General features: G+C 36.0%; 16 protein-coding genes across 28 annotated transcripts in view; 7 read left to right on the top strand and 9 right to left on the bottom strand.

Annotated features, from left to right (window-relative positions):
- Positions 1-1,370: 1,370 nt before the first annotated feature.
- On the bottom strand, positions 1,371-33,581 carry csnk1da (casein kinase 1, delta a). Of its 2 annotated transcripts, XM_051101717.1 has the most exons (10): positions 33,044-33,581; positions 19,737-19,847; positions 13,724-13,872; positions 13,187-13,415; positions 12,841-13,011; positions 11,685-11,833; positions 11,347-11,518; positions 10,559-10,671; positions 7,889-7,957; positions 1,371-1,849 (listed from the first exon to the last, which is right to left on the bottom strand). In XM_051101717.1, exons 1-9 carry the CDS (start codon positions 33,117-33,119, stop codon positions 7,925-7,927), a joined length of 1,203 nt encoding a protein of 400 aa, XP_050957674.1. In that variant the 5' UTR covers positions 33,120-33,581; the 3' UTR covers positions 1,371-1,849; positions 7,889-7,924. The 2 variants fall into 2 exon arrangements, with proteins under 2 accessions (XP_050957674.1, XP_050957669.1); XM_051101712.1 differs by lacking the exon at positions 7,889-7,957 and having other exon boundaries at positions 33,044-33,580.
- A 3,783-nt stretch (positions 33,582-37,364) lies between these two features.
- On the top strand, positions 37,365-45,218 carry dus1l (dihydrouridine synthase 1-like (S. cerevisiae)). The gene is made up of 14 exons (XM_051105848.1): positions 37,365-37,473; positions 37,799-38,040; positions 38,171-38,279; positions 39,390-39,440; positions 39,757-39,869; positions 40,053-40,135; positions 40,218-40,321; positions 40,402-40,549; positions 40,928-41,024; positions 41,155-41,240; positions 41,442-41,608; positions 43,135-43,172; positions 43,285-43,360; positions 44,054-45,218. The coding sequence occupies exons 2-14, from the start codon at positions 37,804-37,806 to the stop codon at positions 44,173-44,175; spliced, it is 1,431 nt and encodes a 476-aa protein (XP_050961805.1). The 5' UTR covers positions 37,365-37,473; positions 37,799-37,803; the 3' UTR covers positions 44,176-45,218.
- Positions 45,219-45,483: 265 nt separating this feature from the next.
- On the bottom strand, positions 45,484-55,985 carry gps1 (G protein pathway suppressor 1). 2 transcript variants are annotated; one of them, XM_051105846.1, is made up of 14 exons: positions 55,851-55,985; positions 53,809-53,901; positions 52,024-52,205; positions 51,762-51,926; positions 51,535-51,670; positions 50,937-51,014; positions 50,781-50,841; positions 50,431-50,516; positions 50,213-50,307; positions 50,006-50,111; positions 49,803-49,883; positions 48,820-48,957; positions 48,453-48,604; positions 45,484-45,908 (listed from the first exon to the last, which is right to left on the bottom strand). In XM_051105846.1, exons 1-14 carry the CDS (start codon positions 55,881-55,883, stop codon positions 45,848-45,850), a joined length of 1,467 nt encoding a protein of 488 aa, XP_050961803.1. In that variant the 5' UTR covers positions 55,884-55,985; the 3' UTR covers positions 45,484-45,847. The 2 variants fall into 2 exon arrangements, with proteins under 2 accessions (XP_050961803.1, XP_050961804.1); XM_051105847.1 differs by having other exon boundaries at positions 48,470-48,604.
- A 1,549-nt stretch (positions 55,986-57,534) lies between these two features.
- rac3a (Rac family small GTPase 3a) lies at positions 57,535-65,229 on the bottom strand. The gene is made up of 6 exons (XM_051106437.1): positions 65,046-65,229; positions 62,416-62,487; positions 62,181-62,298; positions 60,888-60,950; positions 59,706-59,865; positions 57,535-58,720 (listed from the first exon to the last, which is right to left on the bottom strand). Exons 1-6 carry the CDS (start codon positions 65,078-65,080, stop codon positions 58,590-58,592), a joined length of 579 nt encoding a protein of 192 aa, XP_050962394.1. The 5' UTR covers positions 65,081-65,229; the 3' UTR covers positions 57,535-58,589.
- Positions 65,230-66,775: 1,546 nt separating this feature from the next.
- On the bottom strand, positions 66,776-75,733 carry prkar1aa (protein kinase, cAMP-dependent, regulatory, type I, alpha (tissue specific extinguisher 1) a). Of its 3 annotated transcripts, XM_051105648.1 has the most exons (11): positions 75,613-75,724; positions 73,484-73,666; positions 73,220-73,387; positions 73,020-73,111; positions 72,861-72,922; positions 72,732-72,778; positions 72,483-72,641; positions 72,298-72,358; positions 70,708-70,829; positions 70,415-70,496; positions 66,776-69,770 (listed from the first exon to the last, which is right to left on the bottom strand). In XM_051105648.1, exons 2-11 carry the CDS (start codon positions 73,655-73,657, stop codon positions 69,598-69,600), a joined length of 1,140 nt encoding a protein of 379 aa, XP_050961605.1. In that variant the 5' UTR covers positions 73,658-73,666; positions 75,613-75,724; the 3' UTR covers positions 66,776-69,597. The 3 variants fall into 3 exon arrangements, with proteins under 3 accessions (XP_050961605.1, XP_050961604.1, XP_050961603.1); XM_051105647.1 differs by having other exon boundaries at positions 73,020-73,387; positions 73,484-73,663; positions 75,613-75,733; XM_051105646.1 differs by having other exon boundaries at positions 73,020-73,387.
- Positions 75,734-77,059: 1,326 nt separating this feature from the next.
- On the top strand, positions 77,060-82,747 carry zgc:86896 (uncharacterized protein LOC415190 homolog). The gene is made up of 10 exons (XM_051099251.1): positions 77,060-77,193; positions 77,634-77,714; positions 78,007-78,111; positions 79,860-80,082; positions 80,209-80,316; positions 80,399-80,605; positions 80,785-80,860; positions 81,637-81,830; positions 81,943-82,033; positions 82,340-82,747. The coding sequence occupies exons 2-10, from the start codon at positions 77,651-77,653 to the stop codon at positions 82,343-82,345; spliced, it is 1,074 nt and encodes a 357-aa protein (XP_050955208.1). The 5' UTR covers positions 77,060-77,193; positions 77,634-77,650; the 3' UTR covers positions 82,346-82,747.
- A 1,017-nt stretch (positions 82,748-83,764) lies between these two features.
- On the top strand, positions 83,765-97,535 carry wipi1 (WD repeat domain, phosphoinositide interacting 1). Of its 3 annotated transcripts, none has more exons than XM_051106294.1 (13): positions 83,765-84,113; positions 85,532-85,614; positions 88,883-89,049; positions 89,226-89,322; positions 89,416-89,513; positions 89,663-89,755; positions 91,684-91,754; positions 91,911-92,018; positions 92,167-92,331; positions 92,426-92,533; positions 94,841-94,971; positions 95,049-95,149; positions 96,942-97,535. In XM_051106294.1, the coding sequence occupies exons 1-13, from the start codon at positions 84,040-84,042 to the stop codon at positions 96,990-96,992; spliced, it is 1,347 nt and encodes a 448-aa protein (XP_050962251.1). In that variant the 5' UTR covers positions 83,765-84,039; the 3' UTR covers positions 96,993-97,535. The 3 variants fall into 3 exon arrangements, with proteins under 3 accessions (XP_050962251.1, XP_050962250.1, XP_050962252.1); XM_051106293.1 differs by having other exon boundaries at positions 88,880-89,049; XM_051106295.1 differs by lacking the exon at positions 96,942-97,535 and having other exon boundaries at positions 88,880-89,049; positions 95,049-96,195.
- A 7,023-nt stretch (positions 97,536-104,558) lies between these two features.
- Positions 104,559-118,601, top strand: slc16a6b (solute carrier family 16 member 6b). Its single transcript, XM_051105897.1, has 6 exons — positions 104,559-104,889; positions 106,567-106,821; positions 108,789-108,932; positions 110,915-111,043; positions 112,858-113,727; positions 114,581-118,601. Exons 2-6 carry the CDS (start codon positions 106,584-106,586, stop codon positions 114,835-114,837), a joined length of 1,638 nt encoding a protein of 545 aa, XP_050961854.1. The 5' UTR covers positions 104,559-104,889; positions 106,567-106,583; the 3' UTR covers positions 114,838-118,601.
- Positions 118,602-121,026: 2,425 nt separating this feature from the next.
- gna13b (guanine nucleotide binding protein (G protein), alpha 13b) lies at positions 121,027-148,063 on the bottom strand. The gene is made up of 4 exons (XM_051101786.1): positions 147,717-148,063; positions 138,008-138,234; positions 132,385-132,435; positions 121,027-123,437 (listed from the first exon to the last, which is right to left on the bottom strand). The coding sequence occupies exons 1-4, from the start codon at positions 147,997-147,999 to the stop codon at positions 122,865-122,867; spliced, it is 1,134 nt and encodes a 377-aa protein (XP_050957743.1). The 5' UTR covers positions 148,000-148,063; the 3' UTR covers positions 121,027-122,864.
- Positions 148,064-150,620: 2,557 nt separating this feature from the next.
- rgs9a (regulator of G protein signaling 9a) lies at positions 150,621-160,653 on the top strand. The gene is made up of 17 exons (XM_051101780.1): positions 150,621-150,836; positions 151,907-152,003; positions 152,485-152,535; positions 152,645-152,751; positions 152,834-152,885; positions 153,001-153,059; positions 153,757-153,833; positions 154,481-154,562; positions 154,650-154,712; positions 157,063-157,092; positions 157,187-157,248; positions 157,480-157,593; positions 157,683-157,798; positions 158,368-158,455; positions 159,233-159,371; positions 159,519-159,601; positions 159,991-160,653. Exons 1-17 carry the CDS (start codon positions 150,771-150,773, stop codon positions 160,145-160,147), a joined length of 1,443 nt encoding a protein of 480 aa, XP_050957737.1. The 5' UTR covers positions 150,621-150,770; the 3' UTR covers positions 160,148-160,653.
- A 1,340-nt stretch (positions 160,654-161,993) lies between these two features.
- cog1 (component of oligomeric golgi complex 1) lies at positions 161,994-173,876 on the bottom strand. Of its 2 annotated transcripts, XM_051101769.1 has the most exons (15): positions 173,491-173,876; positions 172,899-173,143; positions 172,301-172,482; positions 172,020-172,190; positions 171,261-171,417; positions 170,976-171,186; positions 169,723-170,508; positions 169,182-169,328; positions 167,487-167,648; positions 167,263-167,387; positions 166,944-167,052; positions 166,657-166,766; positions 163,956-164,037; positions 163,750-163,794; positions 162,584-162,622 (listed from the first exon to the last, which is right to left on the bottom strand). In XM_051101769.1, exons 1-14 carry the CDS (start codon positions 173,797-173,799, stop codon positions 163,780-163,782), a joined length of 2,811 nt encoding a protein of 936 aa, XP_050957726.1. In that variant the 5' UTR covers positions 173,800-173,876; the 3' UTR covers positions 162,584-162,622; positions 163,750-163,779. The 2 variants fall into 2 exon arrangements, with proteins under 2 accessions (XP_050957720.1, XP_050957726.1); XM_051101763.1 differs by lacking the exon at positions 163,750-163,794 and having other exon boundaries at positions 161,994-162,622.
- Positions 173,877-175,750: 1,874 nt separating this feature from the next.
- On the top strand, positions 175,751-177,701 carry smim22 (small integral membrane protein 22). The gene is made up of 4 exons (XM_051106876.1): positions 175,751-175,909; positions 176,492-176,637; positions 176,714-176,781; positions 176,888-177,701. Exons 2-4 carry the CDS (start codon positions 176,511-176,513, stop codon positions 176,933-176,935), a joined length of 243 nt encoding a protein of 80 aa, XP_050962833.1. The 5' UTR covers positions 175,751-175,909; positions 176,492-176,510; the 3' UTR covers positions 176,936-177,701.
- Positions 177,702-178,750: 1,049 nt separating this feature from the next.
- On the bottom strand, positions 178,751-184,038 carry rogdi (rogdi atypical leucine zipper). Its single transcript, XM_051106909.1, has 11 exons — positions 183,836-184,038; positions 182,998-183,069; positions 182,828-182,910; positions 182,647-182,701; positions 182,338-182,418; positions 182,122-182,217; positions 181,445-181,543; positions 181,252-181,365; positions 181,121-181,170; positions 180,877-181,003; positions 178,751-179,749 (listed from the first exon to the last, which is right to left on the bottom strand). The coding sequence occupies exons 1-11, from the start codon at positions 183,911-183,913 to the stop codon at positions 179,708-179,710; spliced, it is 897 nt and encodes a 298-aa protein (XP_050962866.1). The 5' UTR covers positions 183,914-184,038; the 3' UTR covers positions 178,751-179,707.
- Positions 184,039-184,239: 201 nt separating this feature from the next.
- On the bottom strand, positions 184,240-197,435 carry glyr1 (glyoxylate reductase 1 homolog (Arabidopsis)). 4 transcript variants are annotated; one of them, XM_051106126.1, is made up of 16 exons: positions 197,308-197,435; positions 196,798-196,834; positions 196,423-196,502; positions 196,172-196,310; positions 193,709-193,819; positions 193,303-193,386; positions 192,969-193,022; positions 191,200-191,250; positions 191,017-191,090; positions 189,399-189,498; positions 189,188-189,298; positions 188,998-189,099; positions 188,758-188,920; positions 188,489-188,671; positions 186,989-187,113; positions 184,240-185,902 (listed from the first exon to the last, which is right to left on the bottom strand). In XM_051106126.1, exons 1-16 carry the CDS (start codon positions 197,343-197,345, stop codon positions 185,828-185,830), a joined length of 1,527 nt encoding a protein of 508 aa, XP_050962083.1. In that variant the 5' UTR covers positions 197,346-197,435; the 3' UTR covers positions 184,240-185,827. The 4 variants fall into 4 exon arrangements, with proteins under 4 accessions (XP_050962083.1, XP_050962084.1, XP_050962085.1 ...); XM_051106127.1 differs by having other exon boundaries at positions 188,489-188,668; XM_051106128.1 differs by lacking the exon at positions 192,969-193,022.
- A 2,434-nt stretch (positions 197,436-199,869) lies between these two features.
- On the bottom strand, positions 199,870-214,960 carry ppl (periplakin). The gene is given in 23 exon segments (XM_051105999.1): positions 199,870-202,945; positions 203,034-203,126; positions 203,221-203,337; positions 203,429-203,512; positions 203,604-203,754; positions 204,115-204,308; positions 204,406-204,544; positions 204,635-204,813; positions 205,727-205,801; positions 205,803-205,885; positions 206,533-206,630; positions 206,710-206,861; positions 207,180-207,326; positions 207,415-207,537; positions 207,627-207,722; positions 209,413-209,520; positions 209,733-209,894; positions 209,994-210,035; positions 210,116-210,235; positions 210,328-210,448; positions 210,595-210,749; positions 212,212-212,311; positions 214,697-214,960. Coding segments are annotated over 23 exon segments (5,262 nt in total). The 5' UTR covers positions 214,750-214,960; the 3' UTR covers positions 199,870-200,275.
- A 12,400-nt stretch (positions 214,961-227,360) lies between these two features.
- The window catches only part of si:dkeyp-72e1.9 (syntaxin-binding protein 4), a 57,655-nt gene continuing 39,024 nt past the window's right edge, over positions 227,361-245,991 (top strand). For 2 of the 3 annotated variants that reach the window (XM_051106006.1, XM_051106004.1), the window contains exons 1-2: positions 243,239-243,524; positions 245,616-245,689. In XM_051106006.1, coding sequence (XP_050961963.1) covers positions 243,457-243,524; positions 245,616-245,689 — 142 coding nt within the window. In that variant the 5' untranslated portion in view covers positions 243,239-243,456. Of the gene's footprint in view, positions 227,615-243,238; positions 243,525-245,615; positions 245,690-245,991 lie in introns of those variants that run through there. The other variant, XM_051106005.1, reaches the window with a different exon arrangement.

The following is a 245,991-nucleotide window of genomic DNA, read 5'->3' as shown; positions in this document are numbered from 1 at the left end:
ACAACACCAGTACCGGAGCGGCTCTTTCTGTGAGACCACCAGTGGAGAGAGAAAGAATTACTAACTTATTAAATCTAGAACGGAACAAAGTCCCTCGCACCTCTCTAAGCACTAGCCTTTTCCCCATACTCACGATACACACACACACACACACACACACACACACACACACACAGACAGTGGCTATGAAAAAAATGGTACTTTGCCATCACTAGAAACATCCTATATACATGACAACAGAATTTAAGAGTTTCACCACTAGCCCCCCCGCCCCACCCCATGACTACAGAAAAAGCCTACGCTCTACTATGCTGAATGATATGGACAGGCAGCTCGCCTTCCACGTCCTCTGTGACTTATAGCACCAGTAAGTCAAGGAACCACACTTCTGAAACAAGGGAAAAAGTAGTACTAAAAGCATCGGTAATACTCAGTAAATAAAGTTGAAGAAAAACAAAAACTTGCATCTCAATTTGTTAAAAGTGTCAGTCAAAAGAAAAGAAAAAACAAAAACCAGGCATGGCTTAAATGATGGCTGGTGTACTCTCAACGAGACAAGCTGGGCTCAATCCATTTCCAAATCCAAACACAAATGTTAAAAGAAAATGTGCCTGGCTTGTCTCAACATATGCCCCAAGTTCATCATATTTATACCCTCAGGTCAGAAAAACGAAGCCCTTTTCTCTTATTAGACTTCTTAAACTGCTATAAACAGTCTTGACCCAACCACGTGTGCCTGCGTTACTGTAAAAGCACTAAGCTTAGTTCAGGGGGGTAAAAAGAAACAGCAACATTAATAACATCAACATCTCTACAAAACAGGCATTTCACAGCTTTCGAGAAACAAACGAAAAGCATAAGGGAATGCAATAAAATCAATGAGCAAAAAAAACAGTTGATATTGAGGACCACGTTGATTGGTGCAACAAAACTAAAACTAAAATCGAAAAGAGTGTAAAGGTGGTACTGTGGGCACGACTACGCAAACCTTTGCTTATGTTTCTCTGCCTGGCCTTGCACATAAACTAGAAAACGACATAAAAAGGACACTGCCTTCATCCTGCGACATGAACGAACAGGCTTTCAAACTTTCGATTTGATTCTGCACATTTCATTAAGCTTAACGCTGTTAAACTAACAAAAAAGAGAAAAAGATTCACCTGCAAAAGACTGTAGCCAGTGTGAAATCAATTTAATCTCCGTTGTACATAAACAAAAAGACAAAAGTAAAAGATTACGTAGTAAGCAAAATGTCAATGGCTATCAGTACAGCTGCATTCCAAGCTGTGTAAAAGTAATTTTTTTGCAACAGGAGAGGGTGAGCCGCGCTATCAGAGCCGTTGGACGTGGCTTTAGCCAAGACGCTCTGCTTTGCGAAGAGGCCCCTGGACGGCAGGAGGACGGCCCTCTCCTCCTGGTGTGTGTGTCAGAGGGCCAAAGGCAGCGATGGCCGAGAACCCCCCCCCCCCCCCACCCGTCCCGTCCCTCCCATCTCGCCAGCGATTGTCTGGCAAAAATTGATGTTAACAAGCACAACTGATGTGCCCCGGTGTCTTCTGGAGTAGTGTAGGTAAGAAAATGTGTGTGTGCGAAAAGAAAACAAAACCAAAATCTGTCCGTCTCTCGAGTTTCGCGTGACTCTCAAGTGTGTTTAATTGCATTGAGAGGAAGGAGGAAATGAAGTCTCTTGTTTCGATTTGATTTGCTGAGGTTGATTTCACATGGTTAGAGGCTGCTGGAGAAGTCCTTGTGCAGATCAGGGCCGTGGTTGGTCTGCTCTTGAGGCGTGTGGAGGGTCTCATCGAGGTACGGCAGACTGCAGGCCACTTGGGGTGACGCGAGAAAGAGCCTGGGGTGGGGAAGGAGAAAGAGACACGTCAGTTTTTGAATAGAGAGTTGCCGTTGCTGAGAGTATCAATTCACACTGCACTGACAGACCAAGTATGTCACTAAGAAGACATTTCAAGATCATACAAATGAGAATCAACATGTTCAATCGGAAAAAACAAGTGCTGACCAATGCCAAAAGACACTAACGGGTAACATGATCAGACAAAACCCGTCTGTAGGTGCGATGTGAATTGGCCTTAACGGTGGTATTTTTGTTTGGAGTGATAACTGTTAGGCGTGACACTTCAAAATGATGGGAGCGGATTGATGATGTCTTTATGGACGTCACCAAATTGCTTCACTAACTTTAGCATAATGCCTGTAACCACAGCAACAAATACTGATAATAAACAAACACGTTACGGAATTTGAATCACATACACTATTGTTCAAAAGATTGGGGTCAGTAAGCCTTTTTATAATTTTTTTTTTTTTTTTTTTTGGTAAATGTAAATTCATGTCCCAGCCATATTTTCTTGGCTAAACACTGCTTACACTATCAGAAAAAGAAAAAAAATATATTTTATATTTTTACATTAACAGTGTAATAAATATTCTATTTATTAAAGCCAAGTATGAATCTCATCAAGTTAAGAGTTTAAGCATTTTACATTTATTCCAAAACAATAATAAGGCAGTAACAATTTAAACAATACATTTTATTTGTGAACTTATGTGCAGCTATTCCTTTTAATAGTTAAAACTTTTAACTATTTTTAAGTATCTCAGATTATCATTTAACAAAGCTCATAAAATTTTGCTCATATTTCAAAACTGACTACTTACCAAAAACTCACAGATAATGTTTTCGGTCCATTTTAAGTCTTATTTTGATGTAACAAAACAGATTTATCCAAGTGTGAATTTTTTACTTACTGTACTTTTAAAAATTAGTCATCTCATTAACTCTATGGTTTTATTTTTGTGTACAAATTTCTCATCCAAAATTTATTATATTACATTATATTATACTATATTATATTATATTATATTATATTATATATATATATTTTTTTAAACTGATCCTAAACTTTTGAGCAGTACTGTACTTCATGTCAATGTGACACTGGCTGTCAGCTATGGTTTTACTCATATAAAACCATGTCATTACACTCTTAATTTACTAGTGATCCATTAATATTTACGATTATCCATATTTAAGATTGGTTACAGTATACGAATGTCTCTTACTTTTAAAATGAACTGTGATTAATGAATCATATTTAACACTCCAAACAGGACTGACAAGCATATTATTCTGCTATGTGAACATAGCCATTGTTCCCTTATTCCCATGAGTCATCTCAGTTTGACACTGTCATGGGAATGTTTAGGATACCAATGACAAAGAAATATGTCTCTAAGACAACCCATTTGCATCTGGTATAAAGATCGGACAGTCTCAGATGATCCAATTACAAGTAGACGGCACAAAAATCAGGTGTAAATGATTATTCAAACCACATTACTAGGTGGTCGATAACATGTGACCACAATGCAAATGTGAACACCAATCCATCGTAATGTATCGCAAGCTCAAAGGACCGCCTACTCACCTGTCAGTCAAAAACAACATTAAAAATGAAAAAGTTTGACATGTTGTCGGTTATGTACGACTTCTAAGTGAACCAAAAGTGCACTTACATAAACATGCACAAGTGTTTTGCCTCAACCAAGACAGATCTTAATACCAGGTGTAAACAGTCAATTCAGTTATTAGAAACACCACTTCAGATTCATGATGCCATGCCATAAGCGTCATCATGAATTTTAGCTTTGTGCCCTTAGGATAAAAGGTCATTATCAGCTAGGGTCAACTTATTCAAAACTTATTATACAGTTCTTACTAGTAATGCACCAAAAATATATTTTTCTACTGAAACACTGATATATGAAAACGTTTATTTAGGCCCTTAAAACGGCATTTTAAAATTAAAACAATCCTTGTTTACAATGGCGTTTTCACTGCATTTCAGAAACTCTGTCTACACAACACAAGAGAAAACACATGTCACATGACCATACTGGCTCAAGTATGTTTAAAATTTAAGAGAAGTAACCGTAATAAAATTGACTTATTCCTTGGGATGCAAAAATACTGTAATTTCTTTTTTTACGTCGCAATTTAATGGTTACTTTTCCTTATATGAGCTTCCAAAATATTAGCATTTCATGATATGATGTTATTGTTTACACGATCATCAAGGATATGCAGCGCAAATGTGGGCAGCCACGCTATCATTTTTCAAAAGTCTCCATTTTGGTCGATTTACATTGAAACACAACACGAGTTTTCAAACTAAGACAGGGTCTGCAGCATTTTCAAAACTGTCCGTTTTCGAGGGTCAAAAACGCCAGAGAAGTGTAAACAATAGGTGGAACCGTAGCAAAAGTTATGTTTTAAAACGAATATGCGCTCATGTAAATGTTGCCTTAATAATCAATCAAGTTTAATTATTAACAAACTGAGTTACATATAAACATTTAAATCGCATTTAAATTTAGCAGTTTATCATCAACTTTTTATTGATATATCTGTTTCTATTCTAACTGGGTGTCGAAATACAAACATTTAACAGCAGCTGTAATAACTTCATGACAAATTTATTTAAAAACACATTAAGTAATGATAAGAACTTAATATAAAATTCTTATGTAATACAGTGCACATTATGGTCCTCTCTAGAGTTATTTTTTGGTTTTTAGCTAACTAATGATCTTTGAATATTAAAAGGCTTTTATGAGTTAAATGACATTTTATACATAAATACTGTTATAAGCTGTTTTAATCATGTCTTTTCCCAGTTTAAACACTGATTAAACAAAACTAAACAGCATTTAGCCAATGATTTCGACCTTCCAAATGACTAAAATAGAAAACTCACTTTTGGCCAAATATTTTTGATGCATCACTAGTTCTTACGGGGCGGTAACCGTTTGTGCCTGTATGCTTTGAGTCCCTAAATATTTTAGGTGGTCCTGGGGCCGTCCTCTGAGCTCCCCCATGGCCTGCCACAGCAGAGGGCATATAGCAGGAGAGGGGGAAACAAGGTTTATAACACCAAAAAACACAGGGGGTTGGGGGGGGGGAGGGGGAACAAAATACTGTATTTTTTTTTAAATTTAAGTCCACTCAGGAACACAAATGGCAGGTTATTTTAAGATCGGAGGAGGGGCGACAGCTAATTGTGCCTTGCACCTTCAGATACACAATAACATCTGAGGTGATTAATTACTAGGTGGGGATACATTTTTCATGATCCTCCGTCAAAGGCAAGGCAGTGCAGGGGCCCCATGAGGACTCTAGGGCCAATCACGTGACGGCTGCTCTGGAAAGGGCGGGGGTGAATCCTTCACTGACGTTACAGACGGGAACAAAAGAGCTGCAGTGGTGAGCCGTTCAGTTCAATTCATTCAGGGCACAAACAACAATAAAGGAACTGGCAGAGATCTTCTGTAAACGGAGGCCAGAAGCAGCAGTTTTACACTTAAATAACTGAAAGCAAAATGCTTGTAAGTATAAAGCTGCATTGATTAGGTGGGCGCAGGAGCACAGTCTGGGTGGTCACACGGCATGCCAGAGAGAGCCAAAACCAAGCACTGGGGGGTTAAAAGAGTGAGACAGAAAGAGGCATCCACACCCAGGCAACTAGAGGTTATGGATACATCACAAAGTAGAGTGCAGAAACACACACTCGCAAGCAGAGGGCGCTGCACAGCACACAATCAAGAGCGCTCTGCTGCACGGCATTTGTGCTTCCTTTCTGCTTCAACGACTGGTTTTGAATTAGCTCTCCAACACTACATTAAACTTTTGTCAGTTATGAGGTTCTACAAATACATGTATGAGTACACGGTGATCGTGTGGAGGCTGCTATGGGACATCTGTGACAGATGGTCTGGTGGGCATACGTGCATACGGGAGCATACTACGTTTTTTTGTTTTCAGTGCGCCGTATGTTTACAGCTCTTGATCTGATCAAATCTGAGCACTGGGACATGGAGACATAGGTTGCCCAGAAATTCACATGACTAAAAGGAATGATAATAGTGGAAAATGCATCCTCGAACCCATCAAGGGTTGAAATTATGCTTTAAACTTTTAATAGCAGGGAAATATTGCTGCTACAGTGCATTTTTTAGTAAAAATAAGCACAACCCCTAAGTCTAGATTCAGTTAAAAACGGCTCAGGGGATAACAGTACTGTCCATCTGTGAGTAACGCATCACATCATCTGGTGTTATGAATTACTTTCTCTGTAAAGATTAAAAATACCATCTGAGTCATTACAGTGAGACATGAGGTTATAAACTGCTAACCGGGACGAAGCTGGAATAAAGTATGCAAGTATCCCAGACTATGAATGCTGGTGGTTTTGGTGTACATTACTAATATCCTTGGTTCCAGAAATATTTACCCCATTCATTTTCTTCACAGATATTTTAAATTCCTCAATTAGGAGTCACAGAACAAAACAATCAGCCAGTTTTGAGAATCTTAACTAGGGGTGTAACAGTATACATATTCGTACTAAAAATTTCCAATACAGGTTTTCTGGTTCACGTGTACCAAACAAATGCAATGCTGTTTGAACCGCTACACGTGTGGAACGTCTGTGTGTGCGGAACATAATTTGAGTTATAACGTTAAATCTCTTACCAAAATATGTAGTAGGAAACCAACGAAAGACTTAACTGCATTTTTTTTTTTTTTTAAATCCACATTGGACTATAAGGGACGCCATTATTTCGATGTGAAACGGTTGCACTCGGTGCGCTACTGGTGTTATCTGTTGCCATTTCTACTGCAACAAAACTCAGAAAATAATATACTGATATGATATCCACAGATGCTGAAAGAGCTTACACGTGGCGATGGATATAAATGTAATTGGTTTAAACCAAATGCTGTACCAAGGGTTGCACGATTATGAGTAATAATTGTCGATTATTCCATTGAAATTATAACTGCAACTAATAATTACGATTATGACAATTTACAGTGAATGATTTTTTGAACAGCTTTGAAGCAAAGCTAATTTTTTTTTCATAGTTTGAAGTAACTGCATGACATTTTTATATATAGTTTCTTCTTTAAATATAAAAAAAATAAATAAAAATAAACACACACACACACACACCCACCCACCCTTAAGCAAGCAGAACAATGTAGGGATTTTATTTAGCGTTTCTCGTCTCGGCCGTTTGTAAGCTCTTTCAGTAGCTGTGGTTTACTAAAAGCCTCATAGGTATCAGGGCTAAAGTGGAAAGAACAAAGATGCGGGTCTTTCGAAAGTTTTACTCATCCACAGGCATCTTTCAATTAATTTCTCCTCTTCTTAGCAACCGGTAGTGCCAGTAGCTCACGAGTGCAACCATTTCACGTCACTGAAATAATGGCACCCCCCATGTGGAATTTTTGGAATAACGTAAATCTTTCGTGGATTTTTACATTATACAATTTACATTATATTAAGCCATAAAAGTATTAATACCAAGGGTTCCCTTTAAGCTGAAAGCAAAATAATTAGAAGCCATTCTGAGTGAACAAGTCAATGAAGATGATGCCTCACTTGCGCTGAAGAAACTAGCTTGTAACATCAGACACAGACTGCTTGGGTTCTGATCTTCAACAATGTTTGTATGACCTTCTTTTGGTAATATATTCAAAAGAGAACCTCAGAGCTGTTGGCAGTTTTAGGTTTCACTATGGAGAAAATGAATGGGGTTTTCACATCTGGAGCCTGACTGTGGCACTTTATTTGAATAACACCATATTGCTTTTCAATTAAACACTTCAAGAGCCTTTGCTAAACATCTAACTACTTCATCTGAATTACAGCTGGCAATGAAGTAGTGAAGTCTCTCTTCCTTCTGTGTGGTGAGTGATGTGCTGCGTGACAGCCGTACAGCAGTGATGTGGGACAGGGAGCCTATTACTCAATGGAGGGAAGTGGAGGTAGTCCAGGTAAATAAAAGACACCCAACTGTCACTCACCCAACGCTGTCTCTCATACCAGAACATGGCGAGCATCTACTTGCCGTGGTGATCATAGGGAATGCTATTCTGAAGTGGGTGGGTGGGTGGGTGGAGGGGGAAACATATTCATTTGTGATGAAAAAAAGTAAACAACAATGTGGTAAACACCTCAGAAAATGTGGATCTGAACAGGAGCGTTAACAACAAATATTCAAATCACCACAGACTCTCTAGACAGAATTATGACTCTGGGCAGCATTTCAAGAATGTGTGACAAGTTCAGCTCTACACAAATATGATCCAAAATATGTGGCAGTGGTTACACAATGCAGGGCTCAACAATAAGGATGGCCCAATGGCCCAGGGCCAGTGCTTGCATTTCAACTATCATTAAATTTTTAAGTTACGTAATGTTTTGCAAATGTCACATTTTGGTGTTCTGTCATGTTTCAACAATGTTGTTTGCAAATTCAACTGATGTAAATATGTCACCAATGCAATGTTACTTAACTGGCTGACAGTGATACAGAAAAAGTGATTTATACTAGTCTTGAAAAAGCCATTTAAATAGGCCTAAAGGGATAGTTTACCCAAAAAGAAAACTCTGTCATTAATTACTCGCCCTCATGTCGTTCCAAACCCATTAGACCTTCGTTTATCTTCAGAATACAAATTAAAATATTTCTGATGAAATCCAAGAGTTTTCTGACCCTGCATAGACAGCAATACAACTGACACATTCAAGGCCCAGAAAGATAGTAAGGACTAGGGCTGTCACTAACAATTATTTTGGCAATCGAGTAACCGGATAATTATAATACATTTTTTTATGGAAAAATAGACCTAGATGAACAATAGCCTTGAAAATGACGTATAATGTACATTACGCATTATAACAAATGACTGCAGAGGGCGCCAATGGCCTGACGATTGTTTTTACACCTTACTGCGCAATCTAATCCTTGTTTAATATCGACTCAACATTTAATTCAAATGTTCACTTAAATCTTTAATATCTGGCCATTTCTTTGTGATAGAAAACTACAGCCATTGTAATTTCTTGAATATGTGAACATCAAAATGTATAAACTCAGGGTTTAACTGAGGGTGAGGGTTTAAACTTATTTTAAAATCGTGATGAACAGTTAGCATATTAAAAAAAAAAGATATTCTTCTGGGTTTGCGTAGGTTTGTAAATGATTTACCTTACAAATCTGATGAAACAGCACCAGATGAACATTATAATAAACCCAAACTCACAACAACATGCAGTAAAATTAAATGGTCACAGTTTGTGTAGCAGCATTTACTGTGAATGGAGCTGCTCTGACAAGCACTTACGTAACCTACATGCATGTAAATAATTAAAGCGCATATATTAAACCAGCATCACATATATTTATTTACTTGAATCGTAGCATTTGTGATTTCTTAACAGCATTATGCTTTATTATTTTTTAAAGGGGTTTAATATGTGGAATACGCCACTTCTGTTATTTTGGTGATTACTCGACACGGGCAAAATGCAATCAAGGATTTTCTTTTTTTTTTTTTTTTTTTTTAAAATCAAATACTCCAATAGAATCGAGGAATCGTTGCAGCCCTAGTAAGGACATCATTAAATTGTGACACCAGTGGTTCAACTGTAATATTATGAAGCTACAAGAACACTTCTTGCGCACAAAAAAACAAAAATAATGACTTTATTCAATAATCCCTTCTGTATCAGTCTTAAATGCACGTTCACAAGAGTACCACAATGCAAGGAGAAAAGAAATTGTTGAATAACACCATTTTTGTTTTCTTTGTAAACAAAAATTATCCTTGTGTCATAAAATTAATGATGTCTTTTAGTACCTTTCTGGGCCTTAAACATGTCAATGTTCATTTTTGGGTGAAAAAACACATTCCATCATTTTCCAGCAAAAATGCTTTAAGTTTGTTTTATGCTTCTTGTCAGTAAAAATGTGTTACATATATAGCTGAAAAATCCCATAAATAAGTGTTAAGCATTTATTAAAAGAAAATAAAAAACACATTATAATAACAATAATAATAATAATAATAATAATAAAATCTTATTGTTGAGCCCAACAACATCAATAATATAAAGTAGTAAAGTATAAAGGAAATGAATAAACCTTTTTTTATCCTATATGTCTTGCCTACCAGGCAAAATGACCTGGGCTGTGTTTTCCAAAAGCACTAACTTAGCTTATGGTGCTTTTGAGAAACGCAGCCCAGGTTATTTAGCTTTTTTCTTCAACACCTACTCACATACTGTCCATTTCACTGCTGAACACAAATTTAAAGATAAGCTATAGAGCATGTGTAGCTCAAAAACACATCTCAGAGCAGAGTGCTTTTATAATGGCATGCTAACAGCCCTGAAAACCATGACACCGGCTCCATATCATGCCAGGCCACAGCAGACACAAGCTCCATCCAAGCACTCTTTCATGGCTATCACTCTCTATCATCTTTTCTTTTGTGTCTCTGCTGGAAAGCAATTGTGGAGGTGTTTGTTTATAAAGGTCCCTTAACTATCTCTTCTGTAGTCAGACTTGACTGGAAATAAAGAAAGGGTCATTTAAGAGCAGTGGAGCTGGGGCCAGAGACTGACAATGCTACCGAACACACAGGGATCTCAAAAGTTTGGTATTACTTATTTAATCTCAGTGTTGGTACCTGTGATGTGGACATGCGTGAGGTGTCCTGTCGGCCAGTTAGATCAGAGGAGGAAATGTTGACAGGGGCTCCGCGGTGCAATCTCATACTGACCTTCCTCTCTCGCTCCATTCCTGGCACAAAGAGAAAGGAAGGAAGACACGTGTCATCTAAAGCGTGGAAAATGGAAAAAACGGACACTGACACCACATTGGGTCATGTCCACCTAAACAAAAATCCGTCTGTTTTCCAACGTCTGAGCCACAAAGTAATTACACCAAACTGGAAAAACAGCATTGAACTTTCGGCTCCACAGAGAATAAACATTATTTAAATGAAAGAAACTGAAGTTTACTGGGACTAAAGGTTTGAAGGTGACATATGGTGGGTTTATGAGTCTTTGCGCTCTGCTAATTGAGGCCGTACACATTAAGGCTGCTAACAAGACCAGTGCAGGGTCATTGTTTAAATGTCTTTCCTGTAGAAATGTCTCTGTGTGAACCTCCGCCCTTCGATTAAGCAAACGCTAGTAAATTTAAGTCATGTCTAGCAAACATCCTGCTGAGAGTAGTAGCTTGCAACCCTTTAACCACTTCCTGTCAGCTAAGACGACAACAAATGGCAGGAAAAAAAAAAAATAGCTGATGAATACAAATCTGTCTTTATCTGAAGCAGTGAAGAGAATGAAAATCTGTGTATCTTGCAAATCAAAATAATCCTTATGTACAAAAAAATGATTTCCCATAGACATGCTGTCTGATTTGACTTGATTCAAAACAAGCACTGACAGGCAGCAGTGGACGTCTTACCTGTGTGTGAGGTTGGCGTGAGGGGTGTGGGAGGTGCTACGTCTTGCGTTCCTCTGGGTCTACCTGAGCTGGAAGGCATCATGCCACGGGCAGCAGGATTCCGCCCATGTCGCAATCTTTCCTCTCGATCCCTCCGCTCTCTCTCTGGATCTTCTGCCGCTCTGTTCGCACCCTAAAAAGCACAGATGAACAAATGTCTTACGAGTTAGGAACGACATGAGGGTGAGTAATTAATGACAGAATTTTCATTTATTGATGTCTTCACTAGATCGCCATAAAAACCAACAACAATTTAAGAAAAACAGCATCCATGCAAAAACAAACCATATGAAACTCACAAATTTGAGCATATTCCAGTCAAACACATAGTCGTATGAGAAGCCTTGTCTGTGGAAAAGGTTCCTGAAGAGCTGTCTCAGATAAGAATAGTCGGGCTTGTCGTCAAAGCGAAGGGAGCGGCAAAAGTTGAGGTATGTGGCAAACTCAGCTGGAAAAACAAAAGGCAAAAGCAATTAAAATTAAGTTTTGTTGCTTTCAGTCAATTTGGTCATATGAAGTCATCTACTCAACTGTTTGTAAGTTTAGGGATGGTAAGATTTTTTTTATGGTTTTAAAATAAGTCATATGCTTACTAAGACTGCATTCATTTGTTCTAAAACAAAGCAGAACAAAAAAAACAAACAAACAAACTGTATTACTGAACTATTACCACCATTGTAATAATAATTCAATATTTTCTAAACCTTAGTACATTTTCTGACCATATTTAAATTGTTCATACAGCATTATTTTCAGCTTTATATTTGGTATGTAGTACAGTCATTTGTATATCTTTTTATTTCCCCAGGGTTTTTTCATTGATTTTCTCCAACTGACAACATACAGAACCCCTAAAATATAAATAAATAAATAAAATATTTGACTATTGTTCTAAGACAAGAACGGGTATTGTTTTGATTTTAGGAAAACTTTGATGAAAGGTTTTGATCCACTTCAAGTGTTGACTACTGTATATGTACACACACACACACACACAGACTTTTGCATGCACACAAGAAACTTTGTGCCCTTGAATTACTACTCACATGTGAATTTTTTGCATGTTTACGCATTACAATTTCTAGTTTCATTTAACCTGTTTCCTTTCTGTGTCACTGCCATTTTACCATGTCTAAAACGAGAGCATGCATGCACATAAATTATTAGAGAGCTACTTCCTCAAAATTTGTTTTTCTTATGGTAGTACCAAATATCAACGCCTAACATCAAATTTAACACATTAAATGGTCTAGTGGGCAAGTGCGGCAACATATAATGATGTTGGGTCCGGAATCCCGTCTCCAGGACCTTTCCCGAGGGTCACATATTTGATTGAACCGTTCAACTAAATGCTGTCTTCTACCACCTATCTCCAACTAGGTAGCTTACGGTCCATGGCTATGATGTAACACAGCTTAAGCCTATTGGTTACTATAAATACAGACAGAAACTTACATGGGTATCCTTTGCACAGAACTTCAATTGGAGTGGACATTTTCTTCTCACTGATTCGCTCATACTTCTGTCTCTTTGTGGCAGCCTTCAGACCCTGCCATGGCAGAGAGCCCAGGTTGAAGTACATGAGCACATAGCCAAGAGACTCCAAGTCATCTCGTCTGGATTGCTCTGTGAAAGAAAACACCGACGATAAACACCATATGTCATTATGATAGCCAGACTATAACAGGTGAAGTGGCTTCATCATAAATGTTAGAGGTGATGACAGGTCAGGTCTGAAAGCACAGGAGGTTTCAGTATGATATTATTATTATAAATTTATTCAAAAGACATGTCAGGGTACCTATTCCCAAGTGGGTGTTGATGGAAGCGTAGCGAGCAGTGCCAGTCAAGTTTTTATTCTCGCGATAAGGGATGTGCTGGTGGGTGCGAGCATCTCTGTACTTCTTGGCCAGCCCAAAGTCAATGATGTAAACAAGGTTGCCCTTCTTCCCCAGACCCATAAGGAAGTTGTCAGGCTTGACGTCTCTGTGAATGAAGTTCTTGGAGTGTATGTATTCAATACGGCTGATCTGAGGACAGAACAGAGGACAGGTTCAGCAGGTCGAATGACTGAATGAGACTCCATGCAAACCTAACACACCAATTCAAATAAAGCAAATACAGGCATGACAACCGCTGAACAAGCAGTCCTTTCAAACACAAAGTGAAAAAGGACACTGGTTGTCTAAGTGAAACAGCTGAAAGGATGACAGGAAAGCTTGACGTGTCACCAGAACACCACTTCCTGGAGTCATTATCTCATTTTAGGTGTCCTATAACAAGAGACGGGTAGGGTGGAGATGACAAAGGTTGCAGTGATCATGTCTACAAGCCTTACCATCTGGTCAGCCAGCAGAAGAACAGTCTTTAGGCTGAACTTGCGAGAACAGAAGTTGAAGAGATCCTCCAAACTGGGTCCAAGCAGCTCCATCACCATCACATTGTAATCTCCCTCCGCTCCACACCATTTGATTGTTGGGATACCAACTGTAAAAGAAACAAGTACTATTAGTAGAGAATACAGGGAGTGAAGTTTATGAAGGAAGTGTTTGCAAACCAAAAGAGAAAGTTCGACTAATTTGTGTTTGTATCCTTCAAGGCCTGACAGACAGAAACTGAAGGTGACCTACAACATAATAGGTAGGGGGTTGGGAGCCCGCTTGTTTCGGCAGGGCAGTGATGTGATAAAACCCAAGTGGAGCTTCAGCTTAAGTAAACCAGAGGTCCTGCTTGGTCACCCTCAGAAAGGGCTCTAACTCATCAGCCATAAAGCATAAACCATCTCTAGGATGACCTTGAAGTGATGCACGAAAAGATATAGGCTGTCAGGGAAAGACAGCTGATACCCAATTAGATCACTTCAAGGGCATTTTCCTGCCCCCTCTTACTATTCAACCACACGTGAACCAGAAAAGACAGCTGTCACAACACTATAATATAATTTGAATTTGTACTGATACAGTGGATGCTGAACACACATAATCCTCTAGTTAAACAAAAAAGTCTTTCATGTGTTTCAATTATAGCTACCAGCTACAACTAAATGCTCATTTACATTGGCAATCAGCAAATGAAAACTAAGGCTATGTCTACATAAATACAGACAAAAAGCGGTTTCGTTTTTAAAAGCTCTCTGTCCACGGAGTTTTCCAAAAGTTTCTCATCTAAGCGGTGGAAAATGCATGTAAAAACCTCATAAAAGCTCACTGAGACGGCATGTTAAGGAACAGACATGTTACGTTTACGTGCAATTCTTTGGGCAGGATAATTTGATTTACGGAAATACTTCATTTACTGACGCATCTAGGTTGTGCTCACCATTATACGTTTGATCTAAAATGCAACTGCACTCAGGTTTTGCCACAGGACAGCAATTGTGAGTACATTTTCTGTAATCTTTGCAGGACTGTAATATATAAGAGTCTACAAAGCAACATATCTTTTGCATGAACATGGATATCTATTGGTATAATATGCATCACATGACTAAAGCGCCATCGTTTTCAAAAGCCTGTTTTCACACTCTACACGACAAGGTGAAAACAGCGTTTTTAAATTTATCCATTTGGGACAGTCTCAGTGTGGACGGAAGGCCAAAATGGAGAGAAAAAGGTGAGTATTTAAACAAAAAATGTATTAGTGTGGAACAGGGTCAGAAATAAACTTTTCCATAAACTGCAACATTTTTTTACATTTGTGAGGGCAATTTGTTTAATCACCATATAATGTTGTCATTTTGGCAAACATGAGCGAACCTAAATGTAATTCCGCAAATTGACTTTTCATTCATTTCACATTTAATTTTAATCGTGACAGCCGTAATACGTTGTTTCATTATGCAGGCGCATTTTTTGCCCCTTTGTCTTGAATTTATGATACATTTTTGTCACAAGCCCTCAATTTCCGAACCCGGTGTGTATAAGGCCTAAACTAAATTTCACTGAATACTGCATTGCGTTTCAATTTAAAATTTTCAGAAAAGACACCAAATTCAATTGGTCAATGCATGAGGTTGGAGTGAACCCTTACCAATTTGGGTGATCTATGTAAGTAACTGGAAAAATACGTTACAAATGCCAAATAAGATGTTAAAAACTTTTAATGTAACTTTACAAAAAAATACAGGAAAAAAAGCTACAGTAAAACCTGTTAAAGTTACCATATGCAATATGCAAATGTGAATTTACATGGTTTAACAATACAGAATTTTACTGTACAGTACTTCATGGTATTGCAGGTAAATGCTATGAATTACAGTATAATTTATGGTGAAAAAAGGACATTTTCAAGTTTTTTTTTTTTTTTTTTTTCTTTCTCCTCATTTTTGAGTAATGTACATTAAGGTATTTACATTTTCTGTTAATGTTTATTGCATTTTTTTTTGTGTGTGTGTGTGTGTGTGGTGTGTTACCCTCATTGGTGTTTTCTCTACATGTGTTTGAATATGAGCGCTTGCCATGTTTGATGAACTGATTAATCATGTGGCTTTCCATTTCACCACCTGTATCACGGTGGTTATCAGTACATTCCGTGGTACAAAGTAGATTTTGGTCATTAAAATGTTAAAATGATTTATTTATGAAGTATTTGTTTACAAGAAGAATACACAGACATCAATATACCCTCCTGTAACACCTGAAACAAGGTCACTACTACTTACAGTAAATTCCTGGCAACCACAGCTGCCTTTTTCCTCACTGTAAATTTAATGGCATATATTTTATACTATAATGACTGTTTTCAAGCAGGTTTCTTGAACACCGCTTTTCCATAAAAACAGATTTTTTTCAGGATTATCAAGTAGAGGAAGAGACAGGGCTCTGGTAGGTCAGAGATCTCTCAGCAGCTGCTGTCCTGCCTACAGCCGCGATCAGCCTGAGCCAGGCCACTGCCTTTAACAACACAGAGCTTTTGCTGTTCAGCACTTTCCAGAAAACATCCTCCAGGTCAGCTATTCCTGCGCAAACTCAGGAGGGTTAAATATATCTCCTGGCCGTCCAGCACGCCTTTCCATTCTCACACCAGGACAGCTCTGACAAGGTCTATATTAATAAAAATTAAAATAGAAAAATGCCAGGCCTTATGCTTCTCCATGTATGGACTCGAAAAAGAGTGCAACTGTGGTGCCAAAACATGCAGAAATAATAACGTACAGAAAATCTAACATAAAAGGTTTCCTTTCTACCTACAAAATGCATGTACATGCACGCACACATACATACATGCAGGTACCCACACCTTTCTCGATGTAAAGTTGTCAGTGTGTATTCATGTTCATGCCGTGCTAAATAAGGCCGCGAGTGGTGCAAGAGACCCAGTTAGGAGATGGAATGCACAGGGCCGGCCCCTCCCCCCCAAACCCACTCCCCTCCGCACGCACCATCTGGCCCGGGGTCCATGTGATCATAGAGAACACAAGCGCTGAGAGGGAGGCTCACTCAGAATGTCAGTCTGTCGTGGCATGGATGCCATCGCACCGTTTGGCCGCCGTAGAGCAAACGTCATGCATGCTCAGTCATGCTGGGAGAGAGCGGATAGACTCGAGCGCATTTGTAAGCGATCGCCGTAGATGACACACTTTTGCTGCTGGCACCATAAAATACCCCTGACAGGACTGTCATACATCTATCTCGAATAAAAGCAATCGGGGCCAATCCCAGCTGGGGCCAGTACCGGGGAGGTGGGGGGGGGGGTTGCATCCTTCAGGCACCTCATGTATATTCATAAACCATGACCATACATTACAACAGAACCAACATTTCAACATAAAACCCGATTTTGTGACTGATTACAGGATGGTATGATGCAAAACAACATTTTTTTGCTTCCTTTACATCCACGCAAGCCCAACGATAAGACAATTCATGGCGCTGACAGAACACTCTGAGTAGTTTGAGATCTGATAATGCCACTCTCGTTGGAGAAGGATGTGTTGACTCACTGACTGATGATGCGAGGGGAACTGGTCACGATTGGTTTGCCGCCCACTGTTGCTACAGTATTCTGTAACACCATCTAAGAAATGGAGATCTTGTGAACTACGCTTTACCTTCAGAGAAGCCTCTTACTCAAACAAATTACTCAGGAGCTTGACAAAAGAACTACACTAAGCCAACATAAAATGGTCATCATTCATAGAGGCTTTTAGAGGTCAATATTACTAACCAGGGATCCACAGCAAGGACATTCAGTAGTTCCTGTTTGTAAATTTCCACTAGCCCCAGCACAAAATGATACATTTTTATAACATTTAATTTTTTTTTTTTTTAAATGTAAAAAATTAATATTTTTTTAGCAAAAGATTTAGATTTCAAATAAATCCAGTTGTTTTGAACTTTGCTTTTCTCAAAAAATCCTTAAAAACAGCATCACCTTTTCTACAAAAATATTAAGCAGTACAACTGTTTTCAAGGTTAATAAGAAAAATTAAGCACTAAATCAGCCCTGTGTATTATAATATTTGGGCCCTGTGATTTCCACAACGTGGAAAACGTGGACGGAATCACGGAACCCAGTCCAAAAAGATGGGAAAAAAAAAACAAAAAAACAACAACAACACACACACATGGAATTTACAGTATAATGTGGAATGCGCCAAATTTTAAATAAATAAATAAAATCAATAATAGGTCAGTTCACTTAAATGCAAATACAATATGGACAAGTGTCTTAATATTAATAAATTTTAAATACAGATCCTTCGTGTTGTGTGTGTCTCTGTGTGAATGAATGGCGCAGACGCGTGTGTGATACTGTGTTTTCAGCCACTGCTGCCAGAACACGAGTACATGAATGCGTACGTATCTCTATAACCGCTCTGAAAGTCGCTTTGTGAGCATTTTAACGTTTCTTTTAAGAAAAACTATCGTCATACTATATACAAACAGAACCTTAAATGTCTTCACACCAACTCGTCAAAAAAGTTTGGTTTAACTTAAAGAAACCATGACAAAAGTATATTATTTATTACTACTACTAATAAAATTATTTAAACATTATTTTGTAATTAATATTTACCAGAAAAAAAAAAAATTGTTAAAATAACTTATTTCACAGAAAAATGTAAATACACAACAGTATTTCTGGAAAACAAAAAAATGAAATAAATTACAGATGATTTGTTGAAACCATTAAAATGGAATCCAGAAAATTAATGGAACACACAGAATTTGGTAAAAATACAACTGAGTTTGAGAAAAATAATAAACATTTCAAAGGGCCTTAATGTAATTTTTGTTTAAATATTAGTAAAATGCTGTTAAATTGTGTAAGTTTTATGATTTTAATTAATCAGGCAAGATGTTTGATAAATACATTTTAATTTAACCATTAAAATGGAGTCTAGAAAAAACAAAACAATCCAGAAAAAGTAAAATGGAAAAAAAAAATAAATAAATAAATAAAAGTAACTTGCACTTTAAAATATATTTAAAAATAAAAAAGTTATTTTAAATTTTAATAGTATTTCACAAATGTTACAGTTTTAACTATTTGATCGAAAAAAAATGTAGCCTTCTTTCAAAAATATTTCAACATTTCATAAAACGAGTAAAGGTGCACCAAAGAATTTTTGAAAAACGCTCTTGACCACAGTGTCAACCATGTAATGATAAAAAGAAGAGAGCGCTCAGTTTGAGTCCAAAGGACGAATATTAGCAGACTGACTATAGATAGAGAAAAATGAAAGATTAAAAAAAAAAAATATCAGAGGAACAAAACATTAAAAAGAAGGCTCACGATCAGGCAAGAGGTAAATATCGGAGCAGCTTTTCAGCGGTGGAGAGAACTCAAAGAGTGGGAAGGGCTCGAATCGGACGCCGAGGTTGCGTTGTTTTTTCTTTATAGGAAAGGCTGAGTAAGGCTGATTTTGCAATGTTTCACACAACTTATCTGTGTTGGCTTTTGTTTGAATACGGTTGTGTCATCTTCGCTTGTTTCCATGATTTTCGTTATGCCAGGGTGGTGTGTATATGTGTGGGGCGTATATGTGTGGGGCAGAGTTATAAAAAATAGGGGTGAGCTCCTGTTGGGGTATGGACGAGTTTGTTTTGGTGTTTTCAAATATCACCATTGTTTGGCAAAAATCACTTTTAAAACCTTAAAAATGGTACTCTATCAACTGAATTAAAAAAATATATATATAGAAAAAAATAGTAAAGTAAATATAAATTTAACACCTGTTCATAATAAATATTTTAGTTTGAAGTGTTTTATTTTCCACTGAAGAAGTTTACAGGCTCTTATGTATGTGGCAGCAGTGTGAGGTGTGTACGTGTGACACATAGTTCTGCGTTAATGGAGAAGCCGGAGGAGACCACGAGGAGCTGTTGAGTGAGTGTGGAAACACGTACCGCCTCCTTGCATCATCTTGTAGATCTTGCTCTCGATGTGCAGCTGTGGGTGCTTCGTTTTCACACATTCTAGCTTGATGGCTACTTCTTCTCCCACCGAGATGTCTGTGCCTGGAAAAATCAGACAAGAGGGGAGATGGAAGTCAGTTACACTATACATAACCAAAGAGAAAAGCGAAAGAGCGATAGTAGATACAGGAACGACCAAATCACTTGATATTTCCAAAGTAGGGAGCTTTAACAAAAAAATATCTGCTCATGTACCTGTGACGTATAATACACGCAAACACGAGCATGAGAACAATAAATCCACTCAACCAGAGAGGCTTTGCAGTGTCTAAATGCGCTTTAGCTTCCAGTGCATTATGAGTCATTGGGACACAATTAAATATAACCAAAAAAGAAAAATGTAATGAATATGCAGGCCCTCTATGATTAAAAAAAAATTCTTCATATCTAAGGTTGACTCACGCACACAGCTTTCCAGCATGAGGGAGTGGGAACAATTATCTACGCGTACTGCTATACCACCTCCTTTCCGGCCCACCATCTGCCTCAACTCAACATCCTGAGCAGAGGATGCTGAAAATCATCCACAGTCATCTGCTGTAACAGACACCCAATGAAACGGATAAGGAGAACAAGACTGTGGCATTCCCAAGGACTAGGCTATGTGTATGTGTTATGCCTGAGGGATGTGACATGAAAGACAGGATGAATGAGTTGGTTAAAAAGAAAAGAAAAGAATAAAAGAAAAAAAAATAAAATAAAACAACAACATTGTGAATTTTCCTTATGCAGGGATCAGAAACTGACATGCTACCTGAATCAGTACTGCTCCTCTGGCCTGTGTGTTTCAAAATGAAAAGCAACACTGTTCATTTACGCACATTTGAATGTAATGCCACAATTTTAAATCAAGTAATAGTGGTTTTGAATAAAAATATTAGCAACTGTTACAATTTGACAATATGCCAGTGATAACAGTTAAAAGGATAATTCACCCAAAAATGAAAATTACCTCATGATTTACTCACCCTCAAGCCATCCAAGGTCTATGACTTTCTTCTTTCAGATGAATACGAATCAAAGTTATATATATAAAAAAAATGTCCTGGCTCTTCTAAGCTTTATAATAGCAGTGAGTGGGGTTTAAGAGTCCAATTAAAGTGCACAAATGCATCATAAAAAGTGCTCCAGTCTTAATAAAGGCCTTCTGAAGTGAACAGATGCATTTTTGGAAGAAAAATAACCATGTTTAATTTTATAAACCGTAATCGTTACCTTCTGCTAACTGTAGTACACACATTTACAAGAATGTAGCGTTCCAGTGGATGACTTAAGCTCCGGTGAGGAATATGCTAGTCTCGCGAGAACCAAGTTTTGTTTACAGCAAAGGAAAGCCAGTCTACTCTTGACTTGTACTGAAATTCTCTGATATTATTCTTTACAAATCCTCATTTTCTAGTTATAATTCGTAACCAGTGTCTAGTTTTGTTCTGTCCTCTGCGCTTCTGCATTTGTCACCACATTCGCCTACATCCTGCGTCATCCACTGGAACACCACTCTCTTGTGAACAAGCATACGACAGTTAGCACAAATGCGTCAATTCGCTTCAGAAGACCTTTATGAAGCTGGAGCAATGTGGAGTACTTTTTATGATGGATGGATGCACTTTATTGGACAAAATCTCAACAGCCATTGACCGCCATTATAAAGCTTGGAAGAGCCAGGACATTTTTAACATAACTCAGATTGTAGGCATCTGAAAGAAGAAAGTCATACCCACATAGAATGGCTTGAGGGCGTGCAAATCATAGGGTAATTGTCATTAAGTGAACTATCCCTTTAAGAGAGAAAAAATAAAATAAATTATCCAGCCACGTGACAGAGCAACTGATTAACCTCATGTGTGTGCTGTGTGCTCTATGTAGGATCGTAATGTAGAACATATCACTAGTCCAGTAGTTCTTAATCCTGGTCCTGGGGGACCCCTCCAGTCTGCACATTTTGTATGTCTCCCTTATCCGGCACACTCAGTTCAGCTCATGGAGCTCTCTTCTAAGAGCTGATGATCTGAATCAAGTGTGTTAAATAAAGACATGCAAAATGTGTCCCCAGTACCAGGATTAAGAACCCCTGGACTGGTCTTAAGCAGCTAACCATGCAGGATCCGTTTTTGCATTGAAAAACAAGACTGTGGAATGGGAAAAAGGAAAAAAAGTTATGAGCTTGAGTTTAATTTTTTAAACCTGAGGACTGCGTCTTTAGAATGTCATTTAACATACAAGACATAAGTGCAATGGTTCAGTGCAATGTAAACCTGTAAAGAACTTCTATCAGATGTTTAATATTTCATGTTTGCATGATTGCGACAGGCTGAAAGATGCTGTTATTTCTTTTACTGTTTTTAAGTGCAGGCCAAAATTTAAAAATGTAGAGACAGACAATGGAGTAAAACAAGGGGAAACACTGTCAGTGCAGGATTTGCTGAAACGTTTGAGTATCAGTATAACGAACATGCAGAGTTTTTCACCTGGTAAGCTAAACTTCAAGGCTGCAACAATTCCTTGATTCTATCTGAGTATTTGATTTAAAAAAAAAAAAAAAACACAACAACAACAACAACACTATATATATATATATATATATATATATATATATATATATATATATATATATATATATATATATATATATATATATATATATATATATATATATATATACCAGAAGTGGTGCATTCCACATATTAAACCCATTTAAAAATCATAAAGCATAACGTAAGAATTCACAAACGCTACTATTCAATTAAATAAACATACGCAATGCAGGTTTAATATATGCACTTTATTTACACGCGTGTAGATTACATACATGTATCTCAGAGTGGCTCTGTTCACAGTAAATGCTGCTACGCAAGCAGTTATTTATATGTGTGGAGCGTCTCAAACTCCATCTCTGCATGTTATGAGTTTGGGTTTAATATAACATTCATCTAGGAACACAAAGTGCACCATTTCATCAGATTCGTAAGGTAAATCATTTATAAATTTACACAAACACAGGAGAATACATCATTATCTTTCAAAATATGCTAACTGTTCATCGCAATTTCAAAAAAAGTTTACACATTTTGATGTCCACATATTCAAGAAATTACAGTGACTGTAGCTTTTCTATGATTAAGAAATGGCAAAATATTTAGATTATGTGAACATTTGAATTAAATGTTGTTGAGTCAATATTAAACGGATTAGATAGTGCAGCAAAGTCTAAAAACAATCGTCAGGCTGCTGGTGGCCACTGCAATCATTTGTTATAATGTGTAATGTACCTTTTAATAAATATTTGAATATTTGATTATTTTTGCAGTTTATTAAATCGCAGAAACGGCATAATCCACGTTGTAAACAAAAGGCCAGATTACCTATTGCAGAGACAATACAATAGCCATAAAGATACCACATGCCATGGTTGGCATCATCTTATTAAAAGGGCGTTGGTGAGAGCTACATCAACTTGTTAGATGACAAATCTTGCTGTTAAATGCTCCTCCACAATAGACAAAGTGAATATAATGTGTAATGCTCACCTACGAAGACTTTCAGTAACATGAACCATAAAGCTGACAAAGTAACACATAATAGCCACAAAAATCATATAATCTAGAAAATACATATATTACACAAAGTAACATTTACCAGAATGGTAAGAACATCTGCAATATCACAGCAGCTAACCATTAATACATGGTGCTTAGAAAATAATTTACAGCAAGCATATCACAGGACACAAGAAGAAAAAAAAAGCACAGGCAGAAACTACAACTAACAACTTTTAAAAAGTGTGAAAACACACAGTGCAAATACTGCACACATCAGATCCTGTCAGTGCCTGTGCCAGGATGTTTCTCAAGAACTCGTTTATTAAATATGTTTAAATGTTTGATGTGCAAGCTGTTTATTTTTACATGTTAAACAAGTGCTATACCAGGACCATGCCCAGCGGAGCCAGATCCGGCACTGTCCTGTTGAAACTCATCCATACGCATATCATGTATATATTTCCAGCCACTGCTCTTCCTGAATTACCATGATCTATTTCCACTTTGAAAAGGCACTCTGAGAGGCACAAGTAGTACCAGCTTCACAGGACCATCTCTACAAAGCCATCACCTGTCATGGCTCGTGTTATGGCTCAACCATTTAGATGGGCCCACACGATAGGACTCTGGTGACCCTTTTCAATCACAGCTGTAGTGGTTTTCCCACAGTCCCTGAAACCTTAAACCCACCCTGTGGGTACAGCCGTGTAAAAGAGTGGTATAAAAATCAATAACTGTCAATACTATAGTGCTCTTCAACGCTGCTCCTGAAAATAAAATGAACTGGCCAAAGCTGCTAATGCATGGGCTGCCCAACACAATCAGCTTAATGAAGCTACACATTACAGATGATCAAATATGCATGGTGGGTCAATAAAAGGCATAAAGGAACAACAGCTCACACAGCTGGAGAGCTACAAAGAGACACACTATCAAAAACAATGTTTGAAAAGCTCTGCACGCCCGCTACTTAGGACATCCTTGATACAAATCTGTGGTGGAACAGAATGTGCTTTTTTGCAAACGTACAGTACGTGAGAAAATCCTTCTGAATAAACCAGAGCTTTCTCATGTTTCATGTTCTCATGAAATCTACTGCAAGCACTGTAACTTCACTTCTGCCTTATGTGACTACCGAAAGGTTTTGGTAACCCAACAGCTTGACGGGACCAAAACTAACACTTTCACGTTCTCCTTTTTAACTAGTGGATAACTGGTTGACTGAATTACCTTGACGTAAATTTAACGTTGACAAAATAGGTGTCAGCTTAAAATCTTTGAATATGGGCTTCACAATGCATATAGGCAACTTGATCATCTCTTATGAAATCAGAAGCGTTTTGTTACGAAATTATGAAACATGACCATAATCATGACAGGAATCAGTGAAAATTAATCTGGTAGAAACAAACAATAGCGAGTATCTGTATGCAAAATCACAACACATGTATGTATACAGCACAAAAATGGAAAAAGACAAATGATCCTGATGGAAAAAAACAACAATGTAACGTGTAGGTCTTGAAACCTTTCACACATAGTCTTTACTGGTAAATTACTGGTAAGAGATGTCTCTGGGCCAAAAGCAGCTGCATGAATGCGAAAGTTTGACACAAAATGAAATCATCAACAAAGACTGACCATATACCGCCCATGTTTACAAATACAACACAGGCACAGCTGTTTAGGGGTTCTTTCCAGTTAATGATGTGACAGAATTTACCGGTATTTTGAAAGTGAAGTCTGAATGGCTCTTTACCGGTAAAAAGATGTGCCATCATTGCCTGTGCGAAAAGTGCATTTTTGTATTTACTGGTAAAGTCGATGCAGTAATTTTACTGCAATTTACAGGTACTGCTGTGTGAAAGGGGCTATAGGGAAACATGCTATGCTGAATTGGCTAACAACACTGTCTTTCTGTGTCACACTGATGTGTAAGACTGAAGTAGTGACCAATCTTTCATAATGTGATGTACATCCGAGTGTAACGCATTATCAGGAAGAAAAAATGTAAAGCAGTGACTTGATTCTACGCATCGGTTGTAGGGCTGCACTCGACTAAAGATTTTTCTGGTCGACTATTAGTCGCACGTTTATTAATAAACCATATAAATCTTAATCAGCTTTTAATTGCTTACATAGCCTAATAAGCGCTCAAGCACACAAAACAAAGCTTGCCACAGCACACCGGCAGATATAATTATTACGAATGTGTCAGGGAAAAACAGCAAGAAAACTGTGTTAACATTTAATTTATTGATAAACTAGTGTTTTCTTTGTTTTTGGCTTAAGAGATGAAGCCGACTCATCATTTCTGCAGTAATGTATGCGCCTACATGTTTCACACAGATATATAATCTGAGAATATTTGTTTTTTTATCTGAATTGGTTCATTTAAAAGTAGACATTTCACTCACTATAGATAGCCTCTATTTTTCATGTCTGTAAGGTAAGTATACACAGAGTTTTGAAGTTTCACACCCAAGTTCACAGTGACCGAGACAACAGAATGAGCATCCTGTTTGCTTCCATTATTTTATGAAAGCACAATGTCTCATTGTTATTCTGAGTGAACACAAATAAACGAAGATTTGAAAGAGTTATTACTTTTATCTATTTGACCAAAAATGAAAGAGTATTTTAAAATCAATTGACTGCACCGGTCCCTCCATCTGTTATGCAGTAGATTGCACGGCTATGTAAAGTTGCTACTACTTACACATTTCAGATAAAAAGCAGTATTTGCAGTCGATGAATTATAGGTGAGCTTTTGGACGTGCTACCCGATGTACCATATTACCACATAGACCAGAAGTCACTGATTTGTCCATCAGAGACTGCGTGACTTCGCCACTTCCTATGCAATTTTTTTTTTTCTGTGACTAAGCGACAAATAAAGTTTTGGACAACCATGCCTCTTCTCGTCGGCTAATGGTTATTTGACTATTAGGGGGAAAACCTTATTGGTTTGACTGGATTTTGGATGTTACGCTCAAAAAAAGAATGCAAGTTTGAAATCAGTTTTGTAGGGGTAGAGCTAAAAGATTGGAGAAGTTCAGCATACGCCACCAGAGAGAAGTCTGTTGCTTCACTAGAACATCGAGCCTTATTTTATTTAAAAATAAATAAAAAAAAACATACACATTTAGAAAATATTAGGGCTGCAACGATTAATCGAACGTTGTGGTGAGGCACGTTTAGTCAATGAAGCCGGTACTTTGATTAGTAGTAAAGCTCCATCACGTGCGTTCAGTACACAGAGCAAGTAATACACAGAGCCGTAAAGCACTGACAAGCTACGCCAAAAATCACGCTCAAAATCGACTTCGATTTTGCGCGCGATTTGGCGTAGCTTGTCAGTGCTTTACGGCTCTGTGTATTACTTGCCGCTCCAGCTGAACGCACGTGATGGAGCTTTACTACTAATCAAAGTACCGGCTTCATTGACTAAACGCGCCTCACGACATCGTTCGATTAATCGTTGCAGCCCTAGAAAATATAAGGTGAATTTTCATGTCATGTCAATTTTAAATACACAGACATTTTTTTTTTTATCAGCCCTAGTGTATTTTATACAGCCCCACACCACAAATAACCAAAGGCATCACAAGTTTCCAAAAGAGATACACTGCCACAATTCAACATGTAATCTCAAAAGTTCGCTAACTCATCTTAAAATCTGTCCAAATCCCTGTGTGGCCTGAGATTGGTATATTTTAAAAGGTTCCTGCCAGGATTTACTGCTGTTAGTCAGTGTGCACGGCTACTCACATCAGCCCCATTTCCATCTAAATTGAACCGAGTCCATTGTTGGGGATGGTGAGATTTTCCCGTCACACACGAGTGAGACCAGGCTGCAGAGCTCCGATTGTCCTGCCTTTTTTAGCCTCGGATTACAAGTGCATTTAGAGGAAAAGAGAAGCGGCTACACACCAGATACATTAGAGGCATATTACTATAATAAACATGAGGAAAGACTAGACACCTGATCAGGCTTATAACAGATTAGGCCCATCCAAACAAGGATCCATTCAACCATTTTCCTTTATAAACACAATAACCAAGTCCATAATTACTCAAACACGTTCTTGTTTTATTTGACATAGCCAAGACTATGGTGAAAGGTACGCGTTTCTTTTTTAAACATCTCCCCTTGATCTTTATGCATTTCATGCCTCCATGAACGTGTTGCACCACCACTACTGGTAAATATCAAAGCTGCAAAGATATGTACAGTGGAATTTGATTTGCCTGGGCACATTTAGCGGAGAGAATGTTCTGCTTCCCCTATACTGACAGCAGAGGGAACATGTTCAGACACATCCGCTCAATACATCAGTAAACACTACAGAAGCCCATCCTTAACCCAGCTGTCTACATGCACATGGTTCGACAGCGAATGACACAAATGACTTTAACGCCTTTGGTGACTTTCCAGTCACTGCATATCAATCATGGTTTTGAGCTCTTGAGCCTTCTCTTTTCATCTGGTTCCTTCATAACAGCTCATTTTTTCCCCTTTAAGATAAAAGTGCATTAATTTCCTGGGGAAGCCTTCCATGATGTAATCTTGGAGATCAATAAAAGTCAGCCGTCCCCCCCACTGCAGGCAGCTGGCATATTTCTCAACCCCCATACCGCACACCAGGCCCAGGGCCCTCCAGAGGGATTGTGGGTTCGGCCTGAGCCTGTCTGGAGAACAAATTGGTTGCACTCATCTCATTCATGTGCATATGCTCAGATTCATTTTGCGTGACCGCAAGCTTGTTGGTTTGTGCAGTGCAGAGACAGATGGATACTTCTGTTGCAGTATTGAGATTCAATTCATTAGTGAGAGATCTGCTAAATAAGCATCTCTGGTAAATGAGAGAACAGCATGTTAAAGCTGTGTGGGTCTAATACCTGTTCAGATACACAAAAAGAAGGTCAAAGAAGAGATTTAAAATCAACACTGGGTGTTAAACACCAATCAGAACTATCAAACAGCATGTGGAAAAGACTGTTCTACAAAGTTGAAAACAGAGTAACTAATTTTATTCTTAAGCTACGCCCGATAATCAACAAATGGCCGATAATAAAATTCGATATTATTATGTCTAAATACACTAAAAAAAACACTACTAAAATTAAGGGCTGTCGCAATTCCTCGATTCAATTTGAATACTCAGTTTTAGAAAATCCTCGACTATATTTTGCCCGTGTCAAGTAACCGGCAAATGCATTATTAGACCATTTTCCAAGGCTGCTTGATATATTGAACCCATTTAAAATCAAAGTATAATGTTATTTTGAATGAGCAACCACTCAGATTCAATAAAAACAAATGTAGGCTGTAGCATGTCGAAAGAAATGGCTAAATATTAAAGATGAAGTGGACATTTGAATTAACCATTTAGTCAATATTAAACAAGGATTAGATCGCATAGTAAAATGTAAAAACAATCGTCAGGCCATTGGCGCCCTCTGCAGTCATTTGATATAATGTGTAATGTACTTTAGCTCTATTGTTTTACCACACACTTACTTTTTGTGCTTAATTTTAACTAATTATTATTGCCTCCTTGCTACTATACATGTATTTCAAGTCATTTTTAAGGCTGTTGTTTGCTTGGGTCTCTCTCAAAAAAATTACAATTACCCAATTACTTGATTAAATCGTCAGAATAATTGACCGATTACTCAATTACCAAAATAATAATTTGTGACAGCCCTACTAAAATTATAATCAATCATTTTAAATAAATAAGATGTTAGATGACAGTAAAGCTAATCTAAAGCTACATTACAAGCTACAAGTGTTTTTAAAGTGTTTTATGCTCTCAATTCAATTTATTTGATCAAAAATACAATAAATTAATTTATTTTGTTAATATTATTATAATTTAGAATAACTGTTTTCTAAATATATAAATTGTTATTTATTCCAGTTATGCAAAGCTGAATTTTCAGCAGTCATGAATCTTTGGTCTTCAGCGTCACATGATCCTTCAGAAATCATTCTAATATGATGGTTTGCTTCTCGAGTAACATTTCTTATCATCAATTTTGAAAACAGTGGTACCGTTTAATATTTGGTGGAAACAGTGATATTTCTTAAGACTCTTTGATAAATAGAAAGTTTGAAAAAGATATTACTTTTTTTTTTTTTTTTTATAACATTATAAAGATCAGTCATATATGTGACCCTGAAAACACAATCATTTTGACCCATACTATGTATTTTTGGCTATTGCTACAAACATACTCCTGCTACTTAAGACTGGTTTTGTGGTCCTTAATTAACTGAGATTAATACATCATCTGAAAGCTGAATAAATAAGCTTTCTATTGAGAATAGGCCAATATTTGGTTGAGAAACAACTATTTGAAAATCTGGAACCTGAGGGTGCAAAAAAAAAAATCTAAATTTTGAGAAAATCGCTTTTAAACTTGCCCAAATGAAGTTCTTAGCAATGCATATTACTAAACAGAAATTAAGTTGTAATATATTTATGGTAGTAAATTTACAAAATATCTTTATGGAACATGATCTTTATGATTTTTGACAAAAAAAAAAAAACAATAATTGACCCATACTATGTATTTTTGGCTACTGCTACAAATATACCTGTGCTACCTAAGACTAGTTTTGTGGTTCAGGGTCACAAATTTCATTAGATAAATACATATTTACTGATCCTAAAGTTTTAAATGGTAGTGTATGTGCTCAATTACCAGATGCATACATATAAATATCCTATATTGACCATTTTTGATTTAAAAAAAAAAAAAAAAAAAAAAAAAAAAAAAATCAGATACAGTTCCAACAACCCATGTAGAAGTTGTTGTTTACTGAAGGCAATGGAAACACATTGTACCACTGTACCACTGGGGGAAAAAAAAAAAAAAAAACACTCTTGGCTGCATGATTTAACAAGCCACAAGACAGCCCCATGTTTTCATGAGAGCTCTGAGAGTATTTCCCCTTCTCTGGTTCACGTAGGCAGGCCGGTGGTGTACCTTTTAAGAGGCTTGGTAGACAGAGCCCATGTTGTTGATCAGGTCAGTCTGGCCTCCTTCAGCCCCAGCTGGAGTTAGTCAGGCTCTGCCTCCCCAGGTGTGGGGATATTGGGAGTCTTTACATAAGCCCCTTAGTTGAGTACATGAACACTGCTGTTTCCAGTACACCAGCTGAATCACCAAAGTTGCATAACAATATTTAGGCACTTGGTAATTCACACACTTGGATTGTACTGTTGACCATTAATGCCAAAACGACATGTACAAGATGTGTAACCCAACTCAGCTCTGATCGTGCCATCCTGCAGCAAATGAAAACAAACAGCCCAGTTTTTATCTAAACAGCCACACAAAAAAAAAAAAATCAGCTGATCTACTACTTCCTACTTTGTCTACAAACTCCAATGAACTTCTGCAAAATAATTAAAATAAAAGTACTGTTGGGTAGTTTCGCAGAACAGACTGGGCGGCTTATCTATTCAGATTTAGGATCTTGCTTTGGAACCAGCGGTTGTTTTTTAAGCCGTTTCTGGAGAGAAGTACAGAGAGGAGGCGTGGAGTATTTCTCCACCGAAGTACTGCAGAGAACGTATCATAATAAACACAATTCTGGCCAGCGATGAGATCACTGCACACAACTCCAACTGTGAAGCGAAAACGAAGGAGTTGAGCAAGAGCACAAAGCTCATCAAGCCACAAGGAACCATATGCATCCCATATTGCAATCACAACTTCACATCACAACTCAAAGCATAAAGGCCCGTGCAGAATGCTTCAAAAGGACCTGGTACTAAGCCCAGAACCATATAAGTATAAAATAACTGGCAGCCTTTAATAACTTCATTGTGGTGACATAATAACTTAAAAGAAAGGTACATTAAAGGCAGCTGCCTACAACAATACTAGTTGCCTCAGGCCCCCAAAACTAATGACGAAAGCTAATATTACATCACCAGATCTTTTCACAAGACACTGTGGAAGTTAAGTTGAAACTTGCACGCACCTTTTATCAAGGTTCTTATAATTAAAGACCTCTAGCAACATGTAGTAACAACTCAGTTGCAAAGATCTGATCACACAATGTACAGACAACATGCAATACTAACGCTATATGCGTTTACTTGCGACAAACTATTTCACTTCCTCTTCTGTCAGTCATTTCATTGTTAGACCTGACAAATCAGTAAGATATAACAAAAATACAGTGTAGCAGAGTGTTTAAATGGGACCTGACACCTTAATCTTGAAAATATTAGATGTTTAAGACACAAAATACAGGCTAAACTCGCCACTGACAGGATATGCCCAGACATAGCCACTACAATTATTACAAATGTGAGACTCCTACAACACACATACTACTAGTCAAAAGTTTTTGAATAGTAAGATTTTACTTTTTTTTTTTTTAAGGAAGTCTCTTCTGCTTTACAAGCCTCGTGGTAGCAAGTAAAATCGTGAAATATTTTTACTATTTAAAATATCTGTATTCTGTTTAAATATATTTTAAAATGTTATTTATTCCTGTGATCAAAGCTAAATTTTCAGCATCATTACTTTAGTCTTCAGTGTCACGTGATCCTTCAGAAATGCTGATTTGCTGTCCAAGAAACAATGTATTATTATTATTAGCGATATTTAAAATAGCTAAGTACATTTTTTCAAGATTCTTTGATAAATAGAAAGATCAAAAGTTAAAAAAAAAAAAAAAATCAATACTTTTATACAGCAAGGATGCTTTAAATTGATCAAAAGTGATGATAAAAACATTTATAATGTTACAAAAGATTTATATTTAAGATAAATGCTGTTCTTTTGAACTTTCTATATTCAAAGAAACCTGAAAAAAAAAAATCTACTTAGCTGTTTTCAACATAATAAATGGTTTTTGAACAGCAAATCAGAATATTAGAATGATTTCTGAAGGATCATGTGACTGGAGTAATGATGGTAAAAATTCAGCTTTGAAATCACAGGAATAAATTACATTTTAAAATATATTCATATAGAAAACTGTTCTATTTTAAATAGAAAATATTTCTAAATTTTACTTTTTTTGGATCAAATAAATGCAGGCTTGGTGAGCAGAAGATAAAAAAAACATTAAAAATCTTACCGTTCAAAAACTTTAAACAAATTGTGAACATAACAACACATTAAAATGTAGCTGACAGCTCAGCAAAAAAAAAAAAAAAAAAAAAAACATGTACAAAGCACTAAAGCTGAATTACGCCTAAACTGATCTTGGACTTAAAGTCTCCTCAGTGTTTGTTTTATAGTACAAGTACAAATGGTTAAGTACAGCGGTTTTGTAGATTCTTGACAAATTAATTTCTAATAACATGTAGTCCATAAAGCATAACTGATTAGGCTGGACTGTCTGTGTATTTTCACTCAAGAAAAGCTTCGTATCACGTAATATTCATAATAATATTAATTTACATACAAACACAGGCTTTTGCCTGTTGTAACTAACTAATCTCGTTAACTGACGTGTTAAACTAGCTGGCTATCTATCAAAATAGCCTTGGTTAGTGGGGGTTTTCAGGTTTTCAAGCTATACTGACTTCCAACAGCAGCTGACTGAGGGACACTGGGAATCCATTTGACGTTTCAAAACAAAATATACAGTGCACATTTATTAAACTGACACATGATAACGACTCTCTCAATAAATGAAAAAAGAAACAAACAATTACTTACCCAAATAAATGTCACCAAAGGATCCAGAGCCAATCTTCCTTCCCAGTCTGTATCGGTTTCCTACTCTCAATTCCATGATAGATGGCTAAATAACAAAGCTAGCGACAAAGCTAGCTTTAACGGGAGTAATTTAAATGATATACCTTCGGAGTGTTTAATAAAAGCAGCGAAAATCCCTTCTTTGTTATCCGTCTATTCTTCTGTCTCTCCCAGCCAGAATCCCCTTATACAGCCTGCTAGCTTGCTAATTCCCTTCACAGAAGCTACCCAGTTTTCACCATTCGTTTTCTAACATTCCGAATCGGTAAATTTCAAAATATTAGGCTTGTTAAAAAGAGTAAAGCGTGAACTTTATGCTCTAGTAATTTTCACCCCGAAAATAGTCTGTTTAAAAAAGGATGAAAGCGGATTTTCACAACGACTCCCTTCTAGTTCCGCTGGCCCTGAAACTACCATTGACTTCTGTGTATCTGCTACAACAGGAGCTCCATCAGCTCAATAATCCAGCGGGTTGCAGTGACGTCACTTCCCCTAGCAACAACGAGCCACTGGAAAATCTCGGGTTGAGACAACAAACCGTCGGGTTTTTATTGTTAAATCGGAATTGAAATTTCGAAACATTCATAACCGACGTTTTATTAGTATATGACGAAATGTTATTATTACTGTAAGTTAAGTAAGTGTTTTATTAGCGATATCCTCAGTATTAAAAGTGGACAATGTAAATAAATGTATACGTCATTGCTTTTGAGTTCGATGCATAAACTAGTTTCTGTATTGTAGCCTATTTAGTTTAATACTGTAAATGACTAAGTTTACATCTGTGGGTGTTTACAGGGTGCGTTCATCATGATGTTTCAGGAAGATAACTTGTAAAACCAGTTTGTTAAGTCGAAACTTAGGTTTAAACACATAACTGACATCTTATCTGTCTTTGTGTCATCAAATAAAAATAGACTTACAACAATAGGTGCACAGTAACTCCTAGTAACAATTGTTTAATTAATATTGACTGGGTTTAAAGTGGTTTACATCCTTAAAAAGTCAGTTTGTGTTACATGGGAGCTCTGAATATGAGCACCTGCGTTATAAAATATTTTAAAAAGCCATTTCGGTAACAGTTTACAATAAGGATCATTCATTAACTACATTAGTTAACCAGCATTTACTAATCCAGTATTAAAATCACAACGGTAACATTAGTTAATGCACTGTGAACAAACATGAACAATCAACAAATGTATTTTTATTAGCTAACATTAATGAAGATTAATAAATAGTGTAGTAAATGTATTGTTCATTGTTCAGTCATGTTAGTTAATACAATAACTAACTACTTAACAAATGACACCTTATGGTAAAGCGTTACCGACATCTTCTAATCATCACAAATATCATTTGAATTCCACTTGACTTGAAATGCACAAGTAAAGCGTTGATATGGAAAAATATTCCGAACGTTATGGAGAAAAACAAATAGCTGTGCAAGGCCATACACTAAAAAATGTACATTTCAAATCAAAGAAAGCACAGTCTTAATGTTTTAGAGTAAAATTAGCACCTGAAAAAGTATGTAAACAATAACAGATTATAAACTTATATTAAAATGAAGCCTATAAGGAAGTGGAAAGAGTCAGTAGTTACAGGAACTTATGCATATAATTACTTATTGATTTCTCATGATTGTTTCCTGCACAGGAACAAATAAAAATGTAATTACATTTATTTAGCCTTAATAAAGCGTCAAATGAAAGCTTTATTTAATTCATATTTTATGAAGTTGTATTTAGAGATGCAGCTGTACAATGTAACATAATGCAGTTAGCTGTCCTGATGTGTTAGGTGAGAGAACAATACTTTTTTATAATCACAAAACAACTATTAACATATAAGTACATTTCTTGGCAAACAGCTTTTTGAAGTATTTTGATCCCCTTGTCTAAAACACCATCAATTTTTTCTCTGATAACGCCCACAGAAGCTGATGTTGTATTCAGTGGAGCATGATTGGCCAGAGCAGAGCCAATGCTTGAAGCTGTATAGATGAGAGTCACATGACTTGAATTACTCAGCTTTCCGTTGCATGTGCTCAGTCACGTTGTGAGCAATGCGCCAGGAAAGTCTGTGAACGCCCACTCTTAACAGCCATACCAGATTTCTACATAAGCTCTAGCTCCAGCACTCTGTATTAGTGCAGTGATAAACAACACTTCGTAAGATCCAAACAGAGGAAACCAAATGCATTCACAACAAAGAGCTGACAAAATTGGAATGTTCTTCTGTAGATTCTAGTTTAACTGGTACTTTCTGTAACAAGTGTTTTCAACAGTGCTCTGTTCACACAAATGTCCTAAAATATGAGGAAACAATCGCATGCCTGTTGACTCTATTATTAATATTGAGAAGTGACAAAATAACATATCACAGGCATTCTGTATTAATGGACAATTATGAAAACAACACATCTCAAAGTATTTCTTAATACATAATGTATTCAACTCAATATGATGTATTCAACAATACATATTTAAAGACTGTATATTAGAAAAAACAAAAATCAATTGAGCATTGATGAGTAAAAAGAAATGTTGTTCATGGTTAATTCTGAATATTCATAATAACTTCTGTCTTATTGTGCTATGACTTCATGAACATGTACATCTGAGATCTCCAATTTTAGTTCATGTTTTTCACAAATAAACCTCCATTGTGACTGAAACAGTATATATATATAGACCAAACTTCATGTTTTTGCAGCAATTTCATTCCTCACTACTTCTGCAAAACTGTTTGTTGACATACTGCAGATATTTAGGACTGTAAGTAGTGTTACTATGTATTACTTAAAGTGTTTTTGTAGCCATATGTTGTTGCAGGAGAAAACTACATCCAAAGGGCTTTTTATCCTAAGGGCCTAATTGTACACTACCATAGTAAACAGCATGTTTAAGGGGCCAAATTACAGAAAATGTACTATTTTTTGTATAATGAATAGTAAAAATAGCAAATAAATGTATATGTAGGTGTGTGCGTGGTTCAGTTATAGGCCTAGCCTATATTATGGGGACAAAATGTCCTCACAAAGATGGCAATATCCAAAATCCTCGTCCTTGTGGAGATTTTTTTGGTCCCTAATACATAATACAGAAGTAAGTTTTTTGGAAAATGCAGAACGTTTTTGTGAGAGGTTTGAGTTTAGGGTAAGATGACAGAAAATACAGTTTGCACTGTATAAAAACCATTACGTCTATGGAGAGTCCATATAAAACATAAGTAAAAAGAAATCTTTTTACATTTCATGTATTTAATAATAACGTCTGTCTTATTCTGCTATACTTAATGAATCTGTCCATCTGAGACCTGCTATTTTAGTTCATGTTTTTCACAAATAAACCTCCATTGTGACTAATGCAGACAAAAAATCCAACTTCATGTCTTTTGTAACAATTTAATTACTCCTTATATATGCAAAACTGTATACATGAGGTTTAGGACAGTAAGTAGTGTTCATATTACTTAGTGTTTTTGTAGCCATATATTGTTGTGGGAGAAAACTACATCCAAGGGGCATGTTTAAGGGCCCAAGGTACTATTTGTTGTATAATGAATAGTATTAAGTGTGTGGTTCAGTTACACCCTACCTTATTGGGACAAAATGTCCCCACAAAGATGGTAGTATCAAAAATCCTTGTCCTTGTGGGGATATTTTTGTTCCCTATAAGGAAACACGCTTATAATTAATACCTAAGTTTTTTGAAAATCTAAAACTGCAGTTTGTACAGTATAAAAACTATGTTTATGGAGAGTCCCGGAAGCCATACCTGTGTGTGTGTCTGTGTAATTGCTTTTTGTTTACTTTGTTTGGTACTTTTATTGAAACGTTGTCTTATTTATCTTCTTAAGTCATCCAAACATCATGTATCTGTTTAATAACTAGAATTCATGGTAAAGACAATAACATCTAACTAAACCGGATAAAAAAAAATAGCTAAGAGAAAGTAATTAGGTCAACACTGACATCTAGTGGTCAATTATAGTACGGAAATAAATGTATTATTTTCACCTAATCTGTAAATAGTTGAATAAAAAAGCGAAACAAAACTGATTTTTACGATTCTGTATTCTAGACTGACTTTCTGAATTAATTTCCTGACGTAAATATGGATGTTACGTACGTTATATACGAACACGATCGTATACAAAGAATATGTCTATACATTATAAACATAACATGACTGATTTTTACATTTTAACAAAAGCATAATATTCAAACCCACTCAGTAGTTATTCCAAGCGGTGTAATGTGTTGTCAAGACCCCCGGAAAAAATCAATAGGATTATTGTTTCCTCACGGATGTATTTGACGGCGACACACACAACAGTTCATGTGCGGCATAGAGCTGCTGTCTGTGGCTAGATCATTACCTACTGTAAGTATTATGCTCTCATCTCACTGCAAACCGTTTTAAAAGAATGACAGCTAATATATAAGCTCTGTCAATGTGTTCGCCTTTCACCTTTTATTCCTTCAAATGTGTAACACAAATCATTCCGTGGTCTCAGGCTAGTTTCTTTTGCTGAAACACATGACCGAAATGTTTAGTAATGAACGCCTTGACAGATTCAGGATTACTAACACTAACGCGTTATGTTAATGTTACGTTTAGGGCGTGCAGTTCAGCTAGGTTTAGACAAGCAAGCAAGTAGTATTCACATCTGTGCATTTTTATAATTTCACGATTTCATCCTGTGTAGGCAGCATGCCGAAGCCCCGTGGGTTCGAGTTCTGGAGGAGCACTCTGAAGGGTGCGCGCTACGTGGTAGCGCCCATGGTGGACCAGAGCGAGCTCGCGTGGAGGCTGCTGAGCCGCAGACATGGCGCAGAGCTCTGCTACACGCCCATGCTGCACGCCCAGGTGTTCGTGAGGGACGCCAACTACCGTCGAGAGAACCTGTACAACGAGGTCAACCAGGAGGACCGACCCCTCATCACACAGGTGGGTCTCTGTGCTGTTTGGCACCACAAGCACGCACCATTCCTCCTGAGGTGACAGGGAGGACTGTGTTCATATGGGATGTGAGGTATTCACTGGAGTGTTTCTTTTTTGTGTTGGTATCTCCATACAGTTCTGTGCCAATGATCCTGAGGTGTTTATTCAGGCTGCTCTACTCGCCCAGGATTACTGTGATGCCATCGATCTGAATTTGGGTTGCCCACAGATGATTGCAAAAAGAGGTACCAAAAGCTGACACTTCATTTCTGTTGTATGTGACTGATGAACCACCGCTCGAAAGATTATTTTCTGGAAAGGATGCATTTACTTGATTTAAAATACAGGAAAAAGCAGTAATATTGTCAAGTATTTATTCTATTTAAAATTACTGTAATAAGTTATCAAAAGATGTTTTTCAAAATTTTTAAATGTTTTACCATCATTAATCCAGTCTTCAGCATTCAGAAATCATTCTAATGTGCTGATTTCTGCTCAAGAAACATTTCGTGTTATTATTATTTTATAATATTTAAAACCGTTGAGTAATTTTTACAGGTTTCTTTGATGAATAGGAAGATGCAAAGATCAGCATTTATCTGAAATAAAAAGCTTTTGTAACATTATGCACTGCACCATTCAAAAGCTTGGAGTCAGTATTTTTTAAATCTTTTTTTTTATTTTTAGTTGGAAGGAAAAAAAATTATAGAAATTTAAATTTTACTTAATACTTAACTTTTAATAATTGTATTTAGCAAGGATGCTTTAAATTGATTATAAGTGATGATCAAGACATAATGTTACAAAAGATTTCTATTTCAGATAAATGCTGTTCTTATGAACTATTTATTCATCAGTGAAACCTGAAAAAAATTCTACTCAGCAGTTTTCAACATACTAATAATAATAAATGTTTTGAGCAGCAAATCAGAATATTATAATGATTTCTGAAGAATCATGTGACTGGAGTAATGATGCTAAAAATTCAGCTTTGAAATCACAGGAATAAATTACATTTTAAAACATTCAAATAGAAAGCAGTTATTTTAAATAGTAAAAATATTTCAAAATGTTACTGTTTTTGCTGTACTGTGAATCAAATAAATGCAGGCTTCTTTTAAAACATTAAAACTTTGACTGGTAGTGTATTAAAATAGAAAAACAGCTGTTTTAAATTGCAACAGTGTTTTACAGTATTGCTGTTTTTATTGTATTTTTGATTTAATAAACTTTTCTCATGAGTGTTTTAACATATGAAGTTTGGCAATATAAATATTTGCTTCTTTTGTTCACTGAAATCTCGAATTTTAGCAAAATACATCCCTGTTATGGCTCATTTTTCAATTCTTTCCTAGGCCATTATGGTGTGTTTCTTCAAGATGAGTGGGACCTTCTTGAGAAAATGAGTAAGTTGTCTTATTTTTTTTTTTTTTTTTTATTTTTTTATATTCATTCATACATTTTTCCAAATTTAACAGAACACTTTATACAATAAGGTTAAAATTTTTCCTCCTTGCTGACAAAATAATTAAACAATAATAAGAATAGCCAATTTAAAAACAAAATATATATAAAAAAAAAAAGGATAAACTTTACAATACACGAATGAGCAATATTATTGTAGGAATAAAAAATGAATAAATACCTAAATAATAAATCTTTAGCTCAGTGCAGATTGAACCATGTAGAGAATGCGTCTTATTCAGGTGCTGTCATTTACAGTTAAACTGGCTGACGAAAAACTCTCCGTGCCCATTACTTGCAAAATCCGGGTCTTCCCTGAGATTGAGAAAACAGTGAAGTATGCCAAAATGCTGGAAAAGGCTGGATGCCAGGTAATGTGTTCCCATTGCTTATTAAATAGCAGATACCTTTGTCTAAAGTACTTGTGGCACAACCATTTGAGCGAGTGAGGTCCCTCCAACCTGGAGGTGATCTGTACATACTTGTTACACCAGCTGTGACCACTACATTACCTCAAACCTCAATCTAATGTGACTCATATATTTTTGAACCAGCTGCTCACAGTTCATGGGAGAACTAAAGATCAAAAGGGGGCTTTGACTGGCATTGCAAGTTGGAAGCACATCAAAGCTGTACGGTAAGAGATACAACACTTGCTGCTGGCACTGACTGTTCTTAGTGTTTTGTCCTGATGGTGTACCTTTATTTTGTTTGTGTAGGGAGGCTGTAAACATTCCTGTTTTCGCCAATGGAAACATCCAGCACCTGAGTGATGTTCAGCGCTGCATGGAGGAGACTGGAGTACATGGTGTCATGAGTGCAGGTAACACTCTCCTCATGCAAAGAGAAGATTCATAAACATACTAGGGCAGAAAGACTCACACTTTGATATTACATTCACAGAAGGGAATCTCCATAATCCTGCCCTGTTTGAAGGCTGTAGTCCGCCTGTGTGGGAGATGTCTGAGGAGTACCTGGAGGTTGTGGAGAAACACCCACCCTGCAGTCTGTCTTTTGTCCGTGCTCACATTTTCAAACTGTGGCACCACACGTATGTTCGTTCACATTTGACACTTGACACCAATGTTTTGCAAAGAAAAAATGTAGCGCAATTTCCACAAAAAAACATGTGGCACAACTGTTTTTGTCATTTGATGCGAGGAATGTTTCTTGAGAATCAAATCAGCATATTAGAATGTTTTCTGAAGGATCATGTGACACTGAAGACTAAAGTAATGATGCTGAAAATTCAGCTTTGCATCACAGGAATAAATTAGAAGCAATTATTTTTAAATTATCATGTTATTACACAATATTACTGTTTTTATTGTGTTATTGATTAAGGCATGCACACATCAAAAAACTGTTAAATTGTATAATATGTATGTCTCTCTTTTTCTTTTTTTTTTTTTTTTTTTTTTTATTATAGCTTACAGATACATCAAGACCTGAGGGAGGAGCTGGCCAAAGCGAAAAACATAGCTGGGATTGCAGAGGTCAACAGACAGCTAAAACAGCGTTGCCAGGTAAAGGAACTTTGTTGATTATAAAATCAGTTTTAGTCCAACTTTATCCTAAAACAGTAAAATGTATTAGGATTATGATAGATTTTAGTTAAATTTAATTTTCTGAATCAGTTGCTTTTTACTGTTATAGGAGGAGATGGCTAAAGATGAATCTGAATGGACTCAGACTGGACTTCCCTTTCCTCACTGGATCTGTCAACCCTACGTCAGACCACCGTGAGGATATGTTTTCAGATTGGGCCTTGTGTGACTGTGAACATGATGATGCCATCGCAATTATAGTATTTCTGTGGTTTCAGCTAAACTGTATAATATCACTCATAATCCTTGAAACTTACTGAATAGGCCATGGTTCAAAGAAATAGAAACTAGTTTGAATCTAACAGTGTTTATGTTGGAATATGGTATATTTTGCAGGCCCAAGGATCCAAACACTGAAAATGGCCAGAAAGCAACAGAAACAAAAGTTGTGAGTGTGAAGAGGGCACTGGAGGACAGCGACGGATCCAATGACTCGCTCTCCAAGAACAAGCTGAAGAAGAAAGCCCGTAACCCCCATAAAAACTTTTCTCCAGAGCTGAAACGTAAGGCAAATTTTTTTCCCCAGTATTTCCCGTGGGAAGTGGGGCTTTTAAGTGACATTGCTAAAACCCTATTGTAATTGTTAGAACGGCCAAGGATCAGCAATCTCCATGTAAAACTGATCATGCAGACCAAACCGTAAGTCGTAGAGACTTAGAAAGGGATGGTAGTACTCACACCGCCGTCACCAAGACTCACCCCAATTGGCCTGATTGGGGTGCTACAGCGATCAAAAGTACGAAATCGCTCTCAACTCCTTAAACCGTCCATCACAGGCTCAAGTGTCTTATGTCGTTGGAATCCTTGGCTCATGCCAAACAAAACGCATGCCAGATTCAATCGTGAGCCTGGTGAAATGTTAGAGTATTTTGTTTTTTCAAAACATATTTTTGCGCACTAGTCCTAGGTTTTTCGTCAGATCCGGAACCAAGCCAGTGCAAAAAGATTCTCTGGAGAGTGAATATCAATACTTATAGAAAAATAATTTAACTTTCGACTCAGAGTCACAAAGGGATGCCAAAACATTCATAAGGGGAGGGGCCATTTTTAGTAAAATGCCCATAGCTCCTGAATGGGATGAGATATCTCCGCCAAACTTAGCTATGTAAGACCTCAATCTAAGGTTACAGGAAAAATTTACGGAGCTTCAGCAGTTTTCAAGGGCGTAGATGACTGTATGCTGCACGGTTTTTCACACATACTCACAATATTTGTATCGTATGATCGAACTCTTGATTCCAGACAACTTTGCCTCTAGAAAACTGCTGTCAATCAAGCCATTTGTTAAATGATTGAGAAGATGTAAAAAACCTACTCTTGCGAACTTGTCCTAGGTTTTTTGCTCAGTCTGGAAAAAAAACACAGCAGTACAATTCTCTAGGTCAGTAATTATCAAAATAAAGGAAAACTCAAAAATTCATTAACCTGATGAGCTCATGCCACAGGTGATTCTAAACAAGTATGCAAGTATGCTTTAAGCATGCAAATTTTAAGGAGATCGGACCACAGCTGGCATTACAACAGTCATAAACGTTAAACAAAACCATCATATTTCAATGGTAAATTACCTGGATTTGCCAGAAATGTTTTTTAAATCATTGATTTAAGTGGTTACAGGCTTGGTAAATGATGTTTTTTTCATTTGTGCTTGAACGAAGGTAGCAATATATTTTTTTTATTTATATTTTCTGTCTTGAGTGTCACATGATCTCTTAAAAATGATTCTAATATGCTGATCATTTCTTATTATCCATGTTGAGAACAGTTCCCTCCCCAATATTTTTGTGGAAACCATGAAATATTTTTTTTCCAGATACTTTGAATAGAAAAACATGTAAACAGAAGTCTTTTTGTAACATTATAAATGTCTGTACTGTCTCTGTTTATCAATTTAACGTGTCCTTTCTGAGTAAAAAATATTAATATTTTTCAAAAACAATATAGACCCCAAACATTTGAACGGTGTGTTATTGAGATATCGGCTAACATTTTTTGATTAACATTGCTTTTACTTATTTGTGTTATGCAGCAAAATACATCAAGTGTGAGCAATGTGGAAACCCTAAAGTAAGACTTTAGATTATTTTTTTCTTTCATCTGACTATTTTAGGGGTATAATGTATTAATTTTTAGAGTGTGTACCATGTACACAATTCATTTTACTCTACTCCATCAACAGGGGAATAAGTGTGTGTTCAACTTGTGCCGTGGCTGCTGCAAGAGGAAGGCTTTCAAGGAAGTGGCTGATTGTCCTGGTTAGTGTATCAACCAGTTGTTTCACTGTGTGTGAACCACAAAGTAACTTGATCAGTAATACTCGCAGTACCTTCACAAGTTGCGTAGTGAACGAGGTAGTTTGGAGATGTTTAGTGACTTAAAAGGATAGTTTACCCAAAACTGAAAATTCTGTCATTAATTACTCACCCTCATGTTTTTCCAAACCTGTAAGACATTCGTTCATCTTCAGAGCACAAATTAAGATACTTTTGATGAAATCTGAGAGCTTTCTGACCCTGCATAGACAGCAACACAACTGACATGTTCAAGGCCCAAAAAGGTAGTAAGAACATCGTTAAAATAGTCCATGTGACATCAGTGGTTTAAACGTAATGTTATGAAGCTAAAAGAATACTTTTTGTGTGCAAAGAAAACAAAAACAACCTTATTCAACAATATCTTCTCTTTCGTGTCAGTCTTTGATGTGCGTTAACGTAGTGTTTAAACCACTGATGTAACTGTCAACAATAAAAACGTTCATTTTTGCGTGAGCTATCCCTTTAAAGAGCCTAATAGAAAGTTACATTAACTTCTAAGAAGGTTTATAATGAAAACACTGTTGTTTTGATGTTATGATTTAGTCTCCTTACCAGCATGTATCTGAATGTATCTAGTAATGTCCTACCAGTTCTACAAGACTAACTGTTTGCTTTCTCATTGTTGGGTTACAGGCCATGGATTGAGATTCAAAACCAAGGCTTTGAAACAGTCTAACTCAGATACGGGTGGTGGACTGACGAATGGGAAGCCCAACAGTCAGACAGTTTCCACTGCAGTCCATGATCCACTGTAAAGCAGACTTGTGTACTGCAAATGGGACACACAGTGACATCTGAGGACACATTACCACTTTACATTGCTGCACTGAATTGGAAGTACAAGACTACAGTTGTGGCCATTACTATTGATATGTGATTTGGATCCATATGACATCAACTGAACTAAACATGCAAAGAAACAGACATAGAAAAAATGTGTAACCTCAATGCTACTGTTACTTAGGCTAGTTCATCTGTAGAGTCATTCTTTACTGTAATGAAGTACCACTTTCTGGACTGCTGTCGGGTGAATAGTTCCATAGTCTTAATATTTTAAGGTCGCTTATTAGAATAGCGTATTTTTATGATCTCTGGGAACGTGGTATATGAAGCAGCCGCTCTGAATGCACAATCCTATACTGCTCCGTGCTCGCTCGAGACGGAGAAGCTGGACTTTTATCTGTGGAAATACACTGATGGACATCTTCACTCACACATTCTTCAAACTGCATTTTTACTATTTATTGTCTTCCGAACTGAAAGATATGGCAGATTTGTATGTTGCAACCACAATCAAACATCTTTGACTTTTAATGCATTTTTACATATTTTTTGAACATGTATATAAATTCACTTTTAATCTGAGATTTCTGTTTCCTTTCCTGTGCAGTCATGATCCTGTATGATCATTGTGACCAGTTCACACACACATACTGACATTTATTTTTACACTACAAAAATTCCTGGCCCAGTAAATAGTTTTTTAAAGACACGGTCTGATTCAGATGCCTTACCCTTATCATTGTACTGCCTTTTATTGTCATTTCAAAAAAGTATGCAGCTCTAGTACAACATTGGTTCAACATAATGACATTTTCTTTTTATTACAGGTCAACATGTATTTTCTTTTTTACACTGTACTTTAAAGCAGGACTCAACTCAGTGCCTTATTCTAAAGATGTGGGACAGTTACTCAGAAACACCCTTGAATGAGACTGTCTTTAACTGTAAATGTGTGTACAGAGCTGTGGTTATTCTGTGGATGTTTTTTTCTCATCAGTTCCTTGGGTAAAACATTTTGGAAATTTTGCTTAAATAAATTTTGAAGTGTTAAAAGTTGCCTTTCTCCTTTCCTAATAATATGACCAAAAACTGAATAGTTTTTAAACATTTCTAAGTATAGTTTATTCAAGGCCATAAAAGCAAAGTCTACCCTCGTCACTGACCAGCTCATGATGATTCACTGGAGAACAGCAGAACACAATACAGAGAAATACAAAATGTTTGAATGAGTCTGATGGCATGTGAATGGGATGGAGAAAGAACCTTTCGGGGTTGAAGCATCTTTTTGAATGTATGTTTATTTTAAAAGCATGTTTTGTGATGAGGTTTCTCAATGTGTAATCAAGGTTTGTCACAAGATACAGAGGAAAGTGCATCCTTTACAAAGAACAACAGGCCAGTACAGCTTAAGTGCCGCGTTTCTCTTTTTATCTTTTTTTCCTTTTCATTTGAGCAACAGGGTGTGCTTGTCTTTAATGCAGACAACAGATATCTTCTTCCCAACTTAAATAAAGTCTTTAGATTGTGATTTTTCTCTCTTCAGCAGGGAAATAATTGATTTCTAAACGGGGGGCCTAAGATGCGGCAGTGGCCCCGTGTACTTTCCTAGGAGAGGCATCTGGTCGAGTCTTCACATGTTGGTGCTCATTCGTGTTTGGCTGTTGGCAGGTGTGAGCTCCCCTTGACTGCCTTCTCTTGGAGGGGACTGCGAAAAGAACGAGAGGGATCAGTGAGAAGCATCACGTAGAGAGGGAAAAACAGACTGGTGAGAGGGAAATGCATGCTGGTGTTCGTGAGGGATGGTGGAGATGAAAACTGAGGTGTAACATATACTTTTTCGAATTCTTATAGCTCTTTTTTAGGGAACACAACCTCAGAAGATCTCAGAGAGCTTACAGTTTTTCCATAAATTATAAAGGAACTTGCATCTAGTTGATTGCCAAAATGCAATAAGCTAGTGGACTGATTTATAGGAATATTCCAGGTTCAATACAAGTTAAGCTCAATCGACAGCATTTGTGGCCAGTGTGTACAGATTACATGTTACTGTATTAAAATGTAATAAGCAGTGTAACTACTTCAATTACTTTATTAAAGTAATCTGATTACATTTGATTACTTTTCTAAATTTCTAACACATTTTTTTTAAATGTTAATCGTTTTGCAACATTTAAAGCAGACAGGGTTACAGTAGTTCTTAACACTGATTACTGTCAGACTTTCGAAATCCTTCATCATTTGAATTAAGATTATAATAATTACATTTTAAAGCGCAGGCACCACAAAAACGGACTTTAGCACCTCTTTTTACTTTGACTGTTCTGATGTTAAATACTGATTTAAAAATATAGTTTAATAGCTATGATACTGTTTGTGAAATCACATCTTTGCATAGATCATAAATCATTTATCGAATAAGCATGTGTTATTCTGTTTCCTAAACTCCTGAAACATCTGCGTCTCATATTTTAGAGCAGTCCATGCAATTTGAAAAAGGAAATCAATTAAATCTGTATGTGTGTGAAAATATTCAGATGTAACCCCCTTTGTAATCATTAACATTTTTCATAAGTAACTAAATTAATTAATTACACATTTTTTCCCCAGTAACTTTAATGGATTACAGTTACATTTACTTTGTAATTAAATTACGTAACTCTATTACATGTAACTACTTACTCCCCCATACTGTTTGTGGCATAATGTTGATTATATATTTAAAAAAAAAAAAAAACGTATGTTTTTTAAAAAAGTTATGCTTTCTAAGCAACAAATTGTATATTGTACATACACTACCATTTAAAAGTTTGGGATTCTAATGTTTTTTTTTTTTTTTAAGAAGTTTTTTATGTTCATCAACGCTGCATTTATTTGATCAAAACAGAGTAAAAAACAGTAATATTGTCAAATATTATTACACTTAAAAATATCTGTTTTTGATTTTAATATATTTAATATTTTATTTCTATGATGGCAAAGCTACATTTACAGCAGCCATTATTTTAGTCTTCAGTGTCACATGATGCTTCAGAAATCATTCTAATATGCTGATTTGCAGCTCAAGAAACGTTTATTATTATTATTATTATTATCATCAATGTTGAGCACAGTTGTGCCGCTTAATTTTGTGAAAACACTGTTTTTTGTTTTTTTTTCCAGAACTCTTTGGTGAATAGAAAGTTAAAAGAAAAGCATCTACTTACACCAAACTTTAACATTTTTGGATTGGCCCCATTAATTTCTTTTGAAATTGCCTCACTGTGACCCAGATTGCCTTCTTTTTCTTTTTTTAAAGAGAGACACAAGTGCTGTTGATTGAGATAAACCTAAAATGATCTCAGAATATTCATATAATGGGACACTTCACCCAAAAATTACATTTCTGTCATAATTTAGTCACCCTCAGGTCATTCCAAACCTTCATTCTTCTTCCGAACACAAATTAAGATATTTTTGATGAAATCCGAGAGCTTTCTGATCCTGCATAGATGGCAATGTAATTCAAATGTTCCTAGACCCAAAAACGTAATAAAGATATTGTTAAAAAAGTCGATGTGACAGTGGTTCAATCGTAATTTCATGAAGCTATGAGAAAACTTTTTGTGCACAAAGAAAACTGAAATAATTGTTCTCTTCTGTGTCACCATCCCCTGTCATGTTAAAAATTGCCACCAAAGAGAAGAAACTGTTCAATAAAGTAGTTATTTTTGTTTTCTTTGTGCACAAAAAGTATTCTTGTAGCTTCATAACATTACAGTTGAACCACTGATGTCACATGGACTATTTTAACAAATAACCTTTCTGGGCCTTGAACGTGTCAGTTGCGTTGCTTTCTATGCAAGTTCAGAAAGCTCCTAAAATAAAATAAATATCATAATTTGTGTTCTGAAGATGAACGAAGGTCTTACGGGTTTGGAACGACATAAGGGTGAGTAATGAATGACAGAATTTTCATTTTTGGGTGGAATAACCATTTAACATTCACTTTTGTAGTATAAAACTCACATGCAGATCACTTGTAAGTGCAGTAATACGGCCGAGTCATATCAGTATTAAGAAAACTGCTTCATCTTACAGCATCACAATGACGCAGATCCTCAGATGTGTTACTGCCTTAATAAATTCAGCGCTTTCATACTGACTTATGAATTTGGAGGAGAGTAAGAGCTCTGAGACACTCATGCTGAAGGGAAGGTGATGGTTTAGGTGATGGTGAGGTGAAGAACAGAGCAGAGCGAGGACACGTTACCCTGGGGACCCTGTTACCTTGACGTGTATCTGATTACGAAGCACAGCCGCCCGCAGGATCATGGCTTTCGCTCGTCTCTGGAACTCTTTGCCCATCTGTAGAGACTTCTCAAAAGTTGTGCTTCTCTGATCCACGTCCCTGGCATACAGGATCTACAAACACAGTTTCAGTTCATATGTTACACTCAAGTTTTAATGCATGATCTTAACCAAAGGCTGTTTCTAGAACAGTCCCTTGCTTTAGCCAAAAAAAGATGTAAAGTATTGATACAAAATCAGCTAATGCATTTAAGCTTAGCAACAAAAATAGGAAACAATGTTCCTGAAAGAGAAATGTCAGGGTGACAAATGAGAGTGTGCAGCCCTGCCTTGCTGTGGGAGTCGATACGAGCATTGATCAGGCCCTCCAGGATCAGCTGGGTCAGTTCATCCTCCAGAGCTGCCACTGTGGTATTAAAGGCCACGGCCATTTTGTTCATGTCTGCTGACACATAGGGGCTAAAGTACTGCCCGAGGGGAATAAAAGACAAAGTTTATAAATTGGTCATGTAAGTACAATTATGTTACTACTTTAGGAGCCAATATTATCTTATAGTCAACTTTAACTCACATTCAGCATTCATATCAATACAACTATATCAAATAGGGCTTAAAGGGACAGTTCACCCAAAAATAAAAATTCTGTCATTAATTACTATTCCACCTCATACCATTCCAAACAAGTAAGACCTTCGCTCACCTTCGGAACACAAATTAAGATCTTTTTGATTAAATCTGAGAGCTTTCAGACTCCTCCAGAGAGCAATGTAATTAAAATGTTTCCAGACCCAGAAATTTTTGCTTTCTTTGCGTACAAAAAGTATTCTTGTAGCTTCATGAAATTACGGTTGAACCACTGATGTCACAGAATATAATATTAACAATGTTCTCACTATGTTTCTGAGTCTGGGAACATTTCAGTTACACTGCTGTCTATGGAAGGTCAGGAAGCTCTCGGATTTCATCAAAAATATTTTAATATTTTATCAGTCCATTATATGGAGAAAAATGCTGAAATGTTTTCCTCAAAAAACAAAATTTCTTTACGACTGTAGAAAGAAAGACATGAACATCTTGGATGACAATGGGGTGAGTACATTGTATGTGAATCTTTGTTTTGGAAGTGGACTTCTCCTTTAAACACCACTGTCATGAATTCTACTGATATAAAGAAACAATTCACCCAAAAATTAAAATTCTGTCATCATTTACTCATCCAATTGTTATTTTTGGATAATCTGATTTTAAAGCAATAGTTTAAGTAGAATAAAAATAAAATTCATAGACCAAAACCACATATTCCTTTACATACCTGTATGAGGGCTCTGTTCCTGATTTGTGTGTACAGTGTTCTTACATGAGGGGCCAGATACATGTCTAGGAGGAGATTATCCTATAATTCAGAAATAAAACACTTCAATATCACAATAACTCAAAAATGATAAAAGCAATAATCAGTGTCTGAAACTTTGCTATATCAAAACCTAGGAACTGAACACACATCAATAAACTCACCTTCATTTCATCCAGCATTTTCAGACAAGATGCATACTTTGACTCGTAAAACTTGAAGATAATATCACGGACTTGTGGTTCCAACTCTAAAAATAATTTAAAGGAGCTAAAAAACAAAAGGAGAGTAAAATTAAATCAGTGAGGTTTTATTCCAATCTATCACTTGTGTTGATTAAGACACCTAGATTGAAGGTGCAGAAAGTTCACCTGCTTGAGATGACATTTCGCTGCAGTTCCTGTCTGTCGAATGTAGCCAGGGCACACAGCCCCCCGTACACTGCTACATTACTGGGGGAAAGTAGCTAAAGAGCAAACAGAGCATCTCATTACATGCTGTATGAAAAACACTGCATCTTATTCACCTTTAACAATATTATTAGAAATATCTGGTGTGGCATTAGAACAAGGCTGAAAATGACACCAACCTCAGGGAAGTCGCAGTGGTCAAAGGAGGCTTGCAGGAAGCACTTGGCAGCCGGTTTATACTTTCTTGAGGCAAGTTCTGCCAATCCTATTGTCACAAGAGAGAGATGAGGATATCAAATCACAAGAAAGGTCAAAACCATTTTTATATGACTTGTACAAATCACAGCAATTGACTAAAAATGTGAACACAATAATACTACAGTACTGCAAGTACTCAATACATTACAATCTCAATACATTATTAACAATTTTGAATATGTATACACAATGTAAAATTATACTAAAATGATTCAGCATGCATCTACATTTCAACAGAAAAATACACATGCAATACAAATAATGTACTTGCCTGCAGCACATTTCAGTTTGGTTAGAACAGCTTGGTTTTGACTATCTCTCTCTCCTCGTTGCTGTGTATTGCAGAGATACACAAAAATTATAATTGTAGATTCATTCTCTTGAAATTTCTCTCGACTCTGTAAAGCAGAATGAAGTTTCTACCTACCTCTGCTATCTCTGGAGTGGATTCAGCCTTGCTGACGTAGCTAAGTACATGGGACCAGTTTTGGAGGTAAACGCTAACCTATAAAATATTCAGGTTGTTTGGATGAGAAAACTGAATTTTTAAGCTATCCGCAACAAAAAGATTCATAAGTGTAATGCAGAAAATTCAGTCATATGCAAGCTAAATTTTGCTTTAAGCAAAAATAAAAAAATCTGTATGTACTTTCATGAATATTGTATCATCATTAAAGGGATAGTTGACCCAAAAATAAGTATTTTTGTCATTAATTACCCTCATGTCGTTCCAAACCTTTAAGTCCTACGCTCATCTTCAGAACACAAATTAAGATATTTTTGATGAAATCTGAGAGCTGTCTGACCCTGCATAGACAGCAATGCAATTACTACGTTCAAGACTCAGAAAGGTAATAAGGACATTGCTGTCTATGCAGGGTCAGAAAGCTCTCGGATTTCATCAGAAATATCTTAATTTAAGTTTTGAAGATGAACGAAGGTCTAACGGGTTTGGAATGATATGAGGGTGAGCAATTAATGACAGAATTTTCATTTTTGGGTGAACTAACCCTTTAAATACATACCTTGATTACATTAAGACACATGTTGATGACATGCTTGGCGCTAGTGCAGTAGTCTCTGGCTCGGGAGTAGCATTTCAGGGCATTGCTAAGGTCACCACAGTCAAGGTAATGATCTCCAAGGTCATCATGACCCCTCCTAAACACATGCAGATGTAAAAAATAATCTATGTAAAAAAGCCAGTGCAACAGAGTCAATAAAAAAGGGGAAACATTCAGTCTGGCCTTACCTTATGCTTTCTTTGATGGAGTTTCCCTTATAGTTCTTAAGGTCGGTGTCCAGCTTCTCCAGTTTGAGCAGGGCTTTTTTTCTGGTGGATTCTGCCCAGGCTGTGTCGAGAGGAGGGGGTTCAACTGCCCCCTCCGGTACCGCATCTGGGACACCTTGCACATCCCTGCATTGACACAAATATTTTAAGTACAAACTTAGTCATGTAATGTTTCCATAAGGAAACCATGTAAGGTTGCAGAAAAGAAAAGAACTTGAATTGCCTTGTGGCTTCAGTGAGTTTGCGATGGATTTCTTCATAGACATCAACATTAAAGGTTCTTTGGACAAAGGACAGGGCCATCTTCAGTGCTTCCACTCGTAGCTGGGGGCAGTGGTCTGCAATAAACTGCAGCCTCTCGATCCTCATCAGCCCACTGTAGCTGGAGGCATACTGCTCTAGATCCTGTGCAAAGAAATAAAATTGCGTCCATCCAAGTTAGGGCTGGATAATAATTCAATATCAATATATATATTTTTTAGTAACGGTAATATAATTTTTAAACATTTCTGATATTTCGATATACATTACCAGTGTTTTTCATACATTAATTTATTTGTGGTGATTGACTTCGTTGAATAATCATGAGCACTGCACATTTCAAAATCAAAACGCAGCGCGGGTGTTTTATATGAATGTATTTTTGAAGGAAACTGACTGTCTTCAGAAAAGTTTCGATGGCATTCTCATTTTATCTGATCAAGTAGCATTTATGAGCGCAGTGCTGCTTTGTACAGCCATTACCGGGAAAAGCGCCGTTTCTACCGCTCAAAAAGCGCATCCTGCTGGCAGAGAATGAATCTGCATTTTCAATAAGCCCATCCCCAGAAGGCCTGTTATAGTTTAAAATTAGTGATATTCACTAATAAGACAGTCTTATGTTTGTTTGATAGTGATTTCATATTTCTTGTTTGTAGGCTAAATACAAATAAAAGGTAAACATGTATTTTTTTGTACTGTTTTTATTACTAAAATATTATATAGTTTTATAGAAGGAGGTTTCATAGACTTGGAAAATTCATATTTCAGAGGTTTGTAAGTACAGACATCTGTTGTGGGCGTTCTCAGTTTTTTAGAGGCTTTTTTAAATACTGCTCATATCGATATCGGAATTATATTGTATCGTCCGAAATTAAAAAAATACATCAGGATATAAATTTTGCCAATATTGTCCACCCCTAAACCAACTCCCAAAAAAGGTTGTGACACGTTATATTAGCACCATGTTGATTTTCAAACATTATGACAGATGCTCATTTCCCCCATTTTTGTACTTAAACTGATTAAGTGAGCTTAGACAAGGGTAATGATAAATCAGTGTTGTTACTGTTTAAACCAAAACCACTAAACTAAACATGATTGAAATAAAGCTGAAATAATGCATACATTTCAGATGAAAAATTTTAAAAATTAGATCTGTTGCCTTGGAAGCAATAATAAAAGTAAAAAATGAAAAGAAAAGTATTAAAATGACTAAAACCTTAGTTAAAATAAATTAAAGCTAAATGGAAATGTTAAAAATAGATGCTAATAAAATTACAAAAGGATGTAAAATCACTAAAGCTAACAGTAAAATTACATAAAGTATTCAACTAATCATTTTATAATATGAATAAATACTATAAAAATATTGAAGCAATACGAAAATAACACTGAGGTAAATACTGATGACACTAATAATTTAATGTCAAATGTAATCTTTAGCAAATCTCAAAACGGATATCTTTTGTGCTTTAAATAATGATCCTGTGATGTCTAAATGCCCATGTAGTATTTTATTTATTTTTAACATAAATTTATTATAATATACAATTTTAATATCAGCCATTTACTGGTTACTGTCTGAAATCTCTTCCAAAAAGAACAACTTTTTCTGTGATTCAGAAAATTATCAAAACACCAAGAGACTTGGTCTGCATGATTTTTTTGTTAAAAACATTTAAAATGTAAAAATAAAGAGTCAATGATGTACAAAAGCGAGTTCACAATTGTATACATTGATACATACCAATGTCGGGTTTTCCACAACATAGTTGGTGTCAGGCGCATTCTGCTGGTCTTCCTGAGGGTCAGCATCTATCTGCATGGGCTCTACAGACCCCTGTCAATACAGGAAACACCAAGTTTAACACTCTGCGCTGGAGGAATGCAGTCAAATGTAGGCGACGTAAACAAAACCATTCACTTTGAGGAACTGCTATCCTTACCACCAAACAAATCTTGTGTGGAAATAAAAACATAATACCACAACACTGAGTATCAGCTCCAAGGCTTTCAGATGGCTTCACATCCTATCTGCCTTCATTGTGCGGTTACCTGCTGGGAGTATGACGAGGAGCTTGAGCTGTACGGATTGAATCCGGTAGTAAATTCCATGAATAGATCAGAAACGCCTCTTTGAATGTTGACGCTCAGCTCAACCCACGAGGACGAGGCTGATCTGACTGGCAAATTCAAGCCTTCCCTGATCCTGCCCTGAACCTGCCCTTCAGCATCCTGCTGACCTGACTGAAAATTCTCCTGCAAGAAGGCGGATGCTTATAAAAATCACACTGGGGCGACAGCAGCTTCGAGACAAGTCAAAGTTGTTGAAATGAAAATATAAATGTGACCCTGGACCACAAAACCAGCCTTAAGGGTCCATTTGACTAAATAAATAAGCATTTCATTGATGTATGGTTTGTTAGGATAGGACAATATTTGGCTGAGATACAACTACTTGAAAATCTGGAATCTGAGGGTGCAAAAAAATCTAAATATTGAGAAAATTGCCTTTAAAGCTGTCCAGATGACGTTCTTAGCAATGCATATTACTAACGAAAAATTAAGTTTTGATATATTTACGGTAGGAAATTTACAAAATATCTTCATGGAACATGATCTTTACTTAATACCCTAATGATTTTTGGCATAAAAGAAAAATGTATAATTTTGACCCATACAATGTATGTGCTACTTATGACTGGTTTTGTGGTCCAGAGTCACAAATAAAAACCAAACAAAAGGAAGAATGTTTCTACATTATAAGATGAAAAAAGTAGCAGCGACAAGTAAAAACTGGCTTTTTACATGCAACATTTTGATGCAGGTTTGTAACCATAAAAGACACTGAGAGGGGAAACTTCCCTATTTCATCTCATTAGTCAAATATTTTGATTTTTCAAAGACAGATTCTGTAAAATAGCATTATTCCACTCATCTCAAAAAAGCGGTTACATCACTGACCACATTTGCTCTCCTACACCCAACATTTTTATGACTTCAAAACACTGCATTATATGACCTGGTCTGTCACTCTTGATTAACTACATTATAACGCATAACTGGCAGTCTAATATAACAGAACATGTCGAGGGTTTCTAAAATTAAAATACTGCTCAATAAAATATGAGCAGCTGCATAGTGATTAATCATTTTGTTGAAGTGAGCTAGATCAGGCTCAAATTGAAATCTTCAGAGCTCTATAGTCATCTCTACAAGCAAATGATGGAGGCTGTGTCTCAAAACCTAGTCAGCTGCCTACCTAGCCAGTACTCTAGAGCATCAAATTAATTTCTAGAACACATAAACCCTGACTAAAATGCTTTCTAGCCAGGCGACGTACTGTGTTTTGAGACAGCCTGGATTTCCAGCACACTGGCTAAGTGATACAAAACAGACAGCTTGCTAACGAGATAGCTTGCTAAATACACTTAGCCGGCTAAAGAAAGTTTCTACCCAAGTGTTTCACAAACAAGCCCAAGAAAACCTACTGGACCGCGTTCGGTGTAAACCAAAACAGCTCTATTGAATGTATTCATTGTCGAAACTACACTGGTGTCGCTTCTCGGGCGGACAGAGGCGAGCTGCCGCTAAACTTGAGAAGTGCCTGTCGCGTCCTGAGGGCCGCTCTGACTTACGAGCTCATGCTAGACGAGCTAACAGCTCCCAACGGCTGTGAGAGGTGAGGAATTAACGCTGTAAACATAGGTACTTCAGCTCGGTGTGCTTCTTCTACCTGCTCTCGTGTTGTGGAAGATGACGAAAAGGCATTTAAAGGCGCTAATTTACCTGAAAGTTAAAGACCTGCACGGGTAGTGGCATCTCCTCCTCCTCTGCAGAAACAGAGCACACAAACACATCCGGGGCATGAGAGTGTGCGTAGTCGACGTCTTGCAGCGCGGAGACGTCACTACCTTGACACTTTGCGAGTCACTGCGCTCGCATGTGGGTGATATTTTTTGCAGGCTGGAGACTGTAAGGTGAGTTTTGGTTTGAAATGGTAATACGAAAGAAAAACACATTTACAGGTCACATTTTAACATGAGTGGCTGATTTTACATTGAGACACGGTCAGCTGCTCGGTCCTTTGTTAGTAAATTCTGACGACCCTCCTTATTGCTTGGGTTTCTGTCTTTTAATGCTTTAAAATATTTGTTAAATAGTTCTATTTATCTTTGGTCCTCATTTTTGTATTTTTGTGATGTGTTTTTGTAAAGTCATAATTTTCCCATACATTATCAGTCAAAAGTTTTTGAACAGAAAGATTTTCAGTGCTTTTTAAAGAAGTCTCTTCTGCTCACCAAGCCTGCATTTATTTGATCATCATTACTCCAGTCATATGATCCTTCTGAAATCATTCTAATATTTTGATTTGCTGCTCATAAAAACATTTATTATTATTATTGTTGTTGTTGTTATGTTGAAAACACCTGAGTAGAATATTTTCAGGTTTCTTTGATGAAAGAACAGCATTTATCTGAAATAGAAATCTTTTTTCTCATTATGAATGTCTTTATCTTCACTTTGGATCAGTTTAAAAAAAATTGTACTGACTCCAAGCTTTTGAGTGGTATAGTGTATAATTTTTTACATATAATTAAAGCTTTTTATTTTAGATAATCTTTGAATTTTACAGAATCCTGAAAAATGTACTGAATTGTTTTAAATATTGATAATAGTAGTAGTAATAATAATAGTAATAATAAATGTTTCTTGAACAGCACATCAGCATATTAGACTGATTTCTGAAGGATCATGTGATACTGAAGATTGGAGTAATGATGCTGAAAATGTAGCTTTGATCACAGGAATAAATTACATTTTAAAATATATTCAAATAGAAAGCAGTTATTTTAAATAGTAAAAATATTTCACAATATTACTGTTTTTGCTGTATTTTGGATCAAACAAATGCAGACTTGGTGAACAAGAGACTTCTTTGAAAACATTAAAAATCTTACGTTCCAAAAACTTCTGACTGGTAGTGTAATACTGTTATGATGACCTCTTTGCTATTTAAAATGGTTAAAATATTATGTACTATTTTTGATAATAATTCGATTTATAATTTCTTTTTTAGTGAATTGTATTAAAACCAATATGGGTCAGTATGACTCGCAAATATAAATAATAGTTATTAATTATGGTATAGTATATGGAACCAAAATAAACAACAATTTCAATTCATAGATATTAACAACTGAGATTTTAATAATATTTCCCTGGTTTCCATGTCAGAAATGTGGTTGGTTAAGTCTAGTTATGTAAGGGATATTGTACAGTCAGCTGATTATCATCAAGGGTCATATACCATGCTGAAGGGTATATCCAGTTAATAACCAGTTGTCTGTATATATCCTGCTGTTACTTATTAAATGAATAAAAGACCACATAACAGCCACAACCATACCTTCACAATGATGTCATACTAAGGGTTATTTAGTTTTGCCAAGAACAGAAACTGGGACTGAGATTATGTATGTGCCAGTTCTTTAATTTTCAGTCATTAGTTCAACAAACTCAAAAATGCTTGATGCAAATGCATACTTACAAACCATAAATGCTCACTTGGCACACATACACACATCTTCATCTCTTAAATATTGAAATATTAGTCGTTAAAAGGTAAAAGAACATTTGAACACTCACAAGTGTTAAAACAATTTGTTAGCCCTGCACAAAAATCAGTAATGGCACATTTCATCATGTTTCAACATATCAAAATGTATAGGAAAATGTTTAGCAAAAACAAACTAACAAAAAAAAAGATGTACAATCTGCACAAAATGATTTTCATTATAAGCTGCAGTATGTCCATTAAACATTACAGCCAATTGTGATTACAGCTTATTTTATATAGTATTATTTTTGTTTATAGTATCTAATAGAATTGTATAAGCAAACAAATATTTTGCTGTGTAATATTTCTGTCATTGCTGGACAAATCATCACATACAGTAGTCACATTAAAACACAGGTACAGTATGAAATGTTTAACAGGCAAAAAAAAAAAAGTAAAATACTTAAAAATGATTTACGGTCACCCCTCAAGTGGGAGAGTTGACTATGGCCACACATTTAATTCGCAAAAGCTATTCAAAATATGTATTTACACAATCTTCTGCCACATTCACAGATCCCAAAAAGGGAAGATTATGTGCAGATAAATATGAATAGCCACGATTTCCACACAATAAGCTCTGAAAAATGTAACATTTGTTGCAACAGGGCAAAGAACTTTACCGTTAGCTATGCTGTTTCTTTAGTAGCTAATTATTTATCTTGACGTCATTCTCTTTCAATAAGTTTTCACGTTAAACCAACAATTTAAGGCAAAGTTTAATAAAAACAAAGCAAATTTGGCATATTTATGTCGATATATCTGTTACACCAGACATACCATGGAAATGGATGTCTCTGCTGTTTGTCACCTCACAAGTTGGATTTATCTGTTGAAAACAGCGTAGCTGAAGAGCAAGAGCCTGCTGTTTACACGGCATTTCGATGAAGAAATGAGTTGCGTGTTCCTCAAAATACAGTACACTTCTTGCCCCGTTTCTTTACAGGTGGTGGACACAAAACAGCACGGATGGCCTCATCAAACACGGTTTTTAAACCCCGCTGAGTAAGAGCAGAGCACTCCAGATACTTCACAGCACCTATAAAACCAAAGATTTCAATGAGCCAGTGATACATGATACAATGCCCCATGAGAATGCCAAAACACACTTATAGCATGTTAAAAAAGTCCTTTGTAAAAAATATTTTTTTCAAAGGCACAATATGTAAGATTTTTTGATAACACTTTATTTTACTGTTTCTTAACTAACTTTCTTAACTTCTTGCTTATTAGCATGCATATTACTAGAATATAAGCCATTTATTAGTACTAATTAAGCACATATTAATGCCTTATTCTGCATGACCTTATTCTACATCCCTAATCCTACCCAATACCTAAACTTAACAACTACTACTATTAATGATTAATAAGCAGCCAATCAGGAATTTATTGAGGGAAAAGTCGTAGTTAATAGTGTATAAGTGTTCCCTATTCTAAAGTGTTACCGATTTTTTTAAAATATCCAAAAACCACTAGAACAGTGTTATATATATTTTGCTGACTCATGTACTTACATTATCCCAAATGTTTCCAAGAATGTTTAAATTCAGAGAAATAAGCAATTTTAACTAGTGTAACAGACTGTGTCATTGCCTAGCCTGCCAATGACGTCATACTCCCTTGATTTTTCGGGTTTATTTTGTAGAAAACATGGCAACCCCAAAGACACTTTAATATTATGCATTTTATTAGACAGGTAATGAACACACAGAGTAGCATTATAAAACAACGTTCAACACACTCAAATGTATCTAGTATAAAAAAATAGCGCTGTTTTATCTCACATAAGCATTACTGGAAGAAGCGGAAGGCAAAGAAGCGGCAAAAACTTACATATTGTGCCTTTAAGTAAATAAAGACTAATACAGAATAAAGAAAAGTAATTTTACATGAAAATATATTTTAGTTTTTGTTTTTTTTTAGAAAAAATAGTTTAATTCATTGTGTTACTTGCCATTTCTCAGTAACTGCTTGTGAAATTTACTAGCAGTTTTGGTTCAACATAGGAAAAAAGTTCTTACCAATCTCTCTAGCCATAGCAAGCCCTTGCGGATAAGTGATGGGAGCTAGCTTCTTATCCCGCAGACGTTCAATCGTGTCTTTGTCATCTCGCAGATCAAGTTTAGTGCCCACAAGTATGATGGGGGTATTTGGACAGTGATGGCGAACCTCAGGATACCACTAGAAAGAGAAATATGGTTAACACAAGGCATCCTCACACCTTGGATCTTGTTAAAGAGGTCATGAACTGAGAAACCAAACTTTACTTGATATTTTGACATATTAGAGGTCATTGTACTATAAAAACATCCTGTAAGTTTCAGAACTCAAAACTTTCTCATTAAAAACAGCTTATATTAAAGCTAGTCTGCCAAAATGACATGTGTCATTCTATGATGTAATAGTGTGGATAAGCACCGCCTCCAGAGATCAACGCCTGCTTCCACATCACTGCCTGTTTAGCCCTGCCCACTGATTTACACATCTATTGTAAATAACGAGAGGCGAACGCAGGTCTATGCAAAAAACAAATGATAATGATGGCTCTGAATACAAGAATATGCTGTGCAGTGCCAAGTTGTGGAAAAACAGTCTTTGCATTGCCCTCCTTCTGATCCCAACATTAGAAAATAATTCATGAGCTTTATTTTTAATGAAGATCCAGACCACGTCAGTAAGAACTCGGTCCTTTGCTCGCTTCATTTTATTGTGGATTCGTTTACAAATAAGGCACAATTCGACACAGGATTTTCAGAAAAACTGAAACTAAAAGACAACGCTGTGCCGATTATAATGGATCCGTAATGTCGCACCATACAAGTTTAACTGTTTTTATTACATGCTTACTATAGCTTTGTCTGTTATTACAGACTGTTTGATATGTACTGAGTATTTATGCGTCCATCTATGAAGGATGTAGGCTGTCAAACATACACAACTGTTAGCCAGTCATAGTAGTGGGCATTTACTTTTGAGTCTACAATCTGCCACGCCTACTCAAACAGAGCGTTCTGATGAGGGGGTCAAAACATGATTGAAAATAGCCTATTACTTCTATATGAATTTTTTGATGTAAAAATCTTGATGACATTAGAAGTGGACCTCAGAGAACAGTACAAAATAAAAAAACAAAGGCAGTTCATGACCCCTTTATGGGATCCAAATGTCTAAGAAATATTTCTTACTTATCGGTGGATACTAACCTTTGCTCTTACATTCTCAAAGGAAGCAGGGCTCACCAGTGAGAAGCAAATTAAAAACACATCCTGTAGAAAGCAAAAGGAGACTCTTTGTAAAAATCAATGTCATCAATTATTCATTTCTGATTACACTGCAGTATATAATGCTGAGGATATCAGAAATCTGAAGCATGATTTTTTAAACCTTTTTATAAACTTTTTGAATCATTTATCATTTGAAGAAAACACAGTACCATTCAAATTGGAGTCTGTAAGATTTATTAATGTATTGAAAGACTCTATTTATGCTCACCAACACTGCATGTATTTGCTTAAAAATACAGTAAATATTTTATATTGAGATATATTATTGCAATTTAAAATAACTATTTCTATTTTAATATATTTTAAAATATCATTTATTTCTGTGATGGCAAAGCTGAATTTGTTTTGTGGAAACAGTGATACATTTTTTCAGGATTCTTTGATGATTAATAACCGAAGAACAGCATTTATTTGAAATAGAAATGTTTTGTAACATTATAAATGTCATAAAAGTCACTTTTGATCAGTATAATGTGTTCTTGTTAAATAATAAAAAAAAAAAAAAAAAAAAAATTACTGACCCCAAACCTTTGAACGGTACATTTTAATAATGAAAGACAGAGGAAAGGACAGAATATTATTAATGAAGTATTTAAAATAAAATAAAATATAATAAAAATAATTATTATTAATGAAGTCTTAGTTATGAGTAAAAGAAAATAACTAAATAAAAAACACAAAAGAAGAAAAAAAAAAAAACAGACAGGTTGTCTGACCAATCATATAGCCTGAATCTGCCCTTTGGTCCGACAAACAAATCAGACAGGAGAGTAGATTAACTTTGATCGACTTGAACTTGAAAAATTGTGTGTATTGACACACATATTCATGGTTGAAATAAAATATGTTCTGATGTTCATTCATGTTTATTTTGTGCTTTAAGTAAATAAGAATCGGTTCATAGATCTAATAAGGCAATATAGTGATCTGCCAGAACACATTAAAGAGCCACAAAATGATATTTAATGTTTGAATTTCTTTAAAAAATAACATTTTAAAGCTGAGACCTTGTTTTATACCAGAAGTAACCTGCTCTGTCTTGTCTGTTGTCATGTTCCTCTTTGTTCCGCAATGTATTTTTCACTTTGTTAGAACATGATGTGAAGTGTGAGAGTGCTATTGTTTGTCGGACATAGCAACAGTAACTAAGGAGGGTGGGTTTTATCAAAGGGTCAGTTAGATTACAGAGCAATAACTGAGATCTTCACATACCGTTTGGGGATAGGAGAGTGGTCTAAGGCGATCATAGTCCTCCTGTCCTGCTGTATCCCAGAGGCCTAAGTTGACAGGTTTGCCATCCACCATAACATTGGCAGAGTAGTTGTCAAATCTGAGGATCACACACAGAATTTTAAGAACATTTCAGAAACACATTCACACATATGAACTGACACACATGGGCAGCTTAGCTCAGACACACAGGAATAATTCCCATTTCTGTACTCACACTGTGGGAATATACTCTCCTGGGAAGGCATTAGTGGTGTAGCTGATGAGCAGGCATGTCTTACCCACGGCGCTGAAATACAAAAGATGCTAAGTGGTAAGTGTGACTGCAGTCCTGAAAGCCAAGGACTGCATACATACACAGGACATCAAGGAAACAATTGTGGAAAGCAGGCAGAGAGGACTGTGGTTAGTCATCCAGGCTTTACATTCACTCCTGGGCTCGATGGCACGCTGGCAGCCACTAATTCACAGTTCTGTTCTCAAATAAACTGCCCTGCCGGATGAAAAGTGAATACAGGGTGACAGCTTCTTGTCAAGAAAAACACACACTGCATGCACTGACATAGAAAGTGGCGAAAAGAAACAGGAAATGCAGTGGCGGTGTGAAAAGTGATAAAAATTAGGAAAAGAAGATTAAGGGTGAGGAAGTCTGATAATAAAAGGGGTGAAAACAGAAAAAGTGAAGTAAACATGCCAAAATAGCAAATATGTATGAGGGCTTAGAAGCCTCAATTTGTTTGCTGTCATCAAATCAGTAGGCTGTGAAACACAGTTGCATATGGAAAATGACAGGAAGTGTACACCATGAGATGGGGCTAAACCTTAAATGGTTACTAGATTAACTGTGTCAACGAAATAATTAATATTAATGCTCCAAGGTCTAAACACACATTTCACTAATACCATGACATACACTAGCAGTCAAAAGTCTCTTCTGCTCACCAAGCCTGCATTTATTTGATCCAAAGTACAGCAAGTAATATATTTTAAAATGTAATTTATTCCTGTGATTTCAAAGCCGAATTTTCAGCATCATTACTCCAGTCACATGATCCTTCAGAAATCATTCTAATATTCTGATTTCCTGCTCAAAAAAACATTTATTATTATTATTATGTTGAAAACAGCTAAGTGGAATTTTTTCAGGTTTCTTTGATGAATAGAAAGTTCAGAAGAACAGCTTTTATCTAGAATAGAAATCTGTTGTAACATTATAAATGTCTTTATCATCACCTTTGATACATTTAAAGCATCCTTGCGAAATAAAAGTAATGAAAAATATACTGACTCCAAGCTTTAGAATAGTATAATGTATAATGTTAAAAAAAGCTTTTTATTTCAGATAAATGCTGATCTTTGGATATTTCTTTTCAATAAAGAATCATGAAATAAAATGTACTCAACTGTTTTAAATATTGATATTAATAATAAACAGCAATTCAGCATATTAGAATGATTTCTGAAGGATCATGTGACACTGAAGACTGGAGTAATAATGCTGAAAATTAAGCTTTCATCACAGGAATAAATTACATTTTAAAATATATTCAAATATAAAGCAGTTATTTTAAATAATAAAAATATTTTACAATATTATTGCTTGCTTTTGCTGCATTTTGGATCAAATAAATGCAGGCTTGGTGAGCAGATAAAAATTCTTTAAAAAACATTAAAATCTTAGTGTTCAAAAACTTTTGACTGGTAGTGTAAGTCCAAATCACACCAAATACTAGAGATAATAAATGGTTTGACCAATATTTTTTTCTGTTTTCTGTTTATTTTTTCTTTTATTTACAGTAACAATATCACCCCACAATGGCATTACAGGCAATTAATTTTATATTTTTCAAATTATAGACCATTTTATATGTTTAATTATTAGTTATTTTATAAAACAGTCATTAATGTTTATGAATTTTTACAGCTGTAAACCATGTAAGTATTCTAAGCTAAAATACAAGGCTATTAGTATTATCATTGCTAAAATATCATAATACATGACATTCTGCTGTTGTAGTCTAAAAATTGTCCAATGATTATTAAAAAATAAAATCAAATAGAATAAAAAAACGGTTGTTGCATAGTGGTTATATGACACTTATATGATAAAAGTAACTGGAATAGGTAATGAAATGATCATAAAAACAAATGCCACTTGATATCTACCATATACATACCAATTACAGTGCAACTATTTGTATTTCCACGTGTAACATCGTTGGGGAAAATACCGTTTTATGAATTTAGGAAGGAATTAATTAATTTTAGGATGCTTTCTGATGATGATGATGATAATGATAATTATAATTATAAAAGAATGGATTATAAAAAGGTTAACGTTATTCTGATTCTGATCATTTCCATCGGAGCTCTAGTGATGTAGGTGTGAAAACATGACATCATTACATAGCGATTCCACCGTACACGCGCATCTCATTTCTACACTGCACGAAATCCTTTTAATATTTGCACGGTTTACATGTTATCACCACAATACTTTAAAGCGAAATAGATTTCATTTAAAAATTGAGCAAATGCACACAATTGTAAAAGCCTGAGCATATATTTCAGAAAACAGCCAGCACCAAACAGAGCCTATGCTTATTACAATCTAATTTTACCCCAATATGATAACAACTACCGAGTCTCAGAGAATGACGAGGTAATATACAAATATGTTTAATAATTAGAAACCCCCTCAATTCTGTCTCAGCAGATCTCACTCATCCGCCAAGCCAAACCACAATCCCCACTCCCCAGCTCCTTCTCGCAACAATTGCTTTTCCCCCAAAAGAAAACCTCCGTACATAAATAAGCAATCTTAGCATTTATTCTTCAACATCTTACCCGTCGCCGACAACGACACACTTAATGGCTTGCATTTGCAGTGCACGGGTAGTATCCGACGAGCGAGGAATCTGAAGAAATAGCCTGAAATGTGGTGGTAAGGTGCCTGTGGGCTGGTACAATTGCTGTTCAGCTGCAGCAGCAGCAGCGGTCGGTGGCAGTCGGGGGGTATTTCACGATATTTCCGAAAATAGACGAACGCAAGGTTCGTACGCTTTCGGAAATCTCGTGCGTCTGCTTGTTTCTGTCTCATTCCGTATCATAGCAGGATGCGCCTGTGGAAAATATTAATCTTATCTATAAAGAAGTAATGTCTGCACTTTGAATTTAAAAACAGGCTGATATATTGAAAGAAACTAGAAGTAGTGGACGGAATTGAAATTTACATGATAGGGTTAAAAGAACAACTGTCATTCCGGTGCCAGCTGGAATGACAGTTGTTGTATTGGGTGTGGAGGGGTGGGGCAAAATGATACAGAAATCTCTGGAAAAATGCCATTAATTCACATGACTACAAATATTTTGGGAAGAGTGGCTCCCTGAAGCTAGATAAAATAAAATTCAAAAATTTACATACAGTACACTTGATTGATAATACTGTGTTGTTACCTGAAAGATCCACAGCTGCTTTTTTTTTTTTTTGTGAGTTGTTCATGAGTCCCTTGTTTGTCCTGAACAGTTAAACGGTCCGCTGTTCTTCAGAAAATCCTTAAAATCCCACAAATTCTTTAGTTTTTCAGCATTTTTGTGCATTTGAACCCTTTCCAACAATGACTGTATGATTTTGAGATCCATCTTTTCACACTGAGGACAACTGAGGGACTCATAAGCAACTATTACAAAAGGTTCAAATGCTCACTGATGCTCCAGAAGGAAACACAATGCATGAAAGAGACAGGGGGTGAAAACTTTTAGAATTTGAAGATCAGGGTAAATTTAACTTATTTTGTCTTCTGGGAAACATGTAAGTATCTTCTGTTGTTTCTGAAGGGCAGTACTAAATGAAAAAAAAAGATATTTAGGCAAAATAAGAATAATGTACACATCTTCATTCTGTTTAAAAGTTACACCCCTGGCTCTTAATGCATTGCTTTCTTCTGAAGCATTAGTGCATGTTTAAGCCTTCTGTAATAGTTGCATATTAGTCCCTAATTTGTCCTCAGTGTAAAAAAATGGATCTCAAATCATAATCATTGTTGGAAAAGGTTCAAATACACAAAAATGCTGAAAAACCAAAGAATTTGTGCGACCTGAAGAAATTTTCTGAAGAACAGCAGGACAAACAAGGGACTCATAAACTATCACTAAACAAAAAAACAAAACAAAACAAAACCCCACAGCTGTGGATCATTGAAGTAAGAAAACATTGTTAAGAATTAAGCATATGTAAATTTTTAAGTGGGGTCATTTTTATAAATTCAACTATTATTTTCTTTTGTGGACTATATGTAAACATCTTTTATGTGAAATATCTTATTCAGGTCAGTACTAAATAAAAAATAAGATGCATTTTGTATGATCCCTCTTATTTTGGTCAAATAATTAACATTTTGCAGATTCTGCAAGGTGTATGTAAACTTTTGACTTCAACTGTGCATATACAGTAAAGTAAAGTAGTATTTACTGAGGATGTAGCTTATGGACAGAAAACTGTAGTCCTAGAAGGAAAGACTTTTGATGTATGAAATGATGTAAGAAAACAGTCGAGGAAAACACAAGACGCTTACATATTCAAGAATTAATCATTTTATTGCTTGACCTGCCATTGGGACAATCTATACCAAAAGGTTTACAACTTGAGCACATCCAATGAAATCAAACCGTACACAGTTATAGAAAAAGAATAATAGAAAAATGGTCCTCTGACATTTTACAACTCTCTGTGCTGAGGGCTCAACAAACTGAAGAATGGGTGAACAGGAGTCTCTAAGCCCTGATGGCAAAGCCTACGAGCAAATATATCAATTCCTCTGTACATACTAGAACACAATTTTACTGAAAACTTCAGAAGAAAACACCATTGGCAGTCACAACCAGGGAATGAAAAGCAAGCTACGGGGGAAAGAAAAAAAAAAAGTTGAGTGTGGTAATACAAACACATTTTCAGTGTATCAGTGAATGTTCTTGAAGAAACAGGGCCTGAATTTGTTAATAACTCATAAACGTGAGCAGAAAATTGAACATGAGTGAAACAAATCACTCAATTCCTTCATAAAAGGGACAGAATTACAATTAAGGTTAAATGATGCATTTTACAGAAAATAGGGAGAAGATTTAGGTTTCAATGTATCAATTCTGCACTGCTAAATAAAGTTAAATAAACAAAGCAATGCATGTACGAGCAATAACAAGCCTATCAAAGGGCATCACAGTCATGTAAATAACTTCAACAAGTTTATTTATTCAACCCCATCATAAGGCATAAACCACTCAGTGAAAGGACAGTGGAACGGTTAATCAAAAGCCTGAAACGTAACATCTCATTAAGGGTGCAAATTGTGTTTTTAAAGCTACAGCACCAAGATTTGACAGGAGGGGCAAAAAATCTGTAAATGAGCATCTTTTCCCAGACAACTGCAACTGCAGTAAGGCTCTTAAATCAAGAGTCAGAGAGTAAAAAGAAAACACTGAAGATAAAAACACAAAATATAGGTCAGTTCACTTGCACCTCTCTTTAATTAACAGCAATTTTGGGACAGTTCAGTTAAATAAACTCTTAAACTTTAAGTCTAAATAAATTACACTGCTAAAGGAATCCATACATACCGATGAAAAGAGTGTAGTTTACAGATAATACAGGTAACAAGCTGACAGAATATTTAGGAATATAACTGAGATGGGAACTACAAGGAAATGTTGGCTATGCATTATGAATGTAAAGAAATCAGGCACTTTTCAAAACCCAAATTTGCTTTCAATAACATGAGTCTGTAGTATAAAGGAGCTGGATATCTGTATAATTACATAACACAAGATGTGTGGAAAACAAAAACACAAATTTAAAATTCACAACTGTTCTCAAATAATACAAGAATATCTCTGTGTGACAATTAAAATCTACCGTCAGCAACTGTTAACACTATTGTACCACCTGGTAAAATCGTACAACACAACTCAGAGAACCCGAAAGAACAATATCTGATGGGAGATTAAGATGGTGGCATTTGATGGATCCTAACCCTAACGGCATACAGACACCATGAGCTCAACACAAGCGGTAAATACTGTCCCTGTTTTAAGACTTTGATTTAACCAAGGAGAATAATCTAAATCTCAATCAAAAAAAAGGACACTGATTATTCAAAAACTATTTTTTTTAGCCCTGCCCTGTTTATTTACCAAATTATTTAAGTTTAAACTGTAATAAGAGAAAGAACGAGGGAAAAAAAAAGACATTTGGGATTTCAAAGCAGTTCACATACACTCTCATCAAGAAAGAAAACCTAATGGGATCTCCGACGGCCAAAGAGGTCACCAAGTAGTCACTTCCTGTCGAGGAGGATCCTCACATGCTCTTCTATTAACCATTACATTTCTGTAACTCTTTAACAATTAAACAAAACAAACAGCACTCATATCCGCCATAAACGTAAAGCTGAATAAAAGATAACATCACCTTCTTGTGGGGGGAACAAACAAATAAAAGCATTTGCAGCAGGTGGCATTTCAGAAGAGAGAAAATGTGAAAAAAAAAAAAAAAAAAACTTTAAAAGAAGATTTGACTAATCCTGGTGTGCTCTACATAAGAGTCCAGTGCAAGCCTGTGTGTAGCATGAAAGTCGAAGGGAGAACAAAACATCTAACAGAAAACGAGAAAATCCAATGAAATGGGATCAAATGCCACGATGAAAAACAGCAGGCGCATATAAAGTGTTTTATATATATATATATATACGTATATATAGATATCAAACTGTGCAAAAAAATATGGTTATGGTCATTTACTTCTAATATATAATCATTTACATACACTATATATGTGCAGCTATAACAATAAAAGAGCAAAGCTGATCACCATGATACACACGGTGACATTTTAATTTCAGTACCCCCAAGAAAACAACATAACACACATGGATTTATGCCTTTGGCTTCCCTATACTCAAATGCTTGAAATGAACGAGGGAAAACAGAATGTGAAAGTCGATGGCTCAATTAAGAAACATCATATATACTGAATAGATACACTACGTGACTGTCAGTCCGGCCACTGATTTCCTTCCATTCTAAACACTGAAACATGAAGCAATTTGGAGGAAAGAGACAATCCCGACAGACCTTGTTAGTTCAACATCTGTTCACATGACAGGCATCTGTGGCACAATGATTGGCTCGTTTCTCAGGCAAAACTAGCAATCGGCCTTATGGTAAATCTACGATGGATACGAACGTGACAGGGTACGGCACAAATCGAAAAAACAGATAGAGAGATAGAGAACACTGAAGTGAATGGGCACCTGGGTGTTGGAAAATGCATAAAGAAAAGTAAGAAAATAAAGCGGATTTGCATTGGTGGACCCTGCAATAGAGGAGGAAAAGAGCCTGGTGCGCCTCAGACCGACAGAGACACGAAGCTGTTGTACTGCTGTATGTTTCGCTTCAGGATATCTGAGCAAGGGCCGAGCACGCGTTCGAACCGGGGGCGGTCAAGTTTTACGCATTTCAGCGGGCCACGGGCAACCACGGTCGCGGCACGGGGCCGGTTCATGAGCAGAGCGATCTCACCTGTTGAAACACATATGGAGGGAAATCAGAAAAGAGACACAGAGAAACAAGCAATCACATTGAAGGGATAATTAAGCCACAAATAAAAATCGATCATTAATTACTCACCCTCATGTTGTTCCAAAGACCTTCGTTCATCTTCAGAACACAAATGAATATATTTTTGATGAAATCCGAGAGCCCGAAGGCCCAAAAAGGTAGTAAGGACATTGATAAAATAGTCCATGTGACATCAGTGGTTCAACCTTGATTTTACGAAGCTACAAGAATACCTTTTGTGTGTAAATAAAACAAAAATAACTTTATTCAACAGTTTATTCTTCCTATGCACGTTCACTAGAGTACCACAAGTACTACTACCTATCTGGGCCTTGAACGTGGTAGCTGCATTGCCGTCTATGAAGGGTCAGAAAGCTCTCAGATTTCATCAAAAATATCTTGTGTTCTGAAGATAAACGAAGGTCTTATGGGTTTGGAACGACATGTGGGTGAGTAATTAATGACAGAACTTCCTTTTCAACGTGCACTAATGGACACTGTACATGGAATCAATATGTTATCACATACGCAAAGGGATTTCTGGAATACGTTTATATATATGCGGCAAGAGCAATTTTCCATAAAGTACAGAAAAACACATTTACCAAAGTAGTCAGATGGTGCGAGTCTTCCAACCTCCACAAATTCCTCATTCTCCGACCGCCGCTGCAGGACTGCTGCCGAACCCTGAGGACACGAGTTTAAATCAATAAGTCTGTTCTTCCATGACGTCTCTCTGAGGTTTTAGGGCTACACTTTTTACAATAATTTCATCATTATTTACATTTTTCCTGAAGATCGGTAAAGTATACAAAACCACATGACTAATTAACACAAAAACTTGTTGGTGACGCAGAACAGTGTAAGAAAAACGAATGGATTTAACAAAGAAAGCTACCTCAAGGATAATGAAAAATTCATCTCCTGGTTGACCCTGCACAACAATCTTCTGGCCATCTTCGAACTGGACTGTCTCGAGGGCATCAGCAACTGTCAACCTTTCCCATTTATCCAGAGACTCTGTTCACAGGATGTTAGCATGTTAAGATTACATGCCACAAAAGACATGCAAATATATTTTGGCCATTCTACAGAATTGGTGCAAACTGCTGTCCCACAACCAAAAAACACATTTAAAAAGTATTTAATTATACAAATCTTAGATGTTTACTAAGATCCTTCTATTATCTATTAAAACCCACAATAATGATTAAAATATCAGCAAGCTTAATATATATAAAATCATCATTTATTGAGTACTTTCAATTGTGGATGTCCTGAACCCGAACTTCTAAATTTCAACTTGTGAAAATGATTTTGAAATAATTTTTGTGAATTTTTTTTTTATTCTTTTAAAAAGTGAAGTTCAAAAAACATTTAATATTTTCTTTCTACATTATGAAACTTTACGTAAAGAAAAGGTGTCCTGCATTTTCATATCATTACTGAAACAGTGTATTTCTGATCAAGAAATGTGTCCCTCTCTTTCATAGCTACACGGTGTGAGTAGATAGGCCCCATCATTTTGAGGTAAATATTCAAAAATGTTCAAAAGACTGAAAAATTTGTGTGTAACTAAAGAAACATCACTACCAAACACCTTTTTTTCTGCAATTAAGCACACTTTTTGGGAGTTGTTCCATAACATTTAGATTTTATATGTGTACCACTGTTCAGAACTGTGCTAGCTAACTATGTGCTGATTAGCATCTTTGAGCTAGATTTAAAAGTACCTAAAATTGTCACAACCGAAACAGTTACGAACTAAAACATTTGATGAAGTATCAGTAGTGACATCTTTGTTTTTTTGGGTGTTATTCCATAAAATAAATGGTAGTGACAAAAGGGAACACATAATCCTTATATTTGGGGAAAATAAACAACATTTTAGTACAGTTATGCACATTTTTTTGTATTTTAGTATGTTTTAGTTTGCTAATTAAAATTATTTAATGTGATGTGGTTGCTACCAAAACATTATTGTCAGTACCAAAAATGTGCAGTCACTACCGAAACGTGATGTTTCATCAAAAAATAAAGTATACGCAATTATCAATTAGGATGTTATGATATTTTTTGGTTCAATGTATATTCAAATTAATGAATCTTTATCTTTGAAATCAATATGATCATCTTTTTGCCTTTTTACAAAGAAAAATTGGATTCAAAATACAACACATCTCAAACTACACTTTAAATATTATTAAAAATGTACTTTTGTTTTCATGAATTTTAATAAAATAGCAAAATATATATTTTTATAATGTAGACGTAAACAAATTCTTAATAGGTCAATATAACCCTCCTAATTAAATTATATATTACTGTGTTTCGGTGGTGACAAATTTGGGGAGAGGACAAATATTCTTTCTGAACTTTCTGAAAATACAAATTGAGAACTAACTGCACAATTACTAGAAATGTGTACCTTGGATATTACACAGTTTACACACGATTTTTGGAAAACCAAAATATTCATCAAACTCACCCAAAATGGAGACCTTACTAAGGAATTCCTCATACATTTTTCTCTTTCTCAGAGTACTTCCCTAAGCATGGATAGAAATCAGGATTAAGTAGGAGAAAAAACAAAACAGTTGCAGTATAAAACAGTAAAAAATTAATAAATAATAATAATAATAAAAGATATATTGCTTGTATAATAACACCAACCATGAGTATTCTCCTGTAGCTGTCTCTGTCAATTCCCCACAGCTTGACGTTGGTCTTTGCTCTGACAGTGGCTGCTCTGGGAGTGCCGTAGATTAAAGCTAGCTCACCAAAACTGCCACCCTCTCCAATACTGGTCACCCACTCATTGTTGACATACACCTGTCAAAAAAACAACAGCATTATTATTCACATTTATGCATTATTATACCACATCCTGATTCATTGCTCATTTGAAAGCATTGCACTTACATCCATTTCACCTTGGTCAATAACGTAAAAATTGTCACCCTCATCCCCTGAAATGAGAAACATGATACATTAGTTGATATATTTTTTCCCGTTTTTACACATTCAGCTTTTCCTAAAAAGAAGACTTACCTTGTTGAATGACAGTCTCTCCTGCTATATAGGTGACCGAGAACATGGCATCAAAAATGTCACTGTGAAGAGTAAAATAAGTTGTTTTCAATAAATGAAATACTATATTAGTTATACAGAATATTTTAATCTACGTATCAAAACCACAAAATGCGTCACCTTCTTTCATTGTCATCAAGATGAGCAAAAAGCACATTCTTTTCAATCGCTTTAGCGAGAGCAGCCATAGTTTTATAATCTTTAGGAATGACCTGTGAAAAAACAGCAAAAGCAACTGCGTTGAAAATAGAATTCAACACAAAAATAATATTATTTGTGCTATGGAAATACACATTTCTGGGGGGAAATAAAGTAGTTACCTTTCTGACATAAGACGCTGCATCTTCCTCAGTGTAGACCTCTGCGCTGATGGCACCGCGGCGCCGTCGGCCCTTAACCACAGGGTTCATGGGAGGAGAAACCTCATCTTCACGGGAGTCTGAGCGAGAGCTTGACTTCTGCTGGCTGACGAATTGTTTAGCTTCCTCCTGATACACAAACACCAATCACGGCTCTGAAACATACTTTTCAAGAATATCTGTAAAGAAAACCAAGCGTGCAGTTTCCCTTGAAAAATGACTGACCTTCTCAAGCCTTTCGAAGTACTCTCTGAGGAAAGCCATGGGCCTTTCTGGCCTGTTAGTGCACAGCTGCACAATGCAGTCCTTCAGCAGCTGCTGGATGTTGTGCTTCTGCACGTAGCGCTCACACTCCCGCAAGCTCCTCTCTTCTTCACTGCTCGTACTGCTGGACGCCATCGTGACCTGCTGACCCGACACATGCAGCTCACATCAGCTCATGAAACCCAAAGAAAATTCTGGATCAAATCCAAGCCTTCATCACAAATGAGCCAAAAACATCATTAGACCAACTCTTTGCATTGATATGTGAAGATCTGACAATCATCACGCCTCTTAAGAAAACAGTGTAATGCCATCTAACTCTGTGATGTATTTCCAAATTAAATGAAATACTACGGCGGGGCCATCTCAAACCATCAGCAGACTGACGGTTGAAAGCGAGTGGATGTTCTGTTTAGGCGTCAAACTGACGTCATTAGAGAAGGAACATCATTCCAGAGGAGAAGCAAATTGTCATGTGTTGACTATGAAGACAAACCATTTTATTCATGAATTAAACTGCACTTAGATTAAGTGTTCAACCCAAGGCTAGTGCGCTGAGTAAACAGGGTCAATTTTGATTACATGCGGACTTTACATTAAAAAAATAAACTGAGGTACCACAAAATATTTTGTACTGTTTTGAATCTTTCAAAAAACAAACTGTTATTGAAATCATGGTCACGCTTTACAATAAGGTGTCATTTGTTAACATTAGTTAATGTACTAACTAACATGAATGAACAACAAACAATACATTTATTACATATCTATTTATCTTTGTTAACGTTGGTTAATAAAAATACAGTTGTTCATTGTTAGTTCATGTTAGTTCACAGTGAACTAACTAATGTTAACACATCTTGAGATTTTTATAATTCTGAAATTAACATTGACTAAGATTGATAAAAGCTGTAGAAGTATTGTTCATTCTTAGTTCATGTTAACTAATGTTGTTAACTAATATACCTTATGGTAAAGTATTGCCAAAATCATTAAATTAGGCATTTAATATTTTTGTTCCAGGTATGAGTTAGCAAGCATAAAAAAAAACATTTCTAAAAATCGTTTCTTTCATGCACGTGTATGGCCATGTGTAAACCTTCTTGTGGTTAAAGTCATTTCCTACATTTACGTCAATCCGACAGCAGCAAATTAAAATGAATGTGAATGTGAAATTAAATTGCAAGTATGTTTTTCAGCGTTACAAGGTTTCCACACATTTTGACCAATTAACTTTTCCAGTACATTTGCCATCACAGCATCCTGACTAAAAATATTTTTTAAAAGACTGGACTCATAAAGAGGATTTGTGAATTTGATGAAATTCGAACTAACAGAATATATAGAAATGTTTACATTATACAACTTATCAATGTTTTCTTAAGATTTTATGCATTTTCATTTTTTTTAAATGACATTTTATTTCAAGGCCTACCAAGACAGTGGGAACCTTCTGCTTTCCAATAAAAATAAATAAATAAAAAAAACCTTCGTGATCATATCTTGATGAAATCAAAATACCATTCATAAAAACGGACGTTGCTTTGCAAACCTATAACTTACAATATAAAATAAACGTAAATAACGGTTAACCTGGCTCCTATATTGCGAACGTTACATATCTAGTACATCAGTCTTGGGCTTAGCGAATTAGCATAGAAAATGACCCCAAATAATACATTATTTTCTAAGCAGTGTTACATTTTGACATGCACACTGTGGCCCTTAGTCCCTATCGGGGCCCCTGAGCTCATAAAACTCGCAGTTCGCATGCCCACAGGCATTTCTCGACTCAGCGCTCTTCGGTCATGTGAACATAACATTATATTAGTGCAAAAAACAAATTACATTGTAAATACACGCCATTTATCACATGTATAAACGCTAAGCAGCGTAATCCTGCAGCCTCTTCCAGCACTGTGTTTTCTGTGAGCAGTTTTGTCAAGCAGCAAAATACGCCATCTTGCAAGCTACATTATCACAACAACGGAAGCCGACGGCATTACACTAACCTCTCTAAGAGCCCGTCAGCTCACACATCGACATCAGCAAATGCTACAGCGAAGACTTCTGCTATTAAATATTCATACCTGAGTCGCTTCGATGAGTTTGTCGACGTGTTTTACTCCGTTTACACTGGCTTTCTCACAGTCCTTGGATGGATGGATGCCTCACCGGAAAAGGTTATGACCAATCACAAACAACGATTGACGTCAATGCGCCTCGATCTGGGAAGCTCGTTACTCCTGACAACCTTAAAGGGCAAGGGCTTGTTTTTGTATCAAAGAGGAGATCGAGGTTATCAGACGAGCTAATTTATTACATTCTGCTTCACATGATGTGCAACATCATATTTTACAGCCCCACCGCCGTGACACTGAAATACAAAAGAAGAGATTTTTTCTCCTTTGTGGTTAAAACTGAGAGCCTGTGTGATTTGGATCTAATGACAGCTGAAAAGGTTAATGGGTCTGTACATAAACCGAAGTGTTGTCCTTATTCAACCAGGGTCATAACTGCCACTGAAATGGCATTCCTTAATATTTAAGCAGTACAACAACATATCAATGATAATGGAATCCATAATGAAATACGACAGTAAACAGTTAAACATGTTGGCTTACATTTATTTATTTATTTACCAGATACTTTTACCCATATGTGACCCTGGACCACAAAACTAGTCATAAGGGCCAAACAAATACATCTTCTGAATAGATAAGCTTTTCATTAACGTACGGTTTGTAAGAATATGACAATATTTGGCTGAGATCTGGAAACTGAGGGTGCAAAAAAAAAAAAAATCTATAAACTGAGAAAATCGCCTTTAAAGTTGTTCTTAACAATGCTTATTACTGTCAAAAATTAAGTTCTGACATATTTATTAATTTTTAAACAATATATTGTTATTAAATGATATTTATTGTTAAAAAATATATTCATGGAACATGATCTTTACGTAATATTGATTTTTGTCATAAAGAAAAATCAATAATTTTGATCAATACAATGTATTTTTGGCTATTGCTACAAATATACCTGTGTTACTTATGGCTGGTTTTGTGGTTCAAGGTCTCACATATAGACTTAAAGGGAAATAATACAAACAGAAAGAATTATTTCAAAATAATTACAAGAACTAAAGCATAATTTAAAGGGACAGTTCACCCAAAAATGAAAATACCGTTATCATTTACCTTCCCTATCATGACGTTCCAAAAGTGTGTGACTTTCTTTCTTCTGTGAAACACAAAAGAACATATTTTAAAGAAGTTTTGTGGACTGTATAGAATAAAAAACATTCTTAAGATATCCTCTTGTTTGTTCCACAGAAATACGAAGATAATACAGTTTTGGAACAACATGAGGGTGAGTAAATGATGACAGAATTAAAATTTTTGAGGGAACTATCCATTTAAGTGCAAAAATGATTTAGATATTTTTAAAAATATAACCAATTATCATAAGGCTGTACAGGCCAGGTGCCTGTATTAGAATATAAAGACACACCCTCCCTTATCTCCTCCCTGCTGCCTCCGCAGCCTTTCTTATAACTGCTCAACCTCATTCGTGTCGACTGCCCAGAGTCCACGAACATAGCCTTCCAAAAGCTCTCCAGCACAAGGATATAGGATATATCACTATCTAGCAAAAAAGAGGAAGAGATAAAGGTGAGGGCATAGTTAATTTTCCATAGTCAGGTAGGGATGTTATTTGTTGTACTAATCTGCAATCACTGCTCAGTCATACCAATCTAGTGTAACTTAACCATATTCTAATAAGAACTGGATGGAGAAGAATGACTCTTTTGTAGTACAGGACACTGTAAACATGTTTGAAAAATTCATTGAATTCACTTGCAATTATGGAAATGTTGTGTTTTGGTAATGATTTCATATCTTGGAAAATGTGACTGTAGTAATAATGTACCATGTGAATGAAAATGTTGAAAATAACTAGCCTCGCCAAGGAGAAATTATAACATTTAAAAAAATGACAATCAAAAAGAGTTGGGTGGAGAACTCCAAGCTAGCAACACTTCGTCTTCCTTTTTTAGTCACATTCATTTTCATGATTGCATAGTCTTCCTAACATCTGAGGTGCATTCCAGGGTCTCCCTGTCGAAACATGTCCCTCTATAGCTTTGGATTGGAGCCCCTGTCCTGTCACGCCTGGAACAAAGACCGGACACGTAAGAGCAAACTAGTTGAGCTACATTTCAATATGAATTACATCCCTTCAGGCTCCTAATGTTGCTGTCTGCAGTTCAGTTTTCATCCATTATAATCTACTCAGAGGAATATCAGATTGTCTTTGGGAGAAAAGCTGCACTTCTTCATATGAATCATCAATTTGCTGAACTTACTGTGTAATATTGCAGCTTTTTATGGATTTTTGTTTGCAAGAATTTCCAACAGTACATTTTTTCAGGCTTATGTGCATACATACAGTACAGTTTTTCAGGCTTATATTTTTTTTTCTAGAAATCGCAGTTAGCCCCAACAGCAATGATGTGCACATTTACCAAAAGAAAGGAAAGGAATGGACGAAGATTCATGAACTGACAGAACACAGTGGGCGAATCACAGGTGAGACAAACGAGAATAGTTGCCACATTAGTCATTAACCCACTGATACTGTGAGACTGACCCATAAAACAAACATTATCTCAGTGCACCATTGAAAGGCATTAACTAAACCACTGCAAACAGTCTACATTTGAGTTCTATACCAACAGGAATTTAGTCGCAATGAAGGAAGTAGTGACAAATATTTTCTTCTGTATTATGATATTCATCATGACAAATTTGAATAAGATATAGGTTTGCCATTTACTAAAATTACACATAGGGGTATTCACTTCCGGTTCATATCTTTTCTTTTACTCAATATGCTTTTAAAGGACAGAGCAAAGATGAGCATAACCAGTGTTGGGAAGGTTACTTTGGAAATGTAACAGGTTACAGATTACAAGCTGCCCTATTTAAAATGTAATAAGTAGTGTAAATATTTCAGTTACTTTATTAAAGTAATCTAACTGTTTACATTTGATTACTTTTTGATTACTTTTCTAAATTTCTAATGAATGTTTTCAACTGTTAATCATTGTGAAACATTTACAGCAGGCAGCGTTAACCTTACAGTAGTTCTCAACGCTTATATCAAACTTTCAAATAGTTTTATTACTTGAAGTAAGATGATAAAAGTTTTTAAAACACAGCCACCACAAAATCAGACTTCAGCACCACTTTTTACTTCGTCTTTTTAGATCGTTCTGAGGTTACTGATGGAATACAGATTTAAAATCATGAAAATATATTTCATATCTATGATAATGTTTTTTTAAATCAAATCTTTGCATAGACAGGAAATGCTGGCATCTAACAGTGCCTTGGAAAAAAATGCTAATTTAAAAAATAAAGCATATACTTTAACCCAAACAAGAAAAAAAACAAAAAACAAATAGGTTGTCAAATAAACATATGTCATATTATGTGTCCTAAACTCCTGAAACATTGGTATCTCACATTTTAGAGCAATCAGTGCAATTTGGGTAAGAAATCAGTCAAATCTGTATGTAATTATACATATGTACATGTGTATGTAAGTAATTAAATTACACATTTTTTCTCACTAACTGTAACAGATTACAGTTACATTTATTTTGCAATTAAATTAGGTAATTCCGTTACATATAACTAGCTACTCCCCAACACTGACCATAACCAAAATCCTTCATATATGGTGGCAAATATTTAAAAAAAAAAAATTTTTATAACTTCTTCTTCTCACTAACATTCAAATCAGATATCAAATCCCTAGCAATAAAACAACTAGCTTGGTTAGCTGACTACCTCAAAAGTCCATAAATAGTTGCATCAGTTTTTACTGCTGTTAGCACTTTCTTCAACAAATGGATACAATGAGACATTTCGACATATACCCCATTCTATAGCACTGCATTAAAATATTTCCAATACCTATCCACCTTTTTCCTCAATGTGGAAGTAAATCTGTGGGTAAGACCTCCAGTTCATTATCCACTATAGGGAAAAATGAGAAGAATAACAATGTGCAGTAAACGGTAAACTTTTTGCAGTACAAACCAGGGTGCTCATAATTAAGATAATACATTTAAATAATATGGTAAGACACACCAGTTTGCAATATCAAGCAGCAAAATAAGCTGTTTTGTACCGCTAAAAATAGCTGGACATGGATGAGACCGGAAACCACACCCATAAAATTTACAGGCGGACACGCCCACTTTTACAGAATTAAAAAAGTGGATAGATTATAATAAATGAACATCTCTAAGAATTGGTTTCATTTTTAGGGATTGATTGGGCCCCAGAGTCCAACCGTATAGTGACGTGTGCCGCAGATAGGAATGCCTATGTATGGACGCTTAAGGATGGGGTTTGGAAGCCGACGCTGGTGCTGGTCCGCATTAATCGAGCTGCCACATGTGTCAAGTGGTCTCCTCTGGAGAACAAGTTTGCTCTTGGAAGTGGGGCTAAACTTATTTCAGTGTGCTACTTTGAAAAAGAAAATGACTGGTGAGTCTTGCTTTTATAAGGATTTTTGATTTCTCTACTGACTGGGTGAGACCTTAATTCACTAAACATATATATTATACATAACCACATCTCTCGTGTAATCTCTCTTAATGACTGACTCTATAGGTGGCTGAGTAAGCATATCAAGAAACCCATTAACTCCACTGTTCTGAGTCTAGACTGGCATCCCAATAACGTACTGCTGGCAGCCGGCTCCGCTGACCTCCACTGCAGGTTTGAATATTCAGACTACTACTGCTCCATGCTGCTTTTCAAACCATTTGTTGGTAACACAGGTCTTTTTTTACCGGGATAGAATTTTTTCTGCATATATCAAGGACATTGAGGACAAGCCTGGACCAACACCCTGGGGATCCAAAATGCCCTTTGGAGAGGTGCTTCTGGAGTATAAAGAGTGTGGTGGCTGGGTGCACAGTGTCGGTTTCTCTCCATCTGGTGATGCTCTGGCCTGGGTTAGCCATAACAGTGCCATCAGTGTAGCAGATGCTGCAAAGGGAAAAGAGTAATACCAACATTCTCCATTTCCAAGCGAACTAAAATAATGTGCTACACTAAATATCCTTGATTTGCATGCATCCATAAAAACCAGTGCAGTTTGCTGCCTGAATTTAATAATATGCACAGTATGACCTTTACCAGTCACTTTTAGACTGCCTACATATGAAATTTTGTGCATTGCAGGGTTACTCAGCTGACAACAGGACATCTTCCATTGCTGAGCGTGCTGTATGTCAGTGAGACTGAGATTGTAGCTGCGGTAAGGACTTTTCCATTGCTTATAGCTCCTTACTGAGATGGTCTTCATGGTTTACCAGAAGTCAAAAGTTTACACACACCTTGCAGAATGTTAATTATTTTACCAAAATAAGAGGTATCATACAAAATGCATGTTATTTTTTATTTAGTATTTCAGAAAAATCCTTCAGATCCAACAAATTTTTAGTTTTTTTCTGTGTGTGTGTATTTGAACCCTTTCCAACAATGGCTTTATGATTTTGAGATCCATCTTTTCACACTGAGGACAACTGAGGGACTCATATGCAGCTATTACCGAAGGTTCAAACACTCACTGATGCTTCAGAAGGAAAAATGATGCATTAAGAGCTTGGGGGTGAAAACTTTTGAACAGAATGAAGATGTGTACATTTTTTTTATTTTGCCTAAATATCATATCTTTTTCATTTAGTACTGCCCTTCGGAAGCTACAGAAGATACTCACATGTTTCCCAAAAGACAAAATAAGTTAAATTTACCCTGATCTTCAAATTCAAAAAGTTTTCACCCCCCGGCTCTTAATGCATTGTGTTTCCTTCTGAAGCAACTCAATTGTCATGGACTCAGATGCACATATATGTAGGTTTGAGGTTTTTAAGGAAACTTTTGAAAAATTTAGTACATTTTCAGAATCGTTGGGACATTTTCTGGAATTTTTCCATGTTTTTGCAACCTTAAATACATGCATTACATTGCCTTCCTACCTCTATTGAATGTTAATAATGCCTTTTTGTGCATATTCTGTGGTGGGGATTTTAGGGGCACGACTGTTGCCCATATCAGTTCTCATACAAGGGTCCTGGAAGCTTGGAGTTTGTGAAAAAAGTGGACATTCCCAAGCAGAGCTCCAAGGGCAACATGTCTGCCATGCAGCATTTCCGCAATCTGGACAAAAAAGCGACTACTGAGGAGGAAGAAACTGGGTTGGGCAGTCTGCACCAGAACAGCATCACGTAATATAAGGCTTGACATCTGCAAGCGCAGTCTATTTTAGCACTTTTTACATTATGCTCATTTTTGAGAGAAATTACATGGCTGTTTGCTAAGCCTTTGTTTCTGCTATAGTCAGCTATGCATTCTGGAAGGGCCGAAAGCCAAGGTGGAGAAATTCAGCAGTGTGGGCTTAGATGGTGCCATGGTTGTCTGGGATTTCAAGGTACTGTAGTATCATGAAACAATGTTTTGATATTGGTTACACTTTATTTTAAGGTGTTCTTGTTATAGTGCAATTATACATTTAATTACTCAGTAATATTAATTAACTACATGTACTTACTAGGGTTAGGATTAGGGTTTGGCTTAGGGCTACTTGCATGTAATTATACAAAATTAATTGTTATTATAATAGTAAAAACGTGTAACAAGGACACCTTAAAATAAAGCGTTACTGTCTAAGCAGTCAACACCTAATGACTTATTATGAACGTATATTAAATGTTTTCTTCTTTAATTTCATCTTTAGCACTGAAACACCATGGGATCTGGAAAGAGCAGAAAACAATAATCGGGGACCATGTTTTCAAATGTGTTTGTTTTCTCTGACACCTTTTTTAGCCTTCACTACAAAAGTTACACTTTAAAGTATTTAAAGCCTGTTGATTTTATAATACTGGTGGGATGGCGGACATTAAACATGTGGTATGCAATAGTTTTTGTCATGCAGTATTAATTAATCATAACAGGGAACATTTTATAGCAGTTTATTCAAGCAAAAAGAAATTATTTAGCACCAAAAAGAATTAACCTTATGCAATGACTATCATAAATGCAAATTTTCTATTCAAAATGTGCTGCTAATGTAATAAAAATCTGTGTATTTTTATGTTATATGTGTTTTTTTTTAGATTTAATAAAACAAAGCCACACATAAATAAACAAATCATTATAAAAACTTTGTGTGATTTGTTTTTTTTTTTTTTTTTTTTTTTTGCTGCAGTACTGCAGAAGATTGTTAGATGGAAATGACTATTATACAAATAACAGATAAACTGATGAGAAAGCAGAAGCATTGAACCGATGGGGTGAGAAGTAAGTTTGGCAGCGGAAATATGAATAAAATGTCAAAAAATTACTTCCCTTACAAAAATTAACCATTTTACTACAGATGAAACCAAAAAACATGGTTACTATTTAAACCATGGTAACCACAAATTAACTAAGGTCTTGCTACACTAAACATAGTTTAACCATGGTATCTGTAGTAACACTATGGTTTTACAAATGGTAATCAATGAGCCAAAAAAAAAAAAACAGCTACTACACTTTTACTATAATTAAACCATGGTTAATTTTCGTAAGGGTTGATTGTATTACAAATACGCGATTTTTTATTTTATTTTAAATAAATAGCATTTCAATTATAAAAAGTAAACCGGAAGATATAATGATGTTTATGACATGTATTTATGAGCTAAATATGTGCTGCAGTAAACTGATCTGGAACGCATTTTAATAAACAATTTTAATGACACTTAAAGAACGTTCACAAACAGCAACACTGGAATGAATTTCCGTACTGTTTTGAATCTTATCATATTACGCCAGGAATCACATGATGACGTTTACGAATCACAAGAATCGGTTCAGAACGAGTCGGTGAACTGTTCAAAAGAAACGACTCGCGGAAATGAGTCTGCCTTCCTAAGACTGATAAGCACTGCGTCCAGGATGAGTTGGATGTGAAGGACTCTTTCATACATGCATTCGTGGAAATTTTGATGTGTTTGAATTCTCTGAATAATATAATATTGCACCGCCAAACCACGCCCCCTTTCGACTTAATGCCGCACTTCCAGCCAATCAGCGTCTACCTTAGCTCACTCGCCCAATCAGCGCTCAGCCGGACGACAACACGGCGCATTGTCTTCAACCACTAGTATGTGTTGTTGATGTGACGCAACAACTATCAGCTGGTTTTGTTTTGCTTCATTCTCTGTGCTCCGCTTGAAGTCGTAAATGTACAAGAAAACTTGCGATTTAATTCATTAATGTGAGGCGGAAGAACCGCGGAAGCTTTGGAGTGCATTTGTCTTCCACTTAATTAGGACCATCCGGTTTTTCTTCAGTGGGTCTCCGCTTTGCCACTATCTTTCCAAGAGGTCCAACCGATCCCAGGCCTCCGATCCAGGGCGGAGGGAGGGAAGGAGGTCGTTGGGAATCGGGATGGAGACCGGAGAGGGAGCCGACGGTCCTGGCGGGCCGGGGCTGTGCTGCGCCTCCTTCAACCAAGACTCCACGTAAGCGCTGCACATCTGCAGATCAGTCTTGCATCATCTGCCGAGTCGGATATTTCTAAGATGCTATTAACCGCGATAAACCTTACTAGAGGGAATGTCACCTCTGCTTAAAGGATTGTCCGCAGTTTATTGTCTATTTTGATTATTACATATCCATAAAAAGCTAATCACTATGTTATAACGGTGTTTTGCATAATAGGACAGGTGCTGTTTTAGTGACTGTACATTGTTTTTTTAGGCAGAAGTGCTTTAAGTGCGATTAACGAACACACAAAACACAAAATTTACTCTTATTATTTATAGAGTGAATACCAATCTTATTCCAAATTTACACTGCAAAGGTGGCACAGAAGCACTTCTGAAGTGCCATTTAGATGTCTTTACACAGACTGTTGATCAGACCTGTCATAAATGCATTTATATAGCAATAACATCTGTATATTTTGATATTAGGTGGGTCCAAACACATTAATTTATGCGCCGTTGTAAAGTAAAGGCTTTGTAAAGACACCTTTATTCATAATTTCACAGAGGGGACACTGAATGTTTGAGTTGCCTTTTTTCATTTTCCTAACCAGTACAGCTGAATGCATGATTGTGTGATCTTATTGATCAGTCCACAGTCTCCTGACAAGGTGACCCAGTTATGTCCTCTTTTCTAGCGGCTGATCACACTGGTTTCTTGTCTTAAAAAGTCAAGCACAGCAAATAAAACACACAACGTGATACTGCAAGTCAGGTGATCTGGTATATTGCTCTTTTGAGATTGACGTCAGCTGTGTCTCTTGGGGGAAGACACATTTGTATTAGAAAATTTAGAATCTTGTTCATTTGCATAGAGGGTTTTAGTCACAGTGGTAATTACCCACACAAGTCAGACACAGTCATTGAAGTCGTGCTCTAAACGCAAGGTTTTGTTTTGGCTTTCAGCAGTGTGGTCAGTGATGGTGAAGACATACTTATGTTCTCCAATAAAAGTAGAAAAGGGCATGCTAAGCACAGGGTCTGACATGAACAGCTTCGTCTAGTGGAATCAGGAGCCTGCAAAACAGATGTGAAGTTTCTTTTTTTAAAAATAGACCCATGCAACAGACCTGAACTATTCTGTTTATATAAAAGCCAAATAATTACAATCAACCTTTGTTGATGGTAGCACAAAATGTTTCTAACTTGCTTCAAGACCTGTGTTGTATTAGGGTTATAAAAGAACCTTGCTTGCTACTTAAATATTAGGCAGTAATCTCTGTGTTAGCCATTACCTCTGTATGTATGTATAAATTTATATATATTAAATTATATCATACCTTTTATATATTATAAGCTGCATATGCACAAGTAAATCAGATACAGAACTGTAAAGTGGATGCACTCATTTAAGAGTTGATGCAACATCAGTTCTTATTGTTTTGGTTCTCCAGGTCTTTGGCTGTGGGCACCAAAACTGGATACAGGCTATTCTCTGTGACCTCGGTGGACAAACTGGACTGCATTCATGAAAGCAGTGAGTCATTCTCTCTTTCTTTTTTTAGTTTAAATGTGATATAATGGTTAAGTATGGTTTCCTGCCAAACTGCATGCAATAGGAGGAACCAACACGTGCAATATAATGTAGTCACCATCATAGGGTGTAGCCACTTTCTAGCAAGTCACTTACCAAATAGATTGAAAATGGCATCTCATTTCCTTGGTATTTTACTGAGAAAGAAATGGAAAAAAAAACTTACTTTGGAGTCATTGTTTATAAAGCAATGTCTTTCAAAACAAATATGTGATCTGTGGTTGTGCTGTCATTCACTGTGTTGTGATAAACTTGCCCTAGAGGTCGTGAAGTTGTCCTGTCTGTTTTAATAGAGTCAAAATAGCCTGCTGATTCATTTTACATGGTGGCACCACCCTTATGCGTTTGAGATCATATCTGCAGTCCACAACAAAGTCATTCAACGATTTCTGGCTGGTATAAGCTAAAGACAGAGAAGCAGCCTGTTTTGCTAATGTATGCAAAAATAGAAGCATGCTTGAAAAAGTCATAAGGTCAAAATATGGTAATGGTAATTAAAGAGACATTTTGAAGTTGGAATGAAAAAAGGAAAATAATTACCTAGACCTGATATCATTAACAACCTGTATTCCTTTAATTCTTCTATGGAACAAAATGTCCATGATGTTTACACTCATTATTAAAGGTACACAGTGACTTCAATTTTAAATTTTCTGTTAATGATAGAATTTTTAGATGTTATTACTTCGTTAAATGTTGCTTATTCTTAAAAAGAATTAAAGGATTAGTTCACTTCAGAATTAAAATTTCCTGATATTTTAGTCATTCCTATGTCATCCAAGATGTTTATGTTTTTCTTGGTTTTTGAGGAAAACATTCCAGGATTTTTCTCCATATAGTGGACTTCAAAGGGAGCCAGCGGGTTAAAGGTCCGAAATGCAGTTTCAATGCAGCTTTAAAGGGCTATACATGATCCTAGCTGAGGAATAAGGGTCTTATCCAGTGAAACGAACGGTCATACATTTATATACTTTTTAAACAAATACTCGTCTTGCACTAACTCTGTGTTCTTAACTTCATGCATTATGTAATCACGTCGGAAAGGTCACGCATGACGTAGGTGGAAGTACCGATCCAGTGTTTACAAAGCGAACAAATGCGAAGAAGCAAAGAAAGTCAAACGCCCTTTACAAAAAAAGGTAAAACAATGATGACGGAGGTTCATGTATATACATTTTAATTTTTTTTAGAAAATGACTGATCGTTTCGCTAGATAAGACCCTTATTCCTTGGCTGGGATCGTGTAGAGCCCTTTGAAGCTGCATTGAAACTGCAATTTGGACCTTCAGCCTGTTGATCTCCCAAGTCCAAATCCTGGAATGTTTTCCTCAAAAACCTAATTTATTTTTGACTGAAGGAAGAAAGACATAAACATCTTGGATGACATGGGAGTAAATAAATTATGAGGAAATTTTAATTCTTTTAAGCTTTTCTTCTCCATTTCTGTCACCTGATGGAGTTTGGTTCCTTTCCACTGTCACTTTTGGCTTGCTTAGTTGGGCTTCAAAATCACTTCAGTTACATTATGGATTTGACTGCACTGGCACTAACAGATGAGAACAAAACTTGAACTGCTGAACTCAAATTTGTTTCATAATGGATGGATTTTGCAACAGTCACACTGTTATTAAACCAAATTTGGTTTAATAACAGTGTGACCTCTTGGAAAGATAGTGGCAAAGCGGAGACCCACTGAAGAAAAACCGGATGGTCCTAATTAAGTGGAAGACAAATGCACTCCAAAGCTTCCGCGGTTCTTCCACCTCACATTAATGAATTAAATCGCAAGGTTCTTGTACATTTACGACTTCAAGCGGAGCACAGACAATGAGGCAAAACAAAACCAGCTGATCAATTTTGGTATTGGGAACAATTCTCCCTATTAACTAGTTACTTATTAGCATGTCTATTATTAACATATTGGCTGTTTATTAGTACTTATAAAATACATATTCTGCATGACCATATTCTACATCCCTAGTCCTACACAATACCTGAATTTACCAACTACCTTACTATTAGTAAGCAGCAAATTAGGAGTTTATTGAGGCAGAAGTCATAGTTAATGGTTTGTTAAAGGTGAAGTCCACTTCCAAAACAAAGATTCACATATAATGTACTCACCCCCTTGTCATCCAAGATGTTCATGTCTTTCTTTTTTCAGTCGTAAAGAAATTGTTTTTTGAGGAAAACATTTCATGATGTTTCTCCATATAATGGACTGATATGGTGCCCCGATTTTGGACTTACAAAATGGAGTTTAAATGCGGCTTCAAACGATCGCAAATGTGGTTGTAAACGATCCCAGCCAAGAAAGAATGGTCTTATCTAGCGTAATGATCGGTTATTTTCATTAAAAAAAATACAATTTATATACTTTTTAATGTCAAACGCTCGTCTTGTCTTACTCTGCCTGGAATGTTTTTTTTTCCAGTTCATGACAGTTAGAGTATGTCGAAAAACTCCCATCTCATGTTCTCCCTCAACTTCAAAATCGCCCTATATCGCCGTTTTACCTTTTTTGTTAAGGGTGTTTGATCTTCTTTGTATGTTCACTTTGCAAAGACTGTGTCTGTACTTCTGCAGCGATGTAGGATGATTTTGAAATAATTTTTGAAGTTGAGGGAGAAAATACGAAATTACGAGTTTTTCGACATATCCTAACTGTCTTGAGCCAGAATACGCAGAGTTCAGGCAGAGCAAGACAAGACGAGCATTTGAGATTAAAAAGTATTTGAATTGTATTTTTAAAATGAAAATAACCGATCATTATGCTAAATAAGACTCTTTTTTCTTGGCTGGAATCGTTTACAACCACATTTGGGGTCGTTTGAAGCCACATTTAAACTGCATTTTGGAAGTTAAAAATCGGGGCACCATATCAGTCCATTATATGGAGAAAAATGCTGAAATATTTTCCTCAAAAAACATAATTTCTCTACGACTGAAGAAAGAAAGACTTGAACATCTTGGATGACAAGGGGGTGAGTACATTATATGTGAATCTTTGTTTTGGAAGTGGACTTCTCCTTTAATAGCGAGAACTTTAAAATAAAGTGTGCCCAGACAATCCATATTGTGTAAAGCACTATATAAAGGTGACTTGACTTGAATAACCACAAAGTGCTTATACATCAACTACATGTGTTTGTATATGTTGTTTACTTTATGTTGCTGCTAATGTGTCCTTTTCTCTACTCCTCTTCAGCAGAAACTCCAGACGTTTATATCGTGGAAAGGCTTTTCTCCAGCAGCCTGGTTGTGGTGGTGAGTCAGTCCATGCCACGTCGCATGAATGTCTACCACTTCAAAAAGGGCACGGAGATTTGCAACTACAGCTACTCGAACAACATTCTTGCAGTGCGACTAAATAGACAGGTAAATACAGCACAGCTGTGCTGCAGCAAAACACCTGCCAATTACCAGTTATAAAGCTGCTGGACATGATGGATGTTTGTCTCTGCTCTATAATAGTTTAGCTTGAATATGTGGAAATGAGCATGTTTGGTTAGTTATTGAATGTCATTTGTTTTTGTGTGTGTTTTTTGCTGCAGAGGCTGGTTGTCTGTCTGGAGGAATCCATCTATATCCACAATATAAAAGACATGAAACTCTTGAAGACGCTTCTCAACACACCATCCAACCCATCAGGTAAATGGACTGAAAAATCTATAGTTATAATTTATATTTTATAAATCTATTTAAATTTTGTATTTATGTCTTTCCACCCATGTGTTTTTGTAGGTCTCTGTGCTCTCTCCATCAACCATTCCAACTCTTTCCTAGCATATCCAGGAAGTGACACCATCGGAGAAATTATTGTCTATGATGCCAACAATCTGGTAAAAATACTGGCCAAAAACCAGTTTTACTGCTCAGTTCCTTTTGGTTGAGTTAATTGCTATACATAAGGCAAATGCCTGATCTTTGTTCCTGATGCACCATATAAATCTTTTTCTTTGCTGTATGTTTATCTACTTCATCTACTCAGAGTACTGTGACCATGATTCCCGCTCATGACAGTCCACTGGCCGCCATCACCTTCAGTGCTTCCGGCACCAAACTGGCCAGTGCTTCTGAAAGGGTAAAGAGCCACTGTTTATATAGAAACACAGCTGAACCTCACAAAACTGGTCAAGAACATGTCTGGGTCATGTTTCACCATTAAAAAAATCCAAAGGAAAGAAACAAGAAATTATATTTTGGCTGTGGCTTTAAGGTTTTTTGAATTTAGATTATTTTCATATCAGTTAAGCACATCCCAAACTGCCATTCCCATAATGCAAAAAAAAAAAAAAAAAAAAAAAAAATCTAATTTTCATACTGTTATGCAAAAAGAAACATTACGTAAATTGCTAATTTTTTAGGGTAGTATTTGTTTTAGGGCTTTCATGCTGATTTAAATACAAAGAAAATCATGTTGTTATAATATTTTGTTATTATTTTAAAAGTTGTATATTTTACTATTTAATTACTTTTATTCTGCTTTAATTGCATTATTTTAATGTACTGTGGTAAAATGCTTGAACAGTTAGTTGTCAACCTTTTTGATTCCAAGGCCCCTCATTGTCCACAAAAAATTTCCAAAAGCCCCAATGTGAACTTTCCAGTTGTTCTTGATTGGATATGATTGGTTGACCCTTATTGGATAAGAATTAAAGCTGAGGCTTTTAAAAAATATTTTTTACTTAAAAAATCCCAAGAAATATTTTAAAGCTTGGCATAATTAAAACAAACAAGCAAACAAACAAATAAATAATATTCATAAAATGTAGGGCTGGGTTTTGACACAAAATTCATGATTTGATTTGATTCTGATATTGATTCACAAGCTTGCAATTTGATTCGATTTCCAAATTGATTTGATTCAATATAGATTATTTTGGATATATATCAGGTACAGTACATGCCGAATTTTCTAAAGGAAAAACACTCTACCTAATGCTGTAAAATATACATAAGAGTCAGTTGGTACTACATTGCTACAATATTAAACAATAAAGTTAACTCATTTGTATGCAAATGCTTAATATACACGCAGTAAGGTTTTTATAAAAATAAAGTTACAATTACATAATTATATTTCTACTCCAATTAATTTTTTTAAATGTAAACATTTAAATGATGGCTGCCATAAAAACTTGACAGATTTATTCAAACATTATTAAACACTGAAGACCAGTAAAAATGATAATGAATATGTTATATAGTGCATCTATTTAGTAAAATGATTCTACCTAGAGTTAATGGTCACCGAATATGTTTTTTCTGAGGTAAATCAGATGTTACGTGACATATTATTTACAAGCTGTTATATTGACATCTTTGCATGGTTGAAACTGATGGATCGATTACATCCAGAATACACAGAATACAGATTTCGGTATGTTGTACGCTTGCTTTTAACATACCTTCGGATGCTTATTCATGTTTATTTCATGCTAAAACTAATCAGTTCACATGCACTTTAGGGCGGCCATAATAAAATAGACAGAATTTGAAATCTGAGACTTTGTTTCATATCAAAAGTAAGAAAGCACAAAGCTTATTACGATTTACTGGATGGGAGATGGGCTACAGTGTTCAGTTCATTAACTGAAAACAGGCTAGACTTATTGATTTTTGGGATTTAAGAATCAATATTGTTTCGTAAAAATGAGAAACGATTAAAATTGAGAAATCAATATGCTTTACCCAGCCCTAATAAAATGCATAACATACCCATGGAGTTGTAAGATTTTATTCTTTTGCAGGTCTAGAAATCACACTTTTATATATATATATATATGTTTTTTAGACAATGGGAACCCTGTTTTTTTTTTTTTTTAATTTGTTGTTTAAGGGGAGAATTAAAAGACAAAACAAAACGAACATATCCAGACATATTTATGGCAAAAGTGCTGAATTAATGTTCCTAAAATAGGCTTCAGTTTTCTTTAGACAAAACATTTTGTCTTTTGATTTTTGGGTGAAATGCAACACAGCTGTGTTTTTTCTTTTCTTCTGTTTTAGGGCACAGTGATTCGAGTCTTCTCCATTCCAGAGGGACTGCGCTTGTTTGAGTTCCGACGGGGGATGAAAAGGTACAGTTATGATGATTCAAAGCTCACAGTAAACCGTGAAAGCACTTTGATGTTACAGAAGGAGAAAATAAGAGCTGGAGCCGTTTATGTGAACTGTGGTATGTCTGAGTCTATTTTGTGTACATTTTTAACCTTTGTGTGTCTGTGTCACCAAAGGTATGTCAACATCAGCTCCCTTTCCTTCAGCCCGGATGCTCAGTTCCTCTGTGCCTCAAGCAATACAGAGACGGTGCACATTTTCAAGCTTGAACAGCACAGCCCAAGGTACTGAAAATGCTCTTTGCTACCAGCACAGTTCACTTCATTTAATAAACAACTCTGCATGAGCCAGAACTTCTGCTTTTACTGACAAATCTAAACTCTGTCAGTGTTTGTTTTTGTGTCCGTCCGTGTTTTTGTGTCTCTCTCGCAGTGGGGAGGAGGAAGCTCCCTCTTGGTCAGCATATGTAGGTAAGATGTTCACAGCAGCCAGCAGCTACCTCCCAGCACAGGTGTCAGGCATGATGAGTCAAGACCGAGCCTTCGCCACCGTCCGGCTCCAGATGGCAGGTCAGAAGAATGTCTGTGCCCTGGCAACGTGAGTACTCCGTTCATTACACAGCAATCTAGAATGATTTATGTTGTATTTACTGAGGAAAAAACTCATTTGAGAGTTTCACCTGACCAATCAGAATCCAGAAGCTTCCACGTTTGCTTGTGGCCTCCTCTGATGGGCAGCTATTCATCTATAACATTGATCCTCAAGATGGGGGGGAATGCACTCTGGTGCAGCAGCACAGGTGAGTCATCACTCTTTTTTTAACTGGAAAAACTGTGTAATTTCAAAGTAAAACTGGATGAGCCCAAACGTGGTTAGAGTGCATCACTGTTTCATAGCTGTTGTGGCCAAATGGTTAGAGAGTTTGGCTTGTAACTGGAAGTTTGTGAGTTCAAATCTCAGTACTGGCAGGGATTGTAGGTGGGGGGAAGCAAGGCACCATATGGTTTTACCATACTTTGCCGTCAAGTCACTCTCTAATTTGTTTTTCTGCATTTTACATTGTTATGCCAGTGGGTGGCGACGAGTGACTGCCTTTCAGACTGTCTTAAGTAGTTCACTGAAAGGCAGAAACACAGCAAGTCTTATTAAAATTTGCATGCATAAAAGATCTACTAAGATACTTCAGATGGTTCAGTGCTTATAAAATGTTTCTCATACAAAAAAACAAAAATAATTTTTGTAAAGCTTAAATGGTAACACTTTTTGCAATAAGGTGTCATTTGTTAGCATTAGTTAATGTATTAACCAACATGAATGAACAATACATTTTAATAAAACTCTTTGTTAATGTTAGTTAATAAAATACAGTCATTCATTGTTAGTTCATGTTTACTTTAACTAATGTTAACAAACAAACACAACTTGTGATTTTAATAATGCATTAGTAAATGCTGAAATTAAACATGAACTAATATTAATAAATGCTGTAAAAGTATTGTTTATTCTTAGTTCATGTTAACTAATGTTAACTAATGAACCTTATTGTAAAGTGTTACTGCTTAAATAAAGTATAAATATTAGATGAAAAACTTAAACAACTAAAACAAAACTTATAAATGTTGCCTTGTCAACTGAAAGTTGAAAAATGTAAGTAAATTAAGTTATAGTATTAAAATTAGTCAAACTAAATCTATATGAAAAATAAATTAAAGCTAAACAGACATATAAAGACTAATAAAAATTACAAAAGCACTTATCGAAATTGGTTACATTTAAAAAAAAAATAAAATGAAACTTAAAAATTTGTTGTCTGATGTTGTTGAACATTAAGTTGAAGTATAAGTTTGAATGTTTTTTCAAAACATGAATAAATAATATAATGGTATATAGATAATAGGAAAATAACACTGTAAACAACAAAAAAATCTATCAACACTACCAGTCAAGATTTTTAATGTTTTTGAAAGAAGTCTCTTCTGCTCATCAAGCCTGCATTTTTTGATCCAAAGTACAGCAAAAACAGTACAACTTTGAAATATTTTTACTATTTAAAATAACTGTTTTCTATTTAAATACATTTTAAAATGTAATTTATTCCTGTGATTTAAAAGCTGAATTTTTAGCATCATTGGTCCAGTCACATTTATCTGAAATAGAAATCTTTTGTAACATTATAAATGTCATTATCATCACTTTTGATCAATTTAAAGCATCCTTGCTAAATAAAAATATTAATTTCTATAATACTATTATACTGAGTACTTGAATGGTATAGTGTCTAATGTTACAAAAGCTTGTTATTTCAGATAAATGCTGATCTTTGGATCTATTTCTATACATATCAAAGATTCCTGAAAAAAATTACAACTGTTTTAATATTTATAAAAATAATAATAATAATAATAATAATAAATGTTTCTTGAACAGCAAATCAGCACATTAGAATGATTTCTGAAGGATCATGTGACACTGAAGACTGGAGTAATGATGGAGTAATTTAGCTTTGAAATAATAAATTACATTTTAGAACATATTCAAATAGAAAGCAGTTATTTTAAATAGGAAAAATATTTCACAATATTACTACTTTTGCTGTAATTTTTGATTCTGATTAAATACAGGCTTGATGAGCAGACAAGACCTCTTCAAAACATTTAAAATCTTATGGTTCAAAAACTTTTGACTGGTAGTGTATCAATTTATCTATCTACACATACAGGCTTAAATAATACTTCAGTTAAGTCTATGAAGTAATAGTAAAGTAATATTTTAATTGTTTATGGTCATCAGTTTTGCACATGTGTAATTCTTCTGCCCCTTTTCTTTTATTGCTGTAAATAAGACTCAGATGTCAAAGTGAGTCAACAACATGCCCACTCTCGTTCAGTCACTGACTCAGCAAACCCTCATAATGAATGGGATGACCCAGTTCATTCAGCTCATTCATAAACAAAGGCTCTCCATGTGGTAGTTTTATAAAGCACAGCAGTTTGAGCTATAACTGTGTGCATCTTACATTTTTGAACACAACATGACAGTCTATTTCAGTAGTATAGGCTCAGACCTTATTTTAGTGAAACTCACTAATGTCGCCTTTAACCGCCAGGTTGTTTGGATCAGATAAGGAGTGGGAGGAGACTGAGAAATCAGAACTTACGGAGCCACCGCAAGCATGCCAGTCCTATGCTGCCACTGTGGCCATCCCCACCTCTGGACCCGTTACAGCCACTCTCACAGGTACCACAACACACTCAAACAAACACACACAGTTACACGTGAACTCTTTTTCATGATCACCCAATTGTGTGTCTCAGGCTACTCAGAGGACGGGGGAGCTAAGAAGGGCGAGGTGATTCCCGAGCATGAGTTTGCAGCAGGCCCCGTGTGTCTGGACGATGAGACGGAATTTCCTCCCGTGAGCATTCGCTAACCCTCCCCACGTCTAAGCGGCAGTGTTCAATTCCATTGTATGGGCTTGTCTTGTCCCTCTGTCCACAAGCACTCAAACATAGTGTGATTTATTATCTTTAACCAAACCAACACCAGGCCTGTTCAGGTCTGATGACAGAAAGCAGTTCTTAACAGGACCAAATGTTGCTGTTGAATCACATCAGAAGATGAATATGTTGTCTGTTACGCAACATAAATGACAAATATCACCCTAAACATTACTCCTTTGATATATACAGTAATGATGTATATATTTCAGTGGTATTATTCTGTGTTTAGACTGAAATAATGCTTGCTTCATGCAAGTTTAAGATGAATTCAGACAAAGTAGGACACTTAAAGCTTAATCATTATTACTAAAAATTAGCACAAAGTTCTTATAACTAATATGTGATGACACAATACTATTCAAAAGTTGTTTTTTTTTTTAAGAAATTAATATTTTTATTCAGCAAGGATGCATTAACTTGATCAAAAGTAGCAGTAAAGACATTTATAATGTTACAAATTATTTTTTATTTCAAATAAATGCTGTTCTTTTGCAGCATATTAGAATGATTTCTAAAGGATTGTGTGACACTAAAGACTGAAGTAATTTTAATTATTTTAATTAATTTAAATTTTTTAATTAATTTAAAAAGATGTTCAAATATAAAACAGTTATTTAAAATTGCAATAATATTTCAAAATATTACCATTTTACTATGTTTAAAAAAATAAATGAAAAATGCAGCCTTGGTGAGAATAAGAGATTTCTTTCAAAAGCATTAAAAATCCAATTGGATTATATAACGAAAAATCATTAAAAAGTGTTCCACATTATCTGCATTCATCTTAGATGCTGAAATACATTTCCTGACACTAAACCTGCTGTTGCTGTTGTAGTTCAATAATATTTCTGGTCTTATATACATGGACGTGAGCACAAGTTATATGACTAATTTGTTTGTTTGTGCACAGACAGGACAATGATGAGAATTCATTAAATCCACCCGAGTTATTTGTCTTTTACATTCTGTTGGTCATTTTAATGTTGGTTTATTCATCACCATTGCTACATACAATAACTATAAGAGCTCTTTTTCTGTTTTAGTCTAAATAGCATGATCTCAGACATTTTTTGTCTATGCATACACACAACATACGGGAATATTTCAGTTTAAACATGCTACATCTTATACTCTGAACAAATCTCAATGGATTAATTACATTTTAACAATGAAAGAAACATTTTACAATGCAAACGATTTCAAGATGATGAGGAGAAACTAGAAATAATGCTTTATATTGATGCAGTGCTCACTTAACTCCACATGGTGGAGCACTTAGTGTTGTCCAGCAGGCCTTGTTACCATTTCATAACTTGTTTTGATAGAGCTAAAATGAGTTCAGATAGTTTAATAACTGTTGCCTAAAAAGGATAGGTCAGGCAAAAATAAAAATTTGCTGAAAATGTGTGTACACCTGTCCATCCAAACAAATTTGGAGATATTTAGCATTATATGATTTCACCAGTTTTTCATTTTTGAGTGAACTGTTCCTTTGAATGGAGGAGCTCAGGATGGGATGTCAGTTTGGACTAACATACTCAAATGCCATTGCTATTGCTTTTATATACATTTCGAGTGTCATTGTGGTGTATTCAAATGTCATTGTGACTCGGACATGTTCTCAGCTAGCTGCTGTTGAGATCTGTATCTGTCTATAACACACCCATGGCTGAGGGAACAATAAAGTTCTGTTCTGGTTTCCGGTAGATAAATTGGTGCCGTGACGGATCTGGGCGAGGCAAGGGGAGACGACCGTGAGAGGGTAGAGAACAGGTGGAGGCTGCAACTGTCACAGGAGGATCCTCAGTGCATGAGCAAGGACAAACAAATAAAAAAAAAACTAAACTTCAGGGTGCTAAATTATTAACGGAACGGTTGAAATGCTAATATCTAAAATAGAGTTGATCAGGGATTTGGGTCGTTGATACTCAAACCCCTGAAGGGTGTGTTATAAATGAGGTGCATGACTGAAATATAACCACATATTTGTTCTAGCTACGTAACACATTGTATTAATTCAGTCGTAATACTGTAGCAATTTATTCTTTTAATTTATAACACCATCATATTGAATCATAAGAGAAGAGGAATTACTTTTTTATATATGTGTTTTGCTGTATTGATACTTAATATGTTTACATGTTACCATCCTGAATACTAATACAACGGGATGTTTTGTATGTATGTGCCTATGATATTACTTGTAAGAGTGCAAAGTATTTTGCTGGATTGCTCAAGACCAAAAGATACAAAAAAAAGAAATGAATATGTAGGAAATCTATTAGGAATGAAATTATGCAAAGCACCTACTGTCTCCTGTCGTCTTTTCTTCATTGTCAGATTTTTTGAAAGACACTTTTTTAATACTTGTATTCAGCAAGGATGCTTTAATTTGGTCAACCATGACACTGAAGACATTTATAATGTTAAAAAATATTTTTGTTTTTCAAGTAAATGCTGTTTTTGGACTTGTTCATCAAAGTGTAGCAGCACGACATTGATCATAATAAGAAATGTTTCTTAAGAAGCGAATCAGCATAAATAAAATGATTTCTGAAGGATCATGTGACACCAAAGACTGGAGAAATGATACTGAAAATTTAGTTTTGCCATCACAGGAATAAATTACATAGAAAACAGTTGTTTAAATATTATAATATTTGTGTAATATTATGAAATATAACACTATTTTAAAATATAACTGTATGTCTTGGTGAGCAAGAGAGAATACTGTACTGTATAAAAGGTTTTTATAATTATATCTTATCATATATATGACCCTGGACCGTAATGGTCAGTTTTTTTTTTAAATAAGCCTTCCATTGATGCATGGTTTGTTAGCATAGGACAATATTTGCTATACAAATATTAGAAAATAGGGTGCAAAAATGTAAATATTGAGAAAATCGCCTTTGAAGTTGTCCAAATGGAGTTCTTAGCAATGCATATTACTATTCAAAATTTAAGTTTTGATATATTTATGGTAGTACATTTTCAAAATATCTTTATGGAACATGATCTTTACTTAATTTCCTAGTGATTTTTGGCATAAAAGAAAAATCGATCATTTTGACCCATACAATGTATTTTGGCTACTGCTACAAATATACCCATGCTACTTAAGACTGTTTTTGTGGTAACATATTATAATTCAATACACATGCTATTCATGACTTTAAACAGCTTATTTTGCTTTGAGTTGTCAGACAAATCATTGTTATCACAGTCAACATGATTACATCAATATATGAAATTGAAGAAAGACTGAGCCATGAACATTTTTGTGATAAAGGTCATTGATTTGTGCCCTAGGTCACATTAGATAATCTAATAGTTGATTTTAATGAATTTGTTTTGTCTTCATTACCCAAATATTTACATGCTCAGGCCCACTGCCACAGAAAGTTCCCTTGTAAGATCCTTCATACACCTTAAGTCTATGCAATGTGAGTATGCCATGTATGTAGAATCCTCTATTTTACGATATCAAAAAACAATTCATGGTCAATAGCGTAGGCTACTATAAAATTACACTGGAAATATGGCTGTACAAATATGAGATATTAAGGCCAGATTATTCCCCTGATGATAGAATGTGAACAAGATAACCTTAGTCTTAGATAAACGATTGTTTTTTTTTTCAAGTGATCATGAGCACTTCAGTAGTGTGAAGATTCAGCTGTGCTACACTGATCATTATTTGTTTTGAAAGGCAAAAGAACATGTTGAGCTTTGGGCATAATCCAGCCAAAACAAATTTGTTGATCCCACAGGGCTTTGTGTTCAACTTCTGAGGTCACTTACACGGGAGATTTCATGTATTATTCTCTGCCCTTGCTGTTTATGCTAATTTACATAAACATAATAGTTTATGCGCTGTGGTACCTGAACAGATGTCAAAGCCTGACATTGTTAAATAAAGTTGTTATTTTTGTTTTCTATGTGCACAAAAAGTATTCTCGTAGACTCAGAAAATTAAATGATGTCACATGGACTATTTTAACAATATCCTTACTACCTTTTTGAGCCTTAAACATGTCAGTTGCATTGCATTTGTATTTTCCTAGAGGGCACTGCTGTGAACATGCTTTAGAGCGATGCTCTTTATCAGTATTCTATTAGTATTTGCTTATAGTGTATGACTAGACTAGAGTCATAAAAAGGCCACATTCAGATTTAAAGGGATAGTTTACCCAAAAATGAAAATTTGATGTTTGTCTGCTTACCCCCAGGGCATCCAGATGTAGGAGACTTTGTTTCTTCGGTAGAACACAAACGAAGATTTTTAACTCAACCCGTTGCAGTCTGTCAGTCATATAATGGCAGTCAATGGTAATGGCTCCCAAATCTTTGAGAGTAAAAAAAACATACACAAACACAACCAAATTAAACCCTGCGACTCATGGCGATACACCAATGTCCTAAGACACGAAAGATCGGTTTGTGCGAGAAACTGAACAGTATTTATATCATTTTTTTACCTCTGATTCACCGCTATGTCCTACTGTCCTGAGCGCATGCACAGCATCTGGCGCAGTATACCCAAGCGCCAGAAGCGAGTGCCTTACCACACGATACAAATACTGACAAAAATATGCACTAATGTTATTTTCTGAAGAGAATTAATTAAAGGGATAGTTCACCCAAAAATGAAAATTCTGTCATCATTTACTCACCCTGCAGTTGTTCCAAACCTGTATGAGTTTCTTTTTTCTATTGAACGCTTCTATTGAATGTTGGTAATTGATGGTAGCCACTGACTTCTATAGTATTTTTTAATTTTATTTATTTAAAATATTTTAAAGGGTTAGTTCACCCAAAAATAAAAATTCTGTCTGTTAATTACTGTTAATGTTTGTTCCAAACCTGAAGGTCCAAAAACAGCAAGGGTCCTTCAACGTTCAAGATCCAGAGAGAGGGTGATGCATAGGAGAAGAATTGTTGAATAAAGTTGTTTTTTTGTTTGTTTTTTCTCATTCTCATAACTTCATAAAATTACGGTTGAACCACTGATGTCATATGGACTATTTTAACAATGTCCTTACTACCTTTCTGGGTCTTGAATGTGTGAGTTACATCGTCGTCTATGCAGGGTCAGAAAGCTCTCAGATTTCATCAAAAATATCTTAATTTGTGTTCGGAAGATGAACAAAGGCATTACGGGTTTGGAACACAATGAGGATGAGTAATTAATGACAGAATTTTCATTTTGGGTGAACTAACCCTTTAACAGTATATGTTATTTTGTCACACATATATCTGCTTATTTCTTAGCATAAGAAAACATTTCTATTCTGTCTATTCTCTATTAGTTTAAACCAGCTCATGGTGCTTCATGATGCCATAGAAGAACCTTTTTTTGTCTAAATGGTTCAATAAAGAGCCTTTAACATCTGAAGAGCCTTTCTGTTTCACAAAATATTTTTGCAATGCCTATAACCACTTCACTGAACAGATCTGTGTATCATTGCATTGCAGATCTGTTTCATAAATAAACATTGCTATTGGCCAATGAGCAACAGGGCTGTAACTATCACTATCACTAACTATTTGTTAATATATACAAAATATTTGATAAAAAAAATGTAGGCAGGTAACACCACTACCTGAGAAGGTGCTTTTAAAATCTGGAACCTTTTGATGCCTCCATGAGAAAAATGCAGATTCTCAGAATGGTATTTAGATGATAAACTTTTACCTATTTACCTAAAAGTACTATAATGAACACACACTTAGTTTGTAAGCACACCTGTAATCAAGTATTTGCATAAGAACATTTGAATATAAAAAATGGGCCTGATGTGCGTGATATATTTGAGCTGTCCAAGGTACTGAACAATATTTCGCTACACACCAACTGATGTCTGGTGCTTATATAAGGGGTTGGCGTAGACACAAATTCCTGTGATACATCATCTGGAAGTAACTTACAAGTTTCTTCACAAGGACATTTTAAGTAACCCATTATCACTCTATGATCGTGTATTTAGATGTGCTTTAACTCAGTGCTCTACTTTCACCCTTGCCTTCATATTGTAATGAAGTTAAAATGCTACGATAGTCAGCATTTCGTTCTGAGGAGCACACACAGCAGTGTTGCACTGTAACCTTGTTTGTTTGGGTCTGAGGGTACACAGTGCTATAATTTAACCAGACATTGTAAGTCAGCATATAATGATCATTTGAACTCTTGTTATGGTGAAACCTAGTGTGTAACAGCATATTATGATGGTAATAATTAATCCTGCCAAGGGTTCTTTGAAAAACAATCTCAGACAAATACATGGAAATAGAAAGAAATGCAACAGAAGCACAAATATTTGAAGCTTCAAGGGCTTAATTTACTTATATTCTACTTCAGTGTTTCTCAACAAGGAGTTAAGAAAACATGACTTGACATAATGCCAAAGGGTCCGTATAAAATATCTAAGTAGCCTATGCCGTTAAATATTTGGATATTTTGACAAATGAAATGTTTCCATAAAGAGCAAGCCAGTATGTCTGATGATGTGGCTGAGTGTTGGACGAATCAATTTAAATAGTAAATCATACTTGATTGCATTTGGTTGTCACAAAAACATTAATGATATTAATGGGCTGATATTGCTCTGCTGGTCCTTGTGGATCTTTCCAAATGTGGTGAGGGATTTGAGAGTTTGAGATTCACTGTTATACACTATATTAATATATGGCAGCTGCAGTTAGGAAACCAGATATACACAATGCTGCTTTGTTTTTCTGTGCTGATCACAACACAAGCGCTTTCCATGTAGTGTTTATGAAAGACAATGATGCAAGCCATTCTTAGGTAATAGTTAGCTGGTTACTTATCTCTCATCATAAATGACAGGTCCTCTGTTAGGCCACCTAGAAAGATAAATGCATAATCTGCACAGAGAAATGTGACCCTGGACCAAACCAAAACCAGTCTTAGGCCGCACGGGTATATGTTTAGCGTATGGGTCAAAATTATCGATTTTTTTTTATGGCAAAAATGATTAGGATATTAAGTAGAGATCATGTTCCATGAAGATATTTTGTGAATTTCCTACCATAAAAATATAAAAACTTAATTTTTGATTAGTAATATGCATTGCTAAGAACTTCATTTGGACAACTTTAAAGGTGATTTCCCAATATTTTTATTTTTATTTTTTTTTTTTGCACCCTCAGATTCCGGATTTTCAAATAGTTGTATCTTGGCCAAATACTGTCCTACAAACCATGATGTAATCTCAATTGCAAAAAAGTTGACCCTTATGACTGGTTTTGTGGATAGACCTTTGGGATACAAAAAAATGTTTAACTTTTTTTTTCTTCTTCTTTTTTACACAACTTAACTGGAAATAAGCAGAATGACAAAATGAGAAAAAAATATTTCAGATTCTGCAATATTTCTACATCAATCAAATCTACTAAGTAGGCCTAAATTTGCAAGATTTTTCAAGTGAATTATTTGTACAGATGGTTAGATCTCAAATCATGCTAGAGAACATAATTGTCAGGATTTGTACGAATTTGTGAGGATGAGGCAAAAATGGGACTTGGAAATTGTGTAATTGTTCAAATAACTGTTTACTTAAACAGTTGTGCTGATAATATAAAGTTTAATGCACAAATATGTATATTAAATTAGATGCAAAACGTAAAATAAAACCACATTGTGTGTGTGTATATGTGATCCTGGACCACACTGCATGGGTTAAAATTATCGACTTTTCTGTTATGCAAGTAAACAAAAATGTGATATTAAGTAAAGATCATGTTCCATTAGGATATTTTGTACATTTCCTACCGTAAGTATATCAAAACTAATTTTTGATTAGTAATATGCATTGCTAGGAATGTCATTTGGACAACTTTAAAGGCGATTTTCTCAGTATTTAGATTTTTTGGCACACTCAGATTCCAGATTTTCAAATAGTTGTGTCCAAATATTGTCCTATCCTAACAAACCATACATCAATGGAAAGCTTATATATTCAGTATAAATGGTTTCACTGGTTATAATGGGACTTGTATTGGTTTTAAAGGAAACTATAATGGACCCTAATGGTCTCTATATGGTTATTGGTGAGCTTCTATTGGTGGCTTATGGAATATGTCCCAAAACACACTACAGAAAACATTTTTAGTCGTTTTAATGGTTAAAAATTGATGGTTTGTAGTGATTGTAATGGTATTTGTAGTGGAAACCATTAGAATTTTATGTGATGGCTGTATTGTTTTTTTTTTCCAGCAGGAAACTAAGGCAGTATAAACACACAGGTTTGTTTTTGTGAATTGTGGGGACAAACCGTATTTTCTATCGACCTATACCTAAACCTATCCCTCACAGGAAACTGTGCACTTTTTTACCTTCTCAAAAAAAAAAAAAAAAAAAAAAAAAAAAAAAAATTGATTTATAAATCTTTTGAAAAATGAGGACATGTGGCAATGTCATCCCTATGTCATACCCTGGTCATTATACAAATTTGTCCTGATATGTCACAAAAACACGCACAAACACACACACACACACACGACAAAGTTTCTTTTCTTTTCAGTATCTTTTATTGTTTTGCAACAGTTCGCAACTTGTTTTAAATGCGGAAATAGTTTTGTAGGTTACAGATATGTATTCATGGATTACGAGAACAAGGTTTGGATTATAACCGCTTCAAGTTTCCTGACACTTTACGCGCGTCAACAGCGTGTCTGTGAGAACAGACAGGATGCGCAAGTGACGTCACCGCCGGCAATATAAAAAATAACAAAAACGTAACGAGTTTAAACTAATGTCTTTGAAAGGTGTTACTACATGTTGACTTTTCACTCGAAGTTTACAAGGTGCCATTAAAGGCAGGCTGATAATTTAATCTTTATGAGCTGGCTCGTGTTGGAGACAGAACTGGAATAAACCTGTTTTACCCGGTAGGCTCCCATCATGCTTCACGTGCACGAGAATTGCCTCCCCACAGCTCTCGCCGGCGCGCGTGCTTGTGCCTTTGGAGTCAGTACAGACACGCTCTTATTCTGATCCTCACAAAACATCTTGATTTTTCACATTGTTGTTCATAAAGTGACTGTTATTAATAGCTAAGCTGTTTATAAAATACGTGTATTTTCACAGAACACGGAAGACTGGTGATATCACGGCTAAATGACAAAAGATCTGAGTGCTGTGATATGTTTAATCTTCAGAGATATAATCTCCAGGTTTTGTTAGGGTAGGTTTTCTTTGCAAACAGACAGGTGATATTTGAGCGCATCCAGCCAGTTCACCACCGGGAAGTGCAGTGCGCGTTCTCGATTCTCAGTAGCACAGCAGACAGCTTCCGCGCCCGCGCCTGAATACCGGCTTCAGCCGGTATAAAATCTGCCAAGCTTTAGTCAGAGGAAACAGAGACAGTGAGCTGGCAGATAATACTTGATCTACTTATTTAACCGGCATTTATAAATTGTTATAAAAGTAGTCAAACATAAACTAGAAAGAGATACACTTGAACAGGCTCATTTTCTCTTAGTTGTCAGGACTTTCCTCAGAAGTGACTGCGGATGCTCAGGTTAGGAACGATGTTCTCCAGTTAACACTTCAACAAAGAAGCCAGCTAGCTCTGTTGGTTTTTGTTTTCTTTCAATATCCCGAGTTTCCCACAGTTTCGTCAACGTTTCGGTAAGTTCAAACGATTTATACTCAAACGGTATTGCCTTTGTGGCGCCCGTGACTGCCACGTTTGTCTAACGTTAGTGAAGATTTAGACATTAAGATGATTTCATTTTTCATTTTTTGAATGTTTTATTTTTTTAATACGGTAAAACATTTTCTCACGGGGTATTTGAGTTTTACTAGTTTTCTGCTTCTGCATACAGTAATATGAGGCGCTTGAGTAATTGAGCACGTTGTCATGCAGCGCGGTTCAGATGTTGGACGTCACAGTCCTGCTGCACTGCGTCTAAGGACCGATGCCCTAATAAACTAACTTATTGATCGTGTTATATATCGCTTATGATATGATATGATAATCAGCTAGGTCATTTTTTGAGTTATAACAGTGCCTGTACTTGTATCTTGATAGATAAAACAGTCCACGTCTGAGAAGGTTATTAGTGTGTATCATTATGTATATAACATGGAGAAAAAAAAATTAAAAAATAAATATATATATATATATATATATATATATATATATATATATATATGGAAACACACACACTACTACCAGTCAAAAGTAAGATTTTTAATACTTATTACAGAAGTTCCTCATTCCTATTACAAGAAGTTCCTATTACAGAAGGCTCATCAAGCCTGCATTTATTTGATCCAAAGTACAGAAAAAAACAATTTTTGTTTACAATTTTGAAAATTTTGTACTGTTTAAAATAAAAGTTTCTATTTAAACATATATTAAAATGTAATTTATTCCTGTGATTTCATTATTATTATTATTATTATTATTATTATTATTATGTTGAAAACAGCTGAGTAGAATTTTTCCAGGTTTCTTTTATAATTAGAAAGTTCAGAAATTTTTTGAATTTTTTGGTAACATTATAAATGCCTTATAATCACTTTTGATCAATTTAAAGCAACCTTGCTAAATAAAAGTGTTAATTTCTATAATTTCTTCAATAAATAAATTCATTAATTAATTTGACTGATTCCAAGCTTTTGAATGGTATAGTGTATAATGTTACAAATATTTTTTATATTTCAGATAAATAGTGATGTTTGGATATTTCTATTAATTAAGGAATCCTAAAAAAATACTCAACTGTTTTAAATGTTGATAATAATAATAATAAAAAATGTTTCTTGAACAGCAAATCAGCATATTAGAATGATTTCTGAAGGATCATGTGACACTAAAGACTGGAGTAATGATGCTGAAAATTGAGCTTTGATCACAGGAATAAATTACATTTTAAAATACATTCAAATAGAAAGCAGTTAATTTAAATAGTAAAAATATTTCACAATATTATTGCTTTTGCTGTATTTTGGACCAAATAAATGCAGGCTTGATGAGCGGAAGAGACTTCTTTAAAAAAACATTAAAAATCTTACTGTTCAAAAACTTTTGACTGGTAGTATAAGAAAGTGTTGCTTGGCTCTGGTACTCCCATATTTATCCTAAATATCCTAACAGTGGTTACATAGCAAATGTTTTATGCAAAATGATTTGTAACACCTTGAAAGGTAAAATAATCCAGCAGACAGAGCCGATTAAAGACATGAGCGGCTTGCAAACACAGCCTGTTGCTGAGCTGACAAGGGAACACCATCAAAGCCAGTGTGGAAATTACATCATACCTAAAACTCTCTGTACTGTAACTTTGCTTACATTTACAGAAACGTCAGTGTACATCATGACAGGACTAATATCTGCCCTGAAGGGCTGCACAAGCCCCAATGTGTACAATGAGGTGCCAGATGGAGGCTGGGGCTGGCTGGTGGCTGCCGCCTTCTTCTTCGTGGAGGTTTTCACCTATGGCATCATCAAGATTTTTGGCATCTTCCTGCAGGACCTCATGACAGACTTTAATGAAACCAACAGCAGAGTGTCTTGGGTCATCTCCATCTGTGTGTTTGTCATGGCCTTCACAGGTACAGTCTAGACGTTTAAAGATATACGATAGTACTAGGTGTACCTCACAGTGTTTACACAATACAAATGGTGTTTACACAAGACAAAAAAAACAGCTCTGTGTTTGATACTGCAGAAAGATTTAAGAATGTTGACTGGTGAATGCTTTTGCAGGTTTCTCCAGTTTTGCAAACCTAAAATAATTTTTAATTACTACCTTTAACTCTCATAGAGACATCTGTACAAGCTATTGTATGCTATTTTTAAGTTTGTTCCATCATTATCAGTGCATGTTTTATTCTACTGTGACCACAACTTCAAAGCTGCACCAAACACAAGACTCAATTTAATTTCAAGGAAGTTGAGGGAAAAATAGGTCATTATAAAAAGACCGGGCATATCCCAAAAGGCGGGGCAAGTACAAAGTATAAAATTAAGAAACAAGCTGTGTCATCAGATCTGTCATTTCCCTATAATTCTCTCAAGCCTTAAGAGGATAGTTGACCTTAAAGTGAAATTTTTGCCATCATTTGTTGTTCCAAATGAGGATATTTTGAGAAATGTCTTTTTTGTCCATTCAGTTGAAGTCAATGGGCACCAAAACTTAAAAACATTCTTGAAAATATCTTCTTTGTAATGTTTCACAGAAGAAAGAAAGATTATACAGTTGAGGTCAAAAGTTTACATACACCTTGCGGAATCTGCAAAATGTTGATTATTTTAGCAAAATAAGTGGGATCATACAAAATGCATGTCATTTTTTATTTAGTACTGACCTCAGTAAGATATTTCAAATAAAAGATATTTACATGTAGTCCACAAGAGAAAATAATAGGTAAATTTATAAAAATTACCATGTTCAAAAGTTTACATACACTTGATTCTTAATACTGTGTTGTTACCTGAATGAACCACAGTTTGTTCAAAAGTTTACACCCCCATGTTTCCTTCTGGAGCATCAGTGAGTGTTTGAACCTTTTGTAATAGTTGCATATGAGTCCCTCAGTTGTCCTCGGTGTAAAAGGATGGGTCTCAAAATCATGGTCATTGTTAAAAAGGGTTCAAATACACAAAAATGCTGAAAAATCAAAGAATTTGTGGGACCTGAAGGATTTTTCTGAAGAACAGCAGACAGTTCAACTGTTCAGGGCAAACAAGGGACTCATAAACAACTACCACTAAACAAAAAACACAGCTGCGGATCATTCGGGTAACAACACAGTATTAAGAATCAAGCGTATGTAAACGTTTGAATGTAAGTAAACTTTTATTTTCTCTTGTAGACTATATGTAAACATCTTTTATGTGAAAAATCTTATTCAGGTCAGTACTAAATAAAAATAAGATGCATTTTGTATGATCCCTCTTGTTTTGGTAAAATAATTAACAGTTTGCAGATTCTGCAAGGTGTATGTAAACTTTTGACTTCAACTGTAAACTAAATATCATTTTTATTTTTGGGTCGACTATCCCTTTAAATTATGCACAAAAATATAGTTCCTTCAGTGTGAACCTGTCAATCTGACTCTGTCTTCCAAGATCATCTTTTCATATTGACAATTTGCTGAGAGCGAGCAATGCTCTATTTAGTGGATGTGCTAAATTGTGCTGTGTAAGGACTACCGGACTGACTGGTGATTTACTAACTTTGCCCAGTGACAAAGCAGCCCCACCGTTGCGTGACTCAATGGATGGATTCACATTTTTCCAGATGAGAGGGCTTCAAAGGATTATTCTTGTTCAAACAGAGGCAGTCACTCAGATGGCTCAGGCCAAGCAGAACTTGCTAGTGATACTGTCTTCAATGCCTTTGCTGCAAAAACGAAACCACCATCGATGGGTAGTTTAGGACAGTTTTGACAAGGAAGTGCTTAGATTTATTGTGTTTGTAATTGAATTTGAGCTGTAAGACTGCAAATATATCACAGCTGTTCCGTGTTTGTGTGTTATCATAAGTGTTCATGATTGGCACTTATCTGTCCCACAGCTCCTCTTTCCACGTTGATGAGTAACCGCTTTGGCTATCAGCCTGTCGTCATGCTCGGTGGACTCCTGATCAGCCTGGGTACAATCACAACAGCGCTTACCAACTCCATCATTGAGATGTACATTACCATGGGAATTGTTGCAGGTAAATCCAGCTTGAGTGTGAGTTTATATATGTGATACATGTTTTGTCCCGTACTCTCCCATAGCAAAATATGTATAAAATGTCAGTACGTTCATTAAAGGGATAGTTCACCCAAAAATGAAAATTCTATCAATTACTCACCCTCATGTCGTTACAAACCTGTAAGACCTTCTTTCATCTTTGGAACACATTAAGATATTTTTGTTGAAATCCAAGGGCTTTCTGACCCTGTATAGACAGCAAGGGTCCTACCAAGTTCAAAGCCCAAAAAAATAGTCCCATCAATGGTTTACCCATAATTTTATGAAGCTACAAGAATACTTCTTGTGTGCAAAGATAATAAAAATAATGAATTTATTCAACAATTATCCCCCTCCATTTCATCCAGCCATTTTGGAGAGTACCACGACACATGCACTTGCTTTCAGAGTTGTTATTTTTGTTTTTTTGTGCAACAATAAGTATTCTCATTGCTTCACAAATTTACAGTTGAAGCACTGATGTCACATGGAATATTTTGTTGATGTTTTTCTTATTACCTTTCTGTACCTTGCTGTCCAAGAAAGCTCTCGGGTTTCATCAAAAATATCTTAATTTGTGTTCTGAAGATGAATGAAGGTCTTACGGGTTTGGAACGACACAAGGGTGAAGAATTAATGACGGAATTTTCATTTTTGGGTGAACTAACCCTTTAATATTGCAGTGCTCTTTTGCAGTGTGTGAATGAAAACATTTTTCCTCAGGGTGGCGTGGCATTATATTGTGAAAACTGATTAATGTTGAATTTTTATTTTAAAGAAGAGTGAGATTTTCCATACATAGCATTTGCAAAGTTAAACTTTCTTTTTGTTTAAAACGGTTAGCTTGTAGAATCTGGTTAAAGTTCTTTTGAACTTTCTTTAATCAAAAAATCCTGAAAAATGCACACAAAATTATTAAGCAGCACAACTGTTTTCAAAATATTTCTTGAGCAAATCAACATATTAGAATAATTTCTGAAGGATCATGTGATTCTAAGACCATCACAGGAATGAATTGCATTTTAAAATATATTCATATAGAAAACACCTACTTTAAATTGTAATAATATTTCACAATATTGCTCTTTTACATCATTTTTGATCAAGTAAATGCAGCCTTGCTGAGCCTTTTTTTTTTAAATAATTTATAAAACTTATCAAGTTTCTGTCATATAAATAATAGTCATGGTTTCTGTCATTTCCCCCGTGTTTATTTTCTGTTTCATTAGTGTATGATTAATTATTTTTTTTAAAGACAGTGAGGGAATTCAAGCAGTGCTGTGACTGGTATATGACTTGTCAGCACCAATAAACCTGATTCTTGACAGATTAAATAACACACACCCTTACATAACAGGATGAGTGTTTTTGGGTGGAGTGTTTTCATGTGTTTACATACAGTTGTGGGATTCAGATGTGTTATCCAAATTTGAACTTGGCTTATTTCTAATTTCCTTTATTTATAAAAGCATATATGCAGTACTTCATTAAAGTATACCTCATAATGCACATTTTAAATACCCTAATATATAAATATCTTGGAAGATTAAATTTTATTAAATATTTTATTTAAGCCATCCAGTCCACATTTGGAGAATCCCTTTTTCATGTATTGCTATAAAAGCTCTCAATTGCTCAAATTCGAATTGACACTCTGTTACCACATAATCATTTTGTTTTTTCAGATTTCTCAAAAGATGCACTGCTAGCTTTCCCCAAATATCAAAACTCTCCCTCCCCTCCATCATTAGTTGATCCTAACCTCGCCAATCTTTGTTTCTCCTTGTCTCTTTTTTGTCTCTTTTAAATACAGTTTTCTTTCAGCCCTTTGTCAAGTTTGTCCTACGGAAGAAAGCAGCCTGGTTCTTGGCGTGCTTTGAGCCCGGCCCCTCAGGCTGACCTGAGCCCCTTGTGTTGAAGGGACCAGTGGCTGTCATCTCCCTCTTTGCTATTTATTTACAGGCCTGGGCTACTGCCTCACCTTCCTGCCTACAGTCACCATCCTGTTGCAGTACTTCAGCAAGCGCCGTTCCCTTGTCACATCCATAGCCTCCACAGGAGAATGCTTCTCTCTGGTAGCACTTGCGCCAGGTATGATCGCCAGAACTGTGCAACATGCTCATCTGGATAGTTGACGCAAAATGAAAATTGCATCATTTTCTCACCCTCATGTCATGTTACATCTGTTTTCATCCCAAACTATATTGGACCCCATTGACTTTCATTGTATGAACAAAAACATGAGACATTTTGTAATAGGTGTATAATAGGTCATGTCCAATAATTTGACATTCCAATAGCAGATGACACTATTATCAATATTACTGGAAATAAGTAAAAGACTACAGCTCAATGAATTGCCATTTTAGCATCCGAATAGGCCATTTAACCACATAATCTTCATCCACACACTTATGCTTGCAATTCACAATAGGCCTATGAACTTGAAACGACAATTATCTCAACGTAAAACATGAGAACAGTATAATTAAAGCGCTAATAAAATCTCCCCGCAGATATACATGACGTGCGCGTAAGCAGGCGGTGGTTATGCGCTCTCAATAAAACATAATCATCATAACCGCGATCGCCAGCATCGTTTACAACTTAATCTCTTAAGTTTACAACTTAATCTTAATATTAAGCATAATTAAACAAGAACAACTCACTGTTACAGGATGCACACACACTTATTACACCTGGATTTGGGTTGGGTCGCATCTCTACTCTCAAACTTTGCTGCACACTCTTAAATGGCGACAACACTTAAAGGGGCAACAAGTCTTAAAGGGGCTACGCCCGCAAGCCGTTTGTACAAGAATAAAAATTCCCTGATAATTTACTCACCCCCTTGTCATCCAAGATGTTCATGTCTTTCTTTCTTCAGTTGTAAAGAAATTAAGTTTTCGAGGAAAACGCTCCAGCATTTTTCTCCATATAGTGGACTTCAGTGGGGATCAACAGGTTTAACGCCCAAATTGCAGTTTCAGTGCAGCTTCAAAGGACTCTACACAATCCCAGCCGAGGAATAAGGGTCTTATCTAGCAAAACCATTGGTCATTTTCTAAAAAGAGAAAACAAATTGATATACTTCTTAACCACAATGCTTTACTTGCACTAGCTCGACTTTATGCATTATGTTGTCACACTGAAAAAGTCACGTGTGACAGTAAAACAACGATGTTGGACGATTTTTAAGTTGGAGGAGAAAATGAGACTGAGCTTTTGCCCTACCCTACCTTTTTGAACCAAAATACCCAGATGAAGAACTAGCCACGTGTTAGGAAGAACTAACTTTCCAACATGATTACGTAATGCGTGAAGTCACAATGTGCATCACAGAGCTAGTGCAAGACGAGCGTTTGTTGTTTAAAAGTGTATAAATGATCATTTTTTACTAGATAAGACCCTTATTCCTCGGCTGGGATCGTGTAGAGCCCTTTGAAGTTGCATTGAAACTGCAGTTCGCACCTTCAACCTGTTGATCCCCATTGAAGTCCACATATGGAGAAAAATCCCAGAATGTTTTCCTCAAAAACCTTAATTCCTTTTCGACTGAAGAAAGAAAGACATGAACATCCTGAATAACATGGGTGTGAGTACATTACCAGGTAATTTTAATTCCGGAGTGAACTAATCCTTCAAAGACTGTCATACAGGAACAACATGAGGCTGAACAAATGATAATAAATGATTAATTTTTAGGTGAACTGACCCTTTAAACACACAGGCAGACTTGTTTTGAATTTTACATATGTACATAACATGATAAAAGTCTCTTTGGAAGTCAAATATATTTGCATAGTCATAAAAGACAGTTATTTCTCACAGGAAACCTAATGTTTTCCAGACATGCTGAAAAACTAGTTTTTCTGTAATTCATTTCATTTGAATTCACCTTGCAGCTATGAATGCGCTGAAGGAGCAGATCGGCTGGCGTAACTGCTTGATTGTGATTGGAGTTATGCAGGCATCTATTATTGTCTGCGGGGCTCTGCTAAAGCCAATAGTCATTAAACCCAAACCCGCTGCCACGGAGGGTTCCACATCCCCACTTAAAGAGCCTGAATCCAAATACGACCTGGAGAATGAAATCACACGTACCTCTATTGGCTCTGTGGATTCAGGGGTCCAGTCTGTTACCTCCTCCCAGATCAACCTATCCGAGGGCCAGGACTCTACAGAGCAGGACTCTGCAGAGAAAAAAGCACTTAAGAAACAGGAGGTAGAAGAGCAAGCAGTGGTGCCTGAGACCACACTTAAACAGAAACGAGAAGACTCGAGCGTCTCTAGGGCCAAGTTGTTGGACTTCTCCGTGCTTAGAGATGCCAGCTTCAACTGCTATGCACTGTTTGGCCTGTTCGCCACTCTGGGCTTCTTCGCGCCGCAGCTCTACGTCATTGAGCTGAGCGTGAGCCGAGGAGTGTCACGTGACAGCGCCACCTATATGCTCTCGGCCATGGCCGTGGCTGAGATTCTAGGTCGTCTGTCCATGGGTTGGGTCCTCAATCGCAGGCCCATCCGCAAAATCTACATTCTGCTGATTTGCACGGTGCTGCTGTGTCCGGTGCTGGTCATCTTCACCTTTGTCAATGAGTTCTGGGGGCTCATGTCCTGCTCTTGTTTCTATGGCTTCCTGCTGGGCACCGTGGCCTCCAGTCACATCCCAATGCTGGCTGAAGATGACGTGATCGGCATTCAGAGAATGTCGTCGGCTGTTGGCGTCTATGTGTGCATCCAGAGCTTCGCAGGACTGGCCGGTCCACCTCTAGGAGGTAAAAACAGCCTCTGTGAACTAACCTCCGTAGTTGCAAAACACAACCTTAGCGAATGCATAGTGATCTGGCAACCGGCTAGAAAAGGGTTCTTTAAAATACAAATACATTCAAATATGATGTGAGGGACCCCTTTACTAAAATACGAAGCCAGTTATATATTTTCATGCATAAAAAGAACATTTAAATTGTGTAAGAGAAAAAAAAATTAAATAAAATTTTGGTTAATATTAAGTCAAAATACAAATTTATATTAAATTAATAATATTGTATTGTATTAAAATATATTGTACTAGTGTAAAAAGCTAATTATTAAAATATGATTTTAAAAAAAGATTACATTTTATTATGATGACAACATATGACATTAACAACATTTTCTAGAAATATTATCAAATTATTTGGTAAATGTACCTGGCAACCAGCCATGTATAAAAAATGTATATTGTGTGAGAGAAATGAAAACAAATAAATAAATATTATTAAATGAAATTTCATTAATATATAATTATTTTATTGAATTAAAATACAAATAATTAAATTAATTTTTAATGAATAATACTACATTTTTCACACTGTCATTGCATTAATGCAAAAAGCTAATTATTGAAATACAGTAAGATTCCTTACTTAAATACAAAGGCAGCAATAATAATATTTTCTTGCATAAAAACAATTTATATTATTTTTGTTTCAAATGTTTTAGCGCCCTCCTACAAATCTGGACTCCAATTTGAAATACACTTGCAAACCATTCATACTTACTCCAGAAAATGAAAAGAATCTAGTTATAAAGCTATAAATTTGCCTCTCACGCACATTTCTGAAAGTCATCTTGTATCTTTTGTTTCAGGTTTTCTGGTAGACAGGACTGACAATTACGGATCAGCCTTTTACTCCTGCGCAGCTGGGATGGGAGTCGGGGCTCTGTTTCTTGGACTGGTGCGTCCTGCCAAATCCGGCCTTTGCCTTCGGAGAAGGAGAAAGGAGCAGCAAACAACAGACAGAGACTCCAGCTCACAGGGTAATGATGATGGCCCTGCTGACTTTGTAGAAATGGACATGGAGATTGACAACAGCCCTGCAAAGAGCAAACCTTGGCCAGTATGAATACCGTCTCACCTCAAGAGTAAACGCACTTATCCTCCACTTGAACGATCATCCCAAAGGCTGCCCTACACAAACCCTTTGCAAACGGGGTAAAACAATCACAGATCTAACTTTACATTAATTAAAGAAGAGTCCAATCACTCTTCATTGCACTTTTCACGACCACCCAATCATACTCCCTAAAACACGTTTACATTCCTCGTGTCATTATTTATTGAAAGGAAATGAGTTTTAAAATTTCCTTTCCTGTCATATTGTGTGCTGCATTCTAGTCTCCACAAGATAGACACGCTTTTAGAGAGGACGCGAATTAAACCTATCAAGCATTCAATTCTGTACCTCTCGTTTACCAAAGTTTTAGTGTGAAATACAACTTCGCTCTTTATTTCATTATTATATAGTCTGCAGCCCATCACACCACTTTTAGTTCTTGCTTTAACGTCTAAAAAATGAAACCTCAGGCTGTTTTGCTGCTTACAGTGAGGCCGTTATGCATATGTACAGTGTATTAGGTTGCGTAAGCCTCATTCAGAGTTGAAGGTGTGAGAAGTACAGAGCTGTTGAGTGTTTCAGGGTCATATGTCATTCACTTACCTATAGATAACAGGTCCGTGTTCACTGGTTTAATATTTAACTAGTATTGCTATTGCAAATGGAAACAATGATGGCAACATCTCAGCTTAGATGTTAATGTAGCTCATGACTTGGAGCACTTGGTCTTCCATCAAGAGTGACCCAACGTCAGTCAGAAGTTGTTGAATGAGGGACGAGTTATGCTGACCAAACGTCAATTCCTGCTTAAAGATGTAGGCTGCCTAGAAACCATTCAAGAGTTTCGCATGAAAAATTATGGCTAAAGAATGTCAAGTTATCGCTGTAATCTGGAGTGCGCCGTTTGTGCCTTGTCGAAGAATTCTGCGGATTTACGCAGAGCTCGTGACTTAAAGCTGGAAGCTGATGGGGCCGTTCACAGAACACGTTCTTTCATTTAAAAACATGAGATGCAATGTTTTAAAGTGCATTATTAAAGTCAATAGCCCCTTTCTCACATACAAGCTTTACTGGTAAATTACTGGGATGAGAAGTTGTAACATTACCACCAGGAGGCACAGCCATTTAGAGGTCATTTCCAGTTAATGATATGCAAAATTTACCGGTATTTTGAAACTGATGTGTGAATGGTGCTTTACCGGTAAAAAGACGGAACGCCGCTGCTTGTGTGAACATTTTTGTATTTAATGGTAAAGTTGTTCTGGTAATTTTATGTCAATTTACTGGTATTACTGTGTGAAAAGGGCTAATGACGTCCGTCTATGGCACTTTTATGTAAAAACGCATATATAGAACGCAAAAAACGCCATATTTGGCGTAGACGAATGGAAAAACATGCACATTTTGAAAGAGGTAAAAGGTAAAAAGTTGAAGTTGATTCTGTTAAATTGTCGCGGCGTACAGTCTGCAGATGTGTAAACAGCTGAACTTCCTTAAAAGCAACTGTATGTAAGTTTTATATTAGTTTCAAGATAATACTGATGGTACACCTACTTCTAATATATACATTTACGCTAATGCGTTTCCGTTTTAAAATGCATAACTTTTATGATTTAATTACGCTGTTTAGTTATCGTTTATACTACTCCAACGTTTTCAACCCATGAAAATGGTGACTTTTAAGAAACGCTGCAGACCCTGTTTCAGGGGCTGTTTACACAAAGTTTGTAGCCAAAACGGGAAACTTTCTATGCATTTGCCTGTTCGTTTACACGAGAACTGCATTTTGGGAACTGAAAATGCACAATTTTTAAACAGGTTTCAAAGTGCAAGTCTTTGAAAATGCCACCGTTATTGTTTTTGTGTAAACACCCAATATGGGAATCTTTGAAAACTGTGACATCATGCGCGTGCGTAGTACGTATTAGGTATGTAGACATATTTAAAGGTGAGTGTGAACAAACAGTGCGCCAACTACTGGCCTGGTATATGTAATGGCAGTTTTCACAGACATGTGTAAATGCGAATCGTTTTGAAAATGTTCTTGTGTATATGTTAGACTTTTTTAAAACGCAAGGCAAAAACTTTACCAGTTTTGACTGCACCGTTGTCGTGTAAACGTAGCCTTAGTTTTTAAAAACTCTGCGGTTACGTTTTAGGCTACATTTACACTAGTGCGTTTTTGTTTTAAAATGCAAAACGTCTGCTATGGTTACGCCTGTCATTTACACTACTCCGGTGTTTTCGGCGATCGAAAACAGAGACTTTCAAAAACCCTGCCGACTCCATTTTTGTTTGAAAACTCCGGGGTTGCGTTTCATTGTAAACAGAACAAAACTGATGCTGCGTCCGAAATCGCATACTGCTTAAGTAGGCACTACATTTAAATATGAACGTACTACCCGACCGTTAAAAAGTACGTTCTATATAGTATGAATGTGGGTAGTATGAATGGAATTCGGACGTACTACATCCGCCATATTGATGTTGTCACGTGTCATGCGTCGTCACAACAGCGCGAAAATTTAAAGAGACTCCACTGCACGAACACCGGCACCGGCAGTGTTCGGCGTTTTAACGTTGATTGGACAGACAGCTCAGAGAAGGCGTCGGTCAGCTGCTCGCAGATCACGCCTTCGTACACAGCTTCTAGATTATTTATCAAATAACGTTTCGATTTACAATATCATCCGTTTATTTAGATTGTGTTAAACAAGTGTAATTTAATCACAATAAACAACGTTTTTTACACTTGAAATGAGCCACGTCTCTCACGTTCCGCCATTTTTCGAATATGACGCCTCCTCTCCCGGAGCCTCATGGGATATGAAAGTGTCCATGATATGCGTACTACAGAATTCGGGCGGAAGCAGTAGGTCATCCGGGTACTTCTCGCCTACTGAATTTCGAATACTATGAATTCGGACATACTACTCGCCTCGCATACTGTTTTTCGCGTACTATATAGTAGGGAAGTATGCGATTTCGGACGCAGCTTGAGACTTTTGAAAACAATTGTTTCTGAAACAGAGTGAAAACACCAGTGTAAACGAGGATTTTTTTTTTTCATTTTAAAATGAAAACGCACTAGTGTAAACAGTCGAGTAGTGTTCTGTTTTTTTCCCATGCCTGCCCCATGATTGCTGTTCGGCATGTGTACAACTATCCACCGACATTACTACAGTGATATATTTACAATAGTGAATTCCACTCACTTAACTGTAGGGGGCTCCAAAGTTGCAATAATCTACAAAACTACATACAGTTGCTTTAATTTTTGATTAAATGCACTGCAGTGGTCATAGAGGTCCGTATAAAATAGCGCAGTGGAACGTGTTCTGTGAGAACGGCCCTAAAATCATACACTGAATGAGCATTTTGACTGTAGTATTTTTTGTGTGTAATTCACTACATGAAGACTTGATAATTTGATGGAGAGAAATGACAGTATGTGGGCTCTTAAAATGAAAAAAGAATGAAATGTATTCTAGCACCATGTACTGCATACGAGAGGAGTCTGTAGGTAAATCCCATTGAAGCACTTACCTAATAACTTGAAATCTCATGTACCTCTTATGTTCTGTAAACTCTTTTAATTTGTCATACGTGTATTTAAACACAGGTTTACTTAGGTTTTGTACTTTTGATGAACACGTTTTGTGCGTCTTTTTTCTGATTTTTTTTTTTTTTTTTTTAATGTAATGCAGACTTCTGAATATTGCAATGACAGTATATGTTCAAAGTAGAATAAAAGCAATGATTTTTATAACTGAGTCCTGTTTAGTCATTATTTAATACTACACAGGTTCATCATCACTGGGGAACAGCACATGAGCACATGCTATTGTAGTGTTTTATATGAAGCAGTCACATGACTGTTTATAAAAAGCTAAGTCATGTTGCTCTGCTACAGCAGTCGCCCTCTGCAAAAGATAAGCACAGCACACGCAGTAACAGGAACCTCACCCTGTGGAAACAGCGGTCTGGGCTCTTGGGAGTGTCAAGTTCTCTGGAATGCCTTGCCCCATTGACTTACATTGAAAATCCCTTAGTGTGCAGTGCACCTGATTTTTGTTTCTGTGTTATTTTTTGCTGAATCATCATGACATAATTGTAATGATATAAATTTTCATACCTTAAAGGGATAGGTCACCCAAATATGAAAAATCTGTCATTAATTACTCACCCTCATGTCCTTCCAAACTTGTAAGACCTTTGTTCATCTTCAGAACACAAATTAAGATATTTTTTTGATGAAATCTGAGAGCTTTCTGACCCTGCATAGATATCAATGTCCAGACCCAAAAACGTAGTAAGGGCATCACGTAGTCCATGTGACATCAACGGTTCAACCGTAATGAATTCAACCATTATGAAGCTACGAGAACACTTTTTTGTTTGTGCAAAGAAAACAAAAATAACAACTTTATTCAACAATTTCTTCTCTTCCGCGTCAGCGTCCTCTGTTGAAGCACTGACGTCACATGGACTATTTTAATGATATCTCTACTACCTTTCTGGTCTGGGAACATTTCAGTTACATTGCTTTTTATGTAGGCTCAGAAAGCTCTCGGATTTCATCAAAAATATCTTACTTTGTGTTCCGAAGATGAACAAAGGTCTTAAGGATTTGATACGACATGAGGGTGAGTAATTAAAGCTGCAGTCCGTAACTTATGACGCGCTTTCGTGTACGCGTCTTGCGGAAGAACATTGTAACCGGAGCTACTTCTCTCTCCTACCAGAGCCAATCTGAAATAGTCCAAATATAAAAACTTATTACAAGTGTACCGTAGTGATTCAGGATAAGACAAAAACACACTTTGAAAAACTGATTCATGATGTATTATATAAATCACACATAAATTATACACTTTGAAGACAAAAAAGTTACGGACCGCAGGTTTAATATCAGAATTTTCATTTTTGAGTGAACTGTCTTTTTAAAGGGCATTTTCGATTTAATATTAATCAAGCTTAATTTATATTAAACCTGAAACATTCTTTTAAGAATAGTATGAACAATGACGTAAATTATAATTTACGTCATTATAAAGTTTTGTTTTTCTATTATATTTTAATGTTTTGTCATGTGTCCTTTATCTACTTATTTCATTTTTATTGCTCAATTCCCAATTGAAAACTTACCCATGAGCTACATGGCAAACACCACAACCTGCTATTTTTAATACCCTTAAAGTTAAATGAATAAAAAAAGAATAATGTATCGTTTTAAGATCTTTTAATGTTCTCATGTAAATGAAAACGTTAGAACTCACTGAAACCCTGGATAAATTCGGTATAACACTACAGCCTAGTGTTCACAAAGTATTACTGCACCTTCACAGACTCATTTAAAAGAAACATTTCTGACCCTGGACCACAAAACCAGTCATAAAGGTCAAGCTTTCCGTGGTTGTATGGTTTATGATAGAACAGTATTTGGCTGAGATACAACCATTTGAAAATCTGGAATCTTGAGGGTGCCAAAAAAAAATCTAAATATTGAGAAAATCTCCTTTAAATTTGTACAAATTAAGTTCTGAGCAATGCATATTACTAATCAAAAATCATGTTTTGATTTATTTATGGTACAAAAATCTACAAAAGATCTTCATGGAACATGATCTTTATATCCTAATGATTTTTGGCATAAAAGAAAAATTGATAATTTTGACCCATACAATGTATGTTTAGCTATTGCTACTTAAGACTAGTTTCATGGTCCTGGTCACATTTGTAGAAATTAAAACAAGCTGCATAATTCCTTACAGTTATTCTAAACCAAATAAAAATACATCAAAATGTCAGTTTTTGCAAAATGATTTTATTGGGTCAATGATGAAGAATGAGGAAGCATAGGTTAGACTGTACAATGAAAGCAGGTCTATATTCTGTACTGAGCACGAGAGTCATGAAATCTTTAGTATGAATTACTGATATGAGGACTTAAAAGCATCCACATTAATCAAAATTCAAACAACCTAAGTACAACAAAAAGGGACCAGAAATGTCTGAGGCATCAAACCGTGGAGGCACTAGGAACTCTTCTTTGTGGCAGACATAATTGCATAATTATTAACAATCAAACTTGATTATCAGGGAAAACAAAGGCCAGCAACTCAGCCACCTCTGATCAGAATCACGTTTCAGAAAAGGCTACAGTGAGAAAGACTTGTTTGTTTATACACCATCCTCAAAAAAAAAAAAACAACAACACAGAACTGCGACAAAATCACGTTTCTCTCCACACTCCTTTTGCAGTGTACAGAGAGGAGGAATACAGCTAAAGTAGTGTATCTATCTGCAGCATTGCCCTTCCTTTTAACACGTCAACCGTTAGGACACGACAAACCGACGCGACGGCGATGCTTAGGTTTGAACTCGTAAGCATCCTTAGCCATTCCTTTGGGTTTGGGCAAGTACACAACACTTGCTTTATTAAGCTCAAAGGCAGATAATACAACATTTTAAGACTCGGCATGCCAGGCAGCGAATACTAGAGGTTGATACTTCAGCATCTTGTGCTTGGAACGGTTCTGAGTTTGTAAAGTGGATGAAATACTAAATATCGGATACTAAGATGACAAACAAAAGCTCAGCGACGCCCGGATTCCCAGCATTGTGGGGCAGCGAGTGGCACTGGAAAACACAGGACACTGTCAGTGGAGAGTGAAGACGTAATACTTGCTTTTCACAAGCCTCCCGGGACTTCGGCCAGAGGCGCAAGGCAGAATTCGACACGGGACAAAGAGTCCTCTACCGCCATCTGAATGCATAGACGACATACAGGCACCATTCAGCTGAGGATGCGCCAGCCGAACCGCGGGCAGCGAGTCAGTATCTCTGTGGCAAATAAAACAGCTATACATTTCAGTGTAGGTTATATATCCGTAAGAAAAAAAAAACAAAGAGAGTGAGGAAGGTGAGGTACAGACTATTTACATAAAATACTTACTACAACAGTAGTATAGAGGGCGGACATGGCACTATACAAAGTAGCTATACACAACCGTCGAGGGAATGAAGTTCACATATTAAGATTATCCCTTTCGAGGAAATTTGTTCGAATTATTGGTACCTTAAACACGTGGCACTTGTGAATACAGACGCTTTTGTTATCAGCGGGGTCTGGCTGAAAAGCCAGTTTAGTTTGGTTGCGGACCGAAAAAAACAAAAGCAAATAAATTAACAAGAAACCGTTTTCATTCCCTGATGGATAAAGAAGTTCTAGCTAGGGCAGAGCGGAGGATGTCGTCTGCAGGCCAGCAAGGAAATGCGATTTCCAGCCACTGATGGACAGCTACAATTAGTGGATGTTCCTGAAGGCGAAGAGTTACGCTTAAGTGGTCTACATTCAGCCCTGAGATTATGCTGTATGCATACTGTATCTACCAGCTCGCCTAGCGTGGCTAACCACAGTGTAAGTTCAGTTTCTCAAGTGGTACAAATCGAGAGCGTTATCCATCAGCAGAGGAAAGTCAGAGTGTAAACTTTCGAAACATAACTTAAGAACTTTATCTATTTAAAAAAAAAAAACAAAAAAAAAAAAAAACAAGACAACTGAAATCTAAAAATGATACAATTGATTAGACATCTACACGTTAAAAACACCAATCGAAATGAGGGGAGAAAATTAAGGCCAGGCAGGTTTCGACAGAAAGGCTCAGAACAGTTCCTGTTAAAAGGTTAAAACAGCGTTTGCATCTCATCTTGCTATTTGGTCAGTAATAAAAGGCTCAAAGATAACAGATCAAGAACAGTGCTAGGATTTCATCCTGCTTTCCTCCTCTTCCGAGGGAGGAGCGCGTTGCGTTTGGCACCTTCGGCGAGAGGGTGATGCTCAGTGACACGTACAGCTTCTCTTGGCAGGACAAGTGCGAGTGGTCGGGGCCACCTGCCGTCCCGTGCTCCTGACAGGCCGCCTTCTTCGCGAAAAAGCACGTCAGAGCTATTCAGAAAGGTTACTGTGTGGAGTACAAACGTCGGAGTCAGGTTATCTTGGCGAGATCTGAAAGGGAACGGCTGGAGCGGCGTCACTGCAGCATGAGTTGTTTGAGGTTGTCGTGCAAGATGGTGTCCTTGACGTCGCGAAAGACCAGGCGAATGTTCTCCGTGTTAATGGCGGTGGTGAAGTGGTAGTAGAGGGGCTTCTGCTGCTGGTCTCGGCGCTTGTTCCGGAAGCAATCCACCAGGAACTTCTGCACGTCCTCCAGGCTGTGGGGCTCCCCTGTGTATTCGGGGAAGTAGTCCTTGATGGCCACCGTTTTGACCTTCTCCTCGAGCAAGTCAGTCTTGTTCAGGAAGAGGATGATGGACACGTTGCTGAAGACGCGGTTGTTGACGATGGTCTCGAAGATGTTGAGCGACTCCATCAGGCGGTTGGTCAGCCGGTCCTCCATCAGCACCTGGTCAAACTCGCTGGACGAGACGAGGAAGAGGATCGAGGTGACGCTGTCGAAGCATTCGAACCACCGACGGCGCTCCGACCGCTGGCCGCCCACGTCCACCATCTTAAAGGGCACATTTTTGATCTCAAAGTCGTACTCGTGAATGCCCTTGGTGGGCTTACGTGCCAGCAGGATGTCTTGCTGTGTTGGCAGATAGTCCTGGAGAAAGAGAGACAGAGGGACAGTCAACCACTATTAAGAGAAAACTGACGAAACGTCTACTTCAGGGTCAATATTTCTGATAAAAGGACTGTGGTGTAAATAGGGTTGCCAGCTTTTCACAGCAAAACCAAATCGCATTTTGGAGGGATAAAATTACCCTTGGAAAAAAAAAAAAAAAAAAAATCACGTTCCAGGGGGTAAAATATACATTTTTTTGCCGGGTTTCCCTGGTAAAATTTGCATTCCAGGTAGTGATGCACAATATTGGATATTTGTCAATAACAGATATCCTGGTATTTTTTTAAACTCATTTTGGCTGATACCGATACAAATGTATTTCTCCTATGCGGAAATTATAAACAAATCATTTTTAATTTTGGTTAGTTTTTAACAAGAACTTATTTGTTAGAATAAAATAAAGAAGTTCTTTTATATTGACAGTACACTGAAGCTTTGAAAATAACTATAAATAAGTTGTGTCTATATATGTCTATATTAATATATATATATATATATATATATATATATATATATATATATATATATATATATATATATATATATATATATATATATATATATATATATATATATATATATACATATATATATATATATATATATATCTGACCTTTAAATCAAAACACACTCATGATTTTATGACATCAACTGCTGCTTTATTTAATCAGAAGCAGGCCAACAGCGCCCCCTACGGAATGAGAACTCCTTACCGAATGGGCATTAGGACCCAGGGGAGTCTGCCGCTGCGGCGCGTGCCATTACGGTTTATTCTATCACACATTAAATGCGTCATTCTGTATGTACACTCTCAGATTAAATGCAGTGATCCAAATCTAATCATCATTCAGACTAAAATTTGATTCAGGAATAAGCCATACTGCTGATGTGATGCTTCAACCCGCAGACATGGAAAAACAACAGGCGGCAACAGTGTTTAAAGTAGCCTAATTCTGCGGAAAAGCCGCAGACTTGGCAACACTGGGTGTAAAGCTATTACTGAAGATTGTAAGCTTCAAGCACAGGCTAACGAACACTAACTTATGCTGGAACGAGATTCGCATGTGGTGGTTGATATAATGTTCAATAAAATCATGTGGTAGTAGTTTGCATAATCTGATAAACAGCACTTCGAAGTTGGAATGCACCATGCATGTTTTAAAATCTGGACAGATGGATTTTAGAACACTTGACATCATAAACTTATCCTACACTTGGAATTTGGGACTCTTCTGTGATTTTGTGAGAAATTAGTAAACTCTGCCTGAAATCTGCAGACTGGCTCTGACTTTTGGCACCCAGCGTTGATTCGTCCAGGCTGCAAATTGGAGTAAAAATCTGAGCAAAAGTCATGTAGTATTTTCCAGTCCTAAGATACACTACTGGGGAAAACATTTCAGTAGTCAACATTCTTCTTTTGTTACTGACAATTTTAGTTATATATACACATATTATTATTATTATTATTTAGTTATTCTTAAAGGATTAGTTGCCTTCCAGAATAAAAATTTCTTTCTAATTCACTTACCCCTGTGTGATCCAAGATGTTCTTGTCTTTCTTTCTTCAGTCGAAAAGAAATGTTTTTTGAGGATTTTTCTCCATATAGTGGACTTCAATGGGGATCAGTGGGTTGAAGGTCCATATTGCAGTTTCAGTGCAGCTTCAAAGGGCTCTACACGATCCCAGCCAAAGAATCAGTCTCTTATCTAGTGAAGCGATAGGCCATTTTCTTCAAACAATAAAAATGTATATACTTTTTAACTACAAATGCTTGTCTTACACCAGCCTGACCTCATGCAGTACGCAATCAAATCTGAAGACCCTTATTTCTCAGGTGGGATTGTGTAGAGCCATTTGAAGCTGCAATGAAACTGCAATTTGGACATTTAACCTGTTGATCCCCATTGAAGTCCACTATATGGAGAACAATCCTGGAATGTTTTCCTCAAAAACCTTCATTTGTTTGCAACTGAAGAAATCTTGGATCATATGGGGGTAAGTAAATTACCAGGTCATTTTCATTCTGGAAGGAAAGGAACTAATCCTTTAAATGTCTTTCAACATTTTAAAAATATTAAAGAGACAGAAATTACAGAGAAAGAGAAATGTTCTAAGAGAAAGGTGTGGGAAAAGCTCAGAAAAAGTAATAAAGAAAAATACTGCCCTTTATTTTCCACATTTCCAAACCAAGACATTAAGATTAAGATTTTTTTTTAAACATAAAGGTTATTACAAAACGAATGAAAAATAATACTTATAAAATAATAATACTTATAAAACAATCATGTTTATTTATTTCTAAAAGTGTTAAGCTACTATTATTTTTTTTGTTGACATTTGGAATCCATTGTTTAATTTCATGGTTTTCCCTCGAGTCATTCAGCAAGTCTTGTTTAAAAAAATTGTGGCAACACTTTACAATAAGGTGCCATTAGTTAATGTTAATGTATTAACTAACATTAATAAACAATGAACAATACATTTATTACAGTATTTACTAATCTTTGTTAATGTTAGTTAACAAATACAGTCGTTCGTTGTTTGTTCATGTTCACAGTGCATTAACTGATGTTAACAAGCACAACTTTTGATTTTAATAATGCATTAGTAAATATTTAAATTAACATTAAGATTGCTGTAGAAGTATTTTTCATTTTTAATTCATGTTAACTAAAGTAGTTAACTAATGAACCTTATTGTAAAGTGTGAACAAAACTTAATACTTTGATAATAAATCCGTAGAACCTGAAACAACAACAAAAACTACATATAATTTGTACAGTATTTGGCAATACTAACTTAATTCATTACCTGGGTGTTGTCATTATGGTTTAAGTGTGGAAAGAAGTGATGTGGGCTATTACAAAATTAGCATAACAACTGTGATGTCAGTTTTTTTTGTTTTTTTTTATAATGAATAATTCAGCAAGTCTTGGAAAATTTGTTAATAGTCTGATAATAAATCAGTAGAACCTAAAACTCAAACTGTGGGGACAATGGGGAGAAAAAAAACAACAACAACAACAACAACACAACTGTGACGGCCAGATCATGGCTCATTCTCCACATTGCTGGCATACCAGAGATGGAGATTTGGGGGGTGGGGGTAAAGCATTAGTGAAAAGGTGAATCTGGATCTAAGCACTGGCCAGTACAGGGTGTAAGGGCAAATGCACTCAAAATGCATTAGATGAAACTCTACACTAAAGCAAATGTAAGACTTATCAAGTCGATAAGAGAATAGTGCTCAGAGCTAGCATATAAGACCTGAGAGAGATTTCTGAAATTCCAGACAGGATGACGTCAAAGACACCTGGCTTTAATGGACAAGCCATTCATCAAGGACCAACAGTCAATCTTTATAGACAGTGATGTAACCAGAGTGACTGGCACTCATGTCTGAAAGCTACGCCCACGAAAAATGTGCATTGTGTTTTTTCAAATTACATGTATTTTACACTAAATAATAAGTTTCCCAATTTTTAGCATCATTACTCCAGTCACATGATCATTTAGAAATCATTCTAATATTCTTGTTTGCTGCTCAAAATACATTATGTTGAAAACAATGAGTAGAATTTTTTTTCAGCAACGTTCAGAAGAACAGCATTTGAAATAGAAATCTTTTGTAATATTATACGTTTTTACTCACCACTTTTGATCAATTTAAAGCATCCTTGCTAAATAAAATACATTTGTATAATTTCTTTGCTCCTGATTCCAAGCTTTTGAATGGTACAGTGTATAATGTTACAAAAGCTTTTTACTTTAGATAAATGCAGGTCTTTGCATCTTTCTATTCACCAAAAACCCTTGAAAAAAATTTACTCAACTGTTTTTTGAACAGCAAGAATCAGCATATCAGAATGATTTCTGAAGGATCATGTGACACTGAAGACTCGAGTAATGATGCTGAAAATGTAGCTTTGATCACAGGAAAAAAAATTACATTTTAAAACACATTCAAATAGAAAAGTTATTTTAAATAGTAAAAATATTTCCAAATTGTACTATTTTTGCTGTACTTTGGATCAAATAAATGCACTGGTACTGTATGAGTGGAAATTATTTCCCTGTAGTAATCATCAGCTTGCGGTAAATGCTGTCAACAGAACTTAAGTACGAAATATATCTTTAAGATGTTAAAAAAGGATTTCTAGTCATACAAAGATGAATTTCTTTTTTCCATTAACAGCTTAAGATTGAACCTAATATTCAATTTGTAACCCTTCTTCCACATCTCCTCCCAAATATTTATGAGTCTGGGCCGCTGAGGTCTGTCTCTCCCCAAACATGACACCCATACTGCATCCATCCAAGAAGGATGAACCTAAACTGAAACAAACACATACTTTCCAACAAAGTCAAGTAGCCATTTCCCTCTCTGAACACACTCGGAAGCATGCACTATTTCCTCTTCCTGTTTGTCGATGGTGAGATTGCAGAAGTGGGTCCAAACTGCTGTGACGTGGCTGAGTGAAGAGTAGCCGTTTGGCTCACAAAAAAAAAAAAAAAAAAAAAAAAAAGCCAGTCTGAGGCGTGCCGCCAGAGCAGAGCACATTCAACTCTGCTTCCTCTTTCTCAGAACATAAAGTCAGAGCGACAGACACAGGAACTGAGACCGTACGGCAGAATGACGTCAAGGAGCGTAATACAGAAAGTGAGATATGTGGGGAAACTAAAGAACTGTCCTTTCGGTCTCTCTTCCTGATCAGTGATTTGAACAGGATGACTGAGCGGGCCTGTTTTCATAGGACGCAATTTTTAAAACAGGTTATCTGATTCTTTGTCCTAAAGCAGAGCTGCCTGGAGACTAAACTGAGATACTAATCATCACATTTACTGCAGTCAGCAGCGTCTAGAAAGAGCACGAAACCGCAAACATCCGTTCAGCACTGAGAGAGAACATGAGCGGCAGGCGGCAAGTCACATGACGCAAAGGGAACTGCGCTGGCGCCTCGTGCATCAGCCAGACACAGATGCTGTGACAGCTGCACAGATGCACGTCTTTAATGATCTGCTAAAAACTAATCTGTCAACACGCTCCACACACGAAAGCCAAAGGAAGTGGGAACATATTTAATCCATAAATAGACAAATTTAAACAAGTAGGCATTTTAAAATGTGCTGGAACTTAAAATAACAACTACGTATTATTTACTACCTGGGTGATTTATTAGCATGATAACTGTGCTGTCAGGTTTTTTTGTTTTGTTTTTTTAATTAATGGCTGGTCTACAATCTATAAATTCTTATTTACTAATTTTTACTAATATTTACTAATATTTCTATTACTTTTAGTCAAATTTGGTAAAGAGAATTGTATAATTTCTCCTGTCTTACTACTGAAACTGTATTGGGATAACTTTATTTCTGATGCTTGTTAAGAAAACATATGCTATTTATTATCATTCCTCATCAGTGTGAGCAGACAGATCATCTGAATGAGTAAGAAAACCCTCATGAGCAGTTGAGGAACTGCCATATGGTCATCCTTAATCACACTGGCCTCATGGCACGCAGAGTCTTCCAGACTAAATTTTTTTCAAATATCTTACATTAAAACTGGTACGATGTTATGCGAAAATGGCGTTATAGAAAGTATTATGGGAAAGGGTTGACACACGTGACCTTTGATGTCAGCAGAGCAAGTTTCACTTCTCTGTCTGTGCTGGCTGGGGAACAGGGCAACCCTGTCACGCCCCACAGCATTGTGAGGCAACAAACAGACGAGCATTCATCATTCTCACGTTATCTTCAGCATTCGCCTTTCAGTATTTCCTTCATCCTCTGCTGAGCTGAATCACATCTTTGCTGCATGAAGTGATTTATATCATGCCGCACTGACTGTGTGAATATAAAAGAACTCTTTAACGACGCTAGCTCTTTCAGTACTGGACCAACTCATCTTTCGGTATAAAACGGATCCGAGATTTTCATTTTAAACGAGTATTTACTATGCAATGGGAACTCCTCCATCCTTTAAAGGAGTAGCTCACCCATAAATGAAAACATGTTTTGAGATGTTTCATAATTGCTTTTTTTTTTGTTTGTTTGTCAATACACAATAGAAGCCAATGCAAATAGATATAACTGGAGCCCAGAGATCTTCAAAACAGGCTGTGAACTCCAAAACTAGGCAGTAAATCCAAAAGGGGGCGGAGTCTCCACAAACATTGGCAAATTAAGCACATGCTTACAGGGCTCCAGACAAAAAAAACTGAGTAAAGAGCAATTGGGTCATATGTGACCCTGGACCACAAAACCATTCATATGTAAAAATCATGTTCCATGAAGATATTTTGTAAATTTCCTACCAGAAATATATCAAAACTTAATTTTTAATTAGTAATATGCATTGGCCTGTCCTAACAAACCACACATCAATGGAAAGTTTATTTATTCAGCTTTCAGTTTATGTATAAATCTCAGTTTAAAAAAAATTACCATTATGAGTGGTTTTGTGGTCCAGGGTCACATATAAGAAACAAACTTAGGCGCCTAATTATTTTTTTATGTGCCATAGAATAAAAGTGTTTTATTCATTTATTTTTATTTTTTTACTTTTCTTATGTAGAAAACAGGTTAATAAAAAAAAAACATTAATATGCAATAGCGCATAAATATAACAAAATACGAGACTTTATAATTATCTTTCGAGCTGAATGGTTATTCTGAGGTAAAGGTATTGTTACGTGGCATTCTTTACAAGCCTTACACGTCTTACGCAGTTTGAAACACTGAATAAGTGATTACATGAGACATTTCAGTACATTGTACTGTAGGCTCACTTTGATGTTACTTTACGTTCATAAGATGGAATCTCTACCGTGAGCCATTTTACCACGGCGTGTGGAAACTTTTATCTATATTAGGGATCTGCGATTTGATTCAAAATGTGTTTTGGAGTTCCGACACCCATTTGGAGATCTCCAGGCTGTAGTTTTACCCTTCTAAGTCAATGGGCTCTAACTGCATTTTGTTTTGCTTTTTAAATATCCACTGAAGACACACGCAGGTTTGGAATGACATGAATGTGAGTAAATGATGACAATGTTTTTTTTGGGTGAAGAGTATCTTTAAATCATAGGTAAAAGAACAAGATGCCTTTGTTCTTTAGAATGAGAATGAGATTTGCCATGTCTCTATCTCATCAGCTTACAGGCCTACATGGAATGTGTGCACGCAAATTTCCAAAGAATTGAAATGTTGCCATTTACAAAGATGAAAGCATCTTTGTTTATTACACACTTTGGCTAAATTGCTAATGCTTTCCACTTGCAAGAGTCAGTTCCTTTAATACATTTTACCACATTTAAAGACATTCTGGCCATGCACACACTGCAAGTTTCAGGAGTGTGAAATCGCAATTAAATGTGATTCCCATAAATTATTGTTCCATGTGGGTACGGAGCAGCAGTCACTCCCACATTTGTGACCATAGCAACATTTTGACGTCTTTCGGGAGTGAATAAGAATTTAGCCATCTGGGATCTGCTAGGGCAGATTTCGAATATTTGTTGAATTTAAATATTAAATTTATTGTAAGTTCAACTTTGAAAACATGTCTCTCAACTTTATGGCGGGACAGGTCTCTCCCCATTACACTGCATCTCATGTTTTTAAATGAAAAAGTAACGTTACTCTTTGTGATGGTTTTCCGTGCTTTGTATTGTTTCGGTTTAAGCAACTTAAAGAATTATATATGGTTTATAAACATTATTTTAAACATTATGCACTTTTTTCAAAGATAGTGTTTTTTTTATTGCTTTGAAGAACCGTGGATTAGTAATATTTTGCTTGATTTGCCCTCTTGTAGCCTCAGGAGAAAAGCCAAAAGCTTTTTTCCCCTAACTGAAATTATGTCTTTTAAATATAAATATTATTCGAATTTTAATAATATTTAAGTATAAAATTCCAATTGAATTTTTCAGCCATTTTAACAGCCCTAGCATCTGAAATTTTTTGTCTGTTGATTTTAACTAAACTACCGCTGATAGATGTGCCGTGTTTTGTTTATTCTCGGGAGGCTGCTTTAGAGAGCACTGTCTTGCGGTGTTGCCATGTCCTCATATTTACAAGCGCTTTTAGGAATGTTGTTTGGTCTTAGCTCATAAAGCTAAGCACTTCATGGAGTTAATAAAGTGGTCTGTTGTGGATATGAGAAATGTTTTTTTTTGGTGTTATAAAACAAAGTATTTGGGTGTTTTTGTTTTTGTTTTAAGTTATATTTATGGGCTTTTTACACCTATATTGCGAAATGACAGTGGAAAGCTGACAGAAAAGTATTGGGAACTTAGGTCTCCATGAGCACAGTTGCGCTATATGTCGATGCACTAACCACAAGGCTATAGGTGCCGACACATTTGGGTGTTTTAGTGTTTTATGTGCTTGTCCTTGTTTGATTTTTTTTCTATGAAGATCTGGCAACACTGACACTTCATCACAGGGCTCATGACCGCAAATAGCCCCGTGTCAAAACGCATTAAGATTAAGACTTCTTTCGCTGTCTTGCATCTCACATACAGACGAAGACACATTTCTGATGTGCCTTTATAACAACTAGTTGTTCAGTTCAGTTCCGTACACACTGCGTAGAATTTCTGTAAATGCAGTTGTCACTACCTTTATTTTTCAGGAGTTGATGCGGCTGTCAAATTCGGTTGTTACTCCCAAATTTTAGTGAATTATGCGTGTACAGAACATGATTAAGGAGTAAAAGGTGAACTGACAACTGAATTTAGCTGCAGTGTGTACGTGGCCTCTGTACAATTCACTTTAAACTCAAGAAAAAAAAAAAAAAAAAAAAAAAAAAAAATGGGAGGAAAAAAAGGCTTCAAAATGTTAAAAGCATCCTAAAGCATATTAAAATTAATATTGATATTAAGCATAAATAGAAAGAATGACAGACAGCCACATGCTTACCGGTGTTCCGAGTTTTTCCAAGTTATCCAAGAAATATTTCACTGATTCACCCTGTGAGGATGACAAAGAGCAGAGAGAATCAGTCAGGTTATCAAAGCACTGCACACTGACAATAAGAACAAACTAGACATAGAGACATCAGTTCAGAAGCTTATCAATCATCCTTTCTACATATTTAATGTATTTGAACCAAAGTGGACCACCAGAGTAGGTTATTTGGTGTTCATGACAAAAAGGTTATCACACTTAAATGTTTTCAAATAAACTGGGCGATTTGCGAACATGTAAAATGTGCAGACATAAGCACTCAAAGTAACAAGGGCCTCATTTAACATGAGAACACACGGACGTGACTCATGAAAAACCCTCTCACAGGATGTCGGTAATTACAAGCATACTGTATTTTGAAAGCAAATGTTACTGGCATTTTTTGTTTACCCCTGTAGGGGAAATTCTGTAGCTTTATTGGTTATCTGCATCAATTCATAGTGGTGACTGTACTAGTGCTGTACTAGCACCACCTCCTGCTTCAGCCATGAATTCGTGACAGCTGGTGTAAGTGTGGCACGCCACAAGCAAACACAGGACACTTGAATTTGGACAAAAAAAACAACACAAGGCGGGCTCTGGTTCGGAAAATGAAAATCTTAAGTAACAGAAACAAGCTGCTCAGGAAACAGCAACAGGCCTTGAGTTAATGTTCCGTGACACTCAGATGTATAACGGACCAATTATACTCTTACAATTTCAACAGTTTGGCATGCTGACGGGACAGCAGGAAGGAGTCCTGCTCCCTTCACGATGCTCATCTTTCTCAGTGCATGATGAAACTGTAGAGCAAAGCTCTGTGGGAACAGTCAGAAAAAAAAAGTCTTCCTCATTTCCTACATAAAATACCCTTGCAAAGCACTACAGCATTCATTTGCATCTTGGGGTTAACTGAGGTCTACAAGAGGTACTCGCAGGTCTTTTGAGGTGGCTTTCGGTAGATAGGGATTATGTCATAAGAAAACCCCTGAAAACCATCCCCCAGCTGGGCATGAAGCCACAGCCACTCTGTGCTGTTCATCTTCAATGAAGGGTGTGGGCACACAGGAACAACATGGTTGGGGCAGGTCAGGATATCAGTTTCTGAGCAACACTGAAAAGGAAGTCCTGTTAACTCAGCAACATCTGAAGCTAAGCCTGAAGCTAACGTCTGTTTTTGAACATGAAATCTCTTAATAAAAATGTAAAACAAACAAATAAACCCTTTATATTGTATTACATTAATACAATATATAACTTCATCCAATCTTCGAAATAATGTAGGAACAACATAGACAGTATATTTTGGATATTTGGTACTTTTTTGTGACTGAAGGTATCACTGATACCAACATTACTGATGTCTCTAGGACATTCTTTTTTCCTATTATTTTACCACTGACTATAGCCATTCAACATGACAGTATAAATTGAGAGCTATCAATTTCAACATTTATTAGACTTTAAAAACACCTTCTAAAGTGAACTTAAAAACCATCTTCCTAAACCTATTATTTAAAGATTCAACAAGTATGAAAATATACAGAAATTGAATTATGAATGAATTATCAAACACTAAATTAAATACAGATGAATCCTTAAAGCTACAAAAGTTATTGCTTTTCTCTTTTTTCTTTTGATGTTGTTGCAAAGACGTTCTGCAAATAAATAAAAGCACTTCTTGTCCAGGAGAAAAAAAAAAGAGAGAGACAGAAGCAGCAGTTTTGAGTGGGGTGGCCAACCCTAGCCCTAGCCCCACCCTGCGTCACATTTTTTTTAACGGCGTTAAACTGTTAAAATTAATCATCTGTGTTAACGCACTAGTTATGACAGCACTACTTTATAGTGATTATAATGTTTGTAAAGATTTTGTTTTATGACTTGTACAGCAAACATATGTGCTTTTATGACCATTTCCCACAAGTTGGTATGATTCTTTAGGGTCTTCATGAAATGTCTGCAACATACTTCAGTAAAATTGTCATGTCTCTTTAAATTATAATGAGCTACTGCTCACTCCACCCCTCTCTTCAGTTTTTTTTCAAAATCACAAACAAAACTAACCCACTGCGTTCTCATTGGCTGTGATGTCAGGAGAAAGAGACTCTTATGTTCACTTTTAAATCCAAATACAGAACGCCTGCATTGCTTACGAGACATTGTTGCCGCTACAGCTGCTTGAGTGTGGACAAAAAAAAAGGCAGACAGCGTACAAATGGCTGAGGGCGGAAATATGCCAATACGGGACAGTCCATCAACGGTCATGGGCGGGGCCTGAGCATTATGACATCATAATGCTCAAAAAAATCAAAACGGCTTGATAATTACAACTGTTTAGGTTTTCTGGGGATTAAAAAAAAAGAAGGAGCAAATCATTTTTCATTGTAGGGTGGTTGTGTTCACACACTGCTAATACACATTTATATGCAAACACCAAGTATAAGCGAATTTTGCATCTGATGCCGTCTTTAACAAACAATGGAAGAACTCAAAAGAAATGAGTAATTTAAAGGAATAGTGTACAAATTAATGTAAATGTAAAATGTTATGTAAAAGTCCCCCACACTGCATAACTTAATTGTCAAAATAACTGGAAGACAAGGCGATTGATAAAATCTGTCATGCATAAATGCCAATGATGAGTGAAAGTGAGGGTCAGTTAAATATCTCCTCCCCTGGGCCTCAGATTTGCAGCAGTGCACAAGAGTCATCGTTTTAATCACAGCTCAACATTCCTTGACGGATCATGCAATCCTTCTCCCAGATCCTGGTAATCTCAGGCTTAAATGAAGGGAACGGGGAAGACGGGCAAGCCTGAGACTTCAGGCCTGCCAGCCTCCACAAAGCTCTCTACACCCAACAATGACACCTACATGCACTAGATAAGAGTACTACAAAAATGGAAACAGATTTCTTTAATGTTTTCCTTTCCTACATGCTACTGTCTCTCCCAATAAGGGGTGGGCAGAGCACAGAAAGAAAAGCAGGAGAGAGCATACATGGGTGGCTGTTTCCTATCAAAATATCTCTTCCGGTGACTGCAGAGATGTCTGCAGAGATCACGCATCCCGCTGGGGAACGCAGCTGAGATGAACAGCGCTGAAGAGAGTTGCATTTTATAATGCAGCAACACCATCTAAATTGAACAGGGAGTTGCGTTTGGAAAATGCACAGTCTCACAAGTAAATCAGATTAAGCCTTCAGTAAGTGGGGTTAAAATGAAGCGCGCTTACTCGCACAGACTGTAAGTAAACCTTGTAATGATTCACCAAACTGAATTTGACAGTGATAAACTATGCACTGGCTTTTTAGTGCAAAGCAGACGTTAAAAAGACAAACAAGAGAAGACAGATGACAGTGCTGTTTTTCGAGGGTAGTGAGAGCAGAACAGTGAGGAATAAAGCAGTGGATTAGGATTATGCAATGCCTAGAAATAAGAGGAGGGGTGGAGTGAGGAGGAGCCAGAGGTGAAGGGATCTTGGCTGCAGGAATCTAGAACAAGTTTTGTTTTGTTGCATGTCGGGTGCATACCATAACCCCCAGAGGCTGAGAAGGGGCAGAGTTGTGAAAGCAGGAAGCCTGATAATGTTTTGCACTCGACACACGTGGTTTGTGGATTACAGGGCACAAAAGTGTTTTGTTTTGTTGCCTTCACTCACACAGACGGCATGCAAATCACCAGAGCCTGTGGCAGAGGCGAGGGAAGAGGCTGTCTACTTAACAGGCGAGCTGTGCGTACAACCTCAACGGTAACTGACAAATTTGCATCTGACCAGCGCAAATGGAGATTCCTAAGATTGGTGAAGAGCAGATCTACCATGTTATCAGCTCCACAGATCTGAGCAGCGGTAAAGCGGCTCAGTGTTGTGTTGTTTCTTGTCCTGAACAGCATGCATCCTGTGCTCTGCTCAAGTCTCAACTTGTCCATCACTAAAAATGGGCAAAGACCACCTTTATTTCTCTGCAAAAAAGCCAACTGTGCATAACACCAGTGATGGCTGAAATAAACTACATTATAACTCATGCATAGGGAAATGTAAACTCTGTAAAAAGTGAGGGTTTAAACTCATTTTAAAATCATGATGAACAGTTAGCATATTGAGAAAGATACTGATACCTTACAAATCTGATGAAATGGTGCATGTTGCGTTCCCAGACGAACGTTATATTAAACCCAAACTCACAATATGCAGAGATGGAGTTTGAGACGCTCCACACATGTAACGTTAAATCATAACAGTTTGTGCAGCAGCATTTACTGTGCACTGAGCCACTATGAGATGCACATACGTAACCTACATGCATGTAAATAAAGCACATATTATTAAACCTGCATCGCATATATTTATTTAACTGAATAGCAGTGTTTGTGAATTCTTAATAGCATTATGTTCTATTATGATTTGTAAATGGGTTTAATATGTGGAATGCACCACTTCTGGTATTTCGCCGATTACTCGACACGGGCAAAATGCAGGTTTTTTTATTTATTTATTTATTTATTTATTTTTATAAATCGAATACTAGAACAGAATCAAGGAATCACTGCAGCCCTAGTATGTAGCATTTTTTATTATGTTTGGTACTGTAGCTTTCTGTCCTATTGCTTGTAATTAGTTCCTTGTCGTTAGTGAGCTTTTTTTGTGATATTGATACTGGTGACAAGAATTATGAAATTTTTATGCATCTATCATTACCGTGAAACTAAACTACTCATATCGAGATAAGATTTCGGTCATATTGCCTACCCCTACTACAGCAATAGAAGAAGAGAGACATAATGTGACTTTCATGTTGCATGCATGATCGTGATCATGTGATGTATAAGTGCAACTCCTCCTCATTAATTTAACTCAGGAATGTTGGGAAAAGGTGAATCAGTCTTTATCTGCAATCTCTCATTCTCTGTAATCTCTACAAATCATTATAGTATGAGTCGGTCACTGGGTGTAAAGTGCTTTGGTGAAATCAACATTTCAAATGGGGAAGTAATGCACTAGGAACTGAGAGCATTTAGAGAAGTCTGAAGTTGCTAAGATGGCACTTGCTTATGTCAGGCCCTAATGAGGAATCATTTGAGATTTATTGGGGAAAACCAAAAATTACCAAACAAACTGATCAGCTTGCTAAATAACAAAAAGGTTTTATAAGCAAAGTGCTCATAAACAGACGGATAAAAAAACTACAGCTCACGCTTGAACAACAGTGATGTGGTTTACACATCCTCCTAAATATACACACACCACCTTGGCAAGCCAATGTGCAGAACTTTCAGTTGGGGTCTAAACTTTCTAAAAGGTTTTTTGTCCAGCACAACACTTTTGTCAACTGCCAAAAATCCAGACTCTTTGTGCTGCAAAGCAGGTGACTGTGACCTAAAGTACGATATGCTATAAACCATAATGACTAGCAGGAAGGTGTTGTTTAAAACCGTTGAGAAAATAATATTCACTCTTTTTAAATCCTGCTGTTTTTGTTGTGCACAGCGTGTACAAAAATTGTTGCTGTTACAATCCCCTGCTGAAAAAAGCATACAGAAGTGAAATGAATTACAACTTCAAGTCGTCATTAAAGAGAAATACAGTTGGAAACTCACCAGCTGAAACTCCCTGCGCCGGTCATACGCATTCTGTATGCCGCTGTCGGCCCAGAGGGCACGGATTGAAGGCAGGTACTGCAGGAACACTTTGGTCTCCATCGTTCCTTGCGACACCATGGCTGATCGTGTGTCAAAAGCCATCATGGTTTCTCCATGTGCTTGGTTAGAAGGGTCTCCCCATGGGATATGCAGCTTTTCTCTGGCATCCACAAGCACTCGAACACCTGTGATGGCAACAAAAGAAGAAAATGTAAAAAAATATTTATGCATAATGTTGTATGCACAAAGTTTACACAATTAGGATGTACACAATTAATACAACAAAAAGGACATTTAACACAACTTTATCATTTATGTATCGTGACAAGTGGTCACAATACGAAAGTAAGCATTACAATTGTGTAGTGGCATGCTACTAAGGCTTGTGGTTTTGCTTGGCTATATATAATCTCAGGACATAAATGAAATGCAGAGCTTTAGTAACTTCACACAGCTACGCAGAAACTTTCCATTGCATTTAAAGAAACAACAGCAGCAGGTGAACTGAAAGAGTTCTAGTGCAGACATGTGTATTGTGTAAAGACTAATGGACAGCAAGTGTTATCGGATTCAGCATTACTAATGACTTAGGGCTGCAGAAATTCACAGAAAGAATCACAGATTTCCTCTAAATTCAAACACATTAGTTTTAAAAGACAGTATTTAAACAAGACAGACATGCTTTCTGTCTTGTTGCCAGATAATTTTTTTAACAAAATATATTGGCCTTTTGCGTTTCTCTACTTTAGAAACATTTTTGTAGTTCTGCTGAATAATCATGGGATCACAAGTCTAGTGTTTATTATGCAATAATTAAAAACTGGCAACACAGAACCATCAAAACAGAAGTCCATCAATATGACATGAATTATTTATTTTACATTTGATCATTTATGTATTATCATTTTACACTTAATAATACTTAAGTGAATAAATTACAATATTATTTTTTGGAAACAAGTAATGCTGTCAAAATTACCATGTTAACTAGGAATGCAACAATACAGTTAGTCCACGGTTCAATATGTACCTCGGTTTTTAACCGCGGTTTTCAGTTCGGTTCGTAACAACAATATACTCCTGTAAACCTCTGTACACTGGAAAATGCGTGGATTATTATATGTCTGCTTAATATTTCCTTTGAGAGAGGTATTATTTTTCAGATTTTTACGCAAAATAGGATGGGTTTCATTTGTACTGTACGCCAGTGGGCGCCCTCGTGCAGAAAATCCACATGTGCGTCAAAGAGAGAACACTGATGACGTTCCAGCCAGGAACTCTCTAATATGGATAAAGGCATGGCTATTGCTGTAACTGAATTAAAACAAGATATAACATTAAACGTTTTGAATTATGAAATGCAAGGACAATAAATACTTGCATGCAATAATATATGGTTTATCTGTGTTCTCCATCTTGGGTACTTTCATAATGATTACGTATATTTGTAAGCCACTGCTAATCGACATACAGTATAGAATATATTGTCTGCCTCATTCTATGATAAGAAGCCACATCAGATCACAAAAGGAAGTTATTTCAAACACTTGACTGATGCTGTGAAGTAAAAATAAGTTATAATGTTCTCTTTTGTTGGATAAGTTTAGAAAGGTTTATCACTGCATTTCATTAAAAGGGAAGATGCTCTGCAAATGTTGCTTTTTCAATTCATAAACGCGTATTGAACCGTGGATGTCATACCGAACGCTTCTATATTATATTGAGTATTGCGACAATCCTAGTGTTAACACAGGTGAATAATCTTCCCAGTTTAACAGCGTTAAAAGTATTTAACGCAGGTTCGGAGCTAGGGTTAGCCACCCCACTCACAACTGCTGCTTCTGTGTCTTTTTCTTGACAAATCGCATTTAGACGCAGAACATCTTTACGACCACATCAAGCAGGTGACTTTTTAGACGTGCACTCCAACTTCACTTTAGTAAAAACAAATTTATTATGTTAAATATTAAAGCGTGAATGAAACTACAAGCATGCGTGTCAGATCCGTGTCACGTTCAGCAGTAGCACCTCTTAAAGTAATAGCAGCCAAATATTGATAGGAAATCAATAACTTTTGTAGTTTTAAGGATTCATCTATATTTAATTTAGCATTTAGTAACTTTACTCAATTTCTGTATATTTCCTACTTGCTGAAGGGCACAGGTAAATAACGGGTTTATGTGAATACTGTTTTAAGTTAACAAAGTAGTTATTCTAGTACATATTAAAATCGATAGCTCTCAATTATACTGTAATGTTGAATGGCTATAGTCAAAGGTTAAACATTAGAAAAAAAAATTCGTAGTGACATCAGTAATATCGGTATCAGTGACACTCACCTTCAGTCATAAAACATGCCATTAAACAAATATTCAAAATATACTGTCTTTCTGATGTTTAATTTTAATTTTATTTGAAGAGTGAATGTGAAATTATTGCAATATAAAAGTATATTTAAAAACTTTAATGTTAGGTGGGATTAATTGCAATTAATCACAATTAATTTAAATCTGTGATGAAATAGGCTAGTTGGTATTTTTATCTATTTGTTATTTCATTCTCTGTTATTAGTTATCAAAAACTTCAAACATTTACAACAATTAATTTAATTTCAGAAACAAATGCAATTATTAAGTTATTTTTAACTGATTGACAGCACTAGAAACAAGACAATAGAGATAAATAAAAACAGCAATTACAAACTTTCAAATTTATATTTGATAATAATTGTAATATTGTCTTAGGAGAATGTGTCCTAGTATCATTTAAAGCAGTCCGACTCAAGGTGACATGATTATTTGATAAATAATGATTATTATTTTTAGTGCAAACACTGCCTTGAGCATTTCAGTTATACGCTGATAAATAAAATGCAATGTCATTGACACCTTTGTCGAAACCATACCTTACCACGTCTGAATACTGTTGCAGAGACCACGATTATATCTCGGGTACATTTGAATTGGGCTTATAATGTGGTGAAGTGCTTTCTGATTGTGGTACAGTAAACTTGCAAAGAACTGCTGCAGCGCTCATCTCCACGTTTACAGTCTATGCTGCTCATTACCGTTCGCTTGCTGTCTCTCTCGCCTCAGCCTGTCACCTGCTAACTGTGCTGCCATCATCAACACGTGCTGCAATGACTCTGATCCTGTGTCTAAATTACTGAACATGCATTCAGTGCGACTTCAAAAAACCCATTCCACATGCATGGAATAAATGTGATTACTGCAGCACCCACAATACATGCCATAAACATCACATACATAAATGCTGTTCAATCTAAATTACAAATCTCACTGCTAAATTAATCTGCATATGTGCAAAACTTACAGTGAATCTCAGCTGCATATTTCAAATGCACAGATTGTCCCCTGAGCCTCTGAAGAGCAAAGGAGCTATCATGTGTCCTACAAAAGACAAAGCACTAGAATATCTTCAATCACCTCAAAGGCTATCTGTCCATTTTTGTGACGCAGTACACCAACAACTTGAAAATCCTGCGTGTATCAACAAAAAGATATAAAGATTAACATTTTACTGACGCACTGGCAAGTCCTGAGCATCAGTCGGGCTGCAACTTCCTACACCATTCCCGGGTGAGGGTTCGAGTATCAGTGAAAACAGTGGTGATGTTGGTCTCTAGTTTTGTATACTCAGATTATCGGCGTAGGAGAGTCCCATTGTGAGCTGGTTTTCACACCTGGTTTTCTCTTTCAAAAACTGGCGTCCCAAGCTTTCACAGTAGAAATAACCTGCTTAACCAGTTTCCACTTGCAGCTCTCTCTCACAATGACAGACAAAGAGCAAGAGCTCTTCTGACCTTTCAGATACCGTCTTTTGACCAGTTTAATGGAAAACGTTTGAAGTTTTTGGTAACTAGAAACGGAGAATGAAATAACAAATAGATAAAAATACCAACTAGCCTATTTCATCACAGATTTAAAATCCCCGTTTTTTTAAAACCATTTGTTCACTACATAACTTATGAAGCCTTTGATTTATGGAGGACTTCACGCAAGATTCATCATCCTTCTGGACCTCACGTGCAGTTATCAGCCCGTTCCGGGGTCCTTTCACAGGATAAGTCCTTAATTGTTCTCGCCACACATTCCGGCATGAGGTGACGCCAGGTCAAGAGTGTTTAACCGTAAGCCCTTTAAGAGGTCAGCAATGCCCAAGCTGAAGCCCATTAGTGCAGCACAAGACTGCATGTAAAAAGAGCTGTCTCTATTATATGCACGTCCTGAAGCACAATCAATAACAGCAGTTCATTGATGCACATTAGTGAAAGCAAACAGCCATTCGGTCTAAAATACTCATGCACTACATACAGTGCATTTTCTGTCCTGTCCCTACGGAGTAAGAGCTTGTCAGCCTTAACAATTTCATGCCTAAATTTAATTACAGAGCAACCCAGTTTCCCACGCCATGTAAAGGCCAAACAATGAGCCAATGACCATTTATTACATACATTAAAAATAAAAACAATGGAAACATGTATGGGTAGCTGACACATGATGTGCAAATTTAAGATTTTAGGTTCAAATGTATATCACATGAAAAGGTGTCTTAGGTCCTAAAACAGGTCTCGACAACTCCTACAAAGTTTCTCATCACTAGTTGTGTTTCCATCCAAAGATGCGTATTTAATTTATGCACAAAATTGGAATATCACATAACATTTGCGAATAAAGCACCGTTTCTGTTTAAAGAGTCAAAGACTTATCACTAAGAAAAGTAGGAGAAGCCACTAAATATAAACATTTTCCAATATGATAAATTACTTGCGCATCAAAGCGTGCAGACGAAACACATTGCTTACGGAGGTGGATGCCGGCTGTTTAGGAACACAGTCGTGCAGAAATAATTTGATGACAAACTCTGGCTCAGGCATTTCAGATGCAAAGTCACATGACATTTTGGACATGCATGGAGGAATTTCTCTCGCAAATGCATTTCCATTAGGGGTGCAGAAAAAAAAAAAAAAAAAATCGATTCTCATATGAATAGTGATCCAGTCTTCTAGCGATTAGCAAATTTCAAAAATGTATTTTCTAGTTATTTCAATAATACTACTACCGCTACTAACATAATACTGAAAAGTAGCAGCACCTGGACAGTTGAGAGACTGCACACCTCACACAGCAATGGAAGAGGAAAAACAAATCCATCCTGCCCAATTGTCAGCGAGGGCAAGTGTTTGGAAAAAATATTTGTTTTTATTGATTTTTTTTTTATTTATTTTTTTTTATGGGAAGTAGGGATGTGCCCAAATAGTGAATCTATATTTGGAAAAGGAGGCACAGAAAATAAACAACGTATTCTATGGAACCCCAAAAGGGACATGGTTAGCCACCTGCTAGCGGTTTGCGTATTACATTACAATACATGAAATATTTTACTTCCCACGTAAAGCGCCCAATCGCACGCCAAAAAGGCTTGCCACAGCGCACCGGCATATATAACAATTATGAATGTGTCAGGGAAAAACAGCAAGGTGACTGCATTAAAGTTTTAATAATTTATTGATAAACTAGCGTTTTGTTTTTCGGTTTAAGAGATAAAGTCGGCGACACTGAGTCAACTCCACAGTAGTGGATGCCCCTGTATGCGCATTTCATACGGATTATATAAAGATTTCAAAAAGATGTATCACTCTCATCTGTACGACCAAAAAGGATGGAATATTTTAAGAGCAAGTGACCCCACCAGCGCCTCCGGCAATGTTCAGGCTCCACACTCTGCACAGACACTTCAATAGCTCACATTTTACTAGGTTATCATTAGATTAAGTGGCAATGTAAAGTAAACATAGTTTAGATGATAACCCATATATGAGGTTAATGAATGATTTGGATGTCCTGCCCGATGAACTATAGTACCACATAGACCAGCCGTTTGATAATCTGTCCGTTATGTCCTTTGTTTTGTTTTTTTTTGTGATTAAGCAACTAATAAAATTTTGGTTGACCAACCCTCTTCTTGTTGACGGTTAGTTGACTATTAGGGGGAAGCCCTAGCAAGTACTGTCGCTCTGTGATAAAACTGATTAAAAAATTGAAAAATCATGAATTGATTTTTAATCAAATTGTGACCACAAGAATCGTTATGAATCGAATAATGAGGTACCTTCATTAGTTTAATTAAATGGTTTTACAATGTGAAATTTTTTTTTTTAAATATAAAAAATAATTCACATTTAGAATCTTGGGAGCCAGAAAGTGCGCAAAAAATAGTTTTGGACAAAAAGTATAGTATGTTACATCATGTGAACTCACATCAACTACCTATACAAAAAAACACGGACATCAGACAGAAAACCTTTCAGGGCTTCTGAGACACCTCCATTGTGCAGGAAACCGAAAGTGCAGAGGTGCTCAGAAGCGTAACCTCTTTTGACACATCCCACATCTGTTGTGAAGTGGTGCATCCATGTGACTGCGGCTCTAAGGGTGTCCTCACAACATTCACGCACATGCACTTTCACCTGAAAATGGACCAAGTCTAATAAAACACGTCTTTAAATCTTTACTGTAACTGCAGATGTTAACGGCACGTTTGGTAGATAATTCCACATAAAATTCTATAAACAACAGCAGGATGCAACCAACGCATGCCGGGCTAAACTATTTAGGATTCTAAACAAAATCATGCCAGAGTTAGAAAAGATAAACATGCTACAGCTTGGAAGAGAAAATGCAGAAGGCAGGATTTCATCCATACTGTCCTACAAACTCATAAGATAAACTACACTGACACACAGCTGGTGTTTCAGTCTGGTTACACAAAGTGAATGCTCGGGACCATTAATTTTTTTCTCAAATGAAATGTGTAGTACATTGAGCGAAGATGGCTATCAGTTGATACTTAATTAGAGGTGGTGACAATTACAACCCTTCATAAAAAGTCTTGCTAAGTTCCTCCTGTCCAGTTCAGGCTCTATTATATGTGACCCTGGAGACAAAACCAGTTTTAAGTAGTAGGGGTATATTTGCAGCAATAGCCAACAATACATTTTATGGGTCAAAATTATTGTTTTTTTTATCATCACAAAAATTATTAGGAGATTATGTAAAAGTTATGTTCCACGAAGATATTTTGTAAATTTCCTACCGTAAATATAACAAAACTTAATTTTTGATTAGTAATATGCAATGCCATGAACTTTTGCACAACTTTTTTTGCACCCTCAGATTCCAGATTTTCAAATTGTTTTATCTCAACCAAATATTGTCCTATCCTAACAAACCACACATCAATGGAAAGCTTATTTATGGTGTAGAAATCTCAATTTTAAAAACCTAACCCTTATGACTGGTTTTGTGGTCCAGGGTCACATATTGCATTGTAAGTAATTCACATCTGCCCTCTGATTCTCTATACTAAAGACGATCATCTGTACAAGCCTGGGTAAATGCATTCAATCAACTCTTTTGGACTACCATTCCAAACTTCGGGGTCAGTAAGTTTTTTTTTTTTTGTTTTGTTTTTTTTTTAAACTAACACTTTTGTTCATTAAGAGTGCATTAAATTGATCAAAACAGAGAGAATTTCTCATGGTTTCCACAAAAATATTATAACTGTTTTCAACATAGTAGGAAGAAATGCTTCCAGAGCACCAAATCAGCGAACTAAGGTGATTTTTGAAGATTCATGCAACACTGAAGACTGGAGTAACAGCTGGTGAAAATTCAACTTTGCCATCACAGGAATAAATTACATTTGCAAAAATAAGTTTTGCTTTTACTGTACTTTTCATTAAATACTTGCAGCCTGGGTGAGCATAATAGACTTCCTCTAAAAACACAGAAAAATAAAAATCTCACTAACCTCAAACTTTTGACTGAACTAACCTGTCAAGACACAGGGAAACTGTTCTGCTTCAAACATAACATCGTCACAGGCACGTGTGAGCAAAAGCTTGACCAAAACATGTGAAAGAAATCAATATGCTACTGATTGTTAAAGTGCTTTTACTCTGTCTCCAGGCATTATAAGGAGAAATTTCTGTGTTTTCTGGAATGCCTTCGGATTAGATCCAAGCAGCCATTTGACTAAACGCTTCCTGTTTAAGTTGAGCTAGGGCACGATATGATGCAGACGAGTCTCCATGAGATCACAGCTGAACCATTTGTCATTGCGGTGCCTCTGTAAATGATGACCGTTGTGACATATTAATCTCAGACAGGAAATCTTAAAATCTTTTCATAGCAATAGGTGGAAATCCCCAGCTGAGGCAGCCCAAACGGGGAGCCCCGTATTATATAAGGTGGGTACTGATCATTTATCACATCCCCTTTTGAAAGCGAGGTGACAGAATTTTTACATCACTGAACAAATAAGATTTCCACTGACGTATGGTTTGTTAGAACAGGATGATATTTGGCTGAGATAAAACTATTTGAAAATCTGTAATCTGAAGGTGCAAAAACACCAAAATATTGAGAAAATCACCTTTAAAGTTGGCCATATGAAGTTCCTAGCAATGCACATTACCAATCAAAAATTGACTTCTGATATATTTACGGTAGGAAATTCACAAAATATCTTCATGGAACATGATCTTAATATCTTAATAATTTTTGGCAATAAAAAAATAAAATAAAATCAATGTCGATCCATACAATGCATTTTTGGCTATTGCTACAAATGTACTTGTGCTGGTTTTGTGCTCCAGGGTCACATATGACAAATTAAGGATCATCTGAGAAGTTTGGCTCTTTTTAAACTGGCAGAAACAGTAAAGCTGGTCTGTTTCCATAACAGGTGTTAGTGAGTGGTTAGTGCCACTGTAAACCCATCATGTGCTAGTCTGAGAGCTCTGGACTCCACCCATTTCACAGATGCCCAAACACGTGAATTCAGACACGTTCTTTATTACAAAAATATAGATTTGAAAAATCACCCTTTCAATTAAAATGTAAAAACGCCATAATAAAGCCAATAAACAAGAGTTTGTAGGCTTTGAACATGAGGTGAGCGGTGTGCCATCGGTAAACACCAGTCTCTTTGTTATTTATGAGACGGGCTCGGCATACCAACAAACAAGAGAGATCTGATTTACAATTTAAGACGGGTTTTTCATACTGGATTGATTTATTTTACATAATCCAGTTTCGGTTATAGTATTACATCGGACAGACAAAACATTAGCACGCTGGGAGACATTTAGCAGCTCTTTAAGCAGCTCTGAGATTTAGGCAAAAAGCCAAAATTAGCGTATTTATGAGTGTAACATTTCAGAAGCGAACATTTACGTTATTTTTAAAGTAGTACTTCGAGTTTAAATGAATTAGGAGACTCGTGCTCTATGAAGCCGTTAAAAACTTCAAGCGCTAACGTTAATTTCTCATTAAATTCAAACCCGAGTCTTGTCTTACAGGACCTCTGGAATCACTAGTGCGAATAAACCTACACTTTTAATGTGAGGACAAGCTAGGAAACGATTTAGACAGAAATGAGGTTCATCGCGGAGGTCTTTGTTCAAGACCGCGACGGTGAAAAGTTGAGAGAATAACATGGGCGTTTCTCCTGGGCAGGTTACAGCGCAACTTCAGCTAGCGCTAGCTAAAGCTCATTTCACTAGCCTCACATCCCTCCCGACCCCGTTAAAAGTCAAGTTTAGACCGCGCACAGGTCTGTGAATGAGAAACGCGTATCCTACCTTTCATAACATTACTGTAAATGGTGGCTCTGAACTCTTCTTTGGCCCGTTGATCGAAGTCCTGGCCGTGTATGATGCGCATCTGCTTGAGGAAAGTGGACTTGCCGCTCTCCCCGGCGCCGAGCAAAAGTATCTTAACTAGCCGTTTCACATAGGTTTTGTCTTTCAGAAGACCTCGGTCTATCTCTTTAGATATCCTCAGTTGTTCCGCCTCGTTGCTGTTGAGAAGACAGTTTGGAAAACAAATGGATAGAAAGGACCGGGACGGCAGGAAATCCGCCATCTTTGTGCAACTTCATCGATACAGTAGGGAGTGAAACTGCGCGCGCCTGAGTGCTAGTGGCGGGCGGGGCGCCGTTACCATAACACTGGCGCGCGCGCAGTGCTCTGTGCCCGCTGATGAAAGTTTTGGGCGGGTTCGAACTTACAAATGAACGGTGCGAATGTTCATTCAGGCAAGGTGTCCCGCTACTTAAAGGTGCACTCCGTATATTTTTAGTTTAAAATGAAAACTTTAACACGAGGAAATCACCCAGTTACAGTCAGAAAAATCGACTTTTTAATGGAACAGTTTGTTGGATCTTTAAACAAAATTAGCCAATTAAATGTTTTAATTTTTGATTAGTTTGTAATTTTGTGTAAATTTGTCCTACACTGTTAGAAATCACTGTAGATTTAGCAGCACAGTGCTGTAAAAACCTACAGTAGTATACCACATTTATATATGACAGTAAATTACTGTAATTTATATTGCATTCTGGATAATTTTGACTTGGCGGGAATATTTTACAGTATATTTTAGTGTTGCTGTAACCTTGCTGTAGCCTGACTGTAATATGCCAGGCAATAATACAGGACTTAATAAAACATAATAATACATTATTATTACATTACATTGCTGTAATATTACAGTAACTTGCTGGCAAGCTTGCTGCCAGTAACTTACTGTAAAAATACAGAAAATTTTTTAACAGTGTATCCTAACAAACCATATCAGTGGAAAGCTTATTTATTCAGAATGGACCTTTATGGCTGGTTTTGAAGTATTATATTTGATCCGGCTTTATAGCTCACATAGTATGATATAGTGAGAATATGAAGCTCACACTTGAGGAATAAAAACGCATACATTTTATGTCAAGGCCCAAAGTGAGCAAAAATACTGTATACCATTTGGTGCAGCTGTTGTAATGGCCAAAACAGATTTCACATTTTCTGATGTGGGAATGTAATGTAAAAATAACTGAGATTTTTAATGAGATTTTGTATAACAGTAGGCTATAGCAGACTACTTAGATAAAATGCATACAGTTGAGGTCAAACGTTTACATACATCTTACAGAATCTGCAAAATGTTAATTATTTTACCAAAATAAGAGGAATCATACAAAATGCATGTTATTTATATTTATATGCATTTATATTATTTTTTAGTATATTTAGTATAGACCTGAATAAGATATTTTACAAAGATGTTTACATATAGTCTGCAAGAGAAAATAATAGCTGAATTTATAAAAATGTATAAAAATTACCCCTTTCAAAAGTTTACATACACTTGATTCTTAATACTGTGTTGTTACCTTCTGTGTTTTGAGTCCCTTGTTTGTCCTGAACAGTTAAACTGCCCGCTGTTTCTGAGAAAAATCCTTCAGATCACACAAATTCTTTGCTTTTTCAGCATTTTTGTGTATTTGAACCCTTTCCAATGAAGAGTGTATGATTTTGAGATCCATCTTTTCACACTGAGGACAACTGAGGGACTCGTATGCAACTATTAAAAACGGTTAAAATGCTCACTGATGCTTCAGAAGGAAACACAACGCACAAAGAGCCGGGGGGTTAAAACTTTTTGAATTTGAAGATCAGGGTAAATTTAACTTATTTTGTCTTATGGGAAACATATAAGTATCTTCTGTAACTTCCTTAGGCAAAATAAGAAAAATGTACACATCTTAATTCTGTTCAAAAGTTTACACCACTGGCTCTTAACGCATAGTTTTTCCTTCTGGAGCATCAGTGAGCACTTAAACCTTTTGTAATACTTTGATAGAAGTTGTCCTCAGTGTGAAAAGATGGATCTCAAAATCATACAGTCATTGTTTTATAAATTCAACTATTACTTTCTCTTGTGGACTCTTGTGTAAACATCTTTTATGTGAAATATCTTATTCAGGTCAGTACTAAATAAAAATAACATGCATTTTGTATGATCCCTCTATGCTGCTCTGCAAGGTTTATGTAAGGTTTATAGCCACTATAGGGAAATATTGAGAAGAATAACAGTGTGCAGTAAATGGTAACACTGTTTGCACTAAGCAGTGTGTTTATAATTAAGATAATACATTAAAATAATATGGTAAGACACACCAGTTTGGAATATCTAAAAATAGCTGGACTCGGATGAGACTGGAAGTCAGTCACATAAAATTTACAAATGGCTGTGCCCACTCTTATGTAAAGAAAAAGGTAATATATCTCTAACACTAGCTCTCTCTATTCTATTTCTATACTATCTATTTTTATTTGTTTTATTTATTATATAAAAAAAAATCCTTGCTACGTGTACTGCATTACACTATCCATGACTTGTCACAGCACTTACTGTACATACCGTTGCTCTTTTGTTGTTTTGTTCGCTTCTATTGTCCTCATTTGTAAGTCGCCTTTGGATAAAGCATCTGCTAAATGGTTACATGTAAATGTAATTTAGAAACCTTATTCATGTATCAAGTTTGATGCAGTAGCACTTTTGAGAAATATCATAAAATGATTGGTCTCTCTACCGCCGCCTGTCGGTGTGTGTGATCAGTGAGCACTATCCACAGATGGCAGATTGGAGGAATAGAGCTGCGCTGTGATTGGTCCGCTGTCACTTTCTTATGTTTGCAGCTCCCTGTTTTCTCCGGTCTGTGTGCGTGCCGTGCAGCAGGAATGTGCACTGTCCACCACTCTTTAAAAAAAAAACCCTAAAATTATATTCTCATCAAGGCTGGTGACAACAAGATTGTTTTTCAGCTCTTAAAATTGTTTTTTTTTTGTGTAGACTACAAAATGACTATAAGATCGGACCGAGATCATGGACAACGTTATCGGCCACGGATGTCCTGCCTTAAAAAGGTAAGTCCATCTTTAAGACAAAGTAATTATTATTAAACAAATAACTTCCAATTAAGCATCTTATACATTTTATAATCAGCTACTTGTTTCCCTCTATAGTAAATAGGCTATATGCCCTGCCTAGTGTAGTGTTTCATCACTTCATAAACTTCATAAAATTCCAGCATATTCTTTTTTTAAAATTATATATATTTTTTTATTTTACTTTAAAAATCCTTAATGCTACAATAGGCCTGTGTTCTAACAATGTCTTGATTGATTTAAATAGAAACCAAAATCAATTTATCTCAGCCTTTGTGTCGTAAAATATCCAAATCTTTAACTGTATTTTTAGTTTTATATTATTTTGTTCTTATTTCTGGAGTTTTTGTTTATTCTTAGCTTCTTGGAGACATCTTGGAGTCACTGAAAAGATTCGCTCTAAAAGAGCTTTCTGATTCAAAGCCAATTAGCCTGGCCTCATGCCACATCTGACAGCTTGCCTTAAGAACCTCATGTCTTACTCTAAGTTCAGAGGGCATGCATGTTGCCATAGTACACCAGTGTCAAACTCATTTTAGGTCTGGACTAATTGGTACGTGTAATAAATATTCAGTTTATTTGTTAAACCCTGATGCAGCCATGCAGAGCGTATAGTCCAGAATCAACTTTATGATGCTTTAAAAACCAACACCGGTGTAATCTATATACATATGAAGCTTGTCATAAGGGAATATTAATCAAACAACAATATTTTCAACACGTTTTTCCCATTTGTCTTTGAAACCCCTGACATAGCTACTGGAAAAATTATATATATATGTATATGTATATATATATATTTTTTTTTTTTTTTCAAAATGTGCTATACAGGTTTTAATAGCCTTGTAAAGTGATGTTTTGGTACCTGTACAACTGAAATGTGACACTGAATGGCTGAATGTAATCCTAAACATACTCAGAATGGGGAACCTTGTTCCTGCACTGAACATCTATAGTTGTCGGTACTGATATTTCTGCATTTTATCCTTTAGCACCTACTTTTATATATTTTAAATATTTTATATGAACTAATTTCCTGAATTTCTCAGGTGGAGGCCATAGTGGTTCAGATGCAGGACCCATCGACTGGAGTGAAGGGAGCAGATCAGAAGCTAAACGTCACAACCATTCCTCATGCCATCACTGGTAAGTTTGTAATTTAGTGAGGATCTTACAGAACCTACATTTTTTTTTTTTTTTTCAGATCACCATATTTTGCATACTGTATGTTCCCTTTTGGCCTATATAAAGACACAGGTGTTGTTCCGCCAGATCATAATCTGACGGTGCTGGCTATATACAGCAGCCTTCAATTGGATGAGATCTTTTCTACTTTAGGTTCCAAAGTTGCTCTTTAATCTGTGCAAGGGTTGTTGACAAATCTAGTGAGCCAGGCACTTTAACTTAGTCTTACATTTAACTGTTTCTTCTAGTAATGGGGTTGAGATTTGTGAAGCACATATGCTCAAAAAGCTTGATAGAAATTGATAGAAATATTTTCTACAGTATTTCACTACAGTTTAATATTTGGATATACACTGACACTGTTAATCAAAATTTTTAGCATTACTTTTTTTATTGTTATTTTTACAGCTGTCTTGACATTGTTTGATTGATTGTCTGACAGGTCAGGTTATCATTGCATGGATCGCCAAAAATATGAACATGGACAGTGATGGTAATTGTGAAAATATATAATTTTGAATAAATAATGGTCTTGAAATACACTTTAAATATGTTTGAATACATTACCCTGCACCATAATGTCCTTGAATGCCTTTTGACAGAGGCTCAAGCATTTGGCACAATGTTAGTGGCATTCGGGTACATCTACCCTCTGCAGGACCACAAAAAGCTTGTCCTCAAACCAGATGGCAGTTTGTACCGCTTTCAGGTAAATGTGTCAGACTGCCTTGTATTGTAAAATGTTTTAATATCAGTGCATAGTAAACAGGTGACTTTTTCTCTTATTCTAGACCCCCTATTTCTGGCCTGTGCAGAAATGGAAAGCTGAAGACACAGATTATGGTTTCCAATCTTACCTATGTTTACCAAAATCTGAGAAGTTGCTTTCATTTACACATTTAAAAAGATGTTTTTGTCACCCTCCCATAATAAAAGTGTTTTTTTTTTTTCACTAAAGCAATCTATCTGGCAAAGAGAAACATTCGGAAAAAGGGAGTGCTTGATGCTTATGAGCAGGTATGTCAAAAATGTAATTTGATTACTCATTTAGTTATTATTTAGAAACATTGATGTGATGTAACAAACGTAGCAACAAAACTCCACATTGTGAAGTACACTGGAGTGAAACAGATTGTGAACAGAAATAAATGGAGGCAGATCTGAATGTGAGCTTGACTGTATGAAAGTGTCAAGTTTTGAAAGTGTCAAGTTTTGAAGGAATATTTCACCCAAAAATGAAAATTTTGTCATCATTTACTCTCCTTCATGTCATTCCAAACCTGTATAAGTTTCTTTTTATGTTAAACACAAAAGAAGATATTTTAAAGAACCAAACAGTTGTTGGTTCCCATTGACTTCCATAGTAGGGAAAGAAATACTATGGACAGCAATGAGGACCAAATTTATTCTTTTACTTTCAACATAAGAAAAAAACTCATACAGGTTTGGAACGACATGACAAAATTGTCATTTTTGGGTGAACTATCCCTTTAAGCAGATGAAACGATGGAGAAGCCTACCGTACGTCATTAGAGAGAAATCACATTATGACATTTTAATGAAACATGGATTTATTTTTTTAAAACAAATACATATTGAGTGAATCATTTAAAGTAATATCAATAAGATGCGTTTAGAAAATAGAGAATGTGAAGTTCAATTTCATGCCAATGTTAATATCATTATTCTGCAACACTGATGTTTATGTTAACAGGAGGAGTACAACAAACTTCACACATGGTTGAACCACAAATGGGATTTTATTGTGATGCAAGCTAAAGAGCAGTACCAGTAAGTTTCAATAGAGGGTTTGCACTTGCGTCATGATTTGGAAAAATGTATGGAAGCTGCTAAATCATATAGAGAAGGACTTAGTAAGCAGGAAAAGGCACAATATTTTGACAAACTGGTAAAGATAGTGTTATTAAAGATATTAGTCTAATATTTCACCTTCCTGACTGGAAATGATAAGAACAAACACGAATGTTGTTAAGATTCTTGCCCTGTAAATCCTGGTTCAGTTTGGCCAACCACAACACCTTTTGTGCCTCAGTTTTTTGCACTCTTCTCCTTGATTTGTCATAACTTTTGGCAGTCTATAGTACTTTAAATGTTTTTCCCGGTCCGACCGATTAGTACAGCCCAAAACATGACAATAATTGACCATTTTCAGCAGCAATAATCAGGAAAATATGCGAGTTTCGTTCGGTTCAGTGGCACTGTTCACGTTCAGTGCTGTCAGTATGGCCAACTGACGAGGTGTCTTGAAAACACTCTATACTCTCCTGCTTTCTTCACAAAGATACATGATTTTTCAGTCCCTGTCAGATATTTGTATCATGTAGTTTGTCCTTTTTCTTCCTTTTCTGTAATTCTTCATCTTCAGCACTTATTGTCATTGGTACTTGCTTTATGTTATTGTGTTCTGTCTTTTTAAGTGCCGGGAAGGCGCGTCAGAAGGCAGACAGAGTTGTGTTTGACTGTCAGGAAAGAGCCTACTGGATTGTCCACAGGCCTCCAGTAAGTGGTTGGCAGAAGCTACTAGTGTACAGTTGCTTTGAAGACACTATAAGGAGGATACATTTTCTTTTCTTAAACTGTCTACAGCCACAAACTTACAGCGCTATGGATTGCGGCCTGGATCGTCATATTGACCCAAATGTGGAGGAGGTAACTGGTAAGTTTGCATGTGACCTATTAATATCTATTAAGCTAAAGTCACCACACTGACTTTAGAGTATCACTTAAGACTGATGCCACTTGCTGATTCTGTTTTAAACCATCAGTGTTAACAATCAGTAAGGCTATTATGACATTAAATGGATAGTTCACTCAAAAATAAAGAGTTTGTCATTGTTTACTCATGTTGTTCCAAAACGAAGTGACTTTATTTCTTCTGTGGAATACAAAAGGAGATGTTTTAAGCAAAGATGGGAAGCAAACACCATTGATAACCCACTGAAACATATTTCAAATAATCTACCTCACAGAAGAAAAAAAGCCATACAGGTTTGAAACAACGTGAGGGTGAGTAAATGATGACAGAATTTTCATTTTTGAGTGAACTGTCCCTTTAAATGCTGTCAAACGTTACTTTGGGATGGAATTGTGGCTTTATATACTGCTGGATGCAGTATAGTGCATCTATATATAGAGCTGCTTAGCAGTGTGTCTGTCTCAGTCCTGGGATGGCCATGTAGATTCTCCCACAATCTGCTTTGTGATATAAGAGGATTCTTGACCTGCTGATCCTCCGAGGAGTTTCCCTCCAACCCACCCACGCTTTCCCCTCATACAGCCTTTTAGAATCACACCAGGGCAGCTTCTCATTGGGTGTGCTATTGTATTACTGCTTTTGCTGCTGCTGCTGATAACTTGGAAATTTGCAGTTTTTTTGAGTTGTTAAAGGGGTCATGAACCGAGAAACCAAAATTCCCTTGATCTTTTGACATATAAGAGGTCATTGTACTACAAAAACATCCTGTAAGCTTGAAAACAAGATGCTGTGCAGTGCTAAGTTGTGGAAAACCAGTCTTTGCATTGCCTTTCTTCTGATCCCAACATTAGGAAAGAGTGGATGAACTTTACTTCTTTTAAACTAAAAGACAATGCTGTGCAACTATCGGTGCCGATTAATCGGCAAAACCGATACATCGGTCGACCTCTAGTATTGAGCATTTATGCGTCCATCTGTGAAGGATGTAGGCTGTCAAACATACTCAACTGTTAGCCAGTCATAGCAGTGGGCGTTTACTTTTGAGTCTACAATCCGCCACACATATTCAATCAGCGTTTTGATGAAGGGGGTCAAGACAGGACAGAAAATTGCCTATTATTCTAAATTATGATGTTTTTTTGATGTCAAAATTTTGATAAGATTATAAGTGGACCTCAGAGAACAGTAAAAACTCATAAAAAAGGCAGTTCATGATCCCTTTAAACACAGCTTGAAACATTAAAACACCCAACAAAGGGTTTGTTGATGTTGATGTGATATTGTATTATAATTTAAAGCATGAAAAAATATTTGGGTGAATTATCCGATTAATATTTAAATGTATAAAGTCAAAACATATGTATAAAGTAGGTTTCATTACCAGTCAGAAGTTTGGGGTCAGTAAGATTTTTATATTTAAAATAAATACTTCACATAATAAATATGTGAAATAATGTTTCAGAAGATTTATATATTTTAATAACAGTTTAAATACTCTTCTTTTGAACTTTCTATTCATGAAGTTTCCACAAAAATATTAAGCAGCACAACTGTTTTCAACATTGATGATAATAAGAAATGTTTTGGTGCACCAAATCAGCATATTAGAATCATTTCTGAAGGATCATGTGACACTGAAGATTGGAGTTATAATGCTGACAATTCTGTATTTATCTGTATAAACTACTGTATTTAGTGCATTTTTGCAACAAATGCAGTGTTGGTGAGCAATTAAAAACATATTAAAAAATCTTCCTGACCTCAAACGTTTAAAAAGTAGTTTGATCTGTTGTAATATTATAATGTAACCTGATAATATGCAGTGTATATATCTTGGACTGCTTTGACTTTTTTAAACTGTGACTCTATTTATGTGACTGTCTGTTTTTTCTCTCTTTTCTTTCCATGCAGATTTTTACTTCTAATATGTCTTCAGTTATCAAGATGATTCCTACACACACACAAGCACAAATGATCAACTCCAGCCTTCAATATCATTCAAACGCTCAGAAAAAAACTTTATAACCAAGTGTGGATACATAGTTTGCCACAGTGCCTCCCTGCTTCTGTACTCTGAGCATTATTTCAGGCCATTGCCAATTAAAATGACTGTCCCAATGCTATATTAAGAGCTTTATGTTGATCCTTGTGCTAGTTTGTGTTTGGCAGTATGGTACGCAGATATCACATTCAGATATCATCTGTATTTGTCAGGACAGCAAGTAGCGAGTGGGTCTTGTAGTGTCTTATCAGGAGCGTTTTGCTTGTAATGTAACAGGATGTTGTTTCTCTTTTTTTTTTCAGAAAAAAACCTATGATTACTACAGAAGAATTGTAAGTGACATTGCTTCCTCACACACATGTAGAGAACTGGTTGTTGTTTTTCAGTTATTGATATTGATTAGCTGGTTCTAATTGTATATTTTAGATCATCTACACACAACAGGCCGTCATGAGGTCAAGGGTCAAGTCCTCAGTATCTCTTGGAGCGTAAGTAAAAATTAGAGTTAATGATTTTAGAAAGCACCTACACTGAAAAAACTAGTGTGGAAACAGTTTTCACTTAGAAGTTGCTAGTAAATTTCACAGATAACACAGAAAGTAACACACTGAATTAGACGTGAAATTTGAAGTAAAGTAAAACATCCTCCAAAAATCTCTGAAAACTTGTAAAAATCATTTTTCCATTGGCTTTTCTTTTAAATCTCTATTTCGCTTCAGCCTGGTCAAGTATATGACGACATTTAAGAACCACGACCCGTTCCTCGTTCCCTGCCTCCCCAGCAATCCCTGGCAAACTGATAACGACTCTTACTGGGAGCTGAACATGACAGAGTAAGATTCCCTGAGAGCTTTTTAAATTTATATTAGTTAGTTAATATTCATTTTAATCATTTTTGGTGTGTTATATGTTTTTTCCACAGTGTTGAAGTTCCCACAAAAATGAGAGTGGAGCGCTGGTCTTTTAGCTTCTATGAGTTGCTTAATGACCCACGGGGCCGTGCAGACTTCAAGGTTTTCCTAAAGAAAGAATTCAGTGGTTTGTGAATATTTCATTAATGCTTTGACGGTTTGTTAGTATAAAACTATTGCTCACACACACATAAATTGATATTTGACTTTTATGGTTCTTTTGGTAATATTGGAGCCAGTATTATTTTATTACTTTTTATATACTCTTATTAAGAGTCTTATTAGAAAGTAATCTAAATTTAATTTTATATTTTAGTTTTCATTTTAATTTTGTGTAGTCATTTTGTTATGTACTTTTGTTTTATCTGTCTGTCTATCTATAGTTTTTTTTTTGTAATTCTATTCAATTTATATTGATTTTAGTTTTAATAATCAAATAATTTTAGTACTTAAGCCTATTTTATTTTAGTAACTTTATTTTTAAGTATGTGCATTATATTATATTTTTTTAGTTTTAGCTTTATGTCAATTAACAAAAATGACCTAATAGTTTTAGTTTTAGTTAACTATAACAGCACCGATTGGAGATTGACAAAAAAATGAGGGTGAGAAAATAAACAGACTTTCCATTTTATACAAACTATTCCTAAAAGTAATTGAATATGTTTTCTCTCTTTTTCTTTATTTTCACTGCAGGTGAGAATCTAGCTTTCTGGGAAGCCGCTGAGGAGCTGAAATGGGGCACAGCAGCTTCTATGTCAGAGAAAGCAGAACACATTTTCAAGTAAAATGCACATTTGTTTTAATTGCACGTACACTGCTGTTCAAAAGTTTGGGAACAGTAAGGCTTGTAATGTTTTTTAAAATAAGTATCTTACTCTCATCAAGGCTGCATTTATTTGATCAAAAATACAGAAAAAACTGTGATATTGCAAAATGTTATTACAGTATAAAATAATGGTTGTTATTTTAATGTACTTTAAAATGTAATTTATTCCTGTGATGCAAAGCTGAATTTTCATCATCCGTTACTCCAGTCATAAATGTCACATAATCCTTCAAAAATCATTCTAATATGCTGAATTATTATTAGAATTAGAATAAGGCTTTGCTATTACTTTTTATCAATTTAACACATCATTGCTGAATAAAAGTATTAATTTCTTTCAAAAAAAGAGAAAGAAAAAAAATGTACTGACCCCAAACTTTTGAATGGTAGTGTATATTGTTAGAAAATATTTTACATTTAATTTTAAATAAATGCTCTTTTTAACTTTTTATTTATCAAAATCCTGAAAAATGTATCACAGGTTGCAAACAAAATATTAAGCAGCACAACCGTTTCCAGCACTGATAATAAATCTTTAAATATTTCATATTTGAATGATTTCTGAAGGATCATGTGACACTGAATACTGGAGTAATGTTGAAATTTCTGTATTTAAAAAAAAAACAACGCAGCCTTGATGAGCTTCAGAAACGTTTTTCAAAAAGCATTACATCTTATATGTAAGGCCTCCATTTCTCAGCTTCTGAATTTTTTTATTTTTTTGATTTGTAGAACATTTTTGGCCCCAGGAGCACCACGCTGGATCAACATTGATGGCAGGACAATGGGTCTCACAGTAAAGGGACTGGAACATCCTCACCGATACGTACTGGATGCTGCCCAGACCCACATCTTCATGTTGATGAAAAAGGTATGATCATATCCTCGGCTCTGTTGTTGTGTCAGATCAACTACAATCTGTATTTGAACATTGCCATATGTTATTTATTTATTTATTTGGTTAATAAGGATGCACACCAGACATTTCTAATTTCTGAACTCTACATTTCTTATTTAGGATACCTTTTATCGCTACCTGAAGTCACCAGTTTACAAGGAAATACAGAAAAAGGCCATATCACCAGAACCACACAATTTCTCGTAAGTCAATTTTTTTGTATATGCATGTAGACCAATTCACCCTCTCTTATACACTGTAAAAAACTTTTTTTTTTTTCAAATTGCAAATAAAACTAAGATTGGAGTAAGTTTTATATATAATACTATTTTAGTTTTTCTATTTCAACATTTCTTGTTTAACGTAGTGTGTTACTTGCCATTTCTTTGTAATTGTTAGCAAAATTTACATCAGTTTTTAAATTAAAATTGTTTATGCACCATTTTTTTGTCAGTGTACTGGTACATTTTGTTGATATTGCTACCGAGTGTCTTCATTCCAGATTCTACTCAAGTCTTTTCATAACTATAAAACACGTGTCACCAAACCAACGGTGTCTTGCTATAAAAAGCTTGTTCTCCCCTCCCCTCAGTGATTCACAGCTGCAGCAAAACATGAGAAACCGCAGGCCGAGCATCAGCCCCATCATCACCTGGCAGAAAGAGCAGGAAGAGAAAGCAAAGGCAGCAGCTGCAGCTGGACCCATAGACATTAAAAAACTAATGGCCAGCAAACTAGATCGCAAATAGAAAGTTGGAGACAGACCCATGCTGGAAATGCTTTGCCTAACAATCTGACTAATAAAACGAGACCCATACGAGGATTAATGATTCTTGGGTGCTCTACTTGTACAGATCCAATACAAAGCCTCTTATAATAGAGCTACATTTAGAGACTCTAAATTTATTTCCTCAATGAAATTTGCTGTACACAGAACTGATACTAAACATAAAAATAACAGTTAAACTATGTACATATGACTGCCCAAATGCTAGTTCCTATAATTCCTATTGCTACATCCATATTTTGGTAGTTTGCAAAGTACTGCTTTTTTCAGATCACACTGGTGTCAATGCAGTAATTCTGTTCTTCCAACACATAGATTGAATTACCCTCAATCTCTGTTTACCTGTATAGCAGTTTCTCATTATAGTGTGAAGATGTTTTGTATGTGTGCAATAGTCATGGTGAATACCTGTATATCTTCTGTTAAAGATGTTGTATGATGGTTGTAATAAATACAGTGTAATATTCATACAGTGACTGTGCTAAGAAGTTTAACTCAAAAATGTCATCTGAACAAGTATAACATGTCTGTCAGTTTTGACTAGCTGAAAAAACGTTAATAAATCGCGCTACCAATGGTGAATAATTCTAACGATTGCAAAGTTAGCTCAGATCACATCAAACCGTGCAAATTATTATTATTGTTGTACTTATTTCTCAAAATGTTAATGTTAACAACAACATTGCATGACTAGGTGTAAAGAGGGTTTGCACTTACATCACGGTTTGGTCAGTTACCCGGATGCACGGCCATATTGGAGATACTCGGATGTAAACAACACCATGATTGCAGGTTAATGTACTACTGAATACGTTGTTCTGTTAATTTATGCTGTCTCAACCACAGAAAAAAACGTGTGGAAGCTGCTAAACCATATAGAGAAGGACTTAGTAAGCAGGAAAGGATGTGATATTTTGACAAACTTAAGTTAAAAGGTGGTAAAGATACATATGAGCGGTTTTAATTAAGATATTAGCCTAACATTTCACCTACCTGACTGGAAATGATAAAAACAAATACGAATGTTGAAGATTCTTGCCGTGGAAATCCTGGTTTTCAGTTTGGCCAACCACTAACAACTTTTGTTCCTCAGACAGTTTTTTGTACTCTTTGATTTGTCATAACTTCTGGCAGTCTATAGTACTCCAAGTTTTTCTTGGTCCGACTGATTAGTACAGCCCAAAACATGACACTAATTGACCATTTTCAGCAGCAATAATCAGGAAAATATGCAAGTTTCGTTCGGTTCAGTGGCCTTGTTTACGTTCAGTGCTGCCAATATGGCCGACTGATGAGGTGTCTTGAAAACACTCTATATTCACCTGCTTTCTTCACAAAGATACATGATTTTTCAGTCTCTGTTAGATATTTGTGTCATGTAGTTTGTCCTTTTTCTTCCTTTTCTGTATTTCTTTATCTTCAGTACTTATTGTTGACCATTTTCAGCAGCAGTAATCAGCAAAATGTGCAAGTTTCGTTAAGTTCAGTGGCATTGTTTACATTCAGTGCCGCCAATATGGCCGACTGATGACGGCATTAAATTTACAAATGGCCGTTCACGCTCTTATGGAAAAATAAGGTGGATAGCCTACTAGTCAGGACGCCTACTTTATGTATACAGATGTGACGTAATGATGCAAAGACAACCTACCGAATCACTCAAATTTGAAAACATTTTTACAAGCTTACAATTGTGAATTGGGCTTAAGTAAGGAGATGGCTTTGAATGCTGACTGATTATGTACTTACTCAATTTATTTTTCATCATTTTTAACAACAATAACAAAAAAAGAAATGAAATTGAATTTAAATCCATTTACATTACAAAGCTACAATCAAAAAGCCCTTTTATTCGAATTTCAAACCTTTACTTAAATTTAAGAAAAAGGCCCTTTAATTATTTCTGGTTATTAAAAACATTAAAGGAAATATGCACAAAGTCTTAATTAGGGTAACTAATGAGGATATCATGCTAAAATATTTATTTACACCAAAATGTAACTTCCAAAGAAAGAAATAGAATTATATTGTGTTTCTGATTCACTCAATAGCAATTTTAATCAGAATAAAATATGTAAAAGCCACAAAATAATAGATAATGTGCTTGATAAATACAAAGGTATAATTTTCATTGAATCTCTCCCTTTTATTAATACGCTTTGCATTGCAATTTCTCTTTATATTATGTGATTTTGTGAGAATAGACAGGACACCGTTTTAACATTTCAAAATGTATTTTAAATATTATTTTACATAGTGTTGTATGCGGTTAAAAAAATACCAGCTTTATAATAAAAGTTCATTTGGCCATGCCAGAAAGCCAGCCTAATTTAAAGAGAGACGGGGCTGCAGATTCCTCTTCTTGATTGGCTAACTGCCTGAAGAGATTTCCTGGGCGGAAACTATCCTGTGGAGTGGAAGCAGAAGAGGGAGCCACCTAAAATAGAAAAGAAATTATGTAAATTGCCTTTAAAATTGATTTGCATTGCATAAGTGTTGGGAGATTTAAATAGTTTTTCCACACAGTAAGAGCCAAAAAGTGTCACCACAAGCAAAAGTTCATAGCAGTTTTAAGGCCAGTGGAGAAATCTGTAACTGCATGATGATTATTTGCTTATAATACAGAACTGTTGTGATTGATGATACTAAAACCGCTTAACAGCCTTGATCCTCATACTCATGATTAGGGCTGGGTGATATGGGCAAAAAAAATGATCATGATAATTTTTCTCATATCAGTCAATATCAATAATTATCACGATAAATGTCAAATCTTTATTTCTTTCAAGTTTAAAGTCAGATTTTTGCTCCAAAGTAAAAATTGTAGAAACCAGACCATTAATTTTCCTTAAAATAAATCTCTAAATAGAAAAATTAATTTCTGCATGTTCTAATGAGTTATATTGTTTTAAATCACGAAACAGATTTGGTAAATTTTAAACACAGTTAAAACCACACATAATGGTACCTCAATACCATGGTAAAAATATAACTACATGTTTTTATAGGTAGCCTATTTGTATAAAAAATGGTAGTCTAAAAACATTCAGTATAAACGCACACATGCTATAGCTTAATCACAAATACATACATACTAAAATTATATACCATTACTCCTGTAATAAAATTCAGTGTGAATATCCCACATTGCTGCCACAATACCATGGTGCAGTGAGTGTTACTACAGTAAATTCATGTTGAATGATGGCGATGTGTAGATTGAAAAGCCTTCTGACTGTCTCGTTGCACACAGCTTTAAACTAGTTTGAATTATACTAATGCTGTTTTGTTCTGCTTTTGGCACATACAAATTATATTGAACATTTATCGAACTCTTCATATCATTTTATCAAAATTATACTGTGATTATTATCGTTATCGAATTATCGCCCAGCCCTACTCATGATGCTCAATATTCATAATGTATTAGTTGCATTTGAGTGCTGCTATGTTACATTCACAAAGCTTATCAGCTGATGCGACCAGAGTGATTAAAGTTCAGAAAATCCAAAACTGCAAGCCCACTGCAAAAAAATGAAACGCCACCACACAATATGACATCACCTATCTCCTTGAGATCCAGCAGCTCTTCTGCTAGGCCACATAAAACTGAGAGCATTGATAGAAAGTGACTTACTTGCAAAGCCATGATAACATAAAACAAACAACTCTTTGTCTATAAATATTATCGCTCATTGGTTTACTGTTCTTTTAAACATGCCAGCAGAGGTATTTGAGTAATGTACACACCAAATGTATAAGCAACCTACCAGTGGTCTTGTAATATCTGCTCCATGTGTGGCTGAATTGGTCTTTCGAGAGTTTGTCATGCTCAGTGGCAGCAAACCAAACCTTAAAAAGGAAAAAAAAATACATTTGGTCCCCACAATGTAGCAAAAACAAGTACACACACACACACACACACACACACACACACACACACACAGAGTCTGGTTTATTACCTTTGTGGGGACTCTCCATAGGCGCAATGGTTTTTATACTGTCCACACTCTATTTTCTATCCCCTTACCCTAACCCTACCCCTAAACCTAACCCTAACAGAAAACTTTCTGCATTTTTACTTTCTCAAAAAAACTCATTCTGTATGATTTATAAGCTTTTGTGCCCATGGGGACCACAACCCAGTCCCCACAATGTCAAAAATTTCAGGTTTTACTATCCTTGTCCCCACATTTGGTCCCCACAATGTACACACACACACAACACAAGCACACACACACACACACACATATAATTAGCATATATATATATATATATATATATATATATATATATATATATATATATACACACATATATATATACATATATATACACATATATATATATATACACACTACCGTTCAAAAGTTTAGGGTCAGTAAGACTTGTAATAGTCTTTAAAGAATTCTCTTATGTTCATCAAGGCTGCATTTATTTGATTAAAAATATAGAAAAAAAAAACAGTAATATTGCAAAATGTTTTTACAATATAAAATAATGTTTTTTATTTTAACATACTTTAAAATAGAATTTATTCCTGTGATGAAAAGCTGAATTTTTATCAGCTGTTACTCCAGTCTTAAGTGTCACATGATCCTTCAGAAATCATTCTAATATGCGGATTTATTATTAGAATGATCAGTGTTGGATAATATCAACAGTTGTGCTGCCAAATATTATTTGGAACCTGTGATTTTTTTTTTTTTTTTTTCAGGATTCTTTCATGAATAAGTTTAAAAAGTACAGTGTTTATTCAAAATATAAATATTTTATAACAATGTAAATTATTTATTATTAACTTTTAATAAACTTTAATTATTAACTTAATACATCCTTGGTGAATAAAAGTATTAATTTCGTTAAAAAAAAAAGAAAGAAAGAAACAATAAAAATGTACTGACCCCAAACTTTTGAACGGTAGTGTGTATATATATATATATATATATATATATATATATATATATATATATATATATATATATAAAAAATGTAAAATCTAATGAACTAAAATATAAGTGAATAAATTATTTGTTTTTACTGAAAATAATTTAATAATAAATTAAAAATGTATATATATAAATGAAAAGGTAACATTTAGGGCTGTAGCTATTGATTATTTTAGTAATCGAGTATTCTACTGATTATTCCATCAATTAATCAGATACAAATTTTTCTTTATTAAAGAGCAATACTAAATATACAAGAGAAAATAAGATAGGTCTCTTAAAATAAACAACTAATTTGTTTTCTTTTTAGGAAAATGAAAAATTTTATTGCTGAAATTGCATACATTAATAATCATGAAAACTAAACCCATTTAATGCATTTATTTGCCAAATTACATCCAAAATGCAAATGCAAATATATCAATAAAAAATAAAAAATTATATTATATTATATTATATTATGAAGACAAGAATGCGTTTAACTTGCAGTTACAAATGCATAAATAATATTTGGTTATTTTAAACAAAACACTGAATACTGATATTTACATGTGTTTTTGTAAATGAAGATACTTTAATGTGAAATCAATACCGTCAGTAGGTGGCAGCAAGTCACTGTTAAGTAAGTGAGTCATTGCGATTAACCTGAATCATTTAACGAGTGATTAATTCAAGAACAAAACACCGTCATGTTGCTCAAAGATGCAAAAGAGTGCTGTGGCTGTGTTTGTAATGGTTATTTGTTGGCAAAATAGAGCAAAAACAGGCAATATGCTGTCTAAAATGTAAGTCTCTTAATATTAACTTCGTTTATTGATGAACTGTTGCATAAAATCAGTATCACATCTGTAATCATGCTGCGGCACTCTTCGTTTGACACTGACTAACTTTCTAACTTTCTGTGTTAGAGAGAGAGAATGAGACAATCAACATAAATGACACTTAGTCTTTCACAAATCATAGGCTAACTTTGGGACATCATAACTAACCACCATCAATTTACGGTCTTTAATATGTCCAGCGTTTATCGGTTTGTGCGTCAGTGGTCCGTGGGTAAACACAGTGTTCCGGGTGTAGTTACAGTAAATGGACTAAACAGATTCTTGAGGCAAATAATTTACCTATTATATACCTATTAAATAATTTGATACTAAATATAATGCAAAAATATAATGAACCAAAATATAAAAATAAATAAAATGATTACATTTATTGAAAATAATAATAATAATAAAGATAATAATAAAAATTACATTTAAAAAATATTCATAATATATATTAGTATAATTTTGTTAACTTATTTTAAAATTATTTTTAAAAAATATTTTACATTTTAAATGCAACATAAAATTAGTATAATAGTAAAATGTGCAAATAAAAACATTTATGATGTTTCTAAATAAATAGAATTTTATTGTCTTGTACAATAATGAAACACACAGTATGACAGCAATAACCTATCTATAAAAATATAACAATGAGTTAAATAGTGTGAAGGGTATGATAAGAGTTTTATACTTACCGGATCTGGCTGCTTGCCAAGGGAAGGATGTTGTATGGTTCCTGAGAGTTGATATTGTTGGTCCTAGAGGTAAACTGCTTCTCCGTGCCAGTCAACAATCCTAAAAGTACCTGGAAACAACATGAGACTCAATCAACATTAGAATGCACAGTTTTGCACACAGGACAAAACACTGCTAAAGGTGACAATCATCAAACTAAATAACATAAAAATAGGTCAACTGAATGAGCCAATTATGTTTAAACAGGATTAGAAGAAAAAAAAAAAAAAAAAAAGACAGTGCTTACAGAGGTCCTTTGTGAGAGCCGGTTCAGGTTACTGTTCAGATGTGGAGTGAAAACATCCAGGTCAAACGGATCAATGTGACTTTCCAGGGAGTCGCAGACCTGCTGGATTCTTTAGCAAACAACAAGAATGAAGGAAAAAAAAAAAAACAAGTGTAAGAGGTCTGCTTCTCAGGCAAGAGTTATTCTTGGTGTGATCGGTCGTGCTTTGTTTTGAAGTTGGAAGGTCAGGTCACGCTATGATTGTGTTTTCATGGCTATGGTCATTACTGTTACTTCCTACAGAGGACTTGTGCCCATTCCTAGCTTATGAACAGGTTACCTTGGGTCTTGCTGAGAGCGGGAACTCCTGCCCTCTTCAAGGCGGGACCCTAGGGTGGCACTGAGATAGCGAAGGTCAAACAACAGCTGCAAAGCTCTGTTCTGGGTCATGGGGAGGGCTGCATCCTAGACAGAGAGAGGAAGGAAGGACAGGAGACAAAATAAATTTGGTTGTTAGTGACCAGGCAGGAATGGAAGCATAAAAGAGACATTTGATCATCTCACCTTTCTCTGTCTCTCCTGAGTGAGTTTTTCATACTCACTCACCACGTGGTCTAGACAACCCCGCAAGAGATCCAAGAGAGTGACCTTTGGTAACGCGTGACCTCCGACCCTATTGACCTCAAGGCACAGATGGAAGAGTAACGACTGAACATACCATGATGGCTGTAGAGAGAGAGAGAAAGAAATGAAATGATTATTTTAGAATTAATTTCAAAACAGGTGACCACAAAGGGGTGCTAGGAACCCCACAAAGCAAAATTAGATCTTAAATTTCAAAAAAGTTTGTTTATATAATATGTATGTGTACTGTGCATGTTTATATAAATACACACACACACACACACACACACACACACACATATATATATATATTTTAGGAAATTTTATGTACTATACCAGTCAAAAGTTTTTTAATGTTTTTTTTTAGATTTTTAATGTTTTTTAAATGCAAGCCTGCATTTATTTAATCCAAAGTACAGCAAAAACACTAAAATTTTCCATTATTTTTACTATTTAAAATTTCCGTTTTCTATTTTAATATATATTTTTATATATATATATATTTTTAGCATCATTACTCCAGTCTTCAGTCACACAATCCTTCAGAAATCATTATAATATTCTGATTTGCTGCTCAAAAAAACATTTATTATTAATAAATATTATTATTATTATTGTTGTTGAAAACAGCTGATTTTTAGACTTTTTGACTTTTTTTTCAGGTTTCTTTGATGAATAGAAAGTTCAGAAGAACAACATTTATCTGAATTAGAAATCTATTGTAACATTATAAATGTCTTTATCATCAATTCTAAACAATTGAAGGCATCCTTGCTAAATAAAAAGTATTAATTTCTATAATTCCCCCAGTATAATTATAAATTATACTGACTCCAAGCTTTTGAATGGTATAGTGTATAATGTTACAAAAGGTTTTTTTTGGAGCTTTCTATTCATCAAAGAATCCTGAAAAAAATGTACTCAACTGTTTTAAATATTGATTATAAGAAGAATGAAGATGAAGACGACGAAGAAGAATAAATGTTTCTTGAACAGCAACTCAGTCAGTTTCCGAAGGATCATGTGACTGGAGTAATGATGCTAAAAATTTAGCTTTGAAATCACAGGAATAAATTACATTTTAAAATATGTTAAGATAGAAAAAGGTTATTTTAAATAGTAAAAATATTTCAAAAATTAACTGTTTTTGCTGTCCTTTGGATTAAATAAATGCAGGTTTGGTGAGCAAAAAAATACTTATTTTAAAACCATTAAAAATCTTACTTTGACTGGAAGTGTATATTTATATTTGTGCAATATAAATCATATACAAATAATAAAAAAATATATACAGTATATAAATATATATAGTTCTTTATATAGACCCCAAAACATTTGAAAGGTGCTGCAGCATATTTGTTCATCTTCTGTAAATAGGTCATTATTACTGAAAATACATCTTTTTTTTTTTTTTTTTTTTTTTTTTTTTTTTATTATTTCATATTTTTTAATGAAGGTGGTCCCTTAAAAGTGTATCATCATAGTTGTGAATTGAAAAAAGTTTGGAAACACAATATGCAAAAGGCATAAGAAATTAAGTGGCCCACATTAGATCTCATTAACGTATTTAATATATTAATAATATATAATATGTATTAACTTTAATAATAGTAAAAGGATAAAAGTAGCTGTTACCTGCACAGGGAGGCGTATTTTGGACATTATGCTGTTTCCTGACTCTGACTCTTCCTGTATTTCAAGCTCATCCCAATTTGTCGCAGTACTCAGGATGGATCCCGCGGTTCCAGCGTGAAGAGTCGTAGAAAAGCTGCCCACAAGTGCCTGAAATGCATGTATTTATCCTAAATTTATTGAAGAATACAAGCCTTAACAAGCTACCTAATATATGTTCTCTGCATAAAAACATCCACACTAATGAATGAACTCAATTGATTCCCTGTTCTCAGAATGCACTGTTAAACCTCCAGATCTTAACGGGGAAATCAGATGCCCATTTAGTGCCCATTTAGTGTCTTCATGAAATAGCTTACTCAAAAAAACAGCTCTTTACATAGAAACCGGCTGCAAATTGAAACAGCTCGCCAGATGACAGTTTCAGACTCAGACAGCCCATAACAAACTTTTCTGAGCTAGCAGACCTAACTAAAGGCAAAACAGGCCAAAAAAGTAAACATTAAACCGATGTCCACATTAAACAGTGTGTTCATCATCTTACCCTGGTGAGTGCTGAGCTCCAGATACCGTAGGCCTCCATGCTGCAGGACAGAAGCTCCTCTTTCAGACAGCTCCACTTAGCCTGAGCTGGGCTGACATCTGCTGCCTTGGCTGTGTTGCCTTTGCCTAACTTCTTGCCCTGTCGTGGAGTGCCTCTGCTCACAGCATCCAAGCCCCCCTGCTTCCCCAGAATGCACTGTTTCAGACTAGGACACAATTCCCCCATTGACTGACAAAGTCTGGCCATGAAGAGCACTGAACTTAACTGGCTGGGGCTGGGGGTTTTAGCCTGGGCATTAGCGAGCTCGGCGCGCACGCTGGAAAGGATGTCCCTGACACACGCCAGACAGTGCTCTCTAAGAATGTCTTCCACCGCTCCAGCATCCATAAAGCGATTAATAGAGGCGTTAGTGGTGACTGGGACCGTCTCTGAAAGCTCCTTCCCATTTTTTTCAGAAGGCAAGTAGTGCTGCAGATCATCTAATTTGGCTTTGAGCTTGGAGTCCAGGGAGGAACAGAAGGTCTGGACGCAAGGGGTGAGGGCCTGGGTCTTCATGGACAGGCCGCTCTTCTGCAGTGGGCTGCGTTGGGCTACGCTCACCCAGGCTGTGTCGCTGAGCAGGTCACCTTGAGACTCAGACCACAGGAAAGCTGCAACGTCACTCTCGTACTGCGCCCCGCGGCTGAAACTCCCAGCTGTGGCTTGACCTTGCAGATCCCGCAGAGCTGAAGACAAGAGCTGCCTGGAGCTGCTGGAGATCCCTTCTGTGCCCTCCTGGGTGATCGCCTAGAGATCAAAGGTAAACAAGTATTTTCATTCAATTACATAAAAAAAATGCACAAAATGATAAGATAAGGCTGTTTTGTGTACATGATATTCTCGTGAAAGAGCGTTGAAGACTGACACAAGAAATTGTTGTATTATTTTTGTTTTCTTTGTGCACAAAAAGTATTCTTGTAGCTTCATAACATTATGGTTGAACCACTGATGTCACATGGACTATTTTAATAATGTCCTTACTACATTTCAGACCCTTGAATGTGTCAGTTATGTTGCATGTCTATGCAGGGTCAGAAAGCTCTTAGATTTCATTAAAAATATCTTATTTCGTGTTGTGAAGATTAACAAAGGTCTTACGAGTTTGGAACGACATGAGGGTGAGGAACTGGGTGAACTATCCCTTTAATAGCAGGTGCAAACAGTGCTAACACACTGATCGGACTAGTTAAACTGGTTAAGTTTGTTACGAGTACCTGAAGTCGCTGCAGGAAGAGCTGCTGCAAAAGGTCATCCCACAAGGCCAGAGGTCGCTCGAGGAGGGACTGACACACAGTACTCCAGTGCTGACTGATGGACTCACTGCTGAGCAGTTCCCACACAGCATCGCGAATCGCAGCCAGAGCCTTCAGACTCTTTACATAGACCAGAAGGCTGCTAACTCCGCTGCGGATATCCTCCTTGCAGCTATTAAAACACAAATGAGTGTTTAAAACAAATAAACTGAGAAAGGTATATTAACATTCGTGGGAGGGACATACGTATCAATCCACTGCTGCAGCGTGTCTCTGAGCTGCTCCCGCTGAATAGGCTGCGCTAGTGTCCGAAGGACAGGCTGGAAGTTCATTACTGAAGGGGGAAGGTATTTAAACCAGCTTCCTGTGCTCATCTCCTTGTCCAGAACTTTCTTCTCTTTCCCTGGATTTCACAGAAAATTTTGGGGAACATCAAAGAATGAGGTGTCAGGCTGGTTTCCAAATAGTGACCCTCAGGGTCATAAATGAACTTTTACATTAACTGGCAATATTGCAGCCTGAAATGGTTTCCTGGAGCTTTTTTTCATCTTTGGAAGAGCAATTTATATATTGATTTAATTAAATATATAATTATATGTATATGTCAAAAACTATCCAATTTATGGGACATTTTTCTTCTTTTAGTGGCATCTTCCCCTAAGATTTAAAGGGATAGTTCGTCCAAAAATGAAAATTCTGTCATTGTGACATCAGTGGTTCAACCGTAACACAAAATGTACTGTCATAGCTTCATAAAATTATGGTTGAACCGCTGATGTCACAGGTTCTTGGTACCTATCTGGACCTTAAACGTGGTAGGACTCTTGCTGTCTGTGGAGGGTCTGAAAGCTCTCGGATTTCATCAAAAATGGAACGACATGAGGGTGAATAATTCATGACAGAATTTTCATTTTTGGGTGAACTAACCCATTAATTTCCGACCCTGGTGATCCCTTGCACCAACGTTTAAGCATCACAACATCAATGGAAAAATCGATAACTCACCAGAGGATGTATTAGAGGTCACATTCTCCAAGGTGGTGAAAAGCAGGCCACATCCTAAACCGGTATCAGACACTTGGCCCTCCGGAGGCACGTAAAACACAGCGTAAGCCTGGTACAGAGTGGTAACCAGCAGCTCCACCAAAGAACAAACCTGTGCTTTAACACCAGCACCTAAAAAAGAGACAGCATCACATCTGAATGAAGACTGACCATGTGCAAATCATTTATTCTGATCATCTAACAATAAGTAAGAAAACATCATTATCATTAAGGTTATTCACCATGCTGGGGCTGATTGAGCAGTTGCTGAATGGATGCTTTCCTAGCCAGCAGGAAATCAGCAAGCGCCTTGCGAGGGGAGCTGTCTTCCAGGAGCATAGTGGAGACCAACGCTTCAGCGATCGCTTGATCAGATACTGCCCTGCCACGCAGCACAGACTTACTCTCCAATAAGATGGTAGACCTACAGATAAACACAACTACTTTTAGTAAGAGAAAAAAAACAAATGGTGTATTTAGAAAGCATTTAAATGATTTGAGTAAATGTCATCATTTACTCACCCTCATGTCATTCCAAACATGTAAGACTTATGTTAATCTTTGAAAAACAAATCAGGATATTTATAATGAAATGAAAGAGCTTTCTGTTCCCCCACTGAAAATCCAGGTAAATTTTTTTGGCCTTTTTTAGCAGACAGGACCATAGAGAGTGACAGAAAAAGCACAGGGTGGAGATTTGGGACAGGATATGTCAGTGCGCTAACCACTAGGCTATCAAGTCTTATGGGTTTGGATCAACATAAGGGCGAGAAACTGATGACAGAGTTTTCATTTTTGGGCGAACTGTCCCTTTTACAGCGATGTATTTCTATAACGTACCTGAAATGACCAGCGGCTGCTACCTGGCGCACCAGGATGGGGAAGCGAGAGAGGACGGGGCTGTACTGATGCCCACCTCCCTCCAAGTGCAGCTGGCTGTGAAGATGACAGCACAGCAGGTAGAGCTGCGTGGCCTGCAGGTACTGTGAGGACTCCATCGCACTCCAGACACGCTCAGGGATTTCAAGAAGGAGCTTTATCTGTGATGCCATTGTGTAAAATTTGTCCTGTGACTGTTTCTGACCCTGTTGAGAACAAAAACACATTCCCAACAAATCTCATGAAGATCACTTTAGAGATGTGTTGTATATTGATAGCGAATAGTTTGAATCCTGTAGTCTTGAGTCATTATTCCAATAAAGTGAATGCTATATTTGCCCAAATTTGCCGTATTTTATTTGTGTGATGGTGTGGACCCATATTGAGTGGCAAGAAATTTAAAGAAGCAATTTGCACCCATTAAGGCGAGTACCTCTGACCAAACTGGATATATTAAGCCAGATTAAAACATACATAAACATACATATTATTTTAATTTTTGCAGGTTGTTTTGTTCCAGTATTCCAGAATGAGATCAACACAGGAGCTTTACCTCTGCTTTGCCGCTGGACTGAGAGGGGTTTTTCGTCTGCTTTAGTTTGTGGCAGTACCGGTACATGTCCTGGATGGACTGAACGACACTTTCCGAGCACTGTCTCATCTCACCGATCGTGTCAGCGGCGTCGATCAAATCCCGGTAACGTTCACCGACCATCTGTCGAAGTTCCTCCTTCTTCTGCTCTATCTCTCCGCGCACTTTCCTCTCGATAGCACGGATCTCATCCGCACTGTACCGTTCAAATAAAACGGTGGGGTCCTTAATTTCTGACACCCGGATAGACTGGGCCGGTACCGTAGCCATCTCTTAAAAACCGAGCAGATAACTGCAGAAATAAAACCCGGAAGCACGAACAGCTCTCGTTCCACGTAAACAAAGGGTCAGAGGTCATTTCTCACATATTGAATGAAATGAGACAGCGACACCTTTAGTGGATGTTTGGTACTAGTCACTCCATCACAATTTCTTTCTTTCTTTCTTTCTTTTATCTTATTATATATTATATATTATATATTATATATCTACTAAATTTGTTTGAGTTTGTTGGTTTGGAAACATTTTCAAAAAAATTATTTTTTCAAAAATGTCCTCTCCCCAAATTTGTAACTACCAAAACACAGTAGTAATAATTTGATTAGAGGGGTTATATTGACCTATTAAGATTTTGCTTACATCTACATTGTAAATATATATTTTTGCTATTTTATTAGATTTTTCAAATAACAGTTACATTTTTAACAATATTTCAAGTGTATTTTATGAGATTTGTTGTATTTTGAGTTTGTAAAAGGCAAAAAGTTGATCATACTGATTTCAAACTTAAGGATTCATTAGTTTGAATATACATTAAACCAAACACTATCATAACATATTAGCTGATAATTCAGTATACTTTATTTTTGACAAAACATCCCATGTTTGAGTAGTGACTGCAGCTTTTTGGTAGTGACAGTAATGTTTTGGTAGCAACCACATCACATTTCAGAATTTTAACCCACAAACTAAAACACCACTAAAACATGAAAAAAAAAGCATAACTGTACCAAATGTTTTGGTAGATACAATTTTAGATACTTTAAAATCTAGCTCAAAGATGCTAATCAGCACATGGTTAGCTATCCTGAACAGTAGTACACAGATAAAAACTAAATGTTATAGAATAACTCCCTCCAAAAAGTGTTTAATTATAGAAAAATATTGTTTGGTAGTGATGTTCCTTAGAGCTACACACAGATTTTTCAGACTTTCGAACACATTTGTGACCCTGGATCACAAAACCAGTCATAAAGGTCAATTTTTCAAAATTAAGATTTTTACATCATGTGAAAGCTGAATATATAGGCTTTGAATTGATGTATGGTTTGTTAGGATAGGACAATATTTGTTCAAGATACAACTATATGAAAATCAGGAATCTGAGGGTGCAAAAAAATCTAAATATTGAGAAAATCACCTTTAAAGTTGTCCACATGAAGTTCTTAACAATGTATATTACTAATCAAAAATTCATACAAATCAAAAAAACTTTTTACGTATTTACAGTTGGAATTTTACAAAATATCTTCATGGAACATGATCTTTCCTTAATTTCCTAATGATTTTTGCCATAAAAGAAAAATCAACAATTTTGACCCATACAATGTATTTTTGGCTATTGCTACAAATATACCCCAGCAACTTGGGGTATATTGGGGCCTAACTACTCACACCTTATAGCTATGAGAGAGAGAGTGACATGAATATTTCCTGATCATAAATGTTTAAAATGTTAAATATTTACTGAACTTCATTTCTTAAATAAAAAAGATACTTAAATAAACAACATGGAATTTTTTTTTTACTTCAATATAATTTTCATAAGTTGAAATTTAGGGGTTAGGGTTCGGGACAGCCACCTCCCATTTGAAAGTACCCAATAAATTATGATTTTAAATATATTAGGCTTACTAATATTTTAAATATTTTTGTGGGTTTCAGTAGATAATAAGGATCTTAGTAAACATCTGAGATTTGAATACTTAACTGCTTTTTAAATGTGTTTTTTTGGTTGTGGGACAACTCTGTTTATGCGTTTACCATGCCAGTGATACCTGAATCTGAATAAAAAACACTAAATGCATCGCATATCTAAAGAATCGTTGGTTAATTGAATGGAGTACAGATTGTATTTTACTGTGAGCTGTTGTAATATTGAATAGGGTATGGTGTATTCTCTGAAGTTAATATTTTGTCAACACCACATAAAGGCCACTGACTTTATGACTAGCCATAGATTCATGTACTTTTGTGCAATCATCGCACTTCCGCAAAACAGTGTCCGCGGTTGAACAGCCTTCAAGACCTGCTCCAAAGCGCCAGAGCAACAGGTGTACGCAGAAACTTAACCCGGAAATACGACAAACGAAACAAACAGGTGAGTGATCGATAATTCCTCTGAAAGATACATTAGGACAATTTATAAAATAGAAAATAAGCAATTAGCCAGATGATAACAAAAATGTGTTATATAGCCTCCGATTAGTCAACGTAAGGATGGAGTTGTTTGTTTTTCCTAACTCTGGCAACTGTAAGATTTATTTTAAACCGTATTTTGAAGGGAAACGATCAAATATTTTATTTAGTAATGTGTTAAGCAAATGAATTTGAGATCATAGTTATGTTATTAACTGAATAAACGTATGAGTAAAACAAAGGCGTGACTATAAGCACGCCATTTCCCCCATTGAAATTCTAGTTTTTAATTCAAAATACATTTTTCTGAAGTTTATAACATAGTTTACACCTTGAGATTCTCGTTGTGGTTTATCATCACTTATTTTTCGATCGATAAATTAGACGGAAAAAACGTCCTGTTTATTCAGGATGTCATTTGTGTACATTTGTATGTTGAACAGACTGGATTCGTTTATGGACGTCAGGCTTTTATTTCCTTAGTTTCTATTTTCAAATATTAGAAAATCAAAAGCGTGTGACCGGTATCATTCCCTCCATTTAGGAATCGTCCTGCCGAGATCATGGATAAGAACATTCAACAGGATTTTGAGAACCAGTTCAATGATGTGGTCTCAAGACTACAGTCAAAGGAGATGTTCCAGTCAGACTGGGACATTGCCTCTTTTGCGGTTTTCTTCATCTTTATAGGTTAGTGGAATTAAGCAAAAATAGGAAATGAAGATAAATAATTAAGAATCATTGAGACAATGTTAAATGTTCATAGGGATGGTTCTGCTGCTGGTTATCCTGGTTCTCATCCGCTGCTGTTGCTGCTGCTGCTGTGATGAGAAGGTCAGAATGCTACTGAAGTAACATCTCAGATAATCTATCCATACATTCATGAAACAATACAACTGTCATGACATTTGCACTGAAAGCAACTGTTTCCACATTACAGCCAAGAAGACAGAAGGTGGGCATTGACAACATGGCAATGGAGCCGTGATCTTCCAGCAACAACAGGCAACATTACATACAAAATAACGGATTATGCGAATCTATTTTTTATGTCAGCTATACCAACTTATCAATATTTATATGTCAACAAGTACATTAATGGATGAAGGAAGAACATATTTTAGGTAGATACTTCCTTATAGGAATGATAAAGGTGAAACCCTTTCCCTACTGTGTAAAAACGCTGTTAATAGTTACCCAGGAAATCACATGATTGTAGTTGCATCGTCTATTACAGATACCAGATCAGAGACATCACAGATTTTTATATGCAAGCATGCTCACTAGTTTTGAAGACATTGGTTACTGGTTAAACTTTAACTTTATTGAAGCACTTTATAGCAGCTTTCCTAAATGTAACCTGTGTAGGCCCTTAACAGTGGCCTCTGTTGAAATTAACTTGTTTTTACAAGTTCAATTTTACAGTTAAGAATACAGTTTGTTTTGTGTGTTTAATCTGGAACCTGGCTGTTAAGACTGATCCCAGATGCCACTTACCCTACACATTTTCCTTGAATCAGCTTTGTGTTTTTAGTGTATTTCTTTCAAATGCTTAACTTTTAAATCTGCAATTTGCATAATACAGAACTTACACACTACAGAGGATAAAAGAGAGAGAGAAAAAAGATACTTATTCAACTGTACTGTGTAAAATTGAGTTTTAATGTTTGTTTAACATTTTTATAATGTACCACATTATTTGTATAAAGTTTAGACATTGTAAACAAGAAAATAAATAAAAACCTTTAAGCATATAGCAAATAAAATGTACCTTTGCCTATATATTTAGACAACAGCATTGGCATTTTAAGAAATGGAACAAGAGCAGTGTTCATGAAGTATTTTTATTGCACAGAGTATTCCATAAGCGTGAAATATACATGAAATAGCTTAGGTTGTACTTAAACATGAATCAATATTCAAATTAACATGCATGAAATCAATAAGGACACAAATTAAGTGCATTTTAAATAAATACAAATGTAGCAATAAATAAACTAAACTGACCAAGTAAATGAACTACAAGCACAGAGGAACCTTTCTGTAATGATCAAACTGTGAACGGCGTCCGAACTGTCGCCTTCCTTTTTCATCATGGAATGATGCTGAACTCGACTCCCTAATTAGCCATCCTCAGAAATGCTTGTCACTTTAATGCAAGTATGGAATATGAACAGGTTCATTGTTATCTGTCATTTAGTGTTAATATAGTCATACCACAGAGTCACAATGGCAAATACACTATTGGTCATTAATGCACATTCATAAGCATATGATAATGGTCTCAATGCTTTTTACTTGTTTGCATTGATGATAGTCCCTGGCATCAGATAATGTTCAAGTGTTACATGTTAAAACCGCTGGACTAAAAGGCAAAAACACTGTTAAAATGAGTTTGAAGAGGTCTCTCAACAAATCAACTGGAATATTTCACAGTTTTTGTGACAAAAAAAAAGAAGCATTGTGTATTTAGTAGCATTTCTTTCCTAAAGCCTAAACGCATATTAAAGGAGAAGTGCACTTCCAAAACAAAGATTCACATATAATGTACTCACCCCATCGTCATCCAGGATGTTCATGTCTTTTTTCTTCAGTCGTAAAGAAATTGTTTTTTGAGGAAAACATTTCAGCATTTTTCATATAATGGACTGATATGGTGCCCCGATTTTGAACTTCCAAAATGGAGTTTAAATGCGACTCCAAACGATCCCAAATGCGGTTGTAAACGATCCCAGCCGAGGAAGAAGGGTCTTATCTGGCAAAACGATCGGTTATTTTCATAAAAATAATACAATTTAAATACTTTTTATTCTCAAATGCTTGTCTTGCCTTGCTCTTGTTGAACTCTTCAAAACTTCAAAAATAATTTCAAAATCATTCTACAATCACTGCAGAAGTACAGACACAGTCTTTGCAAAGTGAACATGCAAAGAAGATCAAACACCCTTAACAAAAGAGGTAAAACAGTGATATAGGACGATTTTGAAGTTGAGGGAGACCATGAGATGGGAGTTTTTCGACATACCCTAACTGTCATGAACTGAAACAAAAACAGTTCAGGCAGAGCAAGACAGGACAAGTGTTTGACATTAAAAAAAAAAAAAAAAAAAAAAAAAAAAGGGTATTATTTTTATGTAAATAACCGATCGCTTCGCTAGATAAGACTCTTCTTTCTCGGATGGGATCATTTACAACCGCATTTGGGATCGTTTGAACTTTTAAACTGCATTTTGGAAGTTCAAAATCGGGGCACCATATCAGTCCATTATATGAAAAATGCTGAAATGTTTTCCTCAAAAAACAATTTCTTTACGACTGAAGAAAAAAGACATGAACATCTTGGATGACAATGGGGTGAGTACATTATATGTGAATCTTTGTTTTGGAAGTGGACTTCTTTAAATGAGGTTAACATCAATATAGGCAGGATTACTGACAAACAGTCAACACTGACAATGACAAATACTGCGTAAAAAAAAAAAAAAAAAAAAAAAAAGTCACCGAATACCTTCATCTGAAGAGTCTGTTGTTTCAAATAAATGAATTCAGTCGGTATACTACATACAAAGCGCACTCTACCTCTGCCGCAGAACACACTGAACAATAAGCACACAAAATGAATACATGGTCATATAGTCACAATAGATTATTTCACAGAACTTGTTCGTGGAATTTTGTTCCTAGTGCATCCTAAAGCATAATAATTGGTCATTTTATCATTTTCATTATCATTCACTGTAGAGTTTTGGTCATATATAGCTTAAAATGGTCTGTAGTTCCAGAAACTAGAGAAGACAGAAATCTGCAAATAAAAGAAAAAAAAAAAAAAAATGAGCATGTAAATTTATTTTATATTAGGTAATGAAACATTTTGATTACAGCATTTCATTTAGATCTGTTCCCCTCATGTCAAAGTTTTGCTTAGTGTTTTGCAAAGCAAATGGTGGATCAATGAATTAGTCAACATGACAATCATAATAATAATAATAATAATAATAATAATAATAATAATAATAATAATAGTAACCGGTGTGTGTTTCCTGGTCTGATCCACATTTTACACTACAGTTTGGATTAAAGTTATTTTTTTAAAGAAATTAGTACTTTTATTCAGATGCACGGATGCATTAAATTGATTAAAAGGTACAATAAAATAATTATGTTAAAAAAAAAAATAATAATAATTCTGATGTTTTTAGCTTTCCATTCATAAAAAAAAAAAAAAAAAAAAAAAAAAAAAATTACGAAAAATGGTTTTATGAAAAAAAAAATACTAAGCAGGACAAAGGTTTCAGCATTCATAATAATTAAAAAATGTTTAAGTTGCAAATCAGCATATTATAATGTTTTCTGAAGGATCTGTGACACTGAAAACTGGAGTAATGATGCTGAAAATTCAGCTTTGCATCACAAATAAATTACATTCTAAAATATATTCAAATAGAAAACAATTACTTTAAATTGCAATAATATTTGACAATATTACTGTTTCTACTATATTTTTAAACAAATAAATGCAGCCTTGGTGAGCAATAGAGACTTCTTTCAAAAACATTTTTTCAAAAAAATCTTCCCAAACCCCAAATTTTTAAACGTTTGACTTATTTCACATTCACTGTTCTAAGCAGAACATAAAAATGAGTGCTAAAGAAATACCACCAGACATACTTTAAACTCATAAAAAAAATAAATAAATAAATAAATAAATAAAAATATCAGTGTCATTAATTTGGAATCCCTTAGTAATTCTAGATTAGGCATTACAATATCAAGGTAATTAATCAACAATTAATGCAGCACTAATGCTAAACTTCCCAGTAGCTCTGATAACATCTGACATTGTTCTGTTACCATGCATTTTTCTTAAGTTATGAGAGTGACTGTGCAGGTGTGATTAAAATTGTTACCATATCAACAAGCCACACCCACCTTATCTTTGAGCTGCTGACAGAGCTGCAGGGAAATGGTGAAAAACACCAGAGTGTCATTCAGCCACGGCACCACACACTCCACCTTATGGACGTGGCTCACCTCAAACTTGGTGTTGTTGTATTCACTTGATGAGAAAAATCAAATGTGAGAAACTTCAAAGAGACCATTTTGAAGAGAAATACTGTATGAGACTCACTTCTGGTGTTGAAGCATGAAAACAGGAAATGTGATAAGCACTTACAACATTGCTCCTGGATTATGCAGCACTGAACTTCCTGCTGATTTGAAATTCTAACAGAAAACAACGATTGTGGATTAAAACACATGCTAGAATGACTGTTAAAAAAAAAATTCTTGAAAAGGTCTTGATACCTTAGTAGTGTTAGGCTGCAGTACATGTAGTTGATACACTGTCAAACAGAGTTTACTGAGATTGATATAGAAGTTCACCATCACATCACCAGGCATTGGAGGTGTGAACATTTTCTAGAAAGAACAGGAGACGTATTTATAAGAGCACATGGAGAATTCACATTAAAAATCAAGTGATGATCTGCGTACTAACCATTAGGCCACTGGCTGCAAGCTCAGGAAGAGTCATGCTGGCCGGGGTCGTGAGTCTGTTTCGGGCTCGGGTCAACTGAAGCATTACTGCATCCATCAGCTGAAACACAAATAATGTCACTAAATGCGGTCTCACTACACATACAGTACCAGTGAAAATGTTAAAGGAATAGTTCACCCAAAAATAAAAATTCTGTCATTAATTACTCATTCTCATGTCATTCCAAACCTGTAAGACCTTTGTTCGTCTTCAGAACACAAATTAAGATATTTTTAATGAAATCTGAGAGCTTTCTGACCCTGAATAGACAACACAACTGACATGTTCAAGGCACAGGAAGGTAGTAAGAACATCATTAAAATAGTCCATGTGACACCAGTGGTTCAACCTTAATTTTATAAAGCTACAAGAATACTTTTTGAGCTTGTGGAGTTGATCAAAAATATCTTCGTTTGTGTTCTGAAGATGAATGAAGGTCTTACAGGTTTGGAACAACATGAGGGTGAAAAAAAAAAAAAAAAAAAAAAAAAAAAAAAAAAAAGGAATTTAAGAAAATTAAAGGAGAAGTCCACTTTCAGAACAACAATTCACAAATAATTTACTTCAGAAGATTTTTGTGAATCTGGCCCTTAGACATTACTCAATATTTGTGACATTTTTACTAGTGAAAAACAAACCTTATTGACTTCAGCCCCAGTTTTGAAGTGATAACTCTCGTCACGGCTGCTTAGTAACTGCAGGGCCTGATTCACATGGTTTCGGGCATCCTGGATCTGAGCAGAAGCAGGATGTGTTTTAACAGCTGTTTGTATCAGAGAAAAACACCAAAACACTCCGAAATAGATCATGTTTTGATTTATTTTTAAGTTCAAGGAGAGAGAGAGAAACATTACCTGCTGCAATTTCCATTGTTTATCATCTCGGAATGCAAAATGCATGACTTGACTGCTTTTAGCAACTTTAATATTAATATCCTGTGAAGAAAAAAAAAAAAAAAAAAAAAAAAAATTCTCATAATAGCAAATGTAATCTGAGCTCAGATAACGAATTAAACGGCATTGCAAAGTGCCTTTGCAATTCCACTTGGTGACATTAAAGCACTGTCGAATATATGCTCAAAGTCAATTTAAAGTACCAGAATTAAAGCAGTGCTATTCATGCTAGAAGCTGACTTTATTTTAATGATGTTGTGAAACACTTACAGCCTGAGTTAGAGCTTCTCCTTGTAGCGTCAAAACCCCTTTCACCTGGTCCATCCTAAACCAAATGCAAATTAACAAATTAAAAGCATTTCTACATAGTGTTGTATTTCCATAAAACTGTAATAACAAAAATCATGTATAATTTAAATCCAACAGAATTGTCTAATTTCATGGCTCTTACGTTGAGCTGCCCAGAATGAAGTTCTCTTGTTTCAGCTGTCCTTCAAGACCTGGTGATGGCATGGAAAAACGCCTCGATGCCTCCTTTGGTGAAAGCAGACAAATGCAATTATTAATGCATTTTTTGCACACCAACACAGAGTTATTCTGTAGCAAGCTATCCGAAGATACCTTCAAAATGTCTTGCAGCTGTTTCAGCACTGCATGCACCTCTTCTTTCAGCAGCCAATTAAATTCCTCCTCCTAAAGCACACAAAATGTTGCCTTAAATACATTTCACTAAACATATGAAGAGTTCAGATGCTTTCTGGCTACTTTGTATAGTTTTCTATGTAAGTACTGGTACTTCTGATTGGGCTGAGGCTGGAATTTGGTGAGTCTGAAGTAAAAGTATTTGATGGACCTATAGTATGTGTCAGCAGAATTCACTCAGTAACATTATCTCACTTTTGACCGAGATGGCTTTTAGCTGGTTTTGCATCTGAACTCTTCATATACATTCTGTCACCATTTACTCACACTCATGACTAATGTATGACCTCCTTTCTTCTGCATTTTTTTTTCAATACAGTGAAGTCAATGGTGCCTGAAACTGCCATTGTGCTTTTATTTTGAGCAAAATAACAACATAAATAATTTTAAATAATTTCTAAACGAACTATCCCTTTATTTTTATTGCAGAACTGAACAGATCAGTTTGGTGCATTAATGGGAGAAACAGCATTCAGTTTCAGACTAAAGCAGCACATCGACATCAATGCAAAACAAACTGAACAGAGCAACGATGATAAGGCAGGACAAATCACTGTCACGATTGTTTAACCATTTACACTGGGATGAATTTGGACTTTGTCCCACTCGCTGCTCTGCGTAGCACAGCAACAAACACATTTGCAACTGAAACCCACTTGAAATCTATATTTGAATATGACAATTCATAATTAAATCATAACGACCTCGCATATGTGTGAAGCAGCTTACACGTATTAAACACAAATCAGTCTCTCACCAGCACAGTCCTCTCTGCTTGACTCGCGGCCGTCATCTTCGCTAGTTCAGACAGAGTAGACCGCTCTGTTCCGAGCATTACAGTTCAGTGAAGCTGCCGAAAATAACCTGGAGAAGTCCGCTATTTAGCGTAACTGGTCAGACGATCATTCGTAAACAATTAGGCTTGATACGCCTCCTTTTGGTGAACTTCCGGTTTGTGCAACCTTGAATTCTTCCGGCTTGGAAAAGACGATTTTTTCGATTTTTAACGAAAAACCTTATTTGAAAATTTGTTTCTATAAGTAAAACTACATTTTTATAACTAAAAAACTATTTTTATGTGAATGTATTGCGCTTTTAATTCGTATTTGAACTTATAAAACAGCAAAACGGACATTAGACCTAAAAATAAATAAGCAGCTGGACATTCGGTTTGTTTATTCAGAGGGTTCAGTTGACCGCACAAACAAAAAAAAGAAAAGAAATTTCACATTTACATGAAATTATAAATAACTCCAATTATAACACCAATACCTTCCTTGCACAACTGGAATCAAGTCGTCAGTATGTCATTACCAATTCGGTTTAAGCCACAAAAATCAAACCATTTACAGTAAATAAAACCCATTAGCTAAGACAAAATAACAGTCTACAATATTAAGACAACAGATGATTAATAAATTCAGTAGAGTCAAACTGAAAGCATGTTATTCCATGTATTCAAATAACCCAACCCTTTTGATGGGGATATATACAACATCTTAATCTTACAGAGTCCTTAGTAAATCACAAAATTCTTTTATCTTTTATCCATAACCAAGCACTTCAAAGTCTTTTTTTTTTTTTTTTTGTCTTTTTCTCATTTTTGGCAGAACAACAATTTCTAGAAAAGGAATCACCCTGTATTTGTTCTGAGTTTAATAAAAAAAAAAAAAAAAAAAAAAAAAAAGGTAATGACCAAATTATACGCCACTAAAATTATGGCTTGAAATATCTCTTAAAATGAACAAATGTAATCATAATTTAGGGATAAAAATGCAGCATAACATCAGCTTGACTTTGTTTTACATTTTTCTTTTTTTATGACTTAATTTAAATAAAAACTTCCAAGATAATTAGTCTTTTAAACAATTAGACCAAAAAAAAAAAAAAAAAAAAAAAAAAGCCAGCTGACTGACAAAATATGACAAATCCAAATTCCGTTTCAAAATAAACCAAAACGAATAAAACTGTCTTCAAATTCTTTTTCCTTTTCCTTTTTTTTCCCCCTCAACAGCTGAAAGACTTAAATTCTGCGATACAAAAGAACGTTCCATTGCAGAAGTGATAGTCAAGACTCAACTTCAGGATCTTCTGTGTGATTATTACACAGCCAATTTAAAAAAAAAAGAAATTAAATACTGCATTTCTAATAAGGCAATAAAACAAAATCATTTACTCGTGAACAGGCGACCTCCAAAACTAAACAAAAAAAAAAAACAAAAAACAAATGTACGGCCAAATCGCACCTGACATGATGGTGATCTTTAGAGTTAAAATAAATAAATACATCTATCTTATATGGGTATTAAGGCAATGCAGTGGCTTTTTTCTTCGGCGTGCTCCTCAAGCCTGTTTGTGATCAAAAGTTCATACTTTACAGATTTCTGAACATCGAAAATTACAACGTGGGAATTCATTTGTAAAGATATGAATGATAAATAAAAACCCTAGCATCTTCAAACACTGCATCGTATGCAGTAGCCTTAACGAAACGTGGATATAATACACTGCACGTTCTCATAAAAATCACTCGCAGGGAGTTTTAATGACCCTCCCACTGAGCATACGTGCAGCAATATTACAGTCAGTGCAATGCTCAGATTAGGCTGCTAAAGAGATCCCATTATACATGGGAAAACATATCACTGGTGCCCAACAAAATTCATCAGCAGAGGAGAGAAAGACAGAGGGACAGGAACAAAGTAGTAGGTGAGGTTTATGGTCCAGGACGTAGAGCCCTTCTACAGGATTAGTGAATATAAGCTCTGTAGACTGCAGACATGTCATTGTCCGACTGGTCCAATGCTTTTGCTCTCTTGTATACCTGCAGAAATACAAAATAATGCGTTACTTCAAATGGAAGCATAAGCCCAAATTACATTTAGTTCTTTAAAAAAAAAAAAAAGCGCAATTAAGGTTAATGACAAATCTTCATTTTATGCTTTAATTTGATATTATTTTGTCCAAAAAAATAATAATAATAAAAAAAACTATGTACTCATCCTCAAGGTATCCTAGGTGTATATGACTTTAAAAGTAAAAAGTACTCCACCTGGCTCTGGGGGCTTAATAAAGGCCTTCTGAAGCGAACTGATGCGTTTTTGTAAGAAAAATATCCATATTTAAAACTTTATAAACAAATACGAACATGGAAGCGCAGAGGAGAGAGCAAAACAAACACTGTTCATGAATTAAAAGTACAAAACGAGGATTTTTTTTTTGAAAAAATGTCAGAGGATTTCGATATAAGCCAAGAGAAGACTGGTTTTCCATTGCTAAACAAAGGAAACTTTCCTTCCTTTGCTCCTGTAAACATGCCTTTGTTCTCACGAGACTAGCATATTCTCACCGGAGCTTATTGCTACGTCTACGTCATCTGCCGGAACTGCATTCTATTGTCAATGCATGCACAGAGATTACGGTTTATAAAATAATTTATTTAAATATGGATATTTCTCTTACAAAAATGCATCCATTCATTACAGGAGGCCTTTATTCACTCCCTGGAGCTGTGTGGGACACTCAATGATGGATGGATGTGCTTTATTGGACTTTTTTTGGACTACTCAAAAATAACACCCATTCACTGCCATTATAAAACTGGGAAGAGCCAAGATATTTTCAATACAACTCCGACTAGATTCGTCTGAAAGAAAAAAAGTCATATACACCTAGGATGGCTTGAGGGTAGTAAATCATGGGGTAATTTTCATTTTTGGGTGAACTAGCATTTTAAAATGTATTATAAATGCTACAAGTGAATTTAGGCATCACAACATTGTGTATAACGACAAATTTTGACATTTATTTTGAGACTACATTAAACCAATTCATTAGCTACATGGGCAATCTACCAAAAATCCAAGTAGTTTCAATTACAGCCAAATCAAAATCCCTTCAGCTGTCTTACCTCATTTGCAGCAGCTGCCATTGGTGTTGGATGATTAACTGAATCTCCCATTGAAATGGCTAATCTCAGATCTTTCTGAATGTGTTTCAGGTAGTAATCTGGTTTGAAGTTGCCCTGCAAGATATCTGAGAAGAAAGAGATCAAATGTTAAAGGGGACATCGGATGCAAAATTCACTTTTACATGGTGTTTGCACTTGAATGTGCAGAATTAACAGTGTGTAGACACAACACCATCCTACAATGATACAAATCTATTCACTCCTTTTTTTTAATCCCCAAAAAACTAAACTGTCTCTATCAAGCCATTTTGAATTTCTGAGCAATATGATGTCATATTGCCCAAGTCCCACCCACACCCGCTGACAGGCTGTTCTATATTAGCATATTTCCACCCTCAGCCAGTTGTACCCTGTCCCCCATTTTCTCCACACTCGAGCAGCTGTACGAGACAACGATGTCTCATAAGCAATGCAGGCGTTTTGTAGTTGGATGTAAAAGTGAACATAGGAGTCTTCATTTTCCCCCGACATCAGAGCCGCTGAGGACGCAGTGGATCAAGTTTGTTTCTGATGGTAACGCCAAAGCCACTAGATGGCAAGCCTGCAGCCATTAGCCAAAAAAGTGTAACGGCTAAAGCTAATGCTTCCGATCTGGCAGTACGTGAGAAAGGAGTCCATTTTTTTTTAATGGATGTCAATAAAAGAGAAGCTTCACTATGCGGAATTATTAGCTTTTTAGAGGAAACGGCTTATTTAATGAATCGACAGCCTATCTGCAAATCTTTAATATGTTTTACACTGAATAATACTTTTGGATTGAACTATTTTTAGAGTTCACAATTAAAAAAAATAAATAAATAAATTTATAAGAGAAGTCACTGACTTTTCGTGACAGGTGGGATTTAGCTTAGGGCACTTCTCATTCATTCTCATTCAAAAAAAAAACAAAAAACAAACAAACAAACAAAAAAAAACAGTAGCTCATTATTTTCCAAAATAAGTCATTGTAAACAGAGCTGTTTTTGACAAGGTAAAAACAGTGTTGTTTTACATGACCACTGAGGAATTTCAACCCAAGTATGTTACCGACATTTCATAAAGACCCTGAAGAATCATACAAATTTGTGGAAAATGGGCATCTGAAGTCCCCTTTAAATAAGCAAGATCAATTCTAGTATTATTTTAATAACAGCTCCAAAAGTTTAACTGTCATAATGTGTTGCCTCTAGATTCTATCAGTCACCGTTTCCACAGTTTTGCAATAGTTCTATAATAATCCTTGGAAAACTTGCACAATAAATGACTGAACAGGCATCTGGGTGGACACCGTTTGACATTAAGACCAAAGGTTACAATAACGAAGCAGCTCCATGTGAGATTTAAGATTCAAAAGCAAACACAAATCTACCAAAACATAAAACAGTGACTATGACAACTGCTATTATAAACGACTATCATACGGATAGACTTCTAATTAGAAATGTTAACAAGTAAACCTACTCTGGCATTTCTGGTCCACAAACGTGCTTGCCATTTGTCCTTGGCAAAGAATATCCAAGAATGTTTGTTGTGACTGTCCCGTGGCCTGCGCCAAGGTCAATCCCTCTGCGATGGTTGCCATGAAACTGCCTTGAACCATGTTAAGGATCAGCATCATTCTTGCAGCATTTCCTGGTTCCCCTGCTTCAATGGAAAAGACAAAGTTAATGTCATGTTGAAGCATGCAACATCAACCACATCCACACGGCGCGACTGAAAGGTTGTAGTACCTATAAAGAAAGACGTCTTTCCCATTGCCTGGAAGCAACTGCTACAGTCTTCATAAACACTCCGGTCTCCTGCAGCAACAATGACCAGCATACCATCATTGGAAAGCTGCTGGCTGCCCGATACCGGAGCTTCTAGGAATCTGCCGCCTCTGGATGTGATGACCTACAGATTCAAAGAATCTTAGTTACGAACTCCCTTGAGTAATGTTACAAAAGACCCGTCTGGACGATGTTGGTTACCTGTGCGAGCTCTGTGATGGTTTCTGGATCAACGGTTGACATCTCCACGTAACATTTGCCTGGTCTGATGCCCTGTAGGACTCCACTAGGACCTAACACAAGCTGAATGGAAATCATACCATATACGTCAACCAGAGCGAGCAGCTTGACAGATTGAAAACAAAGAGCCATTTACAAAACATTGACCTACATCTCTGGCAGCTTTTGGGTCTGATACACAGGAAAATGTGATATCGCACATGGACACGACTTCTGCAGGTGTTCGTCCTAATCTAGCACCTTCTTGGATGAACAAGTCACACTGGAGAGAGAAAAAAAAAAAAAAAAAAAAAGTTTTAAACAAATCATTTCACACTTAGTGTAACATCAGAAGCAGTCATATTTAAACACCTCTGATTTACCTTTTCTGCTGTGCGATTCCAAACAGTCACAACATGCCCCATCTTCAACAAATTAGAAACCACGCCACTTCCCATCAGTCCTAATCCAAGGAACCCTATCCTGTTGTAAAATTAAATAAATTATATTACAAACATTACAGGTATTATAGCATACAGATTAAAGCAAATCGACACACTAAAAAAAAAAAAAAAAAAAAAAAAAAAAAAACAGCTCTTAAGAGTCATTTGTGAATCAGACTGCACTTGTTTTCACATGCAGCCAAAAAAAAAAAAATAAATAATTTCACAGGTCTGCAAAACCTAGTGGCATCTGCAAGACAGGAAGCAGTGTACAAATGCTACCACAGACAACTTGAAGGGAAACAAAAAAAACCCCAAAACACACAACAGGAAAAAGCAGCTAATTGGGAAAACCAAAAAAATAAATAAAAAAATAAAAATAAAATCAACATTAGATTAAAAATGTATTCAATTACAGAAGTTGTCTCAGCAACTATGAAAGCCCGTTTTCACCACTTAATTAAAAAAATAAAGAGTTTATAAAGATATAAACTTGCAAATCTGACTTGTTTTCCCGCTCAGAATTGCGTGACATAAACTTGAAATTGTGAGTTATAAAGTCCAGTTCTGAAGATGATAAAAATACTATTTTTTCAGAATTTATATCTCTCAAATCTGAGAAAATTCATGAAAAGTCAGTTGTGAGATGTAAACTCTCAATCTAGGGAGAAAAAAAAAAAAAAAAGTCAGAACTATAAACAAAGTTTATATCTCAGAATTCTGAGAAAATTTAAGAAAAGTCATGAAAAGTCAGAATAACAATTCTGAGGGGAAAAAAAAGCCAGAATTACGAGTTTATATCTCAGAATTCTGAGAAAATTCATGAAAATTCGTGAAATGTCAATTGTGAGATGTAAACTCAATTCTGAGAAGAAAAAAAAAATAATAATAATTGAGTTTATATCTTGTAATTTTGAGAAAATTAATAAATATTCAAGAAAAGTCATGAAAAGTCAGAATTACAAGACGTAAACTCAATTCTGATAAAAAAACAAAAAAAAAAAAAACAATTGCGAGTTTATATCTCGGAATTCTGAGAAAATTCATGAGAATTCAAGAAAAGTCAGAATGTAAACTCGCAATTATGAGAACAAAGTAAGAAATGCGAGATAAAATGTTGCATTTAGTTTTTTTTATTATTATTCATTGACAGAAACTGGCTTCCATACCTTACCTGACAAGTAAGTACTAAAATGACTAAAATTTAAATAAAAATAAATACAAAATATAAAATCAAAATGACACAAATGGCACATAACACAATTACTAAAACTAAAATGAAAAACCTGAAAACAAAAAAAACAAAAAAACAAAAAACAAACAACAACAAAAAAAAAAAACATTCAAAATATTAATAAATACTATAATAGCATACAAATAAAACAATTTAATTCATAATATTTTCAGCTAGCTTTATTCAGTAGTGACCTAAAACAGTGAGATCCCAAATAAACCTTTATTTCCACATTTTTAATCTCAGAATTTCAATGTGATCTCAGACATTTGGGCCCCCCCCCCCCAACTTTTTCTGACCATTAAAAACATGATCCGTTATTACCTTTTGTCTGTAGGTGTGATGCTGCCGTTGATGGCTGTGCTGTCCGCTGCTTGAATAGACGTTGATCCTGTGTCCTTTTCAATTAGAAAACGGAGAATTATTAAAATGACCAAGCAATGCTAGCTGGCTAACTAGCAGGTTAATGAAGGAATCACAAACTGTGAAATCCTAGATAGCGCTCACCTCTTCGATTATCTTTAAGCGTTTGGTGATGGGCTCCATTGATGAAGCTGGCTGTAAAGTAAAGGGAGATTTTCTTGTAAATCAACGTCAGTTCAGCAGAATCATTTTAGATTCTCAAAGGATCCTAGATACACAAAAAGGTGAAAACGCCAAGTACAGAGCCAGGGGAGGAAAACCAGGTGAAAACCTTTTGGCCCAACAGTCACAAATGATCTTAAGTGCACGTTATTCATTGCTCTGTCGGCTTCCAGTAAGGACTGCACTTATATTATCCGCTGCTGTCATGTCACACGGCTCTTTCTGCCATATCTGATGTGGGAGCCAGGAGCGAAGCCAGTGTTAGGAACTGAAAATCAAGTTATCATGCTCAGCCACATGCTCCGTTTCAGTTTAACTGAAACTTATGCAGGGCAAGAAAACGGCTGACGCAGCCTAAATGAACATTTTTGAGAAAAGCCTCAGGCAATTAAGATCTCAGTGTCTCCTTTCGGGAGATGTAATTTTAAGATCAATTCGTTTCTGACTGTGGCGCCTGAAAGCAAAAGGGCAAAAGGGAAAAAGAGAAGCAAGAAGGAAATGTTCCTCCGAAGAGGAAGTGCCAAGAGGAAAGTTTGTTGGTGCAACTGGCACATGAACAGAAGCACAAGAGTATTTTGGCTGGGCGTCTTTGCTGGCTAAAAACAATCTTTTTCCTCCAATCCAATCAAATATTCAGACACATTAGCATGTAACAACTCTACAACCATAGCCAGAGTCCAAAATTAACTTTTAGCCACACCCACACCCATAAATATTATTTTACTGCATATTTGTTTTCAGTATTTTTTTTTTTTTATTATTAAAATGGATTTTTGACCATAATTATGACCAAAAACTTTTTTCAAAAACTTAGTCTCTTTTATTCAAAGGTCAAATTTTCAGAAATATTGTGATCACTACCTCTCAAAAGTTCAGGGTGTGCAAGACTTTTCAACGTTGCACATTCACGAAAGTGCCTTTTTTGTAAGCAGAGGAATTCTGCGTCAATCTATGATTGATGATATGATATGGAAGAGAAGAAATTGTTGAAAAAAAGTTGTTATTTTTATTTTCTTTGTGCACAAAAGTATTCTCGTAGCTTCATAAAATTAAGGTTGAACCACTGATGTCACATGGACTAGTTTAACAATATCCTTCCAAGCTTTTTTAAGCCTTTTCAGTTGCACCGCTGTCTATGCGGGGTCAGAAAGCTCTGATTTAATAAAAAAATATCTTAATTTGTGTACTGAAGATAAACGAAGGTCTTACGGGTTTGGAACATAATGAGGGTGAATAATTCATGACAGAATTTTCATTTTTGGATGAACTCTCTCATTAACACGTCCTTGATGAATAAAAGTATTATTTTCTTTCAAAAAATAAAATCTCATTGATCCCAAACTTGTTCAAACTCCCAAAGTGTTCATTTTGGACCCTGACCACAGCCGAGACAAAGACCTTGTACAAAATCCAAAGCCAAAAATAGTTTTTAAAACAGTAAAGTTGAGTACATGTCAGCTCACAATCTCTGAGGATCAACCAATAAGCTCAACATTGTCTATTCTGTTAAGTAAAATTCAGTACAACTGCCATGCTGCAGATTCAGCCGACTAGCATTGCCAAAAGCAGTTTGGGGGGAGGAAGATATTCAGAAATTATTAGAGCAGCCATTGTGTGCAATGTGCAAGAGACAGGGGTAAGGTTGCACTAACTAGAAAATCATTCAGCATCCCAGCAAAAAGTCCTCTTACCTTCTCAGACTGGCTGAGCAGAAAGTGATGAAAATGTGGGTCATCCTTTACTGGCTATAATGGAAGAGAGTTAAATTGGAAACTATTCTCCAAAGAGACTTACTGACCTGATAGTTGTTTAATCTGCAACTAATTACAGCGACATGGTGAGAGGTGCAACTATACAGTGAAGGACCTGCATACTGAAAATGGTGTTTTCACACCAGCCGTGCAGCTGCTATGACAATTCACAGCTGTCACTGCACCAAAAATCAGCCTATGGGTAAGTCTTACTGGTAACTAAAAATGTGCAGATCCCATAAAAGTGCAGAAACAAACTGTGAATGTAACCTACACTGCTCTCCCATTTGAATCCTGATACTGTTCCAGCGACCAGCCGTCGTACAGAGGATGGCTCTGGGTCAGAATCAGTCTGTTCCTTAAGGGAAAAAGAGACACATTCACCATGTGTACAGACCTCATGAAACAAAGCCCTAAAATAGCTGCATCTCGACCCAGTCAAAATATGGCCAGGCGGATACACTGAAAAAGATGACATCAGTCTCAATGTACGGGTGGTTCCCGTCTGACAAATCCACCTCTAAAACATACAGTTGTAACCTGACTCCACAGCAGGTGCAACAGCAAATGACCCTAGCAAAGGACTTTGATGTAGCTGACAAAAAAAAAAAACGTGTTGGGTTATGACCTAACCCTTCCCCTCCACAATGGTATTTGATGGTGAAGCATTATCTTCCAACCTTGTCTGACGAGCCACCTTTGAAGGCATCTTCATCATCTTCTTCAATGATCTTCATTGGTTTAGCTGCTTTTCGCCCTTTATCTGACTTGCTTTTGTCGTCAGAGTGTGCCTGTAAAACAAAGTTTACATAACATTAGGGATGCACAATTAATCGAATTTCTGATCACAATTACAATCACAGATTCCACAATTATGTAATCGTTCAAAGGCACAATTACAAAACAAAAACCAACAACAACAAAAAATTCACTTACATTATTCCGCTTGCTTAAGATGTGTGTGGGTGTGTGTTTATATATATACATAAAAAGTGGCAGTGCTTCAAACAATGGTAAGGAATTAGTTCTGAACTGCTACCATGTGAATTTTTGAGGACCTGCTTAACAACATTAAATAGAGGTATAAATGGAGTCCATAATGTTTTGTGATGTGCTGCTTCATAGAAAATGTTTGACAAACAATTCCTCTAAACTTAAAGGATTAGTTCACTCCAGAATTAAAATGTCCTGATAATTTACTCACCCCTATGTGATTCAACATGTTCATGGTTTTCTTTCTTTATTTGAAAAGAAATGAAGGTTTTTGAGGAAAACATTCCAGGATTTTTCTCCATATAGCGGACTTCACTAGGGTTAAAGGTCCAAATTTCAGTTTCAGTGCAGAATCAAAGGGCTCTACATGATCCCAGCTGAGGAATAAAGGTCTTATCTAGCGAAATGATAGGGCATTTTCTAAAAAAAAAAAAAAAAAAAAAAAAACAATAATAATTTATAGAATTTGACCACAAATGTTCATCTTGCACTAGCTCTGCATTGGAAAAGGCAAAAGTATCAACCCAGTGTTTACAAAGCAAATGTGCAAACAACACTTTACAAAAAAACGGTCAAACAACAATGTTGGGCGATTTTGAAGTTGGCAGACAAAATGAGATGGAGTTATTTCACACTACCCTACCTTTTTGATCCTAAGCATACAGACGAAGAACTAACCACACGTGACACAATGCGAGAAGTCACAGACGCACATCACAGAGCTAGTGCAAGATGAGTAATTGTGGTTACAAAAGTATATCAATTTCTTTTTTCTTTTTTTTTTAGAAAATGACTGAACTTTTTGCTAGATAAGACCCTTACTGTTTGGCTGGGATCATGTTAGAGCCCTTTGAAACTGCAATTTGGACCTTCAACTTCCATTGAAGTTCATTATATGGAGAAAAATCCTGGAATGTTTTCCTTAAAAACCTCAATATCTTTTCAAATGAAAGAAAGACATGAACATCTTGGATGACATGGGGGGGTGAGTAAGTTAACAGGAAATTGAAGCCGTTTGAAAGCCGTTTGCTTTTGTAGTGTAGATGCTCATGTGATCAAATACATTTGAACAACCACAAAACATCACCTAGTGACCTAATACTTAATTGTGGGACGTGTTGTGAGAAAGCACACCAAGACAAGCGATTTAATCTTTGCTGCATTGTACCAAACATATGCACAGCAACAGCAAAATCAAGCTGCTTTCTTTAAGCTTTTCCTTTAGGGTGTGTTCACACTTGTAGTTCAATTCGTTTGGTTCATGTGGTCCGGACCAAAAAAGAAAATTATACATTTGGTCCTGGTCCGCTTAGCATTCACACTGGTATTTTTGACAGCAAACCTAAACATACTGAACCTAAAGGCACAGTGATACATTCACACCTAATTGGATGGGTATATTTCATGATGGAACTAAAACACTCCAAACAAAAACTAAAGGTGTGTTCGACTTAAAGCTGGGCTGCGGGTGTATGACATCAAAGCGCACATTCACTGATCGATCTGCTCAGCGCTGCTTTAAGTTGAACCTAATGCTGTTTGCTGGACTAAGCACGCTCGTTGCGTGTGTATGATTTTTTCCACCACCTGCGATTCACAAAGAGCTCATAAAAGGCACTCTTCGTTGCTCCACGTTTACCCTCTGCTCATTTTGTTTTGGATACACCTCTTGTTCCCTTCATAAACTCATGTCGCATACCATTGCTTCTTGTCATTACTTCCTATTTTTGGTTCGTTTAGAAGAATTTGATCCGTGCTGCGTTCATATTTCATTCAAACCGCAGTAGAGTTTGCTCAGAAGCTGACCAAGACCCATCTTTTGGTGCACACCAGGGTTCACACTTACTCAAATGAACCATACTAACAATTGCACCAGAGTCTGTTTTAATCAAACCAAACATGACAAGTGTGAACACACTCTTAGTTCCTTTTTCCAAATGCTCAGAATTCACATAACACACATCTTTCAGTCAAGGGCAACTGTGCACTGGACTCTGCGCTCTATCAAAAGTGATGTACAAAATCTGAACAAAAGTGGTTACAGAAGACGCATTTGAAATGGAGTTCAAACAGTGTTTCTTAGCTGACCACATCAGATCACAGAAAAGTTAAGGTGGAAAACAAGACCACAAGTTTGTGAACCTACTAACCTGATCTTTCCCCTTAGCCTTCTTTAGGTACTCCTCAACTGCATCAACGGCCTGTTGGAAGCGCTTGCCTTTGTTTATCTTGATCATCTCCTCTTTGTGGGGGTGGTAAGGCTTCAGCTGCTCTACCTTTATCCAGGCGCTAAAAGGGCAAAGCATATCAAAAGTCAACATCTGCCTGGTTTTAACCTCTCAAATCCTCTGTAAACAAGAGGAAGTGATGGTAAAAAGACTACGACCGTCACGGTACTCACTGATCTTCAGTTCCAAAAAACTTGACGAAGAAGCATTTTTTGCCTCGTGGCTTTTTCAGATCCTTTGGAGGACTGACGACCTGAAAACACAAAGGTTAGGGATCAGTAAATGCAACAACTGAACACAATATCCACACTAGTCTGCTGATACAACAGCTGCATCTCAAACTCAGCGAACTGTCTGCATAGAAAGCATTTCTGGATTAGTCTAAACGTTTAATTTTGCTCTGGTTTGATTAAAAGCAAGCAAAAACGCTTTCTAGAGAGCCAGCTCACTAGGTTTTGAAAACAACCGGCGACTTCGACCTCAGCCAACAGCTGACCTCAGAAAAACAACAGAAGTTCAACTCAGTGGTTTACATGAAAACATCTTACCTTTCCTGGCCAAGGTGGATAGCGTCCAAGCTTACCCCTGAAATAAACATTTTGAAACGAGAAGTTAGTATTTTGCACAAAACGTGCATCAATTGAGCGTTTATTAAATGAAAGATGTGGTGGCTCGAAACAAGCTAGCTAGTGTATAGCGTAACCCGTTTCGACCCTATCATCAAACTGCCCACTAACTGCACTGAAGCTTGTATTAAATTCATTGCTTATATAATTAAACACCAAAACGTGACATGAAACACTCGTTCAGCGTTAAACGCACGAACATGACGTGTTTTTCTCAAAAAGCATATAAACTAGTAATCGTTAGCTTGTATGCTAAGCGCTCCCAAGCCTGCTGCTCACTGTTTGGCTTGACGACACACAAATGGGGCCATATGTTAGATTTTTAACAAAGCATTTTATTGCAGCTACGACAAAATGGCTTTGACCTGCACGAAAGGGTACCTATACCTACACGTGGAATTAAAACGTAAAAAGTTAAAATTGTTATCTTACCAAACCAGATCCCCGATCCTTAGATGCACGGTCGCCATCTTAAACTGTTAGTGAGAAACGTCGCACTGAATGCAGGGAATGAACACACCCACTACACCCTACTAGCGAGCGACGCGACCAAGTAGTACGCGCTCGTCTCGTTAATCAGCGAGGCTGCTACTACGAGTGTTGTAGTTTCGCTCGTTGCTCACTAGCAGTGTAAATGGGACACTGACCAGCTTCATGTGTTTTTTAACAGCAGGTTCTGGAAAAGTTTATACCGAGACGTAACTCGAAGAGAAATATGAATTTACAACGATTACAAGCTTTGAAAGCGGCCTTACTCTGTATCTAATAATAAACGGTTCGATAGTAACCTAGCTGTATTTGTTTTTTTTGTTTTAAAGAATTTTCTTCTGCTCACCAAGCCTGCATTTATTTGATTCAAAATACAGCAAACGCTGTAATATTGTTAAATACTTTTACTATTTAAAATAACTGCTATTTGAATATATTTTAAAATGCAATTTATTCCTGTGATTTCAAAGCTGAATTTTCATCATCATTACTCCAGTCTTCAGTGTCACATGATCCTTCAGGAATCATTACAATATGCTGATTTGCTTTTCAAGAAACATTTTTTTAACTATTATGATCAATATTTAAAACAGTTAAGTGCATGCATTTTTTCAGGATTCTTTGATGGATAAAAAGTTCCAAATATCAGCATTTATCTGAAATAAAAAGCTTTTGTAACATTATACACTATACCATTTAGAAGCTTGGAGTCAGTGTAATTTATTATTATTATTAGTACTATTATTATTATTATTGGAAAAAAAGTATAGAAATTAATACTTTTATTAGCAAGGATGCTTTAATTAAATTGATCAAAAGTGATGATAAAAACATTTATAATGTTTCAGATAAATGCTGTTCATCTGAACTTTCTGTTTATTCAAAGAAACCTGAAAGAGTTTTACTCAGCTGTTTTCAACATAATAATAATAATAATAATAATAATAAATGTTTTTGAGCAGCAAATCAGACTATTAGAATGATTTCTGAAGGATCATGTGACTGGAGTAATGATGCTAAAAATTCAGCTTTGAAATCACAGGAATAAAAACATTTTAAAATATATTCAAATAGAAAACAGTTATTTTAAAGAGTAAAGATATTTCAAAATTGTGCTGTTTTTGCTGTACTCTGAATCAAATAAATGCAGGCTTGGTGAGCAGAAGAGACTTCTTTAAAAGACATTAAAAATCGTACTGTTCAAAAACCATTTACTGGTAGTGTATATAGTCACTGCATAAACATGATTTATGTGGATTTTTCAAAACACACACACACACACGTTTGTTTTTGTGAATTGTGGGGACTTTCCATAGACTTCTATAGTTTTTATACTGACCAAACGATATTGTCTATCCCCCAACCCAACCCTAACCCTAACCCTAGCCCTCACAGAAAACATGTTTGCATTGTTACACTTTCAGATAAACATCATTTACTATTTTTAATCATTTTTTAACATTGTGGGGACCCACAATGTCAAAAATTTCAGGTTTTACTATCCTTGTGGGGACATTTGGTCCCCACAATGTAGCAAAAACAAGTACACACACACACACACACACACAACGTTTTCTTCCCCTCAATTTTCAAGTGAGACATGATGTGTGGTGAAAAGTTATTAAAATAAAAATCTATTTTAATATTAAAATAAAATATTAAATATTAAAATGATAATAAAAGTCATTTTAATATTAAAAAGAACTGAAATAACTATTTGTAATTTCGTATGCCACTAAGCAGAATACATAATTTAAGGGGTTAGCTCACCCAAAAATGAAAATTCTGTCAGTTTTTGTTTTCTTTGCGCACATAAAGTGTTCCCATAGCTTCGTAAAATTAAAGTTGAACCACTTATGTCGCATCGACTACTTTTCGATCATCTTAGTACTTTTCTGAGCCTTGAACGTGGTACCCTTGCTGTCTATGGGAGGGTCAGAGACCTTTTGGATTTCATCAAAAATATCTTAATTTGTGTTCCGAAGATAAACAAATGTCTTGCAGGTATGGAACAGCATGAGAGTGAGTAATTAATGACAGAATTTTCATTTTTGGGTGAACTAATAGTTAACCCTTTAAGATGTGATGGAAACGACATTGACCATGTCAGCATTTGCTAAAGCTCATGTGAAATGATAAAATTGCAACTGTGGTCTGAATGTTTATTTGTAATCTTACGTAACTGCAGTTTAACAACTGCCTAGATTTTTTATATCTAAAATTTTCAATAAATTCGTGCAAAACAAGGTTCAAAATGTATTTTTTACTCTTTAAAACTGCAATTATAATTTAATAATTTAAAAACTGAATCTATTTTAAGTAATCAAAACAGTTCAGTCTTTTATTTATTTATTTAGTTTATTTATTTGTGTGTGTGTGTTGTTTGGGAACCATTGAAACCATACATGAAAGACACCTAAATGTTTTGTTAACTAAAAAGTGAATGTAAAGACAGTTTAAGCTTTTACTACTTCATGATAAAGATGAAGGAAAAGACCACAGTACTCAGATGCATCCACATTTCATTTTTTCAATCTCAAATCAGACATGAAAGTAGAATAATCTGACACAAGTAACAAGTGCATAAAGAGAGACAGATAGGGTCGTAACTTTATCATTTAAGGCACACACTTTATATGCATATATTAGATCAGATAACCGTAAAACTGAACTAGATTTCAGTAAAACATTCTCCAAGTGTCTCGTCTGCTAATCTTCAGTGAAGATTCATAGGTATAGTGATAGAAACTTTAACCCAAATTCAACACCATAACCAAAGGAACACCATCTTGCATTAATATAAGAATGCATTTAAAAATAAATACATACTGTATTTGAAAGTGAATATAAAAAGAGATTTCAACAGCAATTTGGGAACACAGAATACAACATTTTATGTCGTTTTTCTCATTTATTTGCCTCTGCCTGACAGCATGACCCCGAACTCCTGGATGCTTATCTCTTTGTTCTGATACTGTTGCACCTGACGGTTTGTGATGTTTCCAGCCCTCAGAGCATCTTCGATGGAAAACTTCTTGCCCGACTTTCTGTCATGAAGGACGGAGGACTCGCCATTCGGACCCTTGACTGTGATCTCCTCCCAGTCGCATTCTTGACTCTGAAGGTTGACGAACATTTTCCAGTCGATCAGGCCGAGCTTGTAGGCCTCCTCGGGCCTCATCTCCTTTCCGGTGTCTGGATCGATGACGACAATGGAGCGGCGGAGGTGGCTTTCTCGCTGCTCCCTCTTCACTCTCATTGCAGACAGACTCTTCTGGAGCTTTTCAATCTCTTCGTCTTTCTCCATTCGGATGCGCCTCAGCTCAGAGAGTTCTCTCTGCAAGGAATCCAAACGAATTTCCAGATTCCTGCTGCTCTCCACCGAAGAGGTCTCAGTGATGTGTCTGGTTTCTTTTGTCGTGATCTCGATCTCGGCTTGAAGCTTCCTTACTTCGTTCTGTAGGCGCTGGTTCTCCTGCTGTAACCTGTTGCTTTCATCGCGAATGTAGTCGAGCTCTTTGGACGATTTTGTGTTGGTGAACTCCATCTCCGAAAGCTTTGAGTTTATGGTGATAATCTCTTGGTCCAGCTCACGACGTCGTTTTTCCTCCTCTTCAAGGCTTTTCTTTAGCCTGATAATGTCCATCTCAGCTTCTGGGTCTCGTTCGATTTGAACTTTTTCGGTTCGCACAACCTTTTCACGCACTTCGGTCCTCTCGAGAATTTCCTGCTGTTGCAACAAGGCGTTATACTCCTTCTCCAGGAGCATACGCTTGTGCCTCTCCTCTTCAACCTGAAGACGTAGGATGGAGTGCTCTTTCTCTTGCTGAGGGTCCTGCTGGAGTACGACCTTCTGCTTTACTGTCACCTTTTCTCGGTTTTCCTTGTCCCTGATCTCTAGCTCATTAAGCCGCACTCTCAGCCTCTGAATTTCAAGCTCAGCTTCTCTGCGGACTCTGCGTTCACGTTCTAGCTCCTCGAGCTGAATGTCCAAGTCGGTCTTTTGATGCTGCAACCTGATCAGCTCTTCTTTCAAGATCTCTTTCTGTCTCTGCTCGTTGTTGATATTTTGAGTGAAGGTCTCACATTCAGACTTCAAGACTGGATCCTGCTCCATCTTCACTACTTCTTGCTGGACAAACTTCTCCCTCACCTGTGACAAGTCGATCTTCTTAATTCGGATCCTTTCTTCATTGGAGGCCCTTTCGTTTTCCAGGTCCAAGCGCTTCCTCTGTTCCTCAGCCAGTTTCCGCTTGAGACTCTCAATCTCCTCCCTGGTTTTGGGGTCTTCTCTGTATTGCAGGACCTCGTTTACAACCTCCTTGGTCTGAATCTGAGGCTTGGTGTCTTTCCATCTTTGAATTTCGTCTTTGAGTTGGAGGATCTCCATCTCGAACCTCTCGGTTTGGTGAGTTTTGTCCACAATTTCGTTCCTGAGTTTCTCCAGTTCCCTTTCGGTTTCTGGGTCAATCTTGTATTTGATGACCTCTTTGATGATCTCTTTGTATTCAATTTGCGGGCCTCTGTTTCTTAGCATTGTCAGTTCATCCTGGAGGGTCTTCAGCTGGAGCTCTGAATCTCTGCATCTCCTCTGCTGCTCCACCAGGTCAAGTCGAAGATTCGCCACCTCCGCTTCCGCCTTGGGATCAGGACGGACAATCTCACGGACTTTCTCCTGAATGATGACCTTCGACTTCTCTTCCTCCAGACTGGTAATCTTGCGCTGAATGTCGGTTTTCTCTCTCAGCAAAGAGCTGCGCTTGGTTTTTTCATCTTCGTACTGTCTTCTCAGGTTCTCTACCTCTCTCTCCAAGGCGATATCCTTCTCAACTTTCAGTACTTCTTTGATGGAGATCTTTTCCTCAGCCATTGCCTTTTCCTTTTCAAGACGCTTTAGCTTCTCCTGCAGGAAGCGAAGCTCGTCTTCGAGTTCATTTCGGCTGTCCAACTCTTTTTGCTTCCTCTCAAGCAATAGTCTGTACTCGCTCTCAAGTTGAGGATCGTTTTGAACCTTAATGACTTCCTCCTCCCTGATGATTTCCTGCTCCCTGCTCTTCTCCTCCGCAAGAATCGTCACTTGCTTTTGAATCTGAATGATTTCATTCTCTCGGACCATCTTCAGCCTCTTGACCTCTTCTAGCTCTTCTCTCAGTCTCCTGAGCTCTTCCTCCTGTCCCCGGTCCCTCTCAATGCGGAGCACCTCTTTGACTGTATACTGCTGAGCTCCTTCTTTCATTTCGGTCTCAATCCCACGCAGCTTTACTTGGAGGGTGTCCAATTCGCTCTCGAGGACACGAGTGGTCCTGCTTTCTTCCATGAGCTTCTGCTGAACCCGGTGATACTCTTCATCAAGTAGAGGGTCGTGCACCTTCTTGATGAGCTCTTTCTTGACGATTGTATCCTGCGGTTTCTGGCCCTCCAGTAAATAGATGTCACTCTGGACACTCTGAATTTCTCTTTCCAGTTGGTCTCTGCGCTGAATTTCTTCCTGAAGCTGTTTTCTGATTCTCCAGGGCTCTTCTCCTGGGGCTGATGATCTCACCGTCTGGACATTGTGCTGGATCACTGTAACTTCTGGTTGCTGTAAAGAATTGCAAAAATACTGAATGTGTTAAAAAGCAATGCTATAGATATTTTTATGCATGTTAATGTATGTTAATGTGTTTTACCTGGTTAAGAAGGCTTTGAACAAACTCTAGGTTCTGCAGTCTCTGCTTGTTCACAGCATTCACTTCAGTGAATTTGGAGTCGATTGCAGATTCCTTTAAAACACAGCAATTGTTTAAACTTTACTAGTGAGAAAAATGTTTAAATGTATTAATTACTTGATCCAGCAACCTGTTTCAAAATATTCACCTCTCTCTTCACTTTCATGGCAGGAGATTCAAGTCTGCTCCTTTTGTATGTCTGAGGCACCAAGCCGTCTTCAAGGTCAAGGATGGATTTAAACCGCTCCGCTTCATTTTCATAGTCCTGAAAGCCACGACACAAAGGGGTTCACATGGCTTTGCATAAACATGATAGTAGGACAATGCTCTAGAAGTCATGCCTGTGATTTTTGTACCTTGACTGCTTGCTGATAAAGCTGTGCATTTCTAGACACATTGTTCAGGTCTGATTCCTTTCTGGCGATGTCAGAGAGCAGATTCTGTACATTTCAAACACAGTTTTGGTAAATAAATGTAATTTGTAATAGTATAATGCAATTATCGTAATGACAGAACCTGCTCAAGTCTTACTCTTTGATTTTTCAGTTTGTCGTCAATCTGTCTGATGTCATCAGTTTCACGTGGCTCATAGTTTGGGATTCGAGAAAGCCAGCTATTGAGGTTGTCATAGTCATTGTGGTAGTTGGCGTAGGCGGTTTTGGCTCTTTGTAGACATTGAGATCTGTACAATGAAAACATTAGAAATAATTAAAGACTTATTTTCTGATTAGACTCACTTTCTGTAGGACTTATGCTATGGAAATAATGTATTTATATAAAATAAACATGGCAGCACTTTACTCCAAGGTTCAGTTCATAAACATTACTTTCATTGTTGTAATAAATGCTGTTCTTGACACAATGCATTAACTAATATTAACAAATTCAACCTTAGGAAGTGAAACCATAAACATTAATAGTAAAACCAGTCCTATTATGTAAAAGTAATAATATAATCACAGCACACAGTAAACTAATTGAGACTAATCTGTGGAATTAAATTAGTACATTTCCATTCAAAATAAATTTAGTATGAACTCACCTTGCATCAACCTGTCTGTTCAGGTTGTCAAAGCGCTTGGTGAGTTTCTGAACATCGGCCTCTTGCCGCTCAATATCAGGGCAATGTTCTTGCACTTTGTTGGCCATGTTGCTGCAGCTGGCCTTGGCATCTCTCAGGTTCTGCTCAGTCTCTGTGATAGCAGACCTTTTGCTCCTCAGCTCAGATGCAATGTCCTAGAGACAGGAATTCAAGACATGAGTGCATAGTGAATCTTGGAAAAAATGATCAAGAGGAAAAAAAAAAAAAAGTGGCATGGATTGCTAAACTTACCGCCAGCTCACGCTGGGTCTTATCCAGTGCGGCGGGGTCAGATGGGGCCACCTCCTCTCTTGCCAGTTTGTTTTCATAGGTGGACAGCAGAGATTTGCCATTCTGCAGAGAATTCTCCAGGCGATAGGAGTTCTGCAGTCTACAAAAGTGCAGTTTTTAGGCTTACAATTCAAGCTCTCAATTAACATGACATTCTTGACTTCAATTGTAAAACAGGAAGTATACTTACTTGTCATCAGTACACTTCAACAGCAAATCAACTTTATTGTATTTTTTGTTAGTGTCATCCACCTTGGAGTAGAGCTGTGGTGCACTTGCACATTTGGGAGAGGATCTGAGGAAATTCTCAGCCTCCTGTACTTTTGCAGACTTTTCTGGCTCTATCTTACGAACAGCAGAAGCAATGTCCTGTGAAGAAAATACTGGTTTAAGCCATGAAGTCAAAACTTCTTTTGTTTCTAAAATACAGGATCAAAAGTAATGCTTTTGTGTTTAAAGGGAAAGTTCACCCAAAAAAATTCTAAAATTAATTTCTCACTCTCATGTCGTTCCAAACCTGTAAGAGCTTTGTTCATCTTCATACCACAAATTAAGATATTTTTGACAAAATCCAAAAGCTTTCTGACCCTCCATAGACGGCAACAAAACGGACATGTTCAAGGCCCAGAAAGGTCATAAGAACATCATTAAAATAGTCTTGTGAACATGCGTTGAAGACTGACACGGAAGAGAAAAAAAATTGTTTTCTTTGCACACAAAAAGATCTCGTAGCTTAATAAAATTACAGTTGAACCACTGATGTCACATGGACTATTTTAACGATGTCCTAGCTCTCAGATTTCATCAAAAATATCTTTATTTGTGTCCCAATGATGAATGAAGGTCTTACGTTTTTGGAAAGACATGAGGATGAGTAATTAATGACGGTGTTTTCATTTTTGGGTGAACAATCCCTTTAAATTTCAGATTCTCATTCACTTTCAAACATTTAAATCTACTGTTTTGTTGACAGATTTATGACAATTATTTAGACAATTTATGTGCAGTTTCTTAATTATAACCTTTTATCGGGTCTGAACATGCTAAGACTTTCTAATGCACATAAGAATCCACCTAACGTTTTAATACTTCTAAAAAGGGTGTTACAAAAAACTGAGAACCACTGTACTAATGTGACTGCTCAGATTTAATTTAATAAACATTATTAGAATTAAATTCACTAAAAAAAAAAAATTCTTTATTCAGACTCGTAACACTTTGATGCATTATGTCCACTATGAAATACATACTTAAAAAACAAAAAAAACACCAGACTTTGTACCTTAATGTCCTGTAGCCTGTCAGCGCTGTCTTGCACAGGACGTGTCTGCTCCAGTGGGGGGGCGCACACGAGAGTAAATGGCCTTCTCCTGCTTATCCAGATCACCGACCACTTTATCCAGTCCTGCCATCAGCTGGCGGCACTGCTGCTCTTGTTTATCTGAGGTTTGAGAAGTGAATGAATTGAGTATTTTACTCTCTTTAGGAGAGTAATCTAAGTTGATTACACTACCAGTCAAAAGTTTTTGAACAGTAAGATTTTTAATGCTTTTAAAGTCTCTTCTACTCACCGAGACTGCATTTATTTGATCCAAAGTACAGCAAAAATTATTATTATTATTATGTTGAAAACAGCTGAGTAGAATTTTTTCAGGTTTCTTTGATGAATAGAAAGTTCAGAAGAACAGAATTTATCTGAGACAGAAATCTTTTGTAACATTATAAATGTCTTTATCGTCACTTTTGATCAATTTAAAGCATCCTTGCTAAATAAAATTATTAATTTCTATAATTAATGCTTTATTAATACTTAATACTCCAAAAAAAATTATACTGACTCTAGGCTTTTGAATGGTATAGTGTATAACGTTACGAAAGCTTTTTATTTCAGATAAATGCTGATCTTTGGATCTTTCTATTCATAATAATAATAATCAGAAATGTTTCACAATGTTGTATTTTGGATCAAATAAATGCAGGCTTGCGGAGCAGAAGAGACTTCTTTAAAAAACATTTAAAATCTTACTGTTCAAAAACGTTTGACTGGTAGCGTATAACATAAAAGACTTGTATAACATAAATCTTGACCTCCTGTACTCTCCTTCTTCAGCTCTGCCAGTCGTGCCTGTAGTCCAGATTTGCTGCTGGCTACTTTTTGTTTGATGCCTTTGTGCTGGTTTATTAGACTGCAAAGATGTTTTCATATTAGACACGTTTGTAAGCGTATACATTAAAAATTACATATACATATAAAGGAATACCCACCTATCAGCAACAGCCACAGCCTCAGGGTCGGTCGGTGGGATTGTGAAGCACACTCCTGGAACGCTCATGGTGCGGCCATTGCCGTCCTTCACGTCCCATTTGGGCCCATTGTTCCTGAGCAGGGTGTAGCGCTCCCCTCGCAAAATTGAGCCCTGTGTCATACAAAATAAGCGAAGTTAGCTCTGTCTCTACTTGATATTGCAGCTAAAAGGCGCAAGCTCTCGAAATAAATGTGAAATCCGTACAAAATCCCCTGCACACGTCTCCAGAGGTTTATACGAGATGAATCGTTTAGGTGAAGGCCGTCTTAAGGATTTAAATACATTAGATGGGGGAATCCAAAACGCGAGCAGAGACAGAGTGTAACGTTTTCCTGCGCTTACTCATGATAATAGCTGATGTTTCACTGACTGGTATTAGTGGAGCTCTAAGCCGTATGCATAGAGTGAGCGAGAGCTCAAACTCCGTACCTCATTAGCCTCGTATTCACACAGAGCCTCGATAGGGAGCAGTTTCTGAGGAGTCTCCCTGCGGTACTTCAGAGGGAGCACCTGCAGGCTGCGCTTCTGAAGAGCTTTCAGCCGCTCGTCGTAATGGTCCATGGCCTTTGCCTGATCCTGTAAACACAGACACAGACTGTATGAAGACACCTTTTAATTCAGTAAAAATGTAGCAATAGGTGTCAAAGTAGAACAACGTATTTACATTCAGGTCAGCAATCAGGCCCTCCATCTGGTACATGTCTTTAAACTCAGGGTTGTACTTCTGGCTGATCTCAGTTTCCAGGCGTTTCAACAAGTCGCTGGTGTCTCTTGCATCCTTGTGGAACTGGAAAAATAAAAAGAATGCAACTGAGCAAGACTGACAGCAAACGTGAGGAAGTACAGAATAGGAAATGATGCAAAATGCAAACTGACTTTGTGATAATCATCCATGTTCTTGAGGTGGTTCTCCTCACAGATGAGCAGGTTGAGGTATTCCTTCCAGTCTGCATGTACGGCATCCATGTGTGCCTAAAAACAAGATTTATTTAAGAATAAGCATATACATCAATGCCACTGTGACACTAAATGTAGGCATCATTTTATAATTTATAAAGAAAGGGGTATTTTGAGAATTCCTTGGTTGACCCATCACTGATTATATTCAATTTGAAATGTCTTTTTTTATTACTTATGTGCATTGGAGTCATATTTTTAGTTTATTTTAGGTTTATTTACATTCATTTATAATGTGAGATAGCCAGATGGTGTTTTGTCTTTATACTTTATTATTACGCTGTTTTTTCTTTATTTAATTTTTCTACATGCCACAAGTTAAAATTCTGCAAGATTTCCCCAAACACCCCAATTAACAAAACCCCAACTTATAACATACAATAAGACAGTAAAAGAAAATATCCAGCAATAAATTAACATAATAATATATTAAAACACAACTGCATTTAAGAATAAATAATTCAATAAATAATAACATAAAATAGCAGAAAGTCTACAGAGTCAGACAGTACATTATCTGAAAGTGACACCATACGTTATTAAATGTTTTTAATAAGCCTGTGTTTGAGAATCTAACTAAAAAAACTTTAATCCACATATCAATTATGGTGGTTGTTTTAAAGTATGAATCAAATTATTGTGCTTCAAACAGATGATATATACACTACCAGTCAAAAGTTTCTGAAGAGTAAGATTTTGTGATTTTTTTTTTTTTAATTTAAGTCTCTTCTGCTCATCAAGACTGCATTTATTTGATCCATGGTTCAGCATTTACAGTAAAATTTTGAAATATTTTTACTTTTTAAAATAACTGTTTTCTATTCAAATGTATTTCAAAATATAATTTATTCCTGTAATTTCAAAGCTTAATTTTAAGCATCATTACTCCAGGCACATGATCCTTCATAAATCATTCTAATATTCTGATTTGCTGCTCAAAAACATTTATTGTTATTATTATTATGTTGAAAACAGCTGAGTAAAAAGTTTCTTTGATGAATAGATAATTCAGAAGAACAGCATTTATCTGAAACAGAAATGTTTGTAACATTACAAATGTTTTTTATCACCACTTTAGCATCCTTGCTAAATAAAAGTATTAATTTCTATAATTTCTTCCCCCCCAAATAATTATACAGACTCCAAACTTCTGAATGGTATAGATGTGTATTTTTACAAAAGCTTTTTATTTCAGATAAATGCTGATATTTGGATCTTTCTATTTATCAAAGAATGCTGAAAAAATGTACTTGACTCTTTTAAATATCAATAAGAATAAGAATGTTTCTTGAACAACAAATCAGCGTATTAGAACGATTTCTGAAGGATCATGTGACACTGAAGACTGGAGTAATAATGATGAAAATTCAGCTTCGAAATCACAAGAATAAATTACATTTTAAAACATATTCAAATAGAAAACAGTTATTTTAAATAGTAAAAATATTTCACAATATTACTGCTTTTGCTGTATTTTGGATCAAATAAATGCAGAAAAGGCTTCTTTAAAAAACATTAAAAATCTTACTGTTCAAAAACTTTTGACTGGTGATGAACGTCATATGTTGTTTTGGTGTTTATAGTATTACCGCATACAATGCATTACAGTTATGCACTGTAAAAAGACATCCCATAATGCCTGAAACAGGTTCAGTGTATTTTAACCAGTTTTTGACAAAAAAAAAAAAAAAAATTGTAATATTACCCCAATGACATTTTTCCCCGGATGGTTCTGCTCGATAAGTTCCTCTCCATCTTCATTCAGCTGGGTGATGGTTTTCTCCTTCGACTCCAGACACTTGCTGATGAAGTTCTGATGAAGTACAAAGCAGCATGTTAAAATATACTGGTGTTGCATTTCAGTACTATATAATCATATAATTTGTAGGCGGTTTGAATTATGAAAGCATACTTAAAATCTAACACCTCAATACAAGCTATAATCCGCAGTCTTATTACCATCTAGAATTACGTCTCATTTATGTATTACCTATCATTAAGAAGCTGCTCATTTCTAAGCCTTACCTCGTACTGCCTCTTTCGGGCAGGGTAGTCCAGGTTGTTGTCGCTCCAGTCATATGCGATTCGCTCCTCAGCTTGCTGTTCCATCCAGTAGAGCTCGTTGGTGCAGCGCTGCATGTAGTCCCTCAGACTGAGCAGGTTCTTCTGACGCGCTGCGGAGCTCGCCTGAGACAGACATGATCAAATGAGACTTGCCACTTGACAACTATTACAACTTCAGTGCATATCTAGGTTGAAAATTGAAAGCAGAAAATGAAGTCTCACCAGTAGTTTGCTGTACTTCGCCTGCTGGCCATCCACACTGTCCTGTTATGCAAGTAAAGTCACAGATGTTATTCGCACGTCAACTATTCTTCGTTTACTTCAAACAGTCGGTTAAAACGTACCCGGTCTCCAGTGACGTATGGAGCCAGTGCCTCGACTTCACTGTGGAAAATATTGTGCTCCTCAACTTCATTCTCAATGGTGAGCAGATCTTGTCCGTATCCTTTGTTGTTCACATTTGCCTGCATCACAACACATTCGAATATGAATCATTTGCATTTGAAACCATATATATTATAAGAAGAAAAAAAGAGATGTTTGTTTAGATACACACCAGTTTCTCATCAATTATCTTTCCCCAGTTGACAGTGGGAACATGCTCCGATCGGGTGATGTGGTAAATGCGGTCATGTTCCTCGCGGAGCTTCATCACACGCACTCGCAGCTGTTTCATACTTTTCAATTGAGGAGAAAAAATAATGAGTCATCCACAATCCCAGCAAAATTCACAGCAGAAGCATTCACAGCATATAATGAGACGCTATTGGATACTTCAGCTGAAAGGTGGCTATACAGATAGAGTTATGATGTTTGTACTCACTCCTTCTCAATCATCTCAGCTTGAGGGTGCTTCAAGCGAGAGGCTTGGGCTGCATCTTCATCCAGGCTATTTAGCAGTTCCAGGGAGTTCAGGATCCTCTTGTTGGTGTCCTCCTGGTACAGGGGCTGCTTGCCTTCATTGATCTTCTTGATATCCTAGAAAACACAAGAGAAACACAATTAAGGATAGTTATGTATCAGTAGTTAAAGAGATGGTTCATTCACAAACTGTTCCAAACTTGTATGACTCATTTTATTTAATAATTTACTAGAAATAATTTAATTTAATAATTTAAATAAGTTTTTTTGTTCATGTAGAGACAAAAACAGTTGAAATATTATTTAAAATAACTTCTTTTGTCTTCCACAGAAGAAATAAAAAAAAAGTCATACAGGTTCATAATTGCACAAGGGTGAGTAAATATGACATTTTTGGATTTTTTTGGGCGCTTTGTCACTTTAATGTTCTTCCCATTATCATTCGCCACAAATTAAAACTATTAAGATAGTTTTAATTATAGACAAATATTAGACAAACAATTTAAACCATTTTTTAAACAATTAAAAAAAAAACTCAATTAGAAAAGTTGGTTTAAGCTACATAGAAATATTTAGAAAAAGAAATAATTAATAATAATTATAATCAAATATACACTACCAGTCAAAAGATTTTTTATGATTTTAAAGAAGTCTCTTCTGCTCACCAAGCCTGCATTTACTTGATCCAAAATACAGCAAAAGCTGTAATTATGTGAAATATTTGTACTATTTAAAATAACTGCTTTCTATTTTAAAATATTTTAAAATGTAATTTATTCCTGTGATCAAAGCTACATTTTCAGCATCATTATTCCAGTCTTCAGTGTTACATGATCCTTCAGAAAATATTGTAATATGCTGATTTGCTGTTCAAGAAACTATTATTATTATTATCAATATTTTAAACAGCTGAGATTTTTTTCAGGATTCTTTGAAGAGTAAAAAGATCCAAATATCAGCATTTATCTGAAATAAAAAGCTTTCTTTTGGGAAAGAAATGATAGAAATTAATACTTCTATTTAGCAAGGATGCTTTAAATTGAAAAATTCTACTCAGCTGTTTTCAACATAATAATAATAATAATATTAAATGTTTTTGAACAGCAAATCAGAATATTAGAATGACTTCTAAAGGATCATGTAACTGGAGTAATGATGCTAAAAAAATCAGCTTTTAAATCACAGGAATAAATTACATTTTAAAATATATTCAAATAGAAAACAGTTATTTTAAATAGTAAAAATATTTCACATTTTTACTGCAGGCTTGGTGAGCAGAAGAGACTTCTTTAAAACAAACATTAAAAATCATCTATTTGAAAACTGGTACTGTTATAAGATTAAACCATAACAAAATAAAAAAAACTGAAAAAAAATTAAAAGCTAATTCAAAATACTATACTGGTATATAAATAATACCAAAATAACACTGCATACACTTTCCGCTATTTTACCCCAAATAACCCTGAACTGGCGTCTTTGATGGGGCATTAACATGCTTAATGTTGGGAAAAAAGGAAAAGTGACTAACTCTCTGGCTTTGATTCATAATCCACAGACACAGTTGTTTTGTACATACCCTGTTGAGATTCTGTTCTGTCTCAATGATGTTCTTCTCCACTTTGTCTGCATTCTTCTGCAACTTGTCGATAAGGGATGTCAAATCAGTTTCAGTGGGCCTGAGGTGAAATAAGAGGAAGTTTTTCTTTGTGGAAGCAGTTATATACAGAGCCACATATACACATTTCACTCTGCATTTTCCCAAAATACTGCTGCAGATGTAGTAGGTTTGTTATGCTGTATCTCTGGATCTAGGACAGAACATCTCACTTCACTTCTCTGTCATGTCGAGATGCTCTGAAAATAAATAGCGGACTTGAAACACTTTCATTCCACATCATCTGGCACAGACTTCAGATCTGTTAGGAGAACCACGGTGCTACCAAAAAAAAAAACTAAGTTGGTCTCTCCGATGAAACTGTTCAACATTTCAGCAGCCTGACATAGTTTTTAAGTGCATTCTGTGAATTTCAGAGAAATGCCATTTGACAGTGCGCGGTAGACATGACTAAACTTGATCAGAAATGAATTACACATCTTGGGTCGTATTTGCCTCGAGGACAAAGCATGTTGTTATAACCTCCAACAGTAAGAATCATTAATAATGAGGTTAGTGCATGTTAATGGCAGTTATAAATACCTCACACTGACTTAAATGATAATGCCCTGTCAGAAAACACAAAACAGTTTAATCTTAATTTAAAGTTTTGTTTCACTGTAGAACTGAGTTATGAGTGAGATATGTAAATGACACTGATAATTACAACAATAAGGTGTTTTAATAAGGGTGCCAGAAACTCAAACAGGTCTAACAAGTTTGACTAATGTGTCACTATGCATGCAAGAATGATTAAAAAGACTTTCTATGTCGTCCGATCTGAATTCAACGGCATGTGAAAGCAATCAAAATAAGTGGGAAAACACAGCCGCACTGAGGTTGTGTAACCAATGTTGTTGTAACTTATTTAATCAAAAACAACTATTTAAGCAGCAAGACATACACAAACAACCCTGCCTATTTATACATGTAAAACTGACAGATTTACATAACAGACGACGGGACAAGCAGCAACATTTGACACGCTGCCTAAAGAAAATGATTTAATCTGATTAGTTTGAGATGAAGTTCTGGGTGTGGCAAGCAATTATTTGATGCTCACTTCCCTTCCCTAGAGACGTTCCCAAATCCAAAATATACAAATGCTTAAACATAAAACAATAAATGTAGTGGTGCGTGTGCAATGAACAAGCCTAAGGTTTTGTCCTTTTTAGCTCACTGCAAACAAACTGCCCATATCTCAGTATGCCATGGCTTGTTTCTGTCAAAAGCAGACAGACAAGTTACAAAACTTGGCACATTTGACACAGAGTGACCCACTGTCAAACCCACAGGCAAACAACACCCAAAGACGACCTAAACAGAAAACTATGCGTTTAGAAAAAACTCTTTTTTTGGTACATCTTGAACCAATAAAATAATTTTGACTCAAAGTGAAACTCTACTCCTAGATTAAAATCCTTCACAGTTGCAGTGAACGACCCTGCAATATTAGCGTCCGATATTGAATCCTGCTGGAACGAAGCTTGAGGCCAGACTCATCCCCCCGATCCATTAGAAGTTTATGCTTGTTTGAACTTGAACTTGTCACTGCGATTACACTTCTGTCCTTAACCAATGAGCTGTCTTGTAACATCCCCCACACGTCTTGACTCAAGCCTGTTCTGATTCATGTGTAACTTGAGAACCATATACAATAAGAACAATGAACTGCTGATTACTGTAAATTAAAAACACACATAATAAATGATAAAAAAAATATTACATTTCAACTACCACTGCACATTGTTATGTGCACTTTACGGTCACGTCACTCCAGAATAATTAGTAATCACTTTGCTATTTGACAAAATACTTTACTCAGACCTGTCATTCTCACCTTGGACTGTCTTACCTGCACTCCTCAAATGGAGTGTGTCAGAACTAAAATATCTATCTGAAGGTTATCTAGTTTTTTATCACAAAGAGATGAAGGTCCAGATACAGTCTGAATCTGTTTACATTCAGTGTAATCTTTCTACACACTCTCCCTCACTATAAACATGTTTCTTAAGTAAACTACCCTTGAAACCAGATTAAATTTGAATATTTGTGCCACTACCACAAGAAGTTTTTAAATGTGAACTGAGACCAACCCAGAGTTGCAGAGAAACCACACAAGCCAGGCAATATGTAGGATATCTCTGAGAAAAGTTATCCAACCTGTTACAGCGCCACACCCTTACTACAGTAAATTTAAGTCAAGCAAGCATAAACCCGATTTAGCAGAAAGACAGATTTTAAAATACGGGTTTGCTTGTGCAACGCGACTAGTGGTTACTACACTCACTCCAAACGACAATGAAACGCAAAGCAGGTAAAGCGTAGTGACTCCGGATCGACGCGATTAAAACACCTCAGCACAACAAAAACAATGCAGATTAAAATGTATCCGCTCGCCACCGACCTTTTATCATTGATGGCCACGCTGTTCTTTCCGGTCTTTTTTCTGCTGAACATGATGACAGCTGCGGAGTTTCTCCAACACCCGTCTGCTTCGATGGCACGGTTAGTATTCCCACTCTGCTGGTGTCTTGTCTGTGGTTCAACTACCTGACGCGTCTTTCAGGGCAGGTACACCTCTCATACAACGCCCACAATAAACGCAACAGCCACTACCCTCCCGAGAACACGAGCTCTCGCTGTCCGACAAGGTTAGCCGTGCTTTTTAACATCAAGCCCATTTAAAAGTACGGGCTGGTGTCCGCCCCTTTCTCAGAGATATACCTGCAGCCTATCGAAACAGAGGCGTCGTCCCTTTTTCTTGTGTGTACAGTTTCGTGGGATTGATTCAACAGGCTGTACAGTCTACAGAGCAAACTTTTACTCAGCAGTGAGCTGTTTCATTCAGGAAAGTAAACAACAACAGCAGCAGTGGCGTTTTTATTGTGCTTATTTGTATGTAATGACATTTTCATTGACTGTGACCATAGCCAGTGTGTACTTAAGGCTCAGTCCACATTTGCAATACACTTTGGTGTCTCAGGAGTTTTATAGGATTAGAAGAGCAAATATATATATATATGTATAGAAGAGCTCATTTAAGACCTATTCAGTATGCTTCATAAACTATTATGTTAAAAACATACACACTAAAAGATGCAAAATATGAACAAACCCAGTGACTGGGTTGTTTTGATCCAGCGGTTCGGTTAAATGTTTAGCCTAACCTTCTGAGTAGTTATTTAACTCAACTATTGTTTAAAAAATACTGTATGTCTGGCTTAGAATGAATCCAAAAAAGGTTGTAAATAAAAAAAACAGGCACATAATTACTAGAGGCATCAGCAATTTATTAATAAGCTATTTTTTAAAAAGCGTATTATTTTAAATCATATGTTTTCAACTTATTAATAAATGTTCATTTATTGAACATTAATAAAATATATGCAAAATAAATTAGACATTCAGTAAAATTAATAAATTAAAATAAATAAAAAAATGAATACATTAAAAATGAATTTAAAATTAATTAATAATAATAATATTAATGATCAGTAAATGAATAGTAATTACTAATAATTACATATTAACTATTAATTAATTAATAATTAAAGGAGTTATCGGATGCTAAGTTCACTTTTTCATGTTGTTTGAACATTAATGTGTGTTGGCAGTGTATGTACAAATCTACCCTGTAATGATACAAATCCATGCAGTGGTTTTTAATTAATCTGTAAAAATAATATGCCCTTTTTCAAACTGAGCCGTTCTCAGATGCCTGTCGGTGTGGCCTCACACCCACAGAGGCCGCTCCCACAATAGTTGATTGACATGAGCATCTTACCTCAGATCAGCTGTAACAGTCCAACCTCCATTGTTTTGATGCCGGAGCAGGGATGTAAATTAGACAAGAATTGAGCGATTGAGGTTTTGTGTTGCTGGATGTAATAATGAACATAGTGGTCCTCATTTACTCCCGACATCTGAGCCGCTAAAGATGCAGTGGATTATGTTTGTTAGTGAAGGGAATGCGCCTCCCGATCTACATAAATGTGTCTATGTTCGCGCGAATCATTCATGATCCAGCTTCACTTACAGCAGAAGTGAGTATAAGTTTTTTTTTTTTTGTTTTTTATGAATCTCTGCAATCACCTTTTCTAATAACGTGCTAGTTAGCAAGTTTTCATGGCTAAATGCACTAAATGCGGCTAAAGTAAACAATCTCTCAGAACAGCTGGTCACTCCACAGAGAGAAGAGAGGGGCGGGGTGAGCAGAGCTCATTTGCATTTAAAGGAACAATCCATCAGAATGGGATTATTTTTGCAGAGCTCATTTTGACAAGGTAAACAGGGTGTTGTTTTACACTACCACTGAGAATTTTTAAACAAAGTATATTATAGACTTTTTATTAAGACCCTAAAGAATCATATCAACTTGTGGACCCCTTTAATAACAAATAATTAATACAACAACTGAATGATTAATAATGCAGAAAAAATAATTTCCAACCTATTTTGGGTTCATGGGTTAAAAATTTAACATAACCCAATTGCTGGGTTTGTCCATATTTTACCCAGCGCTAGGTTGTTTTTAACCTGCCATTTTTCAGTGTATATTAAAAATTTTGAATACGAAATTTATTTATTACATTTATTAATATTTTGTTAATTTATTTGGCAGGAAAAATGATCAAACTTTCTTTAATTTCTGGGACGTAAAATTCTTCATTATTATTATTATTGTTGTTGTTGTTGTTGTTGTTTTTTTACTACTATTAATTAATTTCGTAATTGTCTATATATATATAGATATATATGGATGGCTAGAAACAATGAGATATACATATATATATATATATATATATGCTTATTTCATATAATTAATTTTGCATTTTAATTTTGATGTTTCTTTGCAAAAATAAACTTGAAAAATTGCTTGGAAAAAAGTTTGAAAAGTTTGAAAATTGCAAAATGACAATCTAGCTATTTTATTTATAATGACTCTTGCTAAACAAAACATGAACATATGAAACACAGTACAAATGTAGCGTGTCTTATTGATATTGCGTTTTTTAGCCATAAATCTCTGGATTAACATAACTCATTCTTCTCTCTTCTCAGCTCAATAGAGAGTTTACATAACCAGCACAACCTTTGTTTGGGATGCAGCTACTTTGCCAGACTTGTTCTTAGTTTGATGTGCTTGTTAATGTTCCTGAGCAGTTTTAATTTTTATAGCTGGTACATATCTTTAACACTTTTAAAATATCGCAATTGTCTCCAAACAGGGCCTCACGCTCAGAACAGCTAAGAAGTCACTAGGGGACCCTTTTTGATGCCAACAGAGGAAAAGTCATGAGAACCGGGTATTGTTGGATGGCTAGAAACAATGAGTCATCGGGGGTGTGTATGTGTGCGTTTGTGTGTGTTCCAGTGTCTGTTTTTTGAATGGAAGCAGATGGAAACACAACAGAAATACTGGTTTGGTTTTCAGTATATCTCTTGCTATTCCATTTTGCACCATGCCTTAGGCCTCACGCTATATAAATAATAAGGTGTTTCTTTCAAAGGCCAGTTCAGCAGATGTCAGATGAAGATCCAACATAAACAAGCGCACATGACTAAACAAAACAGGGGACAAATTATTTCAAAAGGTGTATAATTTAAAATGTTTGCATTATAGCTGACCCAGTATGCATTTCGAGTATTTCAATTACAGTTAAACATGAATGAAAAATAAAAAGTTTGTCTCCAGAAGTCCATAAAATAGAATCAGAAAATAGCCAAGGGTGGCTTCAGCCCTACAAATACAGTGATCATCTGCATTGACCTCAAACCCAATTCAAATCAGAATATTTGAATATATTATGCTAATATTTACAATGATGTAACTTCCTGAGTATTTCAGTCTCAGAGAAGTTTTGAGCCTTTTAAAAACTGTACAGTGAATATAAGTATGCACAAGTGCTGGGTTCAGCTTGTTGGGCCATTTTATTGGGTTATTTTTAATGTTTTTACCCAGGTGCTGGGTAGTTTTTCTGCACTCTATAAAATGCTGGTTTTTTTTTTTTTTTTGTTTTAGTTTTTGTTTGTTTGTTTTGTTTTTGTTTACACTAATGCTGGGTTCAACCTGTAGAGTCATTTTATTGGGTGGTTTTTAGTGTTTTTACTCATGTGCTGGGTAGTTTTTCTGCACTCTAAAAAATGCTGGGTTAATTCTTTTTAATCCCAAATGCTGGGTTCAGCTTGTTGGGTCATTTTATTGGGTTGTTTTTAATATTTTTACCCAGGTTCTGGGTAGTTTTCCTGCACTCTAAAAAATCCTGAGTTTTTTTTTTAACCCAAATGCTGTGTTCAGCTTGTTGGGTCATTTTATTGAGTTGTTTTTAATATTTTTACTCATGTGCTGGGTAGTTGTTCTGCACTCTAAAAAATGCTGGATTATTTCTTTTTAACCCAAATGCTGGTTTCAGCCTGTTGGGTTATTTTATTTTATTTTTTTACCCAGGCGCTGGGTAGTTTTTCTGTAACTAAGCTGCTTTTAATGCTGGGTTAATTCTTTTTAATCCCAAAGCTGGGTTCAGCTTGTTGGGTCATTTTATTGGGTTGTTTCTAATATTTTTTACCCAGGTGCTAGGTAGTTTTTCTGCACTCAAAAAAAATTATTTTTTTGAACCCAAATGCTGGATTCAGCTTGTTGGGTCATTTTATTGGGTTGTTTTTATATTTTTATTTACCCAGGTTCTGTGTCATTTTTCTGCACTCTAAACAATGCTAATATTTTTTACCCAGGCGCTGGGTAGTTTTTCTGTAACTAAGCTGCTGGGCTATTTTTAATGCTGAGTTATTTTTTTTATCCCAATTGCTGGGTTAAGCTCATTGGGTCATTTTATTGGGTTATTTTTTAGTTTGCAAATTGCAAATGTATTTACATATTCACAGTTATGATAGTAATAAAGAGCTTCCATTATCCCTGGTATACTGTAGAAGACATGAAATGTGTTATACTACTACAACAATAATGGATATAACCATGTGGTAATGTGATATCACTACTTTAAAGGAATGCCCAAAGATAAGCTACAACTGTGGAGTTCTTGTGTGAAATTGTCTAGAAGTGGACACAGTCCATTCCAAAGGCTTAAATATTAACTTTGTCATGTAGCCAAACCTACCATGCAGGGTTTAAATACAACACCTCCTAGAGCAATCAGATGCCTATTATGCGTGAATGAGTTTCAGCTATCATTTACATTTAGATCTCCACCATTAGAGTTTCTTTCAATGGCCCGAGAGTTTCTTCCATGCCAGATGTGCTTGTGTCTCCTTAACTGGTGTTGCCGCATTCTAGCTGTTACATACATGCTATAAGTTAAAAGGGCAAAAATTTAATTTGTCATCACATTGTATTCAAATAAATAGGTATTTGCATGCGCTGCTGATAATGAATAATACTCAGTGCAAGTGGGTTTAAGACCAAGAATTTATAAAAAGGGTGAAAGGCCGGAATTCCCTTACACACCCATATAGTGCAGGTAAGGAATGGAGCTGATTAGAGCTCTTGACTGACATGTGTGGATCATTCTGTGAACTCAACTCAGTGGTGGGACCTGTGCTGCCAGATTTGAAGTGCCATCGTGCATTTATGTGTGTGGGTTTTTAGCATTCCTCTACCAGGATGGGCCTACTTTGGAACTCAACACACCCTATGCAAAAAGTATAATAATGAGCTCGTGTGCAATCACCAACATCAAGTTTTTAGTGGTGGGGGGTACCAATGGAAGTTCATTCTCCTCCAGGGGAGAGTATTTTCTGTGATATACGTGTAGTATGGACTGTGGGGTGTGTACTTCGTGTCTCTCAGTGCAAAGTGCATTATCCAAACATGGGTGGAGAGAGTTTCAAACAAGTAGATGTGGGCTATCAAACAAAACAGACTGTCCTACTTGACATTTTAAGCACAAAGCGTGCATTTCATACCAAGGATTCCTTCATATTTTTCACTAACAGACAAACTAATACAGTATAACATTTGATTAGAACATAAATAAGCACGAAGCAAGTCACTTATATTATATTGATCCATTTTTGCGATCAATCATCAATCTTCTAATTTCAAATGGGAGAGGAGTGTCGGTTTTTCCGGGTGTGAAGATTTAAGGTTCAATGGCAGGAGTGTCAGCACTTGTTTTGTTAAACACACAACAGCATTTTCTAGCAGCTCAAGGTGTGTCACACAGTTTCTCTTAGCAATATGTGCCTAAAAATGCACCTAGAAACTATAAAGTGCAAATATGCTAACCATCCGCTGTGGTATGTTTAGACATTGCAGATGACATCGCAGCTTTTGTCTCTGTAGGGGATATGATTGAGTCTTGAAGCCTTGCTTTACACCTGTTTCTCTTGTAGATAAAAGTGACACTTGTGGTCATTAGACAGATTACTTATCCTGTCTTTCTTTCGGTCAAAGAGGAACATTTACAACCACTGAAAATGCTGTTTCAGCAAGAGGCCAAGAAAGGTCATTACTATAAAAGTTATGTTTTAGTCTGGCTAAAGCAGTAACTCATCATGTAAATGCTTTGAAGTTGTACAACAGACCTAGTTAATATGACTGTTGCATCCAACATGTATACAAACTGGACTTCATTTTTGTGTGTTTGCTCTGAAAGACTATATCGAGGGGTGAAAACCAGAAAGGCATTTCACCAACTTAACGGGAGGGCCCAAAACAGAAATTTACCATAGTTTGATCTGACTTTGTGTACTGGTTTCAATCATTTATAATAAAAACTTGTACACTCATGGATGACAGTATACTTTTGTAGAAAGAGCTCATCAAGAGCTTCATTTGATATATATATATATATATCTCCATTTCACCCAAAATGTCACTTACGCCCTTTTGGTTCTCACTCCTTGATATGTACAGTTTTTATGCAAAAGTTTGGGAACCCCTTGCAGAATCTGTGAAAATGTGAATTATTTTAACAAAATAAGAGAGATCAAATTGCATGTTATATTTTTTATTTAGTACTGTCTTGAGTAAGATATTTTACGTAAAAGATGTTTACATATAGTCCACAAGACCAAAAAATAGCTGAAATATTATAAATATTAAAATAACCCCCTTCAAAAGTTTGGGAACCCTTGGTTCTTAACACTGTGTGTGGCTACCTGGATGATCTATGACTGTTTTTATTTTATGTTTTGTTTTGTGGTGGTTGTTCATGAGTCCCTTGTTTGTTCTGAACGGTTAAACTAAGCACCATTCTTCAGAAAAATTCCTCCAGGTCTTGCAGATTCTTCAATTTTCCAGCGTCATTTGCATATTTGAACCCTTTCCAGCAGTGACTGTGTGGTTTGAGATCCATCTTTTCACACTGAGGACAATTGAGGGACTCAAGCACAACTGTTAAAAAGGTTCAAACATTCACTGATGCTCCAGAAGGAAACACAATGCATTAAGAGCCAGGGGGTGAAAACTTTTTGAATTTGAAGATCAAGGTAAATTGTACTTAATTTGTCTTCCGGGAAACATGCAAGTATCTTCTGTTGCTTCCGAAGGGCAGAAATGGAATGATACATGAACAAAATAAGAAAAATTTGGACATCTTCATCCTGTTCAAAAGTTTTCACCCCCTGGCTCTTAATGCATTGTGTTTCCTTCTGAAGCATTAGTGAATGTTTGAACCTTATTTAATAGTTGTGTTTGAGTCCCTCAATTGCCCTCGGTGTGAAAAGATGGATCTCAAAACCATACAGTCACTGGAAAGGGTTCAAATAAGCAAAAGATGCTGGAAAACTGAAGAACTGTATTTATCCACACTTTCTATTTTTCTACATTATTCACCTTGTTAAGGTACAATCACATTTGTTAAGTTTTTTCCAGTAATAAAGTGTATTGCCACTGTCAATAATGATGCACGAAGCACCACAGAAGATGATTCCACAGAAGATATGAAATCTGTGGGAGAAAATATTTTACCTTTTAAAGTGAAAATCCTGTTCACCTGAATTCCAATTGAATTCCTGTAGGCGAGCAATAGTAAATGTCATCATACCATTAGTGGTTTGTAGCATAGAATGTCATTTCAGTGGGAGGCTGAAAAGGTCATTTCATACACTTTTACAGTTCCTTTCAGTCAAACTAAAGCAGTAGTTCAACATGTACATGCTTTAGTCTGACTGAAACTGTAACAACTGGATGATTCAGTTCATGAAGTCAGATTAGATAAGCGATTGTACCTCAACTTTGTCCAACATTTATGCATATATATAATAATAAATGTTTTTGAGCAGCAAATCAGAATATTATGATTTCTGAAGGACCATGTGACTGGAGTAATGATGCTAAAAATTCAATGAAATCACAGGAATAAATTACATTTTAAAATATATTCAAATAGAAACAGTTATTTTAAATAGTAAAAATATTTTGCATGTTTTTGCTGTGCTTTGGATAAATGCGTGCTTGGTGAGCGGAAGAGACTTCTTTAAAAAACATTACAAATCTTACTGTTCAAAAACTTTTGACTGGTAGTGTAAATCTTATTACAATTGGCCTCGCCATGGTGTATTTGCTCTGAAAGACAGAGATGCTGCACAATGTGTATTTACTCTTTGAAATATTAGATTATGCTTTGTGTCATGCACACTTTGACAGATTTATTTTTATCATTATAACTGCGAATGTAAACATGCATATTTACTGACTCAGTGATAGTTACTCCACACTTCCTACTTTTCCACATTAGTCACCGTTAAAATATTTTGCCAGCAATTTTGCCAGGTCCGTTGTCCATTGTCAATAGTGTAGTGATGTGTGAAGCACACAGTGTTGGAGAGTAACTACATGTAATTGAATTACTAATAAATCAAAAATAAATAAATGAATTAAAAAATAAATGTAACTGTAATCCGTTTTAACAGGAAAAAATCTGTACTTAAATTCGTTACTTAGGCTATAAAAATGTTAATGATTACAAAGGGGGTTACATCTGAATATTTTCACACACAAATACAGATTTAATCAGTTTCTTTCCCAAATTGCATTGATTGCTCTAAAATATGAGACACCAATATTTCAGGAGTTTAGGACACGTTTATTCGATAACTGTTTTATATCCTATTTGGGTTTATGCATATGCTTTATTTTTTTTCCAAGACTGACTGTTTTTTCCAAGGCATTCTTTCCTGTCATAGCTATGCAAAGATTTAAAAAACACTATCATAGCTATTAAACTAAGCTATTAAGCTATTAAATAAAGTGATGAAGGATTTTGAAAGTCTGACAGTAATCAGTGTCGAGTACTACTGTAAGGTTAACCCTGCCTGCTTTAAATGTTTGAAAATGATGAAAACATTCCTTAGGAATTTAGAAAAGTAACCAAAAAGTAATCAAATGTAATCAGTTACATGATTAAAGTAACTGAAATAGTTACACTGCTTATTACATTTTAAATAGGGTAACGTTTAATCTGTAACCTATTACATTTCCAAAGAAACCATCCCAACACTAAAAGCACCGCTCACACAGTTCTTTTTCAAACCCAGCTGCACAGATTTGATTAAAAACCTTAAACCTGGTGCAAAATCATTTGTCCTTAATTCCCAATCACGTGATTTTCTATTGAAATGACTAGATGTCGTCCTTCAAATGTGGCCTCACCTGTAGGGTTCAATTTTTTGTAACATTATTTCATTTATACCAGTAGAAGTTTCTATGCCACAGACTAAAGGCTTCCATGTAACTGTGTGTTTTTAGGTGTTATTGCTACAACATTTTCATGCTGTTCGGGTCAGGAACTCTTTGGGGCATGCAGAGTGAGCGCAGAGAATGGCTGAATCCTCCCTGAGACTGTGGACAAAGCAGGAAGCCAAGGCTCAGTGAGTTTGAAAACCTCCCAAAGACCCTCTGACACACAAAACTGCTGTGTTGCAGCAATCCCGTTAAGGCCCGGCCACAGTTCAGCAAACCAGACTGGCCACGGTCTCAAATCCCCAGCAGAAAATCTCAACAGAGCAATCAGCCACTGTTGGCTAATCAGTCTGTTCATCCCGTCAGATGACAGATGACCATGACTGTGTTTGTCATCGTAGAATATCATAAGCCTGATTGAAAAATGTACAGCTGAGTAAGTTCAACACGTATGTATGAAAGGGCAATGGAGTGGCACTGACACACGCAGGTGACAACCACACCCAGGTCAAGAATGAGACTGAGAAGGAACCTGCTCAGCTGGGTCAAACATTGCAGACGGTGCAGCCCCACCTACATTCTAGAGCGGGGAAGGTCTGAAAAAACCAGCCAATCCTGCCCGGCCCGAGCTATTTATTTTAATTAAAGAGAGTGTTTATAGAGTTTTTGTGACTAATATGCTGTGTTGAAAATGTTACTTTAGGGAATCTGCTGTTAAAAGCTATGATTCGTCTCTGCTTGCTTAAGACGTTACAAGTGCTTAAAAGTTACATTGTTTTTCAGATAAGGAGGAATGTTGACAGAGTGACTATGAACACACTGGTCTACTATACTATCTGAAACATGCCGCCACACCCATCCTGTCACTCTTTCTGTCACGTTACACCTCACTACATGATCTCATTCAAACTATGTCAAGCCTTGTAGTTTCCATGGTACTGAGCTCCACGAAGTGACTCTTCATTGTTTTCTTTCTTAGGCAGGATGTCATGAACGTTTGCTCTCACATTAACATAGACCTGAAATGATGCACACTTCGATTAAATGCAGCGTGTAAACGTACTGATTATATGTCAACCATCTGTAACATGTGACACACATTTTAAATAATGTGTGAGAACGTGCTGACCGATGTCTAATACAGCTGTCACATCACTAGCCTACAGATGCGCGCTTCCCTGCGCTTTACAGAACTTTACCACTAGAGGGAGTCGCATCGTTTGAAACAGACTTGGAAGGGTATTTCAGGTACTAAATAACACCTCTAAATATTTCATCATTTATAATATATAATCAAAATATAAAATAAACAAGATGCATTTAAGGTACAACTGCTGGTGACAATTATTAATCATATTCTGAGATGAATAGGCTAATAAGAATTTTGACATGGAAGGAGTGGCTCTAACACAACAAATATTAACATGTAAACACAACAAATTTGACCTCTTTTACATTTTTTTTAACCGTGGTAACCGTAGTTAATAATATGGTGTTAAAAACTATTATTCACATACAGGCAACACCCTCATTGTGTTGGAAAGTCGCCATAGATGGTTAAATAGATGCAAGAAAGGACAGACCAATCAGAATCCAGTATGCAAATAGACTTTAGAAAGAACCCAGAGCAGAATTCTATATGCAAATATGTTTATGCAAATGTGCAAATGTTGATTTGGAATGTTGAACATTCTTTCAAGTGAAAGAGAGAACCTTATATATTATTATTTTTTTTACAAAAGTTATGAAGTTAAAAAAAAAATAGGAGTATTACGAGTATGTATTACTGCCATTATTCTTGCTTCTTCTTCTTTCTTTTTTTTTTTTTTAACACAATTTACACAATTTTATTATGATTTTACATTAACTACAATAGGCCTAACTATATTTTTTTTCAGAAAGTGTTATTATCATGGTAAATCACTGTTATTATCACTGGTACACTACCAGTCAAAAGTATTTGAATTTTTTAATGTAATAATTCTCTTCTGCTCATCAAGCCTGCATTTATTTGATCCAAAATACAGCAAAAGCAGTATTAATGTTAATTTATTTTATTATTTAAAATAACTGTTTTCTATTTGAATATATTCTAAAATGTAATTTATTTTTGTGATCAAAGCTACATTTTCAGCATCATTATTCTAGTCTTCAGTGTCACAAGATCCTTCAGAAATCATTATAATATGCAGATTTGCTGTTCAAGAAACATTTATTATTATTATTATTATTATCCATATATAAAACAGTTGAGCAATTATTTTTCAGGATTTTTTGATGAATAAAAGATCCAAAGATCAGCTTTTATCTGAATTAAAAAGCTTTTGCAGCATTATACACTATACCATTAAAAAGCTTGGAGTCAGTATAACATCTGAGTGGAGAAATTATAGAAATTAACACTTTTATTTCGCAAGGGTGCTTTAAACTGATCAAAAGTGATTATAAAGACATTTATAATGTTACAAAAGATTTCTATTTCAGATAAATGCTGTTGTTCTGAACTTTCTATTCATCAAAGAAACCTGAAAAAAATCTACTCAGCTGTTTTTAACATAATAATAATAAATGTTTTTTTTTTTTGAGCAGCAAATCAGAATATTACAATGACTTCTGAAGGATCATGTGACACTGAAGACTGGATTAATGATGATAAAATTCAGCAATAATAAATTACATTTTAAAATATATCCAAATAGAAAACAGTTATTTTAAATAGTAAAAGTATTTCAAAATTTGACTGTTTTTGCCGTACTTTGGATCAAATAAATGCAGACTTGGTGAGCAGAAGAGACTCCTTTAAAAACATTAAAAGTCTTACTGTTCAAAAACTTTTGACTGAGTATGTGATTAAAATAATTATACAGAGTGACAGTTTATGCACTAAAAGAACAAATGCAGACAGAGGTTTTGATTTAGCTTACAGTATGAGGCTACAGAGACAGATATTGGTGTTACAAACAAATGTCTATGTGAGGAAATTGGAAACTCCCCTGGTGTTTTGGCTGCAGTGCAGCAGATCTCTTAGGACAGGTCAAAAGCCGCACGATTAATCTCAGTTACCTGAAGCTGAACGGTCATATGCTTCACCTCAGCATGACTCCACATGCAGTTATACAAACAATAATTGTTTCTGTATATCAATCAAAATGTAGTTACCCATCTCAGCAGCACACCTAGGATGCCCCAAAATGCTCTCTAGTTAGACTGCTCATAGGTTTTGAGAGGCAGTCAGTGATTCTGATGCTTACACATCTCAGCCTATACATACTGTATGTGTAGGCTGTACAGACATTACCTGGTACCAAAGAGAAGTCAAAGTAATGTGACCAGAGGGCTGTCGACAAGATGTAGATTTTGTCTAACAGACGGCCAGGTCAGCATGAAAACCACGTGTCTTACAGATTAGAAACTGGCATAGTTGAGTCTCTCCCTCGCCTGGCAGTTGCTGTATCATTGATTTAATGCTGAATGAACACTGACTCCTGAGCGAGGCTGCAAACCACGAGCATGACATGAAATCACGGTGATGTGTCTGGTGGTAATATTTGGAGGCAGCATTTAATTCCGTTTCCAGAGCAGACTATTTTTAACCTTCACGTTTCTGTTGGATGCAATGTCCTATCTGAACCCCCGGGGAAGAGAGCTCGAGCGTTTTGATGGACTTTCGCTCATTTACTGGTAAGAATTGACTATGCTTGTAGAGTTGTGCATGCCGTCCGTTTCATTTTTCTTTGTTATTTCAGGCATTGTAACGAAACTGTGAAATGTAGTATTTATATAAAGTCTCAAACTGTATGTGTAACAAGTGAAGATGATGCGTTATTAATGAAAAGCATGGAGTACATACAGTACTGTTCACATAACGTTATTAACGTCGAGGTCCTGTTATTCCACAGAGAACAGGTATCCGTGAGCTTTTTCAGACACATTGTCTGTTTTTTTGTGGCAGTTGGCAATTTTTGAGAAATGATAAACAAAAGAAAGTCGCTTCAAAAACTGAGGCACCAAGTTCGCACGCAATGTCTGTAATAGCCTGTAGTTATTCAACAAAAAGTACAACTGACCAGAAAACAATGTTTGTTCTCATGTTGCGTTTATATAGAGCCTTTAGGTATATATATGAATTATACGTATCCTTATATTCTCTTACACCAGTGAATTTTTGATACCAAGAAACCCAAATATGATGATTCAGATGAATAGACAAGATAACCCCCGCCTATTATATAAAATCATAGCCTAATTATGTTTCCATAAACACGTATTTGTTCTGAAAGCTCATTTGATTAAAGTATTAAACCTGGTATAATATAGTCAATATGTTGTTTTCCTAAAAAAATGATTTTGTCAGTGTGTTAAAGAAATGATTAAAATACACTCTTAAAAATAAAGGTGCTTTAAAAGGTTCTTCACAGCGATGCCATAGAAGAACCATTTTTGGTTCCACAAAGAATCATTCAGTCAAAGGTTCTTTAAAGAACCATCTCTTTCTTACCTTTTTATAATCTGAAGAACCTTCTTTCGCCACAAAGAACATTTTGTGAAAACGAAAGGTTCTTCAGATGTTAAAGGTTCTTTATGGAACCATTTAAACAAAAAAGGTTCTTCTATGACATCGTGAAGCACTTTTATTTTAAAGAGTGTAATATCTGGAAAATATTTACTTTGTGTATTTTGTACAGTTTCAAAAATGGATTTAATTAAAAGATATAAACCAGTTTTCGAAAGCACAAACAATCCATTCTGCTAATGTATTAAACGTTTCATCAAAATCTTAAGTTACCAAAATAATTTTGAATGCCCTAAAATTACATTAAATAAAATTTTAATTTTCTGTAGATCCCCAAGCACCCCCCTTGTGCACCCCTAGTTTGAAAGTCCTCATTTTAGACTGTTTTAAGTACAGTATGACTAAGTTTGAGTTTTTTTTGTTCTGAGTTCTGTTTTTTTTTTTGTTTGTTTACATCTAAAAGCATTACTCAAATGTAGATGTTAAGTAAGGTGAACAGGCAATCTGTCACAAGCGTTTTTAACATAGTTTATGGTTGCCAGCAGCCCTCAAGTTCATATCGAAGTCAATGATTCCATGTGATTGACAAGCATTTCTATGAGCATTTTTGAATATTTTACTGATGGGACATTTATATAGCTTGAAAAGATAAGAATAGCTAACAGCGTGTCTACCTGAGAATGAGTCTGCCCGGTGACGTGCTAAATTTAGAGTTCGGTGACCGGGACTTGAATAGGCTATTGGGAAGAGTAGGAGACTTAGAGAAGTGTTGTCGTCCCATGACCCGAAGTGACAGTGAGGACATCAAAGCAGCTCGCTGGAATGGTGGATATTTGCTCAGTTTACAAATGCACATGTCTGGACACAGCTAAACTTCTTCAACCGATTGAAATAATTTGATTTCAGTCAGCACTGTGAGGCTGTAGGGCTTGGCTGAACAGATTTTAATCAAAAGCATGTTGTTTTTGGAAAAAAAAAAAAAAATTCTAAATTTAACACATATAATACAATCTGTATGATATTATAAAGCTGCATAATTTCTTGTGCAAGTAAATCTGTCTCTCATGTTTAAGGCTGGTGCCATATGCCCCAAGACCCTGTTTAGTTAGGCCGTTGTTGTTATTAAGTCTCTTTTAATGGGCACTAAAATGAACACTAAATCTTCTGCTAGCAAAATTACAAAAGATATCTTTTTCACTGACCACTGTCAATTTTTATCACCTTCATCGCTTAAAGTTAGTGTTTGAGTGATGCTGTAGTCACCTCAACCTCACACACCTGTGATTTTTATACTACAAATAGCATAAGAAATTAACATTTTTAATAATGACTTGACAAAAAGTGACTTTGCTTTACCTTTATGAATCAGTGCATATAGTGTTTCACAAACAGGGCATTGTGTTCTTGTGCTCTGAACATTGCATTTACGCTGATGTTGCACTAGGAAAATTCTTGCATTTTTTTTGGCTTTGACTAATTTGAAACAAATATAAACTAATGTTACATGTGTACAGCATCATGCTACAGGTTTGTCCATATCATTTTTGCAGCATACATCTCAAACCCAGTGTAGAAGTTTTAAATCTTAAAGTTTTGCAAGAAATGGCTCCCTCTACTTCAGGTCGACTGATGTATCGGTTTTGCCAATTAATCGGCACCGATAGTTGATTGGCAGAACTATCGGTTATCGGCAAAAATCCATGCCGATAGTTTTTTCTGGGTTGGGTCCGTTGCTGAAGCTGCTGAGAAGGTCGTCATTATACAGCAGTCCCTATCCACCAGCCATAGGGAAATAACGAGAAGAATATCGAAGTGCAGTAAACGGTTAAAACAGTTTGCACTACAAACCAGTGTGTTCATAATTAAAATAATACATTAAAATAATATTGTAAGACATGCCAGTTTGCAATATCAAGCAGCAAAACGAGCTTTTTGTGCAGCTAAAAATAGCTAGAAAGTGGATGAGACTGGAAGCCAGACAAAAATTTTTTACAAATAACTGCGGGGAAAAGTAATTTGGATAGTCAGGAGAGTGGCCTCTAGTGGCGGAAATGCTGCATTAGTGGAGAAAGGACAGCAGTATACTTTTGCCCGTTTGGTGATCAATTAAAGTCTTGTAGTCCGCCGCTTGAATTGAACACGACGCGTCCAGTGTGTGTGATACCCGATAGCTGCGAGTTCTTCTAGAACTTTTGCCCGTTGTGTGACTAACATATTTTTATATTTTGATTAGATAACCACAAATTTTATAGAATAGAAGCAGTTAAATTGTGAAAGTACACAATATCCATATGTATGCAATTTCAATACTGTGGCCTTTGTGTAGATATTTAAAGATGGCCATCTTTAGCTTGATTGTTGATGTAATGGTTACACTTTACAATATGAGTGCATTTGTAACATTAAGATTGATAAAAGCTGTAGAATAGAAGTATTGTTACTTGTTAGAGTGTGTTAATTTCAGCATTTACTGATATATTTTAACATTTTTAGTTGCTTTTGTTAACATTAATGAACAGTGAATTAACTGTAGTGATCAATATATAATTATTATTAATATTTTTATTCATTTACAAAGTGTGGTTCAGTAGGCTACTTTTTTTTTTTAAATAGTAGAGCACTATTTATTTTCTGTTCAGTATCCATTTTAAAAACTATCGGTCGATTAATCGGTATCGGCCAGTGTGGTCCAACCTAGTTATAGGTATCTGCAAAATCCAATACAGAGTATGTGACTCTTACGTCAGTATCTGCGGAGTAAATTGACAGCATTATCACTGAAAAAAATATCTTTGAAACAATTTTCACTCAGAAATTTCTAGTAAATTGCACAAATAATTACAAAGACATGTCAAGTAACAGAACATGGAATTAAGTTAAATAGTATTTTCTTGTAAAACGTACTCCAGTGATCTGCTTTATTTTCAACTTCACAAAAATTATTTTTTAGGTTTTTTTTTAATATATATTGTATATTGTTTTTGTTTAACAGTGTATAGCACTCTATGTTCCTGTGACAGTAATGTATAAATGAATGAAGATAGAAGTCGGGCATTATAACATACTCAAGATTTTATTAAATGCATATAGAGCAGAATCAACAGTAACATTTGTGTTGCATGCAACACCCCCCCCTTTTTTTTTTAGAACAGAGACAGTCAGTTGGAACACAAAATTATATATTTTTAAGACATCATTTTAAAGTCTTGTTTATACTGTAATAACACTAATAAATCTTTATCTGCATGGTGTTTTTTATTGATTTTTCGGAAGTAACCATTATGAATGAATCAACATCATTTTTTTGCTGACTTAGCTTTTTTTCCCTCAGCCTTATTAGTTTCGGTCTTGCCTAATAATGAGGTCTTGTTAACCGGTTTGTTGTGTCAGCTTTGTTGTGATTCATTGATTTCTCTGCTTTTGCGACATTGTTTTTATACATTCATTAAAAAGGCATGTTTTTACATTAGTTGACCTGCCCGTGGAACAAGGCTTTAGTGTTATGTATCTAATTACCAGAAAAAATATCCACAGTTCATGCATCTTTATTGTCATTAAAGAATCGTATTTTGGTCAGTTTAAAATATAATGTGTTTTTTTCACTTCTTTGATTTCAGCAAAAATTAGACCATTAATAGACCTGTTTGTCCAAACCCATCTCATTATATTACGATCTCAGTCCTTCCGTGATATGAGAAAAACAATTCCACCAATCCCTTCGTGATTGTTCATCCCATTCAGTGTTGTTTTATGCTGACAGCATCAAAGCGTGATTAAAAGTGGATGATACGCTGTGACATTTCCTGGGATGCGTTTCTGTTTGTTACCTATGGAGGGCAGTCATGGGCCCAGAATGCAGCAGTTAGTAAACAGGTCAGACTGGCCTGTCAGACTGTTTCAGATTAACCCATTTCACCACACTCGGTGGTCCAGCATGGAAACTTGGCACCTGAGTAAAGCTGTCACCCTCATTTCCCATTCTTCATTACTGCAATGGGTGGCACGTTTACTGAGCTTTTCCTCGATGAAAAACAAGAAGCAGGACTGGCCAAAAACTGACATAGTGCGTCTCCACCTCTCCGCTGTTATGATTTCTCAATGTGGACAGGATTATCCGATAATCTGATAACAACCCACTGTGCAGATTTGGTGATTAAAGTTCTGATGCAATGGGTAGTTGCCATGGCTGCTGGAAGGAAAAGGAATAGTATCCGTTAGGTGTGTGCGTGGATTTGCATTCAGAAACGCTTATACGTGCATACATATTTTGGTTGACATGACTTATAAATTTATAATTTGTTGTTTAAACTTTGTAAATATATTTTTCAGACTAAAAAAAAATTCAGACTTAAACAAATTAGTATTTAATAACTAAATTCTAAAAAAAACCCCTGATATTAGCAAAGCTGTGGATAAATTTGAAGAATATAAGGTAAATAGGACGTAAATTGGTAACATGTTTCTAATTAATTCAAAAGTAGGCATGACTTCTGACAAAATATTGTATTATGTTTTATATTATGTATGCCTTTTGAGGGCTCTTGAAAGTGTGAAATGGATTTATATTGCTCCCTGTCTGATGTCTTTCATTTCACAACTCATGATTTTGAGGCTGTGTGTGTTTTTGTGCTGTCATTAATCAATCAATGACATCAGTTTCCCTCCAGCGATATTAGTCACATGGCCTTTACAGCTCAGGTGATTGGCTCAAAGGTCGTTGCTTAGAACCAAGTGCCATTGAGCAAAGATGGCAGATTTCATATATATTATTCAAATGATTCAGCATGCAGTTTTGAAATTATTTGGGAGACTACTTAGAAATTGTACATTTTTTAAAAAGCATTGAAATAAACATACTAAATCAAAAAAATGAATTAATTGCTGTAGAAATTTCTTACACTTTAATAAAGGGTTCGCACATACGTTGTGGATGGATTGCGCAGTTAATGTACTACTGAATATGTTGTTCTGCTAATTTATGCTGTCTAAACCACAGAAAAAATGTGTGGAAGCTGCTAAATATAGAGAAGGACTTAGTAAGCAGGAAAGGGCGCAATATTTTAAAGGAGAAGTCCACTTCCAGAACAAATATTTACAGATAATTTACTTACCCCCTTGTCAACCAAGATGTTCATGTCTTTCTTTCTTAAGTCAATAACAAATTATGTTTTTTTGAGGAAAACATTCCTGAATTTTTCTCTGTATAATGGACTTCAATGATGTTCCCAAGTTTGAACTTCAAAAATGTAGTTTAAATGCAGCTTCAAATGGCTCTAAATGATCCCAGCCAAGGAAAAGGGGTCCTACCTAGTGAAACAATCTGTCATTTTCAAAACAAACTGACAATTTATATACTTTTTAACCTCAAAAGCTTGTCTTGTCTAAGTCTGCGTGAACTTTTTTTTCCGGTTAAATACAGTCAATGCACTTAGGGTATGTTGAAAATCTCATTTTCTTCTCCAACTTCAAAATCGAACATGCAGAGAAAGTCAAATGCCCTTTACACAAATAGGTAAAACAGCGATGTAGGATGATTTTGACGTTGAAGAAGAAAATGAGACGGGAGTTTTTCAACATACCCTAACTGTATTGCGCATCGCAGAGACGAGACAAGACGAGCGTTTGAGGTTAAAAAGTAAATAAATTGTCAATTTGTTTATAAAATGACCGATTGTTTCACTAAATAAGACCCTTCTTCCTCAGCTGGGATCGTTTAGAGATATTTGAAGCTGCATTTAAACTGCAGTTTGGAAGTTCAAACTTGGGAGCACCATTGAAGTCCACTAAACAGAGAAAAATTCAGGAATGTTTTCCTCAAGAACCTTTATTTCTTATTGACTGAAGAAAGAAAGACATGAACATCTTGGATGACAAGGGGATAAATTATCTGTAAATTTTTGTTCTGGAAGTGACCTTCTCCTTTAATAAACTAACGTTAATAGGTGGTACAGATACGTACGAGCAGTATTAATTAAAATATTAGCCTAATATTTAACCTACCTGACTGGAAATGATAAGAACAAACATGATTCTTGCCCTGAAAATCCTGTTTAATTTTGGCCAATCACAAACACCTTTTGTTCCTCAGACCTTTGTTCCTTTTTTGCACTCTTCTTCTTGATTTGTTATAACCTTTGGCAGTCTGTAGTACTCCAAATGTTTTTCCCGGCCCAACCGATAAGTACAGCTCAAAACATGACAATAACTGATCATTTTCAGCAGCAATAATCAGAAAAATATGCGAGTTTTGTTTGGTTCAGTGACATTGTTTACATTCAGTGCTGTTAATATGGCCGACTGATGATGTGTCGTGAAAACACTCTATACACATTTATGCATTTGCCAAAGATTTTAATGCCAACCATCATCAATTAAGCCTAAAACAAGCATATGATTTTCACTTGTTAAATTTCATCCACCCGTATATGTATGTATGTGCAATATAATCCCTGTGGATAATCTCTGTATATTTGTTTTACGGTTACTACAAGTTCTGATCTGAACAAACTAAAGACAGAGAACAGTCTTTTTACCCGTAAGACATCTATTTCAGATAAGACTAAACTTTATACACACTAAATCCTCCATAGTCAACACTTCGAATTAATCACATTAAAAACTCACTCTATGCCAGTAAATACATGATATAGATATACAACCCATATGAACTCATTCTCTGCATCATGAGAAATCACATGGACAGACAACCTGTCATGAATCATCATTCACAGGATTTACAGCTTCAGCAATTTAAGAGGGTTGAAGGGCTGATGTCTTTCTGAGATTCTTGAGTAGTGAGATATATGATACTTTGGAGCAAGAATTTATGAAATTTTAAGATACCAGTACATTTAATCATTTATTTATTTAATAGTTCCCTTTATCCAAAGAATTAATGAAAAAACCTACAGCACAATGTAAGTTCTGCAACTTCAACATATATGAACATTCTTACTTCTACTCATTTTTTCCCCCTTTGATTAACGGATTTATATTTTATTTTATCAAACATGTTACAGCATGTTGCTGTAAGTAATGCAAATGTCTGACAGGCTGTGTGAGTGTGTGGTGTTTATACATGAGTAACTAGTAATTTTGGTTTATTTTTATTATAATGTAGGATTATTCAGGATGTTCTCTAGGACATTTGAATAGTTCATCTCAAATTGTCTCTTCTAGCACATAGTCTTATGCTAAGCCTTCCAGTGCTAAATATCTGCCATTCTGCCTGAGCTTTACCATTCTGCCATTCTCGGGCATGGCAGATTCTTGAATAAAGAACAGCTGTCTCCTGTATCACAGAAGCTGCCCTCAAAGACTATTTATAGACTTTTAGTATCAGGCTTTATAAATGTACGAACAGTCTGCCTTTTTAGAGCAAATGAGATGAAAAGTTATATTTCTGTCATCACAGCACTCTTTCTCCACGCCCCATCATCAGCACAGGGTTAGGGTACAAAATTTATATCATAGAGGTCAACTGCTTTGCCTAAAACCCAGAAATGAATCAGCATTTTTCAACATCCAGTTCCATCATCCTGAAGTGGGTTTTTTAATGGGTTGTTGGTTAAATGCCTGTTTTGTTTTTACATTTTATTCTACAACATAATACATCAATACATGGCACATCGTTAATACCCCACTAGTGATTTTTTTTTAAGCTTTTATGTGTCTTGAAAAAGGCTGTTACTAACAAGTGTCTGAATGGGACTACAGAGGTTGTTGGGACATTAAACATCATCATTCCGAACAGGAAAACTCATCTACTCACTAGTCCACTTTCACAGCCTCTTTGTGTTTGTAATTGCGGTCTAAATTGCAGAGTTTAAATACAACTTAAAGAGTTGTCGGAAGCTAAATGGTGGTGACAGTTAAGTCATGTGACTATGTCATGTGGTGTAGTTCATTTATAACTTATTGGAAACTTCATATGTCTGGCAATTGTATATATGCTTCAAAATTCATAAATGTTTTAAGATTATCTAGATGTACAAAAAGTATAAGAATTATAAACTTTTGTTGGTCACAAAAAGCCAATGAAAAATCCCACTGGCTTTTTGTTGAAGCAATCAGGATGATGCTACGTCCTGGTTGTCCTTTAAAATAACATCACAAATTACATGAATTAAATTTTTGGAGTGTGAATAAGACATAGATGGAGTCTGAAGATGTCTGGCACTTTGAATTTGAATATCATTTTCAGCTTATATTGGTTACTTTTACTGAAAATAAACAAATAAAAACAAAGCTGTGGTAAATAGATATGACATCTTAAAGGGATAGTTCACCCAAAAATTTTAATTCTGACATCATTTACTCACCCTCATGTCACTCCAAACTGTTGTGGAATGCAAAAGAAGATAATTTAACCAAACAGTTACAAACCAAAAAACATTTCTTTTTTGTTCCACAAATGAACGAAAGTCATACAGTTTTTGAACGACATAAAGATGAGATATATATTTAAAAAAACATTTTTGGCTGAAATGCCAAGTTCTGCCATGAAACTCTAGATGGCGCAGAATAATGGGTCGTTAACGCAAAATGATGATATTTAAATGGCTGGTTAGCATTCACTACAGCATTTGTACTCTGAAACCCTCCACATCCCCAGCTCCACCTGTATAGATCTTGCAGTAGCAACCAACAGCAGCAGCAATTCAGGAGCATAGTAGATCTATTCCGCCATGACCAAATACATTAACGTTGTCATATCCACTGCCATGCTAAAATTGTCAGAGTTGTTATGATAGAACAATCCTTTTAAAAGAGAAGTCCACTTCCAGAACAACAGTTTACAAATAATTTACTCACCCCCTTGTTATCCAAGATGTTCATGTCTTTCTGTCTTCAGTCGTAAAGAAATTATGGTTTTTGAGGAAAGCATTTCAGGATTTTTCTCCATATAATTGACTTTATTGGTGCCCTGATTTTGAACTCCCAAAATGTAGTTTAAATGCAGCTTCAAAGAGCTCAAACGATCCCAGCCGAGGAAGAAGGGTCTTATCTAGCAAAACGATATGTTATTTTTTTCAAAAAATAAAAATTTGTATACTTTTTAAGCGCAAAATCTTGTGTAGCACAGGCTCTAGGATGTGCATCCACGATGCTATGAATTAGTGATGGGTCGTTCTTGAACGATTCTTTCATTTTGAACAAATCTTTAATGTGACTCGGGAAGAACGAGTCATCTCGGGGAGTGATTCGTTGCATGCGCAACATCCTATTAGGTTCTGTACTGGAATTAATTCAGCTGTTTCGAGTTTTCGGGTTTTTTGAGTCTTTCGTTCATCTTATGGGGCTGTCACTCAAACCTGAAAACTTGTCAGATAAGAGGTGAGGTGAGCTAATCATAGACTAAAGACCCAGGTAAACAATGAGTTCATCTTTTCTGTTTCTTATAGCATTATAGTTTTGTCTTGTTTGTAGTGTGATCAACGTTTGTGTAAGCAGTAGATGTGTTAGGGAAGTAACGCGTAACATTTTAATTATATTTTGCTAAAATGAACGAAATGACTCGAAAAAAGATTTGTTCATATTGCTGAACGAGACTCAAGGGTTTGAGTCGGTAAAATGATCCAAACTTCCCATCACTAGTACAAATCACGTCTGTGATCACGTCAGTACACATCGTCTGTGTACTGAGTATAGTGAAAAACTCCACCTTATTTTCTCCTACAACTTGAGAGGAGGACATTGTTGTACCTTTTTGTTTGTAACCAGCGTTGACAAACTTACTTGCACTTTCTTAGTCTTTGCGCATTCGCTTTGTAAACACTGGGTCTGTAGTTCCGCCTACGTTCCGCATGACTTTTCGACGTGATTCAATAGTATGTAGCGTCGTGAACGTGCATCCCAAAGCCTGTGCTACACAAACTTTTGTGCTTTAAAAGTATAAAAAAAAATTATTTTCAGAAAAAAAATGAAAAAAATTGTTTCGCTATATAAGACCCTTCTTCCTCGGCTGAGATCATTTAGACCCCTTCGAAGCTGTATTTAAATTACATTTTGGAAGTTTAAAATCAGGGCACCAATGAAGTCCATGACAGAAAGACACGAACATCTTGGATGACAAGGGGGTGAGTAAATTATTTGTGAATTGTTGCTCTGGAAGTGGACTTCTCCTTTAAGGTCCTGCCACCATTTTTTTTAGATGTACTTACATCTCTCCCTCACAGTAAAATATTTGTAAAAATATTTCAGCAATTCGAAAATTTCAGCATTTTGCTATTTTGAATTTGTAGTATTTGTTTTATTTTAGTCTTATTTTAGCCAAATTACTCTATCGTTGTTTAACATAGGATAAGGTGTCTGCGAAGAGGGGCGGTTGAGATTAGGGGGACTAAGGGTCTCGTGGGACCATGACCTGGCTCTGCATGTGGTTGATTGACAGGTTGTCCTAGCAGATTATTGTGCACAAAAGTACTCTGGCCAGTCATGGCTTGATATGCGAATGTGCAAATCACACTTGACATATTAACCTCATGAGAGGATTTACAGTAGAATTTTAAGGCAAGCCAGACAGAGTGTTTTAAGTCAGTGTAGTTCAGTGTTATAATTTTAAAAATAAAGCTTATCATGGTCGGGTGTGTAAAAGCTAATCCTCAAATTACATCATTACAGCCTGTGAGTTTGGCACAAGAAAGGCTTAGTCTAGTCACACTGTGATTATCACAGGGACTTGACAGATTGTGGGCAGTAGCAGATACATTATTTACATTATTAAATAATGCACGTTTTTTCACTTTGCAGGGTAACATTATCCAAAATGTGACATTCTGTTAACTACAACAGGCATAAAAAAATTACACTCTCAGAAAAAAAGTACATTTCTGTCACTGGGCTGGTACACTAAGGTACAAAAGTGAAAAAGTACATCTATGTACCTTATCTACCCCTAAACAGTACATATTAGTACCTTAAAGGTACATTTTAGTACTTTGAAAGTGCATATTTGTACCTTAAAGGTACATATAAGCACTTTAAAAGTACATATTTGTACCTTTTAACTTTATACCTTAGGGTACCGCCCCGACAACAGAACTATAACTTTTGTTCTGACAGTGTAAATCAAACACACTTCTAAAGGCTGTAATACACTACATTTCCCCTAATTTAAAGTCTGGAGAGGTTGACGCTAGTTGCTGAAAATCTGTTCAAATTTTAAAAGTCGTTTAGTGCATCCCAGACTTAAGCAGCTTTTGGTACATTTGTTTGACTTGTTTTTGATTGTAGCTCAAGGTGCTGATAAAAAGTGGTCTTTGAGTCACCTGACATGTGTCGAGGTAAATGACATTGAGGAGTTACACGGTGACAATGCATTTAAGGCAAAGTGTCACTCTAACTCTAACTAGGGCGCAAGCAACACTATTTGTTGAGCACTAAATGACAATAATCTCTTCTAACAGGCAGGTTGTCACTTCATTACATTATGAATGCAGTTAGTCATTTCAAAGAATGTTTTTCTTTAAGCCCACTAAACATCAAGACTTGAAAACATTACACATGATATTGTAAGAATACAAAAACCTGAGTATATTTGGACAGTGTAATCCAGATATTGTGTAATTTTACCTCAAGCATGTGTGTATAAATCTGATTGCTCTGCAAGAGGAAAGCACTCTAGCTTCACATGGGATGACCATAGACAATAACACTGGCTAAAAATGGAAATGGTCGAGAGATTAAATATGTCTTTCTGAGTTGACAAGGATTTAGAGTTTTCTGCTTTTGCACAAATGTTGTTTTCTCCCCAAAGCATCAGCATTTCCTGTTTTTCCAGTTTTCATGACTACAGTGAAATATCTACAGTGGCAGTGTGATTCACAACTATCCTTCAGTATACTGTAAAAAGTAAACATATGCTATACTGTCTGATCAGACTTTTATCAATGACATTTTTTGGTGTAAGGTTGATTTAGTCATGCTGCAGGGGCGTTTCCTCCGAGGAGGCAAAGGGAGGCAGTATCTCCTCAAAAAATTTAGAAAAGATAGAGAAAAAATTTCATAATGAAAAAACAAAACAACACAAATATTACAAAATGTGACATTAAATCACTCTTTTCTGAAGTAAAACTGTCCAACAGCGACACCAGCAGGTAAACTACTTCTGGTAAGCGTCTCTCTCGCCTCCCCTGAGCCCATTGAGTTTTAACAGACCCCATAATGTGTGCGGTGAGTTTGGTTGGGGGGTAATTGAAAATGAATGGGGAAAAGTCACATGAGAGGAGGCAATACCTGATTGGATATGACTGGTCATATATGACTGGATATGACTAGTCATGCCATAAATCCCACCTCTTGTGTTTACGCGTGTTCTTGAATCAATCTGAATAAACAATATAACGGTATTAATGGGAAGACTAATTTAAAAGTAAGTAAACCACTCACACACTTATATATCACCACTTTGTCAAGTTAAAATCAAACTTTAAATCACCTGGAAACATGATCTCCGGTGTTTTTTCAGTGAGAATGTGAGGAATTTTTTACAAATGTGAGTGGTGTCAGAACTACACTGCAGACCACTGATCAAAGGGGTCATGACATGAAAAATCTAATTTGCATATGAGAGGTCAATGTACCATTAAAACCTTCTGCAAGTTTCACAGCTTAAAATGTCCTCCTCATTAACAAATCAAGCTCCAAAAATGGCTTGTTTAGATCTGAGGTGCAAGGTGACATCACCTGGGCACAAACATCTGCATAAACACCGCCTCCAGAGCAACACATTGACAAATAGTCATCTTCTCACCACAGGCCCCACCCACTGGCATTTAGTTGCTTAACAGCTGACACTTTGAAATGCTGAATGCGAGTGTCGTGTTGTGTCAAAAGCAAATAGAAATTACAATCTCTGCCGCTTTCTTGGATCTGGATACAGATGCGCGTTCGCTTTCTGACATAGTCCACACGCTTGACTCTGTCGTCAGTTGGACAAATGGAGTGAAAGAACGTTTGCTTTGATGCATTTGGTTTAAACAGCTCGTTCGCATCTTTGTACAGATATCAGAAGGATCCCAGCGTAAGGAACAAGTGGATAGTTTATTTTTAATGGCATCCCGGAACGTGTCTGAGGATTGATAGGAGCACTTTGTTTTGTAAATGCGGCATAGTCTTATGGAGAGTTCACAAAGTAACATTTGTTGAAAGATAAAGTGGTACTAGATCTGACTGCAGCTGCATCATAAACTGTAAGTAAATGATTTCATAATGCTTTGTCTGGAAATGACCGTTTTATTTTGATCAAGTTGTCAAAACACTCACATGCCGTAGCGAGGGGGCGGAGCATTGATACCGTTTCCTATGCAATGACGATAGCCAATCATGACAGTTCCTGACAAGGACACGCCCCTTAAAGGTGCAGTGTGTAATTTTTAGCGGCATCTAGCAGTGAGGATTCGAATTTCAACCAACGGCTAAGTCCCCCGCTCACCCCGCCCTTTCGAAACGCATACAGAAGCTACGGAAGCTGACACAGGACAAAAATGTCGTCGTCTGTTACACCTGACAGTAGCCAATCAAGCGATGAGGTTTCTGTACAAAGGTGAGTCAAAGAATTATATTTACTTAATTATTCAGTAAACCAATATGTTATTGCGAATATTATTGTTACTAATTGATCATTGTCTCAGGTTTATTCGCTGACTTTAGTTCGATTTTTTGTATGACAGTTAGTAGGGTTGGGCGACGTCTACCAAATTGGCATCGGACAAAGTCTACAGTGAAACATCATGATGAAAAGTGAAAGTGAAATGCGATCGTGCATACGAAATCAGTTTCAATGCCATGCACATTATTTATGCCATGCACATTATTTATATACAGTATAATTACTTAACGATATAACTGCGAGAGAAAGTAATGAAATATATATATTTTTCCATCTAATGTTTATTGCCTTTAAAACACAACTTTCTTTCCGAACACGGCATTGGGATGCGGTGGCTTGCGGGAGGGGAAAGGGAGGAGGGGGTGCGATGGGATCACGATGCCGGTACAACAACGTACTGACGAAACGCGCTCTGTAGAAGTTTGTCCGTTTAGGGCTACTATAGAAACATGGCGGCACTAAATGGCGACTTCCATGTAAGGGGACCCGCGGTGTATGTAGATATAAATTGCTCGTTCTAAGGTTATGAAATCATAACAGCTTATTATGTAAGGTCTTTACACACCTCTGAAAACATAGTTTTGTATGTTATATTGCATTTCTGCCAATAAATTCTCCTAAATATTACACACTGCACCTTTAAAACAGGTCATTGAAAATAATAATTTTTCCACATATGTATTTATTTATTTTGTGTGTGCAAAAATATATTAACGTTATAAGTAAACCTCAAGGAACATATTAACATAATAAAAAATCAATGTCACGACCCCTTTAAATGATATTTTTCACTAAGCAGTTAAATGTCACCACGGGTCACGTTTTAGATTACCCAACAACATTATTTACACTGTATTGTGTCACATTTTATCTGTGATTATTTCTTCAGTAGACGGTGGGCTTCATCGTGATGTTTTCCAGTGATATTGTTTTGTAGATCCCGTGTCTTGTTTGAAGACTCAAGAGATTACAGCTTGTCAGTTTTAATTCCCGCATCAGGTTTGATCTGATGTAAAAGACTTTCTAAATTTCTTTACTAGCCTACAGTTCAACCTGACGTCCTTGAAAGACCCCTCGGATTGAAATAGCTTAATGTCAGCAACACTTGGCATATCACACCACCTTTGAGCCTTTAAAGTCCCTTCATAAACGTAAACATTTGACTTTCTGTCTGGGAACCACCTGTTCCGGTCTTTCTTAAACAATGACAAAAAATCTATGTATATAAAAACACAACCCCTCATTTCTGTTGCATAAGATTTAATCTGTGGGCAAAGTTGGTGATGTTTAGGATCATCTGTATTAGAGCTGTAGCAGTGAATCATGTGGCTCGCGCTGTGTCGGACCTCCGCGAGGCGCTGATCACGAGAGGAATGGGCATACGGTACTCGTCGCTGGATGCGCAAAAATCTCTTCAAAATGCCTACATTTTCGGTCATGTACAAGGGAGCTGTCATGATTAGCAGGTAAAAACGTTTGCTTTGTAATTTTGTGCTAGTTGAGCTGCATTATGTCTGTTTTTTTCAGCTCATTAGGTCCAGTGAGCTATAAGCGTTTGAACTGTCTTGAGAGAAGCGTTGACAAAACGCGCGTTTTCACTTTGTCCGCTACCGACGGGTTTGGTGACTTTTGGGTACTTTGTTGTGCCTGACCTATGCTCAGGTGTGTCACTAACAAAGCGTGCTAGCGGACTTACTAATGTAACTGGTGAGAGAATGGAGTAAACATGAGTAAAATGTGCTGAGCGACGGTTACTTCATTCGTGTTTATATATAATCTGCATTGACTGTAGTTATAGTGTGGAAAGGGCGTATTTGATTTCATTTGCCCGCTATGCTTTGAAGAATTCACATCAGTGTAAAGGATGTACTATTAATGTGCTCTAATCACCCGGAGATTATAATGTATTTGTGCGTACGCACTAAATCCATTCATACATACCGCATGGAATTCATTAAAACTTTATGTGCGTTTTTGTTTGAGAGGTTTTTAAACTTTTTTGAAGGCAAAAACCTATCCAAAATGATGACTAATTTGCAAATTTTTCATGTACAAAGACCATAAGTGAGCACTATATTAAGCATGATATTTAGCACAACATGTTTTTTGCTTAATTAAATAATCTGTTACTTTAAAAACCAAAATAAATCATTAAAATATAGGTATTCTGGAAAATATTTACTTTGCAGTAAAGTGAAAGTGTGTTAATATTAAGATGTTCACGTAAATTCAAATCTATTTGTTTTGTACAGTAAGTATTGAAAACATCACCAGTGAGCAGTTTTTTAAAATTGAGATCATCTAAAAGATGAATAAAGGGTTGAAACTCTGGAATCTGAGGGTGCAAAAAACTAAATACTGAGAAAATCGGCTTTAAAGTTGTCCAAATGAAGTTCTTAGCAATGCATATTACTAATCAAAAATTAAGTTTTGTTATATTTACAGTAGGAAATTTACAAAATATCTTCATGGAACATGATCTTTACTTCATATCCGAATGATATTTGGCATAAAAGAAAAATTGATCATTTTGACCCATACAGTGTATTGTTGGCTATTGCTACAAATTCTACTTAAGACTGGTTTTGTGGTCCAGGTTCAGAAATATTCTCGAATGTATGTATGAACATTTGATGAAATCTTAGAAACCCATATGTTTTATTCTTATTTCTTATTAGAATAAAATAACCATGATTATTCCCAGGATTTCTGACCAGTTTTTGAATAATAATAAAAAAATGTATTAAACATATTTAATTCATGATATTTAAATGACTGCATTTGCCATTTTTTTAATCTCCTAAACTGCCAGGTTAACTTTAACAGCCTTAAAAAATAATTATTTATTTATTTGTTTATTTGATTTCCACTGACCCCCTACTATTTTAAAAGCCTGTTTCAGAGGGCGCTGTGCTGGTGACAGTGGACACTCTTTGTTACGTAACTCTTGTGATGCATGTTTAGCTTGAATTGTAGCCTCAGACAAAGTCTTAGGTTCAAATAATCTGAAGTACAATTTTAAGGACATTCAGTGAGTCTGCAGAAAAGGTTGAATTGTGATGGAAGAATGTAATCTTTCTGAATGCTCAAAAAAAATGTCAGTGTCCTGATATATTGCCTATTAAACAAAGACCTCATAATAATAATAATCATTCCTACAACTGCGTTATGTTTTCACTTACTTAATTTTACTTAATGACTTCAATACATAAGTAAAGCACAATCACTGTTATGTGACTGAGTTCTTAAAAACCAGAATCACACAGAGTCCATTTTAGGAGCCTGTCCAAAGCAGGACATTCAAGCTAAATAATTTATACTGATTCCCCACTGGAATGAACTGGTCTTGATACTAATAACAGTCCACAGGCTCAGCACATACAGCAGATTAGCCCCACACATAAACTCACAGTGTATTTTTTGCAATATTCAGATATGAATTGAATCACCAGCATTTTTCAGAGTTTATTTCACATAAAACGGTTTCTCTGAATCTAACAAACCTCACAATGTTACTAGGTTTTCCATGTTTTAACATTTTTCTCTGTCCTGCGCAGGACACTAATGGGTCCGTATGGAGTAGATCGAGCAGTGCATTCTATGGAATTTACAGACTGTGAGAATGGATTAGGTAAGTGCCTCATAACATATTGATTTCATTGTACCAGATATTCCATCAGATATTCTATCAGAACACTCTGTCTTCAATCTTTGCAGACCATCTTAGAAATCACATTTTAATAAATTCCCTCTTAGAAGTGTGTGGATTGAGACTGAAGGGTTACCAAGAATTATTCAAAACATTTGAAAGGTATAGAGCAGCACATCTTCTAGTAGATTTTAATGAGGCTTATTGTACAGCATGCGCCTCTGATCTCTAATGGCCATGGGGAAGTGAAATAAGAAGTATGGCGGAGTCTCGGAGCGAAGCGT

The sequence above is a fragment of the Labeo rohita genome, chromosome 3, assembly GCF_022985175.1.
Source record: "Labeo rohita strain BAU-BD-2019 chromosome 3, IGBB_LRoh.1.0, whole genome shotgun sequence".
Classification (NCBI taxonomy): domain Eukaryota; kingdom Metazoa; phylum Chordata; class Actinopteri; order Cypriniformes; family Cyprinidae; genus Labeo; species Labeo rohita.
The sequence above is the reverse complement of the archived record's forward strand: the minus strand, read 5'-3'. Positions and strand labels throughout refer to the sequence as shown.

Bases quoted from the DNA above. Each gene is read 5' to 3' on its own strand.
- csnk1da (XM_051101712.1), bottom strand. From the start codon at position 33,119: ATGGAATTGAGAGTAGGAAACCGATACAGACTGGGAAGGAAGATTGGC. The intron at 19,848-33,043 runs GTAAGTAATTGT...TGATTTTTCCAG, and splicing joins CTTTGGTGACATTTATTTGG to GCACAGACATCTCGGTGGGA. The intron at 13,416-13,723 runs GTAAGGCTTGTA...TTCTGTCCTCAG, and splicing joins TTCTGCTGGCTGACCAGATG to ATCAGCCGTATTGAATACAT.
- dus1l (XM_051105848.1), top strand. From the start codon at position 37,804: ATGCCGAAGCCCCGTGGGTTCGAGTTCTGGAGGAGCACTCTGAAGGGT. The intron at 40,550-40,927 runs GTATGTTCGTTC...TTTTTATTATAG, and splicing joins TTCAAACTGTGGCACCACAC to CTTACAGATACATCAAGACC. The intron at 41,241-41,441 runs GTGAGGATATGT...TATATTTTGCAG, and splicing joins CAACCCTACGTCAGACCACC to GCCCAAGGATCCAAACACTG.
- gps1 (XM_051105846.1), bottom strand. From the start codon at position 55,883: ATGCCACTACCCGTGCAGGTCTTTAACTTTCAG. The intron at 51,671-51,761 runs GTAAGGCCAGAC...GCATGTGTTTAG, and splicing joins TCCATCAAAGAAAGCATAAG to GAGGGGTCATGATGACCTTG. The intron at 51,015-51,534 runs GTATGTATTTAA...AATATTTTATAG, and splicing joins TGTGTCTTAATGTAATCAAG to GTTAGCGTTTACCTCCAAAA.
- rac3a (XM_051106437.1), bottom strand. From the start codon at position 65,080: ATGCAAGCCATTAAGTGTGTCGTTGTCGGCGACGG. The intron at 62,299-62,415 runs GTGAGTACAGAA...TGTGATCCTCAG, and splicing joins GGAGAGTATATTCCCACAGT to ATTTGACAACTACTCTGCCA. The intron at 58,721-59,705 runs GTAAGAACTTTT...TTGGTTTTATAG, and splicing joins TGCTATGGCTAGAGAGATTG to GTGCTGTGAAGTATCTGGAG.
- prkar1aa (XM_051105647.1), bottom strand. From the start codon at position 73,657: ATGGCGTCCAGCAGTACGAGCAGTGAAGAAGAGAGGAGCTTGCGGGAG. The intron at 73,388-73,483 runs GTCAGTCATTTT...TTTGTGTATCAG, and splicing joins ACTTCGAAAGGCTTGAGAAG to GAGGAAGCTAAACAATTCGT. The intron at 72,642-72,731 runs GTAAGTGCAATG...TTTTTTTGACAG, and splicing joins TTGACCAAGGTGAAATGGAT to GTGTATGTCAACAATGAGTG.
- zgc:86896 (XM_051099251.1), top strand. From the start codon at position 77,651: ATGTCCCTCTATAGCTTTGGATTGGAGCCCCTGTCCTGTCACGCCTGG. The intron at 80,083-80,208 runs GTGAGTCTTGCT...CTGACTCTATAG, and splicing joins TTTGAAAAAGAAAATGACTG to GTGGCTGAGTAAGCATATCA. The intron at 81,831-81,942 runs GTAATATAAGGC...TTTCTGCTATAG, and splicing joins CTGCACCAGAACAGCATCAC to TCAGCTATGCATTCTGGAAG.
- wipi1 (XM_051106293.1), top strand. From the start codon at position 84,040: ATGGAGACCGGAGAGGGAGCCGACGGTCCTGGCGGGCCGGGGCTGTGC. The intron at 85,615-88,879 runs GTGAGTCATTCT...ACTCCTCTTCAG, and splicing joins GGACTGCATTCATGAAAGCA to CAGAAACTCCAGACGTTTAT. The intron at 89,323-89,415 runs GTAAATGGACTG...GTGTTTTTGTAG, and splicing joins CACACCATCCAACCCATCAG to GTCTCTGTGCTCTCTCCATC.
- slc16a6b (XM_051105897.1), top strand. From the start codon at position 106,584: ATGACAGGACTAATATCTGCCCTGAAGGGCTGCACAAGCCCCAATGTG. The intron at 108,933-110,914 runs GTAAATCCAGCT...ATTTATTTACAG, and splicing joins TACCATGGGAATTGTTGCAG to GCCTGGGCTACTGCCTCACC. The intron at 111,044-112,857 runs GTATGATCGCCA...TTCACCTTGCAG, and splicing joins TCTGGTAGCACTTGCGCCAG to CTATGAATGCGCTGAAGGAG.
- gna13b (XM_051101786.1), bottom strand. From the start codon at position 147,999: ATGGCGGATTTCCTGCCGTCCCGGTCCTTTCTATCCATTTGTTTTCCA. The intron at 138,235-147,716 runs GTAGGATACGCG...TTGCCATCACAG, and splicing joins TTACAGTAATGTTATGAAAG to GTGTTCGAGTGCTTGTGGAT. The intron at 132,436-138,007 runs GTGAGTTTCCAA...TCATCCTCACAG, and splicing joins GGCGCAGGGAGTTTCAGCTG to GGTGAATCAGTGAAATATTT.
- rgs9a (XM_051101780.1), top strand. From the start codon at position 150,771: ATGACTATAAGATCGGACCGAGATCATGGACAACGTTATCGGCCACGG. The intron at 152,536-152,644 runs GTAATTGTGAAA...GCCTTTTGACAG, and splicing joins TATGAACATGGACAGTGATG to AGGCTCAAGCATTTGGCACA. The intron at 159,602-159,990 runs GTAAGTCAATTT...CCCTCCCCTCAG, and splicing joins CCAGAACCACACAATTTCTC to TGATTCACAGCTGCAGCAAA.
- cog1 (XM_051101763.1), bottom strand. From the start codon at position 173,799: ATGGCTACGGTACCGGCCCAGTCTATCCGGGTGTCAGAAATTAAGGAC. The intron at 167,053-167,262 runs GTAACCTGTTCA...TGTTTGCTAAAG, and splicing joins CGCTCTCAGCAAGACCCAAG to AATCCAGCAGGTCTGCGACT. The intron at 166,767-166,943 runs GTAAGCACTGTC...TGTTGTTTCCAG, and splicing joins GGCTCTCACAAAGGACCTCT to GTACTTTTAGGATTGTTGAC.
- smim22 (XM_051106876.1), top strand. From the start codon at position 176,511: ATGGATAAGAACATTCAACAGGATTTTGAGAACCAGTTCAATGATGTG. The intron at 176,638-176,713 runs GTTAGTGGAATT...AAATGTTCATAG, and splicing joins GGTTTTCTTCATCTTTATAG to GGATGGTTCTGCTGCTGGTT. The intron at 176,782-176,887 runs GTCAGAATGCTA...TCCACATTACAG, and splicing joins GCTGCTGCTGTGATGAGAAG to CCAAGAAGACAGAAGGTGGG.
- rogdi (XM_051106909.1), bottom strand. From the start codon at position 183,913: ATGCTCGGAACAGAGCGGTCTACTCTGTCTGAACTAGCGAAGATGACG. The intron at 182,419-182,646 runs GTAAGTGTTTCA...TTTTCTTCACAG, and splicing joins GAGAAGCTCTAACTCAGGCT to GATATTAATATTAAAGTTGC. The intron at 179,750-180,876 runs GTGGGTGTGGCT...TTTTATTTGCAG, and splicing joins GTCAGCAGCTCAAAGATAAG to ATTTCTGTCTTCTCTAGTTT.
- glyr1 (XM_051106126.1), bottom strand. From the start codon at position 197,345: ATGGCGACCGTGCATCTAAGGATCGGGGATCTGGTTTG. The intron at 196,503-196,797 runs GTAAGATGTTTT...TTGTGTTTTCAG, and splicing joins ATCCACCTTGGCCAGGAAAG to GTCGTCAGTCCTCCAAAGGA. The intron at 189,299-189,398 runs GTAAATCAGAGG...TTCTCTCTCCAG, and splicing joins GGAATCGCACAGCAGAAAAG to TGTGACTTGTTCATCCAAGA.